The sequence below is a fragment of the Scyliorhinus torazame genome, chromosome 6 (genome assembly GCF_047496885.1).
Source record: "Scyliorhinus torazame isolate Kashiwa2021f chromosome 6, sScyTor2.1, whole genome shotgun sequence".
In the NCBI taxonomy this organism is placed as follows: domain Eukaryota; kingdom Metazoa; phylum Chordata; class Chondrichthyes; order Carcharhiniformes; family Scyliorhinidae; genus Scyliorhinus; species Scyliorhinus torazame.
In genome coordinates this window covers 226,562,606-226,850,963 of record NC_092712.1, presented here as the reverse complement: position 1 = coordinate 226,850,963, position 288,358 = coordinate 226,562,606, and the positions used below count along the sequence as shown (strand labels likewise).

The following is a 288,358-nucleotide window of genomic DNA, read 5'->3' as shown; positions in this document are numbered from 1 at the left end:
CCTGGCACCAGGGAGGCAACATACCATGCTGGAGTCTCTTTCACGTCCACAGAAGCGCCTATCTGTTCCCCTGACTATAGAGTCCCCTATAACTATTACTCTTCTGCGCTTTGACCCTCCCTTCTGAACATCAGAGCCAGCCGTGGTGCCACTGCTCTGGCTGCTGCTGTTTTCCCCTGATAGGCTATCCCCCCCGACAGTATCCAAAGGGGTATATCTGTTCGAGAGGGGGACAACCACAGGGGATTCCTGCACTGACTGCCTGCCCTTTCTGGTGGTCACCCATTTCTCTGCCTGCACCTTGGGTGTGACCACACTTACATAACTGCGATCTATGACGCTTTCCGCCACCTGCATGCTCCTAAGTGCATCCAATTGCTGCTCCAACCGAACCATGCGGTCTGTGAGGAGCTGCAGGTGGGTGCACTTTCTGCAGATGAAGCCATCCGGGACGCTGGAAGCCTCCCGGACCTGCCACATCTCACAGTCAGAGCACAGCACCCCTCTAACTGACAGGGAACATTTAGTCTTGCTTCTCACCTCACAGCTGCCAGCTATTCAACCATGACAATCTTTTTTAATATAAATATAAGGGGCAATTTAGCGTGGTCAATCCACCTACCATATATATCTTTGGGTTGTGGGGGCGAAACCCACGCAAACATGGGGAGAATGTGCAAACTCCACACGGACAGTGACCCAGAGCCGGGATCGAACCTGGGACCTCGGCGCCGTGAGGCAGCAATGCTAACCACTGCACCACCGTGCTGCCCTACCATGACAATCATGTCACCAAAACACATCACTCTCACTGACACACTTCTTCGTAGTAGTAGCCATACTGCGAACGTGGAACCAAATAAGACATCACTTCAATCTGACCGAGATGTCCACCATGGCCCCCATCTGCAAAAAAACCACAAGTTCACCCCCGCGACAATGGACGCCTCCTTCAAAAGGTTGAGGCATGTACATAGAAAACAGTGTGGTGACACTAGAGGTGCTAACAGACAAGTTCCAGCTCCCGATAGGGAACAAACTAAGATAGAACCAAGTCAAAAACCTCCTTCGGAAGGAAGCAATGACATTCCCCCAGATAGCAGGACATTCACTCCTGGAAAGACTACTGACTGCGGGTGAGTTAGGAGACGGGAACTGTACAGACATGTACGAAGAATTATTGGAAGAAATACACTCACCCCTGGATGAGACCAGGAAGAAGTGGGAGGAAGAGCTAGGCAGGGAGACAGGAGAAGGACTCTGGATTGCACAGTGCATGTGTGCAGAGCTCAGTCTAAAGCAGCTAAAGGTAGTGCACAGGGCACACCTAACCAGGACAAGAATGATCGGGGGTGGAGGACAAATGTGAATAGTGCCAGGGAGGCCTGGCCAACCCACATGTTCTGGTCTTGCCACAGACTCGTTGTGTACTGGATGTCCTTCTTCGAGGCCGTATCCAGGGTTGTGGGCGTGAAGACCCCGGCCTTTGGGGTATCAAAATAGCCAGAGCTTTTTATGGGGAGAGGGAATGACGCCCTGGCTGCAGACTGGCTGTCCGACCTGGCAGAATTTCTCAGGCTAGAGAAAATAAAATATGCCATCAGAGGAAGGCTTCCACAAAATGTGGAGGCTGTTCACCAACTTGTTGCAGGATCTGTTTGTAACCTGTATCCAGTAAAGTAGGGAGGGAGGGAGGCAGGGAGAGAGGAAGGGAGGGAGTGGAGGTGCGGGGGATGGGGGGGGGGGGGGACCCAGGACAGGCCGCAAAATAGGGGAGAGGGGAAGAGCAGAAAGGAGGGGAGGGCAGGAAGTGGGAGGGAGAATAAAAGCGCCAAAGGGAAATGCAGAGCAGGTAGAAGAGGAGAGAACCGCAAGGGACACAGGGCAGCAAAAGAAGGGGCACCCTGCGGACACTCCCCATCCCCCCCTCCAGTATGACTACATACCAGGAGGCAAACAGGGCGAGAAGTAGGCCGCACAACAGTAACAGTTGACCGCTGGGGCACCCAAACAGGGACACCCCCTCACCCCAGGGAAGCCTTCCAGCCCCAATCACAATGTTCCCTCTCAGGGAGGCACAGCCAGCTACCAGCCGCACATGAACGAGTGGGCATACCACACACGGGCCACAGTCTGGCCCAGCAAGCAGCCAGCAGCATTTTCTTTGTAAATGACCTTTGTCTGTATCATGCTCGATTACCATATGACCATAGTAAGCACACCCTGTATGACAAGCCACATATCGAGAAGATTCTTCCTATGTAAAATAGCTAAAAATACAATTGCTGTAAATTCTTGTAGATACATGTTTTGATTTTGTCTTGCGTAACATATGCTATGAAATGCCGAAACTCCAATAAAAAATATTTTAACAAAAACTCTCACTCTATTTCACACTCTTTTATCCTCCAGTCTCCTCTTACGCTCTCTTTTAACTCCAAGCTCATCTCGCTCTCTTTGTGATTTCCCAGATCTTATTGCATTTTTTTTTTAAATTATATTTTTATTAACATTTTTCAATTTCTAAAATACGAAATAGAAACAATAAACAAATTTACATTCATCAAACAGAAAAAACAGAAAAATAGAGCAACTCCTCACAAAACCTAAATTCACCAACATCCATTAAAGTCCCATTCAATTAATTCCAAGTACTTGTTACCTGACAAAAGTCTCTGCCCTCTCCAATGTATCGAAAAAATGATCTTTTGAGTTATATGTAACTCTCAACCTCGCTGGGTACACCACTCCAAAACACATTCCACTCTTTCATATCTCCAACTTTGCCTTATTGAAAGCTGCACGCCTTTTCGCTAACTCTGTCCTGATATCCTGGATGTTGCTTCCTTCCCACCTCATGACCTGGTTCTCTTTGGCCCACTTCAGGATCCGCTCCTTCTTCTGGTAGCCATGAAAAGAAACTACCACCACCCATGGTGGCTCATTCACCCGGGGCCTCTGCCGGAGTGGTTGGTGGGCCCTGTTCAGTTCAGAAGGGAACTTCTGCTCGTCGCCCCCCACCACTCACCAGCTTCGCAAAGATCTGGGAAAAATACTTGGTTGGCCTTGGACCCCCCACTCCCTCCAGCAACCCCACGATCCTGAGGTTCTGCCTCCTCAACCTATTCTCCAGGTCCTCGACCTTTGCCCTCAGGCTCATGTTTCTCTCCTCCACCAGCAGCGTCTCAGCATCCAGCAATGCAATTTGGTCGCTCTGCCATTACAAGATCCCCTCCACACCGTTCAGCATCTCTCCATGTTCTTTTGCAGCCTCCAAAGTTTTTCCCGTATCGGACTAAGTGCCTCCTCAATAGATTTTTTGAGGGTCTCCATCATCTCCCCTCCTTGCCTTTCAAAGCGTTTCTCAGATTGTTTTTCGAATTTGTGTGCCATTACCCCAGTCAGCGTTTCCACTGTGATGGAGCGGCCACACTCGCTGAGGTAATCTCGGCCATCTTTCCTCTCTCTGGCTCCGTCAAAGCACTATCACTCATGCTCTTCTCTCCAGCAGCCTTTCCTGTAACTTTCGACCTACTTTCGTCGATCAGTGCCTTATATGATTAGATGGGTCGGGTTTGTCCACCAAATTCCCCCGGGAACTGGGCAAAAAAGACCAAAAAGCAAGGACCCTGGCAGAAGCTACCTTATGTGCAACCTTCTCCTGTTTGCCACCAAAAGGAGACCCCCCCTCTTGCACTGTTTTTGATCCCATGGGTCCTCTCGCACCCTTTTTTGAGGAACATTAGTGCCAAATCCACAGATGGTGAGCTTGCAATGAATCCTGGTGCATAAGACGAGGATATTGATGGATGGTATACAGAAAAAGGCTAAAGGCCAAGCACATAGAAGCTTGTAGAGACCTGCCGCAGTCAAGGAATACATGGAGGTGCCAAATATGCAAAAGGCATTACAGAGAGCTTGGAACCCCTCCTTTTGTTAAGATTATTATATAGGATGTTCGCATCACAGGCAAGGCTAGCATTTATGCCCATCCCTAATTGACCTTGAACTAGTGGCTTGCTAGGCCACTTCAGACGGCAGTTAAGAGTTAACAACATTGTTGTAGGCCTGGCATCAGAGATATGCCAGCCCAGGTAAGAACAGCAGACTCCCTTCCTTGACGGGCATTAGTGAATGGGATGGGTTTTGATTTAATCAACAATGATTTAATTGGGCGTGATTTTCCCAAAAAAGGAACAAAGTCCCCTAGTGAGCATGTTTAGCCCCCTGTGCCCCGGTGCTCGTAGTGCCGAAAAACACATGGCTATTCAATGCGACTCATGTTGTATAAGGGGCCTGAATGGGGAGCGTGTAGCTGAGGCCGCACATAGCGCTGTTTTGTATAGTGGGAGGCGCCGCTCGCCAGAACTCCGCATTGTAGTGAGAGATTGGGACACCATTTTTAAATGGTGTCCCGATCTCCGAGGCCCCCAAAACAATCCCCGACCTCCCCCCAGGGAACACACTATGGGAGGTCGTAACCCCCAGTTATATTACGTGATTGTAATACGTTGTTACTCTTTTGCTTGCTGATGGTTGTAGCTCAATGAAACTATCAGTCTTCAGTTTAAGCAAATAACATTGAATGAATAATGAATATAAATACTAATGAGTTTGTTCACTCTTCTACAACTAAAACTGATGATCAAGTAAATCAGAAGAAGTATTAATAATGTTTAACTACACATGCCAACTAAGTTATCTCTCTAACACTCTGCTATCTAGTCACTCCCGGTACGAAAAGAGGGAAGATCCTCTGAATTCAGTTTATATACATGGATCTGATGCTGCCATCTTGTGGTTGTCTAGCACTATGCTACAGCTGTTAACCCTTTACATACCAGCAGATATACAGATCACTACATCCCCCTTTTTTTTACATATTTTCTGTCTACCAGAGAAAATTGTATAACTATATAATTATAAATTATGAGATGTATATCTGTACAAGCAAAAACTGAGTAATGACTATACACAACAATAGACATATTACATGTTCAGTCTGTTTGGTTTTCTTCGTCGTCTTGTCGATCTTCTGAGCTGACGAGGTGGTGAATGTGATTAGAACATAGAACATACAGTGCAGAAGGAGGCCATTCAGCCCATCGAGTCTGCCCCGACCCAATTAAGCCCTCACTTCCATCCTATCCCCGTAACCCAATAACTCCTAACCTTTATTTTGGACACTAAGGGCAATTTTGCATGGCTAATCCACCTAACCTGCACGCCTTTGGACTGTGGGAGGAAACTGGAGCACCCGGAGGAAACCCACGCAGACACGGGGAGAACGTGCAGACTCCGCATAGATAGTGTCCCAGCGGGGAATCGAACCTGGGACCCTGGCGCTGTGAAGCCACAGTGCTATCCACTTCTGCTACCGTGTTGCCCAAGTGATGTTTTCACTTGTTTGTGCATGTTGTCTGAATTTCTGGTACACAGTAAATTGTCACGAAAAATTGATTCTGAAAAGTTTAAATTTGGAAAAACTTGGTGGTGTAGACAAATTTTCTGTAGTGCACGTCTATTTTGGCATAGAATTGTGCCTTCCATTGATTTTACTGTGTAGGAGGTTGGAGCTGCTTGCCTTATGATAGTTGCTGGAGCAACCCATCCTCCATCCGGAATTTTGATTCTTACACGGTCAGCTGTTGTGAGTGGTTCCAATTGAGATGCATGTCTGTTGTTGGATCACTGTTGATGTGAATGTTGTTCTTCTATCTTCTTCAACACGTGCAAGTGATCTGGATTCTGCAGTCGGATAGATGGTAAAGTACTTCTGAGATCCCGGTTAAATCACATTTGAGCCGGCGAGAGTCCAGAAGATAGTGGTGTAGCTCTATAAGATAACAACGCAAGATGGATGTCCGACGTCGAATCAATAGCTTTACTGATCAATTGTTTGACAATGTGAACACCCTTCACTACCTTGCTGTTGGACTGAGGGTAGTGAGGGCTGGAAGTCACATGTATGAAGTTGTATTTCTTTGAGAATTTTGTCCACTCAAAACTGTCAAAGCATGGACCATTGTCCGACATGGCAGTATCCGGTATTCCATGCCTTGAAAATGTTTCCTTGCATGCTTTAATAACTGATTTTGAAGTCGAATCCGGAAGTTTCATAACTTCTGGGAAATTAGAGTAATAATCTATAATTAAACATAGTCTCGACCAGTCGAATGAAATAGATCAATTCCTACTTTGGCCCAAGGAGAAGTAACTAATTTGTGTTGTTGTAGAGTCTCCTTGCATTGCGCAGGTTGGTGTTTTTGACACGTTTCGCAGGTGACACCGTGTCAGTAATGCCCCTATTTATTCCCAGCCAGTAGACTGTCTGTCGTGCTCTTCGTTTACAATTTTCAATCCCGAGGTGGCCCTCGTGAATCTGTTCAAGTATGATGGAACAAAGACATTGTGGAATAACAATTCAGTCAAGTCTCAAAAGTAGACCATCTACGATCGTCAAATCAGATTGAATATTTCTGTACTGAGGACATCGCTCCTTCGGCCACCGATTTTAAAGATAGTGCATGACCCTCTGAAGTGAAGCGTCCTTCTGTGTTTCTGACTTGATTAAATTCAACTTTTGATCTGATGCAGGAAGGTTCTCTGCACAGAGTTGAGCCTGAGCTTCAACATCAATTCAATTGGTTGACTGACATTTGTGATGGAGCGTGATAAAGTATCTGCAATAATTTTCCCAGGGGTAAATTAAATTGAAAGCATACCGTTGTAATTTCATCCTTATCCTTTGAAGTCTTGGCGTCATATCATTGAGATCTTTGTCGATAATGTGGACCAACGGCCTGTGATCCGTCTCAACTGTGAAGGTTGGATGCCCATAGACATAATCATGGAATTTGAGTATTCCTGGCGTATCTGGATTCTGTCGCTGTCATTGCTCTTGAAGCATATGCTACAGGAACCCAATATGAATTTTCATTTCTTTGTAAGAGAACTGCGCCTATCCCATCCTGACTTGCATCAGTGGATATCTTGGTTGCTCTTTTCGGATCGAAGAACGCGAGCATTGGTGCTGTCATGAGCTGAGTTTTCAAATCTTGCCACTCTTTCTGATGGTCCTCTGTCCATACAAAAGGTGTAGACTTTCTTATTAAGTTTCTCAAAGCTGTTGTTCTTGCTGACAAGTTGGAGATGAACTTGCCAAGAAAATTGACGAAGCCTAAAAATCTGAGAACAGCCTTTTTGTCTTCTGGTATCTTCATGTTCTGAGTAGCTGCAATTTTTTCATCATCAGGTTGTACACCATGCTGAGAAATAGTATCTCCTAAAAATTTGAGTAATGACTGTCCAAACGTACATTTTGATTGATTGAGTTTGAGGCCATATTTGTTGATGCGTTTAAATACTTGTTATGACGCTCACTGTGCTCTTCTCTGGTTGTAGACAAAATAATGATGTTGTCAACGTGTACCATCACATCTTCAATTCCTCCTGTCATTTACTCCATGATCCTGTGGAATATCTCAGATGCGGATACGATACTGAACGGCATACGATTGAAACAAAATCTTCCAAAGGGCGTATTAAATGTGCATAGTTGTCTGCTCCAGTCGTCGAGTTGCATTTGCCAAAATCCCTGTGACGCATTTAACTTCGTAAAGATGCATGCATTCGCCATCTCACTTCTGATCTCCTCGCGCTTTGGTATCGGATCGTGTTCCCTTCTTGTGTTCTTATTGAGATCTTTAGGATCAATGCAGATGCAAAGAACACCGGACGGTTTCGTTACACAAACAAATGAGCTGACCCAGTCAGTCGATTTTGTGACTCATGATATAATGCCTTGGGTTTGAAGTCAGTCTAGTTCTTATTTTAACCTCTCTCGCAAAGGAGCAGGAATTCTCCTAGGCGGATGAATAACTGGTTTGGCATCCTTCCTGACTAAATTTTTTTACTGTAATGGTAATATGCCCATGCCTCTGAAAACATCAGGGTACTGATTCAAGATGCATTGGATATCGTCATCCAAATGTGGTGTATATTCAGTTGCTGTATAAATACGCTGTACAAGCTGCAAGCCTTTACATGCTTGTGCTCCTAGAAGTGAAGGTTTATCATTGTTAACAATTTCAAATCTTAAGATTTTATTTATTTGTTTGTTGGAGACTTTCAAATGGCATGATCCTATTGAAGAGATCAGGTTGCCATTATAGTCCTTCAGTCTGCAGGCTGCTGGCTGGAAGTATCTCCGGTTCCTCTTGAATCTTGCTGAGATCCAGTCTTGAAAGGAGATTTGCTGAAGCGCCAGTGTCAAGTTTAAACAAAATTGGGCAGTTGTTAACTTGAACGACTGAGTTACATTCATTATTCGCATTGACTGAATTAATTTGCTGAGGATTTTTTGTTGCTTCTTTTGATTCCTCACACTTTGTATGATGCCCACGTAAAATGTATTTTCCAGTGAGTAATTGTCATTGTCTGATGAAAAGTTCTCTTCGGTTTCTTTTTCTGTTTATTCGACACTCTGAACATTAATCTGCCTGTAGCTTTGTTTAGCCGGTTTAAATGGGAGAGAAGATCTGCACTGCGAAGCAAAACGATTAAGCTTGCCATATTTGGAGCATGTTTTTCCATGTGCTGGACATTTCTTCTTTAAATGGGCAGTTCCGTATCTATAAGATGTCATGACGTCGATGTTGTGACGCATGACACACTTTCGCGCATGCGTCTCGGCCGTCTCGCATTTTCTGATGAAGTGTGCATATGCAAGGTTCGAGTGCGCTGCCGTCTGAAACATGCTTCTTCATAAATTGCAACACCACTTTTACACACTAAACCTCGTGGTGCATTTTTGTGCCTTTTTCACGGGTATAATATTCATTATGTTGATTCTTGCTCTGCTGATGTGCTAGGCATTTTTCAATCGCTAATTTTAATGTTAGGTCATGTTGACTCAAAAGCCTTTCTCTTAGGTGCTCATCATTTATCCCGAATACAATCTGGTCATGAATTAACGAGTCATGTAGTGCTGCAAAGTTGCAAGATTGAGCTAGAAGTTTTAAGTCTATCACAAAGCTGGTAAACAATTCCCCTGTTTTCTGCAATCTCTTGTGGAAAATAAAACATTCAAATGTCTCATTTGTTTGTATCTTGCAGTGGTCATCAAAGTTACTTAATACCATATCAAATTTAGCTTTGTCCTGACCAGCAGAATATTGAAAGGAATTATATATTTTGATTGCATGCTGTCCTGCCATGGATAAAAGCAATGCAATTTTTCTAGCATCAATTGCGGTAGTTAAATCTGCAGCTTCCAAATAATCTGAAACTGTTGTTTAAACAGTTTCCAATTAGAGTTCAAATTACCAGTAGTCTTGAGGTGACGTGGAGCTTGTGCGTGGTCCATCGAGGCGGTTGTCTTCGAAGGATTTGTTTGCTGCGATGCTTCCCCAGTCAAATAGCTGCTACAGATTTCTTCAGTTTCTGATTTAACGAAATCAATCTAGCTAGTTTGTTTGAAGCCAAAGCCTGGTACCATGTTATATTATGTGATTGTAATACATCGTTACTCTTTTGCTTACTCCAAGAATGGTCTGATGGTTGTAGTTCAATGAAACTTTTCTGTCTTCAATTTAAGCAAATAACATTTAATGAATAGCGAACACAAATACTAATGAGTTTGTTCACTCTTCTACAACTAAAACTGATGATAAAGTAAATCAGAAGAAGTATTAATAATGTTTAACTACACATGCCAACTAAGCTATCTCTCTAACACTCTGCTATCTAATCACTCCTGGTGCGAAGAGGCGGGAAGATCCTCTGAGTTCAGTTTATATACATGGACCTGGTGCTGCCATCTAGTGGTTTTCTAGCACTCTAAATCCTTTACATATCAGCAGATGTACAGATCACTACACCCCACCCCCAGCATCCACGCTGGATACCCCGGCCCAATCACATGGGCAAAAAATGCCAACCTGGCAGTGCCAGGCTGACACCCAGGTGGCACTGCCAAGGTGCCAGGCCGGCACTGCCAGGGTGCCCATGTGTCATCAGCAGTGCCAGGGCATCACCCTGTCCCAAGGATATGCAGCTGGGGCCTCCAACCCCCTGGGAGACTCCCATGAGTGCCGTTTGTGGGGACCAGTGCTGAACGGCGCTCGCCCGAGGTCTCTGACATGAAGGAGATGAATCCCAAAGTCTCAGGTACCTCGGGAATCTTACTGCCTCACTTTAATATGCAGATTTGCCACAATGGACAGGATTCACATTGCAACGACTCACGAGATTGCGTTGAATCTTGTGAGGCATGGCAAGCCGAATAGATCCCGGGAGAAGGGTCTCCCGGCTTTCATCGGCCACGCTGTGACATGGTGAGCTGCTTTTCCGGTGCAGCGTGGCCACAGGATCGCGCCCATTGTCATCAATTCCAGATTTATTAATTGAATTTAAAAATGACCAACTGCCATGATGGGATTTTAACCTATGACCTCAAAACATTAGTGTGGGACTCAATGGGACTCAGTAGACTTCCAATTCCAGATTTGTAAAAAATTATTGAATTCAAATTTTGCTCTCTGCCATGGTATGATGTGAATCCAGATCGATCGCCAGAGCATTACCCTGAGTCTCTGGATTACAAGTCCAGTGACAATACCACAATGCCACTGTCTCCAAAATGAATCAGGACAACCACTTGAGCGAGTAGAGGATCGTTCGCCTAGAGCATTCGAGGCAATGGAGCTTCAGTCTAATGATATTTCCTGTGGGTGCATGTTGGCCACTTGTGCTTGGAATGCAGACTGTAAGCATGGGGGTTTGGGTGTAGAGCTGATAGCCCTTGTCGCCCATAGCCAGCCTCTGACTGGATGCTCTGGCTGAAAGAGTGAGGGGGGCAGCGAACTGGCACACCAGCATCATGACTGGGATGGGGGCCAGTAACCAGTATGACACACTGAATGTGACCTCACATCAGCTTCACATTCAGCGAGTGGCAAACCTCTCAGTTGTGGCACAGCTCGATGCTGAAGGCACCCTGCAACATGGAGAGTTCTCTCATCCTCCAGCACCACGCCCTGCACCAACTGTAACCAAAACACCCAGCGCTTCCCCAAACTCAAATAGAATCAGTAGAAAGTAATCCGCTCCTAACCTTCAGATTACTAATGATGCTTCAGACAGCCTTGTGGTGGGGGCGGTGGGGGAGGCAGGGTATTTTCTGCACTTGTGCGAGGTAACGAAAGAGTTTTCAGTGGAGTGACAAGTAGAGGAGCGAAGTTCAAAATGACAGCTCTGGTATCAAATGAGTGTTATATCAATGACTTCACAAGCTGTTTACTTTGTTTTATAAGACCATGAAGGAGTCCACACCGAGTAGTTCAAAGAAACTTCGTTTATTTACAAGAACATTTTTTGCATCACACGGTAGGTCCCAACTGGGTCTGCCTTCCCGGTGCCAAACTGGCCAGCTTCATATACCATCCAGCTATACACTGCTCAGAGCTCCCCCCGCCATCATAATGAGGCAGTTCATATTCTGCTGCCTCAAAAACTCAAATAAATTAGTCAGACACAATTTATTTTTCATGAAGTCATGCTGACTCTGCTGGATTAGATTATGATTTTCCAAATGTGCTGATATTACTACCTTGATAATTGATTTGAACATTTTTCCAACGTTAGATGCTCGGCTAATTGGCCTATAGTTACCCACTTTTTGCCTCCCTCCTTTTTTGAATAGGGGTGTCACATTGGCAGTTTTCCAATCTCCCAGTAATTCTCCAGAATCCAGGGATTTGGGAAAATTACAACCAAGGCATCCACTATCTCTGGAGGTACTTCTTTTACGATCCTAGGATGTAAGCTATCAGGGCCAGGGGCCTACCTGCCTTCAGCCTCATTAGTTTGTCTAACACTACTTTTCCAGTGATGGTGATGGTATTTAATTCCTCCCCCCCGTATTCTTTAGTATTAATGGGATGTTTGAAGTATCTTCCACCATAAAAACTGATGCAAAATATCTGTTTAACTGCTCTGACATTTCCTTGTTCTCCATAACTATCTCCCCAGACTCACTCTCTCAGGGACCTATGCTCATGTTGACCTCTCTCTTCCTTTTTATATATTTAAAGAAGCTTTTACTGTCAGTTTTTATATTCCATGCTAGTTTAAAGGGTCACAGAAATTCTGTCACACACAGTTAGGTCTTTTCTCACCACTCTCCATGACTGCAGTGATAATGGGTGGCTTAATGTGGCAGGGCATTGCAAGGACATCTTCCATGGATAGAACGGGCCAACCTCATGGAACATAAGTCTCAGATACCAAATAAATTCATTTATGTCTCTGGTACATCTATCCAGATTCTTGATGTCAGTATGCCTGGTAAAATAAAAGAGGAGGTTTCAGGGATGAGGTGCTGTGTGGTCTGTTGTTAGCTGCTTGAAGTTGAACTGCAGACATAGTTTGCAGCATTTCACTGATCTCATTTAATTTTTACAGAACTGCGTCTCCCTGAGGCAGCTCCACAGTAGCTGTCAACCTTCAGGGAGCATCCACACGTCACTTCGGCGCCTGCCCTCTTCCCGACGGCCAACTCCTCCATTCAACCCACCCCAGCAACCTTGAGCTTTTCTCAGCAAGTATTTCACACTGGCTTCCAGTTAATTGGCCAACCAGCGTGAAATTGCGGCCAGGGCCCAATCAAAGGCGGAAGCGACTTTCACGACAGCTTCCGAGCCTGCCAATTGCGTGTGCCCAAGGAGCGCAAGATTCAAGTCCTGAAGTCTACTTTGCACCTCATGTATTTGTGTTTGTAATAAGGCTTATTAAAACCTATATTATGATCATGTGATCTCGAGGCTGAAGCAACATCCAATTGGCTAAGTGTCCCCAGAAAATAGGCACGGCAACAGACAGGTCATTTAGAATCCCTACAGGTCAGAAGCGGGTCATTCGGCACATCAGGTCTGCAGCAGCCCTCTGAAAGAGCACCCCACCTAGGCCCAATCCCTCACCCTATCCCCATAATCCCACCTTGGAGCAATTTAGCATGGCCAATCGACCTAACCTGCACATTGTTGGACTGGGGAGGAAACCGAAACACCCGGAGGAAATCCACCCAGACACAAGAAGAATATGCAAGCTCCACGCAGACAGTCACCCGAGGTCGGAATCAAACCCAGGTCCCTGTTGTGTTATATAATTTGGAATAACACAGGCTGCCACTTGATGCAATTTTGAGTAAAAGATGCTCCAGACTTTGAAATGAGTTCAATGTGTTTTATTGAACTATTCGTACAGTTCTCAATGAGTTCAACTCTCTGCTAATCTAAATGTAGTAACTCCGTCTAACTGAACCAGCCTTGCTCTAAGCCACATGCTGGGGTGTGATGCTGAGGATACACCCTGTCTCATTCTGTAGATGTTGGTCTGTGGAAAGAGGCGGGGTGTGAGTGCCTCATCCCTTTTATAGTGAGATACGACCCCCGAGTGTCCTGACTGCTCATTGGTCGTGTCCTATTCTATGTGTTCATTAGCTGCATGTTTGGATATCATGACAGTCCCCGGGGCTGTGAGGCAGCAGTGCTAACCACTGTGTCATTGTGCCACTCTTTGTTAAAGGTTTTTGTTGCACTTCCCAGCTGCTCACTTTTGTGGCACTATTTTAATTTTTAATGAAAGAAGTTGAGGGAAACCCTTGAATTGCTATTAAAGCTGCAATTGGGGTTGCCAACTGCAATTAAATGTATCCCTGGAGGTTTCATCACCTATCCATCATTGCAACGCAATGCCTTCCTGCGCCAATTCAAAAGCAAACTAATTATACAATTGAATGACGCTTTGACTGTCAGCCAAACAGCCTTTTTTTTGTATTTTCTCTATTCTTATATCTGTTAACGAGAAATGTTCCAAGAAAATGAGAAAAAAGCGATATTTTAAACCCCAATTATTTTTTTCCATGGTTGCACAGAGCAGTGTCCTGGTGATTGCTCTTCAATTCCTGGAGGGTCCAGGCCAGTCCTGGAGATCGGCAACCCTAGCTGTAATGCAACTGTTATCTGTGTTTGCTTTGATAACACAAGCTGATAGTTAACAAATTTGCATGCATCAGTGAGCATCTCTGATGGCGCACCTCCCTATTTCCAGGTACAAAATTAAAAGGACTGTCATGAAAGACAGGGCAGGAACTTCCGGTGATGGTGGGCGGGAGGCGGCCGCACAATGGAGGGCTCCCATTCGGGAACGGCATTTTCGGGGCTTTAAGTGGGAAGAAACAGTGAAGGCACAGCGAAGAAAAATGTCGAGGGTAAGCAAAAAATCGTCCGTAAAGAAAACAGCTGAAGGTCCGTCGAAAGGTCACCAAGGAAAATGGAGGCTGTAGCACCAGGTGAGGCTGCATTGCTTACGGCTGAAGAAATAACTAAGGTGATGGCTGCGGAATTCGAAAGGCAGTTTACAAGATACATGGAGACAATGAAGAAGGAGATGAGAGAGGTTTTGAGTGCGCTGGTGGAGGAGGCGATTTCCCCGGTGATGACGGCAGTGGCGAGCGCAGTGGCGGACGTGCGAGAGCCATGGGAGGCGCTGAAGGAAGTGGAGGAGACTTTATTGCAGCATGGTGATCAACTTACCTCGATGGGGAAGGAGATGTGGAAGGTGATGGACATTAACAAGGATCTGCGAGGAAAAAGGGAAGACCTGGAAAACAGATCCAGGCGACAGAATTTGAGGATTGTGGGGCTGCCTGAAGGAGTTGAAGGACCGAGGCCGATTGTGTATTTTGCCGCGATGCTGGCGAAACTATTGGGGGAGGGGGAGGATCCCTTCCGATATGAACTGTTTCACTGCTTACGGGTGTATGGGCTAAAGGAGCCAATGTTGTATATATTTGGACAAGGGAAGTGATGGGACTTTCACTCGAAATGGGGGCTCTTTGGAGTGTAGGTGGATATGCGGGATTTGTGTGCTAAAAGGGGATTTCTGGGCTTTCCTATGGCTGGGCAAGGGGGAAAGGGACCCGGGCGGGGGCCTCCACGCTGGCCGGTTTAAGCCAGCCAGTGAACGGGAGTGAGGTGGGGGGAGGGACTGCGGCCATTGGAGGCTGGCAGAACAGGGTCGAGTGGTCTAGCCGGGGTGGAAAGTTGGGGGGAAGGAACCGAGGTTGGGGGGAGGAGTTTTACAAGAGGCAGTGGACGGGAGGAGTTGGAGACTGGGGCGGGGTGCGGGGGGGGTGTACAACTCTTGGGTATCATGTACGGTACTCTTTCAGAGGTTGGATGGCGTTGAGGGTGGAGGGGGGGGGGGGGAGTGGGCGTGGACTCTATAGGTCAATGGTGACCATGGGTGGTCCCGGACTCCTTTTTCTTTTTCTCTTTTGTTGTTTGTTTCCACCGTGGGAGGGTTTGTTTTATTGGATGCATATATTGACAGGTGGGCCGTTGTTTGGGGTGGTGGGAGGATGGGATCGTTGGTATTGTTAAGGGGATTGATTTTGTATTTGTTACCGTTTACTGTTTGTGGGTGGGGTGTAAATTTTGAAGGAAAATTTGAAAAAGGAGAATAAAAACATTTTTTTTTAAAAAATGAAATTCAGGGCAGGCAGCTCCATTTGCATTTGAGATGCACTTTTCGAATTTGTCAGTACACCATCGTTCATGTGTACAGGAACGGATTTCATGTTTGAACCAGTCCAAAAACAGCTGCCTGTGCAACCTGACATTCCCAAAGGACTTTGTAAACAGACCATGCACATTCCTGGAGCAAGACATGAGAATGTGTTCCAGCACAGGATTTTTACTGTCTTTAACTGACAAGGTACAATTTTCTCAAATTTTACAGGTACACTTGTTTGAAGCAAACGTAGGATATTTATTTTACATTTTACAGCCTTCAGTGCACACCTGCATGAAGTAGGTCCCATAAACAGAGCTTGTAAACTATTTTAGGATTGTCTCTGAAAATGCTTGTTAAGAATGTTTCCTGATTGGCTGAGAGGTCATAATAAAACCAGGCAATATCAACGCTGAAAAAGCAGGCTACTTGGTTATCTTGAACCTTTTGGGAACTTGGGCGGGATCCGTTTCCTGGTGCGGAGTGCCCCCGTCGGCAGCGGGATCCTCCGTCCTGGCAGCCAGCCAATGGGGTTTCCCATTGTGGGCACCCCCACGCCATCTGGATATCCACGGGTGTGAGTGCGCTGCCAGCGAAGCGGAGGGTCCCGCCAACCGAGAATCCAGCCTATGGTTTTTGTAGCTTTTGTTGTCAACATTGGTGGCTGCAAAGTTCAGTTCCATGGAAGTGGTAGGCTGGGTAAAAAGGTACCGGTTTGGGTGAAAACTGAGACTGCACCATTGCACCACTCCCAACTACGTCTAGCATGCCCACGATGGTTATGTTGTTGAGAACAATAATGTGGGCACTACACGCATGTGCTGTAAGCATGCAGAGTAGGAGGTCAATCAGTGCATTGACACACAACCTGTGTCTGGGTCCTTACCACTCTAGTTAATGCACTCTCTTAAACACACACAATGGAACATGAGTTTAGCTATTTGAGGAACGTCCACCCCACTGGCATTATTTGAAGTGATACCTCCAATTTTCAGATTATTTGTTTATTTCCATCTACTGCAGGGCTTGTGGAAGTACTGGGTTGTTGAAAAGATCTCAGAAAAGTTGATAAAGTCTGCAAGTTGTCATTGGAAATTGGGAAGGCCTTGGTTGTTATTAAAACGCCTTTGAATAGCCCAGTTCTTCCCCATCATGGGGCTTTTAGTTGCAGTCCCTCTCAACTGCAATATCAGTGGGATATGGAGCAGGGGCAGCAAAGAAGACAAGTTAGTTGCAGAGGGAAGAGAAGGTAGATTCTCATCAGGAGGTCTTACCACCTAGGCTCTTCAAAGATTACTTCTGCCATCTGTACCAAAGCCACTAAAAGTGTGTTCAGCGGTTGTGACTCACTGAGGACGTGGCCAGCTCTTGGAAACTGATTTTCAACCTCGGAGCAGGATGAGGACGACACTTCCAGTGGCCGTCAAGGCAACGATGATCCTAAATAATTTTGCCACTAGATCCTTCCAGGCTAGAACAGGTGATCAAACAAACATCTCGTGGCTTGTGAGAAACATCTCTGCATCCGAAAGTTCTCAGGGACTCTGGAAAGGTAACTTAATTCTCTTAAGCAGAAGGATTACATATTGGCTTTGTTAGGTCACCGGGCATCCCCAGAGGCTAGGATGCCATTAATTGCATGTATGTGACTTTGTCAGTGCCGCATTAGAATGGTGAGCTAGTTGGCAGCCGCAAAAGGCAAAATGCACCCAATGTTGAGTTGACATGTGACCACACCCAGCGCATCATGTCAGTGAATGCGTGCTATCCTGTAATGATGCATTCATTCCTGTACCAATCACTGTGCCAACAGGCTTTCAGCCACCGTGTTGAATCAGAGGGCAGCTGCTCAGTGACAAGGACTATCCACTATACATCTGGCTGATGACCCCACTCCACAACCCCATCATATATAGTCACCATTCATTGAATGAGAACCATGTTGCAATAAGGAATGTCACCGAGCAGACCATTGGGGTGTTCAAACAATGGTTTCACTTCCTGGATTAGTGGAGAGAGACCCTGTTCTTGCGACACTGCGTGGCCCAATTTATGGCAGTATTACAATCCCAGACCAGACCCCAACAGTGGCTAGGACACTGGACAGAAACCTGTGAGGAAAGGATACCTCACTCCAGGTCTGATTACATGAAGAAGTATGGATATGGTTTATTAAAAACAAAGTTTATGACTAACACAGTATTAAAGTTTCTTTAACATCAGACAAGAAAATAGCTTACAGTTACAATTACCCCTTAAACAATACTAATCAAACAGTGATACAGTAACCATTAACTGCTATCTTCTACTCAAACAACAGAACCACCTCAGATCTCAATCCACTTTTAAATGCAGTTAGCAGATCCAAGCATACTTGCTTAAGAGATGTTCTTTGAGACTTTTTTTTTCCAGAGGTCAAATTTTTTAAAATTAAAAAATATATATATTTTGTTATTCTCCACCTTTTTCCCATTTTCATCCAAATTTAAACCCACCAACAAACAATCAACAATAACAAACACAATGTCAAACCCCTGGTCAACAATCCCCACCAACCCCCAAACAGCCCCAACATTTTAAATACAAACATCAAGGAAAAGGAATCAGGGGCGTCATTCTCCGACCCCCCGCCGGGTCGGAGAATGGCCGTTGGACGCCGTGAATCCCGCCCCCGCCCCCGCCGAAGTCTCCGCTCCCGGAGATTGGGCGGGGGCGGGAATCCGGCCGCGCCGGTTGGCGGGACCCCCCGCTGGATTCTCCGGCCCGGATGGGCCGAAGTCCCGCCCAGGAATTGCCTGTCCCGCCGGCGTAAATCAAACCTGGTATTTGCCGGCGGGACCAGGCGGCGTGGGCGGGCTCCGGGGTCCTGGGGGGGGGCGCGGGGCGATCTGACCCCGGGGGGTGCCCCCACGGTGGCCTGGCCCGCGATCGGGGCCCACCGATCCGCGGGCGGGCCTGTGCCGTGGGGGCACTCTTTCCCTTCCGCCTCCGCCACGGCCTCCACCATGGCGGAGGGGGAAGTGACTCTCCCCATTGCGCATGCGCGGGAAACTGACAGCGGCCGCTGACGCTCCCGCGTATGCGCTGGGAAACTGACAGCGGCCGCTGACGCTCCCGCGCATGCGCCGCATTTCCGCGCCAGCTGGCGGGGCAACAAACGCCATTTCCGCCAGCTGGCGGGGCGGAAATCCCTCCGGCGTCGGCCTAGCCCCTCAATGTTGGGGCTAGGCCGCCAAAGATGCGGAGACTTCCGAACCTTTTTGCCGGCGCGATGCCCGTCTGATTTGCGCCGGCTTTGGCGCCAGTCGGCGGGCATCCCGCCGTTGGGGGAGAATTTCGCCCCAGGAATCCAGCATCCACCCATACATAGTCATCAACAACATACACAGTCCAACCCCCCTGCCCAAATGTTCGATGTCATCCAATTCTTGCAAGTGCATAATGAACAAAGCCCATGAATTGTAGTGTTGCTCTCTTTGGTTGACTCTTAATTTGGCTTTGTTTAATTACGTTTGCTCAAGAGTCGCCAGGTATCTTTCGACGCCGCCACAAGGTTCAGAACCGAATACTGATCAATGACTCGATACACCAGTTAGTAAGTTCAAAAGCAATGCTCATTTATTTACACACAGTCAAATCTACTCATGCATAAACTCCACAAACTAAACTCCCACTATTACTAAAGTCTATTCTTAGCTTCGGGCGCCCACTCAGTCAGAGGAACAATGGCCATTGCTCGGTTCTGAGGCTGCTGGGTTGAGCTGTTTACAGGGTAGCAACTAGGAGCGTCTATCTCGTAGCGTGCGTTGACATGGAACTTACTTGGTCCGATGCAGCTGCTAGGCTGGTCTCTCTCTTAGCTGAGAGCCAAAGCCAAAGAAGGAAGATTCTCCCTTGGGGAATATCTTTTATACTAAAAAGGGCTTCGTGCGCTTTTGGGCAGGCCTTGAACTTGGCCTCAACTAATTGGGTCTTTCCCAATCAGTCGTATCGATCTTCTTCCAATAGAGGGGTGGTTCCCTGATCGCTGGGCGTGTCCTGGTGACTGTCAGTCTGCTTTGTCTTAGCTTCTTCTGGCGCCGGGGAGTCTGTCCTAACATTGTGTATCTAAATGTTTCCCTTTTGTCCCCTGGAGATGGCTCATTAGTATGTAGATTGCTTGGTAGTTTCTGTCCTGTCTGAGAGTTTAAGGTTCTAATCAACAGACAGAGCTTGCACCTGTTTGTTTCTTAGCATTGTCCAATTTTCCCTGCATTCTTTGCAAGTGTCCATTTTGTAATCGGGACATGGCCATCGCAGATGGTTAGAGTAGAACCCTTCCATCAACTCAAACTTCACCTTCAGTTAAAAACTGCAACAGGTCCCCCCGCCACGCCAGGGCACAGGGTGGTAAGGTTGATCTCCAACCCAACAGGATCTGCCTTCAGCCGATAGCGAGGCGAAGGCCACAACATCTGCCTCCGCACCCGCTTCCAATCCCAGCCAATCCGATACCCCGAATATGGTCTCCAGAGGACCTGGCTCAAGCCTCACATGTAACACCTTCGAAATAACCCTGAAAAGCTCCCTCCAAAACCCTTCCAGCTTTGCATAGGACCAAAACATATGAATGTGGTTTGTGGGCGCCCCCCCCAACACTCACAAACATCCTCTACCCCCTCAAAGAGTCGGCTCATCCTCGTATTTGTGAGGTGCACCCTACACACCACCTTCAGTTGTATCAGCCCCAGGCTCGCACACAAAGTTGAGGCATTCCCCTCCGGAGCACTTCATACCATAACCCTTCCTCCATGCTCTCTCCCAACTCCTCCATCACTTTGTCTTAATCCCGTCCAGCGGTGCCTTCTCTTCTCCCATAATCACCCCATAAATCGCCGACACCACCCCGTTCTCCATTCCCCCTGTCGTCAGCGTCAGCACCTCCTCCAACAGTGTGGAGGCTGGCACCACCGGAAAGCTCTGTATCTCCTTCTTAGCGAAATCACGGACCTGCATATACCTAAACATTTCCCCCTGCCCCAACCCATATTTCGCCTCCAGCTCCTTCAGTCCCGCAAACCGGCCCCCCAGAAACAAATCCTTTAGTGCCCTAACTCTCTTCTCCTCCCATCTCCGAAAACATTCTTTGAGACTCTTTAAGAAATAAACCTGGATCATTTCAGCACAATGCAGGATCTCTCGCTGAAGTCTTCAGAAACTGTCTTCATGGTTTTACTTTCAGAAACCATCTGAACAATCTATATTTCTCTGCAAAAACACCTGGTGCTCTGCTCCTCCCATTAGTTACCTCATCTTATATCATTGGTTCAAATATGGATGGAAGAACTGAAATTATGAGGGGAGTTGAGAAGACAGCATTTGACCATGTGTGACAACAAGGAGCCGTAGCAAAATTGAAGTCAATGGGAATCATTGGAAAAAACTCTCCAGAGGTTGGATTCATGCCTAGAACCTAATGATGGTTGGAGGTCTTTGCTGCAGGAGTCCCTCTGGCTAGTGACCACGGGACAACTATATTTAGCTGATTCATCAATGACCTTCCATCCATCATAAAATTAGAAGTGTGGATGTTCTCTGGTTATTGCACATCCATCTGTGACTCCTCAAGAACTGGACAGCAATCAGGCTTGGGCTAAGTGGCAAGTTGCAAGCATCCACACTACACAAGTGCCAGACAATGATAATGTCCTACAAGAGAGAATCTAAGCATTTCCCCTTGTCATTCAACAGCTTTAACATCACTGAATCCTCTACTATCAACATCCTGGGGGGTTATTGCTGACAGAAAATGAATTGGCACGGCCACATAAATACTGTGGCTACAAGAGCAATAAGTAATTCACTGACATTCACCCCAAAGTCTAACCACCATCGACAAGACACAAGGCAAGAATGTGATAGAATACTCTCCACTTGCCTGGATGAGTGCAGCTCCAACAACACTCAAGGACAAAGCAATCTGCTTAATCCGCACCCCATCCTTTACCTTAAACATTCACTCCTTCCACCATCAATGCACAGTGGCAACAGTGTGTACCATCTATGGATGCACTGGAGCAACTCATCAAGGGTCCTTTCACAGCACCTTCCAAACCTGCAATCTCTCCCACCTAGAAGCATAAGGGTAGCAGGTGCTTGGAAACAGCACCATCTGCAAGTTGCCCTCCAAGCCACACACCATCCTGACTTGGAACAATATCACTGTCACTGGGTCAACATCCTGGAACTCTTTTCCTAACAGCACTGTGGGTGTACCTGCATCAGATAGACAGAGGTTGTTCAACCAGGAGGCTCAGCACCACCTTCTCAAAGGAAATTAGGGACAGGCCACAAATGTTGGCTTGCCAGCGACTTTCCCATCCCTTGAAAGACTAAGAAAAAGCTCCACAACTTGGCCATTATCAGAGCTAACCAGGTGTTTCAGCAACCAACTCAGGAAGAAGAGAAGAAAGGGAAGGAGGAAGTGTAAGTGAGGAGGCAGCCAGTACATCCATGTTCTGGATGAGCTGCCCATGAGAGCATCGTCAGGTTCCAATTCTCCAACGCAACCACAGATCTCCAGTGTTCAACAATTCCTCACCTTACCCCCCTTTTGTGATAGACCATCACAGCAATTTCATGGTGAGAATCCTGAAATGAAAGACACCACATGCCACACCAAATTTATCCAACAATGCACCCAACACTCCATACACTACTCAACTAATCTTGTGCATTCCTTGATGCTTATCCTTTGGGCGTCTTTGCCTGCTCCTATGCAGTGCAATCCCAGTGGCTGCAGGCTGCTGTCACTCAGTGAGAGAGACTAGAGGATGATGTGGAGCAGCTCTGGGCCTCAAAGACCCAGCTTCAAAATGCACCACTTTGGCAGAGGTTGCTGAAGCCATAGGAATCGATGTACAGTTCGGCCATTCTGACCTCTGGTGGGTGGCCTTTTAACTAAAAGTAAAAGTAAAGTCACCATAGTCCCATGACCACAGACTGCTTTCCCCTTTGAGGGGGAGAGCTGACTGCTGGTGGTTTAACCTGAGGATCACCACACCTTAGGTGAGGGGCAAGGTTGAGAGGTCGGGGCCTTCATGGATAACCTCAGCCGGTAAGGGACGAGAAATCCATTCTCTGACATGGGTCATTACTTGGCCTGGACTCTCCAATTGGTCAGGAAACATGGACGTGGAATCCACAGTAACTTCATTGCAGTGTTAATGTAAGCCTACTTGGGACAATAAAGATTATTATTATTAAGTTCCAAGGCTGAATTAAAAGCTGCAGTAAAAGCCGACTGACAGAACAAACCGGTTCCTGGCATACTGCTGTACTGCCTGCTGCCTGTGGGTCTATTTACATAAATTCCACTGCAGGTGGCAGCTCTTGAGTATCTGAAAGCATAAATGTAGAAGTGAAATTTGTGATGAGAGAAGGTGGAGGAGGTGGTCTGGGGGTGTTGTCAAGCAATAAGTATGTGAGTACATCTTCTGAAGCTTGTAACATATTAAGAATAAGAATTATTAAGAATGAGAGGCGATCTTATTGAGTCACAAAAAATTCTCAGGGGGCTTGATAGGGTAGAGAGGATGTTTCTTTTCTTTTGTGGGAGAATCTAGGACCAGAGGGTATAATCTCAGGTGTCAGCCATTTAAAACAGAAATGAGGAGGAATTTCTTCTCTCAGAGGGTAGTGAATCTGTGGAATACTTTGCCGCATAGGACTGTGGATGCTGGGTCGTTAAGTATGTTCAAGGCTGAGAACGTCACATTTTTAAGCAGTAAGGACATCAAGGGTTTTTGGAGATAAGACGGGGAAAGGAAATGACGGATTATAACAGGGGCGGGGCGGGGGGGTCCCGGGACACCCTGGGGGCACCTCCCGGGACCAGATCCACCCCCCCCCCCCCGAGGACCCCAGAGGCTGCCCGCGCCGCCAGGTCCCGCCAGTAAGGAATTACTCTAATTTACGCCGGCAGGACCAGCAGAAAAAATGGGCGGCCATTCGGCCCATCGCGGGCCGGAGAATCGCCATGGGGGCCGCTACCAGCGGCCGCCAATGGGCGCGGCGCGATTCCCGCCTCCGCCAAATCCCCGGAGTCAGAGAATTCGGCAGCCGGTGGGGGCGGGATTCATGCCGCCCCCCCGGCGATTCTCCGACCCGGCAGAGGGCCGGAGAATCCCGCCCCAGATCAGACATGATCTCATTGAATGGCAGCCAAAGAGAAAATGTCGAAAAATCTCAGACGTTCTGGCAGCATCTGTAGGGAGAGAAAGGAGCAAACATTTTGAGTCCTGATGACTGTTGCTAACTTTTGGTTGGTTCAATTGGCTCTGTTTTATAACCTATGCTCTCGAGTCGCCAGGTATCTTTCTGATACCGCCACGAGGTTCAAGTTCAAGTAATGATCAATAACTCAAAAGACCAATTAGTAAGATTCAAATCAAAGCACATTTATTATACACAGTAATCGCGACTCATGCATAAATTCTACTTCTAAGCTAATTCTACAACTAACAGGCCTATACTTAGCTTCGGACTGGCCCGCCAGGTCAGGGGAACAAATGGCCTTTCGTTCGGGTTCTGAGTCTGCAGGATCCAAAGATTGGTATGGACTGGTAGCTAGGAGCGCCTATCTCGTAGCGAGCGTTGACTTAAGACTTACTGGATCTTGGCAGCAGCTGAACCGGTCACTGTCAAGGGTTGGTTCGCGTTGCTGAGTGACCCAGTCAAGAAGAACGATTTTAACTTGGCGGCTTAACTTTACAGTCCCCAGGGGCTTCCCGCCTTTCGGGGCAGACCCTGTACCTGGTTCCAAGTGATTGGACTTTGTTCCAATCGCTTGGTTCGATTTCTCCAATACTGGAGCGGTTCCCTGATCGATGGACGGTCTCGAGGTGTCCGTTAACCTCTTTTGTCTTGGCTCCTGCTGGCGCCGAGGAGTCTGGCTTGGCTTTGTTTGTCCCAAATGTTTCGATTGTTCCTGGGGATCGCTCATTAGTATGTAGATGGCTGCTACATTATTATGCAGATAGCTGCTTGTATCGATGCTGTCTGGGCTCTTGCAGAGTTTAATACACAGTAAACTTGCACCTGCTGGTTTCTGCCTGCATTGGCTGAATTTCCCTGCAGCCTTTGCTGTTCTCCATTTTACGTCGGGAGTTGGCCAACCCAGGTGGCTACATGATCCTTTATCAAATGGGGGAGCAGACTTGATGGGCCACGGTGGGGCGTCTAGAGATTGGGGCTCCATTTCTTTTCCTGCACTGGCGAGCTGAGCTCATTAATGCAGGAAGCATTAGTTAGTTACCTAGCACAGTGTTTAGCACTGCTGCCTCACAGCACAAGGGACACAGGTTCAATTCCGGCCTCGGGTAACTGTCTGTGTGGTGTTTGCACATTCTCACTGTGTCTGAGTGGGTTTCCTTCGGATGTTCCGGTTTACTCCCACAGTTCCAAAGATGTGCAGGTTAGGTGGATTGGCCATGCTAAATTGCCCCTTAGTGTCCATAAGATTAGTGTCTGGCTCTGCCACCTGGGCACTAGCACTACCAGAATGGCACCCAGATGACATTGTGTGGGTGGCATGGCTAGGATACCAGACTGGCAGTGCCATGGTACCTGAGTGGCATCACAAGTGTCAGGGTACCACCCTGCCCAGAAACCAACCGCCAGGAGCCTCCGATCGCCTGGGAGACCCCCTCAACTGCCGACATCCCACGCTAAACGGCACCCACTCAAGGCCTCTGAGGCAAGGCCGTTAGGTCGTGTGCCTTGGGGAACTCCGGCACAGACATATTCAAGTGAGACTAACTACTTGCTTTAATATGCAAATCTGGATCACGTCCATTGAGGACGAGATCCAGATCGTGGTGCCTCACAAGATCTCGTTAACTTTTGCGGGGCCGTATATGCATCGTAAATCTCGCAAGAGGCTTCTTGTGAAATTTACCGGCCTCGCTGCATCCAAGGCTTGCAAAGAGGCCATTAGATATTGCCCATTATTTAAACGGGAAGACACTACAGAATGCCGTGGTACAGAAAAATCAGGGTGTCCTTGTGTATGAGTCACAAAACGTTAGCATGTAGGTAGAGCAAGTAATTAGGAAGACAAATTGAATGTTAGCCTTTATTGAAAGGGAACTATATAGTAGGGAGGTTGTGTACAGGGCATGGCTTATACCACACTTAGAGTATGGCGTACGATTTTGATCTCCTTATTTAGACCTAAGACCATAAGATATTGGAGCAGAATAAAGCTATTTGGCCCATCGAGTCTTCTCCACCATTCAATCATGACTGATATGTTTCTCATCCCCATTCTCCTGCCTTTTCCCCATAATCCCTTATCCCCTTATTAATCAAGAACCTATCTATCTCTATCATAAAGACATTCAGTGACTTGGCCTCCACAGCTCCAATGAGCACCACAGATTCACCACCCTCTGGATGAAGAAATCCCGCCTCAGCTTTAAAGATTGTCCCTTCAGTCTGAGGCTGTGCCCTCTGGTTCTAGTTTCTCTTACCAGTGGGAACATCTTCTCCACGTCCACTCTATCTAGGCCACTCAGTATTCTGTAAGTTTCAATGCGATCCCCCCCCCCCCCATCCTTCTAAACTCCATCAAGTACAGGCACAGAGTCCTACACCGCTCCTCATATGGCAAGCTCTTCATTGCCGGTGATCATTCTTGTGAACCTATTAGAACATACAGTGCAGGAGACCATTCGGCCCATCGAGTCTGCACCGACCCACTTATGCCCTCACTTCCACCCTATCCCCGTAACCCAATAACCCCTCCTTTTAAAAAAAAAAAAATTTTTTTATTAAAGGTTTTCATAAAATATCAATAACAAAATGAGAAAGAAAAAAGAACCCAACAGGGTTAAGTACAAAACACAATCTAAAAAAGCCACCCCCCAAACCCCTCCCCCCCGTGCCTAAATAATAAATTAACATTAACACCCCGACTTAAGACAACAGGTGTACACACCCCCTCAGACTCTTCCAGTGTAAATAACATAAACAAAAATAAAGTAAACCCCCCCCCCCCCCCGCACCCCCCCCCCCCCCCCCCGCCCCCACCCCCCGAGCTGCTGCTGCCATTGACCAATGTCTATCGTTCTGCCAGGAAGTCTAAGAACGGTTGCCACCGCCTAAAGAACCCTTGTACCGACCCTCTCAAGGCAAATTTCACCCTCTCCAATTTAATGAACCCTGCCATATCGCTGATCCAGGATTCCACACTTGGGGGCCTCGTATCTTTCCACTGAAGGAGAATCCTTCGCCGGGCTACCAGGGACGCAAAGGCCAGAATTCCAGCCTCTATCGCCTCCTGCACTCCCGGCTCCTCTGCCACCCCAAATATTGCGAGCCCCCAGCCCGGTTTGACCCTGGATCCTACCACCCTCGACACCGTCCTCGCTACGCCCTTCCAAAATTCCTCCAGCGCTGGGCATGCCCAGAACATATGGATGTGATTTGCTGGGCTCCCTGAGCACCTAACACACCTGTCCTCACCCCCAAAGAACCTGCTCATCCTTGTCCCTGTCATGTGTGCCCTGTGCAGCACCTTAAACTGTATGAGGCTGAGCCTCGCGCACAAAGAGTTCACCCTCCCTAGGGCATCTGCCCACGTCCCCTCTTCGATCTCCTCTCCCAACTCCTCCTCCCACTTACCTTTCAACTCCATCACCGAGACCTCCTCCTCCTCCTGCATCACCTGGTAAGTTTCCGAGATCTTCCCTAATCCCACCCACCCCCCGGAGAGCACCCTGTCCTGTACTGTGTGTGGCAGTAGCCGTGGGAATTCCACCACCTGCCATCTGGCAAACGCCCTTACCTGTAAGTACCTGAAGGTGTTCCCGGGGGGAGCCCATACTTCTCCTCCAGCTCACCCAAGCTCGCGAACTTCCCGTCCACAAACAGGTCCCCCAACTTTCGTATCCCTGCCCTGTGCTACCCCGAAAACCCTCCACCTGTTCTTCCTGGGGCGAACCGGTGGTTCCCCCGTAATGGGGTCCATGCCGAGGCCCTAACTTCCCCCCTATGCCGCCTCCACTGCCCCCAAATTTTGAGGGCCGCCACCACCACCGGGCTCATGGTATACCTCCTTGGAGGGAGCAGCAGCGGCGCCGTTGCCAGCGCCCCCAGACTCGTACCCACACAGGACGCCGTCTCCAGCCTCTTCCATGCAGCCCCCTCCCCCTCCATCACCCACTTGCGCACCATTGTCGCATTGGCGGCCCAGTAGTACCCACAGAGGTTGGGCAGCGCCAGCCACCCCCCTATCTCTACTCCGCTCCAGGAACACCCTTCTCACCCTCGGAGTCCCTCGCGCCCACACAAACCCCATTATACTCCTGTTAACCCGCCTGAAAAAAGCCTTCGGGATAAACACGGGGAGGCACAGGAACAGGAACAAAAACCTTGGGAGCACCGTCATTTTGATTGACTGCACCCTACCCGCCAGGGACAGTGGCAACGCGTCCCACCTCTTGAACTCCTCCTCCATTTGCTCCACCAGCCTTGTAAAATTAAGCCTATGCAGGGCCCCCCAGCTCGTGGCCACCTGGACCCCCAAATATCTGAAGCTCCTCTCCGCCCTTTTTAGTGGGAGCTCCCCAATCCCCCTCTTCTGGTCCCCTAGCTGAACTACGAACAGCTCGCTCTTCCCCATATTGAGCTTGTACCCCGAAAAGTCCCCGAATTCCCTCAGGATCCTCATTACCTCTGGCATTCCTCCCACCGGGTCCGCCACATACAGCAGCAGGTCGTCCGCATAAAGCGACACCCTAAGCTCCTCCCCACCCCACACCAACCCCCTCCAGTTCCTCGTCTCTCTCAGTGCCATAGCCAGGTGTTCAATCGCCAGTGCGAAGAGCAGGGGGGACAGGGGACACCCCTGTCTCGTCCCTCGGTGCAACTGAAAGTACTCGGACCTCCTCCTATTTGTGGCCACACTCGCCATCGGGACCTCATACAACAGCCTAACCCACCTGACAAACCCCTCCCCAAACCTGAACCTCTTCAGCACCTCCCACAGGTACCCCCACTCTACCCTATCGAAGGCTTTCTCAGCGTCCATCGCCACCACTATCTCCGCCTCCCCCTCCCTCGCCGGCATCATGATAACGTTCAAAAGCCTCCGCACATTCGCGTTCCACTGTCTCCCCTTCACAAACCCCGTCTGGTCTTCATGGATGATCTGCGGCACACAATCCTCAATCCTCGTGGCTAAGACCTTCGCCAGCACCTTGGCATCTACATTTAGCAAGGAAATCGGTCTGTAAGAACCACATTGCAGGGGATCCTTGTCCCGCTTCAGGATCAAGGAGATCAGTGCCCAGGACATCGTCGGGGGTAAAGCCCCCCCCCTCCCTTGCCTCATTGAAGATCCTAACTAACCCAGTCCCGCCACCAGTCCCTCTTCCACCTTTGGAAACTTCAATTGGTCCAGGAAACGGCCCATCCCTCCCTCCTCCTGTGGGGGCTCGGATCGGTACAATTCCTCGTAGAAGTCCCTGAAGACCCCATTGATGCCAACCCCACTCTGCACCACGCTCCCTCCCCTGTCCTTAACTCCCCCGATCTCCCTAGCTGCGTCCCGCTTCCGAAGCTGATGCGCCAGCATCCGGCTTGCCTTTTCTCCATACTCGTAGACCGCCCCCTGGGCCTTCCTCCACTGCACCTCCGCCTTCCTGGTGGTCACCAGGTCGTATTCGGCCTGGAGGCTGCGCCTCTTCCTCAACAATCCTTCCTCAGGTTCTTCCGCATACCTCCTTCTACCCTCACCATCTCCCCCACCAGCCTCTCCCTCTCCCCCCCGCTCCCTCCGCTCCTTGTGGGCCCTGATGGAGATCAGCTCTCCCCTCACCACCGCCTTCAGTGCCTCCCATACCATCCCCACTCGGACCTCCCCGTTGTCGTTGGTCTCCAAGTACCTCTCTGTACTTCCTCGGACCCGCTCGCTCACATCCTCGTCCGCCAACAGCCCCACCTTCAAGCGCCACAGTGGGCGCTGGTCCCTCTCCTCCCCCATCTCCAAGTCCACCCAATGCGGGGCGTGGTCCGAAATGGCTATTGCCGAATACTCGGTATCCTCTACTCTCGCTATCAGCGCCCTACTCAAAATGAAAAAGTCGATTCGAGAATAAGCCTTATGGACATGTGAGAAGAATGAAAATTCCCTAGCCCCCGGCCTTGCAAATCTCCAAGGGTCCACCCCTCCCATTTGGTCCATGAATCCCCTCAACACTCTAGCCGCCGCCGGCTTCCTACCCGTCCTAGACCTGGAGCGATCCAGTGCAAGATCCAACACCGTGTTAAAGTCTCCCCCCATTATCAGGCCCCCCACTTCCAAGTCTGGGATCCGACCCAACATGCGCCGCATAAAACCCGCATCGTCCCAGTTCGGAGCATACACATTGACCAGTACCACCCTCTCTCCCTGCAACTTACCACTTACCATTTTGTACCTACCGCCATTATCTGCCACAATGCTCGACGCCTCGAATAACACCTTCTTTCCCACCAAGATCGCCACCCCTCGATTTTTGGCATCTAGCCCCGAGTGAAACACCTGACCTACCCACTCTTTCCTCAGTCTTACCTGGTCTGCCACCTTCAGGTGTGTCTCCTGGAGCATAACCACATCCGCCTTGAGCCCCTTCAGGTGCGCGAACACGCGGGCCCGCTTAACCGGCCCATTCAGTCCCCTTACATTCCAGGTTATCAGCCGGATCAGGGGGCTACCCGCCCCCCTCCCCCGCCGACTAGCCATGACCCCTCCTCGGCCAGCCACTCGCCCGCACCCCACACCTGGCCCGTTCCCCACAGCGGCATACCCCCGCCTCGACCCACCCCACTCGCTCCAGCTCCTCCTTGATCTTAGCAGCAGCAACTCGATTTCTTCCCCCCCCCCCCCCCCCCCCCCGGCTAGGACCCATCCTAGCTGGTTTACTCCCCCCATTGCACTTCCGCAAGTCAGCTGACTCCTGCTGACCCTGGCCACTCCCGCCTCCCCTTCGACTCCTCCCATTGTGTGGCACACCCTCCTCTCCCGCTCCCCATTCACAGGCTCTGTTCTAAGCGCGGGAAACAATCCTCGCTTCCCCGCCCCGGTCCCACCCACCCCAGTCTTCGGCACGGGAAAAAAATCCCACGCTCTCCACCTACCAGGCCCCGCCACTAAGCAAAACAGGGCCCAACCCGCCCCATCCACCCTCCCCAACCCGAAAGAGAAAAACACAGAGAAAAAGAAACCCAAAACAATGCAGAGGCCCCCCCCACCGAACCAAAAATAGGCATAACATATCCACCACAGTCCCCAATCGCCCATCTCGACCCTCAGTCTGTGTCCAGCTTCTTGTCCTGAACAAAGGCCCACGCCTCCTCCGGAGACTCAAAATAATGGTGCCGGTCCTTGTAGGTCCAATAACCCCTCCTAACATTTTTGGTCACTGAGGGCAATTTATCATGGCCAATCCACCTAACCTGCACGTCTTTGGACTGTGGGAGGAAACCGGAGCACCCGGAGGAAACCCACGCAGACACGGGGAGAACGTGCAGACTCTGCACAGACAGTGACCCAGCAGGGAATCGAAACTGGGACCCTGGCGCTGTGAAGCCACAGTGCTATCCACTTGTGCTACCGTGCTGCCCTATTCTGGACCCTCTCCAAGGCCAGCACATCCTTCCTTAGATATGGGACCCAAAACTGCTCACAATATTCCAAATGGAGTCTGACCATAACTTATAGTTTTCCATTTAAAATGGAGATGCAGAGGTATTACATCTCTCAGAGGATAGTTGTTCTTTGGAATTTTCCTTGCAGAGAGCGTTGAACTACAGGGTTGGAGCAATCAACCTTCCCATGAGTCTCGCCGAATACGAGCTCCCCCGCTAAACGGACAGGAATCCTAAATCATCCATAATTAATTTCTATACACCGCGTCTGCATGGATCTCAGCCCCAGAACACAAAGATGTGCAGGGCAAGTGGATTGGCCACGCTAAATTGCCCTTAATTAGAAAAAACAATTGGGTACACTAAATTTATTTTTTTAAAGTTCTATATAAAGTCAGCCAGGTATGGTACCAACAGTTCAGACTCGGTTGGGATCTGGTGTATATTGTAAATACTAGTGTCTGTTAATAAACCAAGTTTTCTTAAATCTGCTCGGCCCATATCGTTTGTGGTCGACAAAAATATTCAAGGCTGAGTTATACAAATTTTGATCTGCATGAGAGTCAAAGGATTTAGGAACATAGCAAAACATAGAAAATAGGAGCAGGAGTAGGCCATTCGACCCTTCGACCCTGCACCACCATTTATTATGATCATGGCTGATCATCCAACTCAGTAACCTGTTCCCGCTTTCCCACCATATTATTTGATCCCTTTAGACCCAAGTGCAATATCAAACTCCTTCTTGAAAACATACAGGGGGCGATTCTCCGAGCCCCGCATCGGGCCGGAGAATCGGCGCAACTGCACCACGACGTCCCGGCACCGGCACGCGATTCTCCGAGGTGCGGAGAATCGGTGCCATTTGCGCCGGTGCGTTTTAAGCGACGCGGGCCACTGGAATTGGCGGGGCTGCCGGTTCTCCGGCCCAGATGGGCCGAGTGGCCGCACGTATACAACAGAGTCCCGCCGGCACTGTTCACCCCTCGTCGCTGCTGGCGGGAACTCTGCACGAATGGTCGGGGGGCGGCCTGTGGGGGGGGGGGGGGGGGGGGGGGGGGGGGGGGGCTCCTTCACCAGGGGGGAGCCTCTGATGGGGTCTGGCTCGCGATCGGGGCCCACTGATCGGCGGGCCGGCCTCTTCCCCCCCCCCCCCCCCCACCGGGCCTACTTCCCTGCGCGGCCGGCCCCTGAACCGGTCACTGTCAACCGACGCCATGTTGAGTCGGGGCCGGCGTGCTAAAGAAGACCCCCGCACATGCGCAGGCTGGCACGGCCCAACTGCGCATGCGCGGGTTGGCACTGCGTCCATTTGGCACCGGGAAAGGAGGCACCGCTCCAGCACCGTGCTGGCCCCCTGTGGGGGACAGAATAGATCGTACCCGGGCCCGGTTCGTGCCGTCGTGAAACACGACGGCGTTTACGACGGTGCGAACACTTGGGCTCCATTAGGGAGAATTGCCCCCACAATGTTTTGGCCTGAACTGCTTTCTGTGGTAGAGAATTCCACAGGCTTACCACTCTCTGGGGGAAGAAATTTCTCCTCATCTCAGTCCTAAATAGTTTACCCATATCCTTAGATGGTAACCCTAGTTCTGGACCCCCCTGCCATCAGGGACATACTTCCTGCATCTACCCTGTCTCGACCTGTTAGAATTTTATAGGTTTCTATGAGATTCCCCCCCTCATTCTTCTAAACGTCAGCAAATATAATCCTAACCGACTCAATCTCTCCTCATACTTGGTGGCCAGGTAGCAAAGTGGAGTTGAGATCACGATCAAATCTGACACGATCATATGAAAAACAGAGCATGTTCCAGGAACCAAATGACCTACTCCTGCTCCTATGTCTTATGTTCTTAACCTGCAGTCACACAGAAGGCCTAGGATAGTGTCTTCCAATAGCCACGTAGATAACAGTGGCCCTAAATTTCTCAACCAGCAGGTCCTTCGAAGCATGAGCTGGAGACATTAGTACTGATTCACAATACACCATCTATTCTGAATCAGGAAGTCAATGGAGACTGCTTACAGAAAGAGAGGGGACTTCATTTTCTTCTCATTTACCAGGAAGAAGCAGGAAGAGAGAGGACATGGCCTTGTCAGGCTAGTGGGATTCCCATTGGTGCAGGCTGCAATTGACTGCACGCAGTGAATGTTTCCTATCCAGGCAGCAGCCACGTGCATTCATCTTGTGATTATCAGCCATATCCGCCATCTGGGACCCACTATGAGGAATCAGAGGATGATTACTGGGTAAAGAGGGATACTCACCAACCCCCCCCCCCCCCCCCACCCCCAACACACACACACATAAACACGCACACATACTTGCGGACATGGATACACAGTGTTGCCAATTCGCACCGTAGACGCCAATAATGTTGTTCTTTTTAACTGGATACTGATATGACAGTTATTAATGATGATATTGCTTTTCAGAGTCGGTTCAGAGGTGGTTCAAATGATACCACCACAAGGTTTTACCGGATATCGATCAAAGACTAAACAACCAGTTAGTTAGTTCAAGTTCAATGATAGTTTATTTACACACAAGAATTACTTCGACATGCAACATAAAACACTACAAGCTAAATTACACCTAACACTACAACAACCTGTACTTAAATTCAGGCACCCGGCTTTATGCAGAGGAACAAGGTCTTTGTTCGGATCTTGCGTGGCTGGGTCTGGAGAAGTGACTTCGTTTCTGCTGGGCTCATCCATCTGGTAGCGATCGTTGGTCTTGAACTTGTCTTCTGGTCGTGATGCTACACTTGGTTTTAGGCGTAGGTTCGGGGCCAAGAGAGACTGAGCGCTGGGGCCAAGAGAGACTGAACACATGGCAGTGTCTCTCTTTATCCTTCTGGGGTTTCACACTCTTTTGGGCGGTCCTTAGCTTTGGACCCAATAATTCGGCAGGCTTCGATTACCGCGTTCAATTTTGGCCAATAAAGGGGCGGGTGCCTTGATGGCGGGGTGTGTCCTTAGCGGTCATTGACCTTGGCTTTTTGGGCTCCCTGAGCAAAGGGAGTGGCGCCGATGAGTCTGTTTCTGTATCTGTTACCTGAGTACAGGTCTTTTGTTCTGGGGAAATGGGCCATTAGAATGCAAAGTAGCTGGGGGTTTCGATAGCTTCTAGTTATCTGAGTTGCCAATATACATAAGCTCTGAGCGTCTGAGTCCTGGGTTGACCATATTTCCCATGGTCCTTTGCAGGTGGCCACATTTCCCAGGATCCTTTGTAAGTGGCCATCCCATATGGCTACAACAGTTGTTTGAAGGAATTAAGAATTGATTGCAAAAAAATTCAACTGTGTTTGGAGATTGTTTTTGTTATGGTGTTGGATGATGGTTCTGTAGAGGAAAATAATAGAATCCATGGGGAATTTAGCACATAAAGAATTACAGTTGGCAATGTTATTTAGTGTATGTTTGGACATGGCGTTTGGAAGATGTAGCAGTGACTTTTGAGAGTTTAGGTGGAGTTTATGAGAATGCTCTATCTGGCAGAGCTTGTCATTCAGCTTGAGCAGGCAGATTCTCTTTAACTTCCTGTTCATAATTTTCCAGGTGTATCTGATTGTCGATCATGCCTTGGTGCATGGCAAAATTGAATATATGACAGAGTGATGATACAGTATTGTGCTGAAACAATGCCAATATCTATCAGTGCGGCTGAAGTGCTGTTTTAGGATATCTGTGACATGTTATATTATATTTCCGACTACAACTCATCTTATAGTGTTCTAATGATGTGTGCAACTGTGCAACAGTTTGAGAGGTGTCATGACTCGTAGCTCCAGAAGGTAACCTTGGTGACTAGGTAGGCAACTTTGATTCTTGGCTGGAATCTTAGTACAACTGAGAGGTAGATTTAAGGGCATGTAGACCATTTAACTGAGTGCTCCGGCAGTGGCAGTGTGCCCAGCATCTATCTGTCCCCTGTCCATACCCCCATCCATCACCACTGCAATTTTACCAATAGCAGGGAACTTCCGAAGTGACCACTTGCCCATGGATCAATTGAGACTCTCAGGTGACAATTAATGGCCACCCAAGGGCTTCTGCCTGCCACCGCAGGAATCTACCCACAGTGGGGAACGGCGGAGACAAGTGCCTGCCAGATGAAACTGATGGACAGGCAAAAGTGGGGTACCTCCTTTTTCGGGCCACTATATCCACTGGAAGACCCCCCAATGTAATTCTCCACCCCAGGTTTCCCCTCCTCCTCACCACCATGTGATTCCAGCCAACCCCCCCCCCACACACACACACACACTCCCGCCTCCTCACAACCTACCTGCCTCATTGGGGCCTGCTAATCTTGCCCAGTTGAGAACCTGGACTTAGCTTTAAATTTGGCTCATCACTGCATGTCTCCTTCTCGGACTGTCTGTGGTCCCAGCAGTGGCCACTGGTCCCGAGGGTGCTGCTGGGATAAGAGAGCTGCCAGCCATTTGATTAGTTGGCAGCACTCAGAGGTGGGACTTTCTCCCTGATGTGGGTGAATGGTCAGTAATTAGCTGAAACAGCTAAGCAGGAGAGCTCAATCGGGAGCAACTTCTCTACCAGCAGATAGGGACACCGCTCCAGCCTTAAATTCAGCCCCCCTGAGCCCGAATCAAATAAATTGCATCAAGGTAAACGCCTTGCTGCTTAAAATGTAGGTTATTTTGTGCTAATTGTTGCAATCAATTAAATTTGCATGTTCAGAGACAGTCAGCCATTGTGGCTTGTGAAGGTGGTGGCATTGTGGCTGAGTCTGTAAAACCAGATAGTTCTGGGGATATCATCATCTGGAAAAACAGTTTCGTTTTCTTGCTCCTGTTGGTTTTCTATGGGGAATAATATTAAATGGTTTGTTCCTGCAAACAACACATTGGTCACCTGCGTTACACACCTGTGTGCTGCTGACTCATGTCTCCTGTGACATTTTGTAAGGAACCTGATGTGCAAACATTCAGGGCTGTGGTGACCGTCATCGTCATTGACTGTGAGTGCCCTGTGTGTGGTGAAATCTGGTTCACGCACAACTTAATCACATCACATGGAAAGAAATCTGGATAATGCGACCCTATCGTAAACGCAAGCTGGTGAGGTAACAGCATGCGCGGTCTCCCTATGGGAGAGTCCCTCTTTTTTCAAATAACATAAATATAAATGGATTACCATCGGTCTGGGATTCTGGGAAGTCCACACTGACAGTTTGACTTAGACCCACCAATGTGCTTCTGACAAAACTATGGACAGAAAATGCAATCTAGCAAAGATCTGTATCAATAAAATCACCCCAACCAAGAACAACAGAAAGATTCAGCAGATTTAAGACCTGTTGATTTTTTAAAAATGACAGCACAACATTTTACTCTTAAGGAAGAAACATCGCAGCCCATTTTATGTGGGTGTAATGAAGGTACTTATAATTTCCACCATGGAACATGGAACTTTATAACTGCATTATAATGGATTAAATGAACTTCGAATGGTTTTGACATTCCTGCTCAACAAGAAGTAGTCACGATATGTATTATGGACGGAGGTATTATATTTTGGCAAGTGTGATATCTGTTTTACTTCCAACCATCCTTCTCCACTGCCAGTATACGGTACCATCAGAAAATATGCTCTTATGTCTCCGGCACAAAGTACTTCTTTAATTCTTGATGGTCCTTTCTTCCTGTTGCACAAAGGCCATAATATGAAAAAGATACAGAGGCACTGGGGACAATGCACAGAAGACCTATGGTGATAATACCAGGAATATATGGGTATTCAAAGGAACGGATGAACAAGCTGAGGGGTTTTCTCTTGGCGGGGGTGGTGGAAGAAAAGAAGGCAGAGGGGTGACCGAATTGGGGTTATTGGAAACTGTTGTAGAAAGGTTTGGCACATACAGGGTTAATTTGGGACTAAGTACAGTACTGCCCATGCCCATGACCAAGACTGAGGGTCAGTGGGGTGTTACACAAGGACATGTAAACCTAGAGATGTTAAAACCTAGAGATGTTAAAGAATAATCATCATCGATAGGGAAAAAGTACTAAGCAAACTATTAGGAATGAAGGCAGATAAGTCCCCAGGACCTGATGGCCTACATCCTAGTGTCTGAAAGGAAGTGGCATGTGAGATAGTGGATCCATTGGTTATAATATTCCACAATTCCCTAGTCACGGGAAAGGTTCCAGTGGATTGGACAAATGCTAATGTAACGTCGATTCAAAAAGGGAGGGAGACAGAAAGTCGGAAACTATAGACCAGTTAGTTGAACATCTGTCATTGGGAAATTGTTAGGATCCATTATTAACAAAGTAATAACAGGACATTTAGAAAGTAAAAACGCAATCCATCAGAGTCAGCATGGTTTTATGAAGGATAAATCATGTTTGACTAATTTGCCAGAGTTCTTTGAAAATGAATGAATGAAATGAAATGAAAATCGCTGATTGTCACAAGTAGGCTTCAATGAAGTTACTGTGAAAAGCCCCTAGCCGCCACATTCCAGCGCCTGTTCGGGGAGGCTGTTACGGGAATTGAACTGTGCTGCTGGCCTGCCTTCAAAGCCAGCGATTTAGCCCTGAGCTAAACAGCCCCTGTTTATGTAACAAGTCAATGGACATCCAGTGGATGTAGTATGTCTGGACTTCAAGAAGGCATTTAATAAGGTGCCGCACAAAAGGTTCATATAAAAGGTAAGATCACATGGGATTAGGGGTGATTTATTAGCTTGGATAGAAAACTGGCTAACCGTCAGAAGGCAGGGAATCGGGATAAATGGGTCTTTTCTGGTTGATGAGATGTAACTAATGGGGTGCCACAGAGTTCAGTCCTTGGGCTCCAACTATTTACAATGGACGTGATCCAATGGTCGTGATCCAATGGTCACGCTATACCTGAAAAGCAGCTCGCCATGGTGCAGCGTGGCTGTTAAAAGACGGGAGACCCTGCTCCTGGCATCTACCCCAGCTCACAACGCTTCACGAAATCCAACTCGCTTGACATTGCGATGTAAATCCCGCCCATTGTGGGCAGTGTCACTTTTTGGAAAATCTGCAAATTAGAATGAAGCGGTAGCCATCACTCTAATGTGCAGATTCCCGAGGGACCTGAGGCTTTGGGATTCAACCCCTTCGCCTCAGACCTCGGGCGAGTGCCGTTCAGCACTGTTCCCCACAAACAGGAGTCTCCTAGGGGACCTTACCCCCTGCTGCATGCCATTTGGGCAGGGTAGTGCCACCTGGGCACCCTGGCAGTGCCACCTGGGTGCCACACTTGCACTGCCAAGGTATCTAGGTGGCACTGAAAGCTGGCATGGGCACTGCCTGGGTTCCAGGTTGGCACTGCCAAGCTGGCATTTCTTGCACACGCGCGGTTGGGCCAGGGTGCCCTGCGTGGGTGTTGGGAGGTATAGGAGGCTGGGGACCTTTCCATAGTGCTTTTGGGCGGGGGGGGGGGGGGGGGGGGGGGGAGTTCAGGGATCACTTCAGGGGCCTCAGAGATCAGGATACCATTTTTAAATGGCCTCCCGATCTCTCACTACACTGGGGAGTTCCCCAGGGGGCTCGCAAGGAGCCGGCGTAAAACTAGCAGCTTTTGCTGCAAATACAAGCCCCCGCACTTACGGGTCGGAGGCCGCGCATGTGCATGGAGGGGCCTCCAGCGGCAGCGTGTGCTCCATGGCGGACTCAGACCGCGGAGCTGGACATTAAAAATTGACCCCCGATCGGCCGCAGTCCCGGTCCCGACCCTGACCGGACGCCCAAACATTACCTGACCATATATAAGACCCTCCCTGCCCTCTGATCGGCCCGCCCCAGACCAGGGCAGCCGCGGACTGAGTCAGCAGCCACCATGCTAGTATCCTGACCGGCAGGACCATGTTAGATCCATGAGTACGCCGCTTTTCGGGGCCCGCAGAATCGGGGAACCGGCGCCGGTCCCGATTCTGTGCAGGGAAATGGATTCTCCGCCCCGGCGCCGGCCGCGATTTTGCTGTCAGGGTGTGGAGAATCCAGCCCCAAGAGTTTCATTTGGATTAGGGTGGGAACTTCTGTTTCCAAACACCAAGCGTGCACGTCAAGGGTAAAAGCCTACCCAACGGATAGATCATGACTAACTGTTTATTGCAACCAAAGTCAGTCATTATCGCACTGAAATGCTATGAAAAAAGGTAAAGACTGATATCTCTGCTGAAGTCTGGGATAATGAACACTTCACAAGGGCCATTCACTGTGAAGGATGCCATTTATCTCCAGTGTAAAAATATGCCCTTTGCACTGCTACAGCGGTGTGCCGGGGTAAAGGGGGGGGTTAGAAAATTGCAACGTTTACAAAAGGGATATTGTGTTCATGACATTTCTTTAATTGGACAATCAGTTTGGGGTAAAAGCCAATGATTGGTCAACAAGGCTCAATAGTTTTTGAATTATAGCAAAGTTATAAAGAAGGGGTCTCAAGTGACAATCCAGGCAAAAAACCTCAGAGAAAATTCAGGGAATTCAGGAGATTCCCAGTGGATGAGCTAGGGTCCAAGACAACAGGAGCAGTGATGTGTAGTCATGACTTCTATCCTAGGTACAATGGAGGTAATTGTACCCTGAAAACTGCTGCTCAAATATTGAGTATATTAAGTCACACATATGCTTAAATAGAATTGTAATTCTTACCAATATGGAATCAGCTTTGAACCATTAAACAGACACTCCAAACGGACTCCAAAAAAAGCATTTCTTATACTGCTTTATAGCTAAGCATTGCTTTCCTACCGATATGGTGCCAGGCAACTTTGCCAACACGGCCTGTATGAATCCAAAGGTTGTGCCAGATGGACATGCATATCAAATTATCCATTCACTCTGTCTTCATTTGAATAAATTCCTGAAGGCATGATCTCATTTCCTACGTATTGTTCCAGACATGTTGGCAGGTAGTCACCACACTTCAGCTTGATTGACTCAACTTGTGATGATGAGTTATTGGAATCATTCTGCTTTCTTTCTTTTTTCCCCTCTGTTTCTTCTTCCAGCTCATGTTCCCACTTACCAATGGTGATTGAACTGTAAGAGCCATGTTATGGATCAAGCAGATGTACAGGGCAAAATTACTTTGAACAAAGTAAATAGTGAAACACTGTTTTTCCTTGTAATTAGCAACCTGCCAACAAAATCACGTGAATGCACTATTGAAAAGATGCAGTTCCTGTATTGTGATTTTTGTTAACTGAGAAGAAAAATACATAGGTCTGAACATCTTACATAGGAACATAGGAATTAGGAGCAGAAGTCAGCAATTCAGCCCTTCCAGTCTGCTCCGCCATTCAATCTGGCCATGGCTGATCTCTTCCTGGTTTCAAATCCACCTCCCTACCTGTTCCCCATATCCCTTTAACACGTTTTTAAATCAAAAATATATGTATCTCTTTCTTGAAACCATTTAATGACTCAGATTTTACCGCACACTGGGACAGCGAGTTCCACAAATTCACCACCCTCTGCGAGAAGTAGTTCCTCCTCATCTCAGTTCTAAATCTGCCACCTCTCAACCTATATCTGTGACCTCGCATTCTAGATTTTTCCACAATTAGGAGCGTTTGGCCTATTTTATACACCTCGATCAGATCCCCTCTCATTCTTCTAAACTCCAGCGAGTATAAGGCCAAACTGTTTAATCTCTCCTCATACATCAATCCTTTAATCCCCGGAATCAATCTGGTGAACCTCCTCTGAGCTGCCTCCAATGCCACCACATCCTTCCTCAAATAAGGAGACCAAAACTGCACACAATACTCCAGATGTGGTCTCGCCAACACCCTATACAATTGCAACAACACTTTTATACTCCAGTCCTTTTGCAATAAATGCTAACATTCCATTTGCCTTTTTAATTACATGCTGTACCTGCATGCCAAGTTCTCCCATTCCTCCAGTTTACCACTAACTTTTGCAGCAAGGTATGCCGTGGTTTTTGCCTTTATGTCCTCTTTGACTTTCTTGTTTAGCTATGGAACATTTTTTGCCCTTTTACAATTCCGCTTCCTCCCAGGAATATACTTTAATTGAGTGGTATTTAATATCTCCCTGAACATCCGCCATTGCTCCTCAACTGTCCTAACCTCGATTATCTGTCCCCAGTCTACTTGGGCCAACTCTTTCCTCAGGCCTGTATAATTACTTCTGCCCAATGCTAAAAGATTCAAGCTTCAAGCTTTCTTTCTTAAAACAGAGGGTGTGATTCTCCGGAAAGATTTCTAAGTGTGGTAGTGAGCGGGAACTGCCGTGAACTTCCGGGAATTAGATCCAGCGAGGCCGGCAACACAATACAGCAATAATTGGCCCACGGGCTTCACGCCACAAATGAAGACTCGCCAACTGATTTTCAGGGACCGCACTCGCCAGCACCCCCCCCCCCGAAACCTTCCCACCCCCAAGCGACCAACCCCCAAAACCTCAATTTGTCCCTAACCACCCTTCTCCCCTCCCTTCACCCCACCCTCCCTTTACTCCACCCTCCCTTCACTCTACCCTCCCTTCACCACCCAAAACCTTCCTTCACACCAACACCCTCCCCCATCACTGCGAACCACATGTGCGGCTAACGATGCCCTCTCTGTCTCCGCAGGAGAAGCTGTACCACAATCGCCAGGCGAGGGCACAGACAGATCCTCATGATCTTTGAGGAACATGCCCTAGAAATAACGGTGGTGGCCGAGGACAGAGCGGTCACCAATTCAGAGGACAGCGCATGCCGCAGAGTTGTGAATCCACCAGGCTGAGCCAATGGAACATGCTATCCCGCAGCTGATGGAGATGTTAGGGAGTGGCTGGGACATTCAGAGGGTGATTTCAGTGACAATCCAGCAATACCACAGCCAATTGGAGGAGTCCCAGAGGCTACGGGTGCAGGGGATGTAAGCTGGCAATGCGTTGCGCCGAGGCCAACACTGCTAGGGTGGCGACCACAGTGGAGAGCCTGGTGAATGGCGTCAGCAGCATTAATGGAGGTGTCCAAGGCATGGCACAGTCGGTGATGGCCATAGCTGAAGGTCCAGACAGTAGATCCGACTCGCTGGGGGACGTGACCTTGATGAGGCACAGAGCGACATGGGAGGGAGGTGTAGGTGGGGAGGTGAGGAGTGGGGCGTAAGTTGGTGGGGGAGAGGGCATTGGGAGGGCCTTGGGGGAGGAGTGTGTGGAGATAGTAGGGCGGCACCATTGGGAGAATGAAGCAGTGGCATACACTTATACGAGGAATATTAAAATACCCTCACCACAACCAGGATGACACCTCTGGCTCTTTGTTCTGCGAAGCGGGCCAACCGCCAATCTCATGCCCCATCCCCCAGATATGGGCGCCCCCCCCGCGCCCATCACCCGACACGCCCTGCCCACGTACACCCAGCAGCGGACATGTGCCCTTGGCTGGGGCCCATCCCCATGGTGATCGAAGGTTGGCTACTGCGTGTGTGGTGCTGCCTCCCGTCGTGTTCAAGCACAGTGCCCATGCATCAAGGTGTAATTGGAATGCTGGACAATGAGCCCCACATGCTACAAGGCCCGTCCACCCACGGGGCTCCACTTGGGATGTGTGAAGTGCTCACTTAACCACGATTGCCAATTCCCATTAGCAATAGCCTTCAGCCACAAGGTCAGAGGCCTCCGCAGTCAATGGGAGGTATGGGTGAGCTTTGGGCAAACAAGTAAGGAAAGGGGTTGCTCCTGGAATGGGGACACACGGTCCAGGGGTTCACATGGAGGACCCACTAACCATTGGCCCTCATCCCCATCTACGCCCCCCCCCCCCTATCAGAACAGATGTGGAACTGTCAGGACACAAATAGGTTGCTTTTATTGCATTGTCTCCCTCGCCTCAGAATTTATTCTCATTGAGTAAAAAGGTCAGAGATTTTTTTTCCATTCAAGGGAACTGGACTTCGATGGAGAGGTCAGCATTTGTTCCCCATCCCTAATTGCCCTTGAGAAGGTGGTGATGAGCTGCCTTCTTGAACCACCAGGTGTCAAAACATTCGCTATGCAACCAGCCCCTTCCAGTTAGGTGAAATCGGGATCCTGCCGTAGAGCAGCGAGAAACTAATTATCACTACATAAGCCCAATTTCTACACAATTAATGGGAGCCACCCCATATCCAATGGCCTCCCGCGATCAAGCGTCCTCCTCAGTAAATGGTCACAGCGCTGTAGGTGTACCTACACTACATGAGCTGCAGCAGTTCAAGGGAGGAGGTTCCAGGATTTTGACCCAACGACAGTGAAGGAACAGTGAGATATGATCAGGGTGATGAGTGGCTTAGAAGGTAACGTCCAGGTGCTGAGTTCCCATGTGTTTATTGCCCTTCTATTTGGTAGCGGTTGTGAGTTTGGAACATGGGGCAGGTTTCTCCAACCCCCCGCCGGGTCGGAGAATCGCCGGGGGGCGGTGTGAATTCCACCCCCGTCAGCTGCCGAATTCTCTGACGCCGGGGATTTGGCGGGGGCGGGAATTGCGCCGCGCCGGTCGGGGGCCGCTGGCAGTGCCCCCACCCCCCCGGCGATACTCCGGCCTGCGATGGGCTGAGTGGCCGCCCATTTTTGGCGGGTCCCGCTGGCGGAAACTTACAGGAAACAGGTACTTACCGGCGGGACCTAGCTCCGCGGGCGGCCTCCGGGATCCTTGGGGGGGCGCGGGGGGATCTGACCCCAGGGGGTGTCCCCACGGTGGCTTGGCCCATGATCGGGGCCCACCGATCCGCGGGCGGGCCTGTGCTGGGGGGGGGCACTCTATTTCTCCGCGCCGACCGGTGTAACGTTCCGCGATGGCCGGCGCGGAGATGAACCCCCCTGCGCATGCGCTGGGATGACACCAGCACATGCTGGCGCTCCCGCGCATGCGCCAACTCGCGCCGGCCGGCGGAGGCCCAAGTCCCTTCCTCGCCGGCTGGCGTGGCGCCAAACACTCCGGCGCCGGCCTAGCCCCTGAAGGTACGGAGGATTCCGCACCTTCGGGGCAGCCCGACGCCGGAGTGGTTCACGCCACCCCTCAGCGCCGGAGTGGCACGTCCCGCCGGTTCGCAGAGAATCCCGCCCATGGTGTCTAAAGAGCCTTGGTGAGTTCATGTGGTGCATCTTGTAGATGGTACACACTGTTGCTAGTGTGTGTTGATGGTGGAGGGAGGGAATTTGGATAGGGTGCCAATCAAGCGGGCTGCTTTGTCCTCAATGGTGTCAGGTTAATTGGTGTTATTGGAGCTGCACTCATCCAGGCAAGGGGAGAGTATACCATCACACTCCTAACTTGTACCACATAGATAGTGGACAGGCTTTGGGGAGTTAGGAGGCAGGTTACTCAGCGCAGGATTCTTAGCCTCTAACCTCCTCTTGCAGCCACAGTATTTATATGGCTAGTCCAGTTCAGTTTAGTAATCCACAGGATGCTAATAGTGGGAGATTCAATGATGGTAATGCCATTGAATGTCAAGGTGAGATGGTTGGATTCTCTCATGTTGGAGATGGGCATTGCCTCGCACTTTGTGGCGCGAATGTTTCATAGTATCCATAGAATCCCTTCAGCGCAGAAGGAGAGCATTTAGCCCATCCAGTCTGCATCGACCCTCTGAAAGAGCACTCTACCGAGGCCCACTCCCTTGCCCTATCTCCATAACCCTATGCATTGATCATGGACAATCCAACTAGCCTGCACATCTTTGGACTGTGGGAAGAATCCGGAGCACCCGGAGGAAACCACGTAGACATGGGGAGAACATGCAAACTTCACATAGACAGCCACGAAGGCCAGACTCAAACCCAGGTCCCGGGCATTGTGAGGTAGCAGTACTAACCACTGTGCCACCATGCTGCCATGCCACTTGTTAGCCCAAGTCCGAATATTGTCCAGCTCTTGCTGCATTTGGACAAGCATTTTTCAGCATTTGAGAAGTTGCAAGTTGTGCTGAACATTATGCAATCATCAGTGAACATCAGCACTTCTGCTCTAATGATGGAAGGAAGGTCATTGATGAAGCAACAGAAGATGGTTGCGCCGAGGACACTACCCTAAGAAATTCTTGCAGTGATGTCCTGGAGCTGCGATGATTGACCTCCAACCACCACAACCATCTTCGTTTGGACCAGGAATGACTTCAATGAAGCGGAGGGTTTTCCTCGATTCTCGTTGACTCTGATTATGCTAGGGCTCTTTGATGTCGCATTTGGTTAAATGTTGCCTTGATGTCATGGGCAGTCACTCTCACCTCACCTCTTGAGTTCAGGGGCGTCATTCTCCGACCCCCCGCCGGGTTGGAGAATGGCCGTTGGCCGCCGTGAATCCCGCCCCCGCCCCCGCCGAAGTCTCCGCTCCCGGAGATTGGGCGGGGGCGGGAATCCGGCCGCGCCGGTTGGCGGGACCCCCCGCTGGATTCTCTGGCCCGGATGGGCCGAAGTCCCGCCCAGGAATTGCCTGTCCCGCCGACGTAAATCAAACCTGGTATTTACCGGCGGGACCAGGCGGCGTGGGCGGGCTCCGGGGTCCTGGGGGGGGCGCGGGGCAATCTGACCCCGGGGGGTGCCCCCACGGTGGCCTGGCCCGCGGGCGGGCCTGTGCCGTGGGGGCACTCTTTCCCTTCTGCCTCCGCTACGGCCTCCACCATGGCGGAGGCGGAAGAGACTCTCCCCACTGCGCATGCGTGTGAAACTGACAGCGGCCGCTGACGCTCCCGCGCATGCGCTGGGAAACTGACAGCTGACGCTCCCGCGCATGCGCCGCATTTCCGCGCCAGCTGGCGGGGCAACAAACGCCATTTCCGCCAGCTGGCGGGGCGGAAATCCCTCCGGCGTTGGCCTAGCCCCTCAATGTTGGGGCTAGGCCGCCAAAGATGCGGAGACCTCCGCACCTTTGGGCCGGCGCGATGCCCGTCTGATTGGTGCCGGCTTTGGCGCCAGTCGGCGGGCATCCCGCCGTTGGGGGAGAAGTTCTTTTGTCCATGTTTGAGCCAAGGCTGCATTGAGGTCAGGAGCTGAGTGGTGCTGGCGGAAACCAAACTGAATGTTAGTGCACAAGTTATTACTAAGCAAGTGCTGCTTGATTGCATATTAACCCTTCATTACCCCTCCCATCACTTTGCTGATGATCAAGTGTAGACTGATGGAATTTGGCTGAGTTGGATTTGTCCTGCTTTTTGTGCACAGGACCTGCGCCATTTTCCATATTGCCGGATAGATGCCCGTGCTGTAGTTGTATTGGAACAACTTGAATAAGGACGCGAAATGTTCTGGAGCACAACTCTTTCTTCCAGGAGCAAAGACAGCCAGACCTGCGAAGGAAACCTCTACTCGGGCAGAGAATAAATATAGCGTGAGGCTCGGGGCCTTCACTTACTTTCTGGGAGCAGAGACAGCCAGACCTGCGAGGGACGCCTCCACCTCCACTCGGGAAGCGGGCTGAGTTTGAAAAACAATCCAGGAGTGACACAACAGGAAAACGGTAAGACCATAAGACCATAAGACATAGGAGCGGAAGTAAGGCCATTCGGCCCATCGAGTCCACTCCACCATTCAATCATGGCTGATTTCAACTCCATTTACCCACTCTCTCTCCATAGCCCTTAATTCCTCGAGAAATCAAGAATTTATCAACTTCTGTCTTAAAGACACTCAACGTCCCGGCCTCCACCGCCCTCTGTGGCAATGAATTCCACAAACCCACCACTCTCTGGCTGAAGAAATGTCTCCTCATCTCTGTTCTAAAGTGACTCCCTTTTATTCTAAGGCTGTGCCCCCGGGTCCTAGTCTCCCCTGCTAATGGAAACAACTTCCCTACATCCACCCTATCTAAGCCATTCATTATCTTGTAAGTTTCTATTAGATCTCCCCTCAACCTCCTAAACTCCAATGAATATAATCCCAGGATCCTCAGACGTTCATTGGCTCATTGGCTGGTAAGTAACTGCTAATTTGAATTGCCTAGTCTATGCTTTCAAATTAAAGGTAAAAAGGAGAAATATTTTACAGATTAAGGCAACTAAAACCCACTTGGTAATTTAAAAAAAACTAATTAAATAGGATAGTGATGCAGGTAGAGATGCAGGGCCAGGCCATGTGTGAGATGGTGCATGATGTGTAAACTGGTGGACCCCATTGTGGTTCCCAGTGAGCACACCTGTGGAAAGTGTTGGTTGCTTGAGGAACTTCGACTCAGAGTTGATGAGCTGGAGTCTGAGCTTTGGACGCTGCCACACATCAGGGAGGGGAAAGTTACCTGGATGCTATGTTTCAGAAGGCAGTCACACCTCTCATGTTCATTACCTTGAATTCGGAAAGTGGTCAGGGACACAAGGGTGACTGTGAATGAGGCAGGTAGAGGAATCCAAGAGGTAGAGTTGCAGGATCCTCAGCCCTTGTCCTTGTCCAGCAGGTTCGAGATTCATTCTCCCTGCGTGGATGAGAGTGGGGACTGTGGGGAGGATGAGCAAATTGACCAAAGCACGGTGGTACAGGGGATAGTATAGTTAGGGGCATAGACACTGTTCTCTGTGACCATGATCGAGAGTCCCAAAGGTTGAGTTGCCTACCTGATGTTTGAATCGGGATATCTCATCCAGGCTGCAGAGGAACTTGGAGTGGGAGGGTAAAGATCCAGTTGGCGTGGTCTGCATAGGTACCAACAACGTAGGTAGAACAAGGATAGAGATTTTTCTGAAGGAATATGAGCAACTAAGGACTAAATTAAAAAGTAGAACCAAAAAGGTAATAATCTCTAGATTACTATCTGAGCCACAAGATAATTGACACAGGGTCAATCAGATTAAAGAGGTAAATGCATGGATCAAGGTTGGTGTCGGAGAAATGGGTTCAAATTCATGGGATATTGGTACTAGTATTGGGGAAGGAGGGAGCTGTTCCGACGGGACGGTCTTCCCCTGAATCATGCTGGGACCAGAGCCCTGGCAACTTGAATAACCAGAGCTGGAGATGGGGCTTTAAAATAAATAGTGAGGGGGAGGGTTCATTTACATGGAAAATTAGAAAATCTAAGTTAAAGGAGAAGGTAGGAGAGCAGGTTAATGATGAGGTGGATTATCCAGAAAATAAATGGAAGGGACAGATTGTGTGAAAGTAATATTGCACCAAGGAATCAGACAAATGTAGGGAAATTTGATAAGAGAAGAAACTTAAAGGCTTTGTGTCAAAACAAAATTAATGAGTTAACAGTGCATATAGGGACAAAGGGGTATGATTTGGCGGTGATAACTGAGGCATGGTTACAAGGAGACCAGGACTGGGAGTTGAATATCCAAGGGTATTCAGTATTTCAGAAGGCAGACAGAGGTGGTGTAGCTTTGCTGGTAAAGGAAGGGATCAGTGCTGCAGTGAGAAATGATAAAGCATTGGAGATCAAGATGTGGAATCAGTCAGGGTAGAAATAAGAAATAACAAAGGAAAGAAGTCCTGGTAAGAGTAATCTACAGATCCCCATAGAGTAGTTCCACAGTGGGGCACAGTATAAACCAGGAACTATTGGAGGCTTGTAGGAAAGACACAACAATAATATGGGTGAGTGTAATATGCACATAGACTGGATTAATCAAATTGACAAAGGTGGCCTCGAGGGATAATTCATTGAATGCATTACAGATTGTTTCTTGGAGCAATATAGTGTGGAATCTACCAGGGAGCAGGATATTCTGGATTTGGTATTGTGCAATGAGGAGGGATTAATTAATGACCTCATAGTTTTTTTTTTAATGTTTTTATTCTCCATTTTCACGCTTTCCTTCAAAATTTACACCCCCATCCACAGACAGTAAACGGGAAAAAATACAAAATCAATCCCTTAACAATAACAACGATCCCACCCTCCCACCACCCCAAACAACGGCCTACCTGTCAATATATGCATCCAACATCCAATAAAACAAACCCTCCCACGGTGAAAACAAAGGAGAAAAAGAAAAAGGAGCCTGGGACCGCGCATGGTCACCATTAACCTATAGAGTCCACTCCCCCCACCCCACCCACCCACTCTCAACGCCATCCAACCTCTGAAGGAGTACCGTACATGATACCCAAGAGTTGTAAACACCGCCCCCCCCCCATCTCCAACTCCTCCCGTCCACTGACTCTTGTAAAACTCCTCCCCCCAACCTCGATTCCTTCCCCCCAACTTTCCACCCTGGTTAGACCACTCGACCCTGTTCTACCAGGCTCCGATGACCGCAGCCCCTCCCCCCACCTCACTCCCGTTCACTGGCCGGCTTAAACCGGCCAGCATGGAGGCCCCCGCCCGGGTCCCTTTCCCCCTTGCCCGGCCCTAGGAAAGCCCAGAAATCCCCCTTTAGCACACAAACCCCGCATATCCACCTACAGCCCTCATTTCGAGTGAAAGTCCCATCACTTCCCTTGTCCAAATATATACAACACTGGCTTCTTTAGCCCATACACCCGCACGCAGTGAAGTAAAAAAGGAAAAAATACAGTCATGAGGTTACATCGGCACATGGCAATTTCTCAGTTCTGCCACAGTCCTTCTGCCTTCGCAAACTCCTCCGCTGCTTCCGCCGTTCCAAAATAAAGGTCCTTGAGCTTGTAAGTCACCCTTAGCTTCACTGGATATACAATGCCGCACTGCACCTTGCTAAAGGACAGTGCCCTCCTCAGCCGGTTGAAGGCAGCCCGCCTCCTTGCCAGCTCCACTGTAAAGTCCTGGTATACACGTATACCAGCTCCAGCCCACTGCACCACCCGCTTCTGCTTGGCCCAGCTCAGGACCTTCTCCTTCACACTGTACCTACGGAAGCACAGAGTCACCGGGGAAATCGCCTTGGCGGCTCACTCGCCTTTGGTACAGGCCTCCACGACCGATGAGCCCGATCCAGTTCATATCGGGAGGGATCCTTCCCCTCCCCCAAAAGTTTCGCCAGCATCGCAGCAAAATACTCAGTCGGCCTTGGTCCTTCAACTCCTTCGGGCAGCCCCACAATCCTCAAATTCTGTCTCCTGGATCTGTTTTCCAGGTCTTCCATTTTTCCTCGCAGATCCTTGTTAATGTCCATCACCTTCCGCATCTCCTTCCCCATCGAGGTAAGTTGATCACCGTGCTGCAATAATGTCTCCTCCACTTCCTTCAGCGCCTCCCCTTGCTCCCGCACCTCCGTCACTGCTCTCGCCACTGCCGTCGTCACCGGGGAAATCGCCTCCTCCATCAGCACACTCAAAACCTCTCTCATCTCCTTCCTCATGGTCACCATGTATTTTGTAAACTGCCTTTTGAATTCCGCAGCCATCACCTTAGTTATTTCTTCAGCCATAAGCAATGTGGCCTCCCCTGGTGCTCCAGCCTCCATTTTCCTTGGTGACCCCGCGGTGACCTTTCCACTCCCCGACGGACCTTCAGCTGTTTTCTTTACGGCCTTTTTTTGCTCACCCTCAACATTTTCCTTTACTGTGCCTTCACTGTGCCTCCTCCGTGCCTTCTCCCTGCTTTTGCTGCCTCCGTGGACCCTGGGACCGGGCTTAAAGCCCTGAAAATGCCGTTCCCGAACGGGAGCCCTCCATTGTGCGGCTGCCTCCTGCCCACCGTCACCGGAAGTTAATGACCTCATAGTTGAGAATTCGCGAGGGAAGAATAATCATAGCATGATCGGATTTCAAATTCAGTTTGAGGGTGAGAAACTGGAGTCCCACACTTGTGTTCTGGAGTTAAGCAAAGATAATTACGTCAGCATGAGGACAGATTTGGCCTGAGTAGACTGGGCAGGAAGACTAAAAGGCAGGACAGCTGATGAGCAGGGGCAGTTGTTTAAAAGATATTCAATTCCTCCCAGCTAAAAGCTAAAACGGGGGCGTCATTCTCCGACCCCCCGCCGGGTCGGAGAATGGCCGTTGGCCGCCGTGAATCCCGCCCCCGCCCCCGCCGAAGTCTCCGGTACCGGAGATTGGGCGGGGGCGGGAATCGGGCCGCGCCGGTTGGCGGGACCCCCCGCTCAATTCTCCAGCCTGAATGGGCCGAAGTCCCGCCCAGAAATTGCCTGTCCCGCCGGCGTAAATCAAAGCTGGTATTTACCGGCGGGACCAGGCGGCGTGGGCGGGCTCCGGGGTCCTGGGGGGGGGGGCGCGGGGCGATTGACCTTGGGGGGTGCCCCCACGGTGGCCTGGTCCGCGATCGGGGCCCACCGATCCGCGGGCGGGCCTCTGCCGTGGGGGCACTCTTTTCCTTCCCCCTCCGCCACGGCCTCCACCATGGCGGAGGCGGAAGAGCCTCTCACCACTGCGCATGCGCGGGAAACAGTCGGCCGCCGCTGACGCTCCCGCGCATGCGCAGCATTTCCGCGCCAGCTGGCGGGGCAACAAACGTCGGTTGTCCAATCTTCCCTGCTACCTCTGCAAGTCTTTGTGCGGGGAAGGTCCTGATGGTCGATCTCTATACCCCTTTTATCCCCTTGCCAGAAAGTTCTCTGGCCCTCAGCCAATGAGGTCTCGGGTTTCACAATACCCAATGGTTTTGCTGATTACATCTCCGCAGAAAACCAGGGACCCTACACTCCTATGTGCATTGTCTGCACATAACCTCATCCCATATAAAATGATCCAGCTGCCAGAACGTCTGGCTTCATCTGGGCAATCCAAAACAATCGATCCATATGAATAGGACCGATTATCTCCTGATGGGTGATTGACAGGGCAGGTCCACATATGTCCTGGTCGTTTGGCTGAGTTTAGTATATTCGAACTTGGCCAAGCTCAAATTCCCATCAGGCCAGTCCTGGAGCTGACTGATGTGATTTAAAATGTCCAATTTTAATTTAGAGAATCCAATTTTATATCGGACCTAAAATTCGGCCACTGTCCATTTTACCACAGCCCCTCCTCTTGATCCAGTAAGCGTCAGCGAACCGATCACACAACTCTAACCAAGCTATCAGACTGTCAAGTATTAGAATCTTGTGTGAATGAATACATCAAACAAGGAAAGCATAAACAGAAGAAAACTTTCAGGTAGAGTTCTTAATATGTCCCTTTGCGGCATCTGAACACACTTTCTACATCCATGCACCACATTAGTTCCTTCTTCCATTGGGTGAGTTCTTTGGTTGCTGGTTGAAAGTCCTTCCGTGACAAGTAGAACAGTGGTTAGCACAGTTGCTTCACAGCTCCAGGGCCCCAGGTTCGATTCCTGGCTTGGGTCACTGTCTGCCCGGAGTCTGCACGATCTCGTCGTGTCTGCGTGGGTTTCCTCCGGGTGCTCCGGTTTCCTCCCACAGTCCAAAGATGTGCGGGTTAGGTGGATTGGTCATGATAAATTGCCCTCAGTGTCCAAAAAAAAAGATTGGGTTGGGTTTATTGGTTACGGGGATAGGTTGGAAGTGTAGGCTTAAATGGGGTGCTCTTTCAAAGGGCTGGTGCAGACTCGATGGGCTGATTGGCCTTCTTCTGCACTGTAAATTATATGACATGATTCTATGATAAGGGAGTTTGCGTCTATTCCAGGGCTAGGAATCCCACGTCGAACACGGTGAGTGGGTAGTACATTCTGCAAAGAGATAAAGGTAGCACCAGTTATTATTCTGGTATATATGATCCCTTTATTCCTTTATCCTTCCCACCAGATACTGGCTCACGCTCTTACTGATCCCGCCCCCCACTCCCCCCTTTTTGAATATCATCCCAGAATCTGAGGTAGCCAGGCCCCCATGTTTAATTTACACCTTCTGGGGATGCTGAGTTTTGTGGCGAACACCACAAGGCAGCGTTGTCCATACATCCGTGTTTAAGGAGGTTGCTTCCTGGGAAGGATGAGTGGTGGTTTTTGACGCAAGGTGGAGTCGTACAAGCGGAAGCTGGATGAAAAGAAGATGACGTGGTGAATTGAAAGCGAGAAGATGTGGTGAAGAGTAAGATGCGGAGTCACACAGCCAGAAATCGTGTGCATAATGAGATGAGAAGAAAGGTGCAGAGCCACACAATAATGAGACATCATATTTGTACGATGATAATGGATTTGGTGTTGGATAACGAGCTGAGAAGAGACGGGAGGAGAAGTCCCGCCAACCTCGGGAGATCGACGAGGCATATATAGAAGATGACGATGGATACCGGTCATTTGGTATCGGGCTTGGTGGTTCGAGGAATTGGACAACAGGGGCGGGATTCCCCGATCCTGGGGCTAAGTGTTGACGCCGTCGTAAACGGCGGAGCGTTTTACGATGGCGTCATCTGGCCCCTAGGATCAGCAGTCCTGCGCCGCAAAGGGGGCCAGTTTGGCATTAGAGGGCCTCACGCTGCTCCAGCTGCCGATACAGGCGTCAGGACAGCCACCACGGCCGGCGTGAGTTCGGACATGCGCGTGGGTTGCCGTCTCTGCGCCGGCCCCGACGCAACATGGCGGAAGACCTACAGGGGCCCGGCTCAGAGGAACATAGGCCCTCACTGGGATAAGCCCGCCTGCCGATCAATAGGCCCCGATTGCGGGAGAAGGCCACCGTGGAGGCCCCACCCCGGAGTCGGATCCCCCCTCATCCCCACCAGGCCGCTCCCCACAGCATGAATGCCGAGGTCCTGGCAGGTAGGACCACACGAGAACGATGCCGGCGGGACTCGGCCTAACTCGGCTGGCACTCGGCCCATCAAGCGGGGAGAATCGCCGGGGGGCGCGCTGAGTGTCCCCCGACCGGCGCCGCGCCAATTGCACCAATTCTCCGGGCACTGGAGAATCAGCGGACTGGCATCGGAGCGGCGTTGTGTGATTCGCGTCCCCCCCCCCCCCCCCCCGTGATTCTCCGATCCGGAGCGGGGTGGGAGAATCCCACCACGGATCACTCAAGCATTGTGTGTTGAGAACAGTGGAGGCCGTTTTCTGTGAGATAAGGAAGAAGGGAATGGGGAGGGTTGGAAGGGGCAAGGGGTTTGCTATAGGGCCTAAAGTTATAAATTCTAAATGAGCACTATTTACTTTTACACTTGGGGATGGCAGGGTCCCTCCCTGCATTCCCTTTAGGGTCGTGATTTAAGTGGGTGGGGTCTAGCTACCTGGAACCTGCTCCTCAACTGGCTCTTGGTCGGCGTATCATACCAGGCACTTCCGGGGGTCCCAGTGCCAGGTGCCTTTGAGTGGATGTGGTTTACTTGCAACTCATTTCATTTTCCTGAGTGCCCTCAGTCAGAATCTTGCATCTGAGGTTCGTGGTGGTATAACCAGAATCAAGGGGTCGGGGTCCGAATTGTAGGGTAGAGAGTCAGGGGCCGCTGTATTAATTCTCTCTCGGGTGATATGGTACTGGTGGAAGTTGTGTTGGGAACCAAGTACCTTCGTTTAGTTCACATGATACCATCCGGCTTTTCTGGGATGGACCGGTTCCTGGTAGACGGATGGGCTTGTCTTTTCTACCACTGGGTATGGTCCTGAATACTTGGAGGATAGGATCGTGCCAGGCTGGAAGACTTGGAGCATTATCTTTTGCCCTACTACATACTCAATGGGGTTCACCTTACCATCGAAGTAGGCCTTACTCTGTTTTTTCCTCTTTCCTATTTTAATGGCTGCTGCTATTTGTGTAGCTCGGACATTTTACAACAGCGTTTTAACTGCATTCTCATGACTCCGGGCTGCGAGCTCAGGTACAGATAATTCCAGCCTGAGGAGGGCTTCAATCTCTATCATCGGCCGCCCTGTCGTGAGTGCATGGGGGGCGGGGGGAGGGAGGGCGCTGCATCCTGGACGGTGAAGGGAGTGCCTTGGTCTGAATCTAACCTGCGAGGGAGATCCCACCTGGTGAAGATTTGCTGCACTCGGATATCTGCCGTGACCTGGGTCATATTGGTCCGAGTGGGAAAGGCTTCAACGCACTTACTAAAAGTGCCTATAACGACCAGGATGTGCTTACCGGATGTTCGGGGGCCGATGAAGTCAATTTGAAAATTAGTCCAGGGACCTTCTACAAGGCAATTGTGCCGCAGTTCTCCCTTGTGGGTATGTTTGTTGGGATTGTTTTGGGCACAGACTATACAGTTTTCAACATCATGGCATAAGTCTTGGTCAATGTCTAGCCACCAGCACAATCTTTAATGTGCTTGCCTGTGGCTCCTGCCCTTTGGTGGCCCTGGACATTGTGGTTTTGGGAGATAATTTGACTTTGGTCTCTGGTTGGGCCAAGTATAGGCCATCCTTAAGGACTAGCCCATCTTGATGAGAAGTGTATCCTGCCATTTATTAAAGAAGATGGGCCGTGCCCGTTCCTAAATTTGTTTTAGGTCCTGGTCATTGCAGACTGGGTCTGTTTAAGGTCTTCAACCTTAGTCTGGCTGACAGTCATGGCGTCGATCCATTCGGTTACCATGGTTCTCCCTCCAGGGTGACTTGCTTGGGGAGGTCTGATGGTGGATTTTAATGATGAATTAACTGCCTTGGGCAGTTTGGAAAATGAATTTTAATAAAGGTGCCGATCGTAAAGATTTGCCAAGACGAATCCCATTGCTTCCCACAATGGCCGAAAGTCAGTTCAACTATTGCAGATATACATGCTGTCTGAGTGTATCTCTGCTGGTTTGGGGAACTGGTCAAGTTGGTTGACCTCGCGAGCTACAGTTCTAACTCTGCAGCCTGGGCATTCATGTGGGTAGGAGGTTTTAAAGCTATCTCCCCAGGATCTTGCCTTTCTGGTCTTCCACATAAATGCCCCACCCCATTTTCCTGCTCCCATCCTCTACAGAGCATCCATCTGCATATACTTTCAGGACCTGATTATTTGGTTCCCTGGGTCCTACCTCCTTTTTCTTTGGCAGAAATGGTCCTTGGGGTCATTTATTGCCATGACCTGGCACTCATGAGGTCCCCCTCTCCGTCGCTCAAATTGTCTGCAAGGAAGGTGGGAGCTCGGGTACACTTTACCACAATGTTGCGGCCCTGGAGCATGAGGGCCTAGTGTGCTATATGGTTTTGACTAATCATTCTGTCCTTGATCTGGCCGTTCAAAACAGCTGCATGGGGGTGTGCTCTGTGAGAATGGTTAACGGGTTGAGACCGAAGATGTAACTGAAATGTTGTACTGCCCAGACAACCTCTAAAAGGTGTTTCTCGCTCACTGAGAAACCCTGTTCGACAGGGGTTAGGAGTCAAGGCACACAGGCTGTATACCCAAGTCTCCTGTGCCTCTCCTGCAGAAATATGGCTGCAAGCGTACTGTCAGTGGCAGCTACTTCAGCATAAAAGGGTGGTCTGGATTGGGTACTTGTCGTACTGGGGCCTGTACCAGGGCCTGTTTTATCTCCAAGACAGCCTGTGTGTAGTGCTCAGTCCATTCCCATGGGGCATTCTTTTTTAAAAGATCTGAAAAGTGGGAGGCAGCTTTAGTGGCAAAACCATCAATGTGGTTCCGGCAGTACCCCATCAAACCTTGAAAGGAGCGCAGGAGTTTAAGGTGTTACCCCCTGGTTTTGGTCTGGAGGAGGGGATCGGCCACATACTGAACCAAACATTTGGGGTTTGAAAACCCTTCCAGACCCTTTACAAGTCTTTGATGGAATATGGAGGGTGAGTTATGGAAGCCCTGTGTCAGGCACGCCCAAATATATTGTTGGCCCTGAAAGGTGAAGGGAAACCTATACTGGTATTGCCGGTCTAGGAGAATTGACTAGAAGTCATTGTTGATGTCCAGCACCGTGAATACTTGCTGTGTGGGGCCTGCCTCATGATGGCTTTGGGACTAGCCACTACTCTGAGGGCTGTGATCGGAGTGATTCGGTTCAGCTCCTGGTAATTGGTTGTCAGCCTCCATGACCTCTCCGGTTTTCGTACCGACCAAATCGGGGAATTATTGGTGGAAGCAATGGGGAGTATGACTCCCTGTTGCAGTAAACTGCTAATTACTTTGGCCACCTACCCTCGGCTTGCTTAGGGAAGCCATACTGGTTTTGAATCGGGGCACTGTATAATGACTTCCCCTATCATCCAGCCACAATCGTGTTTGTGGTTTGCGAATGTCTGTGTGTGCTTTGCTAGTATTAAATGTGTCCCCAACGCCTCCACCTCGTGCGTGAGGTTGGGGCTGATACAGCTGAAGGTGGTATATAGAGCACACCTCACAAGGGTGAGGATGAGCCAGCTCTTTGAGGGGGTAGAAGATGTGTGTGAACATTGTGGGGGGGGGGATCAAACCACATTCATATGTTTTGGTCCTGTCCAAAGCTGGAGGAATACTGGAAGGAGGTTTTAGGGTAATCTGTAAAGTGGCCCATGTGAAACTGGACCCGGGCCCTCGGGAGGCCATATTCAGGGTGTCGGACCAGCAGGGGTTGGAAACGGGAGCGGAGGCAGATGTTGTAGCCTTCGCCTCGTTGATCGCCCAAAGGCGGATCCTGTTGGGATGGAGATCAACCTCTCCACCCTGTGCCCTGGCATGGCGGGGGTACATTTTGGAATTCTTGACTCTTGAGAAGGTTAAATTTGAACTGAGGGGAAGGATGGAAGGGGTCTACAATTCATGGACATTATTCATTATGCACTTTCAAGAATTGGAGAACATCAAATATTAGTGGGGGGGGGGGCTTGGGAGGGTTGGGGGGAGGGGGACAGTATGTGTTAATGGTGACTATGGGTGATACCTGATCCCTTTTTGTTATTTGTTTATGTTAACATGCGGGCAGTTATTTGGGGTTTGGTGGGAGGATGGGAGTGTTGTTATTGATATGGGGATTGACATTATATTCGTTACTGCTTCTTGTTTATTGTTGGTGGGTGTAAATTTGGGAGAAAATGTGAAAAAGGAGAATAAAAATATATTTTTTTAAAAATGTGTCCCGTGTCGTCTTGTCATATCGGTGGGTTTTATCCATAACTCCCCAATAATGGAAATTCTGTCTACATAGTTTCCCGTGGCTACCTCTATCGGTGATTCATTTATTTGGGCCATTAACCAAACACAGCAATTGGCTGGTCAAACAAGAGATTGCATTTTCGCATGAGGTCGGAACCCAGGATGTGTTCTGCTTTGTGGTGTAGGTTCACTCGGATGGCCGGGTGGTAGCACACCCCGTCTCCCAGCCAGAATTCTAGTAGGTCTGTCTCTGACCCTGGGAAGTCAATTCGGCGTACAGGGTTCATTTTCCCCGCCTTCGTGGGTTCCCGCGCCTTTCGTGTCTACCTCCCGTATCTCCCTCTCCTAGACGTGGGTCAGTCTCCTGATCGCCCTTGCCTTATTGTGGGTGTCACATGCCTTCCCACTCCCTCCAGTGGCATGTGAGACGAGCATCCGGAACCATGTGGATCGGTGGTGCTTGTCCAATTGGGCTCGATTTAACCACCCAAAACCCACCATTAACTGGGTCCATAAGTGACTGGTGTATGTCATCGGGCGTACCCCTTTTTTCTGGTTACAGTTATATAGGCAGTTCGCTGGATTCATACTATCATATCCCGCGGGGGTTAAAACTGCTGTCTTAATTTCACCCCCCCCCCCAAGCTATGTTTTGGGGACTGGGCAAGGCAGAGCGAATTGAGAGACTTAAACACGTTAAAATGAGCTTGACCTTCTCTACATCGTCTCACCTGTTTAAGACCCTGTGTTGGCTTGTATTTTTGAAAATGGTGTTGTTTTAGCGATGTCGGCAAGCTGCGCCACAGTGTACGAGGTTACACATGTACCATTGGCGTTCTGTCCAGCAAGGGTCGTCAAGGGCGTATGTGAATCAGCCAGGATAGGGGTGCAGTTTGAACTAAATTCCCTCCCACAGAGTTCACCCAACTCCCTTGACTCTCCTATGTCTAACTACACAGTTTGTTCACCTCGTGTTACATCACCTGGGGCGGGATTCTCCGCCGGCAGAATTTTCCGTTTTGCTGGCGCCCGGGGGTTTCCCAACGACGTGGGGCTGCCCCACAATGCGAAATCTCATTGACCGGCTGGCATAATGAAGAATCCCGCCAGCGGTCCGGGGCAGAAATATGGAGTGGCGGGGCGGAGAATCCAGTCTCCCCCTGATTTATGGCCCAATTTACTGGTCGGATACCCATACTCTTTACCCATTTGAATCCTGGCTGTCATGTGGGACGAGTGCCCTCTTAATTCAGGCTCAGGCTGGGTGTTGGAGGATACAAGGTTGGTGGGTTCAATTTGGAGCAACTAGGTTACTTCTTATCGAAGACAACCCAGAGGGATGCAAATGTTGTCTGTTAAAACTCAGACACTTCGACCAGTTTATTACTCAAAAGTTTTGTCCAGGTGTCTTTCCTTGTGAGATGGACAAAGGACAAATACAAATGCATTATTCAACCAAATGCATTTCTCAAAGAATAGAAACAGCTACCCTTCTTAAATTATCACAAAACAATACTAAATGATCCCAAGATTCTTAACACAACCCGAGTCGATAGACTCAGTCTGACTGTGGGTCTGATTCTCTGAGTCTCAATTCCTCAGGGTCTTCGTGAAGGTGGGACTGACACATTGCTTCCTTCCGGCTTTGGTCGGTCAGCCATTCTTCTCTGCAACTCTGCGAGTCTTTGCTGGGGAAGGTCCTGGTGGTCCATTTTTATACCCCTCTTCTCGCCTTGCCAGAAAGCTCTCTGGCCCATAGCCAAGCGGGTCTCAGAGTGGGGGTCACAATACCCAATGGTGTTGCCGATTGCAACTGCAGGACAACAGGAACCCAACCCCAGGGATCCATTCCTAGGTGCGTTGTCCCCAAGTAACCTTATCCCATATAAGGTGATCTAATTGCATGAAGGTCTTGCTTCATCTGGACAAGCCAAAATAATCGACCCGCATGAATAGGACAGATTATCTCCTGATGGGTGGTTGACAGAGCAAGTCCAGACATGTCCTGGCAGTTTATCTGTGTTCCCATCAGGCCAGTTCTGGAGCTGACTGATTTGATTTAAAATGTCCAATTTTAATTTAGAGAGTCCAATTTTATATGGGGCCTAAAATCTGGGCCACTGTCCATTTTACCACATGTGGGGAATTGTTAGAATCCATTATTAAGGAAGTATTTTAGTTCTTTTGTAATAGCAGGGCATTTAGAAAGTCAAAACACAATCCATTAGTGTCAGCATGGTTTTATGAAGGGTAAATCGTGTTTGACTAATTTGCTAGAGTTCTTCGAAGATGTAACAAGCCAATGGACATCCTGTGGATGTAATATATCTGGACTTCCAGAAGGCATTTGATAACGTGCTACACTAAATGTTAATACACAAGGTAAAATCACATGGGTTTGGGGGTAATTTATTAGCTTGGATGGAAGACTGGCTAACCGACAAAGGCAGAGAGTCAAGATAAATGGGTCTTTTTCTGGTTGGCAAGATGTAACTAGTGGAGCGCCACAGGGATCAGTCCTCAGACCCCAACTATTTATAATATATATTCATGACTTGGAAGTAGGGGATAGAAGGTACTATTGCCAAATTTGCAGATGACACTAAAATAGGTGGGATAGTAAGTAGCAATGAGGAAATAATAAATTTACAAATGGATTTAATAGGTTAGGCGAGTGTGCCAAAATTTGGCAGATGGCGTTTGACCTGGATAAGTGTGAGGTTAGCCAATTTGGGCAGAAAAGTGGAAAGGCAACTTATTATCTAAATGGAGAGAAACTTCAGAATGCTTCAGTGCAGAGGGTTCTGTGTGTCCTTGTGCAGAAAACTAGTATGCAGATACAGCAGGTAATAAGGAAGGCAATGGAATTTTGACCTTTATAGCTAAAGGAATGGAGTATAAAAGTAGGGAAGTGTTACTGCAACTCTACAAGGCATTGGTGAGACCGCACCTGGGGTACTGTGTACAGTTTTGGTGCCCTTATTTGAGGAGGGATGTAATTGCATTGGAGGCAGTTCAGAGGAGGTTCATTAGATTGATTCCAGAGATGTTTTATGAAGAGAGATTTGGCAGTTCAGACCTATACGCTCTCGAGTTTAGAAGAAAAAGAGATGATTTAATTGAGGTATATAAGATGATAAAATGCATTGACAAAGTAGACGTAGAGCACATGCTTCCTCTTGTGGGCAACCTAGAACAAGAGATCATATTTTAGGATAACAGGTAACAAATTTAAAAGAGAGATGAGGAGAAATTACTTCTCTCAACGGTATGTAAATCTGTGGAATTCACTACCCCAGAGTGCAGTGGATGCTAGTGTTCCCTTCCTTTTCCTGTGGCTCTGCTCTAACTACGCCAATCAGTGGGTTTGCCCTCTTTCTTTGATATCTATATCCTAATGCTCAGAGTCGCCAGGTATCAAATGATACCACTACAAGGTTCAACCGGCTATCGATCAAAGAGCCAAACACCAGTTAGTTAGTTCAAGATCAAGGGTACTTTATTTACACACAATTAGTCATGCAACATAAACACTACTGGTTAACTACACCTATCGACTAAGACAACCTGTACTTAACTTCAGGCACCCGGCTTAGGTCAGAAGAACAGTGGCCGCTGTCCGATTCTGGATCTATCGAGTCTGGAGAAGTAACTGCTGCTCACCTAGGCTCATCCGTCTGGTAGCGAGCGTTGATCTTGGACTTGCTTCTGGTGGTGTTGCGATTGGAGATTGACTTTGCGGGGCACCAGGTCCAAAAGAGGACGAACATATGGCGGACTCTCTTCTTATACTTGGGGGTTTTTGCGCTCTTTTGGGTGGTCCTTCAGTTTGGACCCCACTAATTGGGTGATCCCTGATCACTCTGTTCGATTCCTAATCAATAAATGGGCGGGGGTCTGGATGGCTGGGCGTGTCCCAAGCGGTCACTCACCCGTTGTTTACGCTTTCCTAGAACAGGAAGTGGCGCCAAAATGTCTGGGACTGTACCGGTCGCTCGTGTACCAGTCCTTTGTCTTGGTGAAGATGGGCCATCAAATGCTAATCGGCCCATCAAAATGTTAAATGGTCAGAATTTCGATACCGTCTGGACTCCTCACTTGCAAATATACATTTCAGGCTCTGAGCCTGCCTGAGTCTTGCTTTGTCCATTTTACCCGCTAGGCTTTGCGAGTTTTTCTGTCCCTGGTTGTAAGTGGCCATCCCAGATGGCTACACCGGGACATTAAGTAAATTTAAGGAGGAGGTAGACAGATGTTTAATTAATAATGGGTTGAAGAGTTATGAATAATGGGCAGGACAATGGAGTTGAGGCCTAGAGGAGACCAGCCATGATTGTATTGAATGCGGGGCAGGCTTGAGGGGCTGAATTGCCTCCTGCTCCTAGTTCTTATTTTCTATGTTCTTATGTTCAGAGTACATTGGAGGCTGTTCCTTCATGCAACCATACAATGCAGGTGGCAAGGGTGGACTTGCTCCCAAAATAGACAACATTCCTGCTCTTGTGCCATCTTTCCTCCATGTCGCTACAAATTTTTGTAGCTGCCCAAACAACAGCGATCTTCCCTTTAAGAGTAACAGCACTTTACCAGCTGCCTCTGTGCAGAGAATCCTATCCTTTAGTCGACAATGTCCAGGCACAAGGCTGGGAGGTGACCATAAATACGTAGGTAGGATGTCATCAGAAGATTGTGCAAGGTCAGTCTTTCCTTAAACCAGCAACTATAATTGCCCACTTTTATTAGGGTCCTCCACACAAGATCACACCTGGAAAATTACCCTTAAATTTGGTTCAGTATAAAATACATCTTAAGAGTATCATCCAAAATGTATAGAAACTTACATACTGGGTGTGATCTACTAGCTGCGATGCGCACAAAAGGCAGCGTGACGTGGTGCAACGTAAACAGTAGACGCCGGGAGATCCATCTAACGTGATCTTGCGAGATGTCACAATGTGAATCTCGCCCATTGTGGGCGGGATCAAGTTTGAGCAAATCTGCATATTAGAGTGAGACAACTAGTCTCACTCTAATATGCATTTCCACGATCTACCAAAGGCGTGGGATCTAACTTAAAATATTTTAAAAAAATAATCTTTATTATCACAAGTAGGCTTACATTAACACTGCAATGAAGTTACTGTGAAAAGCCCCTAGTCACCACATTCGGGCACCTGTTCGGGTACACAGAGGGAGAATTCAGAATGTCCAAATTACCTAACAAGCATGTCTTTCAGGACTTGTGGGAGGAAACCGGAGCACCCGGAGGAAACCCAAGCAAACACGGGGAGAACGTGCAGACTCCGCACAGACAGTGACCCAAGCCGGGAATCGCTCTTGGGACCCTGGCACTGAAATGAAATGAAATGAAAATCGCTTGTCACAAGAAGGATGTTCCTACATGCAACCATACAATGCAGGTGGCAAGGGTGGACTTGCTCCCAAAATAGACAACATTCCTGCTCTACTGTGAAAAGCCCCTAGTCGCCACATTCCGGCGTCTGTTCGGGAAGGCTGATATGGGAATTGAACCCGTGCTGTTGGCCTGCCTGGGTCTGCTGTAAAAGCCAGCTATTTAGCCCACTGTGCTAAACAGCCCCTACAACCCCTGTGAAGCAACAGTGCAAATCACTGTGCTACCGTTCCACCCTCACCTTGGAGATCTCTGGCGAGCGCCAATCAAACAGGGACCAGATGAAATGGCACATGTGGGGGTGCCCCAGTGGATTCGAGGCCCCCAGGTGCTTGCCCTCTGGGCAGGGTGGCACCCTGAAACTGCTGGTGCCACCCAGGCACGTTGGCAGTGCTGGATTGTGCCTGGGGGCACCCTGCACAGGTTTGTGGGGTTGCGGGGGTCCTGAGGACCCACTAATTGAGTTGGGGCTATGGGAGTGTTTTGGAGGTTGCATCAAGGGGGGATCACGAGATTAAGATGCCATTTTTAAATGGCGGCCCGATCTCCTTCTGCACTGAGGAATTCCGGCGAGCGGAGCTCCTCAGTGCAGAAAACGGGACCAAATGCAGCTTCGTTGGGGTGTTCCCCACTGAGGCCCTGTATCTATCCAAATAAAAGTAAATAACATGCCGTTTTTCGCCGCTGAGTGCCGGGAAACACCCGGCTAAACGCAGTCGATACGGGACTCTGTTCCCATTCACCTAGATCGTGGCCACTGTCTTCGAACATTGAATTCAAAAGGTTGCTGTCCTAATTCTCAAATCCACCAGAGGCACTGTGAGAGACTAGGCACAGAGAATTTTGCATCAGAGAAGAGTAAAAATGTATGAGTGCAATGCCCTATTTATTTCTGTTTTGGCAGACTGCGAAGCTCTAATTGCAGAGAAGATTATGCCATGCACACCCACTCTTTGATGCAGTGACAGTTTCTTGGAGCTAAAGAAATTGAAATAGGGGAAAGAAATTAGAACGTGGAGTTGAGGCCAAGAGGAGATCAGTCATGAATAGCAAAGTGGGCTTGAGGGGTTGAATTCCCTACTCCTGCTTCTAGTTCTTATGTTCAGTACTATTGCTGGAATATTGTCAGGGCCAATAGCCTTTGCAGTATCCAGTGCCTTCAGCCATTTTTTGATATCACTTGGAGTGAATCAAATTGACTGACGATTGGCATCAGTGATGCTGGGAATCTCCAGAGGAGGTTGAGATGGATCATCCACGTGGCACCTCTGGCTGAACATCTTTGCAAATGCACTGCTATGCTGACCCTCCCCTCCATCATTGAGGATGGGGGGATGTGTGAAGCCTCCTCATCTAATGAGTTCTTTAATTGTCCACTACCATTCACAACTGGATGTGACAGGACTGCAGAGCTTAGATCCCACCCATTGGTTGTGGAATGATTTAGCTCTGTCTCTCACTTGCTGCTTGTGCTATTTATTGCACAAATAGTCCTGTGTTGTAGATTCATCAGGCTGACAACTGATTTTATGCCTGGTGTTGTCCTGTCAGGCCTCCTGTACTCTTCATTGTATGAGGGTTGATTCCCTTGTTTAATGGATTGTGGTTCAGTGCATTACTGCTGATGCTGATGGTCCAGAGCACTTCATGGTTGCCCAGTCTTGAATTACTAGACCTGTTCAAAATCTTTCCAATGTAACACGATGGTAGTGCCATACAATACGACCTAAGATATCCTCAATGTGAAGACAAGACTTCATCTCCACAAGGACTGTGTGGTAATCACTCCATTGATATTGCCACGGACAGATGCATCTGCAGCATGCATGTTGATGAGGATGAACTGAAGTATGTTTTTCCTTCCTGTTGGTTCCCGTACCACCTGCCACAGACCCAAATAGTAGCAATGTCCTTTTGGGCTTGGTCTGCAATGGTGCTACCAAGCCACTCTTTGAGATGGACATTGAAGTCCACACCCAGAGTACACTCTGCATCCTTGCTTCTTCCAAGTAGTGTTCAACATGGATGAGTGCTAATTAATCTGTTGGATGGGGTGCATGGTTATCAGCAGAAGGTTTCTTTGCCCATGTTTGACCCGAGACCGTGAGACTTCATGGCATCAGGAATGATGGGAAACTCCTTCCCAACTGTGTACCACTGTGCCACTGATGATGGTCTTTGGGACATTGTCTGTAAGGTATGAGTCCTTGAGTATGACTATGTCAGGCTGTTGCTTGACATCCTGTGCATTTACACCCTTCAAGCCAACTCACCCAGTATTCACCATGGGCAGATGTCAGGAAGCAAGCTGAGCTGAAATAAAATAAATATCTAAATACAGACTTCTCTATATAAAAAAGCATTTGAATTCATGAAAGGCCATCCAATACGTCTAAATTCCCTCAATTACTGAATTCCCTCAATTACTGAATATCAAAACAAACATTTGTATTCATAACCCTACTTCAAAGACAGCTAATACTTTACGTCCTCAGAGCTGTCAATCAAACTGTGAACCTGCAGCAGCCTTTACCCCCCCCCCCCCCCCCCCACCCCCGGAGACTGTGATAATGAAATGTTGTGGAATGCAGCCAAGCTGCAATAATGCTATAATTATAGCACTTACGGTTCTGCCAACAAACGGCTATTGGACTGCAATAATAGATTTTTTTCAATTCTCAGACATAGGCAGGCTGGGCAGGCTTATCATTTCGATTTTAAAGGGCATGGTGTCGAAACAACTTGGCAGCCTGACCGTTTCAGAGACGAGATCTGTCCTTTTTGAATATTTGTTACTCAGCACTGAGTTCAAAGGGCCCTGTTGATCGTTGAAACCTGTTGTCCCTTTTGTGATCTGGGGTGGTCCCGGCGGACTGGAAATTAACAAACGTGACACCACTGTTTAAAAAAGGAGGTAGGCAGAAAGCGGATAATTATAGGCCAGTTAGCTTAACTTTGATAGTAGGAAAGATGCTGGAATCTATCATCAAAGAAGAAATAGCGAGGCATCTGGATGGAAATTGTCCCATTGGACAGACACAGCATTGGTTCATTAAGGGCAGGTCATGCCTAACTAATTTAGTGGAATTTTTTGAGGACATTACCAGTGTGGTAGCCAATGGATGTGGTATATCTGGATTTGCAGCAAGCTTTACATTGCCTCTGTTCCCCCCTGGTGAAAACAGGATCTGTCTGAATGAGTGCAGGATCTGGGTTCTCAGTGCCATTTTAGAAACACCACAACATCTCCACAACTCCTTACAACCTAGGCCACAGTCAGCAGATGGAATGTAGTGAGCAGAAACTGGTCCTGTGTTGGAAGAGACTCGATCATCTAATTGGCTCTGGTAAAGTGAGTGAATACTAGACCTTCAGTTCAGGTCTCTAAGTATTCACACTCTGGTGTATTCACTGCTGTATTGGAAGAAATACCACAGCCAATTTGAACACAACAAGCTCCCACAAACAACAATGTTATAATGACCAAATAATTGTGTGATGTTAATTGGGGAAGAAATGTTGGCCAGCACACCAGAGGATAACTTCCTGCTTTTCTTCAAATTAGTGCCATGGGATCTTTTACATTGTTCTGTGAGGGCAAGTGGATCTTGGTTAACGTCTCATTCAAAAGGCAACAGGCGGTAGACTGGGAGCAAAGACTTTGTGGTGAAACAGTTGAGGAACAGTGGAGAACCTTCCAAGCGATTTTTCACAGTACTCAGCAAACGTTTATAGCAACAAAAAGGAAGGATGGTAGAAAAAGGGAAAATTGACCGTGGATATCTAAAGAAATAAGGGAGAGTATCAAATTGAAGGAAAAAGCATACAAAGTGGCAAACATTAGTGGGAGACTAGAGGATTGGGAAATCTTTAGGGGGCAACAGAAAGCTACTAAAAAAGCTATAAAGAAGAGTAAGTTAGATTATGAGAGTAAACTTACTCAGAATATAAAAACAGATAGTAAAGGTTTCCACAATTATATGAAACATAAAAGAGTGGCGAAGGTAAATATTGGTCCTTTAGAGGATGTGAAGGGAGATTTAATAATGGGAGATGAGAAAATGGCTGAGGAATTGAACAGGTTTTTTGGGTTGGTCTTCACAGTGGAAAACACAAATAACATGACAGTGACTGATGGAAATGAGGCTATGGCAGGTGAGGACCTTGAGATGATTGTTATCACTAAGGAGGTAGTGATGGGCAAGCTGATGAGGCAAGTCTCCTGGCCCTGATGGAATGCATCCCAGGGTACTAAAAGAGATGGCTAGGGAAGTTGTAAATGCATTCATGATAATTTACCAAAGTTCACTAGACACTATGGTGGTCCCGGCGGATTGGAAATTAGCAAACGTGACACCACTGTTTAAAAAAGGAGGTAGGCAGTCCACCGTTACCGGCTGGCCCAGCGGGCATGGGACAGACTGATAGCCGCCCGCTTCACTGACTAGATGGGCGTGGGAATCGGGTAGTATGGCCACAGACCGCACACCATGGCAACAGCCGACCACCCACACCCCCCACCCATCCACCCACCCAGCACCCTCACCCCCCTCCCCAACCCCACCCACCCCACCCGCATGCACACCACCGCCCCCCATTGCCGATCCACCTGTGGCACAACGGGCCGGGCTCACACAGTTGCCGGTGAACGTGTGTCTATTGCAGGCCATGGAGGATGATGATAACCCGCCCTGCGGTGAGCTCCTGGCTCCACATCGTTGGACGATGTCTGACCCATGGCCACAGTACCACCATCCACCCGGACCATCCCTGCCTGCGGCTGTGACACTGCAGCGCACGGTCCCGTCCTCTGCCCGGGGGATGTTGATGGCGGCCCAGGGGGAACGGGGCAGACTCACCTGGGGCTGAGGTAAGACCACCCCTCACACACACACTTGCGCTCAACGTACATGACACCCCCGCACGCTTTGGACAGAGCACAAAGGCAGCTTCTGTAGGTGTAACATTGACTTTAATAACCAAAGGAGTTCATGCATGTGCCCTAGCCCCAAAAACTCATCTGTGCCCTGCACCCGTGCCAACTTACTCAGTGTCTAATTGTTTGGCCTTACGGGCCCTTTGACTACGTCTACGTGGTTCCCCAGACGGTACAGCAGAACTGGAGCTGGACTCCTGTGATTCCTGCCCTCTGACACTGGATCCCTTTGGCGGCCGTTTCCTGGGGCGTCCTGGCCTAGATGGGCCAGGCTGCGGCCCGGGCGACTGGGATGGCGAGCTGCCAGCCTGTCCTGCCCGTTGCCCACCCGATGCACCTGGGACGGAAGGGGGGGAGTCCGAGGTGTCGCGGTGTTCCCGGACCTCTCCTACAGGGGGACCCGGGACGGACCACACCACCTCCTCCTCCCTCAGGGTGCCCGATGGCCCCCAGGCCTCTACATGGGTGGGGGAGGTGAACAGACTGGCCATCCGACGCCCCCCCCCCCCGGCATCTGGCGCTGCCAGTCCTGGAGGCCCGTGCTGGTATCGACAGGGGTCTGCAGGTTTGCAGCCATGGAGCCCAGGGGGTTGGCAAACCCTGTCTGTGACGCCGGCTCGCACATGGCCACTGGCGCCGATGCCCTCAGCGATGGCCTGCAGAGACTGGGCCATGGCCTGCAGAGACTGGGCCATGGCCTGCTGAGACTGGGCTATGGCCTGCTGAGACTGGGTTATGGTGTTGAGCGCCTCTGCCATCTGGCGCTGGCTCATGGACTCCTGTGAGAGGGCAGCCATGTCCTGGGCCACAGACGCCGCCTGCACGGAAAGCCCCAGGCCTCGCAAACCGTTCCCCATGTCTGACACCGTCGCACCCATTGCCTCCACCGCGGACGCCACCCGTGCGGTGTCGGCCTGGGTGGCACGTATGACCGACACCACTTCCAGCTCCTGGACGCGGGTGGACTCCTCCACCTGCGACTGCAGCCGCCGCAAGCCGGCCGTCACCCTCTTCGCTCGTCTCCGGGTCGGTGGTTGCATCGGATCTATGTGTGGGTGTGGTAACTGCAGGAACCCGGGATCCATCTGGGCGGCAGATGTTCGCTTCGGCTGGGCTGCCCTCCGACCTCCCGGCCCCTCTGCTGCTCCTACCTCCACCTGCTGTACCGGGACGGCTGTGTTGTGCGCACCAGTGAGTGTACCAGACGCCTCATCACTAAAGTGCCCAACCGAGGTGAGTGTTTCTGCGATGGTGGAGGGTGTTGGTGACAGCAGTGGCGTTGTGTCGTGCTCTTCGTCCCACTCTGAGTCCATGGCACTTTGGGGTGGGGGTTCGTCTCCACCCATCCACTCTGAGTCACTGTCCGGTATTTCGTCTTCCTGGGTAGTGCTGTCCCGGGTAGGGGTGTCCTGGGCAGTGCTGTCCCGGGTAGTGGTGTCCTGGGTAGTGGTGTCCTGAGTAGTGGTGTCCTGGGTAGTGGTGTCCTGGGTAGTGGTGTCCTGGCTCGGATGTGACGGGGGCCTGTGGCTGCCCCCCTCGTCGCTGGGTGGTCGCTCCCGCATGTGACGGGGGTGTCGTCTCCCTGTTGCTCCAGGTCTCTCCGTCTCCCGTGGTGTGCGAGGGGCATCCTGCGGGCGTCGCATGCTGGAGGGTCCGGGTCTCCCTGTCTCCCGTGGCCTCCGAGGGGCATCCTGCGGGCGTCGCATGCTGGAGGGTCCGGGTCTCTCTGTCTCCCATGGCCTCCGAGGGGCATCCTGCGGGCGTCGCATGCTGGAGGGTCCGGGTCTCTCTGTCTCCCGTGGCCTCCGAGGGGCATCCTGCGGGCGTCGCATGCTGGAGGGTCCGGGTCTCTCTGTCTACGTGGCCTCCGAGGGGCATCCTGCGGGCGTCGCATGCTGGAGGGTCCGGGTCTCTCTGTCTCCCATGGCCTCCGAGGGGCATCCTGCGGGCGTCGAATGCTGGAGGGTCCGGGTCTCTCTGTCTCCCGTGGCCTCCGAGGGACATCCTGCGTGCGGTCTGCATCTGCGGGAATGGGTGCCTGGACATTTGGTCCTGCGATACACAATGAAGCATGCATGGTTAGACACGCAGGCAGTGATCAGGTGATATGTGCCATAGGTGTTGTGTGCGCGCTTCTCCTGTGTGGGGGGGGGGGGTGGGTGGCAGGGGTAAAAGGCAGGTATATGAATGCACGCCATCGGTTGTGCGTGCATTGCAGAGGTTAAGGTTAGGGCTGGATTCACTTGGGGATATGGGGGAGGGGGGATATGGAGGAGGGGGGTTATGGGGGATATGGGGGAGTGTGGGATATGGGGGAGGGGGGATATGGGGGAGGGGGGATATGGGGAGGGGGATTTGGGGAGGGGGGATATGGGGAGGGGGGATATGGGGAGGGGGGATATGGGGGATATGGGGGAGGGGGGATATGGGGGAGGGGGGATATGGGGAGGGGGATATGGGGAGGGGGGATATGGGGAGGGGAGATATGGGGAAGGGGGGATATGGGGAGGCTCACCCTGCCTGCTCTGACGAGGTCGTTCACCTTCTTGTGGCACTGGGTGCCTGTCCGTGGTGTCAGGGCCGCAGCGGTGACGGCCTCTGCCACCTCCCTCCACAGACGCCGGCTGTGGCGTGGGGCAACTCTGCTGCCGTGCCCGGGATACAGGGCGTCCCTCCTCTGCTCCACTGCGTCCAGGAGCGCCTCCACATCCCGTGACTGGAACCTCGGGGCTGAGCGGCGGCCAGCCATCCAGTTGGGCGTTCTGGTCGGGTGGGGGGGAGCAGCGCGGCCTTATGAGCCGTCACGCCGTGCGGCGCGTATGACGCTGCACGGCGTGAACCACGTGCCCAAGCGCGGATCCCGTTACATCGCTGCTAGCCCATTTCGGGCCGGAGACTTTCGACCCATTTTTCCGATGTGACGCAAGTCGGATCTGTGCCGTTTTTTGCGCCGATCGGCGGACTTTGGTGGCCGATAACGGAGAATTTCGCCCCAGGTGTCTAGGCACGGACAAACATTGCCGTAGTCTGCGTACTCCTGACTGCCCACCGTGACCTGTGCGGAGTGCCACCAGCTGTTTTGGTGCCCCGCCTCCTCAGGCCACCCCCAGAAATCCCTAGACCCCAGCCGACCCATCAAGGGACGTGCATGGCTCAGTGCAGCCAGTGGCCCAGAAGGTGTTGGCATCCCTCAGTACACCCATCCGAGGCGCTGCCCCTCTGCGGGGAGGATTGCAGAGCGCAGCCGAAGCAGCGAATTCATGCACCATGCCCCATGCTACCCTCCTTGGCACACTGCCCCCCCCCCCCACCCCCAGGGCAGAGGCCTCACCAGTGGCACCATCAGCTAGCCCACCCCGCAGGAACATCGGCCGGCACCAAGCCCCACCTTCCCACTGCTTCACTGCTCCCATCCATCCTGAACCTGGACAGGGAGGCACAACCCATGCATTGCACAGAGGACCCATGGCACACAACAGCTATGGTGCTCACACTACTTGCCCAGCCCAATCCGCGGGCCCTGCCCGTATGCATGCTACCAAGCATGGCACTGATCTGTGGCAGGTTGTGCCTCTCCGCAACAGGTGGCGCCCTGTTGATGGGTAGCACACGGCCCACCCAAGGAGGGCATAAGACAGGGGCCGCAGAGCATTATGCTAGCAGGGAGGGGTGGTTGTGCAGGAGGCTCCCTGGTGACAGGCCGGGCCAAGGGCGCATGCAGAGGGAAGAGTGTCGGGAGGATCAGTCGGGAGCTAGGATCAGGAGGGAGGAGGGGGACATATGGGGGCAGGGGCTGCAGTGCACGCCAGAGCCACCGGTAGCCCATTGGGACGGGAATACTCAACATGTTAACATGTCTGCCCCTTTACCCCTTGCAGAAAATGGATTACGGAGTACAGCCGGGTATGGTTGGCATCTGCCTGGCCACCGCAGCCCTGAAGGATGCACTGTGGCTGCATGAGCAGGAGCTACTCAGAGAGGACCCTGCAGAATAGGAGCCTGAGCCAGAGGAGCAGGAGCCAGCCGGTGACGATGGAGAGCCGGCCGCCCAGCAGGCCTTGTGTATATCAGCAGCGCCTGTCATACGAGGACCTGCCGGACTGGGGTGTGCCGCGGCTGAGCAGTGAGACCATGCGACATCTGTGCCGGATCATGGCACATTTAGATCCGCGGGGGCATGGGGGAGGATACCCATTCCCGGGAGCCATCAAGGTGATGGTCGCCCTGAACCTTAATGCCATGGGGTCCTTCCAGGCTGAGTGGAGAAGGGACCTGTCTGGGATCTCCCAGACCTCTGTGCGCAGGTGCATCTGCGCCATAATGAATGCCCTGTATTCCCGGGCGGCACAATACATTACCTTTGACGTGGATTGAGCCCATCAGGTTGCCCGAACAGCAGGAGTCAGTGTAATTGCTGACATGCCCAACGTCTAGGGGGTGTGCTACGGGACACATGTCCCCCTGCGAGCACCAGTGCATGAGGGTGTGCCCTTTATTAATCGGAAGAGATTCCATTCCCTCAAAGTGCAGTTGGTATGCAACCATCGGATGCACATCGTGCATGTTTGCACCCGGTATCCAGGCAGCATGCACAACGCCTTTGACCTGGAACATTTGACGGTGCCCGACACCTTTGCGGCGCTCCCCAAGGTGATGGGTTGGCTCCTGGGCGACAGGGGTTATCCGCTGCGGTCATGGCTGATGACGCCTATCTGCAGGCCTCAGAGTAATGTGGAGAACCACTATAACGACCCCAGGCAGTGACCAGGGATGTCATCCAGCAGTGTATCGGCATGCTGAAGGCGCGGTTCAGGTGCTTGGACTGCTCTGGAGGGCCCTCCAATACTGCACTAGGAGGGTCTCCCGCATCATGGTGGCCTGCTGTGTCCTTCACAACATCGCACAGCAGAGGGGTGACATCCTGGAGGAGGAGGTGGAGGAACAGCATGCCTCGTCTAACGATGAGGATGTGTAGGTGTGCCAGAAGGGGCAGGACATGTTGCCCAGCCAGGCACAGGAGCGAACATGATGTCTGTATAAGGACTGCTGCGTAAGGGACAACCTGATCATCTCCAGGTTCGTCAACTAGGGAGCCTGGCCACCGGAAGCTCAACCGCCTCATCCCACCCCCTCAACGCCCTCCACCCCTCCCCCCCCCCCCAACCCAACACCCCTCACCCCTCCAAGCTTCCCACCAGCTGCACCACACAGTGTTGGGCCTGGGTCGGAAGGAACAGTGGGTATGGGCCATTGTGTGGAAGATGATGATGGTCCACTCCGTGATGAGCTCTGGTGCTTCACAACACTTGACAACATCTGATTCCTGCCCCAGTGTCACATACCATTGTCCACCCGGGTTATCCCTGCATGCGTATTAGCCATTCCATCACACAGACCCACAGTCCTTCTGGGGAGGTAGAAGGGGGGTGCTGAGCGGTGGGTCATGCACTGGTAGGCCCCACCACACGGTGCCCCCGCTTCTCTGGCCCAGGCCCCTGCCACCTATGAGGGCGGCCACGGGGTGTACCCCCGGCGGCACTGGGGCCCTGGCCCATGCTATCCTCCAACACCTGCACTCCACGTCACCAGCTCCCACACACCTCCACCCCTCTCCCCCCAACCTACACTTGCACCCAATTGGCATACCCTCTGCACCCAACCCAGCCAATCCCTCACACCTGCGGACAGAGGACCGAGGCAGTTCGGAACGCCAGTGAACAGGTGTTTATTGGTGATGGTGCTAACACTATCCTAGGAGCTGCACTCCTGCCAACTTAACTGGTTTCTAACTTTCTAACCTTACATGTCCTAGCAAGCCTTCTAGGTATAGTACACGTGCTGCTGAAGCGAGCACCTAATACGCCTTCTAGGTAGTCTCCCAGGCGGTACATCAGAAGTGGAAGCAGCATGCTGCATATCCCGTCCTGTGACCTGGGCCCCTTTTGGCAGTCTTCTGGGTGTTGTAGGTGGCTTGGTGCCACCCTGTTCTGCCTACTGCCCATTGGATTCAGAGGTGCTGCGGTGTTCTGGCACCCCCTGGGGATGTCACCGGTATGGTCCCCATCACCTCCTCCTCTCTCGGGACGGGATGCAGTGGAGCACGCTCCGGCGTCACCTGGCACTGCCGTTCCAGGAGGACTGTTCTCGTCTCTTCCAGGGTCTCCATGCTCATGGCCATGGAGTACAGGGACAGTGCCACGCTGCCTCAGTACTGAGCTGGATGTCAGCCCAAATTTCTGAGCTGTGGAATGGGAATTGTACCTATATCCTTCTGACTCAAAGGCATGAGTGTTATCAGCTGAGCTCCAAGTAACACATTGGTGAATGATAGTGTGATCAACCATGTTAAAGGTTGAAGACAGGACGAGAAAGATGGGATAGGGAAGGGATCAATCAATCATCGAATGTCATTTGTGACTTTGATAAGAGTTGTTTCCATATTACAGCAGGAAGGAGATCAGATTGCAGAGATTCAAACATGGGAGTTCCGGGAAATGTGGGCATGAATTTGAGAGGAGATGATACATTCCAGGACTTTGGAGAGGAAAGGGAGTCTGGAGTTGAGGCAATACACCTAAAATAATGTGATCAATAAATAAACACATAAAAAACATTTTTTTGAAAATAAAACACCCACAAATTTTAGAAATAAACTCATCCACTTCCATCTTCAAACATCTCCAACAATTTCCACCATACTGGCCTTCCCACTCTCCAAGGCCTTGGAGTTTGGCTTCTATTCTGTTGCTCAAGTTTGTATTCATTAATTGGGCATTGAGATTTGATGTACTTAAGGCATCTGTAAAAACATAGCTGAATGCTCCTGGGGGAAATTCAGGTTATTAAAAAAAGCATGCAAACTTGAATTTAAATCCCAGTTAAATAGTTCAGTTTGAGCCAATGATAAATAGTGCTTGGGGTTGGAACTGAAGTTGTATTTTCCATTAGATGTTTTTAAACTTTTTATCGGTCACACACCAAAGGCAGCAGGACAACCAACAATTTGAAGTGCAAGGAAGCTGGAATCAAGGATGATCAGAGGAGAGCATTGGAGTAACTGAGTGACAAAACATAAACATGGGTTTTAGCAACAGACCGACTGAGATAAGGACAGGTTGGTGATGCACGATCAATGACCACTAAAGCGAGGTTGTAGTCCAACTGAAGGCTTTAATAAGCTAGATGTTTCCCCCAGCAGCTCAGGTACAGAATGAAGGCTGCTGGGGCGGCACGGGCTCTTGTACCCTGCCTAGCAGGGCGGAGCTACCAGACAGCTTGACCAATAGGAAACATACAATATCTACCAATGGTGTTCCAGCATTACCAGGTACCATAATACCTCTACACAGACTACCACAGTTGGGTTGTGACTCAGGAAATTAAATAGGCTGTCCTTATAACGGAGTTGGTATCAGGTTCGAAACTAAGTTTTGAGTTGAACAGGATAGCGAAGTTACAAATAGACTTGTTCAGTCTGAGATAGTGACTAGAGAGAAGGATGGAATTGGTTGCTAGGGCATGGAGCTTGATGCAGGGGCTATGGAGACAGCTTATGTGCTGCCAGTGTTCAATTGGCGACAGACAATGAGTGGAGTGAGACAATGTAGAACAAGTATTAATGGAATTGTTCGGGACACTGGCCCTTGTTTTGGATGATAACCCCAGTGGGGTGCATATTGTTAAGGAGAGCATCAAGCTGAATCTTTGGCCAGACTTCTGAGGTGACAGGGGGAAGAGAAACTATTGGGCGTCATTCTCCGCCGGCGGGAGTCTCCGTTTTGCCGGCGCCCGGGGGTTTCCCGATGGCGTGGGGCTGCCCCACAATGGGAAACCCCATTGGCCGGCCGGTGTTACGGAGACTCCCGCCGGCCGGTCGGGGCAGAAATGTGGCGGGGCGGGTAGGAGAATTTTGCCCATTGTTTCAGAAGTTCAGGCAGTAATTGGATGGGTGATTTGTAATGCTGCCTATTGATTCCTGGCTGACTTCTGGTGATTGGTTGAGCTTTGGTGGATTGGTGTGCTGTAAAGATCTGTATGTTTCTGTAACTCACTGGATAAACATTGGGATATTAGGGGGGGGGGGGGCAGGTTTTGTTTGCTTTATTGTATGCTATGGTTGTATGCAGTGTGAAGCAGTTTATACTTCATGAAGTATTTATGTGTAAAAAAAATGACTTAGAATGTTAAAAAATTCATCGAAGTGTTAAAAAATCAAAACTTTCCTCAACCTCCCCTAGGGAAAGTAAGAAATCATGAGCTACTATTTACCCTCTTCTAAAATTGAGGCTCGCTCCCTTGGTTGAATAATGATGTGGAGATGCCGGCGTTGGACTGGGGTTAGCACAGTAAGAAGTCTTACAACACCAGGTTAAAGTCCAACAGGTTTGTTTTGATGTCACTAGTGACATCGAAACAAACCTGTTGGACTTTAACCTGGTGTTGTAAGACTTCTTATTTGGTTGAACAAGGGAGAGAGATTTTCTGGAGAATGCAGATGAGCAAGATAAGCAAGACTGAGGAAAAGGTTTGAACTTCTCTAAATTCCAATCCGATAAACTGAGTGCAATGATACCTGATGCATGGAAACCACCATTTCAATGGGTACTGATTATCACCATTAACAATGGTCCCGTTGCCACCAGCTTTTGATTGTTACTCAAACTGGAGTAACTGGTGCTGTTGCTTTCTGGCAGCAGCTCCTCACAGGTTATCACTGTTAGCATCGCACCACTGTCCAACCCCTGGTCTCACCCAACATTACTGTGGGTCTCTTATTAAAGCTTCCATGCTCTGGATCATAGAATCATAGCATTTATAGCGTAGAAGGAGGCCATTCGGCCCATCGAGTCTGCACCGGCCCTTGGAAAGAGCACACTACTTAAACCCACACCTCCACCCTATCCCTGTAATCTAGTAACCCCACCTAACCTTTTGGACACTTAAGGGGCAATTTAGCACAGCTAATCCACCTAACCTGCACATCTTTAGACTGTGGGAGGAAACCGGAGCACCCGGAGGAAACCCACACAGACAGAAAGTGCAAACTCCACACAGTCACCCAAGGCGGAATTGAACCCGGGTGCCTGGAGCTGTGAGGCAGCAGTGCTAACCACTGTGCCACCGTGCCGCCCCATGGATGGATAAATACTTGCATTGCTATTGTCCAGCTCCAGCTCTTGGAGGACTATCACCCACTAAGTACCACCAGTAACACACTTAAGTCCTTGTCCAGCTCCATGTGCTGTCAAACAGCTGCAGGTTTGAATACAAGGATCTCTTCTGTAGACCCCAAATGAACAATGCCTTTGACAGATGTTGCATTGTTTAAAAGACATTAACGCCACATTATGCAGTTTTCAAGAAATAACCAGTTCCTAGAACAATTATAAACGGTATACTTCAAGAACTCTGCCATAGTAGCCATTTGTAGGGAAACGTGTGCTGCTGTAGATGGTGTTAACTGTGTGAGTCTCAACGTCTTTTGTCAATTACTTTAAACCCACAATTAAACTGAAATCTGTGAATGCTCACCACATCACTCAAGCGTCAGTGAAAGCATGACAAATAATAAGGAGGACAGGCAGTAATGAGGCCAGTAGGAGTGACAACAAAACTAGTTCTATTAAACATATTGCACCCTCCAAAGGGATTTCTGCTCACTCTAGTAAATTCATGGAGAACAAGGATTCCCCCAAAACTCCTTCAACAAGATTACCATAACCCAAATCTAACTCTACACTAATATCAACCTCAGCCCTAACCTTAAGTTCATGCCTAGCTTTAACCAACAGTAACCATTGGCCTTACAGCAAGATTTGTAATTTATCGTGGATGTAATGCAGTAAAATGTTTCAAGGCATTTCATAGGTATGCTGTCAAACAAAATTTGACTTTAAGCCACAGAAATATTCGAACAGCAGCCCAAAAACTTGGTCAAAAGGCGAGTTTTTAAAGTGTCTCTTAAAAGATGTAGAGAGCCAGAGAGGTTTGGGGAGGGAATTTCAGGGGCTGACCAGAAGAGTATTGAAATACTTGAGTTGGGAGGTAATAAAGCATGCATTGAGATTTCAGTAGTTGGCAGGAGGGAGACAATATTGCAGAGGTGGAAGTAAGCAGACGTTTAAAAAAAATTTATAGTACCCAATTATTTTTTTCCCATTAACGGACAATTTAGTGTGGCCAATCCACTGAGCCTGCACATCCTTGGGTTGTGAAGGTAAAACTCACGCAGATATGGGGAGAATGTGCAAACTCCACATTGGACTGCTGGGGCCGGGATCAAACTTGGGTCCTCCGTGTCATGGGCAGCAGTGCTAACCACTGCACCATGGTTCCGCCCCGGAAATAAGCAGAGTTGAGTGTTTTTTTTAATTCTTTCATGGGTTGTGGGCATCATTGATGAGACCAGAACTTTTAGTGCCCATCCCTAATTGGCCTTGAGAAGGTGGTGGTGAGCCACCTTCTGAACCACTGCAGTCGGTGTGGTGTAAGCACACCCACAGTGCTGTTTGGAAGGGAAGTTCCAGGATTTTGACCCAGTGAGAGCGAAGGAACGCCGATTCAGTCCCAAGTCAGGATGGTGTGTGGCTTGGAAGGGAACATTGCTGGTGGGTGGTTTTCCAATGCATCTTCTGCCTTTGTCCTTCTAAGTGGTAGAGGCCATGCAGATGTAAGGTGCTGTCAAAGGAACCTTGATGAGTTGCTGCATTTCATCTTATGGATGTTACATACTCCTGCCACTGCACATTGGTGGGGCAGGGAGTGGATACCAAAGGTCATGAGTGGGGTGCCAATCAAGCGGGCTGCTCTGTCCTGAATGGTGTCAAGTGTGTGGAGAAAATGGTGTCAGAAGTGCAGATCAGACTCAGGTAGGATATCTAGGGTATGGGACGCCTGGTTACCCACAGACCATAGCGAGGCAAGTGGATGGGGTTGATTGCTAGGGAACAAAGTTTGTGGCGAAGTTAGTGGTTTTGATTTTCCCACTTCTTAATTGGGAGAAATTGCTCTCATCCAATACTGGATATCAGACAATCACAGATGGTAATGATGTCAAGAGAGCTGATGGTTAGGAAGAGCTATGGGCGCGATTCTCCGCTCCCGCGCCGGTTGGGAGAATCGCCTGGGTCGCCAAATTTTCCCGCGACGCCGGTCCGACGCCCTAACGCGATTCTACAAGCGGCGAGAACGGCCCCGTCGAGTTCCACGCGGCGCAGGCCGGAGAATTGCCCGAGACACCCAAAATGGCGATTCTCCGGCACCCCTGCTATTCTCAGGCCTGGATGGGCCGAGTGGCCAGCCCAAAACGGCGGGTTCCCACCGGCGCCGTCCACACCTGGTCGCTGCTGGCGGGAACAGCGCGGGAACGCTGGGGGGCGGCCTGCGGGGGGGGGGGGGGGGGGGGGGAAGGGGGGATCCTGCACCGATCGTCGGGCCGTCCTCTCTGAAGGAGGACCTCCTTTCTTCCGCAGCCCCGCAAGATCCATCTGACATCTTCTTGCGGGGCTGCCGTCCTCTCCGAGTCCGCCCCGCAAGAAGATGTCAGATGGATCTTGCGGGGCGGACTCGGAGAGGACGGCAACCACGCATGTGCGGGTGACGGCAGTTATGCGGCGCCGGCCGCGTCATGTATGCAGCGGCGCCTTGACGCGGCGCCAAGGCCTGGCGCGCGTAAATGAAGCGGCGCCGCTCCTGGCCCATTATCGGGCCCTGAATCGGTCGGGATAGGGGCCGTTTCGCGCCGTCGTTAACCTCGACGGCGTTCATGATGGCGCGAACGCTCTGCCTCCATTTCGGAGAATCCCGCCCTATGTATTTTCAGCATATGTGTTGAACATGATGCTGAGTGACAGCATTTAAATGAGAAACAGGAAGGAAACAATGAAATATACTTGGGGACTCCGGAGGTAGCAATGTGGGTGTGGGAAGGAAAGCCCACGCAGGTGATTCTCCGACTGCGATTGCATAATAAGATGATGGCATAATAAGAATGGAAATAGGTGAGAGCACTCCCATTCAGTTGGACAACATAAGAGGATGTTATGATTGACAAGTGTCAAAGGCAGGCAGATCACGGGGAATGGGAAGTAAAGTGAAACCTGGGGCGAGATTCTCCAACCCCCCGCCGGGTCGGAGAATCGCCGGGGGCTGGCGTGAATCCCGCCCCCGCCGGTTGCCGAATTCTCTGTACCCGGATATTCGGCGGGGGCGGGAATCGCGCCGCGCCGGTTGGCAGGCCCCCCCCGGCGATTCTCTGGCCCGGGTGGGCCGAAGTCCTGCTGCTAGGATGCCTGTCCCGCCGGCGTGGATTAAACCACCTCTCTTACCGGCGGGACAAGGCGGCGCGGGCGGGCTCCGGGTTCCTGGGGGGGTGGCGGGGTGATCTGGCCCCGGGGGATGCCCCCACAGTGGCCTGGCTCGCGATCGGGGCCCACCGATCCGCGGGCGGGCCTGTGCCGTGGGGGCACTCTTTACCTTCCGCCTTCGCCACGGTCTCCACCATGGCGGAGGCGGAAGAGACTCCCTCCACTGCGCATGTGTGGGGTGCCGTGAGCGGCCGCTAACGCTCCTGCGCATGCGCCGCCCGGAAATGTCATTTCCGCGCCAGCTGGCGGGGCACTTCCGCCAGCTGGCGGGGCGGAAATCAGTCCGGCGCGGGCCTAGCCCCTCAACGTTAGGGCTCGGCCCCCCCAAGATGCGGAGGATTCCGCACCTTTGGTGCGGCGCGATGCCCGACTGATTTGCGCCGTTTTTGGCGCCGATCGGCGGACATCGCACCGATACCGGAGAATTTCGCCCCTGATCGCAATTTCAAAGCAAATCATTTGTGATTTTGATAAGGACTGTTTCAGTGCTGTGGTGGGGTGGAAACCTGACATAAAGGTTCAAACAAGGAGCTGTATGAGAGTTGCCAAGGATTTAGAAGGCAACAGCATTTTGAAGAACTTAAGGGCTGAAAGCAACTTTGGAGATGGGGCATAAGCTTGCAAGAGCAGAGGCACCAAGGCATTTCCCAAAGCATTCACAGCAGGTTGCCAGCTTTCCTGTGATCAAATATCTCAGAGGTTTGTTCTCAGGTGAATTTTGAAACTGGAACCGGTTAAGTATTTCGACTGGTTTGCAGGCTGACTGATAGTTCTTAAAAGTCAAAGATGGCACACCTTTCCCTGCAGTTGTTGTCCTTGTCAGTGTTCTTCCGCAGTCTGACCAGCTCTGTTCTGGATCTTTGGAGAATAAAGAATTTCAGTATCAGAAACCAATTTTGGTCACATGGTCAACAATCATTGTCTACCCAGAGCGGCTTAAAGTTAAAAGGCCATTGATACACAATAGGAGATGAATGGTGATATTTCATATTTAACTAGTGGATAACTGGTCTCATCAGCCTTCCTTTATTGAACTGCAAACCTGGAGACATAGTCTATAAGAGTCCTTTGACTCTGTGTTTTGAGTAAAGTTTGAACAGTTGCATGTGTGAATTACACAGATAATTTCCATCCCAAGGGTTGGCCACCACTCATGATTATTCAATTCTGAACTTCCCACAAGCTTAATAGTCAGTATTGGGGGCAGCACAGTGGTTAGCATTGCCGCCTACGGCTATGAGGACCCGGGTTCGATCCCGGCTCTGGGTCACTGTCCGTGTGGAGTTTGCACATTCGCCCCGTATTTGCGTGGGTTTCACCCCCACAACCCAAAGATGTGCAGGATAGGTGGATTGGCCACGTTAAATTGCCCCTTAATTGGAAAAAATAATTGCGTACTCTATATTTTAAAAAAAATAGCCAGTATTGAATAAGCGAAGGTCACCTGATTCATTGGCAGCCATCTAGTAGTTCATCACTGTCCATTTCAAACAAATAAAAGACAGTTCCAGAAGCTTTCACATGAGCTCAGTTCACGTTTAAAGTTATAGAAATGACATGTATTTACTGGGCATGACACCACAGTTTAACCCTCAATTCAGTTCTAATCCTCACCCCGAAAGATTTTGTTCCAAGGCGGATGTCAGTGACAAGGAAAATGACAGATTGGGCAGTTACAATGCTGGTGGGAACTGTCGTGTTATGTACTCTGGGATAACACAGGCTGCAACTGGATTAACCAAAATATACGCCAGACCTTGAAGTTAGTTCAATCTGATTTATTGAACCAGTAGTACAGTTAGCACAGTTCGCTCTGAGTTCGACTCTCTGCTAACCTAAGTGTGGTTACTCTGTCTGACTGAATCAGACTAGCTCTTAGCCACGTGCTGGAGGTGTGATACTGTACATACACCCTGACTCACTCTGTTCATCAGTGGAAAGAGGCGGAGTGTGAGTGCCTTGTGCCTTGTATAGTGAGATACCACCCCTGAGTGTCCTGCCTGCTCATTGGTCATGTCTTGTTCTCTGTGTTCATTAGTTGCCTGTCTGTATATCATTATCTGCATGTCTGCATATCATGACATCTTCCCCTTTCTTTTTCTTATGTTTTGTTGGCACATGGGAATGTACTGACATGTGGTGGCATATATTAACATATTTACAAGTGGTAGCATATGTGAACGCATTTACATGTGAAGACAGCTGTCTAATGTGAGAAAACAGAACATAGCAAACAAAACAAATGTTCATAAGTCCAGTCTCTGGGGCTTGCGTCTGATCCTTGTCGACCGCCGGAGAGGTGGTGGTGGGGACGACAGCGCCTTGACAGGCAGGATGGAAGCCTGACTGGTGGCCTCGTAGTTCGAGGTATCAGGAGGTGGCAAAACAATGGACGGAAACGGAGAAGAAAGCGGTTGTGGGCAGGCAACTTTGCGCAGTGCCCGTCTGTTTCGTCGCACAACAGAACCATCAGCCATACGTACAACATACGAGCGGGGCGCAGCCTGTTGAATAACGACAGCTGGAGCAGACCAGCCACCATCCGGTATCTTGATCCTGACAGTGTCTGCCGGGGATAACATGGGCAAATTGGTGGCATGAGCATCAGAGCCCCGCTTTTGCTGGTTTTGGAGCTGCTGCACCTTCTGCAGCACCTCGAGGTGATCCAGGTTGGGCAAGTGTATGGCTGGAAATGTCCGCAGGTCCCTGTTCACGAGGAGTTGAGCCAGCGACATGCCAGTGGACAGTGGGGTCGCCCTTTACGCAAGCAGCGCAAGGTAGATGCCAGAAGCAGAATTCGCGGCCTTGTAGATGAGCTGTTTCACAATGTGCACCTCTTCTTCAACCTTCCCATTGGACTGCGGATAGTGTGGGCTGGAGGTGACATGTTTGAAATGCTCTGACTTGGCAAACATAGACCATTCATGGCTGTTGAAGCACGGGCCATTGTCACTCATGACAGTGAGTGGGATACCATGCCTGGAGAACGTCTCCTTACAGGCCTTGATGACGGTCCGAGATGTGAGGTCTGAGAGCTTCACAACTTCAGGGTAATTGGAGAAATAGTCAATAATCAACACGTCGTCACAACCATTCGCACAAAAGCGGTCGATGCCAACCTTGGACCATGGGGAGGTCTCGATTTCATGCTTCTGGAGGAGCAAAGAAATCTTGGGGTCTATGTTCATACATCTTTGAAAGTTGCCACTCAAGTGGATAGAGCTGTGAAGAAGGCCTATGGTGTGCTCGCGTTCATTAACAGAGGGATTGAATTTAAGAGCCGTGAGGTGATGATGCAGCTGTACAAAACTTTGGTAAGGCCACATTTGGAGTACTGTGTACAGTTCTGGTCGCCTCATTTTAGGAAGGATGTGGAAGCTTTGGAAAAGGTGCAAAGAAGATTTACCAGGATGTTACCTGGAATGGAGAGTAGGTCTTACGAGGAAAGGTTGAGGGTGCTAGGCCTTTTCTCATTAGAACGGAGAAGGATGAGGGGTGACTTGATAGAGGTTTATAAGATGATCAGGGGAATAGATAGAGTAGACAGTCAGAGACGTTTTCCCCGGGTGGAACAAACCATTACAAGGGGACATAAATTTAAGGTGAAAGGTGGAAGATATAGGAGGGATATCAGAGGTAGGTTCTTTACCCAGAGAGTAGTGGGTGCATGGAATGCACTGCCTGTGGAAGTAGTTGAATCGGAAACATTAGGGACCTTCAAGCAGCTATTGGATAGGTACATGGATTACGGTAAAATGATATAGTGTAGATTTATTTGTTCTTAAGGGCAGCACGGTAGCATTGTGGATAGCACAATTGCTTCACAGCTCCAGGGTCCCAGGTTCGATTCCGGCTTGGGTCACTGTCTGTGCGGAGTCTGCACGTCTTCCCCGTGTCTGCGTGGGTTTCCTCCGGGTGCTCCGGTTTCCTCCCACAGTCCAAAGATGTGCAGGGTAGGTGGATTGGCCATGATAAATTGCCCTTAGTGTCCAAAATTGCCCTTGGTGTTGGGTGGGGGTGTTGAGTTTGGGTGGGGTGCTCTTTCCGAGAGCCGGTGCAGACTCAGGGGGGCGAATGGCCTCCTCCTGCACTGTAAATTCAATGATAATCTATGATTAATCTAGGACAAAGGTTCAGCACAACATCGTGGGCCGAAGGGCCTGTTCTGTGCTGTATTTTCTATGTTCTATGTTCTATGTCTCCTTGCTCTGCGCTGGCTGGAAGCGTTGACAGGTCGCACAGTTGAGGACCATTTTCGAGATGTCCTGGCTAATACCGGGCCAGTAGACAGCTTGCCTGGCTCTGCGTCTGCACTTCTTGACGTCCAGGTGTCCCTCAGGGATTTCGCGGAGCACCAAGCTCTGGAGACTGAGTGGAATGACAATCCGGTCCAGCTTGAGGAGGATACCATCAATCACCGTCAGGTCGTCCTTTACATTGTAAAATTGAGGGCACTGCCTATTCTGCCAGCCATTGGCGAGGTGGTGCATGACACGCTGCAAGAGGGGGTCTTTGGCTGTCTCCTCGCGGATACGAACCACCTTCTCATCAGACGTTGGGTGGGTGTAATGCACAATCAATCACTACTGAAGCGAGATTGTGGTCCAATTGAAGGCTTTAATGAACAAGTAGTTACCCCAGCAGCTCCGATACAGAATGACTGCTGTGGGTGAAACACAGACTCTTATGCTCCGCTTGCTGGGCGGAACCAGCAGGCAGGTTCTACCACTCATATTACAGTATAAGGTACATCCCACCTAGGTACCGCGATACCCCTAATAAAGCCTACCACATTCACCCCCTGTTTAAAAAAGAGTCCAGCGGGGGGTGGTGGCCTTGCTTTTATAGTGATAAAGGTTATAGCGGTACCCTTCGGTGCCTTTACATGCAATACACATATTTACAGACAATTATTTACAAGTTCATTTTACAATTAAACTATCAGTCGGTCGGAGGCCCTGGTCATCCTCTGCGATCGTCGCAGTCCGGTGGTGAAGCTGGCATCGGCTCGGGCATCCGTGGCTCTGGGAGCGTGTCATCTTCAGCTTCATCGCATCCGGATGGGGCCAGTGGGAGGAGGATGGATCCTCCTGGGAAGGGGGCTGCTGTGGTGTGCGCCGGTGAAAAAATGGTTGGGGTTGGTGGGGGGGGGGGGGGGGGTGAGGGGGGGATCCAGCGGGGGCCAGGTCCTGGAGGGAGACCGTGTCTTGTCAGCCGTCGGGGTGCACCACATAGGCGTACTGGCCGTTAGCATGGAGGAGATGTACCCTCTCGACCAGTGGGTCCGACTTGTGGGCCCGTACGTGTTTGTGGAGTAGGACGGGTCCGGGGGCTGCCAGCCATGTTGGGGCTAGGTCCCCGAGGAGGACGTCCTAGGGAAGGCAAGGAGACGTTCATGAGGTGTTTCGTTGTTAGTAGTGCACAATAGTGATCGGATGGAGTGAAATGCATCGGGCAGGACCTCCTGCCATCGGGACACTGGGAGATTCTTGGACCGTAGGGCCAGTAGGACGGCCTTCCAGACCGTCCCATTCTCCCTCTCTACCTGCCCATTTCCCCGGGGGTTGTAACTGGTCATCCTGCTGGAGGCAATGCCCCTGCTGAGCAGGAATTGATGCAGCTCGTCACTCATGAAGGAGGATCCCCTATCACTATGGATGTAGGCAGGGAAACCGAACACGGTAAAGATGCTGTGGAGGGCTTTAATGATGGTGGCAGCCGTCATGTCGGGACAGGGGATGGCGAAAGGAAACCGGGAGTACTCATCAATCACGTTTAAGAAATACGTGTTACGGTCGGTGGAGGGAAGGGGCCCTTTGAAATCCACGCTGAGGCGTTCAAAGGGGCGGGAAGCCTTTACCAGGTGCGCTTTCTCTGGCCTGTAGAAGTGCGGCTTGCACTCCGCCCAGGTTTGGCAGTTTCTGGTTACGGCCCTGACCTCCTCGATGGAGTAGGGCAGATTGCGGGTTTTAACAAAGTGGAAGAACCGGGTGACCCCCGGGTGGCAGAGGTTGTCGTGGAGGGTCCGGAGTCGGTCTACTTGTACACTGGCACAAGTGCTGCGGGACAGGGCATCAGGAGGCTCGTTGAGCTTCCTGGGATGATACAAGATCTCGTAATTATAGGTGGACAGCTCGATCCTCCACCGAAAGATCTTATCATTCTTAATTTTGCCCCGCTGTGCATTGTCAAACATGAAGGCTACCGACCATTGGTCAGTGAGGAGAGTGAATCTCCTGCAGGCCAGATAATGCCTCCAATGCCGCACAGCTTCGACGATGGCTTGGGCCTCCTTCTCGACAGAGGAATGGCGGATTTCTGAGGCGTGGAGGGTGCGTGAAAATAAGGCCACGGGTCTGCCCGCCTGATTGAGGGTGGCAGCCAGAGCTACATCTGATGCGTCGTTCTCGACCTGGAAGGGGAGGGACTCATCGATTGCGTGCATCGTCGCCCTGGCGATGTCTGCTTTGATGTGACTGAAAGCCTGGCGGGCTTCTGCCGATAGGGGAAAAACCGTGGACTGGATTAGTGGGTGGGCCTTGTCCGCATAATTAGGGACCCACTGGGCGTAATAAGAAAAGAAGCCCAGGCAACATTTCAGGGCCTTGGGGCAGTGGGGGAGGGGAAACTCCATGAGGGGGCGCATGCATTCGGGATCTGGGCCTATGACTCCATCATGCACTACGTAGCCGAGGATGCCTAGGCGATCGGTGCTAAACACGCATTTATCCTTGTTATAGGTTAAGTTAAGGATTTTAGCGGTATGGAGGAATTTGTGGAGGTTGGTGTCGTGGTCCTGCTGGTCGTGGCCGCAGATGGTGACACTGTCGAGGTACGGGAACGTGGCCCGTAGACGGTACCTGTCAACCATTCGGTCCATCTCCCGTTGGAAGACCGAGACCCCATTTGTGACACCAAAAGGAACCCTTAGAAAGTGGTAGAACATGTGAACATAAGAACTAGGAGCAGGAGTAGGCCATCTGGCCCCTCGAGCCTGCTCCACCATTCAATGAGATCATGGCTGATCTTTTGTGGACTCAGCTCCACTTTCCGGCCTGAACACTAACTTAATCCCTTTATTCTTCAAAAAACTATCTATCTTTATCTTAAAACCATTTAATAAAGGAGCCTCTACTGCTTCACTGGGCAAGGAATTCCATAGATTCACAACCCTTTGGGTGAAGAAGTTCCTCCTAAACTTAGTCCTAAATCTACTTTCCCTTATTTTGAGGCTCCCAGTTCTGCTTTCACCCACCAGTGGAAACAACCTGCCCGCATCTATCCTATTAATTCCCTTCATAATTTTATATGTTTCCATAAGATCCCCCATCCTTCTAAATTCCAACGAATACAGTCCCAGTCTACTCAACCTCTCCTCGTAATCCGACCCCTTCAGCTCTGGAATTAACCCAGTGAATCTCCTCTGCACACCCTCCAGTGCCAGTACGTCCTTTCTCAAGTAAGGAGACCAAAACTGAACACAATACTCCAGGTGTGGCCTCACTAACAGCTTATACAATTGCAGCATAACCTCCCTAGTCTTAAACTCCATCCCTCTAGCAATGAGGGACAAAATTCAATTTGCCTTCTTAATCACCTGTTGTACCTGTAAACCAACTTTTTGCGACTCATGCACTAGCATACCCAGGTCTCTCTACACAGCAGCATGTTTTAATATTTTATCATTTAAATAATAATCCCTTTTGCTGTTATTCCTACCAAAATGGATCACCTCACATTTGTCAACATTGTATTCCATCTGCCAGATCCTAGCCCATTCATTTAGTCTATCCAAATCCCTCTGCAGACTTCCAGTATCCTCTGCACGTTTTGCTTTACCACTCATCTTAGTGTCATCTGCAAACTTGGACACATTGCCCTTGGTCCCCAAATCCAAATCATCTATGTAAATTGTGAACAATAGTGGGCCCAACACTGAACCCTGAGGGACACCACTAGCTACTGATTGCCAACCAGAGAAACACCCATTAATCCCCACTCTTTGCATTCTATTAATTAATCAATCCTCTATCCATGCTACTACTTTCCTCTTAATGCCATGCATCTTTATCTTATGCAGCAACCTTTTGTGTGGCACCTTGTCAAAGGCTTTCTGGAAATCCAGATATACCACATCCATTGGCTCCCCGTTATCTACCGCACTGATAATGTCCTAAAAAAATTCCACTAAATTAGTTAGGCACGACCTGCCCTTTATGAACCCATGCTGCGTCTGCCCAATGGGACAATTTCCATCCAGATGCCTCGCTATTTCTTCCTTGATGATAGATTCCAGCATCTTCCCTACTACCGAAGTTAAGCTCACTGGCCTATAATTACCCGCTTTCTGCCTACCTCCTTTTTTGAACAGTGGTGTCACGTTTGCTAATTTCCAATCCGCCGGGACCACTCCAGAGTCTAGTGAATTTTGGTAAATTTTAACTATTGCATTTGCAATTTCCCTAGCCATCTCTTTTATCACTCTGGGATGCATTCCATCAGGGCCAGGAGACTTGTCTACCTTTAGCCCCATTAGCTTGCCCATCACTACCTCCTTAACAATCCTCTCAAGGTCCTCACCTGTCATGGCCTCATATCCATCAGTCACTGGCATGTTATTTGTGTCTTCCACTGTGAAGACCGACCCAAAAAACCTGTTCAGTTCCTCAGCCATTTCCTCATCTCCCATTATTAAATTTCCCTTCTCATCCTCTAAAGGACCAATATTTACCTTAGCCACTCTTTTTTGTTTTATATATTTGTAGAAACTTTTACTATCTGATTTTATTTTCTGAGCAAGTTTACTCTCATAATCTATCTTACTCTTTATAGCTTTTTTAGTAGCTTTCTGTTGTACTCTAAAGATTTCCCAGTCCTCTAGTCTCCCACTAATCCTTGCTACTGTGTATGCTTGTTCCTTCAATTTGATACTCTCCCTTATTTCCTTAGATAGTGTACTTGCGGTCATCCGGGTGAATGGGGAACTGGTTGTAGGCTGATTTGAGGTCTACTGTGGAGAAAACCTTGTCTTGTGCTATCTGGTTGACCATTTCAGATAAGCGTGGGAGAGGGTACGCGTCGAGCTGCATATACCTGTTGATGGTCTGACTGTAGTTTATGACCATTCTATGTTTCTCCCCGGTCTTTACAACCACCACTTGAGCTCTCGAGGGGCTGTTGCTCGCCTCGATAATACCTTCCTTTGGTAACTGTTGGACTTCCGACCTAATGAAGGTCCCGTCCTGGGCACTGTACCTGGTGGCGACGGGTTTGCAATCGGGGGTAAGGTTTGCAAACAGGGAAGGCGGGTCGAACTTGAGGGTCGCGAGGCCGCAGACAGTGAGGGGGGGTATGGGGCTGCCGAATTTGAACGTTAAACTTTGCAGTTTACACTGGAGGTCCAGTCCCGTCCCAGGAGTGTGGCAGCGCAGAGAAGGGGGAGGACGTAGAGTCGGAAGTTATTGAACTCCACACCCTGGACCGTGAGGTTGGCTACAGAGTGCGACCCAGAGGCCAGAGAGATCTTTTGTTTAATCGGGTGTACAACGAGGGAGCAGTGTCTTACCGTATTGGGATGGATGAAGGTCTCCGTGCTCCCAGAGTCGATCAAGCAGGATGTCTTGTGCCCGTTGATGAGTAGCGACGTCGTAGCGGTTGAAAGCGTTCAAGACTATTCCAGTGTCACTGTGGCAAGTTGTGGCAGAAGCTGAGAGATCTCGGTCGGCGATACACGGCCACCCGAGTCGGGGTCCTGAGACGTCATCCAAGATGGCTGCCCCCATGAATCGCACATGGCCGGCTGGGAGATCTCATCGGGCGATACATGGCCAGCCGAGTCGGGGTCCTGAGACGTCATCCAAGATGGCTGCCCCATGAATCGCACATGGCCTGTGAGGAGAGGAATGGCACGGGCCCGGTTCGCCTGTGGAGACAGCAGCGGCCGACCGGGCCTGGCATACTGCCACGAGGTGCCCCTTCTTTCCGCAGCCCTTGCAGATTGCGGATCGGGCCGGGCAGCGTTGCCGGGGGTATTTGTTTTGCCCACAAAAATAGCATCGGGCCGAAAAAAATCGTCCAGTGATTCCCCTGGGATCTGCTGCCTGGTAGCTAAAAGATGCTGAGCGTATACCTGATTCACAAAGTCATTGCGTTCTCGAAACCGTCCGCGTCTTCGATAAGCGTGTAGATTTCTGGGCTCACCCTTGAGTGGAGGACTTGCATTTTCTGTTCCTCTGTGGGGGTAGTCGGGGCCATCCTGATGTACCCGTTGAAACATGCCAGCCAATGTTTAAAAGTTGTTGCTGCATTTGCCGCGTGGGGGTTGAATTGTGGACACTCTGGATTGATGCGGAGAGCAGCCATTCTTCAATTTTGTTCATTAAATTGATGCACGATCAATCACTACTGAAGCAAGATTGTAGTCCAACTGAAGGCTTTAATGAACAAGTAGTTACCCCAGCAGCTCCGATACAGAATGACTGCTGTGGGTGAAATACAGACTCTTATGCTCCGCTTGCTGGGCGGAACCAGCAGGCAGGTTCTACCACTCATATTACAGTATAAGGTACATCCCACCTAGGTACCGTGATACCCCTAATATAGCCTACCACAGGGTGTTAGCACACAGCTGCACCTGTGATTCAGTCTGCCGGATGATTTCCAGTGGTTCACTAGGCAATATGATGGAGCGGGACAATGCATCAGCGATGATGAGCTCCTTGCCAGGCGTGTACACAAAGTCAAAGTCGTACCTTTTGGGTTTGAGGTGGATGCGCTGCAACCGAGGCATCATGTCATTCAGGTCCTTGTGGATAATGTGGATCAGAGGACTATGATCTGTCTCGACAGTGAATGTCGACAGGCCGTAGACATAGTCGTGAAACTTGAGAATGCCAGTGAGTAGACCTAGGCATTCCTTCTCTATTTGCACATTCCTTGTTTCGGTGGGTGTCATGGTCCTCGATGCGTAGGCTACCGGTGCCCAGGATGAAGTGTCATCGTGTTGAAGCAGCACCGCACCGATGCCACCCTGGCTCGCATCTGTCGAGATCTTCGTCTCCTTGGCTGGGTCGATAAATGCCAAGACGGGTGCAGTGGTGAGCTTGGCTTTCAGCTCCAACCACTCTGCCTGATGTGCTGCCTTCCACTCAAAGGCAGTGGACTTTTTTACCAGGTTTTGTAGGGCCGTGGTCTGTGAGACCAGGTTTGCCCAGAAAATTGACCATGCCCAGGAAGCGCAACACCGCCTTCTTGTCTTCAGGGACCTTCATGGCTTCGATGGCCTTGACCTTGTCTGTGTCGGGGCACGCGCCCTGCTGAGAGATCTGTCACCGAGGAAATTGAGTGTCGACATGCCAATGCAACAATTAGACCTGTTCAGCTTTACGCCATTGGCATGGACACGGCGGAATACTTGCTGGAGACGGGAAAGATGCTCTTCAGGGGTCGTGGACCATATGTTGATGTCGTCCGCGTACACATGAACCCGTTCAATGCCCTCCATCATCTGCTCCATGATGCGATGGAAGATCTCCGATGCCGAGAAAATGCCAAGCGGCATGCGACTATAGCAGTATCTGCCAAACGGTGTGTTGAAGGTGCAGAACCTTCTGCTGGACTCATCCAGCTGGATTTGCCAAAATCCATGTGATGCATCTAACTTGGTGAAAAAACGTGTGTGTGCCATCTCACTGGTGAGTTCCTCCCGCTTCGGGATGGGGTAGTGTTCACGCATTATATTCCTATTGAGATCCTTGGGATCAATGCAGATGCGCAGGTCTCCCGAAGGCTTTCTGACACATACCATCGAGCTGACCCAGTCAGTCGGTTCAGTTACCTTGGAAATGATGCCCTCTTGCTGAAGATCCTTGAGCTGTGCCTTCAGGCACTCCCTCAGCGGAGCCGGGACCCGGCGTGGTGTGTGGACTACTGGCTTGGCATCAGGTCGTAGCAGAATCTTGTATCGATATGGCAGCGTGCCCATCCCGTTGAATACATCCGGATACTGAGCGAGGATGTCGTCAATGCCGGCCTGAAGATCCACATTGGAGGATGTCGTCATGTAAACCCGCTGCATGAGGTTCAGCTGCTTACAGGCCTGCGCGCCAAGTAGGGATGCCCTGTCTGGCTTGACAATTTCAAAACGTGACCGTGCATGGGTGCTCCGGTTGGAGACGAGCAGATGGCAGGATCCCAGTGCCGTGATGGCATTTCCGTTGTAGTCCAGGAGCCTGCAGGCTGCTGGAAGGACCTTGGGGGGCTTCTTGATGTGTTTGAAATCTGCCTGTGAGAGGAGGTTGGCAGAAGCACCTGTGTCCAGCTTAAACTGGATGGAGCAGTGGTTGACCTGCATCACCGCACGCCATTCGTCCGCAGAATCCACAGCGAGGATGGATTGAATTTGTGATGAGTTGGATGTGGCATATTCACATTTGGTAATGATGCAACATCTGTTGTGCTGCCAGGATCAGAATCCTGTCATTGTCGTTGCACACTCTGAACACACCGTCGTCCGAATTGGGAGCGCTGGCCCCTGACTGGTGGTGCAGACCTGCACAAGGCTGCATAGTGTCCAGGCTTCCCGCAGTTTAAACATCGCCTGCCTCTTGCAGGGCAGTGTTTCTTTAAGTGGACATTGCCGCAGTTCGAGCACATCATGACGTTGGCGTCCTGACGCTCCGCGCGCCGTCGCACAGGCGCAGTGCGGGTGTCGGCAGCTTCGTTATCCCGTTCGCCTCGCGCATGCGTGGGGCCCCAGGAAAAGCGCGTGAAATGGCCGCTTTCATCAATGCTGAGGCGCTGCATCCGGGAGATGGCCTGCACACTCTCTGCCTCGTGGGAGGCAAGTTTCTCATTTTCAGTTTCTCGATTTGTACTGGGCATAACGATTTTTGGCATGCTCATGCACTGTGCATGTTTCATTCGTGACTGGCAGGGTCATATGCTTGATTTTCAGCAGCTGCTCCCTCAGAGGATCAGAGTGAACTCCAAAAACGATTTGGTCTCTGATCATGGAGTCAGCAATATCACCAAAGTTGCACGACAGCGCTAGCAGGCGGAGGTTCCTCTTTCCCTTGTAGACGTTGTTTGAATATGCAGTGCTCAAAGATTTCATTGGTGTCCACTTCACAGTGACTCAAACTTGTCCAGGATGGTCTGAAACTTTGTCTTGGCTTGGCCTTCGGTGAAGTGAAAAGAGTTGAAGAGTTCAATGTTGAGAGGAGAAGCGTGATCTTCCTTGCATCAGACACACCCACGAGGTCTGATGCTTCGATGTACAGCAGAAACCTTTGCTTGAATGTCCGCCAGTTGGCACTGAGATTGCCGAAGGTCTTGAGCTAGTGAGGAGCCTTTTTTTAAAAAATATGTTTTTATTAAGAATTTTTCAACAATATTTTCCACCTTACAAACAAACCCCCCCCCCCCCCGTAACAAAGAAAAGAAAGAGAACTCGCGTGGCAAGACATGAACATGGCAAGTCAATAAGATACAGAACTTTGTACATTGGATTCATCCCGTACATGTCAGTTTCCGGATCATTCATGTGTTTTCTTGCTCAAATGCCCCCCAAAGAAACCCCCCTTCCCCCCCCCCCCCCCTCCCCCCCAAAGAACCTACTCAGCTTCGCCCCCGTCATATGCGCTCTATGAACCACCTTAAATTGTATCAGGCTAAGCCTGGCACACGAGGAAGAGGAATTAACCCTACTTAGGGCATCAGCCCATAGTCCCTCCTCAATCTACTCCCCCAACTCCTCCTCCCATTTACCCTTCAGCTCCTCTACCAAAACCTCCCCCTCTTCTTTCATCTCCTGTTATATCGCCGACACCTTGCCCTCTCCGACCCATACGCCCCAAATCACCCTATCTTGAATCCCCTGTGCCGGGAGTAGCGGAAATTCCCTCACCAGCCGCCTCGCAAACGCCCTCACTTGCATGTACCTGAAAGCGTTTCCCGGGGGTAGCCCAAACTTCTCCTCCAGTGCCCCTAAGCTCGCAAACGTCCCGTCAATGAACAGGTCCCCCATTCTTCTAATCCCTGCCCGATGCCAGCTCTGAAACCCCCTGTCCATCCTTCCTGGGACAAACCGGTGGTTGTCTCTGATCGGGGACCACACCGAGGCTCCCGTCGCATCCCTGTGTCGTCTCCACTGCCCCCAGATCTTTAGCGTTGCCGCCACCATCGGGCTCGTGGTGTACCTTGTCGGCGAAAGCGGCAGCGGTGCCGTCACCAGCGCCCCCAGACTCGTTCCTTTGCAGGACGCCATCTCCAACCTCTTCCACGCCGCCCCCTCTCCCTCCATCACCCACTTACGGATCATTGCCACGTTGGCTGCCCAATAGTTACCACCCAAATTCGGCAGCGCCAACCCTCCTCTATCTCTGGTACGCTCCAGGAACCCCCTCCTTACCCTCGGGGTCTTGCTCGCCCACACAAATCCCATGATGCTCCTGCTTACCCTCTTAAAGAAGGCCTTTGTAATCACAATTGGGAGGCATTGGAATACAAAAATAAACCTCGGGAGGACCACCATTTTAACCGACTGTACCCTACCCGACAGCGAGAGTGGCAACATGTCCCACCTTTTAAAATCCTCCTCCATCTGTTCCACCAGCCGCGTCAAATTAAGTTTGTGCAGTGCCCCCCAGCTCTTAGCTACCTGAAACCCCAAGTAACGAAAGCTCCTTTCCGCCCTCCTCAACGGTAGGTCGCCTATCCCTATTCCCTGGTCCCCCGGCTGGATCACAAAGAGCTCACTCTTTCCCACATTGAGCTTGTAGCCCGAAAAGTCTCCAAACTCCTGTAGGATCTGCATTACCTCAACCATCCCCTCCACTGGATCTGTCACATACAGCAACAGGTCGTCTGCGTACAGTGACAGTCGATGTTCCTCTCCCCCTCGAACCACCCCCTTCCATTTCCCCGACTCCATTAATGCCATGGCCAAAGGTTCAATTGCTAACAGCAGAGGGGACAGGGGGCACCCCTGCCTCGTCCCTCGATACAGCCGGAAATACTCCGACCTCCGCCGGTTCGTGACTACACTCGCCACCGGGGCTTTATATAGGAGCTTAACCCAACTAATAAACCCTCCCCCGAAACCAAACCTCCTCAACACTTCCCAGAGATACCCCCACTCTACCCGATCAAAAGCCTTCTCCGCGTCCATGGCTGTCACTATCTCCGCTTCTCCCTCCACCGATGGCATCATTATCACATTTAGGAGCCTTCGCACATTAGTGTTTGTGGTAGTATGTATTGGGGGTCATGTGGGACTGGAAGCCCTAATGTCATTGGCCGACAGATCCCGGGTCCTGGTTGGCCGTTGACCTCAAGCTCCGCCCTGAAGGCGGAGTATAAGAAGCTGGTGTCTTCCCCCGCAGGCCAGTTTACGATTGAGCTGCTGGGGAACAGACACGCTTAATAAAGCCTCATCGACTTCACTATATTCGTCTCATGAGTCTTTGTGCGCTACAATTTATTAAGCGTGTCTGTTCCCCAGCAGCTCGATAGTAAACGCTACAGTGTTTAACTGCCTACCCTTTATGAATCCCATCTGGTCCTCGTGAATCACCCCCGGGACACAGTCCTCAATCCTCATGGCCAACATTTTTGCCAGCAACTTAGCATCTACGTTAAGGAGCGAGATCGGTCTATACGACCCACATTGCAGTGGGTCCTTATCCCGCTTCAAGATCAAAGAGATCGTCGCCTCCGACATTGTCGGGGGCAGGGTCCCCCCCTCCCTTGCTTCATTGAAGGTCCTTACCAGCAACGGAGCTAACAGGTCTACGTACTTTCTATAAAACTCCACCGGGAACCCATCCGGCCCCGGAGCCTTCCCTGCCTGCATGTTCCCCAGTCCTTTGACCAGCTCCTCCACCCCAATTGGTGCCCCCAAACCAGCCACCTCCTGCACCTCCACCCTTGGGAACCTCAATTGGTCCAAGAATCGCCGCATCCCCTCTTTTCCCCCTGGGGGCTGGGACCTATACAGCTCCTCGTAAAAGGCCTTAAAAGCCTCATTCACTTTTCCCGCACTCCGCACCGTAGTTCCCCTGCCATCTTTGATTCCGCCTATTTCCCTCGCTGCCATCCTCTTACGGAGCTGATGTGCCAGCATCCGACTCGCCTTCTCCCCATATTCATATATCGCCCCCTGTGCCTTCCTCCACTGCGCCTCTGCCTTCCCTGTGGTCAACAGGTCAAACTCCGTCTGGAGACTTTGTCACTCCCTGAGTAGTCCCTCATCTGGAGCCTCTGCATACACTTAGAATCTCCCCCACTAACCTCTCCCTTTCCCTGCCCTCTCTCTTCACCCTATGAGCCCTGATGGAGATTAACTCTCCCCTGGCCACCGCCTTCAGCGCCTCCCATACTACTCCCACCTGCACCTCCCCGTTGTCGTTGGCCTCCAGATACCTTTCGATACACCCCCGCACCCTCCCTCACACTTCCTCGTCTGCCAGCAGTCCCACATCCAACCTCCACAACGGGCGTTGGTCCCTCTCCTCCCCCAGCTCCAGCTCCACCCAATGCGGTGCATGGTCTGAAATGGCTATGGCCGAATACTCCATTCCCTCCACTTTCGGGATCAATGCCCTGCCCAGAACAAAAAAATCTATCCGGGAGTAGGCCTTATGGACGTGGGAGAAAAAAGAAAATTCTCTGGCCAAAGGCCTGGCAAATCTCCACGGATCTACTCCCCCCATCTGGTCCATAAACCCCCTAAGCACCTTGGCCGCAGCCGGCCTCTTCCCTATCCTAGATCTAGAGCGATCTAATGCTGGGTCCAGCACCGTATTAAAATCCCTCCCCTATTATCAAGCTCCCTACCTCCAGGTCTGGAATATGCCCCAACATCCGTTTCATGAATCCCGCATCGTCCCAGTTCGGGACAGATACATTCACCAGTACCACCTCCGTCCCCTGCAATCTACCACTCACCATCACGTATCTGCCTCCCTTGTCTACTATGTTCTTGGCCACAAACGACACCCACTTTCCCACCAGTATTGCCACCCCTCTATTCTTCGCATCCAGCCCCGAATGGAACACCTGTCCTACCCATCCCTTCCTTAACCTGACCTGATCTGCCACCTTCAGATGTGTCTCCTGAACCATGGCCACGTCTGCCTTCAGTCCCTTTAGGTGCGCGAACACTCGGGCCCTCTTAACCGGCCCATTTAGGCCTCTCATATTCCGCGTGCTCAGCCGGATTGGGGGGTTACCCCCCCTCCCCCCTGCCGACTAGCCATCTCCTATCTTAGGCCAGTCCCATGCTGGCACCTCCCGCACCCTCCAATCCCCCAGGCGGGGAACCCCCGTCCCGACCACCTCTTCCATTTTCAGTTCCCCCTCGGACAGTGCAGCAGCAACCCTAAAATCCCCCCCTCACCCCCCCGTCCCTCCCCTCCCCCCACTAGATCTACATCTAGCTCTTTTGCTCCCCCATATTACTTCTGTGAGTCAGCTGACCCCGGCTTCCCCCGCCTTCCCGTTGATCTTCCCGTGTGGGAGTCTCTCCTCCTCTTTACCTTCCTCCCCCCCCCCCCCCCCCCCGGCCTTTTTGGCATGGGAAAAAGCCCGCGCTTTCCTGAACCAGCCCTGTGGCGCAGCTCCTGATGTTGCCCTTATCCCAGTTCCCTCATCCCCGAGTCTCACCTCCCTCCAGCACCGACGCCCACATTCCCCATCACCATCATCTCGTCTACAGAAAAGAAAAAAGGGAAATTTTAGGAATTTTAACCAGAACTTTACCCACATCCCCATCCATCATCCCACCCATGAAGTATTCTTTGCCCATATATACAACCCCATATACAACCGACATCTCCCCCCCGCAACCACATCCCCTCAGTTCGAGTCCAGTTCTTCCGCCTGAATAAAGGTCCAAGCCTCTTCTGGCGTTTCAAAATAATGGTGTCGGTCCTGATAAGTGACCCACAGTCGCGCAGGCTGCAGCATGCCGAACCTGACTCTTTTTTTATGCAGCACCGCCTTGGCCCGGTTGAAGCCAGTTCTCCTCTTTGCCATCTCCGCGCTCCAATCCTGGTAAACTCGGATCACTGCGTTCTCCCATCTACTGCTCCGCACCTTCTTGGCCCATCTCAGCACACTTTCTTTGTCCGCGAAGCGATGGAACCTTGCCACTATCGCCCTAGGCGGCTCATCGGCCTTGGGTCTCGTCGCCAGGACCCGGTGGGCCCCTTCCAGCTCCAGGGGGCTCGGAGAGGCCTCCGCCCCCATCAGCGAATGGAGCATCGTACTCACGTACGCCCCAGCATCAGCTCCCTCCACTCCTTTGGGAAGACGCAGAATCCGGAGGTTCTTCCTCCACGACCTGTTCTCCAGGACCTCAATTCTCTCGGCCCACCTCCTGTGCACCGCCTCGTGCGCCTCCATTTTTACTGCCAGGCCCAGGATCTCGTCCTCGTTGGTATTCACTTTATCATTCACCTCGCGAAGCTCCACCGCCTGTGTCTTCTGGGTCTCCTTCAGCCCCTCGATCGCCAACAGCATTGGCGCCAGCACCTCCTTTTTCAGCTCCTCCACACATCGTTTGAGGAACTCCTGCTAGTCTGGCCCCCACGCTGCTCACTCTCCGCCCTCCGCCATCTTGCTTTTTTCCCCTCATTTTGGTCTCTGTTCCAGGGCCTCTTTTCTCGTCGTTCCACCGCTGATCTCGGCCATAGATCGTAAGGGGGGACCTTACTGCACCTTCCCACACGGGATTAATTCAAAAAAAGCTCCGTTGGGGCTCCTCTGGAGAGCCCGAAAGTCCGTTGTCGCGGGAGCTGCTGAAACGTGCGGCTTAGTTCCGCATCGCCGCAACCGGATGTCCCTGGTGAGGAGCCTTAACATTCTCCATGGTGCCAGGATACATTCGCTGGTCGTCATGGAACGGATTGAGGTAAACCACCTAGATTAAGCAGTCTCCTGGTAGCATGTCGTGTATTCTGGGATAACACAGGGCTGCAACTGGATGCAGCTTTAACCAAAAGGTACGCCAGACCTTGAAGTTAGTTCAATCTGATTTATTGAACCAGTGGCACAGTTAGCACAGTTCTCTATGAGTTGGACTCTCTGCTAACCTAAGTGTGATTACTCTGTCTGACTGAACCAGACTAGCTCTTAGCCATGTGCTGGAGGTATGATACTGTACATACACCCTGACTCACCCTGTAGATGTTCATCAGTGGAAAGAGGCGGAGTGTGAGTGCCTCGTGCCTTTTGCAGTGAGATCCCACCCCTGAGTGTCCTGCCTGCTCATTGGTCATGTCCTGTTCTCTGTGTTCATTAGCTGCCTGTCTGTGCCTGTCTGTATATCATTATCTGCATGTCTGCATATCATGACAGGAACAGTAAATATTGGTGGCTTATAGAGACCAAAAGTCAGGCAAGTTTTGTGGCAACATTGTGGGAGTGAGAAAACACTGAAAAAAGTTTTTAAAGTAATTTGATTTATTTTAGTAGAACATCAGTGGGCTGCGGGCGAAGTGCACCAAGCAGTGAATGTGAAGTAGCAGGCATAAAGCAAGAACACTATTCCCCCAATCTCACAAAATTCAATGGCCAGTGAAAAATGCCTATCTTGGAAAGTTCATGAGAAAATCTAACAAGAGAAGTAGAGAGGGTTTTAAACTAAGTAGTGGGGGCACTGGGCAAGGGATCAAATTTGGGAAAATGCGATAAATCAAAGAGTAGAGACAAGGCAAAAGAGAAATGTGTGATTATGGGTAATGAAAAACAGTGATAGGAAGGGACGGGGAGTACAAATCTAATAGTAAATCAACAGATGATACAAGAGGTTATAAAAAGAATAAAAAGATGAAATTAAATCCTCTCTCTCTGAAACCACAAAGCATTCAAATCTAAACAGATAAACTGAGAGCACACATAGAAATAAATAAGCACGATTTGATCGCTATCATAGAGATATGGCTACAGGAGGACATGGACTGGGACCTGCATATTAAAGGGTGGAGAAGGTCTTGTGGTGCATTGGCAGTGTCCCTACCTCTGAGCCAGAAGTTCGAGGTCGAGTCCCACCCCATGGAGTGGACTCTCCGTCCAGCGACGCTGGAATTGCAAATCGCGATTGGGTGGAAAATCGGGTGGCAGCTGAAAATAGAGGTTGACGCTGTGCACCCAATGGAGCGTGAATGGGTCCCACACCTTGCGCCAGCATGGGCATGCAAAACGTACGGTAGCATTTGTTAACATATCATTAACAGGCCCCACCCAGTAGGCGCCGCCCTCCTGCGATGCTCCACCTCTGCCAGGTGGCAGTGACGCCATCGCGGTTCACTTGTGGCATTTAAAAACAGGGACTGGACGCCGTGGCAGCTGAGGGAGAAAGAGGAGGTTTCTAACGGCACAAGTGGGCTGACAGTTGTGCCGCCGGCTGGGGGCATGTACTAGGACCGGGAGAGTAGCAGGGGCGGACCAGGTGATGGGCTGTGGGTCCAGCGTGTCCCCACCGGGACTGGCGTGTTCATGCATGGACCGCCATTGCCCCGGCTTGCAAGGCAGACATCTAGCAATCCACCAACTGCCCACTGTGACCCGTCATTGGCCGTTTGGGTGCCCCCCCAACCCCCCAGGCCACCTCCCTACGAACCCCCAGGCGCCAGTCAACCCATCAACGGGAAGGGCATGGTTCAACATAGCTAGTGGCCCACCAGGTGCTGGCACTCCTCAGTGCACCCATCTGAGGCCGGCCCCCAGGGGAGCATGGAAAGAGCAGAGTCCATCCCAAACAGTGTATACATGCACCATGGTCTTTGCCACCCACTGGCACACTGCCCCACCGGTGGCACTATCAGCTATCCCAACCAGCAGAACCACCAACCGCCACCTGGTTCCACCTGCCCACTGTGCCCCTGCTCTCATCCTGCCCCTGCACAGGTAGGCACAACTCATGCGTCGCAAAGGCCCCATGCCACACCGCAGCTACTCTCCCAATGTGTGCCCACCCCCCTCAGCCAGCCCCACCCATTGGCCCTGCCTGCATTCATGCCACCAAACATGGCGCCAGTCGGTGACACACGGTGACCCCACCCCAATACCAGGTGGCACCCTGCTATCGGGGTACCACACAGCCCACCCGAGGACGACACAGTAGACTCCACAGGAGGGCGCAGGACAGGGGCCACAGAGCATATCGTTGTCATGGATAGTGCCAGCCACCGGTACCCCTACCGCAAGGACGTGTGGCAAGGTTAGAGGCTCCACGGCGTCAGGCACTGACAGCACAGTGCGGAGGCAAAGTGTTGGGGGGAACGGCCGGACATGTGGGAATGGGAGGGGACATGTGGGGGAAGTACAGGTCAGGGTCATCATGTAGCCCATTGGACCTGATTGTGCACAGGAGTACTCACCATGCTAACATGCCTGATATTTATTATCACCTACAGACAATGGGTTTTAGAGTCCAGCCAAGAATGGTTGGTATTTGCCTGGCCACGGTGGTCCTTGCAGACGCAATGATGCTGCACGAGCGAGAGCTGCCCAGGCAGGACCCTGCACAACAGGAGTCTTTGACAGATGAGCCAGGGGCCAACCAGTGAGGCTGGAGATCTGGCCGTCCAACAGGCCGAGGAAGGAGGTGTCGCATCAGGCCTGTATATATCAGCAGCGCCTGTCCTTCAAGAACCTGTCGAAACAAGCATGTCACTGACGAATGTGCCTGAGCAGTCAACCGTGTGTCATCTGTGCCAGATGATGGCGCACCTGGAACCGTGGGGGTATTGGGGAGAATACACGCTCCCAGTGCCGTCAAGGTGACGGTCACCCTGCAATTTTCTGGTGGGATGGGGGTGGTGCCAGGGGCACCCAGTTGATGACTCACCTGGGCCGGCCTGAGGAGGTTGTGCAGCTTCTTTCTGGACTGCTGTCCGGTCCTTGCATTGGGGCCCACGGGCCTCTTCCACCTCCGCCCACGCCCTGTTGACATCAGTGGGTGGCAATTTCCTTTCCACCCCGGGGAACAGGGTGTCCCGCCTCCCCTCCATGGCTTTCAGTAATGTCTCAAGTTCTGTGTCCGCGAATCTCGGGGCTGCTGTCTGGGTGGCACCTTCTTGGCTGGAATGAGTGTGGGGGGAGTGGAGCGCTTTTACGCAGCTGGGGCTTGCCAGGCTCTCGAGTGCTGTTCACGACCCCAGAAAATCACACGCCACAGGGTGCGTTGGAATTGCACCAATTCCACATGACGTGTCTCGATGGCCAAGGAAGGTGAATTCATGAAGCGGTCAAACAGGTTGAGTGTCAACGTGCAAATCCTCCAACGCGGCAATGCTTGATGTGGAGTGGCATCTCACAAGCTACAAGCCCCAAGCGACAGACTAACGACCTGTTCGGGTAATTACTAGCTATGAAAACGGACAAAAGTCTGCCTTAGTGCACTACTAGTTGCGGAAAGAGAATTGGAATATTATAATGGGGACAGGACAGTACAAAGGACAGGAAGTGATGCTCTGGTAGTTAATGATGGTATTAGCACAATAGATCATAGCATTTACAGTGCTGAAGGAGGCCATTCGACCCATCGAGTCTGCACCGGCCTTTGGAAAAAGCACCCAACTTAAATCCTAGGCTTCCACCCTATCCCCGTAACCCCAGTAACCCAACCTAACTAAGGGGCAATTTAGCATGGCCAATCTACCTAACCTGCACATCTTTGAGCTGTGGGAGGAAACCGGAGCACCCGGAGGAAACCCACACAGACACAGGGAGAAAGTGCAAACACCACACAGACAGTCACCCGAGGCCGGAATTGAACCTGGGACCCTGGAGTTGTGAGGCAGCAGTGCTAACCACTGTGCTACTGTGATGACCTAAATTCAGGAAACCAAGATGTGGAAATGGTTTGGGTAGAGATGAGAAATGGTACAGGCAAGAAGTCGTGTACATACAGACTCCAGGATAATAGCCACATGATAGGGTGGAGCATAAAGGAATAAATAATTGGAGCTGGTCAGAAAGGCACGGCGATAATCATGGGAAATTTAAACCTACATTTCGGGCGTGATTCAACCAAAACATTTCTAAGAGTCATTTTGGGCGAGTTTGGTGGGATGTTTCTCGCTGACGTTTTGGGTGAGAATCACACCGCTATTCAGCTACACTTCGGGCATAATTTAACGGAAAAAGTTCGAAGTGTTAGTCCAGGCGCCATTGGCCAGATGTTTCCCGATGGCCACGTTGGCGAGATCGTGGCCCGTATTTAGCAGCACTCGGTGCCCCCTCTTGTGTCCCTCCTTGGCCTGATGGACGGCCAGGTCTGCAGAGTGTACGGGCCCCCTGCACATGGGGTGCCACCTCTAGCCTGCATCATCTCTGCTGCCTTCTCCGGCGTCTGGCCTCCTCGGCTGCCACCAGCACCGTGAGGGCAGCCGCTGAAGTGTTCCCCGCTGGAAGGGAACATTCCTGCCTGGTGATTGTTGCGCGATGTCCGTTCATTCGTTGTCGCCAACGAATCACCAGGCAGGAATGTTCCCTTCCAGTCGGGGAACACTTCAGCAGTCAAGGGCATTCAGCCTCTGATCTCCGGGTAAGTGTTCTCCAAGGCGGCCTTCAGGACCCGCGACAACGCAGAATCGCCGAGCAGAAACTTATAGCCAAGTTCCGCACACATGAGTGCGGCCTCAACCGGGACCTGGGATTCATGTCGCATTACATTCATCCCCCACCATCTGGCCTGCAAAATCCTACCAACTGTCCTGGCTTGGTACAATTCACACCTCTTTAACCTGGGGTTACCCCATCTCTGGATCTGTAAAGATTTAATCACCTGCTAATGCTCGCATTCCTAGCATTGTTTGGCATCTTTGAATTTGTCTATATATGTGTTTCTGGAACAGACCTCTTCATTCACCTGAGGAAGGAGCAGCGCTCCGAAAGCTAGTGACATCGAAACAAACCTGTTGGACTTTAACCTGGTGTTGTAAGACTTCGTACTGTGCTCACCCCAGTCCAACGCCGGCATCTCCACATCATGGCTAACCCTGTGGGCTCCACCTATGGGCCATTGTACGGCTTCACCCACAGGGGGATATTTCGGGGCATGTACGGGCTCGCCCATTGCTCCACCCCTTACTGGAAGTATAAAGGCAGCTGACCTGCGGGGCCGCATTCATTGTTGTACCGGTCACAGGCAGGCTCAGTTGTAAGCTGATTAAAACCACGGTTTACTTCTCAACGTGTCTCTCAGTGAATTGATGGTCGCATCAACTTAATCAGCTTAAAATACTACTATGGAATCAGCCCTCAAACCTGATAGACTGGAACTCGATCCACAGGCCGCGGAGGCGAGAGAAATTTCTTTGCACTGGCTTCGATGCTTCAAGGCCTATCTTGCCGCGTGTCTACGCCATCCGTAACGGACAAACAGAAACTGAGTCTTCTCCACGCACGGGTAAGCCATCGTATTTCTGTCCAGCTCGACGGCGCCTCGTCCTATACAGAGGCCCTCGCACTACTCAAACACATTTATGTACGGCCCGTGAACGAGGTCTACGCGCGACACATCTACACCACTCGCCGCCAGCGCCCCGGGGAGTCGCTAGATGACTACCTACACGACCTCAAAGCCCTTGTGCGCAACTGTGACTACCAGGCCGTTACGGCCGCTCAGCATATGGAGCTCGCTATCCGAGATGTTTACGTGGCGGGGATCCGATTGAACTATGTGAGACAGCGCCTGCTCGACAAAGGAGCCCAGGACCTGGAGGACACGGTAACACTAGCTACCTCTCTGGAGGTCGCATTTCAGAGCCTTACTGCGTTTCCCGCCGACCACGCGACCCCCTCTTGGGCCCCCGACCAGAGACTACCACATCATGGGGGGGCTGCCCTGCTATTTTTGCGGCCAGTCCCAACACCACCGACAGCACTGCCCGGCCCGCAAGGCGAACTGTAGTAACTGCGGGCGAAAAGGACACTTCGCCAAGGTCTTCCTGGCCAGATCTAAAAACTCGAACTCACAGACCCGATCCACAGACCTGCAGGCCCGCAGGCCCCGCAAACTGGCAGCGTGTCTGCCGACTCCGCCTCCGCCTCCGCACAACACGTGCGACTCATGGGGGCCGCCATCTTGGCCATCCTCCCCCACGCGGCCAGCCACATGCGATCCATGGGGGCCGCCATCGTCCTCACCGCCCGCCACGCTTGACCAACGGGGGCCGCCATCTTGACCGCCATCTGCTACACCACCCGAGATGTACGAATGATATGGACAGCTGCCATCGCGGGGCCGCCCCAGCACCTCCGATCACGCCGCCGGCTACCCCCAGCTCAGCGCAGCCACCCTGGACCAGTCGCGACCGAAGCACCTCCGGAGCTCCATGATGGCTGTCCGGGTAAACGGGTACGAGACACCTTGCCTTTTTGACTCCGGGAGCACAGAGAGCTTCATTCACCCGGACATGGTAAGACGTTGTTCGCTCTCAATATTCCCGACGCGACAAAATATCTCCCTCGCCTCTGGGTCGCACTCGGTGCAAATCCAAGGGTGCACTACTGCAACCCTAGCGATCCAGGGCGCTGAGTACGCTAATTTTAAACTATATGTGCTCCCAGACCTCTGGGCTCCTCTCCTCTTAGGACTCGATTTTCAGTGCAGCCTCAGGAGCCTAACTCTTAAATTCGGGGGGCCCCTGGCCCGCTCACCATATGCAGCCTTGCGACTCTAAAAATCGACCCTCCCCCCCTCTTTGCGAACCTCACCGCCGATTGTAAGCCAATAGCCACCAGAAGCAGGCGGTGTAGTATGCAGGACAGGACGTTGATTAGGTCCGAGGTCCAGGTCTCTTGCGGGAAGGGGTCATAGAAGCCAGCAATAGCCCCTGGAGAGCTCAGGTGGTGTTCGTCAAGACCGGGGATAAGTTCCGGATGGTGGTTGATTACAGCCAGACCATTAACTGCTTTACGCAACTCGATGCGTACCCTCTTCCCCGGATTGCAGACATGGTAAATCAGATCGCGCACTACCGCGTGTTCTCTACGGTAGATCTGAAGTCTGCATATCACGAGCTCCCAATCCGCCCGGAGGACCGCCACTACACGGCGTTTGAGGCAGATGGCCGCCTTTTCCATTTCCTGCGGGTCCCCTTTGGCGTCACAAACGGGGTTTCGGTGTTCCAACGAGCAATAGACCGAATGGTGAACCAGTACGGGCTGCGGGCCACGTTTCCGTACTTGGACAATGTAACCATCTGCGGCCATGATCAGCAGGACCATGACGCCAACCTCCACCGATTTCTCCAAACCTCCCAAAAACTCAACCTCACCTACAACAAGGAGAAATGCGTTTTCCGCACAACCAGGCTAGCCATCCTCGGCTACGTCGTGGAAAACGGGGTCCTAGGGCCCGACACTGACCGTATGCGCCCCCTCCTCCAATTCCCTCCCACTCACTGCCCCAAGGCCCTGAAGAGGTCCTTGTATTTTTCTCCTATTATGCTCAGTGGGTCTCCCAGTATGCGGACAAAGCCCGCCCACTATTTAAGGCCACCATTTTTCCACTGGCAGCCGAGGCTCGGCAGGCCTTCAACTGCATCAAGTCGGACATCGCCAAAGCTGCAATGCGTGCGGTGGATGAGTCCGCCCCCTTCCAGGTGGAGAGCGATGCCTCAGAGGTCGCTCTCGCCACCACTCTCACCCAAGCAGGCAGACCGATAGCGTTCTTTTCCCGCACCCTCACCACCTCTGAAATTCGACACTCCTCGGTCGAAAAAGAAGCGCAAGCCATCGTGGAAGCCGTACGGCACTGGAGGCACTGCCTCGCTGGTAGGAGGTTTACCCTCATCACCGAACAACGATCGGTTGCCTTTATGTTTGACAATACGCAGCGGGGCAAGATCAAGAACGACAAGATCTTGAGGTGGAGGATCGAACTCTCCACCTATAACTACGATATAGTATATTATCCTGGGAAGCTCAACGAGCCCCCAGATGCCCTGTCCCGCGACACCTGCGCTAGCGCGCAAGATGACCGATTACGTGCTATCCACGATGACCTCTGCCACCCGGAGGTCACCTGGCTCGCCCACTACATCAAGGCCCGCAACCTGCCCTACTCCATCGAGGAGGTCAAAGCTGTAACCAGAGACGGCCAAATCTGTGCGGAGTGTAAACCGCACTTCTATCGACCAGATAAGGCCCACCTGGTAAAGGCATCCCGGCCCTTTGAACGCCTTAGTATCGATTTCAAAGAGCCCCTCCCCTCCAATAATCGCAACACGTACTTCCTGAACATCATAGACGAGTTCTCCCGTTTTCCATTCGCCATTCCCTGCCCCGATATGACCACTCCCACAGTCATCAAAGCCCTGCATAGTGTCTTCACCCTGTTCGGTTTCCCCAGCTATGTCCACAGCGACAGGGGCTCGTCGTTCATGAGCGACGAACTGCGTCAGTACCTGCTCAGTAAGGGCATCGCCTCGAGCAGGGCTACCAGCTATAACCCCAGGGGAAACGGGCAGGTGGAGAGGGAGAACGCGACGGTCTGGAAGACCGTCCTACTGACCCTAGGGTCCAGGAATCTCCCGGTTTCTCACTGGCAGGAGGTCCTCCCCGATGCGCTCCACTCTATTAGGTCCCTTCTTTGCACAGCCACAAACCAGACCCCTCATGACCGCTTGTTTGTTTTCCCGAGGGGAGCTACCTCAGGGGCCTCGCTTCGGCCCTGGCTGATGACACCGGGTCCAGTCCTCCTCCGAAAACATGTTCGGAGCCATAAGACCGACCCCCTGGTAGAGAGGGTCCAGCTCCTGCACTCCAACCCACACTATGCGTATATCAGACACCCCAATGGCCGGCAGGATACCGTCTCCCTCCGGGACCTGGCGCCCGCAGGCTCCTACACCACGACCACTACTGCATCCCCCACACTAGGTCCCGTCCAACCTCCCATGTTCAGCGCCCCCTATTCACCATCCCATGTTCAGCACCCCTACCCCGATATGGTTCTCGCGCTCCCTCCCACCCGCCGCACCGGTCCAAAGGAATGAAGCTCCAGAAGAGCCGCTCCAGGAGTCCACGCCTGTGCCTGCTCCGGGCCCAGCTCCACAGCCACCCGAAACCAGTGCTTCGGCGGTCGCAACGTACGGTCCAGGCACCAAATCGATGGAATCTGTAAACCCATCACCCCTGCCGGACTTCACTTTTTAAACAGGGGGTGAATGTGGTGAATAGAACTACTGTTAATTCACCAGTGCACTGGGATATCATGTTCCTGCTGTATCGTGTTACGTTATGTGTTTAACCCTGTGGGCTCCACCTATGGGCCATTGTACGGCTTCACCCACAGGGGGATATGTCGGGGCATGTACGGGCTCGCCCATGGCTCCACCCCTTACAGGAAGTATAAAGGCAGCTGACCTGCGGGGTCGCATTCATTGTTGTACCGGTCACAGGCAGGCTCAGTTGTAAGCTGATTAAAACCACGATTTACTTCTCAACGTTTCTCTCAGTGAATTGATGGTCGCATCAGAGAGTACGGACTAGCACCACTCATTCTGAATACTACCAGCTGCACAGAGGCACAAGGCAGGGATGCCCGCTGCCCCGCTTCTGTCCGCCCCAGCAATCGAGCCACTGCCGATCGCCCTCAGACCTGTAAACATTGTTGGAGGGGCATTCAGAGAAGGGTCAGAGAACATAGAGTCTCACTCTATGTGGATAACCTGCTCTTCTATGTCTCGGGCCCCCAAGTCAGCATGGACGGAACCATGAAGCTCCTGAAAGAGTAAGGAGCCTTCTCAGGCCACAAACTAAACCTGAGTGTGGTGAATGTATTCACCTAATGCATGTATGATACTGTAACCTATGACCTATGACCTGGAAGTGGTGATACGAGCTGCTTCCAGGTACTGTAACCCCGGTGGGCTCCGCCTCTGGTTCTACCTTCACCGGGACCATATATAGACTGGCCGCCTGTGGGCGGCATTCACCTGTACAACCGACTCTGGCTAGGCAAGTTCATGATTAATAAAGCCTAATGTTCACTTGCTCACTCTGCCTCGCGGTGAATTGAAGGTATATCAATTTATTAATCATCGACAGCAGTATGGAAGCCGCTCTAAAGCCAGACAGGCTCAAACTCGACGCCCGCGCGTCCGAAGCCAAGGAGATATTCGAACATTGGCTTCAATCCTTCGAGGCCTACCTCAACTCCTCCACAACGCCTCCCACGGAAACCCTCAAGCTGCGACTCCCCACGCTCGGGTGAGCCATCGAATCTCAGTAATGATTGAGAAAGCGGCTACGTACGAGGTGGTGGTCGCAACCCTCAAGGCCACTTTGTGAAGCCTGTAAACGAGGTGCCAGGCATCTCCTCACTACTCGCCGTCAACGCGCCGGAGAATCGCTGGATGAGTATCTGGAAACCCTGACTCTACTCGCGAGGAAATGCAGCTATCGAGATGTGATGGCGGAGGAACACATGAACTCACAGATCCGGGACACCTACATGGCGGGGGTCCGCTCGAACTACATCAGGCTGCGCCTGCTGGAAAACGGGACCTCCGACATGCGGGACACGGTAAAGCTAGCTACCTTTCTAGAGGTGGCCTGCCAGAATCTCAGTGCATTCCCCGCGGGCCTGGCGGACCCCTCGTGGACACCCTCGTCGTGGCCCCCGTCGGACCCGCCTATGTCGCAGGCCTGCGCCGCGCATCTGCCAGCCCAGCCCGGGGAACCGCAGTGCTACTTCTGCTGCCAGGGCCAACGCCCCCGGTAGCGTTGCCCAGCCCGCACAACAATGTGCAGCGACTGTGGGAAAAAGGGGCACTTTGCTAGAGTCTGTCTGGGCCGACCTAAGGCTCAGAAATCGAAAACGCACCAGGCCCGACCCATGGACTCGCAGCCCCACAGACCCCGCAATGTGGCTGCGTGCCTGCCCGGAACGCCCCTGTCAGATGCGTCATCAGCATTGTGCGACTCGTGGGGGCCACCACCTTGGTCGCCGGCACCAACACCAACCGACACGTGCGACTCATGGGGGCCGCCATCTTGGCCGCCGGCCCCAACACCGGCCGACGCATGCGACGCATGGGGGCCGCGATCTTGTGATTCCACCGACCACACAGGCTACCCGCAGCTGGGCGCAGTCACTCTCGACCAGTCGCAGCCGAAACAGCTGAAGAACTCCATGATGGTCGTCTGGGTCAACGGGCACGAGACACCCTGTCATTTCGACTCCGGGAGCATGGAGAGCTTTGTCCCCCTGATACGGTAAGGTGCTGCTCCCTCCACACCTACCCAGCTCCCAAACAATCTCACTTGCCTCCGGGTCCCATTCGGTTCAGATCCGGGGGTACTATATCGCCAATCTCGTGATGCAGAGCGCAGAGTACGCTCTTTTTAAGCTCTACGTCCTCCCCCACCTCTGCGCCCCCCTACTGCTCAGATTGGACTTTCAATGTAACCACCAAAGCCTGACCTTACAATTTGGCAGACCCTTGCCCCCCCTCACGGTGTGCAGCCTTGCGAACCTCAAGGTCTCCCCACCCTTCACTCTTTGCGAGCTTCACTCCTGACTGTAAGCCCATCGCCACCAGGAGCAGGCGGTACAGTTCGCTAAACATGACGTTTATCAAGTTGGAGGTCCAGCGACTGTTGAGTGAAGGGATCATCGAGGCCAGCAACAGCCCATGGAGAGCGCAAGTGGTGGTCGTCCGGACCAGGGAAAAGAATCGGCTGGTTGTGGACTACAGCCAGACAATTAACCGGTTCACGCAACTGGATGCGTACCCCCTCCCCCGCATAGCGGAGATGGTCAATCAGATCGCGCAGTACCGTGTGTTCTCAACGGTCGATCTGAAGTCGGCCTACCACCAGCTCCCAATCCGCCCGGAAGAGCGCCACTACACTGCCTTTGAAGCAGCTGGCCGACTCTTCCACTTCCTCGGAGTCCCCTTCGGTGTCACTAACGGGGTCTCGGTCTTTCAGAGAACGATGGACCGAATGGGGGACCAGTACGGTTTGCGGGCTACATACCCATACTTGGACAATGTGGCCATCTGCGGCCACGACCAGCAGGACCATGACGCCAACCTTCAGAGTTTCCTCCAGGCCGCCCAATCCCTCAACCTCACATACAACAAAGAAAGGTGTGTCTTCCGTACTACCCGGGTAGCCATCCTCGGCTACGTCGTGGAGAACGGAGTCCTAGGGCCCGACACCGACCGTATGCGCCCCCTCACAGAACTCCCCCCTCCCCACAGCCTCAAGGCCCTAAAATGATGCCTGGGGCTGTTCTCATACTACGCCCAGTGGGTCCCCAACTATGCGGACAAAGCCCGCCCCCTTATTCAAACCACCAGTTTTCCCCTGACAGATGAAGCCTGCTCGACCTTCAGCCGCATCAAGGCCGACATCACCAAGGTAGCAATGCAACGGGGCAAAATAAAAAATGACAAAATCTTGAGGCGGAGGATCGAACTCTCCACCTACAATTATGATATTAAGTATCGTCCTGGGAAGTTCAACGAGCCCCTAGATGCCCTGTCCCGCGGCACATGCGCCAGCGCGCAAGGTGACCGACTTCGGGCTATCCACAATGACCTCTGTCACCCGGGGGTCACCCGGCTTACCCACTTCATCAAGGCCCGCAATCTGCCCTTCTCCACCGAGGAGGTCAAGGCAATGACCAGGGACTGCCAAGTCTGCGCGGAGTGCAAAACGCACTTCTACCGGCCAGACAAGGGCCGTCTGGTAAAGGTCTCCCTGCCTTTTGAGCGCCTAAGCATTGACTTCAAAGGGCCCCTCCCCTCCACCAACCGTAATATATACTTCCTCACTGCCATCGATGAGTACTCCCGCTTCCCCTTTGCTGTCCCTTGCCCCGACATTGGATTTGTTTATTGTCAAGTGTACCGAGGTACAGTGAAAAGTATTTTTCTGCGAGCAGCTCAACAGATCATTAAGTACATGGGAAGAAAAGGGAACAAAAGAAAATACATAATAGGGCAACACAACATATACAATGTAACTACATAAGCACTTGCATCGGATGCGGGTCAAAAGGTCTCCAAGGGCCTCGGAGGATGTTCAAGCCTGCAAGACAAGATAAAAGAGATAAATCTTCACACTGTTCGGTTTCCCTGCCTATGTCCACAGCGACCGGGGCACATCGTTCATGAGCGATGATCTACGTCAGTACCTGCCCAGCAAAGGCATCGCCTCGAGCAGGACTACGAGCTATAACCCACAAGGAAACGGGCAAGTGGAGAGGGAGATCGCGACGGTATGGAAGGCCGTTCTTCTGGCCCTCAGGTCTAGAAGTCTCCCAATCCCCCGCTGGCAGGAGATCCTCCCCGACGCCCTCCACTCCATCAGTTCACTCCTCTGCACAGCCACGAACAAGACCCCTCACGATTGTTTGTTTATCTTCCCCAGGAAGTCCATCTCCGGGGTCTCGCTTCCATCTTGGCTGACATCTCCGGGACCAGTCCTTCTCCGGAGGCACAAGAGGAGCCATAAGACCAACCCCCTGGTCGAGAGGGTCCAGCTGCTCCACGCGAACCCCCAGTACACCTAGATCGCGCACCAGGACGGACGGCAAGATCCCGTCTCCCTACGGGACCTGGTGCCAGCTGGTTCCCCTGCCATCGCGCCCCTTCCCCGCTGCCCGCCACCACCCCTAGCGGCCCGTACGCTCTCCTGGGTCTTCTGTATTGTCCTGCACTAACACTGCCGCCACCCATCACCCCCCTGCCTACCCCCACACCCCAACCGCCTCCGACACGCCGGACTGAGGCTCAAACTCCAGACACAACGACCCTGGAGTCACCACCTGCAATAACCGTGCCCGCCGCACCGCCAGAGCTGAGGCAGTCGAAGAGAACGATCCGGCCTCCAGATAGACTGAATATGTAATGACCCCACGTCACCCCCGCTGGACTTGATTTTTTTTAACAGGGGGTGAATGTGGTGAATGTATTCACCTAATGCATGGATGATACTGATTTAAAAAGCGCGGGAGGTGAGAGCCGGGATAGAGAAAACTGCGCGAGAGGAGAGAGAGCCGGGACAGCGAAAACAGCGCGGGAGGAGAGAGCCGGGAGATTTAAAAAGCGCAGGAGGAGAGAGCCGGGACAGCGAAAACAGCGCGAGAGGAGAGAGAGCCGGGTCAGCGAAAACAGCGCGGGAGGAGAGAGCCGGGAGATTTAAAAAGCGCGGGAGGAGAGAGCCGGGACAGTGCTGGGAGAGGAGAGTGCACAAAAGGTGTGGCAGGTGTGCCTTTAGACACGGAGTGCTGATTGGAACAGAGTGCATCTGAGTTTAGGTGAGTGATTGAGTTCGGGTGAGTGGCGAGAGAGGGCTGTGTTTTGTTGGTGTTCGGGTTTAATCCTTGAGGTTATATGAAATTTTTTTAAAAAAAATTATTTAAATTAATTAGCTAATTGAATATGGCTGGACAGGTGATGTGCTGTTGCTGTATGATGATGAAACTGGTGGATCCCATTGAGACCGTCAGTGACCACATCTGCAGCAAGTGTTGGCTGCTCAAGGAATTTCGGCTCAGAATTGATGAGCTGGAGACCAAGCTGCACACACTGTGGCACATCAGGGAGGGGGAAAATTACCTGGACGCTTTGTTTCAGGAGGCAGTCACACCCGGTAGAATAAGTACTGTTAATTCGGACAGTGGTCAGGGACAGAGTGGTGTGACTGCAAGGGAGGCAGGTAGGGGGATCCTGAGTTTAGGAGTTGAGGAGCCTCAGCCCTTGACCTTGTCCAACAGGTATGAGGTACTTGCTCCCTGTGTGGATGAGGAAGAGGGCTGTAGGGAGGATGCGTTGACTGACCACTGCACCGTGGTACAGGAAGCCATTCAAGAGGGGGGAGCAAAAAGACAAGTGGTAGTTGTTGGGGATTCTATAATTAGGGGGATTGATGGCATCCTTTGTAAGCCAGATCGAGAGTCCCGCATGGTATGTTGCCTGCCCGGTGCCAGGGTGAGGGACATCTCTGATCTGCTTGAAAGGATTTTGGAGAGGGAGGGGGAGGAGCCAGTTGTTGTGGTCCACGTTGGGACTAACAACATAGGTAAGACTAGGAAAGAGGACCAGTTTGGGGATTATCAAACACTAGGGACTAAATTAAAGAACAGGTCCTCCAGGGTTTTAATCTCTGGATTACTACCCGAGCCACGTGCCAATTGGCATAGGGTTGAGAAAATTAGGGAAGTTAACACGTGGCTAAAGGAGTGGTGCGGGAAAGAGGGATTCCATTTCATGGGGCATTGGCATCAGTACTGGGGCAGGAGGGACCTGTACCATTGGGACGGTCTTCACCCAACCATTCTGGGACCAGTGTTCTAGCGAATAGGATAAATAGGTTGGTCACAAGGACTTTAAACTAGCAAGTTGGGGGGAAGGGAAGTGTGAAGCTATGGACAGTATAATGGTTAATGGAGATCAACGCAGCAGTTTACGTGACAGGTTATTATGTAGAGATATGGGTTCAAAGACAAGGTAAATTAGGAGAAAGGGTAAGAGGAAAAATAATTTGTGAAAAGTTACTGATCAAGGTGTTAGGATTCATAACAAAGACATAAAAAACAGCATAAGTGTACTTTACCTGAATGCTCGTAGTATACGAAATAAGGTAAATGAGTTGATGGCGCAAATCATCGTGAATGACTATGATTTGGTGGCCATTACTGAAACATGGTTAAAAGATGGTCACGACTGGGAGTTAAATATCCAAGGGTATCAGACTATACGAAAGGATAGAATGGACGGTAAGGGCGGTGGTGTAGCTTTGTTGTTTAAGGATGGCATCCGGGCAATAGTAAGGGATGATATTGGTGCTATGGAGGACAAGGTTGAATCCATTTGGGTGGAAATCAGGAATAGTAAGGCGAAAAGGTCACTGATAGGAGTAGTCTATAGGCCACCAAATAGTAACAGGATGGTAGGGCAGGCAATAAGCAAAGAAATAACGGATGCATGTAGAAATGGTACAGCGGTTATCATGGGAGATTTTAATCTGCATATCGATTGGTTTAACCAGGTTGGTAAAGGCAGCCTTGAGGAGGAGTTTATAGAATGTGCCCGGGATAATTTCCTGGAACAGTATGTAATGGAACCTACAAGGGAACAAGCGGTCCTCGATCTGGTCCTGTGTAATGAGGCAGGATTGATTAATGATCTCATAGTTCGGGATCCTCTTGGAAGGAGCAACCACAATATGGTGGAATTTAAAATACAGTTGGAGGATGACAAGGTAAAATCAAACACTAGTGTTTTGTGCTTAAACAAAGGCGATTACAATGGGATGAGAGAAGAACTAGCTAAGGTAGACTGGGAGCAAAGGCTTCATGGTGAAGCAGTTGAGGAACAGTGGAGAACCTTCCGAGCGATCTTTCACAGTGTTCAGAAAAGGTTCATACCGACAAAAAAGACGGTAGAAAGGGGAAAAATCGACCGTGGATATCTAAGGAGGTGAGGGAGAGTATCAAATTGAAGGAAAAAACATACAAAGTGGCAAAAATTAGTGGGAGACTAGAGGACTGGGAAGTCTTTAGAACAAAGAACAAAGAACAAAGAAATGTACAGCACAGGAACAGGCCCTTCGGCCCTCCAAGCCCGTGCCGACCATGCTGCCCGACTAAACTACAATCTTCTACACTTCAAAGAACAAAGAAATGTACAGCACAGGAACAGGCCCTAAAGGGGACAACAGAAAGCTACTAAAAAAGCTATAAAGAAGAGTAAGGTAGACTATGAAAGTAAACTGGCTCAGAACATAAAAGCAGATGGTAAAAGCTTCTACAAATATATAAGACAAAAAAGAGTGGCTTTGGAAGATGAGAAGGGAGATTTAATAATAGGAGACGGGAAAATGGCTGAGGAGCTGAACAGGTTTTTTGGGTCAGTCTCGCACAGTGGAGGACACAAATAACATGCCAGTGACTGATGGAAATAAAGATATGATAGGTGAGGACCTTGAGATGATTGTAATCACTAAGGAGGCAGTATTGGGCAAGCTAATGGGGCTAAAGGTAGACAAGTCTCCTGGCCCTGATGGGATGCATCCCAGAGTGTTAAAAGAGATGGCTAGGGAAATTGTAAATGCACTAGTGATAATTTATCAAAATTCACTAGACTCTGGGGTGGTCCCAGAGGATTGGAAAGTAGCAAACGTGACACCACTGTTTAAAAAAGGAGGTCGGCAGAAAGCGGGAAATTATAGGCCGGTAAGCTTAACTTCGGTTGTAGGGAAAATGCTGGAATCTATCATTAAGGAGGAAATAGCGGGGCACCTGGAGGGAAATTGTCCCATTGGGCAGACGCAGCATGGGCTCACAAAGGGTAGGTCGTGTCTGACTAATTTGGTAGAATTTTTTGAGGCCGTTACCAGTGCAGTAGATAACGGGGAGCCAATGTATGTGGTATATCTGGATTTCCAGAAAGCTTTTGACAAGGTGCCACACAAAAGGTTGCTGCATAAACTAAAGATGCATGGCATTGAGGGTAAAGTGGTAGCATGGGTAGAGGATTGGTTAACTAACAGAAAGCAGAGAGTGGGGATAAATGGGTGTTTCTCTGGTTGGCAACCTGTAACTAGTGGGGTCCCTCAAGGATCAGTGTTGAGCCCGCAGTTGTTCACAATTTACATAGACGATTTGGAGTTGGGGACCAAGTGCAATGTGTCAAAGTTTGCAGACGACACTAAGATGAGTGGTAAAGCAAAAGGTGCAGAGGATACCGGAAGTCTGCAGAAGGATTTGGATAGGTTAGGTGAATTGGCTAGGGTCTGGCAGATGGAATTCAATGTTGCCAAGTGTGAGCCTATCCATTTTGGGAGGAATAACAGCAGAATGGATTATTATTTAAATGGTAAGATGTTAAAACATGCTGCTGTGCAGAGGGACCTGGGTGTGCTGGTGCACGAGTCGCAAAAAGTTGGTGTGCAGGTGCAACAGGTGATTAAGAAGGCTAATCGAGTTTTGTCTTTCGTTGCTAGAGGGATGGAGTTCAAGACTAGGGAGGTTATGCTGCAATTGTATAGGGTGTTGGTGAGGCCGCATCTGGAGTATTGTGTTCAGTTTTGGTCTCCTTACCTGAGAAAGGACACATTGGCACTGGAGGGAGTGCAGAGGAGATTCACTAGGTTGATCCCAGAGTTGAGGGGATTAGATTATGACGAGAGGTTGAGTAGACTGGGACTGTACTCATTGGAGTTTAGAAGGATGCGGGGGGATCTTATTGAAACATATAAAATTATGAAGGGAATAGATAGGATAGATGCGGGCAGGTTGTTTCCACTGGTCGGGGAAAGCGGAACTAGGGGGCATAGCCTCAAAATAAGGGGAGGTAGATTTAGGACAGATTGTAGGAGGAACTTCTTCACCCAAAGGGTTGTGAATCTCTGGAATTCCTTGCCCAGTGAAGCAGTTGAGGCTCCTTCTTTAAATGTTTTTAAGAAAAAGATAGATACCTTTCTAAAGAATAAAGGGATTCGGGGATATGGTGTACGGGCCAGAGAGTGGAGCTGAGTCCACAAAGATCAGCCATGATCTCATTAAATGGCGGAGCAGGCTCGAGGGGCCAGATGGTCTACTCCTGTTCCTAGTTCTTATGTTCTTATGTAACCTATGACCGATGACCTGGAAGTGGCGATACGAGCTGCTTCCAGGTACTGTACTGTAACCCCGGTGGGCTCCGCCTCTGGCTCCGCCCACACTGGGTCCATTTATAGACCGGCCGCCTGTGGGCGGCATTCATCTGTACAACCGACTCTGGCTAGGCAAGTTCATGATTAATAAAGCCTAATGTTCACTCGCTCTCTCTGCCTCTCGGTGAATTGAAGGTATATCACTGAGCAAGAATGAAATTTTCCCGGTGAATCTGCAAGGGAGATGGGCAGAGCTGGAGGGACTGCCATTCCCAAAACAAATTCCGCTACCTGGGGATCCAAATTGCCCTCATCTGGACACGGATCCACAAATGGAACCTGACGAGTCTCATGGAGGAAGTAAAAAAGGCAGAGGGACACACCCACCCACGTTCGATGGCAGGGAGAGTGCAGACAATCAAGATGAACGACCTGCCCAGGGTGGGGGCGGGTGGGGGGGGTTTGAAAGAATCCAAGTATCCCAAAATGGGTCCTTCAAAGGAAAATAAGCCTGGCCCTCTCAAACCTACAAATCTACCACTGGGCAGCCACAGCAGAGAAGGTGAGGGGATAGGTCAAGGAGCTGGGAATAGAGTGGGTAAAGATGGAGGAGAGGTCCCTCTGAGCCTTAGTTAGGTGAGTGTATGTATCAGAGAAAGGGAGGTGTGTGTAGAGAGAAAGAGGGAGGTGAGTAGTGTGTGTCAGAAAGAGGGAGGTGTGTGTGTCAGAGAAAGAGGCAGGTGAGTGTGTGTGTGTGTCAGAAAGAGAGGTGAGTATGTGTGTGTGTCAGAAAGAGAGAAGTGAGTATGTGTGTGTGTCAGAGAAAGAGGCAGGTGAGTGTGTGTGTGTGTGTCAGAAAGAGAGAGGTGAGTGTGTGTGTGTCAGAGAGAGGTGAGTGTGTGTGTGTGTCAGAAAGAGGGAGGCGAGTGTGTGTGTGTCAGAAAGAGGGAGGTGAGTGTGTGTGTGTCAGAAAGAAGGAGGTGAGTATGTGTGTGTCAGAAAGAGAGGTGAGTATGTGTGTGTGTCAGAAAGAGGTGAGTATGTGTGTGTGTCAGAAAGAGGGATGTGAGTGTGTGTGTGTCAGAGAGAGAGAGGTGAGTGTGTGTGTGTGTCAGAGAGAGGTGAGTGTGTGTGTGTCAGAAAGAGGGAGGTGAGTGTGTGTGGGTGTCAGAAAGAGGGAGGTGAGTGTGTGTGTGTCAGAGAGAGAGAGGTGAGTGTGTGTGTGTCAGAGAGAGGTGAGTGTGTGTGTGTGTCAGAAAGAGGGAGGTGAGAGTGTGTGTGTCAGAGAGAGGGAGGTGAGTGTATGTGTGTCAGAAAGAGAGAGGTGAGTGTGTGTGTGTCAGAAAGAGGGAGGTGAGTATGTGTGTGTGTCAGAAAGAGAGAGGTGAGTGTGTGTGTGTGTCAGAAAGAGAGGTGAGTATGTGTGTGTGTCAGAAAGAGAGAGGTGAGTGTGTGTGTGTGTCAGAAAGAGAGAGGTGAGTATGTGTGTGTGTGTGTCAGAAAGAGGGAGGTGAGTATGTGTGTGTGTCAGAAAGAGGGAGGTGAGTGTGTGTGTGTCAGAGAGAGAGAGGTGAGTGTGTGTGTGTCAGAGAGAGGTGAGTGTGTGTGTGTGTCAGAAAGAGGGAGGTGAGAGTGTGTGTGTCAGAGAGAGGGAGGCGAGTGTATGTGTGTCAGAAAGAGAGAGGTGAGTGTGTGTGTGTCAGAAAGAGGGAGGTGAGTATGTGTGTGTGTCAGAAAGAGAGAGGTGAGTGTGTGTGTGTGTCAGAAAGAGAGGTGAGTATGTGTGTGTGTCAGAAAGAGAGAGGTGAGTGTGTGTGTGTGTCAGAAAGAGAGAGGTGAGTATGTGTGTGTGTGTGTCAGAAAGAGGGAGGTGAGTATGTGTGTGTGTCAGAAAGAGGGAGGTGAGTATGTGTGTGTGTCAGAAAGAGAGAGGTGAGTGTGTGTGTGTCAGAGAGAGGTATGTGTGTGTCAGAGAGAGAGAGGTGAGTGTGTGTGTGTGTGTGTCAGAAAGAGAGGTGTGTGTGTGTGTGTGTCAGAGAGAGGGAGGTGAGTGTGTGTGTGTGTCAGAGAGAGGTGAGTGTGTGTGTGTGTCAGAAAGAGAGAAGTGAGTGTGTGTGTGTCAGAAAGAGAGAGGTGAGTGTGTGTGTGTCAGAAAGAGGTGAGTATGTGTGTGTGTCAGAAAGAGAGAGGTGAGTGTGTGTGTGTCAGAGAGAGGTGAGTGTGTCAGAAAGAGGGAGGTGAGTGTGTGTGTGTCAGAAAGAGAGAGGTGAGTGTATGTGTGTGTCAGAAAGAGGGAGGTGAGTGTGTGTGTGTCAGAAAGAGGGAGGTGAGTATGTGTGTGTGTCAGAAAGAGAGAGGTGAGTGTGTGTGTGTCAGAGAGAGGTGAGTATGTGTGTGTCAGAGAGAGAGAGGTGAGTGTGTGTGTGTGTGTGTCAGAAAGAGAGGTGTGTGTGTGTGTGTGTCAGAGAGAGGGAGGTGAGTGTGTGTGTGTGTGTCAGAGAGAGGTGAGTATGTGTGTGTGTCAGAAAGAGGGAGGTGAGTGTGTGTGTGTCAGAGAGAGAGATGAGTGTGTGTGTGTGTCAGAAAGAGGGAGGTGAGTATGTGTGTGTGTCAGAAAGAGAGAGGTGAGTGTGTGTGTGTCAGAGAGAGGTGAGTATGTGTGTGTCAGAGAGAGAGAGGTGAGTGTGTGTGTCAGAAAGAGGGAGGTGAGTATGTGTGTGTGTCAGAAAGAGAGAGGTGAGTGTGTGTGTGTGTCAGAGAGAGGTGAGTGTGTGTGTGTGTCAGAAAGAGAGAGGTGAGTATGTGTGTGTGTCAGAAAGAGAGAGGTGAGTATGTGTGTGTGTAGAGAGAGAGAGGTGTGTGTGTAGAGAGAAAGAGGGAGGTGAGTGTGTGTGTGTGTCAGAAAGAGAGAGATGAGTATGTGTGTGTGTCAGAAAGAGAGAGGTGAGTGTGTGTGTGTCAGAAAGAGAGAGGTGAGTGTGTGTGTGTCAGAGAGAGGTGAGTATGTGTGTGTGTCAGAAAGAGAGAGGTGAGTGTGTGTGTGTGTGTCAGAAAGAGAGAGGTGAGTGTGTGTGTGTGTCAGAAAGAGAGAGGTGAGTGTGTGTGTGTCAGAGAGAGGTGAGTGTGTGTGTGTGTCAGAAAGAGAGAGGTGAGTGTGTGTGTGTGTCAGAAAGAGGGAGGTGAGTATGTGTGTGTCAGAGAGAGGTGAGTATGTGTGTGTGTCAGAAAGAGAGAGGTGAGTATGTGTGTGTGTCAGAAAGAGAGGTGAGTGTGTGTGTGTCAGAAAGAGAGAGGTGAGTATGTGTGTGTGTCAGAAAGAGAGGTGAGTGTGTGTGTGTCAGAGAGAGGTGAGTATGTGTGTGTAGAGAGAGAGAGGTGAGTGTGTGTGTGTCAGAGAGAGGTGAGTATGTGTGTGTGTGTGTCAGAGAAAGAGGGAGGTGAGTGTGTGTGTGTCAGAAAGAGAGAGGTGAGTATGTGTGTGTGTCAGAGAGAGGTGAGTATGTGTGTGTCAGAAAGAGGGAGGTGAGTGTGTGTGTGTGTCAGAAAGAGAGAGGTGAGTGTGTGTGTGTCAGAAAGAGAGAGGTGAGTATGTGTGTGTGTCAGAAAGAGGGAGGTGAGTGTGTGTGTGTGTCAGAAAGAGAGAGGTGAGTATGTGTGTGTGTCAGAAAGAGAGAGATGAGTATGTGTGTGTAGAGAGGTGAGTATGTGTGTGTGTAGAGAGAAAGAGAGAGGCGAGTATGTGTGTGTGTCAGAAAGAGAGAGGTGAGTATGTGTGTGTGTAGAGAGGGAGAGAGAGGTGAGTAAGTGTGTGTGTAGAGAGAAAGAGGGAGGTGAGTGTGTGTCAGAGAAAGAGGGAGGTGAGTGTGTGTGTCCAATATGAGATTCAACTTTCCAGCATCACTCCTCCCATTAAACACGACAAAGGTAATATCTAAGGATTTTAAAAATAAGGTAACATTTTAATTATAATAAACATATAAGAAATTGAAACACGTTCTATAATTTAGGTCTTTGTATGTTTGTACCTATTGTGCAAAAACAATTTTTTGTTATTGTTGAACTCTTCAACACAAAAGAATATTTCTCAGGGGGTACTTCAGTTCTCTTGCAAGGTCAAAAGGTCTGTGGCTGAACAAGTTTGGGAAATCCTGAGGTTTTAAAAAAATTTAGAGTACCCAATTCATTTTTTCCAATTAAGGGGCAATTTAGCATGGCCAATCCATCCACCCTGCACATCTTTGGGTTGTGGGGGCGAAACCCACACAAACACGGGGAGATTGTGCAAACTCCACAAGGACAGTGACCCACCTCGGACCTCAGCGTGTGAGGCAGCAGTGCTAACCACTGCTCCACCGTGCTGCCCTCGGGAAATCCTGAGTTAAAGGGTTAAGGTGTTCAGGTCAATGGAGATGCAGTGGCAAAGATTTAAGGAGATATTTGAGAATACATAGAATAGACACATTCCAATGAGTAATGAAAAGTCCAAGAGACACACACACCTTCAGTGGTTAACAGGAACGTTTAAAGAACAGGAAAGGGGGCAGCACAGTAGCATTGTGGATAGCACAATTGCTTCACAGCTCCAGGGTCCCAGGTTCGATTCCGGCTTGGGTCACTGTCTGTGCGGAGTCTGCACGTCCTCCCCGTGTGTGCGTGGGTTTCCTCCGGGTGCTCCGGTTTCCTCCCACAGTCCAAAGATGTGCAGGTTAGGTGGATTGGCCATGATAAATTGCCCTTAGTGTCCAAAATTGCCCATAGTGTTTGGTGGGGTTACTGGGTTATGGGGATAGGGTGGAAGTGTTGACCTTGGGTAGGGTGCTCTTTCCAAGAGCCGGTGCAGACTCGATGGGCCGAATGGCCTCCTTCTGCACTGTAAATTCTATGATAAATTCTATGATAATCTATGAAGATAGTATCAAACTTAAAGAAAAAGATGGTAATGAATTGAACAGGTAATTAGCATTCGTCTTCACTATAGGGGATACAAGTAACATCCCAGAAGCAGCTATAAATCAGGGAATGGGAGGAGTAACTCAGGAAAGATGTTACTGAGTAAATTGTTGGACTGCTGGGTAACAAATGCCAGGGTGTTGACAGACTTCATCCCAGGATCTTAAAAGTGGCTGGTGAGATTAGTTGATGCATTGGTTTTAATTTTCGTCAACTTGAGTGAAGTGCTTCACATGGTTAAAAAGTGACACGATTGCAAATCTTTTTAAACATTTGGAAAGTGCATTTATTTCAGAACTCGCTGTTGTAAAACCCATGCGCTGTTTCCACTAAAATCAATGTTGTGCTGTAGCTTCCAAGAGCGTTTGCTCTGGCTCCTTTGAGTTCGCCCACCCCACTTTGAGGAATCACGCATGCGCACCCCCGCTCGGCGGGAGGAGCGTCCATGCGCAGCCCGGCTCTCTGTCGGAGGGAGTGCGCACGCGCACCCCCAGAGCTGCACACGGGCGAAGGGTTTAAAATGCGCGCGCATGCGCAGTGGGGGGTCGGGGCTCAGGGGAGGCGCCATATTGTTAAAGTCCAGCGTTAGTTTTTTTTGTAGAGAAACCGGTCTTGGCTTTTAGTTTATATATTTTTTAAAAAGTAGCTTAAAGAAAAAGCAAGTCAAGTAAGAAAAAAAAACACAGTTTCTCTGTCGCAGCCCAGTTCCGGTGAATTGTAAGGTAATTAGTGCTTTTTGAAGAGATTTCCGCGATTTGTGAGTGTGTGCAGAGAGAGAGCGATCACCATTTAATGGATCCGAGGGTGGCTTGGATTCAGCCGGAACAGAAGGGACCCGCCAATGTCTTGTGGATGCAGATCTGGGAAACCTCTCAAGGAATCCGAAGCAATTCAAGTCACCATCATCTGCTACATTTGAACTCGCCAGCCCTGGACAACAAGCCGAGCAACAGCAGCAACCTCAACCACACCAGCAACGCCGGCCTCGCCGCCCCCCCCAGCAGCAGCCCGGCCTCGGGGGCCGGAGTCGGGCACAGGACGGGCCCTTCGGCCGCCGGCCCCGGCATGGGGATGGGGCCCGGCTCGGCCTCGGGAAACGGGGATGATCGTAGGGGACTGCAAAAATCATCTTCAGCCTCGTCATCTTCATCCTCGTCCCCTTCCCCCGAATCTGGCACCGGCAGCTCTTCGTCGTCTTCGTGCTGCTCTTCTTCCTCTTTCTCCTCCTCGGGAAGGACTAAAGCCGGCGCCGGCCCATATTTCAATCATAATTTCGCCGAGATGAACGGTGGTGGGAATGGAAACAACTTCGTTAAGAATAACTACAATAACAGTTTGAAGAGCCTGATGATGGGGGGGAGGAGGAAGAGGGAGAACAAGGCGAGCACTTATGGCATAAATTACATGCTGAGCTCCAGCAACGGAAACTACTACAGTGGGACCCCCTGGAAAACCATGAAGTACAACATGGGGGTGACTGGGTAAGAGCGGTGGTGCAAAGATGATACAGACCGCGGTGTGTCTTATGTATAAATCCCAGGCTTTTCTGAATGTTTGTCATTCAGATGCATCCTGAGTAATGAGCAGGGGGAGAGGGTATAGTGTGTTTAATGGGATTTTAAATATGATGAACGTATATATCTGTATTTCTGAATTACTCAAAAAGCTTGTAACATTTTGAGAAAGCAAGGATTAGAAATAAGGGATGAAACGTACGTAATAAATGAGGTGGTGTCTACAATGTACGCGCACATGGGTAAGACCAGCTAAGAAGACACTATGTAAATCGCTAAATTAATTCTCACTTGTCCAAGGGAATTAAAAACAATGATTTTTCGCACTACTATATAACTCGGAAACTGAACAAAATGCCCGACTTTCTTCCAGTCTGATTACCTTAGTGTTTAAATATTTTTATAGCTGGCCGAGTTATTACTTCAGTAGATGTTTCCTCCTACACGCCCATCGTGGAGGAAGGAAAGGAAGCCGCCGTGTTAAATGTTTAAAGCAAAATATGGCGTTAAATATGGTTGGAGGGCAAGGGTCGTGATGAAATCGTGTGGGTGAAGCATAGCCAGTAAATGCAGTTGTATTTTCCAGTTATTGGTCGGCGTACATTTAGATAACCTTGTGATAAAACGTGGACTGAAATTTTCTCAAACGAATTGAGAATATACAGAATTCAAATTTATTTCGAGGTGCCACTCAAAAGCGTATATTATTGCCTTTTATTTTTTTTTAACTATTTAATTTTACTATAAAAGTTCAAGCGTTTTGGGGGCAAATTACATGATTTATGTTGATTACCCTGCTGGGGTTGGCTGAAAATCGTTTTTAAACTCATTCGCGCCCTGGAAAATTGAATGGGAGGTGATGAGAATTTATTTTAATCACGTCCAAACTCGGGAGTCTGAAATTTAAGAGGACAGTTTTCTTTAGGGCGTGGTTCGTCGCTGCCTTTGTCATATTTCAGAATCGAAAGTGTTGCAATTAGTTCCAAAGAAACACGAGGGCGTTGGTTATATCGCACTTTAAATGTGTAACCTTTTTAAAAGATGCCTCGAGTGGAGATTAGTGGTCCTTCAGTGCCTGACTGCCATCCGAAGCAAACTGCTAAACAGCCAGACCAAATGTTACCGGATCATTCAAATATCTTGCAGGCCTCAATTAAATAGTTTTTAATAAATTATGTTTTTTTTGGGGGGGTGGGTGGGGACCTTTTTAAGTTTTAATTAATGTAATTTAATTTTGCAACTGTTCTTTGGGTCAAAAGATTGTGTTAAAATTTCCAGATTTTTGGCACACAATCAATATAATGCAAATAGGAGTTGAAGTGAATAGTTAAATGTGGTGAGGCACTTTTGCCATTCTAATGAAAAATGATCATTTTTGTATATCATGCACAACCATTATAAATTTTATAAACCTTTCTTTAAAAACAAGTCTCCCGGATTAAGTATTGCATTACTTGGACAGGACGGTGGTGAAGGGCCCTGCTGCCTCACGACGCTGAGGACCTGGGTTTGATCCTGGCCCTGGGTCACTGGCCATGTGGAGTTTGCACATTCTCTGTGTCCGTGTAGGTCTCACCCCCACAATCCACAGATGTGTAGGGTAGGTGGATTGTCCACTCTTTTGAGGCCCACCAACAAAACAGAAGAAAGGAAACAAACTGGGGGACAAAGCAATAAATGGGCGCTCCTGTTGGGGGCACTGCCCTAAGATCAACGGAAACTTACAAACATCAAATAACATCAATTTAAGGTATCAATAAAACACCCCAACCCCTGAGGTACCCATCGGGCACGGAAGGCCTTGATGGTGCCCGGAAAAGGGGAAGGTGGATTGGCCATGCTAAATTGCCCTCAATTGGAAAAAAAGAAATTGGGTGCTCTAAATTTATATTTAAAAAGTATTGCATTACTTAATCAAGTTTCTTTTGTATTTGAGCAAAATGAACAAAAATTGCTGAATTAAGAATATATTGGAAGTGAAATTTGTGTATGTATTCACAGCTTTACTCTAGGCCATGTTACAAGGGAAAAAAATAAGGGCTGTTCGGGACTAAATTCTCAAAGACCGATCAAGCAACCCCACATTTTACTTTGTTTTTAGATGCGCAATTCCCATTGGTGAGAAGCATTTGACATTGTTGTTGCACATGTTAATGGTCATGATGACTAGGAAATCCAGCATTTTGTAGGAAAATAGAACAGTATGATACCAGAACATGCTGAGATCTGACTTGTTGCTGGTCTTTATTGCTGACTTCACGGATATAGATTGAGAGGCAGTAGATTTGGAACTGAGATGAGGAGGAACTACTCACAGAGGATGGTGAATTTGTGGAACTCAGCCATGATCTGATTGAATTGCGGAGCAGGCTCTGTCTCAATTACCGCCTTCTGCTCCTAATTCCTATGTTCACCAAGGTTTCAAGGGTTGAGAAGAGCGATCAAATAAGCGGGTGTTTTGGCAGCTGACCCGAAGTACCTTCCTTTGAGGTCCTTGGAAAGATTTTGCCACGGTGCTTGGAGGAAGTTGCTGGGTTCCATTTTGCTAAAAGAGCAATCGGGTTGCCACTCTTTTCCCCACTTTCCCTCTAGGGTTTTCTGGAGTCTCCTGATTTTTCCCATCCACGTTTGTTGATTCCCTGAAGTAAGGCTTTTGATATTTCATCTAGATTTCTCGGTTATTAAAAGTAAATTGAAGCTTGTTAGATTTTTTTAAATATGGCATTATTTCCATGTTATCAGTTTTAAAATTATTGTTTCAATATTTGTTTATTCAATCTTATGCAGTTTGGACATGAGCAGCCAAAATACTTTGCTGTGCCAGCCATGCAGTGGAATTGTCAAGGTGATATGTAATTTAAATGGAAGTATAATGTAATATGGATTTAGTGGGGTTACTGGGTTCCGGGATAGGGTGGAGGCATGGGCTTAAGTAGGGTGCTCTTTCCAAGGGCCGGTGCAGATTCGATGGGTTGATTGGCCTCCTTCTGCACTGTAAATTTCAAGATCATTGGAGCTTTATGTATGAACAGAAGAAAACTTTACTATTCAGATATATCTTAATATTTGCAGATTATTGCATTCTCAAAATAAAAGTAGTTTGATTCTCTGTGCAGTACAGTAAGCCTCCTTGTTGTATTCAAATCTTTTGGACTTCATGGTTCTGAACGTTTTGCACAATTGCACCTTCATTTGGCACTCCTATTAAAGAAGACTTGAATAGAATTATTTAGTGCTCAAAGTAATTTTTAAAATAAATGGACAAGTGTGAGTGAGATGTGAATCGATGCCCAAGTTAAGAACACAAACTTAACTTCTGGGTATGGTCGTGCCTTAAGAAATTTGTTTAATTCTTCACAAAGGTAACTAGGTTAATAGATGCAGTAGATTTTGAGTTTTGGCAAGTTTGCTATATAACACAATTCTGTGAAATTGGAGGCTGGACCCAAAGTTGGGTGGGGGACTGGTTGTACACTCAAACAAAAGGGCACAGGTTCAATGTAGAGACTGCTTCGACTGCTTCCTTGTGGAGGATTAGTGTTAACCTTTACAGTCCATATATTTTTATTTGTTCTTGGGATGTGAGGTATCACGAGTAAAGGCAGCATTTATTGCCCATCCCAGATTGGCCTTCAGCAGGTGGTGGTGAGCTGCTGCCTGGAACACCTTTCAGTTTTGTTAGATCGGGAGTTCCAACACTTTGACCCAGTAACAGTGAAGGAACAGCAATTATAGTTTGTCAGTTTGGTATGTGGCTTGGAGGGGAACTTTCAAATGATGATATTCATATGTGCCTGCTTTCCTTGTCTTTTGAGGTCAGTGATGGGCAACCTATGCTAGTGAGTGGGCTGCACACGCGGCACTCCATCCTCTCAGTGGGCCACAAGATTGAAATGGTGTAGGAGGGAGGCCATCTAATTTCTGAGGCATTAGGGCTACTTCTGGGGAAGGTGGGACCTGTACAAGATGAATGGGTTAAAGTTTGATAGGACTGACACTGATATACTCTGAGAGATTTGCTAGTGCTGTTGGGTTGGGTTTAAACTAACTTATCAGGGGGGTGGCAACCTGAAGGGTAGCCCAAATTGGAAGGAAGTAATGTTGGTAACAGGAAGTAGTAATGGGATTAGAAAGCAGGAAAAACAAAGCAAAGCATTGAGTATGGGCAAATGTGGAATGATGTAATCCACCTGATGTGCTCTACCTGAATGTTCGCAGTGTTCGTAAAAGGTTGACGGTCTAAAGGCACAAATAGAGGTAAATGAGTATGATATAATTGCCGTTATGGAAACATGACTGCATGGTGACCAAGACTGGGAACTCGATATTCAATGTTAAGGAAGGAAAGAAGGTGGAACTGCACTGATAATTGAGGGATGGAATCAGTGCAGTAGTAAGGGAGGATCTCTGATTGAAAGAATAATGTACATAATCTGTTTGGATGCAGCTAAGAAACTGCAAAAGGCAGCAGACATTAGTTGGAGGTATTAATAGGCCACCAAATAGTAATGTGGGCATGGCATTATTCAGGGGATGAGAAAAGCTTGTAGCATGGGCAGTATTGTGATTGAGTGACTTCAATCTGCACATAGACTGGTTAAACCAAGTGCGCATGAGCACTAATGGGAAGATGGAGAGTTTCTGGAGTGTTCGGGATTGGTTTCTAGAGCAGTATGTTGAGGAACCAACTACAGGACAGGCTATTCTAGATCTAGTATTACATAATGAAAAATTAATTTAGTTGTTAAAAAGAATCTTTTTAGGGATGAGTGACCACAATTTCGAATTTTACATTGTTTGAAAGGGGGAAGTTCAATCTAAAGCCAAGCCTCATAGTTGAATAAAGGAAATTATGAAGACATGAGGGACAAATTGGCTTAGGTGGATTGGTAAAATACATTTAAAAGGTATGACTGTGAATAGGCAACAGATAGTTCTATATACAACACCTATATGCTCCTTGAAGGTGCAAGAACCCAGAAAAGCCAGTCAGCCATGGCTGACAAAGGAAGTTAAGGATTGTATAAGATTAAAAGAAAAGGCTTATCAAGTGGCAAGAGATAGTAGCAAACCTTAGGACTGGGAGGTTTCCAGCAAAGAAAGGCCAAGAAACTGATATCAAAAGGGAGATCAGAATATGAATGCACTTTAGCAAAACGTGCTCTCCACTTTCATGGATATGTAAAAAGGAAGCAACGTGGGTCCATTACAAACAGTCAAGAGAATTAGTCATGGGGAATGAAAAAATGGCAGAAAAGTGATGTGATTACTTTGTCTGTTTTCACTGAGAAAGATACAGAAAATCTCCCACCAGGTGTAGAGATCTAAGGGCTAGGCACACTGTGGAGTTGAAGGAAATTGGTACAAGTAAGACGGTTTTATTGGAGAAATTGATGGGACTGAAAGTTAAGTCTCTGGGATCTGTTGTGTATCCCAGAGCGTTGAAAGAGGTTCCTATTGAGATAGCGGGTGCAATGGTGATCATCTTCCAAAATTCTAGAGATTCTGGAATGGTTCCTGAAGATGAGAAGGTAGCAAATGTCACCCCACTATTTAAGAAAGATGGGAGAGAGAAAGCCGGGAACTACAGACCCTGTTAGCGTTGCATTAGTGGTAGGGAAAATGCTGGAATCTATTATAATGGATGTGATAAATAGACACTTGGAACAATCATGATCTGATTGGACATGGATTTGCGAATGGGAAATCATGTATGAGCGGCACAGTAGCACAGTGCTTAGCACTGTTGCTTCACAGCTCCAGGGTCCCAGGTTCGATTCCTAGCTTGGGTCACTGTCTGTGTGGAGTCTGCACGCTCTCCCTGTGTCTGCGTGGGTTTCCTCCGGGTGCTCCGGTTTCCCCCCACAAGTCCGGAAGGACGCGCTGTTGGGTAATTTGGACTTTCTGAATTCTCCCTCTGTACCTAAACAGGTGCCATCATGTGGCATAGAAAATAGAGTGCAGAAGGAGGCCATTCGGGCTATCGAGTCTGCACTGACCCACTTAAGCTCTCACTTCCACCCTATCCCCATAACCCAATACCACTCCGAACCATTTTGGTCACTAAGGGCAATTTATCATGGCCAATCCACCTAATCTGGACATCTTTGGACTGTGGGAGGAAACCGAAACTAGGCTTTTCACAGTAACTTCATTGCAGTGTTAATGTAAGTCTATACGTGACAGTAAAGATTATTATTATTGTATTTGACAAACATTTTGGAGTTTTTTGAAGATGTTCCTGACAAAGTGACAGGAGAGTGGATGGGTGTAGTATATTTGGATTTTCAGAAGGCTTTTGATGAAGTCCCCCACAGGAGGTAGATTCGCACAATAAAAGCATACGGGATAGGAGGCAACATGCTGTCATGGATTGAGGATTGGCCAATAGGCAGAAAATAAAATAGGAATAAATGGGTTTACAGGGAGTAGTCTCGGAGAGCGGAGCGGTGAGTATATAAAGTAACTTCCTTCAGGGATTTGTGGCCTTGTTTCCAAGGAGCAGTCTCGGAGGGCGGAGCAGTGAGTATAAAAGTAATTTACCTCGGGGATTCACGCCCTTGTTTCTAGGGAGCAGACGGGCACCTCAGGGATTCCACTGAGCTGAAAGGTGACATCACAGGAAAGCTGTGACCTGATTGGCTGGTAAGAAAACTGTGCTAAATTTGAAATCAAAAAATCCAAAACTAAATTAACTAAGTAGAGATGGCTGGGCAGGTGATGTGCTGTAGCTGCATGATGTGGGAACTGGCAGATCCTATTGCGAGCTGCAGTGACCATATCTGCAGCAAGCGTTGGTTGCTCAAAGAACTTCGGCTCAGAGTTAATGAGCTAGAGTCAGAGCTTTAAACTGCGGCACATCCGGGAGGGGGAGAGTTACCTGGACACGTAGTTTCGAGGCGGTCACACCCCGTAGGTTAAGTACCTCAAATTCGGTCAGTGATCAGGGACAGCAGGGTGTGATTGCAAATGAGGCCGGTAGAGGGATCCTGAATTGAGGAACGGAGGAGCCTCGGCTCTTGACCTTGTCCAACAGGTATGAGGTACATGCTCCCTGTGTGGATGTGGAAAAGGGCTTGAGAGCGGATGAGCTAGCTGACCAATAGGCAGAAAATAAAATAGGAATAAATGGGTTTACAGGGAGTAGTCTCGGAGAGCGGAGCGGTGAGTATATAAAGTAACTTCCTTCAGGGATTTGTGGCCTTGTTTCCAAGGAGCAGTCTCGGAGGGCGGAGCAGTGAGTATAAAAGTAATTTACCTCAGTATTGAAACTGCACTATGGTACAGGATGCCATTCAAGTGGGAGAGGAGCAAAAAGACAAGTGGTAGTTTGTAGGGGATTTTACAATTAGGGGGATAGATAGCATCCTTTGTAAGCAGGATCGAGAGTCCCGCATGGTATGTTGCCTGCCCGCTGTCAGGGTGAAGGGTGTCTCTGACCGACTTGAAAGGATATTGGAGCGGGAGGAGAAGGATCCAGTTGTTGTGGTCCACGTTGGGACAAACAACATAGGCAAGACTAGGAAAGAGGACCTGTTGGGGGATTATCAGGCACTCGGAACTAAATTTATTAAAAAAACAAGTCCTTAAGGGTCATAATCTCTGGATTACTACCCGAGCCATGTGAAAATTGGCATTGGAATGAGAAAATTAGGGAAGTGAACACGTGGCTAAAGCAGTGGTGCAGGAAAGGGGGTTTCATTTCATGGGGCATTGGCGTCAGTATTGAAACAAGAGGGATCTGTACCATTGGGACGGTCTCCACCTGAACCAATCTGGGCCCACTGTTCTAGCGAAAAGGATAAGTAGGGGGGTCTCAAGGACTTTAAACTAGCAAGTGATGGGGACGTAAGGGTAACACTAAGGGAAGTAAAATGGTTAATGGGAAGTAAAGAAGCAGGTTAGCACATGGGAAGGTGGGTTCAACTACATCGAAAGTTATGAAAAAAGATAAAGGAGGTAGACAAAAGACGAGTAGCTATAGGCCGGTTAGCTTAATTTCTGTAGTGGGGAAAATGCCTGAATCTGTCGTAAAGGAAAAAATAGCGAGATATCTGGATAGAAATTGGGCAGGCGCAGCATGGGTTCATGAAAGGCAGGTCATGTTTGACTAATTCAGCGGAATTCTTTGAGGACATTACGAGCGCGGTAACAACGGGGAACTGGTGGATGTGGTGTATTTAGATTTCTAGAAGGCATTTGACAAGGTGCCACACAAAAGGCTGCTGCATAAGATAAAGCTGCATGGATAGAGGATTGGTTAACTGACAGAAAGCAGAAGAGTGGGGATAAATGGGTGTTTTTTTTTGACTATCAGTGGCTAGTGGTATGCCTCTGGGATCAGTGTTGGGTCCACAATTGTTCACAATTTACATAGATGATCTGTAGTTGGGGACCAAGTGTAACGTGTCAAAGTTCGCAGATGAGACTAAGATGAGTGGTAGAGCCAAGTGTGCAGAAGACACAGTCTGCAGAGGGATGTAGATTAAGTGAGTGGGCAAGGGTCTGGCAGATGGAGTTCAATGTTGATAAATGTGAGGTTGTCTATTTTGGTAGGAACAACAGCAAAGTGGACTATTATTTAAATGGTAATACATTGCAGCATGCAATTAATTGCTGGAGGGATGGCGTTTAAAGGCAGGGAAGCAATGTTGCAACTGTATAGGGTGCTGGTGAGGCCACATCTGAAGTACTATGTACAGTTTTCGTCTCCTTACTTTAGAAAGGTTGTACTAGCACTGTGGTGTGCAGAGGAGATTCACTCGGTTGATTCCGGAGTTGAGGATTAGTTTGAGGAGAGACTAAGTAGACTGGGATTATACTCTTTGGAATTTAGAAGAATGAGGGGGATCATATAGAAATATATACAATTATGAAGTGAATAGATGGGATAGAAGCCAGGGAGGTTGTTTCCACTGGCAGGTGAAACTAGAACTAGGGGCAGAGCCTCAAAATAAGGGGAAGGCGATTTAGGAATGAGTTGAAGAGGAACGTCTTCACCCAAAGGGTCTAGAATCTGTTGAATTCCCTGCCCAGTGAAGTAGTTGAGGCTACCTTGTAAAATATTTTAAAGACAAAGGTAGATAGATTTTTGAGTAGAGGAATAAAAGGTTACAGTGAGCGGGTGGGTAAGTGGAGCTGAGTCCACAAAGATCAGCCATGATCTTATTGAATGGCGGAGCAGGCCCGAGGGGCCAGATGGCCTAACGCCTGCTCCTAGTTCTTATGCTCTTATTCTCACTTTGGCAGTCTGTGGCTAGTGGGGTACTGCAAGGATCATTGCTTGGACCCCAGTTCACAATATATATCAGTGATTTGGATCTGGGGGACCAAATGTAACATTTTCAAGTTCACAGGTGATACAAAGCTAGGTTGGAATGTGTTTTGTGAGGAAGACATAAAGTGGCTGCAGCAGGTTTTGGATAGACTTAGTTAGTGGGCGAGAACTTGGCAGATGGAATATAATGTGGAAAAACGTGAGGTAATCCATTTTGTTTGAAGGAACAGATGTGCAGAGTATATCCTAAATGGTAAGAAATTAGAACGTGGAGGTGTACAAAGAGACCTAGGTGTCACTGAAGGCTAGCCTGGAGGTGCAGCAAGCTGTTAGGAAGGCTAATGAAATGTTGGTCAAGAGGATTTGAGTACAGGAGTAGTGAGGTCTTGCTTCTTTGGACCACACCTAGAGCACCTTGTGTCGATTTGGTCCCCTTGCCTCAGAAAATATATTATTGCCGTAGAGGGAGTGCAATGAAGGGTTCACCAGACAGGATGGCGTGACTGTCTTGTGAAGAGAAATCGGGCAAACTGGGCCTGTATTTTCCAGTATGAAAGGTGACCTCATTGAAACCTACAAAATACTTCATGGCATAGACAGGGTAGATGCAGGTAAAATGTTTCCTGGTTCGGGAGTCTAGACCGAAGGGTACCATTTCAAAATAAGGAGGCTGCGATTTCGTACCGAGATGAGGAGAAATTTCTTCGCGCCGGGGGCTGTGAATCTTTGGAATTCTCTACCCCAGAGTTTAAAGCAGGGATTGAACGATTTCTGATTGATAACGTAAAGGATTATGGGGATAGTGGGTGTACAAGGCATTGAAGTGTTTGATCAACCATGATTGTATTAAACGGCGGAGCAGGCTCAACTAGCTGAATGGCCTACTCCAGTTCCTAAATTGGGCATATTTATGACCCTTGAATCAGATTGACTACATTTAATGCATGCCAAATATTCAAGTTTTAGAAAAGTTTAATGTATGAATAGAACAGTCATCTGCTTCAAATTTTGAAAACAATAAATATTTACAATTTGGATGCAGAGGGAGCGCATGATTCTCAGTCAATGTTGTGTGCAACACGCACCTCACTTCACGAACCCTTGCTTTACGTGCGTCAGTACAAGAAAAAAGATATACGGATGGTAACAAACCGAATGTGAGAACTCTGCGTGTAGACATCAGTCAACAAAATGTCCCGTGGGCTGCATTCAGAACCCCGATGGGCTGCATGTGGCTCCTGGGCTGCAAATTGCCCACCTCTGTTCTAGGTGGTGGTGGATGTGGGTTTGGGAGGTATTGTCAATAGTCTTGGTGAGTTGCTGCAGTGCATCCTGTAGCACAATGCTGCCTATATGTGGTGCTGTTGAAGGGCGTGAATGTATTAAGGTTGTGGATGGTATGCTGCCAAAGAGGGCTGGATGGTGTCAGACCTCTTGTGTTGTTGGAGTTGCACTGATCCAGGCAAGTAGGGAATAGTCCAACATGCCGCTGACTTGCATATTTTAGATGGTGGACAGACTTTGGGGAGTAAGGACTTTAGTTACTTATAGGGCAGCACGGTAGCACAGTGGGTAGCATTGTTACTTAACAGCTCCAGGGTCGCAGGTTCGATTCCTGGCTTGGGTTACTGTCTGTGTGGAGTCTGCATGTTCTCCCTGTGTCTGCGTGGGTTTCCTCCGGGCGTTCCGGTTTCCTCCCACAAGTCCCGAAAGACGTGCTGTTAGCTGAATTGGATATTCTGAATTCTCCCTCTGTACCCGAACAGGGGCTTTTCACAGGAACTTCATTGCAGTGTTAATGTAAGCCTACTTGTGACAGTAAAGATTACTCGCCACAGAATTCACAAGCTCTGACCTGCTCTTGCAATCAGAGTATCTTTATGACTGGCCCAGTTAACTTTCTTGTCAGTGGTAACTCCCAGGATGTTGATAGTGGGAGACCCGGTGATGGTAATGGTATTGATGGATGGATGGATGGATGGATTTGATTATTATCACGTGTACCAAGATACAGTGAAAAGTATTTTTCTGCGAGCAGCTCAACAGATCATGAAGTACATGAAAAGAAAAGGAAATAAAAGAAAATGCATACGAGGGCAACACAAGGTACATAATGTAACTCGATAACACCGGCATCGGGTGAAGCAACCAGGGGTGTAGTGTTAATCAGGTCAGTCCATAAGAGGGTCGTTTAGGAGTCTGGTAACAGTGGGGAAGAAGCTGTTTTTGAGTCTGTTTGTGCATGTTCTCTGACTTTTGTATCTCCTGCCTGATGGGAGAAGTTGAAAGAGTGAATAGGCCCGGTGGGAGGGGTCTTTGATTATGCCGCCCGCTTTCTCTAGGCAGTGGGAGGTGTAGAGGAGTCAATGGAAGGGAGGCAGGTTTGTGTGATGGACTGGGCTGTGTTCACGACTCTCTGAAGTTTCTTGCGGTCTTGGGCCGAGCAGTTGCCATACCAGGCTGTGGTGCAGTCAGATAGGATGCTTTCTATGGTGCATCTATAAAAGTTGGTAAGGGTTAATGTGGACATGCCGAATTTCCTTCGTTTCCTGAGGAAGTAGAGGCGCTGTTGTGCTTTCTTGGTGGTAGCGTCGACGTTGGTGGACCAGGACAGATTTTTGGAGATGTGTACCCCTAGGAATTTGAAACTGCTAACCATCTCCACCTCGGCCCCGTTAATGTTGACAGGGGTATGTGCAGTACTTTGCTTTCTGAAGTCAATGACCAGCTCTTTAGTTTTGCTGGCATTGAGGGATAGATTGTTGTCGCTGCACCACTCCACTAGGTTCTCTATCTCCCGCCTGTATTCTGACTCGTCGTTATTAGAGATCCGGCCCACTATGGGCATATCGTCAGCAAATTTGTAGATGGAGTTGGAACCAAATTTTTCCATGCAGTCGTGCATGTACAGGAAGTATAGTAGGGGGTTAAGCCTTGCAGGGCCCCGGTATTGAATACTGTTGTGGAGGAGGTGTTGTTGTTTATTCTTACTGATTGTGGTCTGTGGGTTAGAAAGTCGAGGATCCAGTTGCAGAGTGAGGAGCTAAGTCCTAGGTTTTGGAGTTTGATATGATCTTGGCTGGGATTATGGTGTTGAAGGCGGAGCTATAGTCAATAAATAGGAGTCTGATGGAGGATGAACGTCAAAGGGAGATGGTTAGGCTCTCTATTTGCCACTTAGTCCAAGCCCAGATGTCCAGGTCTTTCTGCATGAGGGCACAAATTGCTTCAGTATTTGAGGCGTTGTGAATGGTACTGAACACTGTATATAGTCATCAATGAACTTTCCTACTTCTAATCCCATTTTGGAGGGGAGGTCATTGAAACTGGTAAGACCCTGAGGAACTATTGCATATCCTAGAGGCTGAGATAATTAGTCTTCAACATCCACGACAATCTTCCTTTGTGCTAGGTATGACCAACCAGTGGCGAGTTTACTCCTTCCTCCCTTGACATTGGTATTGTTCGGCCCACACTTGGTCAAATGCTTCCTTGATGTCATTCTCACCTCGCCTCTAAGCTCTTTTATCCATATTTAGACTGCGGCTGTGATTGTGTCTGCAGCTGAGTCGTTCTCGCGGAATCCAAACTGAGCTGCTTATTAGTTAGCAAGTGCTGCTTGATAGCATTGTTGACGATACTTTCGTCACTTTGCTGCCGAATGAGAGTAGTCTGATGTAGTGATAATTGGATGGATTGCTTTTGTCCTTTTCTGTGGTCAGGGCATAACCTAGGCAATTTCTCACATTGGCTGTACCTGAACGTCTGGCAGCTGTACTGGAGCAACTTGGTGAGTTGTGGACCATGAATCTTCGGCACTAAAGCTGGAATATTGTCAGGGCCCATAGTGTATATTGTTGTATCCAGTGCCTTCAACTATATCTTGATATCAAGTTGGCTGAAGACTTACTGTGATGCTGGGTTCCTTGGGAGGTGGCCAAGATGGATAGTCCACTTCTGGTTAAAAATGATCGCATGTCTTTCAGTCTTTTTTTTCTGTTGGCATATTGGGCTCTGCTATCATTGAGGATGTTGATGTTTGTGCAGCCTCCTTAGTTGTTTTGATTATTCATCGTACAGATAGTTAGCAGTACTGCAGAGATTTGATCTGATCAGTTCATTATGAGATTGCTTCTGCTGTTTCGTATGGTTATTATAGTCGTGTGAATTAGCTTACCAGCTTGCACCTCAGTTTTGGGACTGCTTGGTGCTGTTCCTGGTGGGTTTTTATTCATTTATGGGATGTGGGTGTTGCTGGTTAGGCCAATATTTATTGCCTATCCCTAGTTTCCCTTCAGAAGGGGGTTGTGAGCTGCCTTCTTGAAACACTGCAGTCCTTGAGGTGTAGGTACACCCACAGTGCTATTAGGCAGGAAGTTCAAGGATATTGCCCCAGTAACAGTGAAGGAACTGTATATATTTCCAAGTCAACGTGGTGAGTGACATGGAGGGGAATCTCCAGGTGATGGGGTTCCCAGGTATCTGCTGCTCATGTTCTTCTAGATAGAACATAGAACATTACAGCGCAGTACAGGCCCTTCGGCCCTCGATGTTGCGCCGACCTGTGAAACCACTCTAAAGCCCATCTACACTATTCCCTTATCGTCCATATGTCTGTCCAATGACCATTTGAATGCCCTTAGTGTTGGCGACTCCGTTAATGTTGCAGGCAGGGCATTCCACGCCCTTACTACTCGGAGTAAAGAACCTACCTCTGACATCTGTCCGATATCTATCTCCCCTCAATTTAAAGCTATGTCCCCTCGTGCTAGACATCACCATCCGAGGAAAACGGCTCTCACTGTTCACCCTATCTAATCCTCTGATCATCTTGTATGCCTCAATTAAGTCACCTCTTAACCTTCTTCCCTCTAACGAAAACAGCCTCAAGTCCCTCAGCCTTTCCTCACTTCCCTCCATACCAGGCAACATTCTGGTAAATCTCCTCTGCACCCTTTCCAATGCTTCCACATCCTTCCTATAATGCGGCGACCAGAATTGCACGCAATACTCCAAATGTGGCCGCACCAGAGTTTTGTACAGCTGCAACATGACCTCGTGGCTCCGAAACTCAATCCCTCTACCAATAAAAGCTAACACACCGTACGCTTTCTTAACCACCGTCTCAACCTGGGTGGCAACTTTCAGGGATCTATGTACATGTACACCGAGATCTCTCTGCTCATCCACACTGCCAAGAATCTTGCCATTAGCCCAGTACTCTATCTTCCTTCCAAAATGAATCACCTCACACTTTTCTTCATTAAACTCCATTTGCCACTTCTTAGCCTAGCGCTGCAGCTTATCTATGTCCCTCTGTAACTTGTAACATCCTTCCGCACTGTCCACAACTCCACCGACTTTAGTGTCATCTGCAAATTTACTCACCCATCCTTCTACGCCCTCCTCCAGGTCATTTATAAAAATGACAAACAGCTGTGGCCCCAAAACAAATCCTTGTGGTACACCACTAGTAACTGGACTCCAGTCTGAACATTTCCCATCAACCACCACCCTATGTCTTCTTCCAGCTAGCCAATTTCTGATCCAAACTGCTAAATTACCCTGAATCCCATGCCTCCGCATTTTGTAGTGGTCGTGGATGGTAGTGGTCGTGGGTTTGGAAGGAACTGTCTAAGGAACCTTGGTGCGTTACTGCAGTGAATCTTGCAGATGGTACATGGCTGCCACTGTTCGTCGGTGGTGGAGGGTTTGAATGTTTGTGGAAGGGAGAGCAATCAAGTGGGCTGCTTTGTCCTGGATGATGTTGAGCTTCTTGAGTGTTGTTGGAGCTGCACTCATCCAGGCAAGTGGAGATTATACCATTACACTCCTGACTTGTGCCTTGTAGATGGTGGACAGGCAGTATAGGGGGGAGGGGGCAGGAGGTGATTTACGCACTGTAGAATTCCTTGCCTTTGACCTGCCTTGGTAGCCATAGTCTTAATATGGTTAGTCCAGTTCAGTTTCTGATCAATGGTAACTCCCAGGATGTTGAGTGGGGGGGATTCACCGATGGTAATGCCATTGAATGTCAAGGGGCGATGGTTAGATCCTCCCTTGTAGGAGATGGTCATTGCCTGGCACTTGTGTGGTGCAAATGTAACATGTTGTTCTGAATTGTTTATTGAACCAGGGTTCTGTGGAATAAGGAATATGCTGGGCCATGAGTTACAGATTGTTGTTGAATATAATTCTGCTGCTGCTGATTGGGTTTTGAATTGGTTATGGGGTACACTGGCAAGAATAATACATTGCCCCACACCTTTTTACTGAAAGATTTTGCTTGATTTTGTGTAGGTGGAGAAGAGAAGGATCCAAGTATCAGCAATTGCATAGGACAATCGCCTCCTGATGAAGTAGTATATTGTGCCTTTAGGATACCTAATGCACTTTACAGCCAGTAAAGTGTAATCACTGTTTTAATATAGGAAATGCAGCAGCCAGTTAGTGGATCGCAATGAGATAATGACCAGATAATCTGTTTGTGATGTTGGTCAGGATACATGAGGGATCAGCCCCCATTGTTTATCAAAATAGGGCTATAGGATCTTTTACATCCACTTACTAAAGTAAATGGGGCCTCCGTTTAACCTTCTCATCTGGAATATGGTGCCTCCAACACCTTCCCCTGTACAGAACTGAAGTGTGGGCTCCAGTCTCTGAAGTGGGACTTGAATCCACAATGTTCTGACCTTTTGAGGTGAGAATGAGCAATGGCTGATATCTAAATTGTGAAATTAAAAACTGACTTGGATCTTCCGGTCTCCTCATTATTGGGACACCCAAAATGTCAATTGCTGGGGCCCAGTGGAATTCCTGGGCGACTCCCCCAGAATTCGTGCATCGGGAAGTTTGAACTAAGATGGGCAATTTTCCCGCCCATTGGGATCCTCCGCGAACGTCCCCAAATCTGACTTTCCGTCAGAAACTTCAGACAGTTCTGACTTGCTTGCCTGAATAATTACCTAGGAAATGTTAGTCAGCAAAATCCTAATTGAACTCCTCAGTAATTATACAACTAACCCCCCCACCCCCACCCAACCTGACCTGACCTGCCTAGTTCCTAGAATCTGACTAATCAGCCTGACACCTCGTGGCCCACCTCTTGTCCCCATTGCCCACATACCCACTCACCCATCCTTCCCATTCAGTAGCATTTGTACTGAACATTTTAGCCTGCCTTACAGCAGGTGCTGACTTTCTTTACCGCTCTCTGCCAGAGTTCCGGCGCTGAAAGTTCTGTATTGTGGATCAGAAGTCCGAACCTTTTCAACATATTCAGCTGGATAGGTAGTTTTCTGTCAGATCAGAATCCGACATGGGCTCTGATGTTGATGAAATGTTTTGGGCAAAAAACATTTTTTGTATCAATCCAAGAAACTCCAGAAAAACAAATCCGTATCTTTCTATTTCTGTTTTCTGATCTAGTGGTGAAGGTTTATTCAGGTCATGTTTGTGAATCCAGGACTATAATTCTGATCTCTCCTGGTCATGCTATGGGTTGTCAAAATATTTTTCATACTCTTGATGTTTACCTCTGTATCTGTATATATTTTATAAATTTGGTCGTCTTAGAATCAGTAGTTGACAAATTGCTTATGTTTTTAAAACCACTGGTCTGTTAATATGTTGAATGGTTTTTGTATGATGCAAATCAGAGAAATTACTGGACTTTTAAAAATGCCCTTGGTCTATCTAGTTTGCCCTCTAGCGTCCTTGTAATGACACAGTACAACGATAATGGAGTTCTTGACTAATTATCATCTGTGTATAATGAACCCAGATATAGATGAGGAAAAAATAAAAGCAAATTACTGTCTGTGCTGGAACCCGAAACAAAAACACAAAATGTGGGACAATCTCGGGACTGAGAGCATCTGTGGAGAGAGAACGGAGCTAATGTTTCAAGTCTGGATGACTTTGTCAAATCTACTGAAGACTGAATGAGCTGTATGTGTTATTCCTAAAGTCATGTAGAATGGACCCCTCAAACATATGAAGTGTTCTGCAGTTGTATGTCATTGACCATCAGCCAGTTTCCTGTGGCTGTTGGAACACCATTAATTACTTGGAGATGAATGAAAACAAATTTCAGTCTCAACTGGTCTACAATCCGATAAAACTGCAGTGTCCTGAAGTATTGTAGAACTCCATTGAACTATTGAGATGGTCACAGGATAATGGCACAAGTTTCTGTTTCGCTTGGATCAGTGGCTAGCATTCTCAGAATCTCAGAATAATACAATGCCTAAGAGGCCCTTCGGCCCATCGAGACTGCACCGATACATGAAAAACACCTTGCCTGTCTACCTAATCCCATTTGTCAGCACTTGGCCCATAGCCTTGAATGTTACGATGCGCCAAGTGCTCATCATGGTACTTTTTAAAGGATGTGAGGCAACCCATCTCCAGAACCCTCCCAGGTAGTGCATTCCAGACCATGATCACCCTCTGTGCAAAAAAAAAAAAAAAGTGTTTCCTCAAACCCTCCTCCAAACCACGTGCCCCTTATCTTGAACTTGTGTCCTCTTGCAACTGAACCTTCAACTAATTGGAGCAGCTGCTCCCTGTCCACCTTGCCCTCGTAATCTTGTACACTCCGATCAGGTCGCCCCTCAGTCATCTCTGTTGAGCCAGATAATTATTACCCGGTTTCAGCACCTACACCATGCTGAAATGTCAAGGCACTATTGAGGCAGTGTTCTTTTATCTGTTGAAATGTTTAAATCATCTGCATGAACAGGTAAATATTAGATCCTGTGGTGTTCTTTGAAGTTGATTGGGTATTTTCCAAATGTCAAGCCCCCCCTACCCCCCGCACCACCACAAAGGACAATAGTTTAACTGATCGTTGATTTCATTGCTTTTGTCGAGCTTTGCCGCTGCCATTGTGCTTGGACTACATAAGCGACTGCATTTCAAAGTATTCAATTGACTTGTGAAGTGCTTTGGAATGTTAGAATGATATGGAATGTAATTTAGTATAACATCTTTGATCTGATTGTTGTTGATTTTATTCATTATTTTCTTCCCACTCGTCCCAACAACATAACTACTAATTGGTCATTGAGCAATTACATTTTAACTTTGAATTTGTCCTCGCCCTGCACCGCTCTCGCTCGCTCTCCTTGCCCTCATTAAAGTTGTTTTAATCAAAACTGGAATCTTGTTAGGTTGTTGTCGTTCAGTACATCACCCACGTGACGTATTCACTCTTAATTTGTGATACAACTGAGAAAAGCCATGTTTGTTTTTTTTCTTCCAAAGCTAGTGGGAATTGTGGCAATGCTTGCACATTTACTTGCATAATCTGCAACTTGTACCTTGCTAAATTTTCATCAGTCTATTCTATTGGTGAAGTCAGCTGCCTTCACTTGGTGGGAAAGATCATAATCGTTTTACTTAAAGAAATGATGTTTAGCATTGCATGCAACGGTAATGTAGTCTACTAGAATGCGTTGGTAAGTGTTATCATTATAAATGTTTAGAAGAGGCTGTACTATATTAAAGGCTGTATTAATGTATATTGTTGTAGTGCAGAAACGTGGCAGAAATTGATTTGAGCAATCCTGTATGGAGGAATTTTATACTGTTGGATAGGAACTTTAAGCTTTCTTTAAACAAAGTGATCTTTGAAATTCATTCCAGTAGACTACATTACCCCAATGCTAAACATAATTTCTTTAAGTAAAACGATTATTATCTTTCCCACCAAGGAAGGCAGCTGACTTCACAGTAGAATAGACTGAAAAATTTGCAAAGCACAAGTTGCAGATTATGCAAAACTCATGAACATACTTCAAGGTGTTGAACATGAGCTATTCAAGTGGGAAATTACTGGACTATACATTTGGATTTTTTAAAAATTCACTCGGGATGTGGGTGTCGCTGGCTGGGCCAGCATTTATTGCCGATCCATAGATACCCTCCATTTGAGAGTCAGCCACATTGTTGTGGATCGAGCAATGCCAGGTAAGGGTGGCAGATTTCCTTCCCTAAAGAACGTTAATGAAACAGATGGGTTTTTACACAATCATCGTTCGATGTTTTAATTTTTTTTTAAAAACGGGTCCTCCGACCTTGTTGTGGGTTTCTGATTGCTAGTTCACTGACAATACCACTATGCCGTTGTTGCAATTGATTGCAATGGAGAAGTCCGAATGTATTCTTGATTTATATTAGCCATGCTCGGTGCTTTTATTTTATACCTGGTTCAGGCCTACAATAAAAGGTATTGACCTTTTTTCTGACTGGCCTGGTGTATTGGGGGAGATCATCGTTTCAAGGGTCATGAGTTATGTTAGAACATCTCTTCCATTCAATTTTCATACAACCACTGAATTTGAATATTTGTAATTGTCAGGAAAGTGTAAACTCATCTGAATTGAATACGGTTTAAATGTTTACTCCATACATTGCACTTTGCCAACAATGCTATCCCTTTATTAACTGACTCTTTGCATTTATATTTAAGCAATTTATTTTCAACTTTAATTTAAATTTGCAACACGTTTACAAAAGCAACTTCATTGCTTCCCCTACCCGCACACCTCACACGCTACACATAACCATGCAAATGCATAGTTTGCACTGTAATCTTCAGTCAACAAAGAACAAAGAAATGTACAGCACAGGAACAGGCCCTTCGGCCCTCCAAGCCCGTGCCGACCATACTGCCCGACTAAACTACAATCTTCTACACTTCCTGGGTCCGTATCCTTCTATTCCCATCCTATTCATATATTTGTCAAGATGCCCCTTAAATGTCCCTATCGTCCCTGCTTCCACTACCTCCTCCAGTAGTGAGTTCCAGGCACCCACTACCCTCTGCGTAAAAAAACTTGCCTCGTACATCTACTCTAAACTTTGCCCCTCTCACCTTAAACCTATGCCCCCTAGTAATTGACCCCTCTACCCTGGGGAAAAGCCTCTGACTATCCACTCTGTCTATGCCCCTCATAATTTTGTATACCTCTATCAGGTCGCCCCTCAACCTCCTTCGTTCCAGTGAGAACAAACCGAGTTTATTCAATCGCTCCTCATAGCTTATGCCCTCCATACCAGGCAACATCCTGGTAAATCTCTTCTGCACCCTCTCTAAAGCCTCCACATCCTTCTGGTAGTGTGGCGACCAGAATTGAACACTATACTCCAAGTGTGGCCTAACTAAGGTTCTATACAGCTGCAACATGACTTGCCAATTCTTATACTCAATGCCCCGGCCAATGAAGGCAAGCATGCCGTATGCCTTCTTGACTACCTTCTCCACCTGTGTAGCCCCTTTCAGTGATCTGTGGACCTGTACTCCTAGATCTCTTTGACTTTCAATACTATTGAGGGTTCTACCATTCACTGTATATTCCCTACCTGCATTAGCCCTTCCAAAATGCATTACCTCACATTTGTCCAGGTTAAACTCCATCTGCCATCTCTCCGCCCAAGTCTCCAGACAATCTAAATCCTGCTGTATCCTCAGACAGTCCTCATCGCTATCTGCAATTCCACCAACCTTTGTGTTGTCTGCAAACTTACTAATCAGACCAGTTACATTTTCCTCCAAATCATTTATATATACTACAAAGAGCAAAGGTCCCAGCACTGATCCCTGTGGAACACCACTGGTCACAGCCCTCCAATTAGAAAAGCATCCCTCCATTGCTACCCTCTGCCTTCTATGGCCTAGCCAGTTCTGTATCCACCTTGCCAGTTCACCCCTGATCCCGTGTGACTTCACCTTTTGTACTAGTCTACCATGAGGGACCTTGTCAAAGGCCTTACTGAAGTCCATATAGACAACATCTACTGCCCTACCTGCATCAATCATCTTAGTGACCTCCTCGAAAAACTCTATCAAGTTAGTGAGACACGACCTCCCCTTCACAAAACCGTGCTGCCTCTCACTAATACGTCCATTTGCTTCCAAATGGGAGTAGATCCTGTCTCGAAGAATTCTCTCCAGTAATTTCCCTACCACTGAAGTAAGGCTCACCGGCCTGTAGTTCCCGGGATTATCCCTGCCACCCTTCTTAAACAGAGGAACAACAATCCTCTGTAGTAGAAATGAAATTACTGCTAAATGTTCAGCTTGTGCAAGTATTCAGGCTTGTTATTTACTTAGATTGAGAACATGCTCGCTTTATTTCCGGATTTAGAGCCAGTGTTTTCAGCCATATTGTGCAAATGAATCCATTTCGATGGCGGTGGTATTCAAAGATGTGTACATACTGGAATTGTGTCTGAAAAGGTTTCTGGTGGTTATGGTGACGTAGAATAGTCAAACTTGTTCCAAAATCACAACTCCAATGTTGCTCTCAGTCATGAATTTCATATCACGGAATCACAGAAAAATACAGTGCAGAAAAGTCCCTTTGGCCCATCGAGTTTGCACCACTGCATGAAAGACGCCTGATCAGTCAATCCTTATCCCATTTGCTAGCACTTGGCCCATAGCCTTGAATGTTAAGACGTGCCAAGTGCTCCTCCAGGTACTTTTTAAAGGATGTGAGGCAATCCGCCTCTACCACCCTACCAGGTGATCCAGACCGTCACAACCGTCTGGGTAAAAGTTTTCTTCAAATCCTCCTGCCCCCCACCTTGAACTTGTGTCCCCTCGTAACCGACCTTTCAACTAAGGGGAGCAGCTGTTCCCTATCCACCCTGCCCATGACCCTCATATAATCTTGTACACCTCGATCAGGTCGCCTCTCAGTCCTCCCTTCATAACTTAAATGTTCCATCCCATGCAAATTCCTGGTGAAATGCTCTGCACCCACTCCGGTGCAATCACATCCTTCCTATAAAGTGGTGACCAGAACTGCACACAGTACCCAGCTGTGGCCTCACCAATGTTCTATATAACTCCAACATGTTGCCTTTTCACCACCCTATTAACCAGCCCTTTTGCCTTCAGAGATCTATTTACAAACACGCCAAGGTCTCTGTTACTCAGGACAGCACTGGCATTTTGATCCAAACACTGGAGCTCCACTACATCAGCTGTAATGCACTTGAATCCCATGCCTTGTGTAGTGTAGTCGTGTTGTGAATCATAAAACTCAATAGCGACAAAATTAAATACATCTGAGATGTTGTGATTCTGGCTGTTTTTTCTTAGTGGTTCTGCCTTGAGTGAATTAGATATAAATAGAGAGTTTTGTTGGTTTAATACTTGCATATTTGCTTGTGAATGTGCAACTAGTTTGTTTGCGGGTACAGGCTCAAATCCAATTTGATATTTCATACAATTTCACCAGTGATTCTCCATTTCATAGGTGTTGGCTTATCACTTGTGTTAAATTAATCTTATTTTACCCTGCAAACGCACTGTAACATATGTCTAACGTAGGAGTAATTTTCTTGGAATAATATAAATGGAGGGTTTATATTTCTCTGAATTTTAGATTAATATTCAAAGCTACTTTTAAGAATTTAACTTGTTCCTCTTCTCCATTTGCACCCCCCCACCCCCCGTGCTTGCATTTGTTTTTTTTTAAATATATATTTTATTCAAGATTTTTTGGCCAAACATAACAGTACGTAGTGTTTCTTTTAAACAACAATAAAGCAATATAAATAACAGTGGCCAGTTTTAAACAAATAAATAAATAATATATGAACAGAAACAAAAACCAAACTAAATGGCAACTGCCTTGTCAAAAATAAATACTCTCCAAAGATACAATCCAACAGTCCAATGTACATTGCCTAAAACAAGTGCCTATACATATACAATAACATCCCTGAGAGTCCGTCCGATTCCTCCCCCCCCCCCCCCCCCCCCCCCCCCTCCCCCTGGGTTGCTGCTGTTGTCTTCTTCTTTTCCATTCCCTCTATCTTTCTGTGAGGTAGTCGACGAACGGCTGCCACCGCCTGGTGAACCCTTGAGCCGAACCCCTTAGTACGAACTTATTCCGTTCTAACTTTATAAACCCTGCCATGTCGTTTATCCAGGTCTCCACACCCGGGGGTTTGGCTTCCTTCCATATTAACAATATCCTGCGCCGGGCTACTAGGGACGCAAAGGCCAAAACATCAGCCTCTCTCGCCTCCTGCACTCCCGGCTCTTCTGCAACCCCAAATATAGCCAATCCCCAGCTTGCTTCGACCTGGACCCCCACCACCTTCGAAAGCACCTTTGCCACCCCCACCCAAAACCCTTGTAGTGCCGGGCATGACCAGAACATGTGGGTGTGATTCGCTGGGCTTCTCGAGCATCTCGCACACCTATCCTCTATCCCAAAAAATTTACTGAGCCGTGCTCCAGTCATATGCTCCCTGTGTAACACCTTAAATTGTATCCGGCTTAGCCTGGCACACGAGGACGATGAGTTTACCCTACGTAGGGCATCAGCCCACAGCCCCTCCTCAATCTCCTCCCCAGCTCTCCTTCCCATTTCCCTTTCAGCTCATCTACCATGATCTCCCCCTCGTCCCTCATTTCCCTATATATGTCCGACACCTTACCATCCCCCACCCATGTCTCTGAGATCACTCTATCCTGCACCTCCTATGTCGGGAACTGCGGGAATTCCCTCACCTGTTGCCTCGCGAAAGCCCTCAGTTGCATATACTGAAATGCATTCCCTTGGGGCAACCCATATTTTTCCGTCAGTGCTCCCAGACTCGCAAACGTCCCATCTACGAACAGATCTCTCAATTGTGCTACCCCTGCTCTTTGCCATGCTCCAAATCCCCCATCCATTCTCCCCGGAACAAACCTATGGTTATTTCTTATCGGGGACCACACCGAGGCTCCCGTCTTTCCCCTATGCCGTCTCCACTGCCCCCAAATTTTCAATGTAGCCACCACCACCGGGCTTGTGGTGTATTTCTTCGGTGAGAATGGCAACGGTGCCGCCACCATAGCTTGTAGGCTAGTCCCCCTGCAGGATGCCCTCTCCTATCTCTTCCACGCCGCTCCCTCCTCTTCTCCCATCCACTTACACACCATTTGAAATATTGGCGGCCCAGTAGTACTCACTTAGGCTCGGTAGTGCCAGCCCACCCCCCTGTCCCTACTACGCTGCAAAAATCCCCTCCTCACTCTCGGGGTCTTCCCGGCCCACACACAACTCATAATACTCTTCTCGATTCTTTTGAAAAAAGCCTTCGTGACCACCACCGGGAGGCACTGAAACACAAAAAGGAATCTCTGGAGGACCACCATTTTAACCGCCTGCACCCTACCTGCCAGTGACAGGGACACCATGTCCCAACTCTTAAAGTCCTCCTCCATCTGTTCCACCAACCGCGTTAAGTTAAGCCTATGTAATGTACCCCAATTCTTGGCTATCTGGATCCCCAAGTACCGAAAGTCCCTTGTTACCTTCCTCAACGGTAAATCCTCTATTTCTCTGCTCTGCACCCCTGGATGCACCACAAACAACTCACTTTTCCCCATGTTCAATTTATACCCTGAAAACTCCCCAAGTATCCGCATTATCTCTGGCATCCCCTCCGCCGGGTCCGCCACATATAGCAACAAATCATCCGCATACAGAGATACCCGGTGTTCTCCTCCCCTGAGTACTCCCCTCCACTTCCTGGAACCCCTCAATGCTATGGCCAGGGGCTCAATCGCCAATGCAAACAATAACGGGGACAGAGGACATCCCTGCCTCGTCCCTCTATGGAGCCGAAAATAATCAGACCCCCGTCCATTCGTGACCACGCTCGCCATCGGGGCCCTATACAGCACCTGTACCCATCTGATATACCCATCTCCAAAGCCAAATCTCCTCAGCACCTCCCACAAATAATCCCACTCCACTCTATCAAATGCTTTCTCGGCATCCATCGCCACCACTATCTCCGCTTCCCCCTCTGGTGGGGGCGGCATCATCATTACCCCTAGCAGCCTCCGTATATTTGTACTCCGCTGTCTCCCCTTCACAAACCCAGTTTGGTCCTCATGAACCACCCCTGGGACACAATCCTCTATCCTCGTTGCCATTACCTTGGCCAGAATCTTAGCGTCCACATTCAGGAGGGAAATAGGCCTATAGGACCCGCATTGCAGCAGGTCTTTTTCCTTCTTTAGGAGGAGCGATATCGTTGCCTCTGACATAGTCGGGGGCAGCTGCCTCCTTTCCCTCGCCTCGTTAAAGGTTCTCATCAGTAGCGGGGCCAGCAAGTCCATATATTTCCGATAGAATTCAACTGGGAATCCGTCTGGTCCCGGGGCCTTCCCCGCCTGCATGCTCCCAATCCCTTTCACTACTTCCTCCGTCTCAATCTGTGCTCCCAGTCCCGCCCTCTCCTGCTCCTCCACCTTAGGAAATTCCAGCTGATCCAGAAAGCACATCATTCTCTCCTTCCCATCCGGGGGTTGAGCTTCATATAATCTTTCATAAAGTGCCTTGAACACTCCATTCACTCTCTCCACTCCCCGCTCCATCTCTCCCTCCTCATCTCTCAACCCCCCCCCCCCCCCCATCTCCCTCGCTGCTCCCCTTTTCCTCAGTTGGTGGGCCAGCAACCTGCTCGCCTTCTCCCCATATTCGCACTGTACACCCTGTGCCTTCCTCCATTGTGCCTCTGCATTACCCGTAGTCAACAAGTCAAATTCTACATGTATCCTTTGCCTTTCCCTGTACAGTCCCTCCTCCGGTGCCTCCGCATATTGTCTGTCCACCCTCAGAAGTTCTTTCAACAACCGCTCCCTTTCCCTACCCTCCTGCTTTCCTTTATGTGCCCTAATAGATATCAGCTCCCCTCTAACCACTGCCTTCAGCGCCTCCCAGACCACTCTCACCTGGACCTCCCCATTATCATTGAGTTCCAAGTACCTTTCAATACACCCCCTCACCCTTAAACACACCCCCTCATCTGCCAATAATCCCATGTCCATTCTCCAGGGTGGACGCTGTTGTTTTTCCTCCCCTATCTCCAGGTCCACCCAATGTGGAGCGTGATACAAAATAGCTATAGCCGTGTACTCCGTCCCCGTCACCTTCGGGATCAGTGCCCTTCCCAAAACAAAAAAGTCTATCCGTGAATAAACTTTGTGGACATAGGAGAAAAACGAAAACTCCTTACTCCTAGGTCTACTAAATCTCTAGGTCTACTCCTCCCATCTGCTCCATAAAGTCCTTAAGCACCCTAGCTGCAGCCGGCCTCCTTCCGGTCCTGGACCTCGATCTGTCCAGCCCTGGGTCCAACACCGTATTAAAATCTCCACCCATTACCAACTTCCCCACCTCTAGGTCCGGGATACGTCCTAACATACGCCTCATAAAGTTGGTATCATCCCAGTTCGGGGCATATACGTTCACCGCCTCCCCTTGCAATTTGCCACTCACCATCACGTATCTGCCCCCACTATCTGCCACTATGGTCTTTGCCTCAAACATTACCCGCTTCCCCACTAGTATAGCCACCCCCCTGTTTTTTGCGTCTAGCCCCGAATGAAACACCTGCCCCACCCATCCTTTGCGTAGTCTGACCTGGTCTATCAGTTTCAGATGCGTCTCCTGCAGCATAACCACATCTGCCTTAAGTTTCTTAAGGTGTGCGAGTACCCGTGCCCTCTTTATCGGCCCGTTCAGCCCTCTCACATTCCACGTGATCAGCCGGGTTGGGGAGCTCTTTACCCCCCCACCTTGTCGACTAGCCATCTCCTTTTTCAATCCAGCTCCTCATCCGGTTCCCATGTAGCCGTATCTCCCCCCAACGGCGCCCTCCCGCCCCGACCACCCCACCCCATAGCAGCTCCCCCTTCTCCCCAGCAGCAGCAACCCAGTTAACTCTCCCCCCCCCCCGCCCCCCCCCCCCCCCCCACTAGATCCCTCACTAGCATAATTGCACCCCCCATGTTACTCCCAGAAGTCGGCAAACTCTGGCCGACCTCTGCTTCCCCCCGTGACCTCGGCTCCCACTGTGTGAGGCCCCCTCCTTCCTGCTTCCCTGTTTACCATGATTACCATAGCGCGGGAACAAAGCCCGCGCTTCCCATATGGCCCCGCCCCCAATGGCCGGCGCCCCCAGCTCCTCATCCCCCCCCCCCCCCCCCCCCCCACCACGACTTGGGGAAGAGAGAAAAGTTACAGGGTCGCAGGATTAACAACTTGGGAAATCATCTCTTCCCCCTGTTCACCCCACATATTCGCCCCACCACTTTGTCCCAAACGTTCTTTTTCTAGCCCGCTTATTCCAGTTTCTCCTCGACAATAAATGTCTACGCCTCTTCTGCCGTTTCAAAGTAGTGGTGTTTCCCTTGATGTGTGACCCACAGTCTTGCCGGCTGCAGCATTCCAAATTTAACCTTCCTTTTGTGCAGCACCGCCTTGGCCCGATTAAAGCTTGCCCTCCTTCTCGCCACCTCCGCACTCCAATCTTGATATACGCGGATCACCGCGTTCTCCCACCTACTGCTCCGAGTTTTCTTTGCCCATCTGAGGACCATCTCTCTGTCCTTATATCGGAGAAATCTCACCACTATGGCTCGAGGAATTTCTCCAGCCCTCGGTCTTCGTGCCATAACTCGATACGCTCCCTCCACCTCCAACGGGCCCGTCGGGGCCTCCAATCCCATTAACGAGTGCAGCATCGTGCTCACATATGCCCTGACGTCCGCCCCTTCTGCACCTTCGGGAAGACCAAGACTCCTTAAATTCTTCCTCCTCGCATTATTCTCCAGCACCTCCAGCCTTTCCACACACCTTTTGTGTTGTACCTCGTGCATCTCTGTCTTCACCACCAGGCCCTGTATGTCGTCCTCATTCTCAGCAGCCTTTGCCTTCACGACCCGAAGCTCCTGCCCCTGGGTCTTTTGCTCCTCCTTTAGCCCTTCAATCGCCTGTAATATCGGGGCCAACAGCTCCTTCCTCATCTCCTTTTTAAGTTCTTCCACGCAACGCTGCAGGAACTCTTGTTGGTCAGGGCCCCATATTAAACTGCCTCCTTCCGACGCCATCTTGCTTTGTGCCTGCCTTCCTGGCCGCTGCTCTAGAGGATCCACCGCAATCCGGCCACTTTCCTCTCCTTTTTCCATCCGTGTCCGGGGGGATTCCCTTCTGGTTTACCGCACAGTGTTTTTAGCCATTAAAATTGCCGTTGGGGCTCCTATTAAGAGCCCAAAAGTCCTTTCCACCGGGAGCTGCCGAAATGTGCGACTTAGCTGGTCATCGCCGCACCCGGAAGTCCCTCTGCTTGCATTTGTAACCTTGCTTCCTGAAGAGATGACTTCTGTTCTTCTCACAACCAGCTGCTATTCAGCTGCAAGTCTTGACTGTGAATTAGCTCAGTTCCACCACAGTGTGCTTCAAGACCAATCCAAACCCTACCTTGTTTTCCTGGTAGTTTTAATTTGGTTGGCTCTGGGTCAATGAGCAACATTCCCTTGTCCATACACCCAGAAAAGCTGTGCTTGTTTTCTGCCCAAAGCTAGTGGAAATTTGACTATGCTTTCCAAGGGGAGGCAGTTGCACAGTGGTATTGTTACTGGACTAGTAATCCAGAGACCCAGGGTAATGCTCTTGGGACCCTGGTTCAAATCCCACCATGGCAGATGGTGAAATTTGAATCTAATTTTTAAAAAATAAATCTGGAATTAAAAACCTATGTCAAACCATTTCTGATCATTGTAAAAATCCATCTGGTTCTTTTAAGGATGGAAATCTGACGTCTTTACCTGGTCTGACTCTTAAATGTACTCCGAAGTGCCCGTCTAATGACCGAAATATTGGAAACAACAACTGCAACCTCAGCTCTGTCAACCTTGTAAGGTCCTCCTTAGTAACATCGGGAAGTTTGTGCCAAAATTGGCAAGAGCTGTCTAGTTGAGCAGCAGCCTACCATAGTTCTGCTCATGGAATCATGTATTACGGACACAACCATCAAGCCTACCATAGTTATACTCATGAAATCATATATTACGGACGCCACTATCACTAACTCAGGGTTATGTCCTGTCCTATTGGCAGGACCAACCCAGCAGAGGTAGTGGCACAGTTGTATACTGTTGGGAGGGAGTTGCCCTGAAAGTTCCCAACATTGATTCTGGATCCCAGAAGTCTCATGGCATCAGGTCAACATGGGCAAGGAAATCTCCTGCTGATTACCCCATTTCTTCCCCTTCAGCTGATGAATTAGTACGCCCCCATGTTGAACACCACTTTGAAGAAACACTGACGGTGGCAAGAGTGCAAAATAAACTTCCATGTCCATCGCCAAGATTGGCTCGGTAGCACCACTGCAAACTGAGCTGGCAAAGTCCTAAATGTCATAGCTGCTAGTTGGGTCTGTCACATGTGATCAGGGAAACATACTTGACCTCATCATCACCAACCTGCTGCAGATGCATCTGTCCGTGACAGTATAGGTATGAGTGACTGCATGGTGCTTGTGGAGATCAAGTCCTGTCTTCACATTTAAAACATTTTTTTTGTAGAAATTTTTTATTTAAAACAAATTTGTAACATTTCCAGGGAGAAAACAGGGCCTATGCAAAGGGCCTTAACATAGTGAAAACAAACAGTGGGAAAGAATAAACATGTTAACAAAGCATTTCCCCTATCAACTCTGTATGCCATGCCCCAAGTGTTCAACTAAACTAACGTGGCTCTAACATCCCCCCCCCGCCCCCCAGGGTGCTGCAGCTGTCGGTTTCCTGCAACGCTCCCTGAGAGTCTGCTGCGACCCTCTCCCCTGGGGATCCCTCGACCCCCCCCCCCCCCCCCCCCCCCCCCCTTGCCCCTTAAGTCTCCTCTGCTCCCCTTCCTGTCTGCCTCCACCCAAGGCCTGACCTGCCAGGCCAGCCCTGCACCTGGCCCTAGCCCACGCCCCCCTCCTACTCTCCCTGATGCCCCCTGACCTAAGCTAGCTACGCTGACCCCTGCCCTTGGCATCTGTCTGTCTCCCACCCGAGCACTCGGGCCCTCTCCCCACACACCAAGGACCCACTAACCTGATCATATCGCCCCGTGCCCTTTCAAGTCCCCTGACCAGCCCCTAGCCCATCCCCCCCCCTCTCCGAGGCCCCGTTCTCTCGCCAAAAGGTACCAAGCGCAGGGCCCCTCTCTCCACTCCCCCCCCCCCCCCCCCCCCCCCCCGGACTCCTCGATGCAGTCTCCCACAAACACCCCGCACTGTGCGCCCTCTAGCCCCCACTCCCTGTCCCGGCTGAAAATAATCTTGGATAGAACATTACAGTACAGGATAATCCAATAAACCGCCGCCACACAAAAGCTTTGAGAGCCCAGAGTCTCTTAGTTCAAGTCCAGCTTTTTTCAAGAAAAAAAATCACTCCTAATCAGAGCAAGTTAGGTTAACAGACCGCCGCCACTGTACAGCACTGAAAAACTAAGTGCCCTTTAGTTCAAGTCCAGCTTCTTTTCTTTGATAAAAGTCCAAACCTGCTCTGGTGTCTCAAAATAGTAGCGGAGTTCCTCAAACGTAACCCACAGCTTCGCAGGATACAGCATTCCAAACCTCCCCTCCTTTTTGTAGAGGGCTACCTTCACCTTGATGGATCTTGCACGCCTCTTGGCCAGCTCCGTTCCCAAGTCCTGGTAGTTGCGCACCTCTCAATTCTCCCATCTGCTGCTCCTCTCTGCCTTGGCCCATCGCAGCACACGTTTCCGGTCAGCCAGCCGGTGAAAGCAGACCACCAAGGCCCTCGGTCGGTCGCCCGTCCTGTGCTTCCTTGCAGGGGCTCTATGCGCCCCATCCAACTCCAGGGGTGAGGGGAAAGCCTCCGGCTCCATCAGCGCCTCGAGCATACCTTTCACGTATGCGCCCACATCCAACCCCTTGCAGCCCCTGGGGAGGCCAATGATCCTCAAATTCTGCCTCCTGGCTCTGTTCCCCAGCTCTTCAGGCTGCTCCTCTGGCGGGCGTTCAGCTCTTCCACCTTATGCTCCAGCTCCGCCACCGTGTCCGCCTAGCTGGAGAGCTTCCCCTCGCCTCCCTGAGCGCCTTCTCCTGGACCGCCTGCGCCTCAACCATTCGGTCCATTACCGCCCTCACACGGGTCCAACGTGTCCCTCTTCAATTCGGCGAAGCAGTTCTTAAAAAAACTCCATCTGCTGCTCCCTTGGCCAGTGAGCCTCCGCTCACTGGTGTCTGCCGTCCGCCATGTTACGCCGCCCGGTCTGGGGTCCCCGCTGCTCCCGCTTCGAGTCCTGCTGCTCCACTCGACCACTTCTGGTCCAGCTGCTAATACCCGGGGGGGGGGGGGGGGGGGGAAGAGCCTCTTCCCTGTCGTCTCCTCAACCTAGCCAGGTCCCGCAAAAGTCCGTTTAACAGGTCCTTTTGCCCATCGCGGGCGGGAGCGTTCTGACCTGCGACCTGCTTCCTCGAGGGCGCCACCGGAAGTGTCAAGTCCTGTCTTCACATTAAGGATGCCCTCTATCGAATTGTGTGGAAGCACCACTGTGCTACGCTGGATAGATTTTGAACTGATTTTGCAACTCGAGACTGGGCATCCATGAGGTGCTGTGGACGATCAACAACAGCAGAAAAAGAAAAAGATCCTTTTTTGTCACAAGTCGGCTTATATTAACACTACAATTAAGTTACTGTGAAAAGACCTAGTCGCCATATTCTGGCACCTGTTCAGGTACACGGGGAGAATTCAGAATTCTCAGCTGGTACGGAAATTGAACCTGTGCTGCTGGCCTTGTTCTGCATTACAAACCAGCTGTCTAGCCCACTAAGCTAAATTGTACTCAACGGTGATCAGTAACCTCATTGCCTAGCATCTCCCCCAATTTACCTTTTCCAACCAAGCCAGGGGATCAACCCTGGTTCAATGAAGAGTGCAGGAGGATGTGACAGGAGCCACAGCAGGCAAACCAAAAAATGAGGTGTCAACCTGATGGAAACAACAACACGACTGCCTGCATGCCTACCAGCAAAAGTTGCAAGTGATAGAGTAAAGTGATTCCATGTGCCTCTAAGCTCTGCACTCTTGCCACATCCAGTCACAAATGCTGGTAGATAATTAAACAACTCCGTGGAGGAGGAGACTCCACAAATATCCCCATCCTCAAAGATGGGAAAGACCAAAACATCAGCGCAGAAGACTATCCTGAAGCATGTACAACAATCTTCAGCCAGAAATGCTGAGTGGATGATGCATCTCTACCTATTTGAGGTTCCTAGAATCGCAGATGTCAGTCTTCTGCCAATTCATTTCACTATGATTCATCCATATGATATCAAGAAACACGTGAAGACATTGGATACTGTGGGCCCTGATGATATTCCGGCAATAGTACTGAAGACTTGTGCTCCAGAACTTTGTAGCACCCAAACCAAGTTTGTTTGAGTGTAGCTACAGCCTAGATTTGAAAGTGAGCAAAAGAACTGAACTCCAGAGCTGAAGTGAGAGCCCCTGCCCTTACACCAGGGCAACATTTGACTGAGTATGGCATCAAAACTGGTGTCAATGGGAATCGGGGAGAAAACTCTTCTGTTTTGAGTCATGACCAAGCACAAAGGAAGATGGTTGTGGCTGTTGGAGGTCAATCATCTCCATTCCAGAACATTGCAGGAGTCCCTCGGGGCAGTGTCCTTTGGTCCAACCATCTTCAGCTGCTTCATCAGTGATCATCCCTCAATCTTAAGATCATAAGTGAGGATGTTTGCTGATTAGTGTTCAACACCATTTGCAACTCTTCAGTTGCTGAAACAGCCCATGTCCATATGCAGCAAGACCTGTACAATGTCAGATTTGTACAAGTGGCAAGTAACGTTTGTGCCACATCAATGCAATGACCATCTCCAGCAAGAGGAAATCTAACCAGTGCGCCCTGATATCCAGTGGCATTGCCATCGCTGAATATCAACATCCTGGGGATTATAATTGACCAGAAAAACTGCTGGGCTAGCCATATAGAGGGCAGCACGGTAGCACAATGGGTAGCACTGTTGCTTCACAGCTCCAGGGTTCGGGTTCCAGGTTCGATTCCCGGCTTGTGTCACTGTGTGGAGTCTGCACGTTCTCCCTGTGTCTGCTTGGGTTTCCTCTGGGTGTTTCGGTTTCCTCCCACAAGTCCCGATCAGATTTTTGAACTGATTTTGCAACTCGAGACTGGGCATCCATGAGGTGCTGTGGACGATCACCAACAGCAGAAAAAGATAAAGATCCTTTATTGTCACAAGTAGGCTTACATTAACACTGCAATGAAGTTGCTGTGAAAAGACCTAGTCGCCATATTCTGGCACCTGTTCAGGTTTTGAAATTCTAAATTCTCCCTCAGTGTACCTGAACATGCGCGGGAATGTGGCGACTAGGGGCTTTTCACAGTAACTTCATTGCAGTGTTAATGTAACCCTAATTGTGACAATAAAGATTATTATTATTATTAAATACTGTGGCTACAAGAGTAGGTCAGGGGCTAAAAGCTCTGCAGCGAGTATCTCTCTTCCTAACTCCCCAAAGCCTGTGCACCATCTACAAGGCACAAATCAGGAGTGTGATAGAATATTTGCCTGGATGAGTGCAGCTCCAACAACACTCAAGACCATTGGGGACCAAGCAGCCTGCTTGATTGACACCCCATCAACAAACGTTCACTCCCACAAGCACAGCACAGTAACAACAGCATGCAGCATCCACAAGATGCACTGCATGAACCCTTCCGATCTTAGACAACAACTTTGAAACCCATGACCACTACCATCTAGCAGGCAAGTGCATCAGACATATATGGGACCACCACATGGAGGTTCTCCTCCAAGCCAATCGCCATCTTGACTTGGATATGTATATCAACGTTGCTTACTGTTGCTGGAACAAAATCCTGAAACTCCCCAACAGCACTGTGGGTGTAATTACACCACATGGACTGCTACAGTGCAAGATGGCAGATCACCACCACCTCCTGAAGGGCATTTAGTGATGGGCATTAACGCTGGACGAGTCAATTATCCCACAAATGAATTTTTTACAAAAATTGGCACTTGGAAGCGTTTTCATTGTAGAATTTGGGATATTTTCTGCATTAAACGCTGTATTAACTGTTGTAGTGCAGACACAGGTGGCATAAATTGATTTGAAGAAACCTGAATGGAGGAATTGTATAATTTGAATAGGAGCTTTCAGCTTTATTTAAACTAGGTGGTCTTTAAATTGATTCTAGTACACTATGATACCGTTGTATGTAATGCAAAACATGCGCTGCATTGCAAGCAACCGAGCTACTATTTGATTCAATGTATTTAATCCTTGTCAGAAAGTGGTGTGTCTTTGGGACTGGTATAGACTGATACACGAATGTAATACTGGGGGGGGGGGGGGGGGGGGAGGGAGAAAGAGTGTTTTCTGTCTTTTGGGTGAGACATTTAACTGAGCCTTCATGTAAAACATCCCATTGAACTTTCTCAAAGAATAATGTTCGGATACCGAACCAGACCCCAACGTTTGTTAGGATAATGGACAAGGACCCCAAACATTTTTCTTTTAATTCGTAAAACTGAGAGGAAAGGATACTTCACCCCAGGAGTGATGACTATGACCAATTGGTATCTTTTGTGTTAAAACAAATGTTAATTTAAGCACAATTAACTACATTACCATAAAAGCAAATAGCATTACAATTATTGTGCCTTTTTTAAAACCCCAGGAAAAACATACCTACTACAACAATTGAGTAACCCCATATAGTTCAAGTGCCACTTGCAAATTAAGTTCAGAAACAAATTACTTGCTTAGTTGTGTAGAAACATTTGGAGAGGGAGACCCTTTCAGGAGCAGAACTAGCACACTTCTGATCAATCTACCAGCAAGCATTTGACAAAACTATTGTTGAACTTAAAATCCTTCTGTCTTGTCAGACTCAAATCCTCATGCAAACTGCAAAACTACAGACAGACCTGGCTCCTCCCATTGCTTACATCATCACTATCCTACCAAGATGTAACATGACCTGCATAACTTGGATTAAACACAACCCCATATAAATTATCTACTCTCCAGGGAATGTCCAGTAATCATAATGCTCCATTAGCCCTCAATATTGTAAGAGTCCTTGTTTGTCCCTGTTTATTATCTTGTTTTCCCCTTTTTTTTTATTTTTGCTGTTACATTTTTATTCGATGGATGATTAATGGGCATGCGTCTTTAAGGACAGTGGCCTGTGCCTTTAATTCAAACAGAAGAATCCAGAGAAAGCTGTGCTGGTTTAAACTAAAGATTGACCAATGACAAAGATTGGCTGGGACATGGTTTGATTGATGTGGCTGGTTGCCAATGAACTGGCCCAAAAGGCTGTGCTTTGCCTGTTACCGGGTGGTGATTGGATTTAATCCCACTGAGAAGGTTCAGAGATCTCGGGAGCTTTCAGTTTCGTTTTGGCAGGTTGGAGGAAAGGCCACTCTCTTTCCATTCCGTTTTTCTCCAAAAAGACTCTGTTTAATAGCTGGCAGAAAGCCTGGATGAATCTATTTACAGGAGAACCATTACAGGCTGTGCAGGAAAGGTTTAGAATCTGATAACTCTCTCCAGAAATATCCAGCCAATTCTCACCTAAAGGCCAGTGTGAGAACCAACTCCAATTCTTTCTCCAGAAAAGGCAGAGACCTGGAAGCAAAGTTTGATGTGAAGCCAAGGGGCCTCTCCAGGAGAAGCTGTGAGTCATATTGCTACACTGCAAGGAAAATCGTTGTAGGCTGTAAACCAGAGACTTTAATCCATATGCATGCTGCAAACCACCGTTGGAAGCAAAGACTCTTTTATCTTTTGACTTTCACCCTTATATTCTCACCCCCCTTCTGTATTTGGCTGTCTTGTAGGAGGTTAGCTTGTTAGTCAGTTGCATTTACTGTATATTTCATCATTATCCCTGTTATAAATAAACAATAATTGTATCTCAACTTATAAACCTGGTGACTATTATTGAGCACCCATAGACCAAAGATTTTGGGGAATTCTTGTAAGACTTATTGGTTAATTCACTTGTGTTATGACTCCGAGGCATGTGGGGCTGGAATTGACCACGCACTTGCCCAGAGTGGTGTAATAATATGTAAACAAGTAAATGTTTGGAATCAATCATGTACTCTCACATTTTACGACTCAATTACAGCCTTAGCAGACACACAGTCTGGATACCGTAACCTTATTTATCGTACTTGTATTTATCATCTGTCCTTGGTTTTTCATGTATGGAACAATCTGTCTGGACTGTATGCAGAAGAATACTTTTCGCTGTACCTCGGTACACATGACAAGGAATCAAATCAAACCTAGGTTCTTTAATACTGCAAAAATATATACCTTAACCTAGGCTTTCTTTACTGCAACAGAAAGAAAATACAATTTATATCAATTTCTACATTCATCACCAGGGCAAGAGGAGGTGGTGGAACCTGGGACGACCGTGACGTTTAAGGGGCGTCTTGACAAATACATGAATAGGATGGGAATAGAGGGATACGCACCCCGGAAGTGTGAAAGATTTTAGTTTAGACTGGCAGCATGATCGGCGCAGGCTTGGAGGGCCGAATGGCCTGTTCCTGTGCTGTACTTTTCTTTGTTCTTTGTTTGTCCTAGCCCTGATTACACTTTAAAAAGTTCCTGTGTTGGCTATAATGCTTTGGTTAGTCCTGAGGCTATGAATGAAATGTTTTATATTGGTCAGGAATAGCAACCCATCCTGAAATTTTCTTCTCCAAAAATGCCAAGACATTTTTACTGCCTGTCCTACTTCTATTACTACAATCCTCCAAATTGCCATAGATCATGGATTGAACCTATTTGATTTGTACAATTTAACCATTCATTGTATTAAATTTAGTGAAGACTAGGGGGCTCAGTTACTTGCCACACAGCATATGTAAGAATATTATTTAGCACTGGTTTTAATTCATGAATTGATATTTGACCGATTAGTAAGATTTGAATCAACGCACATTTATTATACACTGTAATCACTGCTCATGCACAAATTCTACGTTTAAGCTACTTCTACAACTAACAGGCCTATACTTAACTTGGAACTGGCCCACCAGGTCAGGGAAACAAATGGCCTTTCGTTCGGGTTCTGAGCCTGCGGGATTCGAAGTTGGTACAGATTGATAGCTAGGAGCGCCTATCTCGTAGCGAGCGTTGGTGTAAGACTTCCAGTTTTTGATGTGGCTGCTGAAGAGTGACGAGAGCTGGAAGAGAGAGCGCCTTGAACTTGGGGCTCAATTCTTATAGTCCCCAGGGGCTTCCTGCCTTTCGGGGCGGACCCTGTACCTGGTTCCAAGTGATTGGACTTTGTCCCAATCACTTGGTTCGATTTTCTCCAATGCTGGGGCGGTTCCCTGATCGATGGGCAGTCTTGAGGTGGTCGTTCACCTCCTTTTGTGTAGGCTTCTGCTGCCGCCGAAGAGTCTGGTTTTGCTTTGTGTGTCTAAATGTTGCTTATTGTTCCCGGGGATTGCTCATTAGTATGCAGATGGCTGGTGTTTTGTTATGCTGATGGTTGCTGGTATCGATCTTGTCTGGCCTTTCCAGAGGTAAATACACAGCCAACCTGCAGCTGCTGGTTTTTGTCCTGTTGGCTGACTTTCCCATCAGCCTTTGCCGTTCGCCATTTTGAATCGGGAGTTGGCTATTAAGTGGCTACAATACATAACATTTTTCTTACCCACATTTTTCTTACCCGTGTTAATTTCCTTTATTGTACAGAAGAGGTTTATTTTCTCTTTCTTGTAATTGGTCCTATATACATTTTGCCGCCCTCTTGGCCTCGGTCTCTCTCTCTCTCTCTCTCTCTCTCTCTCTCTCTTTCCCCCACCCTCCCCCCGTTGGCTTCAGCTGTGCTTTGTTTCTATTTTCAAGGGGGGGTTGTTTACCCACTCCCTCTTCTCTTTTTGTGGTCGCTCCACCTTCCTTCCGTCTCTTCTCTTCTCCCCCCCCCCACCCCGCCAATCACATTGATAATAATCCTGATCAGTTTGTTATCTGTCTACATATAATATTTTAAGAGCACCCTAGTTGGATTTTGGTAGACACAAATGATTGAGTTAAACATATAAAGTAAATGTTACTCCACACCTTTTCTGCAATCTCAAAAGGGGCTGGTTTAGCACAGGTGGGCTAAACAGCTGGCTTGTAATGTGAAACAAGGCCAGCAGCGCGGGTTCAATTCCTGTACCAACCTCCCCGAACAGGCGCCGGAATGTGGCGACTAGGAGCTTTTCACAGTAACTTCATTGAAGCCTACTTGTGACAATGAGCTATTATTATTATCTCCGATTCATCACTTATTGATCAATTATTGGTTTGAGCGATGGTTCTGTTTTTAAGTCGAGAATACCACTTGTGCTATATATCTCTTGTGCTGTTCAATTTATATTACTTTATTCTTTGGATTAAAAAAAGTCAAGTTAATTGAACTGGTCTGTGCAAAATCAAAGTGTTAGTTTCTAATTCCATATTGTAACATGCAGTTTAAGCAAATTTGTAATTGGCCTTTTGAGATTCAGCGCTGAAAACAAAATCTTAAAAACAAAACAACATGGTTTGTGGAGCTAAATCCTTGCAATGAATCAAAAATCCTTGGAAGCCTGTTCCTTTCTTTAAAAAAAAAGTCAAAGTTACTTCAGGTGAGATCCTATTTAAATTGAAAAAGTTATTCACTGACATGTGATAGATATTATCATGGACCAAAGTATATCATGTAGTTCACCTGACCCACAACTTTTAATAGATTTTGATTGTGGGAAGCACAAGGGCCCACTTTACGTGTGTGATGCAACAGAGATCTTAAGTATTGTTTAATGTTTATTCTATGAATCCAGTTAACATTTTATAAACACACAGTAAACATCTTATCAACTACCAACACTGATTTCCCCCCCCCCCCCCCCCCCAAGATACAGTACTCCATAGGTAACCTTTAGTAACTTTCCTAACAACATCCATAAGTCAAAGACCCTTTGAAACACATTTTGCATTCCTTACAGAAACAGGTATTACTTTCAAATCATCAAGTGATCTGGAGACCTTCTTTAGCATGCAGAGAGAGGGGCCAAAATACACCTCCTTGGCTTGAATGCGGCTCTCCAACTGAAAACAAAACTAAAACTCGGAGCCAAAACAGCTTCCAGCTCAAAACGAAAGTAAAAAGCAGAGCCCAGCTCCACCCACACAATGACATCACTGTAGTTACTTGAGAAGACAAACATTTCTTAAAGTGACATTCCCATGACAATATTGCAAGTCTGGTAGCACCCCGGTTCAATGAGCAGTGTAGAAGAGTATGCAGGGAGCAGCACCACACATGTAAAAATCAGGTGCAAAATAATTCCAAGTCAGGATGGTGAGTAACTTAAAGAGAAACATCCAGGTGGTGGTGTTCCCAGGTCCTTCAAGATGGTAGTGGTCATGGGTTTGGAAAGTACTGCCTGGGGAGCTTTTGATAAGTTCCTGCAGTGCATCTTGTAGATGGTACACACAGCTGCCACTGCTTGTTGGTGGAGAGTTATTGGCGGTTATTGGCTATGTTAGATTTGCCCGATTTCTTGTGTTCAGGACATACCTGGGAAATCTTCTACATTGCTGGATAGATGCCAGTGTTGTAGCTGTACAGGTGCAGCTTAGCTAGTGGCGCAGATAGTTCTGGAGCACAAATCTTCAGTACTATTACTAGAATATTGTCAGTGCTCATAGCCATTGCAGTATACAATGCTGTCAGCCATTCCTTGATACATGCAGTGAATCGAAAAGGCTGAAGACTGACATCTGTCATGTTGGGCACCTCCGGAGGAGGCTGAGATGGATCATCCACACAACAAACAACTAACTAACTGGAAGAGGAAGCTTCGCAAATAACTCCCATCAATGATGGGGAGCCCAGCATATAGTGTGAAAGACCAGGCTTGAAGCATTTGCATCTATTTTCAGCCAAAACTGCTGAGTGGATGATCCACTCATCTTCCCAAGGCCCCAACATCACAAATGCTGGTCTGCAAACAGTTTGATGCACTCCGTATTATACTAAAACAGCTGAAGGCACTAGATACAGCGGGCTTTGGGCCCTGATAACATCCTGGCAAAAATATGGAAGACTTGTGCTTCAGCATTAGCCGTGACCCTAGCTAAGTGGTTCCAGTACAGCTATGACACTGGCACCTACGTGGCAATGTGGAAAATTGCCCAGCTAAGTCCTGTCCACAAAAAACAGGACCGCAATAACAAGAAGTAATATTTATATACTGCCTTTAACATAATGAATTGTCTCGGTACCCTTTTACAGAAGCATTATGAAACGAGCATGGCAGACCACATAAGGAGGCATTGGATCAGAAGACCAGAAGCTTGGTCAGAAATATGTTTTAAGGAGTGGAGAAAACCTTTTTTTTGTGGTGGTGGTGGAGAAGATTGTGGGGTTGTGTTGTGCTGTTGAAGTGAACTTTGATGAGTTGCGTATTGCATCTTGTAGATAATGGAGCCACAAGTGATCAAGAAATAAATATTGACTTCAGCAATGATGGTCTCGCTCATGGACTGCTTTGACCTAGATGATGGTATTGTGTTGTACCCATTTCAGGTGAATGGTATTACATCATATTCCTCATTTGGACCTTGCAGATAGTGGGGAGTGGTCTGCAAATGAGACACTCAAAAGAGTATCCAGCCGCTGCCATGGTGTTGATTATGACTGGTCAAGTTAAGCTGTTGATCATTGGAAGCTTGGAAATAATAGCTCCACTGAAAGCCACAGGAAAATAGTTGAGCTTTCTTTTGTAGGAGGTTGTCATTATCTAGCATTTGTGATGCAAGTATTGCTTGTCATTGGTCAGCTCAAGTCCTGCTGTGGACTGCCATAGGCTGCTTCATTGTGGAAGCTGTTGTGCCTGGTAATGAACACTAGATTTGTCAATGATCAACCCTGCCCCTGAAGGCAAAGACATTGAAGCAGTTGGATATGATTACACTGATTTTGAGAACTTGTGAAGCAATGTTGTAGAGTTGCATTGATTGACCAACATAACCATTTCTAGTGCATTTAGATGCAGGCAAACAAGGAGCAGGAGTATGCCATTCAGCTCCTTGAGCATGCACCGCCATTTAATAAGATCACGGCTCCTCTTTTTAAAAAAAGATTTAGTGTACCCAATTTATTTTTCCAATTAACGGACAATTTAGCATGGCCAATCCACCTACACTGGACATCTTTGGGTTGTGGGGGTGAAACCCACGTAAACACGGAGAATGTGAAAACCCCACACGCACAGTGACCCAGAGCCGGGATCGAACCTGGTACCTCGGAGCCGTGAGGCTGCAGTGCTACCCACTGCACCACCATGCTGCCCAGATCACGGCTCATCTGATAGTAACCACAAATCTGCACTCCATCTACTCCTGATAACCACTCCTGATAACCATATCACTCCCCTTGCTTACCAAGAATCTATCTACCTACACTTTAAAAATATTCAAAGACTTTGCTTCCACAATCTTTTCAGGTAGTGTTCCAATGACTGCTGACCTCTGAGAAATAATTGCGCCTCATCGCTGTTTTAAATGGGTGACCCCTAGTTCTTGATTCTCCCACAAGAGGAAACCTCCTCTCCACATCCACCCTGTTGAGACCCATCGGGATCTTGAATGTTTCAAACAATTTGACTCTTAATCTCCCAAACATCAGCAGATAAAGGCCCAGCCTGCCTGACCTTTCCTCAAGATAACTCACTCATTCCAGTTATTAGTCTGGTAAACCTTCTCTGAACTGCTTCCAGTGCATTAATAACTTTCCTTTATATAAGGTGACCAATACCAGATGTGGTCTCATTCGTGCCCTGTAAATGCAAGTATAACCTCGCTTTTGTATTCAATTCTCCTCTCAATAAATGATAACATTCTATTCGCTTTCCTAATTACTTGCTCTACCTGCATACCAGCTTTGAGTGATTCATGCACTGGGATACCCAGATCCCCCTGCACCCCAGAGAGCTCTGCAATCTCACACAATTTAGATAATGTTTCTTTTTTATTCTTCTGACAAATCAACAATTTCACATTCTCCCACATTGTACTCCATTTGCCAAATCTTTGCCCCCTCACCTTAACCTATCTATGTCACTTTGTAGCCGTCTTAAGTTCCCTTCACAACTTACTTTCCTACCTATCTTTATGTCATCAGCAAATATGGCAACCATCCCTTCATCCAAGTAATTTATATAAATTGTAAACAATTGAGATCCCAGAACTGATCCCTGTGGCCCACCACCACATGTTACATTTTGCCAACCTGCAAAAGACCCATTTATGCTTGTGTCTGTTTCCTGTTAGCCAGCCAATATTCTAACCATGCCAATATGTTACCCCCTATAACATGGACCTTTATTTTCTGCAATATTGTTTGATGTGGCATTTTATCAAGTGCCTTGCATAGACCTAAGTACAGTACACCTAATGATTCCCCTTTATCCTCAGCGCAGTTCACTTCCTCAAAGAACTCCAATAATTTGGTTAAACATGATTTCCCTTTCACAAAGCCATATTGATTGCCCAATTATCTTGAGCATATCCAAATGACCTTTATAGTTTCTAACATTTTCTCTATGACTGATAAGCTAATTGTCTGTAATTTCTGCTTTCTGTCTCCCTTTTTGAATAACGGAGTTACATTTTCTATCGTGCAATCTAATGATCCCATCAGGATCCTGGCACTTCTGGGATGTTACTTGTATCCCTCTAGTAGTGAGCGCTGATGCAAAATATCTGTTCAATTAATCTGCCATCTCCTTGTTTTCTGTTATCAATTCTACAGGTTCACTTTCTATAGGACCAGTGTTCACTTTATTAACACTTTTATTTTAAAATATTTATTAAAAACTCTTACTATCAGTTTTTATATTCCTGGCTAGCTTTCTTTCGCACTCTAATTTCCCCTCCTTATTCATCATTTGCTGTTCCTCTTATTCTGTCCAGTCTTCAGATCTGCCATCTGTTACAAGTTCAACCATTTGGACAGTTTTCCCTTTTAATACCGATTTGACCTGGATTTTGTTTGTGGCACCATGATACTTGAGCAATTATTCTTGTCTCCTCTGGCATTCGAGATCTGATGCCAAGTTGTTTTGAGTAGAACTTGAATGAAGTATTGGTAGATTATTAATGAGTAGATACTACTTTTGTGTCCTTTTGTGACTCCTTCCTAATTACTTCACCAATATGATGGCAAATGACTGGATTAAATTTGTCCTATCTGTTGTCCTCCGTAAATCTCATTGTTTTAACTGCATAGAAAAAAAACTCCATTAGGAGGAGGTGCAGCTAATTCTGGTATGTGGGTTCTTCGCATGCAGCTGGGTTTTGTTGGGGCCTGTGGGTTCTGCACAGTACTCTCAACTGTTTATTAATGTTAGAAGTTAATAAAATTGGTTGGACGCTGATCCCTATAGTGGTGGAGTAAAATCCTTCAATTGGCTAATGGCTGAAGATGCTGACAGATGATGCAGCTATATCTTTTATAATCATGCAGAACACCTTTAGTCAAGTGTGGTGTTGTTTTTGGGGACCCAACTCTCATTTTGTTGCCTGATCATCTACTACCATTCTTGACTGAATATGCTGGGGCTATGACGCTGCGCCTAATCTGTTGGTTGTAACACTACCTCGGTCCACATCTGGCATGTTTGATTTAGTGATGTAGCATCATAAATTTCATGCCTAATTCCAAGTTATGTCTGGTGCTGTTTGTGTAACTTCTTTATAGTTGTGCACAAGTAAGGGGTGTGTTCATCCACAAAAATACATATTTTAGTGCTAGATCTGGTGGTAGTGCCACACCATGATGGATACTGTCTTCGCTGTGCAATTGAGACTGTTTCCATGCAACAGTCACTCCCACTGATGCTATCATGGACATATGTTGTCTGCGGGTAGGCTGGTTAGGACGCGGTCAAGTCAATTACTTTCTTTGGACCGTAGTCAGGTGGACCATCGTCGGTTAGCCTGTCGGTCAGAAGGTCAACGGTCATGTTACCAAACTATTTTTGATAATGCAAATTCAAGTACCATACTCTGCCATTGTATTGGATTTGATTTATTAGCATGATTTATTATCATGTGTACTATTATCATGTGTACTAAGATACAGTGAAAAGTATTCTGCGTAAAGTCCAGGCAGATCGTTCCATTCATGAAAAAATAGGACGTACAATAAGCACACAATGTGAATACGTAGATAAGAAATGTAGGAAGAGGATCTGCGTGAGAGGTAACTCTTAGAATCGCCATGCTCTGGCGCCATCTTGAGATCTATTTTGCTCCGTGCTTTTTCTAAACAACAATTAACATCTAGTACTGATTGATCAGTTGAGGGATAATAATGGAGAAGTATTGGTTGCTAGATAGAATTCTTAGTGATGAAGGCGTTGGGCAGCTGAGTTGCCCACTGGCCAGCTTACCCAATGAGGTGATCAATCCCTAGATATTAATGAGGACTTCAGAAGGTTGAGATTGGCTTCGTATTGTTATTTTGTTAGGCTCATCTGACCTTTCATTGTGAACTTTGTAGGCATTGAAAGACATAAAGGACCCATTGTACTATTTGAAGAAGGGTAGGAACTTTCCCCAATGACCCAGCCAACATTCATCTGTCGTCCATCACCAACAGAATGGATTAACTAGCTATTTGAGAAATCTTTCTATGTTCAATTTACTTTCAACAATTTATTTTTGATGGAAATGATATTTGAAAAGACTTGCTCCTCTAGTTAAGAATGTTAGCAAACAATTATTTCCTAAGGTGGCCAAATCTCTTAACTATTTTAATGGAGAGAATGAATGTCTAATTTATTGTAGAGCCACAAAAAAAGTTTTGGAAATGTTCTGCAGCTGGCTGTGAAATGTTAATTTTTGTTCAATAAATATAAATCGCCGCAGTGTGGGATTTATTTTTGGATTTTAACATTAGAATATTTAATTTTCATCGTTAATTTTTCAATAAATATAAATGGCCGCAATGTAAAACTTGTTCACTGATTTTAATATTGCAATTTGAATCTTCAACTTTTAAAAATATTTTTGCACTGCATGTACCATGCACTGCGTATCTTTTAGTTTATTGTTGCGATAATCCCAGGTCTCTCTCAGTCCAAAATCTCGCTACAGTGACCTAAATATTTTCCCCCCTTAGTCCTGTGTGAAATAGCTATCCAAACACTTTATGTTTGAAAGCAAGACACTTGATCTAGGCCAATCTGTTTGTATTTTAACATATGTTTCAATGGAATAACTGGAAATCTTCCATGGTGCATATATTATTATGGCCAGGTTAAAAAGGGTAAGCTGACCCTTCCCTTTATCCCACTCCTGGGTTGGTTATAAAAGAGTTTAAACCTTTGCCGATTCAATGTGTGTACTTTCCCAATGTGTACTTTTCCATGTATAGCTCAGTGTAAGAATTAAACCAGCCAGATTCCTTAAGTTAACAAGTAAGGAGTTTGTTTTATTGCTAAACCTCACTCCGATAACGATCTGAGCAAACAGGTTTAAAATGTCCAACTTCCACTAACGCAATAAATACGCACACAACCTCTCCAGGCATACACCAAATAACATTTTTACAGTGAGTCAGATGTTGAAAGTTGGTCATTTTTTAAAAAAAAAGTGAAGTCCGAAACATTCACGATTGTCCAGGTGCTTGTTCATATTTAAAGTTACTTTCAACATGATACTTGGTTTTTCACAGAAGCAGTTACTCTGCAGTCATGGCTGGTTGAACAATACAGCACAGGAACAGGCCCTTCGCCCCTCCAAACCTGTACCGGTCACGATACCACCCTTGGCCGAAACCCTCAGCACTTTCTAGTGCCGTATCCCTCCATAAAAGAACAAATAATCTTTATTATTGTCACAAATAGGCTTACATTAACACTGCAATGAAGTTACTATGAAAATCCCCTCCTCTCTATACTCTGGCGCCTGTTCGGGTACACTGAGGGACAATTCAGAATGTCCAATTCACTTATAAAGCACATCTTTTGGGACTTGGGGGAGGAAACCGGAGAACCTGGAGGAAACTCACTCAACACAGACCGTGACCTAAGCGGGAATCAAACTTGGGACCCTGGTGCTGTGAAGCAACAGTGCTAACCACTGTGCTACGGTGCTGTTGATTCTCATTGGTTTTGAAGACTGGTGTTGAGTTGGAAACCTTTTAAGAGCTCCTGGTTTGCAGCAATGATGGTTTCTGGTTGGTTTTCAAAATGAGAACAGGGCTCCGCTTTGCTGAAAGAGGTCTTGGGAAGTGGGGATGGATTTCCATTGCCCATGCTCTCCATGTGGCAGTCTGTCTTTTAATTCAAAACCAGTATATTTTACACACACGAGCTGAGTCATGTGATCTCTGTTTTCAATCTGGGGCTTATTTTGGCCAATTGTCTCAGAGCTCCATAGACTGTCTCCATGAAGTGGCTTGTGGCCTTCACAAATAAATGCAACTTGGTAACTACTGTAGGCTTTGTGGTTTGTTCAGCACAAAATGTTCTTTTGCTAAGTCTATCTATTCATTCAGCAGATTGCATTGCAATTTAATATTCTGCGCAGCACATCTTCTGTACTGCACATCTTCACAGAATCAAAACCAATTGTAATCTTAGTTGAGAAAGTATGAGAAAGATAGTTGACGAGTGTGACCAGATGAAGTCCCTAATTTTATTCTTCAATTATAAAATACTTTATGCTAACGAAATTACTTTATAGTACCGGTGGAATGATATCAAATGTGGAGGGGAAATGGAAAATGTTATACCAGAATAAGTGGACCATGTTGGAGTACAGTACGACAAATTTCAGAATGACAAAGGCTGAGGTGGGCTGGAAAAAGAAATTGCCACAAAGCCTTGGCTAAAAAGAATGATTTAAAAACTTGCATAGTTATAGAATTGAAATATATCAAAACTTTATTATTGAAGACTTATAAAGTTCAGGCTGCTTTGGGTAGAGAATTTAAAATGGAATATACAAAAATGGAATGGTAGAGTTGAACCGGTCCCTTTTGAACATATTCCATGCTGTTGTGATGTAATTGAGCTTCATAATTCCCATTGCTCAGCAGAAACCCGAGGCAAATCTAGCATAGGGGTGGCAAAATGCAAATATCCTTCTGATCACAGAATGTCCAAAATCAAGTGCAGTAGATCACAGGCATTGAAAGACAATCCTTTTCTACACGGGAATGGAACAGAAAAAAATAAATGGGCCGGCCGTAAAGTTTGAACTTCTGGGGGTACACGTAAAGATGCACCAGAACAACTTGGGTTATGTTTTTATGGTAATTGCATGGAAAGTGTAAATTTCCCTTGGGCAATTGCTTTGCACTGGGAACGATCCGAAAATGTGATTTATAACCACAAACTTCAGGTGGTTCTGACAGTCTTACTGCAATAGTTAGCCAGAAAAAGTTGGAAAGATTAAAACCATTTCTAACTCCTGGATAACTATTGTACAAACCACAGCCATGAATCCCCACAGAACTCTCCATGTTGAACCCCCACACACCTACCTGAGGTGAGACTCCGCATTGGAGACCTCATCTGACCACCACCACCCCCCCACTTTTTATATGCTCTCCATTTCCCTGGCCTGTTGAGGACTATAAAACTTGGCTGAACCTTTAATTTATCTGCTTTACGGCAGCTGGTTCCATATAAAAGGAGTGTGGACTCCATACATCTGACTGAGCTGCATTTACTTGGATCTTGACCAGCCTGAGTCTGAAGGTCAGGTGAGATCGGATTAAGCTAGCAGCAGAGAGGCGATCTGGCTTTGGCCAATGCACGGACGTTCAGGACTAATATGATTGAGGGAAGTAATTTGAAGCCAGAATTTCAACAAAAAGACCAGTTCAGAATATTACAAATTCCAGTTTAAAATAAACTTGAGTTGGGACTCCTGTAAGGTGAAGATGGTGACTCAGGGAGTTATCATAAAAGTCACTCTTGGCTCCATGGTAGCACTGTTGTCTCCAAGTTTGAAGATTGGGTTCAAGCCCCATTCCAGGTACTTTATAAAAAAAAAAAAAAATAGGAAAAAAAAAATCATTTACAGGATGTTGGTGTTGCTGGCTAGGCCAGCATTGATTGCCCTTGAGAAGGACGTGGTGAGCTGCCACCTTGAATCGCTGCAGTCCGTGTGGTGTAAGTACACCCGACAGTGTTGTTCGGGAAGGAGTTAAAAAATTTTGGCCCAGGAATAGTGAGTGACCTGGAGGGTATGATCGTCCATGAGGTCCCAAGTCCAAGAAGTTGATTTTTTTTTACTCACATTAAGTTCTCACAGTGGTGAAGAGCATATGGAGTCCCAGCTGGGACCATCCGAAGAGACACCGGTTCCCTTCTGGGTCGACTTCTTTGGACGGCACGGTAGCACAGTGGTTAGCACTGTTGCTTCACAGCGGCAGGGACCTGGGTTCAATTCCCGGTTTGGGTCATTGTCGGTGAAGAACCTGCACGTTCTTCCGTGTCTGTGGGGGTTTCCTTCAGGTGCTCCAGTTTCCTCCCTCAAGTCCTGAAAGACGTGCTTGTTAGGTGAATTGGACATTCTGAATTCTCCCTCTATATCCGAACAGGTGCCGGAGTGCCGTGACTAAGGATTTACACAGTAACTTCATTGCAGTGTTAATGTAAGCCTACTTGTGACACTAATAAAGATTATTGAGATTATCTTGGGGGTTGGGGAAATTAACAGGCCACGCTGTTGTACCTCCGCCCCTCACTGGGGGAGCTCGTATTCCACGAGCCCAAAGGGGAGATCAATCGGGTCATCATGGGGGTTACGACTTATTCCCCCCCCTCCACATAATCTGCAAGTCCCTCTGTCGTAGAGGATGGAGGAGGCCTCCTCCGCTTCGCCCATTGTTGCACCTCGGTATTGCAGAGCTGGGGGTGGAGGATATATAGCGTGTTGGGGGACGGCGGTGGGCACCTTCTGCAACTGGTCCCTGGTGAGGCTGTTGTCCGAAACTCTGCATGATTGAGTCTCCATATCAGACCCTGAGTCGTCTTTTTACGCATCTGTGATGAGGCCCCTGAGGGTGTTGCCCCACCAGGCCCTTTTTTATTATTATCATTATTGTGCCGGGCAGATGTACGAATCTGGTGGGGCTGGTCCTGGTGCTGGCTCCCTGTTCCCGAGGAGGTCCACATGCTTTTGCACCATCCGTTCCCCCGTTTTCACTGTGCATGATACCGGTTCGGTTCATTCCAACACAGTGCCCGGTATCTACTGGTCACCGTCTCCAAAGTTCCAGACATGTATGTGTCCCCCGGTTGAAAACCTCTGTCTGGCATCTGTCTACTTCGGTACAGCCTTTGGAGATCCTGTCTCCGTTCCACTTTCCCTCCAATATCTGGGAACGTCAGGAGAAGGTGGATTCTCGGCCTTCGGCCCATCAGCAGTTCCGCCAGTGCCACTCAATCATAATGTGTAGTGTGAAATGTTAGTTGAATAAAAAGTGGGCCAAACTCCCCTCCACAGATCCCTTGCTTATGCTCTTGGACGTCTGTGCTGCTCGTTCAACCAGACCATTTAAAGAAGGGTGGTATGGGGTGGTCCACCCCATTTGACTTTGTGAAGTGCGCAAACTCCTTGCTAGTAAACGGGGTAATATTATCTGTGACCAATATGTCTGGGATGCTATGAGTATTGAATGAGTGGCGTAACGTCTTGAAGGTAGCCTTCAAATTGGTTGACTTCATTTGTGGATGTCTAACCATTTGAATGGGTGTTCACTGTCAGCACCAACATTGTGCCTTGAAGGGTCTGGTGAAATCTGCATGTAGAGCCGGACGGCCATTCCCATGGGGTGATGGGACGCGACTGGAGTGAGCTTCTGATGTTCCTGGCAGAATATACATTTGTTCGACCAACCGCTTGATGTCGTCATCCAAACCTGACCATCATACATAGATCCTGGTGAGCATTTTCACCATTGACACCCCCAGGTGCCCATTGAGTAGGTCTTGAAGTTTAGACTGCCTGCCCTGACTAGGAATCCGAACGTGAACTCTTGCTGCTTTGGCTAGAAAATCACAGTTCTGCAGGCAGATTCCCTTGCCGATCTCCGTGCAAGATGACATGGCGTAACTTCACCAAGACTGGGTCTTTCTGTGTCCAGCAACGAACTTGTGCGCTGATGACCGGTAAGGTATCCCTAAAATTTAAGGTCGATGCAACCTCCTCAGTCACTGGTGGAGATGGGGGACATGTCGGCAATGGGAGTCGTCTCAAGTCATCTGCATTTCCGATCTGCACGCCCGGGTGATACTTTGACACGTACTCGTAGGCTGCTAACAGGAGGCCCAATGCTGTATCTGGGCATGCTATCGGTGTATAGCCTTGTCCTCTTTAAACAAACTGAGCTATGGCTTGTGGTCTGTTCTGATTGTAAAATATCGCCTATAAACATATTGGTGGAAATTTTTCACAGTGAGAATGACGACCAGCCCTTTCTCGATCTGAGCGTAATTTAGCTTCGCATCGGCCAAATTTCTCTAGCCTTTACGTTCCGTCATCCATATGGTGGGATAACACTGCCCCCAACGCCGTACAGGGTGGCATCCCAAGTGACCAAAAGAGGCCATGAGAGGTTTTAGTGTGTCACCAAACCTGATTACGACTCTTTCACCTTGGCAAACGCTTCTTGCGGTGCTCTCCATGCCCAGTCCTGGTGCTTTTTCAATAACACATGCAGCGGTGCAAGGATGGTGACGAAGTTGGGATGCATTTCCCATAGTAAATCATGAGTACTGCAATTCGATCCTGTTCTCAGGCATGATGTCTTGTTTGTTTACCTGTACCTTCACCCCCATCAGATGCCAACCGTCCCTGTCGACTCGGTACCTTAAGTACATGGCCTTTTTGGAGTGAAAAAAGCATTTGTCCCACTTAAGACGGACACCTACCACAGAAAACCGGCAGCGGACTTTGCTCAGGTGCTCCTTTCTGGTGCATCCGGTGACCAGGACATCATCCCAAGTAAACCACCACCCACGGAGGCCCTTGGAGGATGCTCGCCATGACTCTTCGAAAAATAGCACAAGCCGATTACACCCTGAATGTCAACCTTGCATATTCGTGGAGGCCCCTATGGGTATTTATGGTCACGAACTTTATGGTTGCCTCATCTAGGTCCAATTGGAGGTATGCGTGACTCATGTGAAAATTAGAAAAAGAGTGTCCTCCAGTCAGCTTTGCGTAAAGGTCCCCAATGTGCAGCATCGGGTATCCGTCCAAATGAGAGGTTGTTTTTACTGTTGGCTTGCAATCCCTACATAGGCGGGTGGTTTTATCCGGCTTCAGCACCGGGACTACAGGCCCTGCCCACTCCGCAAATTGTACTGGTTAAGCTCATCCTCTATCTTTCGTCAGCAGAGCGTAGGGAACTGGGCGGGCCCGAAAGTATCACGGTTGGGCCTCCAGAGTCTATCAATCTTGGCCACGGCATCTTTGATCAACCAAGGCAGCCTTCGCAGACTTCCATGTACTCCCCCAGGTCCTCCGTATAATCCCCTGATTGAGGGCGCCTTATGCTAATTCACCTCCACCTCTGACGCGTCTTGGAGCTCCTGGACTCCTTTCTCCGCACTCTCCTATGAGACGGAGGTCTCAATGGTTCCAAAGACAGTTCAGCCAGAAATTTCCGTTGGGTTGCCATGTTGTTAACTCTGCGCACAAGGCGTTCCCGTAGCAGCTCCGGTAGGGATGGTCCGTAATCTGTGCTCAGCCAATTTGCGTGACTGCGTTTAAAAACTCAATAATGGACTTCCCCATGGTTTTCTTTGCCATAGTGAACTGTACCTTTGGACAATGAATGACTGTTTTGGGTTATAGTGGTCTGCCATGAGCAACACTAATTCGTCAAGCATCCTGGAGTTTGGGGCCGCAGGGTAGGTTAGGCACTTTGACTCTAAAAAGCAGGGACCCTCACAGGCGATCAGGAAAATCACCTTCTGGTCACCATCCCCAGTAATTGTATTTGCCCTGAAAAAGTAACTAACCGCCCAGTCTTCTATATTTGCGTCAAAAGTCTGAGCCTCCAGAGGAGTGGCATTTTTAAACTGGTGTTAACTTTGCTCCTCCGTGGTGAGATGCAGCTGTGATCTGGGTGTCCAAAAGTGCCGCTTGTAGTTCCATTTGTGCTCATCGCCAGTATGATAGTCGATGAGGAGTGACTAAGTCCAAGAAGTTTATTTCTTACTCACAAGTCCACATATTGGTGAGGAGCCCATCTAGTCCCAGCTGGGCCAATCCAAAGGTGTTGGCTCCCTTCTGTGTTGGTGTTTATCTCTGGCAATTAATGAATCCCGCTGTTGCGCCTCCACCCCTCAAATGGGGGGAAGCTTGTATTCAACAAGCCCCAGGGGGTTTGTCCTCATGGGGATTGCAGCACAGGGGAACTTCCAGGTGGTCTGTTCTCATATGTCTGCTAAGTACTCGCCTTTGGCAGGGGTGGGGAGTGTCATGTTCCTTGAGGATATATTTGGGGGCTGCACTCTGGGAATGCTGCATTGTTGAGGATGTCTTTTGGGTGGATGTAAAAGTTTCCATTGGGAGTTCTTGCCATTACTTGTCCCTTTGAACAATCCAATCAGAACAACTTATTTGGCCACTGATTGATTTAATTATTATTTATCACACTTGATAAACTGTTTAGAACAAAGAACAATACAGCACAGGAACAGGCCTTTTGGCCCTCCAAGCCTGTACCATTCATGATACTGTCATGTGAGAGTACCTTTAAAAAATGGGTGTTTATAAATGGGTGTGTATATAAATATCTGTAGTGAGAGTAACTTTAAGAAATGGGTGTTTATTACTGCAGTGATGTCAGAGAGTGGGTGGAGCTGGCTGTCTCAGCTTTTTACTTTTGTTTTAGGCTGTTTGCTGCAGGGTATGTTTTAGTTTTGTTTTCAGTGTTGGAGCTGAAGCCAGACAGAGCAGGTGTACTGTTGATCTCTCTGCCATGAAAAGACTATCTCTTGATCATTTGGTGAATTCAGAATTAAAAATGTTCTCAATAGTGAATGTAAATCTTATGCGCTTCTGTTAAAAGGTGTTTCTTTTGTCTTCTGGATGTTGTTTGGGATGTTATTAAGGATTACTTAGTGTTGTATTCTTTGGGGGTTGTATTTGAATTGATGGTTGCTAAGATGCTCTCTGTGTTTTAAAAAGATTAACTTGAGTTCATAGAATAAGCATTGTTTTAATTTAAAAGTACTGTCAAGCTGTGTTTACACCATACCTGTAGGGTGGACCGTGTGCTCCCCATAACCACAGTCTATTAAAAGTTGTGGGTCAGGTGAACTCTATGATACACTTTGGGGTTCTCTAAACCCTGACCCATAACATTACTACCCTTGGCCAAACCCCTAAAGAACAAAGAGAACCCTTAACTGCTGTACTTGCCGAGTCTGCAACATGTGCTATCCTTCAAGTATTTAATGGACTTGGGGCGGCATGTGGCACAATGGTTAGCACTGTGACTGTGGCGCTGAGGACCCGGGTTCGAATCCCGGCCCTGGGTCACTGTCCATGTGGAATTTGCACATTCTCCCCATGTCTGCGTGGGTTTCACCCCCACAATCGAAAGATGTGCAGATTAGGTGGATTGGCCATGTTAAATTGCCCCTTAATTGAAGAAAAAAATAATTGGGTACTCCTAAATTATTTAATGAACTTGACTGTGCACTGCTTTGGAATATTTGGAAGAATTTCGAGGCACTCCATCAATGCAAGCTTCAGCAAGATGTTGGTCTGAAAGAATATTAAGATTTGACTATATATTTGCATAGATGCTGAAGGAAATCTGAAAAGAAATAAGAGACCCTAGAAATTTTGATTAGCGTGTTTTATGAGGAGTAGATTTGTCTTGTGGCCAGAGAGTAGCCAACTTGATTTCAAAAAAAGATGAGCTATTCTGGATGATTACCGTAGAAGGTGTGTGTATCTGAGTGCCACTTCACTTGTAAAAGTTACTATTGAATATGCTTCCACCACTGTTTTCAGGCCGTATGTTCCAGATCACAACTCCGTATTTCCACCTACCACTTCTGGGCCAGCACGGTAGCATTGTGGCTTCACAGTGCCAGGGTCCCAGGTTCGATTCCCTGCTGGGTCACTGTCTGTGCGGAGTCTGCACATTCTCCCCGTGTCTGCGTAGGTTTCCTCCGGGTGCTCCGGTTTCCTCCCACAGTCCAAAAATGTGCAGGTTAGGTAGATTGGCCATGCTAAATTGCCCTTCATGTACAAAAAGGTTAGGAGGGATTATGGGGTTACGGGGATAGGGTGGAAGTGAGGGCTTAAGTGGGTCGGTACAGACTCGATGGGCTGAATGGCCTCCTTCTGCATTGTATGTTCTATGTTCTGGTTATTTTGCCAACCGTCTTTAATCTGTGTCCTCTGCATACAAAGAATACTTTTCTTGTTGAAACATTATATCATTTTTTTTCTGTCAAACCCATTCATGATTTTCAGCACTCACTATCGAATCTCCTCTTAAGCTTCTCTGTTCTAAGGAGAACAACCCGACCTTCTCTACTATCTCCACATAACCAAAATCCCTCCTCTCTGATAACATTTCAGTAAATCTCCTCTTCTGCCTCCTCTCAATTGAATGCAATGTTCCAGCTGATACTTAATCAATGCTTTCTAAATATTTAGCATAATTTTCTTGCTTTTGTATTCTATGCCTCTTAATGAAGATAAGGATCCCATATGTTTTGAATAGCTTAAGTAATGTGTACACAAATCTTTGAAGGTAGCAGGGAATGAACCTACCTGTCGCTCTTTATTTGCACTCTTTCAAAAATTGCACCATTTTGTTCATATGATCTCTCGTCATTTCTCCTATGAAATCGCTTTTGGGTAAAATTTTATCTATCATGTGTGGTGGGTCTTTTTCATCACACTGTATGTGTACTCCTGAAATTTGTAACTTGTCATCTCACTTTCTGCATGTCTATGTTGTCATCTCCGTCCTTTGAAATGATGCCCTGCATATGGTCACAGAGTGCTCAGAAATGTAGTGTATTGAGTATTGAAGTTGGCAATTTGGCGAGATGGGAATTCTCTTGGCAAGTATCGCAAACTTTAATTTGAATAACTTAGAAGTTTAAAAACTGTGGTGTAAAAGAAACTGCAAACTAGTTAGCAGAAACTGCCCGTCAGTGGCAGTTAACTGTCAAGCGGATGCAAGTGATTGCCTGAATAGATGCTGATTTTTGGTTCTGATGTAAGGTCATCTCAATCTGAAACGTTAACTCTTGTTTTTCTCCACAGATGCTGCTTCACTTGCAGAATATTTCCAGCATTTTGGTTTTTTTTTTGCTGATTTACTGTGTGCAGGAGTCTGGATGAGCAGTTGTATAGGGTGTGGTTCAAAAAGGTGCACAAAGTAAGCAGCATCTGCTGGTTGCAAAAGTAGTTGTAAAAGGAGTGCATTGTGAATAGAGCACAAAAGGTGGGAATTTTGTGCGGGGGAGGGGGGTGCTACTTTTATTTCCAATTCTTGCAATGGTTTGTAAAAACAATTGGTAATTATATTTACATTTTTTTGTCCAGTGTTTGTAGTTGGTGCACATTGGTATGTAGAAACTAGAGGATTTTCACAGTAACTTCATTGCAGTGTTAATGTAAGCCTACTTGTGACAATAAAGATAATTATTATAAAAGGAGGAAAAACTTGTTAAAAAACTAAAAGGTAGCTACAAATAATCTAGACCAGAGTTTTTCAAATTGCGCGTTGCAACTTTCGGGTGGGTGTCAGGAGACGTGGAGCGATCAGTCATGCCATTCCTGAGGTGGTTACGATCGTGGGAGAAGTACCCAACAGCTACTGGCTTTTATATCGGAAATGGCAGACACTGCCACATTTTAAATGGAAATAAATGAGGCTATGTGGAGTCCTCTGGCCACAAGTGGCAGCAGAGTGCAGTCACTCGACGTCAAGCACCCTCCAGGTACATGATTTTGGCGGCATATCACAGAGCAGTGCTGCTTCCATTTCCCAGCTGCTAGCAAGCAAGGCAAGTGAACTGTGAAGACGAAAAGAGACAGCCAGAGACTCAGATAGACAGTTTACCTATTGGACAAGATCTCGCAACAGAATCTGCTGGAGAGCTGCACAGGAGAGTCCAGGGCCGACCAGAGCAGTGCTAGTGTTCGCTCTGTTCAAGGCTCCAGGGCTTCTAGTTAACAGTCTACATAGAAGACTCCTAACTCTGCAACAAAGCAGTCGATAGATGATTTTCTTGAGTAATGGGTTTATCTATTGTGCCAATTCAAATAAGGATACAAAGCCCATGTGTGTTATTAGTGACAAATGAGAGGAAAAGTTTCAGATTAAGTGGTGGGTGAAAAATCCCTTTTGAGGTTGAGACCCCAGAGTCCGTTAACTTTAGAGCTAACTCCAAATTTAAAAGTGCTGACTCCAAAATTAAAAGATTACCCTGCTGTAGCTGACCTGTAATACCACATTGAAAATACACCAAAAACCCATGCAGCTGTCGGCATTCTGGTGTAGCATCTCCCAGGAGTGTCCAGTGCTGAGTAAAATGCACATTTTGTCGCTATTGCCCTTCATGACAACCTACATGTGTAGGTTGGATTTTCCGTTTTCATCATGATCACAGCACAAAGGAACTAGCAGATGTCTGCACCTGATAGGCGCATTGCCCTCTCCTCCTTTGAACCTGATTCAAGTGAGATTGTGAGGACCAAGCAGGCTCTCCTTTCACATTAAAAGGTAAGCGAACATGGTGTGTATTACAAAGATTGGCCAGCATGGGTCCCAAAAGTCAACCTGTTAGCAAAAATGGGTCCCGGGGAAAACACTGATCTAGACTAAAGTCTGCTGAATAATTTGTATATCTGGACCGTAATAATGGGAGTTTGCGCAAGATTCCCGAGTGAACACTGTTCTACTGTCCTGACACCTCCATCTTGAATCGTTTGTGCTCGCAGTCATTGAGTTGGAACGCTAGTTTGAGACACTTGGACATGAGGGAGGAGAAGTATTTTTGCGTCAGACTTTTTTCACAACTTGGATGTGGATTAAGGACTAGTTGTTATGATTGATGGTGTGCAGAATAAGGGAAACTTGAGTGTGATAAAGCGTGAGGATCCGAAGAAACTGTTTATTCCTGTTAAATACTATATAATTGCTACCTGTGATAAGAATGAAGACTGTCGGAAGGAGGATCATGGAATCTTGGATGAGGAGGCTGTACAAAATGGAGTGAGGTGTGATCATAATGTTGTAATAGTTGGGGATTTCAAAGAACATACAAAATAGGAGCGGGAGTAGGCCATTTGGCCCTCTAAGCCTGCTCCACGATTCTGAAAGATCATGGCTGATCTACCTCAACTCCACCTTCCTGCACTATGCATTAATTTGTACCTAAAAAATCTATCGACCTCTTGTCAGCAGATTTGGATACATTAAAGTCTGTCCCCCATAGCCACATCATTGATATAGATAGTAAATCGCTGAAGCCCAAGTACTTTACCTTGCAGTATACCACGAGCAGTAACCGGCCAGTCTGAAAATATCCTCTTTATTCCTATTGTCTGCTTTCTGCCCATGAAGCAATCCTCAATCCATGCTAATATATTAATCCCCTCCAAACACAAGTTCTAATTTTCTGTTCTAGCCTCTTCTGAGGCACATCATTGAATGCTTTTTGAAAATTGATAGACACTACATCAAAATCTCCAGCAGATTTGTCAAACATTATTTCCCTTCATAAATCTGACTCTGCTTAATGATTTTATGATTTTCTAATTGTCTTGTAACCACATCCCTAATAATTGATTCTAACATTATACTACTAAGTTAGTTTGGGTGTAACTTCGCAATATCGAGAGCAGAAAACTAGCCTAAAGTTTCTTATTTTCTCTGTTCTTGTGTAGCAGGGTCATGTTTTCTACATTGCATTCCTTGGGAACTGTTCTGGAATCTAAGGAATTCTTGAAGATCAGATCAGAAACGAATGCAGCTACCTTTTTTCCCCCCCCCAAACCTGAGGACCATTAGGTCCAAGGAATTTGTTGCCCTTTGGTCCCGTTATTTTCTCAAGTACTTTTTAAATTATATTGCTGTCTCAAAATTCCTCGTCGCAAGACCCCTGATTGGCCATTATTTCCCAAAAATTTGTCTTCTACTGTGAAGGCATATGCAAAGTATTTGTTTAATGTCTCTTCCTTTCCTTATTGTCTGTTATAATTTAATCTGTCTCTACGCATTCGCACTTCACTAATTTCTTTCTGGTTACAAACTAGGAATTTTAGCAGAAATATTTGCAGCCTGTTATTACGTCTGTTGCTAATTTGCACTTGTTTTCTCTTTTGTTTTGCTGTATCGATTTCTTGGCCCTCCTTTGCAGAACTTTAAAATCCCCCCCAATCTTCAGGCTTACTTCTCTTTGACAACATTATAAGCCTCGTCATTTGGCCGAATGCAATCTTTAAATCCTCTTGCCACATTGGACCACTTTTTCTACAGGATTTTTGTGTTTGGAAGTCTTGCATTTTATTCCAAATTATGTATTAATTCTTTAGTTACTAGGTATTGCTCGTCTATTGTCATACATTTTTAATGTAGTTTCTCAAAGTACCGTGGCTAATTCCTCCCTCATGCCTATGAAATTTGCTTTGTTTAAAAGTAACATTCTAGGTTTGGATTTGACTAATTGCTTTCAAATATGATTTAAACATTCTATCAGATTAAGGCTGCACTTTCCTTTATGGCCCTTTGACACAAGATGGTTATTTTACCCTTTCTTATTGCCCTAGTTGGTTCCTCAACATATTATGGAGATGCCGGTGTTAGACTGGGGTGAGCACAGTAAGAAGTCTTAGAACACCAAGTTAAAGTCCAAGAGGTTTGTTTCGCTGTCACTAGCTTTCGGAGCACTGCTCCTTCCTCGGGTGATTCACCTGAGGAAGGAGCAGCACTCCGAAAGCTAGTGACATCGAAACAAACCTGTTGGACTTTAACCTGGTGTTCTAAGACTTCTTACTGTCCCCAACATATTGATCTAGAAAACTATCTTGTCTGTATTCCATGAACTTGTCCTCCATGCTATTGCTGCAAATATGGTTTGTTCAATCTATATATTGATTGCTGTATTACCCTTATTACATGTGGCTCTAATTTCCTGTTTTTTTTTTTCTATACTACAACTACTGTTGAGGAGCCCATAAACCACCGTTGCTGGTGAGGGCATACAATGAAACTAGGGAGAAGGGGGATCTTCCCCCCCCCCCCCCCTACACTGTCGCAGGCATCCATCTCCCTGATATTGAAAAAGGATAGGGATCAGGAACAGTGTGGATCATACCGTCCAATATCATTGTTGAATGTGGACACTTAAGATGTTGGCTTCATGAATTAAGGACTGTGTCTCGGGGGTAATGGGTGAGGACCAAATGGCAAATATGAGGAGGCTGCTTAATGTGATTATGATACCCCCAGAGCGGCGGGAAGTGGCAGTGGCGATGAACGCGCAGAAGGCTTTCGACCGAGTGGAGTGGGAGAATCTGTGGGAGGTGTTAGGGCGGTTCGGGTTCTGATTCGGGCACGAGTTTGTGAACTGGGTCTGGTTGCTGTAGAGGGCACTGGTCGCAACTGTGCGGATGAACCGGGCTACAGAGCCATTGGCAATGGCGCTTAGAGCGTCGAGGGGTTGGAATGGGATTGTGTGGGGGGAGGGTGTTGGGCACAGGGTTTTACGGTACGTGGATAACCTGTTTTATATTTCAGACCCACTGGGCCATTATAGGGATTTTGGAGGACTTTGGCCGGTTCTCTGGGTACAAGTTGAACATTGGAAAGAGCGAGGTGTTCTCGATTGAAACCAGAGGACAGGGGTGCTGCCGTTCAGCATGCCATTTGTCTTCCTAATTGCTTGCTGTGTTTGCATGCTAACTTTCTGTATTCATTGTATGAGAACACAAGCTTTACAACTTTAAAAAAAATCTCCTTTTCTAATAACCAAAGTGAATAATTTCACACTTCCCTACATTGTATTCCATTAGCCATCTTGTTGCCCACTCAATCTGTCATCGCTTTTCAGCCACTCCGTGTACTCTCCCCAGCTCGTGTTTCCATCTCTCTTGGTATTATCAGACTCCCGATCTCTTCAGATTGTAAATAGCTGAAATTCCAGCACTAATCCTTGTGGTAATCTACTAGTCACAGCCTGCCAACTTGAAAATGCCCCGTTAATGCGCACGCTCCTTCCTGTCAGTTAACCAATCACCTCCCTGGTAATATATTACACTCCATTCCAATAGCCTCTATCTTTCCCATTAACCTTTAGTGTTGCATCTTATCAAATGCCTTTCCAGGTATGCTACAGCTACTGGTTTCTCTTTTTAAAAAAAAAAAAATAGAATTATTCAACTTCAGACAAAAAGAAAGGTGATCAAAATAATTAATAAAAGGTTGCCAGACCGAATCAAATATGTGTAAGGTATATTTAAAATCTTCAAGTTTAAGAAACCTCATCATCTCCTTGATTAATTACAAGTTGGAGGATGGAGCCACAGATTTCCATTTGAATATGAAACGTTAATATGCAAGCAAAGGCCTACGCATCGAGGGCTATGCCAAAAATAATGGGGTTAATATCAGTAGATTTACCACGCATGTAGGAAAAAGTTGAGAACGCAGAGGACCAGAAAGTAGCCAGCCTTGGACATGATCAAAACACATGAAACAGTGTTGCAGGAACCAAATGACATCTTGCAGAAGTAGGATCCAGAGCAGGTTACAAAAGCCAATGAAGAACATAAAATTGAAGCAGACCATGTCTAATAAATAGTGATAAAGAATCAACTGCCGTAGACCACCAGAAAGCTGTGTTTAAGTCATCCCATGATGCCTTAATGTTAGCCAAAGACGGTCCCATTGAGACTGGACCGGCACTTGGAAAGAGCACCCTACATAATCCCATGCTTCCACTCTCTATCCCTGTAACCCAGTAACTCCACCTAACCTTTTAGACACTAAGGGGCAATTTAGCATGGCCAATCCACCTAACCTGCACATCTTTGGACAGTATGAGGAAATGGAACACCTGGAGGAAACCCACGCAGACACTGGGAGAAAGAGCAAACGCCACACAGTCACCCGAGGTTGGAATTGAACCCGGGTCCCTAGAGCTGTGAGGCAGCAGTGCTAACCACTGTGCCACCATGCCCCAAGCTGAAGAGCTTTTATATTTCTGATAAGTTTACTCTTGTATTTTTTCCCCCTTTTTTATTTAATCCAATTTGTGTGAACCTTTGCCACACAAACCTGCTACTGTTCTTTGCAACATTATTAGCTTTCTAAAAAAATCTAATACTATTCTTAACTTCATGGAGTGTGCCACAAGTGGGTCTTCCTTGCAGCATTCTATTTTTCAATGGTATGTATTTTAGTTGAACAATTTGAATTGTTTCTTTAAATGTTACCCATATTTACTGTGATTGACCCAATTAACCGTAACCAGTTCTCCACCTATGTAATTGGCAGTGTTTAAGCTTACTATCATTGTTTGTGACTAGAGTATGCCACTTTCAAACTTAGCATGGGATTGTACTATGGTCACATTCCTTACTGGATCCTTTCCTATCATATTTACTAATTTACAGGGCAGCACAGTGGCGCAGTGGGTTAGCCCTGTTGCCTCACGGCGCTGAGGTCCCAGGTTCAATCCCGGCTCTGGGTCATTGTCCCTGTGGTTTGCACATTCTCCCCATGTTTGCGTGGGTTTCGCCCCACAACCCAAAGATGTGCCGGCTAGATGGATTGGCGATGCTAAATTGCCCCTTAATTGGAAAGAATTGATTGGGTACTCTAAATTTAAAAAAAAAACATTTACTAAGTTACCCTGCCTCATTACACTATATTAGATCTAAGATAGTTTTAGCCCTAGTCCCTTCCACAATGTATTGCTCCAGGAAACTGTCACAAAAGCATTCCACAAGTTCATCTTCTGGATGATTCTTGTCAATTTAATTGTCCCAGTCTATGTGGAAATTAAATACACCACCGTTATGACAATTTCCTTTGTTGCAAGCTCCAATAATTGTTTTTAATACTCCGACCCTCTTGATCAACAGTATAGCTACTGTTAGAGGGCCTAAAAACTACTCCAACCAGCTTTACCTGACTCTTGCTATTCCTAATTTCCACCACCCATTCTGATTCTACTTCATAATCTTGAAGATCAGATCCTCTCTCACTAACTTGTGTCACCCGTTACTGTCAGAGCAGTCCCTGTCCTTTTCCATTTTGTCTGTCATTTTGAAATATTGCTTACCCTGGAATTTTTATGTCCCAACCATGATCACCTTGCAACCATGTCTCTAATGGCAATTAAATCTAAACCTCTTTGTACCATAGTTAATTTGTCTATTTGCAGATGGTTTGTGCATTTGGATAACAAACCTTTATTTTTAAAAAAAGTTTTCTCCCTGCATTGTCACCCTTTCCTGATGCACAATTTATGCTAATCTTTCTGTCCCTTCCTGTCCCACTCTGTTTGCAATTACCCACTTCACTACTCTTTTTGTTGCCTCTTTCTTTCTCTTCAGATTTCTAAATCTCCATAAGGCCATTCAGCCAGTCGAGCCTCCTCTGACATTCAATGAGATCATGACTGCTCTGATGTGTCTCATGTCATTCCAATCCCCCACCCTGTCGCCATTAGTTGAAAGCCCTATCCACAACCCTAGTTATATGATTAGTGAGGACTCTGGTCCCAGCTCAGTTTAAGTGGAGCATATCTCAGCAGAATAGCTCTTTCTTTTTTCAGTATTGATGCCTGTGCCCCATGAATTGAAATGCCGCCTTCTCTCTCCACTCTTTGGGCCACGTGCTTAATCCTCTAATCTGCTTGACCTTTTGGCAATTGGCATGTGGTTCCGGCAACAATCTAGAGATGATTACCATTGAATTGTGGTGAGGCAGGGCAGTACTCAACGCAAGTTCAAAAAGAAGGTTTTCTGCATAACAAACCTAATGAGTTATTTGAGAAGATGGCATGTTGGATATATTGTATGTTTAGTTAACAGATCACTTCACCAATTGTCTCCTGTATTGTGCCATGTCAAAGACCAAGGTGTTATGATTTGGGGAAAGTATAGAAAATTAGATTTGATACTATTTAGAGGAGAGGAAACAAAATAATTGAAAGCTGAGTTTTGTGGTCCTAGGTGCTGGGCTGTTCTGTTTAGTGTGTGCATCAATAATTTTCTAGGTTTTATTTTGCTTTTTTTATTGGCTTTTTCCTTTCTTTTGGGCTAATGGTAAGATTCTTGGCAGTGTGGATGAGCAGAGAGATCTCGGTGTCCATGTACATAGATCCCTGAAAGTTGCCACTCAGGTTCAGAGGGTTGTTAAGAAGGCGTACGGTGTGTTAGCTTTTATTGGTAGAGGGATTGAGTTTCGGAGCCATGAGGTCATGTTGCAGCTGTACAAAACTCTGGTGCAACCGCATTTGGAGTATTGCGTGCAATTCTGGTCACCGCATTATAGGAAGGATGTGGAAGCATTGGAAAGGGTGCAGAGGAGATTTACCAGAATGTTGCCTGGTATGGAGGGAAGTGAGGAAAGGCTGAGGGACTTGAGGCTGTTTTCGTTAGAGGGAAGAAGGTTAATTGGTGACTTAATTGAGGCATACAAGATGATCAGAGGATTGGATAGGGTGGACAGTGAGAGCCTTTTTCCTCGGATGGTGATGTCTAGCATGAGGGGACATAGCTTTAAATTGAGGGGAGATAGATATAAGACAGACGTCAGAGGTAGGTTCTTTACTCCGAGTAGTAAGGGTGTGGAATGCCCTGCCTGCAACAGTAGTGGACTCGCCAACACTAAGGGTATTCAAATGGTCATTGGATAGACATATGGACAATAAGGGAATAGTGTAAATGGGCTTTAGAGTGGTTTCACAGGTCGGCGCAACATCGAGGGCCGAAGGGCCTGTACTGCGCTGTAATGTTCTATGTTCTATGTTCCTTCATGGTGCATTCATATGCCTGCTATATACCCATTCACATAATCCAAGCACAGCCTTTGCTTCTTGACCACCCGCTTTCGTTGTTGCATTTTTAAAATATAAATTTAGAGTACCAATTTATTTTTTGCAATTAAGGGGCAATTTAGAGTGGCCAATCCACCGAGCCTGCATATCTTTTGGGTTGTGGGGCGAAACCCACGCAAAGATGGGGGGAATGTGCAAACTCCACACGGACAGTGACCTGGGGCCGGGATCGAACCTGGGGACCTCTGTGCCATGAGGCTGTAGTGCTAACCACTGTGCCACCGTGCTGCCCTGGTTATTGCATTGTTAATTATTTTGTTAGTTAATCTTTCCTGCCTTTCACAGATCTTTTTCTTTTGTTATTCCTACTCTCCCTTTACTGGCTTAAAAAAACAGGAGCAAGTTTGAGATGAAAGGTCATAGTAAAGTCGCCATAGTCCCAGAGGACCTTGGACTGCTTTCCCCTTTGAGGGGGAGGGCTACAGCTGGCGAATGAACCTGAGGATCGCCACATCTCAGGCGAGGGGCAAGGTTGAGAAGATGGGCTGTCATGAATAACCTCGGCTGGTATGGGAATTGGACCCACGCTGTTCGCCTCGCTCTGCATCACGAACCAGCTGTCTGGCCTACTGAGCTATATCACTGACCCCCTCCTGAACAGTTAACTCTTTCTCTCCACAGATGCTGCCTGAGTTGCAGAGTGTTTCCAGAATTTTTTGTTGTTTCAGGTTTCCAGCATCTGCAGCATTTTGTTTTTGTAATAATTTTTTCAGTTAGTGATGTCCAAATTTTCAGATGCACATATTTGAAGTAAGAGGTGTAGTAAGTAATTTTGAGGAAAGAAAACTGAGAAATATTAACAGGATGGTTTAATAGTCCTTTTTAAAAAAAAGAAAAGTGTCTGGTGAAATTCACAGGCAATAAATTTGAGTCGGTGCATTGTGGTCTGGAAAGGAAAACAAATACCCATATTTTTGTCATGCGATAGGGTCTGAGAAAGAGCAGAGAGATTTAAGGGTTCCAATTCGCACGATTTTACAAATAATATCCGAAGCGGAAAAGGCCATTTAAAAGGCAAGTGGAACGTTGTATTTTAAGGCAAAAGCTACAGAATAAAAGCAAGATGATGGAATGGTTAAAACGATGTTAATCAGAGTTGAGATACTATGCAGATTTGAGCCCAACACTAGGAAAGTAAGAGATTTACCAGTGTATTGTCTCATGAGGCAATACGAATATGAAGAAAAAATGGAGAAAACAGGTTGTTTTCATGAAAGTACACATGATGCATTTTGATGGGAAGAACATCAAGAGACAATATAAAATAAGGGGTAAAATTCTTAAAAGGGATGCAGGAGCAGAGGGACCTGGTGTATATGTGCATAGATCATTTGAAGACTCCTGAATGTGTGATGGAGGCAGCTTTCAATGAGGCATTTAAGAGAGCTTTTGATGATTACATCAATCTAAATTGCGTAGGGATACAGTGAAAGGGAAGGCAAATGGCACTAAGTCATGATCATTTAGAATGTTGGTGCAGACGCGATGGGCCAAATGACCATCTCCTGTGTCATAACAATTCTGTGAGCTTATAATTATGAAGGTAGTGGAAAGGGGGAAGAACCTTTTTTTCCAGTCGTTGGGTGTCTTGTGACTTTCAATTTCAATAACAGATCAAATGCAAAAGCTTTAGGATAGAGCAAAAGAATCTTTTTTGGAAAAAAAAGTGTTGAGCAGAGATTTGCTAGTTAAAATGTTATTGCTGCAGTCGATTGTTGAGACCAAATCAACTTTTAACAATTTTTTTAAGAAAGAGATGGATATTTACTTAAGAATGAGGGTATCAATATGGCAAGCGAACAGGAAATTCGAGTTCAAGGTAACTGCCATGGCTCAGCGGCAGAGCAGGCAGAAAGGCTAAATGCCCACCTTGTTAGTCTGATGTTTCTCATTTTGTTTTTGTGATACCTGTAAAGCAGTTGTTATTTAAATTTGTGTGTGGAAATGCACTTGCGTGGCAAATCATCAATGCTTTCAAGATGCAGCAAGTCTGTCAAAAAAGAACACTTGCAAGTTGTTAGTAATTTAGCTGTAGATTGACCAAAGGTTCTTGATCTTGGGTTCATTTGGTGTTGAATGCTTGCATAAGCAGTCTGAGTATATTTTTATGGAAATTGGCTTGCTTTCACCTACATGTCCAAAAGTATAACCAGGAATGGGAACATTATCAACCTCTTGGATATTTGTCTCTCGTATTTGTACTGCTTTTGCATGTACATCACTGCACCACCATGCCATCCCATATTTGTACTACTACAATCTGTCCAAAGACAGACCAACTAATCGCTTGGTAAACCAACACATGTTCGAATTGGTAAACTGATTTATTTTACAGTAATGTGAGCATACAAGACAGGCATTACCATTGAATATATCAATTAATTCAGTACAAATTACCTAAATTAATAACATTGACATAAACAAGGTGATTTCTAACTCATCAAATTTTTGCATATCTAAACTTTTAGCTGGTGGAAGGTCTTGCCAGCTATTTGCAAAAGAAAAACTAACTGGTGACTGCTTCATATATCCCTCTGTCACTCTCGTTCACACGCTCACACTTTGTTGCCCCCTTCACATACGCTTGCACTCCTTTCTGCCCCCTTCACACGTGCTCGCACTCCTTTCCGGCCCCCTTCACACGCGCTCGCACTCCTTTCCGGCCTCCTTCATACGCGCTCGCACTCCTGTACATACCACTGTGCTCTGAGCACTGGAAGCAGAGAGCTAAAATTGAAAAAGCATATCTTTCTACTGCTAGCTACTCGCCCAATCACAGGCTGCTTTCACCCTGCATAAATCAGCAGGTGATAGTCTGTGATTGGATGTGCAGGAAGCGGCATTTTTCAAATGAGTCTATTCAATAAAGACTCTGTTGTATGTCACGTGCTACAATCCGGCCTGTCGTCCGCTGTTTGGAAGACTGGTATTGGAGCACTATATGCAATTTTGCATTACTTTTCCCTGCACTCCCATTATTGGCACATCCAACCTTTTTGTCCCACCACCAACATTTCGGCCTCTCTCCCTCACCTGAGGAAGGAGCTGCACTCCGAAAGTTAGTGATTCGAAACAAACCTGTTGGCCTTTAACCTGAGTTAACCTCATTGCTGGTTCTGGAGTCACATGTAGGCCAAATGAGGAAAGGATGACAGATTTCCTTCCCTAAAGAACATTAGTGAACCAAGCGGGAATCGAACCTGGGACCCTGGCGCTGTGAAGCAGCAGTGCTAACCACGGTGCTACTGTGCCACCCTCGTGAAGGTTATTCATGAAGGCCTACCTTCTCAACCTTGCCCCTTGCCTGAGGTGTGGTGATTCTCGAGTTAAATCACCACCAGTCCGCTCTCCCCCTTAAAGGGGAAAGCAGCCTATGGTCACCTGGAACTATGACGACTTTTACTTTTTAACTTGGGGGATAAACCGGGAAATTAATGACGGGAAGCAAGGAAATGGCAGAGACTTTACTTGTTCGGAGTAGAAGACACAAGAAAGCACCCCAGGGGGGAACTTTAACCAATCGTGTTCAATAGAGGAAAAGGGACTTGGAAATCTAATGGGAATAAAAGGCTAACAAGTCCCGTGGGCGCTTTGTGTCATCATACAGGATTTTTTCGGTATGTTTTCCTTGGAAAAATGGTAATTTTTTTTCAAAGAATCTATATCCACAATTAAATAATCCCACCAACATTTTTGATTGTTTTGCTGTCTATAGACAACTATGAATAATTTCCACGCTTAATAGCTGATGATTAATAGTTGGCCTAATTTGTGTGGAGAGCAAGGTTAGACTGGGAAGCGGGGACTGTTAAGTGAGCAATAAGAGATTGGGGCAGAGAAAGAATCCAAGAGTTCTGCAGCCGAGTTGGAATCTGAAAGAAGTGACTGCATTATTGCAACTTTTGACTGCAGTACAGTGAGTCCAATTGGAGTCGCGGTGGAATTTTTTACAAAAGGGGATCAGTTGTGCTGACAAATGAGATGGGGGGGGGGGGGCGTTGGGGGGGGGGAGGCTAAGAGATCAGGGGAACTGTGGAGAGAGAATAGGTGAATGACTAACACATTCTGACTAGATGACAGACTTTATGCATAAACATTAATACAAAAGCTGCAATGCCATGGGAGCGGAATTCAAGTTTCTGGATAGTGATTCTGTGGGCTGATATTGGGTTTAGCCTGATTTCATAATTATTTGCCAGCTGCTGCACTCATCATTTTAACAATGTGAGGTAATACGGGTTTTTTAAAATATAAATTTGTAGTTTTTGAGGTAAACTCTAATGAAAACAGAACCCGAATTGAAAAGGGAGGAGAAAGTGAAACCGAACTAGTAAACATGGAAAGGAAACTGACCCTCTCAGTTTCAAAGGAAACAAAAACAAGCAGGGTTTGAAACCAGTTTGATTCAGTGGTGCAGAACAGGCAGAGTCGATCCAGAAGCTGAGGTTAAAATGCTGCAGCTGTTTCTGTTTCTTGAAGATAACATTGGTGGATCTACGCCATCCAGAGTTGTGCAGGTTCTGCAGAAGTCTGCCCTTTGTGGTACAGACAGGGTGCGTGGAACTCTGGTTGTGCGCTGCTTTTGACTGGAAATCAGACTATCTCCTAGCATGATCAAAAGCTGATGTTCCTCAAGAGGAAGACAGACTTCATGACTGCACGTGGTCACCAATCTGAGTGGACTGTTGAGCCAATTTGTCGGTTCTGTCTTAATTATATCTGTGACTTAATGTGCATTTTATAGTTCATAATCAACTGCAATTTGTTTAATTTGTGTCAATTCTGAAGTGTAGAATAGATGCCGTTTAATGTTTGGTGTTTTTTTGTTCGCTCATGGAGTGTGGGTGTTGCTGGCTGGGTTAGCATTTATTGCCCATCCCCTGAGAGCATTTAAGAGTCATCCTCATTGCTGGTTCTAGAGTCAGATGTAGGCCAAACGAGGTAAGGATGACAGATTTCCTTCCCTAAAGAACATTAGTGAACCAGATGGGTCTCCACAACAATCGTTTCATGGTCATCATTACACTTTTAATTCCAGAATTTTGTTGAATTCAAATTTTACATCATGGTGGGGTTTGAACCGGGTCCCCAGAGCATTACCGTTGGTTTCTGGATTGCTCGTCCAGCGACAATACCACTACGCCACTGCCTTCCTTTGTTGACACTTGTGTAGTAAATATTCAAGCCGTGGAATCTTGTGGCTTTATTTTTTTAGTAATTAACTGGAATTTTGTTTACTTAAAAAAAAATGTTCCTGGTCTCTACTGAGATTGTAACAACAATGAAAACATTTGCACTGCACCAACACCAAGCACGATCAGAATCTGTTTAACTAGTCCGTTACTTTAGCCCAAATGTGGCCGTCTGTGCTGCAGCTGTAGGGGCAAACCTGGTGTGGCACCCCTTTGTGTTATGAATTAGGTGTTTGCTCAGAAGGGGAGGCCTAAGAACATTGATGTTAATCAGTGTTGGGAGGGAGGGAGCAAATCAAAGAAACATTTTTTAAAAAATCTGCAGGCAGGTATTCGGTCCTAGTTCCTATGCATCAGTAAGACACTAAATAAATAGAATAGAGTTGGGGGTAGTATTGTCAGAGCTGGGTGGATAAAATGGTCAGAGCTATAAAGGCTGTTCAAATATGAAAAAGAAAGGGTGTTTGTATATTTTGTTTGTAAAATCCATCAATAAGTTATGAGTTTCTCTGCAGTACAGACTGGGGATTGGGATGATGTAAATAAGGTGCTGCAGCACGACTGATGGGGTGTAAATCATGTAAATAAGTTTCTGCAGCGCTACTGATGGGGTGTAAATCAATGTGGCAAATTAACATAAGCAAAGCTGAGAAAGCCTGAATTTAAAAATTATGAACAATTTGACTTTGACAATGTTGCATTTAAATTAAATGTTGGAGGTGGGGATTGTGTTGAAGTATGATTTTAAATTGTGTAGAAAATAGTTTTCTTCCAGCTTGGCCTGTAAGCGTCTGCAACATGTGGTTTTGGCTAATGTCAAATATATGTATTCCTTCTAGATTGAATCATATTGAAATTATTACTTAGAATTAAAAGTGTACAATAAGTTGATATGTAAGGTTGAAGGAGAGGCTCATGAAAATAACCACTTTGAAATTTCAGTTTGGTTGCACAGCTCTAATTTAAATTTCTCCTTTCATTTTCTTAGTCTCCATGAAGAAATCATGGAATTTTACAATTTTGTGTCACCGCGTCCTGAAGAGGAAACCATGCGTAAAGAAGTAGTGAAACGAATAGAATCTGTTATCAAAGATCTGTGGCCAACAGCTGATGTGAGTATTATAATATGAAACTAATTTTCTCCTGAATTTATTTTCCCCTAATTTCTATTTGCACAGACAACAGAGACCCTAAATTTGTAAAGTTCTTTAAAGCTAATATTTTACTTAACAAATAGTTATCTGGATTTTTGATGCTATCCTCTCTACAATGCATTTTCTGCATGCTTTTGTATGTATTTTTACACTTACAAAATATTTTGCATTGGTTATAAACCAAACGTAAAACCGTCTGACTACACTGAATGAAACATATGATAAAATGGTGAGACTCTGCTGAGATGTTGTTCTGTGATCATTAGCAGAAAGGTTTTCTAATAAGAATACTGAATCTTAAAACCAAGTATCTGCCAGTACTGTAAAATCATAAGAAAATGTGTTTTGTGGCAGCCAGATAAAACTCCAGGAATTCTCTCTTTAAAAATAAGAGTGAGAAATGTGACATTTTTGGTTATTAAATCCAAGTCTAGATTTGTGAAACTTTCTACAATTTTCTGCACTTCAATTGCCAATTTTTCCTAACGCAGATAAATTGAACAGTTCCTTCACCTTTTCTGAATGTAGATATTCATAACACATCCCTGGTTCCATGGATGCCCCTGATTCCATGGACTCTTAACAACTTAATAGAACAGCACAGAACAGGCCCTTCGGCCCTCAATGTTGTGCCGAGCATTGTCCGAAACCAAGATCATGCTATCCCACTCCCTGTCATTCTGGTGTGCTCCATGTGCCTATCCAATAACCGCTTGAAAGTTCCTAAAGTATCCGACTCCACTATCACAGCAGGCAGTCCATTCCACACTCTAACCACTCTCTGAGTAAAGAACCTATCTCTGACATCCCTCCTATATCTTCCACCTTGAACCTTATAGTTATGCCCCCTTGTAACAGCTACATCCACCCGAGAAAATAGTCTCTGAACGTCCACTCTATCTATCCCCCTCATCATCTTATAAACCTCTATTAAGTCGCCTCTCATCCTCCTCCGCTCCAAAGAGAAAAGCCCTAGCTCCCTCAACCTTTCCTCATAAGACCTATCCTGCAAATCAGGCAGCATCCTGGTAAATCTCCTTTGCACCCTTTCTAATGCTTCCACATCCTTCCTATGGTGAGGTGACCAGAACTGCACGCAATACTCCAAATATGGTCTCACCAGGGTAACCCCGTGGCTCTTAAACTCAAGCCCCCTGTTAATAAACGCTAACACACTATAGGCCTTCTTCACGGCTCTATCCACTTGAGTGGCAACCTTCAGAGATCTGTGGACATGAACCCCAAGATCTCTCTGTTCCTCCACATTCCTCCGAACCCTGCCGTTGACCCTGTAATCCGCAGTCACATTTTTTCTACCAAAATGAATCACCTCGCACTTATCAGGATTAAACTCCATCTGCCATTTTTCGGCCCAGTTCTTCATCCTATCAATGTCTCTTTGCAACCTACAACAGCCCTCCACCTCATCCACTACTCCACCAATCTTGGTGTCATCAGCAAATTTACTGACCCACCCTCCGGCCCCCTCCTCCAAGTCATTGATGAAAATCACAAAAAGCAGAGGACCCAGCACTGATCCCTGTGGTACACCGCTGGTAACTGGTCTCCAGTCTGAAAATTTTCCATCCACCACCACCCTCTGTCTTCTATGTGATAGCCAGTTACTTATCCAATTGGCCAAATTTCCCTCTATCCCACACCTCCTTACTTTCTTCATGAGCCGACCATGGGGTGCCTTTATCAAACGCCTAACTAAAATCCATGTATACGACATCAACTGCTCTACCTTCATCAACACACTTAATTACCTCCTCAAAGAATTCAGTCAAATTTGTGAGGCAAGACTTACCCTTCACGAATCCATGCTGACTATCCCGGATTAAGCCGCATCTTTCCAAATGGTGATAAATCCTATCCTTCAGGACCTTTTCCATTAACTTACCGACCACCGAAGTAAGACTAACCGGCCTATAATTACCAGGGTCATTCCTATTCCCTTTCTTGAACAGAGGAACAACATTCACCACTCTCCAGTCCTCTGGCACTATCCCCGTGGACAGTGAGGACCCAAAGATCAAAGGCTCTGCAATCTCATCCCTTGCCTCCCAAAGAATCCTTGGATATATCCCATCTGGCCCAGGGGACTTGTCGACCCTAAGGTTTTTCAAAATTGCTAATACATCCTTCCTCAGAAGATCTACCTCCTCCAGCCTACCTGTCTGTATCACACTCGCATCCTCCAAAACATGGCCCCTCTCTTTGGTGAACACTGAAGCAAGGTATTCATTCAATGCCTCTCCTATTTCTTCTGACTCCATGCACAAGTTCCCACTACTGTCCTTGACCGGCCCCAACCTCACCCTGGTCATTCTTTTATTTCTCACAAGAGTAAAAAGCCTTGGGGTTTTCCTTGATCCGACCCACCAAGGACCTCTCATGCCCCCTCCTCGCTCTCCTGAGCCCTTTTTTTTAAGCTCATTCCTTGCTATCTTGTAACCCTCAAGCGACCCAACTGAACCTTGTTTTCTCATCCTTACATACACTTCCTTTTTCCTCTTGACAAGACATTCAACCTCTTTTGTGATCCATGGTTCCTCACATGGCCATTTCCTCCCTGCCTGGCAGGGACATACCTATCAAGGACACGCAGTATTTGTTCCTTGAACAAGCTCCACTTTTCATTTGTGCCTTTCCCTGACAGTTTCTGTTCCCATCTTATGCTTCCTAATTCTTGCCTAATCGCATCATAATTACCCCTCCCCCAATTATAAACCTTGCTCTGCCATATGGCCCTATCCCTCTCCATTGCAATAGTGAAAGACACCAAATTGTGGTCACTATCTCCGAAGTGCTCTCTCACAAACAAATCTAACACTTGGCCCAGTTCATTACCCAGTACCAAATCCAATGTGGCCCCCCCTCTTGTCGGCCTATCCACATATTGTGTCAGGAAACCTTCCTGCACACAATGTACAAAAACAGCCCCATCCGAACTGTTCGACCTATAGAGTTTCAATCAATATTTGGAAAGTTAAAGTCACCCATGACAACTACCCTGAGACCTCCACACCTATCCATAATCTGTTTTGCAATTTCTTCCTCCACATCTCTATTACTATTTGGGGACCTATAGAAAACTCCTAACAACGTGACCACTCCTTTTCTATTTCTAACTTCAGCCCATATTACCTCAGTAGGCAGATCCCCTTCAAACTGCCTTTCTGCAGCCGTTAAACTATCCTTGATTAACAATGCTACTCCTCCACCTCTTTTACCACCTTCCCTACTCTTACTGAAACATCTATACCCCGGAACTTTCAACAACCATTCCTGTCCCTGTTCTAACCATGTCTCCTTAATGGCCACAACATCGAACTCCCAAGTACCAATCTACGCTCCAAGTTCACCTACCTTATTCCGGATGCTCCTTGCATTAAAGTAGACACACTTCAACCCACCTTCCTGATACCCTCCTCCGTACCTCACTTCTCTCAACACTGGCTTCTGGACTACAACGCGTTTTCCCACCTCCCTTACAAATTAGTTTAACCCCCCCCCCCGAAGAGCCGTAGCAAATTTCCCTCCCAGGGTATTGGTGCCCCTCTGGTTCAGGTCCTGACAGGTCCCACCTTCTCCAGAATGTGCTCCAATTATCCACGTAACTGAAACCCTCCCTCCTACACCATCCCTGCAGCCACGTGTTTACCTGCACTCTCTCCCTGTTCCTCAACTTCGCTAGCACGTGGCACCGGCAACAAACCAGAGATGACAACATGGTTTATCCTGGCTCTCAGCTTCCACCCTAGCTCCCTAAATTCCTGTTTTAAATCCCCATCCCTTCTCTTACCTATGTTGTTGCTACCGATGTGTACCACGACTTGTGACTGTCCCCCCCCCCCCCTCCCCCTTAAGGATACTGGCCAGCCCCTCTCACCGTCACCCATCTATCTTGATTCTTCAGAGTAACTACATCCTTGAAGCTACTATTTCTGACCACCTCTGCCTCCCGAATGATCCAAAGTTGCTCCAGTTCCCTAACGTGGTTTCTGAGGAGCTGGAGATGGGGGCACTTCCCACTTGTAGCTTGCTAAAGTTCTTTTGGACAGTATGAGACCCAAACCTTCTTTCAAATGAAATCAACATGCGTCAGGAGGATGGAAACCCTTAAAACAGCTGTGTGCATTTTCAAGAAATTCCCCTCACTTGACCAAGCCTTCCAAAGTCAATTATGATACCTTCAATTGAATAAATTAATTGTCGCATTGATCAGGACCTTGTGCCACATTGCAAGATGCATTTATTCAATGAACTATCGTGCACCAAAAAGCTTGAACATAATGCATTTGTTTCTAATCAATATAACATTGGATTAAAATGTCCAAGTTGCAACACATTTGTATTATTGTTAGCCATAACATTCTCCATAAAAATGTTCAGTTTTTCTCAACAGAATAAATTTCTTTTCTGTTGAGTTCAAAATCATTAGGCATTGAATGTCCAGGAAATGACGCATAGTGAAATAACTTGTTGTTGTATTGCCTTAATAATAAATTGTACTGAATAATACCTCTGTTTTGTACACAGGTTCAAATTTTTGGGAGTTTCAGTACAGGACTGTACCTCCCAACTAGGTAGGTGAAATTTTACCTGCAGACATTAGCATGTTGATCATCTCAAACAAATGCCAATAAGTTAACTGTACTACAGTTAGAATTTATTTCAGGGTATCTTTTTAGCTGTGTTTTGAAGAAGTAAATTTAATATCAACACCGAAGAACTTGAACCTTTCACAGCTTTCACAATCTCAATGTTCCACAGTGCTTTACAACTGATGAAGTTCTTCTACTTTTGAAGTATAGTCATTGTTGCAATACCGGAAACATTGCATCAATTCATCCACAGCAATGTTACACAGACAGCACTGAGAAAATGACCAGATGATTTGGTTATATTTTGCAATATTTTTGTTTGGAAGGAAAGATGGAAAGAAATGGTGTAAAACCCTAACTTCTTTGCTCAGCATTGGCGAAACCTGAGGTCATAGGCACATCAGGTTTCAGTTATGTTTACAATCTGAGCATATGAATGAGGAGTTATGCCTGGGCAATCTGTGGATATTGATAGCAACTTGGCAGTAGATCATCCATTTGTTGCAAAGTTGTTGACAGCTGGATCACAGAAGTGGTTAAACTTTAGGGTGGGAAATCAAGTTTGCTCACAGCAATGGCAGTGTCAAAAGCTAATTGTTACAATGCAGCCATTTTAATTGAATCTTAGAATCATGGAATTAAGAAATAAATAAATAATAAAACCATAAATAAGAACCATGCCCACATCCTCTGCTGTCTCGCACAGGTTACCCTTTATCCTCTTAATGTATTGATAAAATATCTTTGGGTTCACCTTGATTTTGCTTGCCAATATTTTTTCATGCCTTCGCTTTGCTTCCTTAATTTCTTTTTTAGATTTCACCCCTCCTCCTTCTGTGCTCATCTCTACTTTCTGTAGTATTGAGTTCTCAGTGTCTGGCATACACAATCCTTTCCTGCCTTCTCCTACCCTGTAAGCTCCTTGACATACAGAGAGCTATATTTGTCGCCCCACCTATATCTTTGTGGGAACACATTTACTCTGCACCATTGAACCACCTCTTTGAATGCCTTCCACTGCTCTAACACTGATTTGCCTTCAAGTGGACTTCATGTCTAGTCTTGCAAAATCGCTCCTAGGCTTACTGAGATTGGCCTTGCCCCAATTTAGAACTTTAACTCCTGTCTTATCTTTGTCCTTTCCATAATTCAGTTGAATTATGATCACAGAACCATAGAATCCCAACAATGCAGAAGGAGGCCATTTAGCCCATCGAGTCTGCACCGACTCTCTGACAGAGCACCCGACCTAGACCCACTCTCTCTCCCTATCCCTGTAACCTTACCTAACTTGCTCATCTTTAGTCTGTGGGAGCACCCGGAAGAGACTCACGCAGTCATGGGTGACTGTGTGGAGTTTGCATGTTCTCTCCAAGGCCAGAATCGAATCCAGGTCTCTGGAGATGTCATTCCTTCCACCTGGTGAGCTTCATTTCCTAAAACTAAGTCCAGAATTATGCCCTCTCTAGTTGGACTTGCTACATATTGCCAAAAAGGTTCTCCTGAATGCACCCTTAAGAATTCTATTCTTCCAGTGGTGTGACTGCCCCTCTTTTTTTGTTCCTAAACTCAATCCATACGGCCTCAATTGATGATCCTTCTTGCATATCATCCCTCCTCACCGTTGTAATGCTTCTCTAATCAAAACTGCCACCCGCCCTTTTTATTCCCCTCTCTCTCGCTCTCTCTCATCTGAAAATCATGTAACCAGGAATGTTGAGCTGCCATTCATGTTCCTCTTTAAGCTATATTTTTGTAATACCTGTGATATCATACTGCCATGTTACTATATGTACCCTTGGCTCATCTGCTTTATTTGCTATACTCCTTGTATTGAATCATATATACCTGAGCACTGTCAAACTTTTGTTTTCTATATTGTTTCTTCAGTCTTCCAGACTCTCGCTCTGATTTTTCTGTTTTCCATTAGCATTTCTGATTTCTCTTCATGTGAGTCTACCTCCAGGTTCCCAGCCCCTGCCAAACTAGTTTAAACCCTCAGGAACACTAGCAAGCCTCCCTACAACAAGGATATTAATTCTGGCTTCATTGAGGCCTGGCTTGTATGGGTCCCATCTCCCTCAGAACCAGTCCCAGTGCCCCAGGAATCTGAAATCCTCCTTCCTACACCATCTCTGCAGCCACTTATTCATCAGCCCGATTCTCCTATTTGTATACTTACTAGCGTGTGGAACTGGTAATCTGTAAATTACAACCCCTGAGATCCTGCTTTTAATGTATTATCTAGCTCTCTAAAATCTGCTTTCAGGACCTCCGCCCTCTTCTACCTACCTATGCCATTGGTACCAATGTGAACCTTCTTCCTTAAGAATATCCTGCAGTAGCCTTGACCCTGGCACCAGGGTGGCAACATATATCATCCTGAAGTTGCTTCTATGGCCACAGAAATGTCTGTCTGTTTTTCCAATTATGGAATCCCCTACCACTATTCCTCTTCCACGCTTCTTCTCTCCCCATGCAGCTGAGCCACGCTCATTACTCCAAACCTGGATCTGTCTGTACTTCTCTGAAGAACCATTATCCTCTGGCATCCCGTAACCCTGCACACTTCTGTTGCTCAAATAATAATCCAATTCCATTTTGAATGCTTTGAATAAAACTACCTCCACCACACATTTCAGATCCTAACCACTCTCACTTCGTTTTGACCAATCCAACCTTAATTCAGTGTTCCCTAGCTCTTAATCCTTCCAATGGGAATGGTTTTTCCCTGTCAACTCTCTCCCGACCCCTTAATATTTTGAATACCTCTGTCAAACCTCCTCTCAAATGTCTTCTCCAAGACGATCATTCCCACCTTCTCCAAACTATCAATGTAACTGAAATTCCTCATTCCTGCAAACATTCTCATGGATCTTTGCACACGCTCTAATGCCTTCACATACCTCCTAACGTGTGTTTCATAGAATGTACAGTGCAGAAGGAGGCCAATCCGGCCCATCGAGTCTGCACCGGCTCTTGGAAAGAGCACCCTACCAAGGTCAACACCTCCACCCTATCCCCATAACCCAGTAACCCCACCCAACACTATGGGCAATTTTGGACACTCAGGGCAATTTATCATGGCCAATCCACCTAACCTGCACATCTTTGGACTGTGGGAGGAAACCGGAGCACCCGGAGGAAACCCACGCACACACTGGGAGGATGTGCAGACTCCGCACAGACAGTGACCCAAGCTGGAATCGAGCCTGGGACCCTGGAGCTGTGAAGCAATTGTGCTATCCACAATGCTACCGTGCTGCCCACAATGCTACCGTTGCCGAGAGAGTGTAGACCGGATACTCCGGTTGAGACTGAACCAGTGCTTTATGCAGATTTAACTTGACTCCCTTGCTTTTGTTCAGCATGCCCCTGTTTTAAAGCCAAAGCTGCTGTATGCTTTATTAATGATGCTTTTAGTATGTCTAGCCACGTTTAATGATTCGTGCATCTACACACCCAGGTCCCTATGTTCTTGCTGCCCCTTTAAAATTGTACCCTTTTACTTTGTGTCTCCTCCTTTTTACCAAAATGAATCACTTCATATTTCTCTGCGTTAAATTTCACCTGCCACTTGCCTGCCCATTCTATAGATACATAGAACATAGGAGCAAGCGGAGGTGTTTTGGCCCTTCGGGCCTGCTCCACCATTTATCACAATCGTGGCTACCTAAGTATCTATTCCCTTTTGAAGTTTTGTCTTCACACTTCACAATACTTCTAAGTTGTGTGACACCTGCAAATTTTTGAATAGTGCCCTGTACACCATGGTGTTAATATATATTGAGAAGAGCAGGGTTGTCACTGTAGAGCTCCTCCACAACTATTCTGTAATTCTTGCACTTCTCTATAATTTCCCTACAAATCTGCTCCTCTACAGTATATCTTTCCTGATAGTTGGTGGCCAATAAACTACACTGAACAATGTAATTGCACTTTTTTTTTGTTCCTTGTTCTAGCCAAATAGATTCTGCTCTTGGCTCCTCTGGGGCATCCCCTCCTGCATTGTAATGTTCTCCTTAATGCTGCCGTCCTTTCCTTTCCTATCTTTTCTGAATACCCTGTATCCTAGTGTATTTAATACCTAGTCCTGCTTTTCTTTGAGGCATGTGCGTGTTATTGCCCCAATGTTATATTTCCGTGTGGCTATCTGCAGTTCACCAATCTTAGTTACCACACTGTGCATTCACTTTCATGCACAGTAAGCCTAATTTAGACTTTCCCTCTTGCTCTGACACCACTTTATTATTTCTTACTCGAGTGCTCGGCATCTCTCCCAATATCTTGCGCACCTTGGTATTCCACCCAAGTATTACCTTCTGATTCACACGCCAAATTAGTTTAAACCCTCCCCAATAGCACTCGCAAATCACTCCGCAAAGAGATTGTTCCTGGCTTTGTTTGGGTGCAGTGTATCTGCCCTTTGGAGGTCCCATGTTCCCCAGAACTGATCTCTGAACCAGAAATCTAAAGCCTTCCTTCCTGCGCCATATTTCCATCCATGCACTTAGTTCTTTTACTTGCTAGTTTTATACTCGCGTGTGGTTTGAGGAGTAACCTGGAGACTACTACTTTTGAGGTCATCTTCGCTGATCCCGATCTAGCTCCCTAAATTCTGACTGCAAGAGCGCATCACTCTTTCTGCGTATGTTGTTTGTATTGATGTACCTCAGCTGCGTTAAAACTCAGTGCAAGGAAACCTCAAGGTAGTTACCTAATCCACAATACTAAGTCCTGGGGCTTATGTAGGTATCAGGGGTGTCTTGCTGTTATGATTTTGCAAGTACCTGGCACAAATAGCTTTTTTTTTGTTGCTGGATATAATGCATACACCCCAAGACACCAGCAATTCCTGTGACCAGTCAGTTTGAGTCAGGTACACAAGGGATAATGGTCTGTTGATTTACTGACCAAGAATTTTAGGTTGTCCAATGAGCGGTGTGTAGCACAGGACAGTTGCAATGATGATCCCATGCAAGGTTATATTAGGGAGTTCACCGTACCTACTCTGTAAAGTTGCATGCTTATTAATGTGACCAATGTTTGTAAATGTTCAAGTTACTCTAAAGATGGAGGTCCTCCTGTTTCCACAAGGTTTCAGTTGGGGAGAAACATTTCTGGAAGGAAGCAGGTGGTTCAAAGGAGCAGTGCACGCTCATTACAACTGATAATATTCATTTCCACACAGGATTGAAACCAGCAAACTATGCAAAGCTATGAGACTGCGTGTTTGATTAAGCTCTACGTGAGAGTTTCAAATATGGCATTATATAAATAAATTGGAATTATTGGTGGAAGCCATCCATGTTGTGCTCCATTCATGGTGAATTAATACTATTCTTGCAGTTGAAGCTCCTTTCAACGATCCATGGCACTTTCTCACTATCCTCAATAACCATCAACGGCAGGGTGAATAGTGTCTGTCCTATGAAAGCATATGTAGGTTATACATTGACTTGGATGGGTGGGATAGGTGGAGGGACAGTGCATAACATAGAACCTAGAACATAGAGCGATACAGCGCAGTACAGGCCCTTCGGCCCACAATGTTGCACCGAAACAAAAGCCATCTAACCTACACTATGGCATTATCATCCATATGTTTATCCAATAAACTTTTAAATGCCCTCAATGTTGGCGAGTTCACTACTGTAGCAGGTAGGGCATTCCACGGCCTCACTACTCTTTGCGTAAAGAACCTACCTCTGACCTCTGTCCTATATCTATTACCCCTCAGTTTAAAGCTATGTCCCCTCGTGCCAGCCATTTCCATCCGCGGGAGAAGGCTCTCACTGTCCACCCTATCTAACCCCCTGATCATTTTGTATGCCTCTATTAAGTCTCCTCTTAACCTTCTTCTCTCCAACGAAAACAACCTCAAGTCCATCAGCCTTTCCTCATAAGATTTTCCCTCCATACCAGGCAACATCCTGGTAAATCTCCTCTGCACCCGCTCCAAAGCTTCCACGTCCTTCCTATAATGCGGTGACCAGAACTGTACGCAATACTCCAAATGCGGCCGTACCAGAGTTCTGTACAGCAGCAACATGACCTCCTGACTCCGGAACTCAATCCCTCTACCAATAAAGGCCAACACTCCATAGGCCTTCTTCACAACCCTTTCAACCTGGGTGGCAACTTTCAGGGATCTATGTACATGGACACCTAGATCCCTCTGCTCATCCACACTTCCAAGAACTTTACCATTAGCCAAATATTCCGCATTCCTGTTATTCCTTCCAAAGTGAATCACCTCACACTTCTCTACATTAAACTCCATTTGCCACCTCTCAGCCCAGCTCTGCAGCTTATCTATATCCCTCTGTAACCTGCTACATCCTTCCACACTATCGACAACACCACCGACTTTAGTATTGTCTGCAAATTTACTCACCCACCCTTCTGCGCCTTCCTCTAGGTCATTGATAAAAATGACAAACAGCAACGGCCCCAGAACAGATCCTTGTGGTACTCCACTTGTAACTGAACTCCATTCTGAACATTTCCCATCAACCACCACCTTCTGTCTTCTTTCAGCTAGCCAATTTCTGATCCACATCTCTAAATCACCCTCAATCCCCAGCCTCCGTATTTTCTGCAATAGCCTACTGTAGGGAACCTTATCAAACGCTTTGCTGAAATCCATATACACCACATCAACTGCTCTACCCTCGTCTACCTGTTCAGTCACATTCTCAAAGAACTCGATAAGGTTTGTGAGGCATGACCTACCCTTCACAAAGCCATGCTGACTATCCCTGATCATATTATTCCTATCTAGATGATTATAAATCTTGTCTCTTATAATCCCCTCCAAGACTTTACCCACTACAGACGTGAGGCTCACCGGTCTATAGTTGCCGGGGTTGCCTCTGCTCCCCTTTTTGAACAAAGGGACCACATTTGCTATCCTCCAGTCCTCTGGCACTATTCCTGTAGCCAATGATGACATAAAAATCAAAGCCAAAGGTCCAGCAATCTCTTCCCTGGCCTCCCAGAGAATCCTAGGATAAATCCCATCAGGACCCGGGGACTTATCTATTTTCAGCCTGTCCAGAATTGCCAACACCTCTTCCCTACGTACCTCAATGCCATCTATCCTATTAGCCTGGGTCTCAGCATTCTCCTCCACAACATTATCTTTTTCCTGAGTGAATACTGACGAAAAATATTCATTTAGTATCTCGCTTATCTCTTCAGACCCCACACACAACTTCCCATCCCTGTCCTTGACTGGTCCTACTCTTTCCCTAGTCATTCGCTTATTCCTGACATACCTATAGGAAGCTTTTGGGTTTTCCTTGATCCTACCTGCCAAATACTTCTCATGTCCCCTCCTTGCTCGTCTTAGCTCTCTCTTTAGATCCTTCCTCGCCACCTTGTAACTATCCATCGCCCCAACTGAAACTTCACACCTCATCTTCACATAGGCCTCCTTCTTCCTCTTAACAAGAGATTCCACTTCTTTGGTAAACCACCGTTCCCTCGCTCGACGCCTTCCTCCCTGCCTGACCGGTACATACTTATCAAGAACACGCAGTAGCTGATCCTTGAACAAGCTCCACTTATCCAGTGTGCCCAACACTTGCAGCCTACTTCTCCACCTTGTCCCCCCCAAGTCACGTCTAATGGCATCATAATTGCCCTTCCCCCAGCTATAACTCTTGCCCTGCGGTGTATACTTATCCCTTTCCATCATTAACGTAAACGTCACCGAATTGTGGTCACTGTCCCCAAAGTGCTCTCCTACCTCCAAATCCAACACCTGGCCTGGTTCATTACCCAAAGCCAAATCCAACGTGGCCTCGCCTCTTGTTGGCCTGTCAACATATTGTGTCAAGAAACCCTCCTGCACACACTGTACAAAAAACAACCCTTCTAATGTACTCGAACTATATCTTTTCCAGTCAATATTTGGAAAGTTAAAGTCTCCCATAATAACTACCCTGTTACTTTCGCTCTTATCTAGGATCATCCTCTCCATCCTTTCCTCTACATCCCTAGAACTATTTGGAGGCCTATAGAAGACTCCCAACAGTGTGACCTCTCCTTTCATGTTTCTAACCTCAGCCCATACTACCTCGGCAGAAGAGTCCCCATCTAGCATCCTCTCCGCCACCGTAATACTGCTCTTGACTAGCAGCGCCACACCTCCCCCTCTTTTGCCTCCTTCTCTGAGCTTACTAAAACACCTAAACCCCGGAACCTGCAACATCCGTTCCTGTCCCTGCTCTATCCATGTCTCCGTAATGGCCACAACATCGAAGTCCCAAGTACCAACCCATGCTGCCAGTTCCCCTACCTTATTTCGTATACTCCTGGCATTGAAGTAGACACACTTCAAACCACCTACCTGAACACTGGCCCCCTCCTGCAAAGTCAAATCTGTGCTCCTGACCTCTCTACTCTCATTCTCCCTTACCCTAAAACTACAATCCAGGTTCCCATGCCCCTGCTGCATTAGTTTAAACCCCCCCAAAGAGCACTAACAAATCCCCCTCCCCCAAGGATATTTGTGTCCCTCAGGTTCAGATGTAGACCATCCTGTCTGTAGAGGTCCCACCTTCCCCAGAAAGAGCCCCAGTTATCCAGAAATCTGAATCCCTCCCGCCTGCACCATCCCTGTAGCCACGTGTTTAATTGCTCTCTCTCCCTATTCCTCATCTCACTATCACGTGGCACGGGCAACAACCCAGAGATAACAACTCTGTTTGTTCTAGTTCTGAGCTTCCATCCTAGCTCCCTGAAAGCCTGCCTGACATCCTTGTCCCCTTTCCTACCTCTGTCGTTAGTGCCAATGTGGACCACGACTTGGGGCTGCTCCCCCTCCCCCCTAAGGACCCGGAAAACACGATCCGAGGCATCACGTACCCTTGCACCTGGGAGGCAACATACCAAACGTGAGTCTCTCACGCTCCCACAAAATCTCCTATCTGTGCCCCTGACTATCGAGTCCCCAATTACTAATGCTCTGCTCCTCTCCCCCCTTCCCTTCTGAGCAACAGGGACAGACTCCGTGCCAGAGACCCGTACCCCATGGCTTACCCCTGGTAAGTCTCTTTCCCCCCCCCCCCAACAAGTATCCAAAGCGGTATACTTGTTTCTCAGGGGAACGACCGCAGGGGATCCCTGCACTGACTGCTTCTTCCCAGTCCCTCTTACAGTTACCCATCTATCTCCAATCATTGGTGTAACTAATTTCCTGAAGCTGCTATCTATGACCCCCTCTGCCTCCCGAATGATCCAAAGTTCTTCCAACTCCAGCTCCAGTTCCCTAACTCGGTCTTGGAGGAGCTGGAGATGGCAGCACTTCCTGCAGGTAAAATCAGCAGGGACACTAACGGCATCCCTCACCTCAAACATCCTGCAGGAGGAACATTGCACTCCCTTCCCTGCCATCCCTCTAACTTTCTACCAAGATCCTTAACTTCCATCTTCAAGCTGCTTCAAGCTGGCATCCCAATGGGAGGGAGAGGCTAAATCTAGTGTCAGGAACTCCAACTGTTTTTTCTCTCAACCACTTTTGCGAACCAGAAGTAGGAAATAGTTTTCAGGGTGCAGGTTAGCAGTGGTCAACTACATAAACTGGAGGAGAGGAAATATGATCCCTGAAGAGATCTGTATAAAGCTTTCTTTATTAAAAGGATTAAATAATCCATTTGGGGCTCTGCTCCAGACAAAAAGCAAATTGACCCCTGATCTTGTGTGAACCGGTGTGTAAGCCATTCATTGATTTAGATAGGTGTCCACACCATGCATTTATGTGAAGATGCCGGCGTTGAACTGGGGTGGGCACAGTAAAGTCTTACTATACCAGGTTAAAGTCCAACAGGTTTGTTTTGAATCACGAGCTTGGCGCTCCGAAAGCTAGTGATTCAAAACCAACCTGTTGGACTTTAACCTGGTGTTGTAAGACTTCTTACTGTACCATGCATGATTTAGGCAGGTGTGTACACCATGCATTGATTTAGGCAGGAGGTGTTATACCCTATAGCAAGAATGGGATGATGGATGCCATAATGTGGTTAAGGTCGATGATCTGTCAGGGGATTGTCCAGGTCATCTTCCAAATGTGGACTTTATGGGTATTTTCTGGTATGAGTTGCTTTTTGTCCAGAGCAGACCCCTGAATGAATTATTTAATCCTTTTATTAACATTATATCGCACTTTTTTCATGACTAACAGACACCTCAAAGCACTTTACAGCCAATTAAGCATTTGTTGGCATGTCGTCGCTGTTGTAAAATAGGAAATTTGGCAGCTAATTTGCACTCAACAAACACCCACAAACAGCAATGTAATGACCAGTTAATGTGCTTTTTATTATGTTGAATACTGGGCAAATATTGTCCAGGATACTGAGGAAAATTCCCCTCTTTGAAATAGTTAATGGGGATGCCTGCCTGAGCAGGCAGTTGGGACTTCGGTTTAGCATCTCATCCAAAAGACTGATAAATTAAGGGATAAGATTTTCCCTACAAATCGCATTCCAAATTGAGAAGGAGAGTTGTCATCATACACCACTTGCTGTGAACATTGATGAACTTGAAAGAAACCTATATAATAGTCCCGATTCAACCAAATCATTTCTAAAGTGTAATTTTTGGCGGGTGTTTCCTGCCGGATTTTTGGGTGCGATCCAGACTGGCATTCACCCACACTTAGTCATTATTTGGGCCTTTGGGGAGTTTCGCACTGGTCCAGCCCACACTTAGAATTTGTTTCAGCACTGGAGCTGAAGTCGCCCCCCCCCCCCCCCCAATCCAAATAAGGGCAGGCTCTATGGGGCCAGGCTGCTGAGGCCCCTTCATATCCCCTCACCTCCCCTTTCACGGGCATGGCCCCCCCTCAGGCCTTGACCCGTGGCAATGCCAACCTGGCACTGACAGTGTCTGGTTGGCACTGCGCAGATGCCAGGGGTATCACTGTCCCCGACCACCCAGGGGACTCCAATAGCCTCTGACCCCCGAGTGGCCATCCGACTTTTCTCCGTTTGTGGAGAACAGTACTAATCGACACCCGGTTGAGGCCTTGCCGGTGCTCCTGGTGACTTACAGGCGCTGCGTGAATTCTGCCTCGAGTCGGTTGCGCATACTTAAATGTGCCAAAGTATGATTATCCAGATCAAGCCCAGTAGTAATGCAGCAGGTTTGGTAGTGCTAGCCCCCCTTTCTGTCCCTGTAACAGGACCCTCTTTACCTTGGGTACCTTCCCCGCCTATATAAACTCGGACATCGTTGTGTCCAGTTTCCGGGAAAAAGGCCATCGGGATGAAGATCGGGAGGTCGTGAATACAAACTGGAACCTCAGCAGTATGTTCATTTTAACCACCTGGACCTTCCCCATTAAGGTCAGATGTAACGTATTCCATCTCCTAAAATCCCCCCCTAACCTCCTCCACCAACATTGTCAGGTTCTACTTGTGCACAGTCGACCATTCCCCTGTCATCTGGACTCCCAGATACCTGAACCTGTCCCTGGCTACCCTAAATGGCAATGTCCCCAGATTGGCTACCCAACCTGCCACATTCACCAGAAATGCCTCACTTTTTCAGACATTCAACTTATAACGTGCCAAGGCCCCGAACCTCTCCAGTATGTCCATTATTCCCCCCCAAAACTCCAGCGGGTCCAATCAGCAACAGATTGTCTGCGTACAGCGACACCCGATGTTCCCTGCTCCCCCTCTCATCCCCTGCCTCTCTACTGACCTAAGAGCCATTGCCACAGGCTCTATCGCCAGTGCACTCGGCTCATCCAAAAAACGGCAAATATCTCCATCCTCACCACTTGGCTCGGCCCTGTACAGCATCACTTAATACTCCCTAAATGCCTCATTAATTTTCCCCGGCTCCGACACTACCTCCCCCTCCTCTGTCCGTATCATCTATTTCCCTGGATGAAATCTGCCTCCGTAGCTGGTGGGCCAGCATACAGCTCGCCTTATCTCCATATTCATATTGCCCCTCGCCCTCAGTAGCTGCCCCTCTGCCTTCCCCGTCGTCAGCCTGTCAAACTGCCCTGTAAGCTTTTTTCTTTCCGCCAATTCTCCTTGGTGGGAGCCCTCGAATACTTCCAGTCTACCTCAACTATCTTGTCCAACAACTGTCCATACTCCTCTCTCCTCCTTCTGTCCCTGTGTGTCTTGAACGAGAACCCCCCCCCCCCCCCCCCCGAACCACGCCTTCAACCCTTCCCAGAATGTGGCCGCTGATACTTCCCAATTCCGATTCAGCCCCACATAATATCTGATCACCGACTGCACCTTCTCAAGACCCCCCTTGTCCACCAAAAACCCTGAATTTAAATTGGCTAGCTGGAAGAAGACAAAGGGTGGTGGTTGATGGGAAATGTTCAGACTGGAGTCCAGTTACTAGTGGTGTACCACAAGGATTTGTTTTGGGGCCACAGCTGTTTGTCATTTTTATAAATGACCTGGAGGAGGGCGTAGAAGGATGGGTGAGTAAATTTGCAGATGACACTAAAATTGGTGGAGTTGTGGACAGTGCGGAAGGATGTTACAAGTTACAGAGGGACATGGATAAGCTGCAGCGCTGGGCTGAGAGGTGGCAAATGGAGTTTAATGCAGAAAAGTGTGAGGTGATTCATTTTGGAAGGAATAACAGGAAGACAGAGTACTGGGCTAATGGTAAGATTCTTGGTAATGTGGATGCGCAGAGAGATCTCGGTGTCCATGTACATAGATCTCTGAAAGTTGCCACCCAGGTTGAGAGGGTTGTTAAGAAGGCGTACGGTGTTAGCTTTTATTGGTCGAGGGATTGAGTTTCGGAGCCATGAGGTCATGTTGCAGCTGTACAAAAACTCTGGTGCGGCCACATTTGGAGTATTGCGTGCAATTCTGGTCGCCGCATTATAGGAAGGATGTGGAAGCATTGGGAAGGGTGTAGAGGAGATTTACCAGAATGTTGCCTGGTATGGAGGGAAGATCTTATGTGGGAAGGCTGAGGGACTTGAGGCTGTTTTCATTAGAGAGAAGAAGGTTAAGAGGTGACTTAATTGAGGCATACAAGATGATCAGAGGATTAGATAGGGTGGACAGTGAGAGCCTTTTTCCTCGGATGGTGATGTCTAGCACGAGGGGACATAGCTTTAAATTGAGGGCAGATAGATATAGGACAGATGTCAGAGGTAGGTTCTTTACTCCGAGTAGTAAGGGCATGGAATGCCCTGCCTGCAACAGTCGTGGACTCGCCAACACTAAGGGCATTCAAATGGTCATTGGATAGACATCTGGATGATAAGGGAATAGTGTAGATGGGCTTTAGAGTGGTTTCACAGGTTGGCGCAACATCGAGGGCAGAAGGGCCTCTGCCTTGCTGTTATGTTCTATGTTCATGAATCCAACCTCCATTCCGGCCTCTGCTCCTGCCTTGAGCTAAATCTAATCTCCAATCAGTTCAGTGCGGTGCATGATCCGAGATCACAATTTCCACGTACTCCGTCCCCAATCCACCAATACTGCTTGGCTCACGACAAAAAAGTCAATTCTGGAGTATACCTTATACACATGTGAGAAGAAGGAGTACTCCCTCTTCCCCGGGTTCCCAAACCTCCATGGATCAACCATTCCCATACATTCCATAAACCCTCCCAACTCCTTCGCCATCCTCAACTTTCTCATTGACTTGGGGCTCAACCTATCCACCATCGGTTCCAGCATGCAGTTAAAATCACCCACTCGTATTCAACTGTAGCATGTCTTCAGTCCAAAATCATTCCTAGGAACCCCTTCACAAACCCCACGTCGTCCTAATTCGGCACATATACATTCACTAGCACCATATACATTCACTGGCGTCTCCTCCAACATCCTGCTCACTATCACAGACCTCCCATTCGGGTCCCGCACTTCCTTGGCCCCTACAAAGCCTGTCCTTTTGCTGAGCAAGGTGGCCACCCCTGCGACTTTGAATCAAACCCCGAGGGAATACCTGACCCATCCCTTTCCCAACCTAACATGATCTTTCACTCAGAGGTGCGTCTCCTGCAGAGAGGCCACCCCTGCCTTCAAACTCTTGCGTGAAGACCGAAGACCACTTCACCAGCCCGTTCAGTCTCCGTACATTCCATGTTATGAACCTTACTGGAGGCTTGCGTTTCCATTCCCCTCTATCGTCCGCCATCATCCCCCTCCGATTTTACCTCCTTTAATTTCTCCCTGAACTGGCCCCATCCAAAATTGCTACCTTCTCTGTCCATGACCACAGGTCTCCAACACTGCCATGTCGCATCCCCCACTTGGCCATCCTCTGCTGCCATCTCCCCGACCTTACTTCCGTTCACCAGCATTACCTGCCAGTGTGCCAGCTCCTGCCCAAAGGCTCCTTCTTATCCCTCCCCTCACCTTTTCTTCCTTGGTCTACGCAATCAGCTCCCCGTGTACCCCACCCTCCGGTCCCCATAATACCCGCATCTTCCGACCTCTGCTGTTCCATCTCCTCCGTCCCTCATCAACATTCAGTTCTCCCCAATTTATGGTCTCTTATAAAGTCATTGGCCTCTTCTGGAGTTTCAAAATAATACGACGACCATCGAAAGTCACCCACAGCTTTGCCGTGTCCAATACCCCAAAACGAATCTGCTCTCGGTATAACACCACTTTGGCCTTGTTTAATCCAGCACTCCTCTTCGCCAGCTCCGCAACAATATCTTGGTGAATTCAGACTTGGTTCCCCTCCCATTCGCAGTTCTGCTTCTCCTTGGCCCATCATAGGATCTTTTCCTTCTCCACAAATGTATGGAGCCTCACAATCACCGCCTGCGTGTGGCTCCCCCGCTCTCCGTTTTTGCCTTCGGGACTTGTGCAATTCTGGAGTCTTGACCATCACCCCGCTCAGCCACCAGCCCCGCTAGCATCCTCAAAACTTATTTTATTGCACTTGTACCTTCCACACCCTCTGGCAGGCCAACTTCTCCTCCACACCTTCAGCTACACTTTCCTGTCAAAACTACCCCACTTTCGGGTAAGAAGAGCTCAAACCAACGGCTTCGAGCCTGAGCTGACCTGTGAGTGCCCACTCACTCCATGGCCGCCACCGGAAGTTGACAGAAATCTCTCTTTTATTGTGCTCAAGTAACTATCCAATCAATGCCTTTCATCTGTATGTACTTAATTAAAAAAATTTTTTCGAGTACCCAATTCTTTTTTCCAATTAAGGGGCAATTTAACATGGCCAATCCACCTACTCTACACATCGTTTTGGGTCGTGGGGGTGAGACCCACGCAGACACTGGGCGAATGTGCAAACCCGGGTCCTCGGTGCCATGCAGCAGCAGTGCTAAACACTACGCCACTGAGCTGCCCTCCTGTATGTACTTAATTGATACAATGAAAACATATTTGAATTTGGCTCCAAATAAGAAATCCTACGCTGTTTCTTTATTATCGTTTAAAACTGCCACTTTCTGACTCCCATTCTGGGATCTAGTTTTGCAAAACATCCATTTGATCTTGGGTAAGAGCAACAGAAGAGAAGGCAAGAACTAGCACAATAGTTTTAAGTTCAATTGTTTTGATGACATTGGATAATAGAGTTAGGGAACCTTCTGCAACAAGGTTATTTTTAGCCAGTATTGATCAGGAAAATAACTGTCTCCATTTCTGAGCCTATGGTTTACAGCTGACCAGTCTTGACACAAAATAATTTCTTGACCTGCAGCCTATGAGCACAGTGGTAATTATTTATTTCTGTCTTTTGCTTTACAGTGATATAGACTTGGTAGTTTTTGGGAAATGGAAGAACCCACCTTTACAGCAATTAGAGCAAGCGCTACGAAGACGGAATATTGCTGAGCCACATTCTATTAAAGTACTTGACAAAGCTACAGTAGGTTACTTGGGAGAATGTCTAATCTTTTTCGTACTATTTACTTTAATATGATACTTCACTCCAATGTCTCTCCCCTTAATAGGTACCAATTATAAAGCTGACTGACCAGGAAACAGAAGTCAAAGTAGACATCAGTTTTAATGTAGAAACTGGTGTGAAGGCAGCTCAATTTATCAAAGACTTTGTTAAGGTAAATATGACCGTTATATTTCATACTTATTACACACAAGTAAGTGATTCTCAGCGGGTAATTTGCATTTGATAAAAAATTAAGCCGTTAATTGAAAAAACAAATATTTTTTATTAAAACATTTTTTTTTACTGTTCTGTTTGAGTTTTGGTCCCAGTACGGCTGCTGATGTAAATGCTGATCCATTGGGGTGCATGTTTAGAATGATTATGCTTTGAAATTTTAAAATCTCAATACTTTCAGCAACTAAAATATGAAATTTCCATCAATAATGAAAATTGGTTAAATGGAATTATTTATCATGTAATTGTTTTGCCTCAATTAGTACATATTTATCTAGATAATATAAGCTATTTTGCATCCTGCCTCTATATAAATACTAATTATAATATTTTAATACCTTAGTAATAACGTAAAAGTAAATTGACCGGGCAATGTGGGTAAATTGTGAATACGATCATATGTTAGACAGCATGAAAGCATTTGTTGTTCCCCACATAGTAGCATTCTCTTGAGCTAACAAATCTCAATAGAGACGGATCACTTGGGGAAATTTCCTTTGAAGGCATTATTCTTCTTTATGATTTTCCCTTGCCACGTATATTTATCTCATCCAGGTCAGGTGCATATCTAACTTGATTTTTTTCTGCAGAAGTTCTTTATGTAAAGAAAAGCAAGCATTCAAGAGAGACTTTATCATCATTTCTTTTCTCCACTTGCGTCAACCAAATCCTAGCATTATGTTTCTGGAATACCTTTATTTTGAGGCTTTGTTTTTTACCGGCAAACTGCAGTTTGGCTATTTTCATTTTGCGCAGACTGCAATGAAAGACCAAGAATCACCAGCTGGTAACTAACTTGTCAAAAGCAGGGTTCTTCTGTTCACCAAATGTTCCAGGTGTACTTGAACCTTTTGCTTTTATTTACTCTATTCTAATTTTGAACAAGTTAATGGTCTCCCTTTTGAGTGGATGTTCTAATGGATGAAGATTACATTTTAAATGTCTGCATTTCCTCCACACGGGCAGCATCGGTGAATCTACATTGGTTCCCTCGAAAGGCCCCGATATCCTTTCTATAATCATTGATGCTCACAGTGAACATCATAGAACTAAGCTTGGTGAAAAATGACTGTCTACTTCAAGCTACACTGAAAAGCCTATCTTAATTATTTGTGCTTCATAAGAACTAGGAGTAGGCCATCTGGCCCCTCGAGCCTGCTCCACCATTCAATGAGATCATGGCTGATCTTTTGTGGACTCTGCTCCGCTTTCCGGTCCGAACACCATAATTCTTAATCCCTTTAATCTTCAAAAAACTATCTATTTTTATCTTAAAAACATTTTAATGAAGGAGCCTCAACTGCTTCACTGGTCAAGGAATTCCATAGATTCACAACCCTTTGGGTGAAGAAGTTCCTCCTAAACTCAGTCCTAAATCTGCTTCCCCTTATTTTGAGGCTATGCCCCCTAGTTCTGCTTTCACCCGCCAGTGGAAACAACCTGCCCGCATCTATCCTATCTATTCCCTTCATAATTTTATATGTTTCTATAAGATCCCCCCTCATCCTTCTAAATTCCAATGAGTACAGTCCCAGTCTACTCAACTTCTCCTCGTAATCCAACCCCTTCAGCTCTGGGATTAACTAGTGAATCTCCTCTGCACACCCTCCAGCGCCAGTACGTTCTTTCTCGGGTAACAAGACCAAAACTGAACACACTACTCCAGGTGTGGCCTCACTAACACCTTGTACAATTGCAGCATAACCTCCCTAGTCTTAAACTCCATCCCTCTAGCAATGAAGGACAAAACTCCATTTGCCTTCTTAATCACCTGTAAACCATCTTTTTGCGACTCATGCACGAGCACACCCAGGTCTCTCGGCACAACAGCATGTTTTAATATTTTATAATTTCAATAATAATCCCTTTTGCTGTTATTCCTACCAAAATGGATAACCTCACATTTGTCAACATTGTATTCCATCTGCCAGACCCTAGCCCATTCACTTAACCTATCCAAATCCCTCTGCAGACTTCCGGTATCCTCTGGACTTTTTGCTTTACCACTTATCTTAGTGTCGTCTGCAAACTTGGACACATTGCCCTTGGTCCCCAACTCCAAATTATCTGTGTACATTGTGGGCCCAACACTGATCCCTGAGGGACACCACTAGCTACTGATTGTCAACCAGAGAAACACCCATTAATCCCCACTCTTTGCTTTCTATTAATTAACCAATCCTCTAGCCATGCTACTACTTTATCCTTAATGCCAAGCATCTTTATCTTATGCAGCAACCTTTAGTGTGGCATCTTGTCAAAAGCTTTCTGGAAATCCAGATATACCACATCCATTGGTTCCCTGTTATCTACCGCATTGGTAATGTCCTCAAAAAATTCCACTAAATTAGTTAGGCACGACCTGCCCTTAATGAACCCATGCTGCATCTGCCCAATGGGACAACTTCCATCCAGATCCTCGCTATTTCTTGCTTGATGATAGATTCATGCATCTTCCCTACTATCGAAGTTAAGCTAACTGGCCTATAATTACCCGCTTTCTGCCTATCTCCTTTTTTAAACAGTGGTGTCACGTTTGCTAATTTCCAATCCGCTGGGACCACCCCAGAGTCTAGTGAATTTTGGTAAATTATCACTAGTGCATTTGCAATTTTCCTAGCCATCTCTTTTAGCACACTGGGATGCATTCCATCGGGGCGAGGAGACTTGTCTACCTTTAGCCCCATTAGCTTTCCCATCTGCCTCCTCAGTGATAACAATCGTCTCAAGGTTCTGGCATGGTATTTGTGTCTTCCACTGTGAAGACCGAACCAAAAAACCTGTTCAGTTCCTCAGCCATTTCCTCATCTCCCATTAAATCTCCCTTCTCATCCTCTCAAGGACCAATATTTACCGTAGCCACTCTTTTTTTTGTTTTATATATTTGTAGAAACTTTTACTATCTGTTTTTATATTCTGAGCAAGTTTACTCTCATAATCTATCTTACTCTTCTTTATAGCTTTTTTAGTAGCTTTCTGTTGTCCCCTAAAGATCTCCCAGTCCTCTAGTCTCCCACTAATGTTTGCCACTGTGTATGCTTTTTCCTTCAATTTGATACTCTCCCTTATTTCTTTAGAAATCCACGGTCGATTTTCCCTCTTTCTACCGTCCTTCCCTTTTGTTGGTATAAACCTTTGCTGAGCACTGTGAAAAATCGCTTGGAAGGTCCTCCACTGTTCCTCAACTGTTTCACCATAAAGTCTTTGCTCCCAGTCTACCTTAGCTAGCTCTTCTCTCATCCCATTGTAATCTCCTTTGTTTAAGCACAAAACACTAGTGCTTGATTTTACCTTCTCACCCTCCATCTGTATTTTAAATTCCACCATATTGTGATCACTCCTTCCGAGAAGATCCCTAACTATGAGATCATTAATCAATCCTGTCTCATTACACAGGACCAGATCTAGGACTGCTTGTTCCCTCGTAGGTTCCATTACATACTGTGCTCGGAAACTATCGCGGATACATTCTATAAACACCTCCTCAAGGCTGCCTTGACCGACCTGGTTAAACCAATCGACATGTAGATTAAAATCCCCCATGGTAACTGCTGTACCATTTCTACATGCATACGTTATTTCTTTGTTTATTGCCTGCCCCACAATAATGTTACTATTTGGTGGCCGATAGACTACTTCCTTCTTTTATGTACCAGTTTTTAATTGTTTGCAATCCGCCCCTTAATTTCATACCCTTTAATCATCTGTGATAGTCTCCTCTTGTAGGAACTTGTCAAAGGCTTTCCTCAAGGTGATATATAACCTATCCACATCTCAGAATTCTGTGAAATTGGTCAAGTACAGGTTCAGTATCCTTTATCTAAAACTATTTGATTTCGGTTGCAGAAAACTTTGATTTTGCATACTGCATATAAACTTTCATTACGATAGCCTACGCCTAGGTTAACTAGCCTAAAGTAAATAAAATGGCTATAAAAGTAAGATGTATTACTCAATAATAAATACAGGATACCTGTATTTTTTGACAAGTTCTCCACAAAACTCTTAACGATGAACAATTCGGACAAACAATTAGACTCCCCATGCTCAAGATCGGCGCAGTTCTATAAAAGTTCTGTATTTGGATGTGTTTAATTTTCAGATTACGGACAAAGTTATTATTTTATGTTGGCTATTTTTAACTTTTTAGATCGAGATCATGGCAATTTTGTAACCAGAACATGGTAATTTTATAATTTGTACAAAGACTCTCTATTTATTTTTTTAAATTCCTGCCAGAGAATGTAAGGTAGCTTGGGTTAGATCTAGCTCCCTTTATAATTCACTGGCCACACGTCGGTCATCTCGCATACATTCATCCTCAATAAAGCTCTGAATTTCTAGGTTAACGGCAGTTTTCTTCCATATCCTCCTTGGGATCCGAGGAAGCATTTTGTTTGGGGCCCTGGCCTAACCTAAAGAACTTACTAAAATGTTGTATTTTACCCAGACAAAGCTTGGTGAAGAAGTAAGTTTTAAGGATGCTCTAAGGAGGAAAGGAACATAGTCAGAGGTTTAGGGCAGTAATTCCAGAGACCTTAAGGCCCAGATGGCTGATGGGACAGGCCCAGTGACATGAAGGAAGTGGGAGATCACAAGGCCAAGTTGGAGGAATGAAGAGTTCTCCAGTTGTACAGCTGAAAAAGGTGGGGCACAGATATAAGGAAGGTGGAGATCATGAAGGGATTTAAAAACCAGGATGAGAATTTTAAGTTTGAGCGATTGAGTGAAAAGGAACCAGTAAGTGAGCATGGGCAGTGGGTGAGCAGGACTTGGATTGGGGTAAGTATGGGCAACCAAGTTTTGGATGAGCTCAGGTTCATGAAAGGATGGAGTTTCAACCAGCATTATAGAACCATAGAAATGATATAACACATAAGGGGACCATTTTGCCCATCTTGTCCACATTGACCCAGGTGCCTATTCTAATCCATCTTCCTGCATGGTCGAGGCTGGAAGTTACCACAGTTATGTTTGAAGCGTTGAGACTAGAGTGTTAGACAGGTGATGGTATGGAGGTGGAAGAATGTAGTTGATGTGAGGTTTTGGGTGGAGGTAGAGGTTTGTGGTGCTAGCTATGTAGGTACACCCACTGTGCTGTTGGGGAGGGAGTTCATGGATGTTGCCCCAGTGTCAGTGAAGGAACCACGATATATATCTAAGTCAGGGTGGTGAGTGACTTGGAGGGGAACCTCCAGATGGTGGGGTTCTCTGATATCTGCTGCTCTTGTCCTTCTGGATGGTAGTGGTCGTGGGTTTGGAAGGTGCTGTCCAAGGAACCTTTGAGTTGCTGCCGTGCATCTAGTAGATGGTACACGCAGCTGCCACTGTTTGTCGGTGGTGGAGGGTTTGAATGTTTGTAGAAGGGGGAGCAATCAGGTGGGCTGCTTTGTCCGAGTGTTATTGGAGCAGCACTCATCTCGGCAAGGTGAGCCTTGTACATGGTGGATAGGCTTTTGGTGGTGGTGGGGGGGGGGGGGGGGGGTGGTTAGGGGTCAGGAGGTGAGTTACTTGCCGAAGGATTCCTATTGACCTGCCCTGGGAGCCACAGTATTAATATGTCTAGTCCAGTTCAGTTTCTGATTGATAGTAACTCCCAGGATGTTAATTGTGGGAGATTCAGCGATGGTAATGCCATTGAATGGCATGGGGCGGCGGTTAGATCCTCTCTTCTAGGAGATGGTCATTGCCTGGCACTTGTGTGGCGTGGATGTAACTTACCACTTGTCAGCCCAAGCCTGAATATTGTCCAGGTCTTGCTGCATTTGGACATGGAGAAGGAGGAGTTGCGAATGGTGCTGAACATTGTGCAGTCATCCGCAAACATCCCCACTTATTTTTAAAAATGTTTTTCTTGGTGTTTTTCAATTTTGCAGTGATATTTTAGTGTCCAATATTTACATGTTGTACAGTTTCTTATTTACATACCTATTTCCTGATGTACCTTCTCCCCTCCTTAGTATCCCCCTCTTCCACCCTAGGTGTTCTATTGCTGAGCTCGTACCCTCTTTTCTGTGGCTTTGGTGTAGACCTTGTAGGTTTGAGAGGGGGGGGGGTGCTTCCTGCCCCCTCTCCTCCCTCATTTTTCCCTCGTGCTTCTCTCTGTGGTTACCCTGGGTTTCCTCCTCATCTCCTCCCTCCTTCCCCCTTTGTACCTCCTTGTGGTATGTGTTCTTGCTCTCCTCCGTCTCCCCCGCTTTCCCTAGTTGCTGTTGGCCTCGAGCAGGTCGGCAAATGGCCCCCACGCTTTGTGGAAGCCCTCTTCCAACTCTCGGATGTGTATTTAATCTTCTCCTCCAGGTGGAGAAATTCCGCCAGGTCTGCCATCCAGTCTGCAGCTGTGGGTGGTGCTGCTGATCACCAGCCGAACAGGATTCTCCGGCGTGCGATCAGGGAAGCAAAAGCAAGGGCATCAACCCCTTTCCCTATATGTAGCTCTGGCTGTTCCGATACCCTGAAGACTGTCACTCTCGGGCACGGCTCCACCCTCACCTCTACAACCTTGGACATCGCCTCAAAGAAGGCTGTTCAGAACCCTACAAGCCTGGGGCAAGCCCAGAACATGTGGACGTGGTTGGACGGCCTCCCTGGCACCATTCGCATTTATCCTCCACCTCCGGGAAGAACCCTGTCATTCGGGTTCTGGTTAGATGCGTTCTGTGCACCACTTTAAACTGTATGAGGATGAGCCTTGCGCAGGAGGAGGTGGGGTTGGCCCTGCTCAGTGCTTCGCTCCAGAGTCCCCCACCCACTTCAGTCCCCAGTTCGTCCTCCCGTTTTCATCTGGCTTCATCCAGTGATAGTCTTGCTCTGTCTGGTAACTGTCCATAAATGGTCCCACAGTTTCCCCTTTCCTTACTGTCTGTGTTTAGCAGTTCCTCGAATAGTGAGTCTCTCGGGGCCCTGGGATATCTTGCCGCCTCATTGCGGAGAAAGTGTTTGATTTGGAGGTGCCCGAGTTCCTGTCCTGTCGGCAGTTCCAGCTCTTCCGTTAGTTCGCTCAGGGTCGCAAGTCAGTCCCCCATGTAAAAGTCCCTGACTGTTAGCGTCCCCCGTCCTCTCTCCATTTTTAAAAGTAGTGTCGAGCATGACTGGTGGGAATTTGTCGTTTCCGCAGATGGGAGCCATAGGGGACATCTCGGTTAGTCCGAAATGTTGCCTCTTCTGGTTCCGTGTCTTTCGTGTGGCGACCACCACTGGACCGGATGTGTATTTTGTTTGGGTGGGGGGGGGGGGGGGGGGGGGCTGCTCTGGCGAGGGCCTGGAAGGCCGTTCTCTTGAACTAAGACTCCTCCATCCTCACCCATTCCATGTGGGATTCATGTATCTATCCCCTCACTTTCTCCTCCGTAGCTGCCCAGTGGTAGTATTGTAGATTCGGCAGTGTCAGACTGCCCATAATTTTCCTCCTTTTGTAGTGTTGATTTGGGGATTCTTGGGTTCTTACCCCCATGCACGCACGCGCGCGCACACACACACACACACACACACACACACACACACACACACACACACACACACACACACACACAAACGCCATGATCATTTTGGCTATGCTGTGGACGAATGGTGTGGATCTGACCAGGGAGAGGAACCTCGGCAGTATGTTCATTTTAATCGACTGCACTCCCCCCGTAAGGGAGAGCGGGTGCGCATCCCATTTCTGTAGGTCCTTTTAAACTTCCTCCGCTAGACTGGTCAGATTCCACTTGTGGATCCGTGGCCAGTAATTGGCTATCTGGATCCCCAGGTAGCAGAATTTGTTTTGGGCTAGTTTGAATGGAAGTCACTCCAGCTCTGTCCCTCCCCCGTTCGGGTTCACCGGGAACGCCTCGCTCTTGCCAACGTTGAGTTTATAGCCCGAGAAGGCTCGGAACTCTTCCAGGAACTACATGATTGCTTTCAGGCCTTCTGTGGGTCCGAGACAGAGAGGAACAGGTCATCCTCATGGATTGAGACTCTGCTCTCTGCCTACTCTTTGGATGCCCTTCCAGCTTTTTACATCTCGCCGAGTGATCGTCAGGGGTTCAATTGCTAGGGCGAACAGAAGCGGGGGCAGTGGGCATCCCTGTCGTGTGTCTCTGTCCAGCTGGAAGTATTCAGAGCTGGTGGTGTTGGTCTGAATGCTCGCCTGGGGGACGTTGAAAAGAGTTTTGCCCAATAGGTGAACCCTGCTCCTAGCCCCTACCCCAAACCACTCCAGTACTTCAAAGAGGTACTTCCACTTGACTCTGTTGAAGGCCTTTTCTGCATCCAGGAAGATGATAACCTCTAGTGTTCTCTCCCTGGGTTGGGGGGGGTTGAGGTTTGTAGTCAATATTACATTCATCAGCCACCTGCTGTTCGCAGTTAGCTGCCAACCCTCCCTCTGGTCCTCTACGACTACCTCTGGTATGCAGTTCTTCAGTCTCTTGGCCAGGACTTTCACAAGTATCTTCGCGGCTTCATTAAGCAGCGAAATGGGTCTGCACGACCTGCACTCCATCAGGTCTTTGTCTTTTTGGGGTATCAGCGATATCGTAGCCTTTTATGTTAGCATAGAAGGCAGGATGCCCATCGCTAGCGAGTCTGTGAACATATCCCTTGGGTGTGGGGCCAGGGCTGACGCAAATTATTTTTATGGAAGCCCGTCTGGTCCCTGCGCTTTTCCTGCCTGCGTGGAGCTGACACTCTCCATGATCTCTCCCAGTCATATTGGTGCTTCCAGTTCTCCCCGCCTGTTTCATCCCTACGCCCCAATCAGGGTGCTCGGAGGTAGAAGGTCTCAAACGCTCGGTTGACCTCTTTGGGTTTGGTTACCAGTCTGCCTCTGCTGTCTTTTGCCTGTGCTGTCTCCCTTGTGGCTGTCTGCTTTCTCAGCTGGTGAGCCAGTATGCGGTCAGCCTTTTCTCCATGCTCGTAGAAGGCCCCCCATGTTTGGCAGAGTTGGTGCACTGCTTTCCTGGTCAATAAAAATGTCCATTTGCAGCTTTTCCCTCTCCGCTTGCAGCTCTATGGTCGGGGCCGAGGAGTACTTTCTGTCGATCTCCAGGGTGGAGTCAATCAGTTGTTGCCTGGCCGCCCTCTCTTCCCTGTCTTTACGTGCCTTGTAGGCTATAATTTCCCCCCTGATCACAGCCTTCACTGCCTCCCAGAATGTGGAAGGTGTGATTTCCCTGTTCTGGTTTCTAGTAATGTACTCACCTATGGCCTGTGATATTTTTTGGCGGAAGGCTTTGTTGGCCAAGAGGTCCGGGTCCACCCTCCATGTGTGGCACTGGGCACGTTCCTTTTCCGACCTCCCATCCATGTAGTGCAGAGCTTGGTCGGAGATGACTGTCGTGGAGTATTCCGCACTTACGATTCCTGGATTCACCAATTTTCCCCACTGCAAAGAAGTCGATCTGGGTGTATACCTTGTGCACCAGCGAGAAGAAGAGAATTCGCTCTCGCCGGGTGCAGGAACCGCCATGGGTCCACCGCCCCCATCTGCTCCATGAATGCTCCCAATTCCATAGCCATGCCAGTCTTTTTTCCCGTTCTGGGGTTTGATCGGTCCGGCAGAGGGTCCTGTACACAGTTGAAGTCGCCCCCCCCCCCATGATCAGTTGGTGTGTGTCCATGTCGGGGATTTCTGCCATGGTCTTTATAAAGTCTGTTGTCCCTGTTGGGCGCATACACATTTACCAGAACCACTGGTGCCCCGTTTAGGATAACGCTGACCATGACTTACCGTCCCCCTTGGTCCATAACCGTCCTTGTCTCGGTGAACCTCGTCCTCTTGCTAATCCGTATGGCTACTCCCCTAGCCCTCGTCCCGTAGCAAAAACTCCCCGTACGTTGGTACAGATGAGAGGGTACCCTGTTTCTCCAATGCAAAATTAGTGTTTGGCCCTGTACAAATGTAATGGTTACGTTTTTAAAAATAAAAATATGAATGGTATGTCTGTCCCACCCAGCCCTTTCTTACCCGCAGTCGGTCCTTCTGCAGGACCATGTCGGCTTTCAGGCTTCTTAAGTGGGTGAAGACTCTGCATCTTTTCACTGGGCCGTTGAGTCCCCTGACATTCCAGGTGATAATCCTGATGGGTGGACTTCTGTCCCTCCGTTCCTGCGGGATCAATCATACTTACTTTGTGAACGCATCTCTGCACACCGGGTTTCCCTTTGTTTAGGGTCCCTCCAAAGTTGCTGCTTACGTTGTTTCATCTTGTTTCCTGGAAGCACCAACTCTTTTTATTTTTCCCATCCTGTGTCCTATATGTTCCTGCCCCCCCCCCGGCCCCCTCCCTTCATGCCGAGAGGTGCGTTGCCTCCCCGCCCAGGACTGGTCTAGCCCTTTGCCTATGCCTGCCAACTGTCTTTTCTCTGCCTACCCCCTCACCTGTACTCGCTCTTTCCTGTGTCCGGTCTTTCTGATCAGAATGAGGCAGTACAGTCCTGTGCAAACATGTTAACTTTTTCGATAAGTCTCTGTTTCTTTCACCGATCTTCCTCTGATCCACCTTCATCACTGCCTCGCCTGCCCTTTGTCCAGCCGATTGGCCTGCACAAAATCATTTGCCTCCACCAGGGTATTGAAATAGCACTCCTTGCTCTGGTGTGTGACCCAGAGTCTGGCTGGGAATAATATACCAAATCACACTCCATTTTTATATAGTGCCAACTTTGCCTGGTTGAACTCTGCCCTTCCTATTGTCAGATTTGCCCCAATGTCCTGATAAATATGGATGCTGTGTTCCTCCCATGTGCTTCCTTTAGTCTGTCTTGCCCACCGCAGGATTCCCGCGGTCCTAATGTTGGTGCAGCTTCGCGATGATCGCTCTCGGCTGCTCCCCTGCAGTGGGCTTTGGTCTGAGCGACCTGTGTGCCCTGTCGAGTTCTGGGGGATTGAAGCTGTCTCCTGACTAGGTTGCCCAGCATTTGGGCGATGTAGCCTGTCAGGTCTCTACCCTTGATGCCTTCTGGCAGGCCCACAATCCGTACATTCTGTCGTTGGGACTCCTGGTCCTCGACCTTCCCCATCAAGCTCCCTTGGGCCGCCACCAGGGGAGCAGCCGAGAGCGATCATCGCGAAGCTGCACCAACATTAGGACCGCGGGAATCCTGCGGTGGGCAAGACAGACTAAAGGAAGCACATGGGAGGAACACAGCATCCATATTTATCAGGACATTGGGGCAAATCTGACAATAGGAAGGGCAGAGTTCAACCAGGCAAAGTTGGCACTATATAAAAATGGAGTGTGATTTGGTATATTATTCCCAGCCAGACTCTGGGTCACACACCAGAGCAAGGAGTGCTATTTCAATACCCTGGTGGAGGCAAATGATTTTGTGCAGGCCAATCGGCTGGACAAAGGGCAGGCGAGGCAGTGATGAAGGTGGATCAGAGGAAGATCGGTGAAAGAAACAGAGACTTATCGAAAAAGTTAACATGTTTGCACAGGACTGTACTGCCTCATTCTGATCAGAAAGACCGGACACAGGAAAGAGCGAGTACAGGTGAGGGGGTAGGCAGAGAAAAGACAGTTGGCAGGCATAGGCAAAGGGCTAGACCAGTCCTGGGCGGGGAGGCAACGCACCTCTCGGCATGAAGGGAGGGGGCCGGGGGGGGGGCAGGAACATATAGGACACAGGATGGGAAAAATAAAAAGAGTTGGTGCTTCGAGGAAACAAGATGAAACAACGTAAGCAGCAACTTTGGAGGGACCCTAAACAAAGGGAAACCCGGTGTGCAGAGATGCGTTCACAAAGTAAGTATGATTGATCCCGCAGGAACGGAGGGACAGAAGTCCACCCATCAGGATTATCACCTGGAATGTCAGGGGACTCAACGGCCCAGTGAAAAGATGCAGAGTCTTCACCCACTTAAGAAGCCTGAAAGCCGACATGGTCCTGCAGAAGGACCGACTGCGGGTAAGAAAGGGCTGGGTGGGACAGACATACCATTCATATTTTTATTTTTAAAAACGTAACCATTACATTTGTACAGGGCCAAACACTAATTTTGCACTTCTGCTTCCAGAGTGATGATCCTGTCGCTCTGGTTCGTTGAGGCTCTCTCGAGGTCATGGATCGTCCTCTCCTGCGCCTCCACTTTCCTTCCCAATCCACCAATCGTCTTTTGTAGGACGTCCATCGCCTCCGTCACTGCCACCTGGGTCTCAATTCTGATCGCCTTTTTCATGGCGGCCAGTTCCTTCTTGAGGAAGGTCTTCCATCTGTCTCCATGGGGGGAGGGTGTTGTTCGGGTCAATGGTCTCCACCACTTGGGCGACCTGGTTCCCCTCGCCTCGTGAGTCCACCGGTTCATCCGCTCTCTGTTCGTGGCCCTTTCCGCAACTTCTGCCATTCCTTCGGCCCCTCGAGCTCCCTTTTGTTGGGATTTATTTGCAGTTCTTCTGTTTCCTCCATTGGGGTTGCTTCGCTATCAATTTTTCGGGCAAAATTTGCCTTAAAGTGCCTATTTGATTCTGGTTGCAAGCCACCTGATGTGCGTCCGTTCAGCACGTCACCATCACCGGAGGTCCTCAATATCCCGACTATTGACCTTATGTTGGAAGGGAGGTGATTGATGAAGCAGCTGAAGATGGTTGGACCTAGGATGTGTGATCAACTGTCGGGGGGGGGGGGGGGGGGGGGAGATCAGGAGTTAATCTAGAAGGACAAGGCAGGATCGTCCACCAGAGTTACAGTCATTGAGTTGTGTTTCAGCACTGCTGCTGAATGGAAAAAGGCAAATATTTTATTTCTTACTCTACAGTTCTCAAACCAGCAGCTACACTGAACACAAGAAAGCAGATTTCTATGTTAGTGAACATGCAATGAAGCTTGCCAATGAAAGATTTTGCCTGGCTGGCAAACATTTTCTTGAGTACCTTTATGGTTTTTTTCCCAGTGTTTTCTGGTGTATCCTTGGACTGAAATGCTATGTCAATATTCTGTCCTGTTTTAAGCATTGTGGTCTGCAGCAAACTGACAATCTCACCCTGAGGCAGTAACTACTTCAATCCTGAAAACCGAAAAGCTTTAAAATCTTATAAAGTAATTTTGGAGGAGTTTGCAGAAGCTTTTTTTAAATGGTGAAAATGAAGAGTATTTGCAATATTTCTATTTGATTTCTATCAAAAGCAGACTTATTCTTGAAATATTCTTCTGTTCTGATTAAAGCTGCACATTTTGAATCTGTTGACTGTTAAGTTATGGTTAATGCAATTCCATTGTGTTGTTGACTTTTCCAATTCCCATCAACTCTTCAAATGCTTTCCCTATTATTTTGTTGGACACTGTCCATTATGAGATAGTTACAGCATAGGTAACAAACATTCTGTTACTGAGAGTTCACGCTGTTCTTGTATTTTCTGCTCCATAAGTCGAACATCAGTAATATGAGCACAGATTCATGGAGCTATGAATCAATTTTATATTCTGATATAGTTGCTTTAATATTTTAAATGTATTCCTTGTCATAAATTGAGAATTAAAGCAAATATTTGTTTTCTTCACAGGGTTATCCAGTATTGCCTTACTTAATACTGGTCTTAAAACAATTTCTTCTTCAGAGGGATTTGAATGAAGTCTTTACTGGAGGAATTAGTTCTTACAGCCTCATTTTGATGGCTATTAGTTTCCTACAGGTAAAAGCAACATAAGGTTGTGTGTTAAAATTATTTTCTTGGAACTACCATGAGCAATGTATGAAAACTGGTGAACCACATTTTGCAAAGATTGATGTCTTCAAGCTAAACCCTGAATCTTTTGAATATTGCAGTTGCATCCGAGGATTGATGCTCGAAGGCCGAGTGTAAATCTTGGAGTTCTGCTGGTAGAATTCTTTGAACTATATGGGAGACATTTTAATTACTTGAAAACTGGTATCAGGATAAGAAGTGGAGGTGCATATGTTGCCAAAGATGAAATCATGAAGAATATGACCAATGGATATAGACCATCTATGTTATGCATTGAAGATCCTCTGGTTCCAGGTAATTCTTCAAATTGACTTAAAAAGAATGCATCTTTTTTTGTATGCCTTGCGATACCCTGGTTTCTTCTTCTCCTGGTTGCATTTCCTAACCTAAGGGTATACATTGGATCAGTGCTGGCTATCTACGCAATTATGCAGCTTGCAATGCACTTTGTTAATGTTTAAAAACAAAGAACTTATTTCGGGACCATATCAGCGAATCTATCTCATCGATTGTATGGACCAGCAGCATCACTGTATTGCTGTGGATCCAAAGATATTGTTACAACTCCACAGAATTATGTGGGGGGGAAATTGGTTTACTTCGTGTTTTTTAAGCAGCCTCCAATGCTCCCTTTTAAGGTTGCTGCTTAGCCATTGTAACTCAGAAACAAGTCAGACCTTGAACAGCACAGACTCTGCCTTGTTTTTCACCAGTTTTAGATTGGGATGCTAAAATATGCTTATGTCCTGATGTGCCTCTACCTATAAATAAGCCTGATCAAGAATTTTGTGTTCATCTCACCTGAAAATAAGTCCGATCACAATGCTGACAAACCTTGTGTTCAGTTGCTTTTTATTTGATCTTGCTGTATGCCTCTTGATACAGATTACAGGACAGATATACCTTTTTTGGTAAAGATAACTAAGTTACTGTTTTTAGAAATACTGATAGGGATTTTTTAATGTTCAATTATCACTCAAACCTCCTGATGGTGCTGTTAGTACACATTTTTAGAGTATGCTTTATCTGCCCATCACTCTGTTGGAGATGATTTGTAGCAAAACTTTGAGTCTTTTGCATGCTGTATGTTTGGGATGTATACAGCTATGATTTGATGAATCCATTTGTTATAATAGATTTGGCTAAATACATTTAAAATTGTGCAATTTGTTGGTCAATATTTGTGAAATTTAAGAATGTCTGATTGATCCTGAAATTATCAACATCATTCAGAATTGTTTTGAGCTTATTTATGCTGTCACAAGTTTTTGTGTTAAAAAGTTTTGTATTTACTGTTGAGAACTGATGATTGGGTTGCCAAAGAGTGTTGAATTATATTGTTTCCTGACAGGTAATGATGTGGGGAGGAGTTCATATGGAGCCATGCAAGTTAAACAGGTCTTCGACTATGCATACATTGTCCTTAGCCATGCTGTGTCGCCACTGGCCAGATCTTATCCAAACAGAGATTCTGAGAGGTAGGATATTGCAGCACTCAAGTAGATAATGAAGTATTTCTCATTGGCTATAATTTAAATGTAATTAATTTTGTTTCAGCACTCTTGGACGAATAATCAAAGTGACCCAAGAGGTAATAGATTACAGGGAGTGGATCAGGAAGAAATGGGGTGCAGGAAAAATCCTTGGATCACCTGAATGTGGTTAGTAATGTCTTCAAGTGCTAAGTCTAAATAAACTAAAGTGTAAATCAGTCTTTTTGCCACCTGGTGCTCAGGTAAACGTACTACTGAGCTTTTTACTTTTCTGACTGGTGTTATGGGCCAGGGTTTAGAGAACCTCAAAGTGTATCATGGAGTTCACCTGACCCACAACTTTTACTAGATTGTGGTATGGGGAGCACACGGTCCACTCTACAGGTGTGGTACAGCAGAAATGGAAAAGTATTTTTTAAAGCAAAACAATGTTTATTCTATTAACTCAAGTTAACCTTTTTAAAACATATAGTGAACAACTTCGCAACCATTAATTCAAATACAATCTCCAAAGAATACAACACTAAGTAATCCGTAAGCTGTCTTTTTAACATCCAGAAGACTTAAGAAACATCTTTTACAGAAGCACATTAGGCTTACATTCACTACTGAGAACATTTATAATTCTGAATTCACCAAATGATCAAGAGATCGTCTTTTCATGGCAGAGAGATCAACAGTACACCCGCTCTGTCTGGCTTCAGCTCCAACACTGAAAACGAAACGAAAACGAAAACGAGGACTGGAGAATAGCCAATGTTGTTCCTCTGTTTAAGAAGGGTGGCAGGGATAATCCCGGGAACTACAGGCCGGTGAGCCTTACTTCAGTGGTAGGGAAATTACTGGAGAGAATTCTTCGGGACAGGATCTACTCCCATTTGGAAGCAAATGGACGTATTAGTGAGAGGCAGCACGGTTTTGTGAAGGGGAGGTCGTGTCTCACTAACTTGATAGAGTTTTTCGAGGAGGTCACTAGGATGATTGATGCAGGTAGGGCAGTAGATGTTGTCTATATGGACTTCAGTAAGGCCTTTGACAAGGTCCCTCATGGTAGACTAGTACAAAAGGTGAAGTCACACGGGATCAGGGGTGAACTGGCAAGGTGGATACAGAACTGGCTAGGCCATAGAAGGCAGAGGGTAGCAATGGAGGGATGCTTTTCTAATTGGAGGGCTGTGACCAGTGGTGTTCCACAGGGATCAGTGCTGGGACCTTTGCTCTTTGTAGTATATATAAATGATTTGGAGGAAAATGTAACTGGTCTGATTAGTAAGTTTGCAGACGACACAAAGGTTGGTGGAATTGCGGATAGCGATGAGGACTGTCTGAGGATACAGCAGGATTTAGATTGTCTGGAGACTTGGGCGGAGAGATGGCAGATGGAGTTTAACCTGGACAAATGTGAGGTAATGCATTTTGGAAGGGCTAATGCAGGTAGGGAATATACAGTGAATGGTAGAACCCTCAAGAGTATTGAAAGTCAAAGAGATCTAGGAGTACAGGTCCACAGGTCATTGAAAGGGGCTACACAGGTGGAGAAGGTAGTCAAGAAGGCATACGGCATGCTTGCCTTCATTGGCCGGGGCATTGAGTATAAGAATTGGCAAGTCATGTTGCAGCTGTATAGAACCTTAGTTAGGCCACACTTGGAGTATAGTGTTCAATTCTGGTCGCCACACTACCAGAAGGATGTGGAGGCTTTAGAGAGGGTGCAGAAGAGATTTACCAGAATGTTGCCTGGTATGGAGGGCATAAGCTATGAGGAGCGATTGAATAAACTCGGTTTGTTCTCACTGGAACGAAGGAGGTTGAGGGGCGACCTGATAGAGGTATACAAAATTATGAGGGGCATAGACAGAGTGGATAGTCAGAGGCTTTTCCCCAGGGTAGAGGGGTCAATTACTAGGGGGCATAGGTTTAAGGTGAGAGGGGCAAAGTTTAGAGTAGATGTACGAGGCAAGTTTTTTACGCAGAGGGTAGTGGGTGCCTGGAACTCACTACCGGAGGAGGTAGTGGAGGCAGGGACGATAGGGACATTTAAGGGGCATCTTGACAAATATATGAATAGGATGGGAATAGAAGGATACGGACCCAGGAAGTGTAGAAGATTGTAGTTTAGTCGGGCAGTATGGTCGGCACGGGCTTGGAGGGCCGAAGGGCCTGTTCCTGTGCTGTACATTTCTTTGTTCTTTGTTCTTTGTAAAACACACCCTGCAGCAAACAGCCTTAAACAAAAGTAAAAAGCTGACCGACAGCCCAGCTCCACCCACTCTCTGACATCACTGCAGTAATAAACACCCATTTCTTAAAGGTACTCTCACATGACACTGGAATACTGATTTTAAGTGCATCTTTCTTCTCGCCTCGTATGATCTTTGCCTAAAACTGGGCTGTCAGTCTCCCCTGTTGCAGTTTTGCTTTTATTACTTATCCTTTAATAGTGATGCATATTTTTATTTTAAATACTTGCAGCCTCATTCACTAAACTTATTGTCTTCTACAAGCATTTTTGACTTTTCTTTTGGAGGTTGGCTTTCAATTTCTGTTATTTTGGGAACTGAAAAGTGGCAAACTTTGAGATTGTGTGCTGAAATGTAGTCAGTTGCTGAAAGTTATGATCCTGAACCTTTTCCTTTGAATCTTATGGCAAATGCTATAATTAAGAGACAAAGACGCACAAGTGTGGAGCATAGAGTAGTCGTGAAAGAGTATTTTTTTTACGGTGCTGAAGTTAAGAATACGGGGACAGAGGTGCTGCTTTTTATTATTTTACTTCCAGTGACTGCCGTGTTTCTTTTGTCTCTGTTAGAAAACTAATAACATGCTGTTAGAAAACTGTAATAACATGCTATTACTTTACTCAAAATTAATTTACAGAAACAAAATGTATTCATTAAGATAACTAATTAACAAACCCAATAAATAAATATGGGGAGGTGGTGTGCCATAACTGCAGCATGTGGAGGTTTATGGAGCGCATTATGATCTTGGCCAACTAAATCTGTGATATCTGGTGCTTGAGCAATTTTGACTCTGTTGTTGGGCTGGACTCTTGAGATGCAAAGAATCATAGAGCTTACAGTGCAAAAGGAAGCCATTCGGCCCTTCGAGTCTACATTGGCCTTTGGAAAGAGCACCCTACTTAAGCCCATGCCTCCACCCTATCTCTGTAACCAGGTAACCTCACCTAACCTTTTGGACACTCGGGGGCAATGTAATATGGCCAATCCACCTAACCTGCTTTGGACAGTGGGAGGAAACCGGAGCACCCGGAGGAAATCCACGCAGACACTGGGAGGAAGTGCAAGCTCCACACAGACAGTCACCCGAGGCCGGAATTGAACACTGGTCACCGGAGCTGTGAGGCAGCAGTGCTAACCACTGTGCTTTGTGTCGCCCATAAAATTAATTCTAAACTGGCTATCAGGGACAGTTAATTCCCAACCAAAACCAGCATGGCAGTGGATGTTGTTTGAGCATTGGAGAGTACTTCCATGAATTGGACTTTTTGAATTGTGTCTGGCATGTGAAAGAGCTGAAATAGTGTCAACAGATAACATCATTAACTCAGGATCTTTCTGTAGTCTCATTAAGATGTGCAGATTAATTTATGTCACATTCAGATTCACTAATACCTCTATGCTAATTACTGAGGATGCCATCAGTATTCACCAATTAAGCAGACGAGGTGCGGCATCAGGGAGGGAAAGAAGTTAAAAAGAACTCCAGTTGGTCAGCGTTAAGGGACAGGAGGGGTGACTGAGGGTCAGGCAGAAATGGGGATCCACTATGTACTGACAGGTGCTTTGTCCCTGTCTTTGACCACTTGCAATGAGGTACTTGCTACCTGTGTGGATCAAAGGGTGGGGGGGTGGACAAACTGCTCATCGCAGCATAGTACAAGCAACTGTCAACTGGTCACGTGAACAGGAATATGATCGTAATAGGAAACCGTATAGTTCGAGGAATAGATACTGAACTCTGCAATCATGACCAGAGGTTCTGAAGATTTGTGTTGCCTGTGCAATGAGAGGACTAAATGCATCTTTCAGCTGAAAGAGAACTTTGATCCAGTTGTCGTGGTTCAGGTAGGAACCAATGGCATTTGTAGAACTTTGAATGATGCTGCCCTGATATTTTGAAGAGTTATGTATAAAGTGTCCAAATTAAAACCAAATTAGAATTTCAACAAATGAGGAACAAGAAATTAATAAAGAGAAAAACAATGGAAGTAAACTAGCAAGAGAAATAGAAACAGATTGCAAACGTTTCTATAGGTATCTAAACAGGAAGAGATTAGTGCAAGTAAATTTCGCCTCATTAGAGGTAAATGCTGATGAAAATATCATGAATAGTCAGGGAATGGCAGAGACATGAAACAAATATTTTGTATCTGACCTCAGTTGTAGACATTAAAAACATTATAAATAATGGCAATTAAGGGTCTTGTGAGAATGAGGAACTTTATAAAAACAAAAAATAAAATATAATGGGTCTAAGTGGCGAAAACTCCCTGGACATGAAACTTGCATCCTCCGGTTTTAAGAAGTGTTAACCGAGATGGTGGGTGCATTGGTTTTGATCTTTGAGAATTCCTTAAATTCCAAAACTGTTCCCAAGGATTGGAAAATAGCAACCAGAACCATTTACAGAGGTATTTACAAAAGGAGGAGAGAAAACTGAGAACTGTAGGGTAGTTAACCTTACACCAGAAGACAGAAATGCCAAAATCTGTTGGGACACAGTAATAGAATGATTTTCTGAGTCAACATATGTGACCGGATTTATGAACAGAAATAGTATTGACAAATTGGTTCGAGATTTTTGTAAATGGTAGGATGTAGAAGTGGGGATTTGTTGATGCAGTATATTTGGATTTTCAAAATACATTCAGTAAGGTACCACATGAGGTCATTGCACCATGTTAAGGACTCGTGGGATTGATATACAGCGATCTATTCGCATAGTTTGAGGATTGGTTCATGCAGAAAAAAGGGTAAAAATAGATGGAACATTTTCAGGTTGACAGGTTGTAACGAGCAGGGTATTGCTTTGATCAGCTCTTGAATCTAGGTTCTGGGGCTGGAGGGGATTACAGTTAGGGATGGGTGGGTCCACAGAGAGGTTACTGCGCCAGCGATGTGTGACCAGATCGAGGCATTGCTGAATCTGGAGTCCGTGTTTGTCAGCTAGCATCCTATTGTTTCCAACACTCGCCTCAAACAACAAAAAGGCAAATTATTGACCTGGTTAAGAAACCGGCTGAGCAGAGGAGACACAGTAGGGAAAATGGGGCCTCAAATATTTGTTACTGACTTAGATAATAGAATCGAGAGCCGCATGTCCGTTTTTGTGGAGACCATTATAAGCAGTGTACATGGAAATACAAAATTACAAACGGTAATTCAGTGAATGGACAGAACTGTGGCAAATGAATTTCAGTGTAGGCAAATATGAGGTCATCCACATAGGACCTCAAAAGTATAGAACAGAGTATTTTCTTGGAAAAAAAACTAGGGAAAACAGTAGAGCGCCAGAGAGACCTGGGGCTCCATACCGCTCACTAAAATATCATTTACAGGAAATGATCAAAAAGGCTAAAGCAATTCCAGCCTTCAAATCTAGAGGACTAGAATACAAGGGGATGAAAGTTATGATGCAGACATACAATGCCCATGTTGAATGACACCAAGGAAAAAAGAAAGGGAAGGGTCGAGTAATGGTCAGAAACTGTGCTTGGGTACAATTAGTAAATGATAAATTAAACGGTGAAAAGTAATTCAACCAGGAGATCAAAATGAGAAAGATGTGAGCAACACATTAGAAGACAAGGATAAGAGCAGCACAGTGCGCAGTGGTAGCACTGCAGTCTCATGGCGCCGAGGTCCCAGGTTCGATCCTGGCTCTGGGTCACCGTCCTTGTGGAGTTTGCACATTCGCCCCATGTTTGTGTGGGTTTCGCCCCCACAACCCAAAGATGTGCACGGTAGGTGGATTGAACACGCTAAATTGCCCCTTAACTGGAAAAAATGAAATGGGTACTCTATATTTATATTTTTTTTAAAAAGAAGACCAGGATAAGCGAGGGCGTGCGGTCCTTGTAAGTGTTCTTTGTACAAGTACATGAATTATGAACAAATTGAATAAATTGCTAATGCAGATTCAACTTGGAGAGTACAACATGGTAGTTAGTCTTGCAACCATATCTCAATATTATCAAGAATCAGAACTAAATATTGCAGGTTATAAGATCTTCAGAAAAGGTAGGGAAAATGGTGGAGGGAGGTGGGGGGGATGGAGATGACCACCGTAATGATTAAAAATGATGCAAGCATTTATAGATTTCAGGAAGGCTCATTTCAATATGATGCGGCAGAGACTGGCAGTAAACTAGGTAAACCTACTAATCCGTAAAAAGGCAGTTCAGTGGGAGCCGTGAACAGCTAAGGAAGTAAGGGACGACATAAAACAAAAAGAAAAAGCATATTAAAATAGCACATATCCTGGCAAATGGGAAAGCTGCTTTACCCTTAATCACTAAGTTTGCACTTCCTCTTCTATCATATCCCCTATCTTTCCTATGCACCATGGAACCTAGTATATTTAGTTCCCTGTCCTGACAATTGTGTAGCCACATCCCAGTTATACACTTAACTTTGGATTTGTGCCTGCAATTCATTCAGTTTGTTCTTTCAGTTCTGTGCCAAGTCTGCTTATTTGGGCCATATGCCCTACATATTAAATTTAGTAATCAGTAATGAGCCAAACTGGTAACCAGTCTGACAGTGTGTACACATTAATCTAACAGAGATCATAATATCATTGCGTCAAGAAGGCTGAAACAGCTACTCCAGCCATCACAGAGGCCTCTCTTCAGCCAATTTGATTCATTCCACATGATATCAAGAAATAGCTGAAGGCACTGGATACTACAAAGGCTATGGGCCCTGACAATATTCCAGCAATAATACTGAAGACTTGCCATTTCCCTGGATAAGCTACTCCAGTGCAGCTACAACATTGGCATCTCCCCCAACAATGTGGGAAATTGCCCAGCTATGTCCTATACACAAAAAAAAGGATAATCCAACCCAGTCAATTACTGCCTCATCAGTCTACTCTCAGCAGTAAAGTGATGGAAGGGTTCATCAACAGCACTATCAAGCGGAACTTGCTTGGCATTAACCTGCTCACTGATGCTTAGTTTGGGTTCTGCCTGGGTCACTCAGCTCCTGACCTCATTACAGTCTTGATTCAAATATGGTCAAAAGAGCTGAACTCCAGAGGTGAGAGTAACTGCTCTTGACATCAAGGCAGATTTGGCCAAGTGTGGCATCAAGGGGCCCTAGCAAAATTGAAGTCAATGGGAATCGGGGGTCATCCCCTGCTGATTGGAGTCCTGCCTGGCACAGTGGAAGATGGTTGTGGTAATTGGAGGTCAATCATCTCAGTACTAGGACATCACTGCAGGAGTTGCTCAGTCGTGTCCTCAGCCCAGCCATCTTCAGCTGCTTCATCAATGACCTTCCTTCCATCTTCAGGTTAAAAGTGGGATGAGGACTGCACAATGTTCACCATTCGCAACTCCTCAGATACATGTCCAAATGCAGCAATACCTGGGCAATATCCAGACTTGCGCTGATAAGTGGAAAGTAACATTCATGCCATACAAGTGCCAGACAATGGCCATCTCTAACAAGAACAAATAACCATCACCCCTTGACATTCAGTGGCATTAGCATTGCTGAATCCCCCTCTATCAACATCCTGGGGGGGGGGGGTTACCATTGACCAGAAACTGAACTGGGCTAGCCAGATAAATATTGTGGCTACAAGAGCAGGTCAGAGATTAGGAATCCTGTGGTGATTAGCTCACCTCCTGACTCCCAAGGCCTGTCCACCATCTACAAGGCACAGGCAAGGAGTCTGATTGAATTCTCTCCACTTACACTGGATGAGTGCAGCTCAAACAACGCTTGAAGCTTGATGCCATGCAAGATAAAACAGCCTGCTTGACTGTCACTCCTTCGATAAACATTAATTCTCTCCATCACAAACTCGCAATGGTAGCAATCGACAAGATGCACTGCAGGAACTCACCAATGGTCATTAGGCAGCACTTTCCAAATCCATGACCGCTACTATTAGATGCTTGGGAACAACACCTCCGAGAGGTTTCCCTCTAAGTCACTTGCCATCCTGACTTTGAAATATATCACTGTTCTTCTACTGTCACTGGGTCAAATCTTGGAGCTCCCTTCTTAGCAACACTGTGAGTGTACCGATGCCACAGGAACAGGAGCGGTTCCAAGAAGGCTGCCCACCACCACCTTCTCGAGGGCAATTAGAGATGGGTAATACATGCTGGCCTAGCTAGCGATGCGTAAAACAATTTTTTTTATAAAGCCCCTCCTCCCCGGACAGCTGTAATGGGAGACACGACCCCCACCCACCCCGGATCCCTGTGATGGGGAGACCCCCCCCCCCAGACCACTGTAATGGGGAGACACCCCTTCCCCCAAGACCCCTGTAGTGGGGAGGACACCCTGACCAAGGGGACTGGGAGACATCTGGCCTATAGGGATCCTCTTCTCTCTGTCTCTCCCCCCCCCCCCCCCCCCCCACCCCCACCCCACACACACAAAATACACCCCTGCCTGGAAGCTAGAGAGCAGTCCAGGCAGGGGCAGTGAGAAGAATTACAGCTGTAACACTTACCTTGAAGTTCCATGTTCCATTCCTCTAAGGAGAACAGCTGTCAACTGTCACTGGTTCCCACAGATCCATTAGCTGCAAGCCATTCGTAGCGTTCTTGTAGCTGTTTGCGATTGACAGGGGCCCGGGAGTGGTTTCCCTATTACCGGGGGGGGGGTCATGGGTCAGCTCACCCCCATAATTTGGAAGGGAGGCGTTCGGGGCTGATTTGCGGGGGGGTGGGGGGGTGTTGGTGGCTGGCCACGGGATCCGGCTATCAGGCTGCATGCTCAAAATGATGGCCCGATACCAGGATTCCGTTGGGAATGCCTCATATTCCATGCCGTGCATAAAGTTGCATGACAAGGAATACCGAATTGCTTGCCGGTTTGCACTCCCAGGGTGATTGTAAACCAGTTGCAATTCACCTCCGGTGGGAGAACATAGGGCGGATTTCTCCGATTGCTGACACTAAAATTGCGTGTTCGCCAATTGGCCGGAAAATCCGTTTTTACACAGAAATCGAGCAGCGCCATTTGTCAGATGCTCTGCCCCCTCAAAAACTGCGTAATCGCTGAGTATGCTGCACAACGTTGGGACGGCCTCAGAACGTCACCTGAGGCCCTCCCCTGATGTAACATCCAGGTTTTAAACAAATCAGAGGCAGGGATAGGATGGGTGGGAGAGCAGAAACAAATGCCCTGTGGTAAAATGGAAGGCAAGAGAGATTAAATTAAGACACATGGATAATTGCGCAAGACAAGGGCAGATAGTAATTGGATGAGAGGAAGAAAAAGTTGGGCTCGTGGAGATATAAATGGGAAAAACAGAATCATCACTAATAGCTGCCATTAGGAAAGGATGGGGCATGAGGATATGATCTGGAATTATTGAACTCATTGTGTCGGAATGTTATCAAATGCCTAATTGAAAGATGAGGTGCTGTTCCTTGAGTTCGATTTCTGCTACGTTGGAATAGTATAGGAGTTTGAAGACTGAAAGACCAGATGAGAGTAGGATAATTGAAATGACAGGTGACTAGAAGCAAGGTGTGTGTGTGTGGGGGGGGGGGGGCGGTAAAAGTTTTCAATCTCCACCTTTGAAGATATTATCTTTGAATTCTCTCCACCACATCAAACTGAAGATTTGTTCACTGAGTTCACTGTTTAAAAGAGTCTCCCTTTTTAGGGTTTCCATGTCTTCACTCACTGACACAATTCCAGTTCTTTACTCTGAGCAGAATACTGTTTTGAGTTTTTCCAAGCTCCGATTTCTCCTCTATTGCGCTGAGCGAATGCTGCTCATGGCCTTACCTGAGCTGCTTTGAGCCTCAGTCACCTTAGCACAGAGCCAGCAGCCTGCTGTCTTCTCAATTCCCGCTGGCTTCTTTTGAGTCCCAACTGCACAGAGCTACCAAACAGTTCCTGGGGCTTCATCTAGCCCCCAGATCCTCCGAGCTAATCGCACATCAGCTTTATGGAGCAAGCACCACCTTTTTCACCAACAAGGTTGATTAATAGACTGACTCTTGAACTGCTCTTCACTGACTGTTTAACTGATGATGTGGAGATGCCGGCATTGGACTGGGGTGAGCACAGTAAGAAGTCTTACAATACCAGGGTCCAACAGGTTTGTTTCAAACACGAGTGAATGCCACCTCCTGAGGAAGGAGCAGTGCCCCGAAAGCTAGTGTTTGAAACAAACCTGTTGGACTTTAACCTGGTGTTGTAAGACTTCTTACTGTTTAACTGATGTGGAGAACCTATTGACACACTCCTAGTGGGTCCCATCCTTGTTACCAGGTAGGAACCACTGTAACAACATTGAACACACTGTCCCTTGATGGACAGGAAACACAGGGACTCTCAGATTAATGGACTCCCAGCATCCTTTACAGCCTTCAAATCGGATTCAACAATTTTAGATCATAACCGCATTTATCTGGACAGCAGCTGCTCGTATTGATTCTGCTGTTCACATTCAACCTTCTCTAGATCCCTCTTTTGTTTGTTGTCCCATCATCCCTTTCATTATTTAATCTCCAGCCTTCCATCATATTCCAGACCTCCTTTTGTTCTTTCTGTCTTGATCGACAAGACCAAAGGCCATCGGCTTGGGCCACTGCCACTAACTCATACCCTTACCATTGATTCCATCCCCTTCCTGGCCAATAACTGCAAAACATCCACCCTTACATTCCAGGTAAAAACCACAAATTACCAATCAATCTGTAAACCGTGTAACCAAAAACAACTATACCTCGCCCGCCCCCCCCCTAATGTTCAATAGCAACCAATTCTTGGAAGTGCATAATAAACTGCCCCCATGAATTGTGAAACCCTTCCTTCATCCCCTTCAGTTGAGACTTCATCTTCCCGAGAGTCAAAGAAATTCAAGTTGGTATTCGCCCAAGCCAAGCCATGTCACAGGATGGAGAAGCTGACCTCCATCCCAACAGGACCTGCCTCCGGGCAATCAGCGAGGCAAAGGCTAACATCTGCCCCCGCACCCGCCTGCCGCCCGAGCCGGTCTGACCCCCCCCCCCCCCCGAAAAAGACCTCTAGGGGCCCCGGTTCCAAGTTCACGAGCACTACCCCGAGATGATACTGAAAACCTCCCTCGAACAATCCCCACCCCCGCCCATTCCCCATAACAATCTTAACCGCGGGTATTTCTCCCCCCCCCCCCCCCCATCCATCATCATCACCATAACTCCAGGCCCTGCCCACTTCCTCTCAAAAACACTTCACCAAGTAATGGTCCCATCTCCCAACCTTTCACACCTCGGCCCATCAAAACCTGTTCTACCAAGCTTGGATGGCTGCAGCCCCGTCCCCACCACACCCCTTCACTGGCCAGCATGAGCTAGCCAGTGTGGATTCCTCTGCCCAGGCCTCACACACTCTTCTCTCTTTTTTTCCCCCGCCCGGTTAGTGAAAGGTAAGTTACTATAGATATATCGTGCATTGAAATTGATTTAAACGGCTGGTGACTTTTGTTCTGCTCTTGACGTAGCATAAGCTGCTTACTTGATGTGCACCTTGACACAGGAAGGTTCAGATTGGAGATAGCTTTAACACGTTTATTAAACTATTAACTTTTCTCCTACTTGGATTCAACGCTACTGTTAATCCTGCTCTAGCTACTCAGACTGACGAACCAGTCTGCTACAATCTAGGTGGTGGGAGTGATGTGTTTCAATCAACCCTGTGTCTGTACTCACTGAGAGTCTCCACTGAAAAGAGACTGAGCATGTGTGATGTGTCCTTTTTTATGGGTTGGTGTAATGCCCTCCTCTGGTAGTGCCACCTCTTGTGTGCATCGTGACTGCCCATTGGTCGTGTCCTATCTTACTGACCTATTGGTTGACTGCCTGTGTGTCATGTCTCTGGTGTTCCCTCTAGTGTCTGGTTAGGTGTAGTGTATGTATATTAACCCTTTGTGTACTTACAATGATGTATATCACCACATCCCCCCCCCCCCTTTTTCCGTGTTCCATATTTTCTGTACAGTGTTAAAGAAAATTGAACAAACTAGGTAGATGAGTGATACCCTGTACAAGTTATGATAACAGTGATCATTAAACAATATGTCCAAATCATTTGCATGAGTCCAAAGTTCATTAATTATTATGGTCGAGTGGCTTTCTTGTTTGATTGGTGATGTTGATGGTGGCATTGCATTGTAAACGCCATCAGTGTCCCTGTGCTGAAGGAACCAAGATGTGGTCAAATCACTTCGTTGTCTGATTTTTTTTTTTTTTTTTTCTTTCGATGCTCGTGGTGGTAATTCTTGATGGCATCTGTCCTGAAAGCCAGGATTCCTGTTGGTAGTGCAGCAAACGTGAATTGGTAAGATGCATCATCCTACCATGGTATGTCATTGTACTGAGCTGAGCAGTAACATGGGCAGAGTTGTACCATGTCGTACCAGTCGTACATAGAACATAGAACATAGAACATCGTAGTTCCATTGGTGTTGTTTTTGTCGACGTTGTTGCCTCTGGTACGCTTCTTGCTGTTGTCTTTGTTGTTGTGTTTGCTGCGCTCGAGGACCACACTCTGGATAATACGAGTCCTTCACACAGTTACTCGTGTCAGCGTGCTTTGTGGCACCTGCTGTTTTCTTGAGCGTGCCGTCGCTGAGTTTGCGGCGATCCCTGTCTGGAGTCATGTCCGGCTTACTTGAATCAGCATTGGCTGGTGGATGCTCCCAGTCTGGAGTCTGGGCTGTTTCACCTGAGTCCGTTTTGGCTTGTCGATGCTCCCCGTCCGGAGTCATTTCAGGTTCACTTGAATCTTCTGAAGTTTCGTGATGCTCCCCGTCCGGGGTCAAAACAGTCAGGAATGCATTTGCTTGTGGAGCAGCTCGAGCGAATGAGGTTTGAAGTAACGTGGTGTCACCGGAGTCACCAGTAGTCTCACTGTGATTGTCGAGTGCCTCTGTACATTCTAGCTGAGGTCTGTCACGTTGCACATCTGGTATGGGAAGTGGAATGTCGTCGTCACTTGTCTCACATACAGTGGGTAGAGCCTCAGTGTGTTCTTGTCGTACACTTGAGCTGGGTAGACTGTCCGAGTCTTCTTCTGGTGGCTCAAACTATCTGGGTGGACTGTCATAGTTGCTTTGTTGTTCACGTGAGCGTGGTCGACTGTCGTAGTCTTCTTGCTGTACACTTGAGCGTGGCAGACTGTCATAGTCTTTCTGTTGTTGACTTCAGCGTGGCAGACTTGCATTGTCTGCTGCTGGTTGCTCAGAGGAGGTTGCTAGACCCTCATGGTCTTGTTCATGCAAGGACTGTGCTTTGGAGTCTTGCATTGCTTCTATCGTGGAGGCTGTCCACGAGCTCGCTGTGGAGGCTTGTGTCACTCCCTCTGTGGAGTTCTGCAGCGTTCCTTGTGTGGAATCGTGCATGGGTCTCTCTGTGGAAACTGTCATCACTCCTTGTTCATGCAAGACTGCGCTCTGGAGTCTTGTGTTGCTTCTATCGTGGAGTCTGTCCACGAGCTTGCTGTGGAGGCTTGTGTCACTCGAGTCACTTCTTGGTCATGCAAGGACTGGGCTGTGGAGCCTTGCGTTGCTTCTATCATGGAGTCTGTCCACGAGCTCGCTGTGGAGTCTTTCATCGCTTTCTGTGTGGAGGCTGGGACCCTTTGTGGTGCGTGGACCACTCTCTGTGGGCTTGTACCGCTCTCTGTCTCTTGGTGTCAGGCCGCAGCATAATCCTGCACTCACAAGTCGGGATGTCATATCTGCTGGGTGAAGGTCCTCAAATCTGAAGAACTCGTCGTCGGGGTCGTCGATGTGCAACACATCTAGTTGCGGTTCGGATTTGGTACTGGGGTAGCCTCCCAAGGTGAAAGCTTCGTCTGAGTTGTTGTCTTCCAAGACCATATCATCATGTTTTGTGTCGGAGCTGGCATTGGGCTCGCGATGTCCAAAGACGAAATTCAAGGTCTGAGTCATAGTCTTCAAGGACTGTATCATCTCTTGGGGCGGTGCTAACTGCTTGTTGCAGAGTTCTGCGGAGGTTACTTTCAGCTACTGGTCGAATTTCAGGCATTGTGCTGTCGTTCCAGGTGAAAGAATCTGGTTTTGAGGCTTTAAATTTTTTTTTTCTTGTTTTGGGACCTTTCCCCTTTAAGTTGGCGTGGTCCGGGGCCTCTGACGTCACGACGCTTGTGGCGTAGGAAGCGATTGTGCAGATCATTCGTCCTTTACTTGGGGCCTTTTCGCAATTGCGCATGCGCGGCTTCTCGCGCATGCGCAAACGGACCTTCCCGTTCTGTGTCCTCACTGTGCATGTGCAGCACCTTTTCCAAGATGGCTGCAATTCAAAATTGCCGTTCGTTGCTGCAAGCCTGCCTCGCGGTGAGTTTTGGAGCCTCTTTTATCTTTTCTTGTATGTTCCTCGCAGAATTCTTGGAATTTGTCCAGGACTGCCTGGAAATCGCTCTTGTTTTGCCCCTTTGAGTATTTGAAGGTCTGGAAGATTACTGCAGCTTTTGGACCCGTGATGGTAAGTAGAAGCTTTATTTTCTCTGCATCCGCCACGCCATCTAGGTCGCACGCTACCAGTAGATCTCGAATCTCTGCCTGAACCAACGCCAGTTTTCACTGAGATTGCCTTGGTACCTGAGCTGCTGTGGGACCGGCATCTCGAACATCATCTTGCCTGGCTGCTGTTGCTGGTAGTCACTGTTTGCTGAGTTGTAACTATATGGATTGAAATAGTTCACTCCTGGAACCATGTTTTATTATGCTCTTGACGTAGCATAAGCTGCTTCCTTGATGTGCACTCTGACAAAGGAAGGTTCAGACTTGGAGATAGCTTTAACACGTTTATTAAACTATTAACTTTTCTCCTACTTGGATTCAACGCTACTGTTAATCCTGCTATAGCTACTCAGACTGACGAACCAGTCTGCGACAATCCACGTGGTGGGAGTGATGTATTTCAATCAACCCTGTGTCTGTACTCACTGAGAGTCTCCACTGGAAAGAGACTGAGCATGTGTGATGTAGCCTTTTATATGGGTTGGTGTAATGCCCTCCTGTGGTAGTGTCACCTCTGTGTGTATCGTGACTGCCCATTGGTCGTGTCGTATCTTACTGACCTATTGGTTGACTGCCTGTGTGTCATGTCTCTGGTGTTCCCTCTAGTGTCTAGCTAGGTGTAGTGTATGTACATTAACCCTTTGTGTACTTAGTGATGTATATCACCACAGTGACCAGGAGACACTTGTGTCTGTTTTTCTTCCCCAGGCAGGTTGCAGCTCCATATCAAATGAACTGTTTTGGCCAATACCAGAAGTATAAATTATTGCCAGGAAAAAGCTTCCTCTAAGTCTTCCAAAATGTGTTATCCCATACAAAACAAAATGTCTGGGATCATGCAACCAGGCAGAATGATTAAGAGCCCTCTAATTGCAGCCAAATGTATTACATTTGGCTATCATGCAATGTACATTGGTATCCTCATTTCAAAAACATCTTGCGCAAGTCATTCCTTCAATTCCCTGGAGAGGCTTAACCATTCTGGCACCACGAGTAAGATCGGATTTTGATTCCCAATAGATGCTAAGAATACTAAGTACTAAGAATATTTTGCTACTTTCAAACTATTGTATTCCGGTCCAATGGGATTTTTAACCTCCAAGGTAGATTTTATTTTATATTACTGCCTATTGCTTTTGAAACAATGGAAAATAGCTCTAAAAGAGGCAAGCAGAATGGCTATTTCTATCAGCAGCCTAATTGTAAAATGGTGTATTGGATGAAAGTCTAAGTGTGGCTCTGCTGGATGACCAGGATGCTGCAGTACTGAATGGTGAGATCAAATCTATTATTATTTTGAGGTACTGCACTTGGCTAACTTTGTCTTTTGGTATGAATCCATTATTTCAAAGCACTATTATACTATTCAGGCAATCCTCTGACATAATCAACACAATCGGTTCCTGAAAACTACATCATGTGGATAGCACAATTGCTTCACAGCTCCAGGGTCCCAGGTTCGATTCCGGCTTGGGTCACTGTCTGTGCGGAGTCTGCACATCCTCCCCGTGTGTGCGTGGGTTTCCTCCGGGTGCTCCGGTTTCCTCCCACAGTCCAAAGATGTGCAGGTTAGGTGGATTGGCCATGATAAATTGCCCTTAGTGTCCACAATTGCCCTTAGTGTTGGGTGGAGGTGTTGACCTTGGGTAGTGTGCTCTTTCCAAGAGCCGGTGCAGACTCGATGGGCCGAATGGCTTCCTTCTGCACTGTAAATTCTATGATAATCTATGATAATCATAAGTCAAAACGTCGTAAGTCGGAACAAGCTTTCCCATCGGAACATAGAGGATTGGTTCCTGAACCTAGGCGCAATACCCTATTTTCACTGAATAGTGAAAAGTTTGTGCGATTTTGCTCCAGTATAATTGTCTTACAGTATATTTCCCACGATAAAATAAGTGGCTAAACTTTCAAAAATAGTTGCATACTGTATCTGAAAAGCAACTTGCTCTTCCCAAGATTGTGAATGGCGAAACATAACATTTGGTAAAGACCAATAATTTTCTGGCACGGCACTGTAAAGTTGTAACAGTATCAATTTATAAACGTTGCAAGTGCCATTTGTCGTAACTAACGTTGTAACACCAAGGACTGCCTGTATATATCATTTTGAGAGTTATCAAGTTAAGATTGAGGTGTCAATCCCTTTCTCACATAGGCCATATTTTGTTGGGTGGGGTGGATGTTCTTGATGACAAACTGTCAGCATTCACTGTATTGCCCTCTGAAAATTGATGCAACATTAGGCTGTTGGCCATGTATATGAGCCCGTAAATCTCAAAACTGCTCTGTAGTTGTGTGACGGGCTGCGCTGTGGTTTGCCCACGCGTGACAGTCAGCGAGAATTTCAACTTTCCTACCCCACATTGCCACTGCTGCTAAAATTTGGTTAGCAAAATGACCCTTAAAAACAAAATCCTGGAGTTCTATTAAATGATTATATGATTATGAAGTTATTTAAAAATTAAACTTTGAGGATATTTTGGCTTCTATCTTAATCCATGAATATATTCCAAATTTTAATTTACTCCATGTAAAACAAATTATTTTGGTGCTTTAAGTTCACTGTTTGTATCTGAAAAACATTTAATGAGATTGGCTGCTTGGGCAACAGCTGTGGATGCTGTGATCACCAAAGAGTTCAGTACCATTGCATAGGGCTAGAGGTGAAATGTTTGTTGGCGGAATGGCTTGATCTCAATGAAATTTCTTTGTGGTCAGTGGAGAGTGTCCTTTTTTTAACTGCAAAGTCTGGCCCAATAGTTTGGAATGATTATCCATATTCCCAAAAAAAATTTATTTCGTTTCTATTTGAAGCATCTACTGTGAACATTTTTTTAATCATTGCTGTTGTGATATGTTTCTACATGGACAACCTTTTTTTACTCAAATTAGAAAATGGTGTCAAGATTGAATCAGTGGAGAAAACTACTGGTAACATTATTGGAGAACAGCAGCAAAACAGAGATTCGGAATCTCCCTACAGCCAAGCATCACCGATGTCTCTCTCCAGCCCACAGCAGCTCTCCTCTGCCTCCTCTTCATCAGCTTCATCACAGTCTGGAAGTGATATAGTAAGTACGGTCTTCCACTTGGACCATATTAATGGGGTTTGCAATGAATATTGCACTCCAAATTGCTGCTAAAATACAGCTTAATATTCACAATGTATCAATTGCTTAGAATAATGGCTCTTTAATGCTCATTTTTTGATTCATGATTTAAATCTGATCATGTTGGAACAAATTTGTATAAAGATTCTAATATATTGAAATAATTGGTTTCAATAGCACTGTGAAAGTGTTTTTAATGGTGCTTTTGACAGGACTCTGATTCTACACCATGCACAACTTCAAACCTTCACCACTTTGGCATCCCAGCATTAGCTCCTTTGATGGCAACTTTAGCACCTACACTACCAATCCCAAGTGGGAAACCACAGACAAACATAACAAGTGCATTGATAGTGACTTCAAATACTCAGGTGAGAAAGCTGTTGTCCTTTCAAAATAAGCAGGTCTTGCTGACAAATTTGCAGCCATCTAAACCAGGGGTGGCCAATCTTTGGAGCATGGGCTAGCAAAATGAAACTAAGGTTTTCAGTCCCTTGTGCGTTACAGCTTGGGTTCTAGGAAAACAATGCTGAAGTGAGTATACACATCCATCAGCTCTGCAGGCTCTGTTTAATTTAAAGCCATGTATCCAAATCTTATACAACTTCACTCCATTTCATGTGGCAATTACTCGCTACTATTTCAAGGAGGACTCTTCTTGATAGTCACACCTTGCATTCATAACATTTTGTTAGTTAGTTAGTTATTTATTCTACAGAAGGTCTCACTTTTTTCTCAACAAAAATTCAATAAAGCAGAACAATTAACGTCACTGTATTGTGGCATTCTATCGACTACTGTTCTGAGCTTGAAACTTCCCAATATCAATTATGAACATATAAAACTACCTGTAAGAACAGTACTGTAAGGAAGCATCAAATCTTTTCTTTGTAAATATTTTGGCCTTTTCATAGCCATAGTAATAAAGTAGCAGTGTTTGACTGACTCTCCATTTTATGCACTTCTTGACAAGCCTCACAGACTCCTGTCTGGTGCACCATCAGTGACATTTCTTGCTCCTTGTTGAACGCCACTCTGTGCAATGAGCATCAACTGTTGGGGGTGCACAACTGGGAAACAGGTAATGAGGAAATTGATTCACCTAATAGTGGAGCAAGTGAAATAGTTGTCCTCTAGCCAATTGACAAGACGAGAGTAGAATTAATTCACAACAACATTGAAATGAAACTGCATGCTGTTCATGATATGTTAATTGGCCACCCCTATCTCTGCTGGGTGCTATAAAGCGGCAATGTGTAAAGACACAACATTCCTAATTTACAGAATTCTCAGTAATCCAGAGGTTCATCTGGTGGAATTTGTTTTAATTTTAGACATTTCATGTCTATACCAAACCCAAGTATTGAATTTAGGAATTTTAATCATAAATTTATAAAATAAGCCAAGAGATCATTTGGACTACGTTCAAAAATGTTTAATATAAATTGATGCAATTTAAAACTGTTTAAAACAAATTTCATGAGGTGGCAGCTACCCAGTTTGCATTCATGCTATGTCTTAGCTAGGGATTACAGATTAACCTTATTCCAATTTGTAAAACCTCAGATAATTCTTTGTTTCAGTATCTAATGATAGCCATTTATGATGCAGCAATTTTCAATTTTTTTCTTGCAATGTGTGGAAAAACTAAGGCAGCATTAAGAGCCAACCACATGGTGCAGGACTGGAGTCGCAAGCAGGTTGGGCTGGAATAGGGATGGCAGGCTGTCTTCTCTAAAGGACTTGAGTATACATAGTGATGACAATCTGAAGTGGGAACATTGTTTTCCTCCCAAGACCAAGGGTGCCAGGGCCAATTCTAGCACTTTTATCATATTTCTGCCTGAGACAGGTGCCAATAGTGTGGCGACTAGGGAATTTTCACAGTACTTTCATTGTAGTGTAAATGTAAGCCTACTTCTGACACTAATAAAGATTATTATTATGAATAGTTAATTCAGCATAAAATAGTGATTGAACATGACTTTCATGGTTTGTGACTGCAAGGACCAGGCATTTAATCACTGACCCATCAGGGGAGCTATGTGGAGCTATGTTAAGTATCTAATGCATGAATGGAATACACTTTTGACTCGTCAAGCCCACTCCATTCTCAATCATGTAAATTTCTTTGAACAGTCACAATTATATAGTCATTAAGACCTCATTTCAATAGGTTGAGGAAAAATGTAGTCCAAAGTAAGTGTTGATTAATTGTGCAATTCCATACTTTAAACTGTTCTTAATCAAAAGTTCTTTCAAATCAATTTTAAGATGAGTCTAACTGCAGTAAATTTACAGAAATAGCTGCCTACCCTCTTCCCCCTTTGCAACATTCTGTGACTGTAACTTCTGACCTGTTCATTTCTGCTGCAGTCTTTGCTTACTTGTATGCAACTACTTACTTATCCTAATGCATGTTTAACTTGAGAGTAGTGCAATCTATTCTGTTTTCTTGTTTGGTTTTAGTGTTTGGGGAATTTATGTGCTTTTGTATACCATATCCTGTGATGCTGATGAGCAATTCATTTTTATGATGCATCATTTTAAGATTTAATTTTTATGTCCCTTCACTAAAAGCTAAGGTTTTAAAAAGTATAGAATAGTCAAATAGAACCAAACATGCTGGTATATACTTTGCAATTAAAGCTTATCTGTAGTTTTAGCTTGTATAAGATTAATCCTTAAAAAGCTAGATATCATTAGAATTTGTTAATTTTGTCTATTTGCTACCTTCCAATACAGGCTAGGATTGGTGTTTCACCAGCCAGTATTGGTGTTTCCACACACCCTGCACCTCCTTCCAGGCAGGTTTGTATTAAAGGAGCACCACTGAATCCTGTCACTGCTGTATACCCTATTCCCCCAACTGCATCTCCTAGCCTTCCGCCAAGTCTATATATGCATCACAAGGTAGGAACTAGTGAAATCAAAACAAAAATTGAACTTTGCAGTACTAATGCTGAAATGAATTTATAACTTTTGGAATGCTTGATTCTTGATTGTTCTAAAACTAAATTGTGACAGTCAGAATTATTTCAACATGGGACAAGTGTATTTTGCAGCATAATTAGTGAATACTTTTCTTTCTGACTAAATGGGTGACTTTCATTGTGTCATAGAGCATTTGGCAATATTTGTTCTTGTATTTTCTACAAAATAGGTTTCCAATGTGCTGATATATTTGAGAAGTAATGAATGGAGGCCAGATGCCTTTTCCATAGAGAGTAATTGTTAGCTTGCCAACTCAAGCTCTCCATTAAAAAAAATCCCTGAATGTTAATGTGCATCCAACACAAACTGAAGGTCGGGCTTCTTTTCCCTTATAACTGAAGAAGAGTGGATGATGCAGGGCAACTGAACAAGAGCAAAACGATGCAGGACAACTTAAGAGAATAAAACATTTTCCTAAGACGAGAAGTCTATTATCTTTGAGGGCCGAAATGTGCACACCATTCAGCCTTCAGCTGCATTAAATTTATTTCCATGTCTATTGATCTCCATGTGCCCAAATTAGTCATGCGAGCATATTTTGGTGCTTGGATTTAGGATTTGCCCACAAATTAGGCAACAGCTTTTATAAAAAAAAAAAAAAAAGGTGCTTTTCATGGAAAACAACTCAGAAAATCCAAATTAGGCAAATCAAATAATGAAGAACACCAGCACTTGGAGGGTGAAATTCCACACTGGCTGCAATTTGAACACACTTGGCCTGCGAGTATTAAAATGCTATGGAGTTATTCTGATGGAATCTATGTTTGCTTTCACAATACTTTTACAAGATTTACGTGATTTACTTCACTTGCCGCTCAATTATAAACACAATTTCTTTTAAAAATATCAGATTTTAGTCTGAAATTCTAATTTGGCATTAATATCTTTGATAAAATAGAGAAGAGGAATTTCAGCTATACATGCTAAATATTTATGTGCTGTTGTCCGACTGTGTAATCTTGAACAGTTTAACAAAACGACATATTGGAAAGACTCACATTTGATTCCTAGTCTGCATTATTTAATTTTGGATGGCATGACAATGATTCATTGAAGCAAAGGAGAGGAAGATACCTTCCAGGGTTCTCGTTCTTGATTTGCCAGACTCCTGCTGGAAAGTGTATGTGTATATTTGGACATCAACTGAACATCGAATAAGTCTCAAATATTTTCTAGGATTAATTAACCCGGTCATGATCATGGTATAAATTCATGTGTACAAATTGGACAACATCTTAAAAATAACAGTCCTTTGAAAGATGATCAAAACATACTATAGCAAGGTTGTTAAATACAATAGCACATATTTGGGATTTAAAATTTGTGTCGGGAGGGGGGGGGGGGGGATTGATGACTTATAGTATTCTGTTAATGGTGGAAACAGTATTCAAAATGTTTTTGCTGTCATTTGACATGAATAATTCCCATCTTTAGTGAGGATGATCATTCTTTCCCCTTTCCAACTCTACTATGTGACAGCCACATTCTGAGGCAGCATTCGCTTTTATTTGTATAATGTCCGAAAATGTGCAGGTTAGGTGGATTGTACATGCTAAATTGCCCCTTAGTATCCAAAAGGTTCGGTGAGATTACTGGTGATCAAGGGCCAGTGCAGAGTTGGTGGAATAGCCTCCTACACTGCAGAGATTCTATGAATTAGCGGATTATTGTACTATCTATTGCACTTGAGAGAAATGTATTTCTATTTATTCGTTTCCATTTTCTGTCTGGCAATATTGGGTATCACACTTGTGAGGCACATAGAAAGGGATGTCTCATGAGTTTTGGTTGCCTCAAAAAAGTAAGCTTTTATAGTAACTTTTTGATATCCAAAGTCATTATGTTTGTGACCTTCTTAAGGGTATTAATATTCCTTCAGTTAGATGATCAGCGCAGCACTGGATTTGACCTATTTCTTGTGCAGGCACTGTACGACCAAATTTGATTTATTCTATCTTTCTACTAATGCAAATCATTCTGAGTACATGAGCAACAATCCTCCAGTATTAGAGTTATTTGGTCTTGCTCATTTATGATCCTGGGCAGTCAATGCTGTCTGGATATTTAACTGGTGGAACGTCACTGCTAAGTGAGTCTGTGCTTCGTGGAAAGCCTCCTTGCTTTCTAGCAGGAGTCACACACTGATAATGAGTGAGAACAATGGTGGATTTTCTCTCTCCTCACCAATCCTAACAATCACCACCTCCCTCCCACCCACACAGAACAATTTCCATTACTAAGGGTGCAGCAACCCTCTGGTACAGACTAAGGACCAAACCTGGGGTCTGTTTTTATACTGTATTTTCTGATGTATGTGTGAGCTGTTATTAATACTTTGTTTTCTTGAGATTTTAAATAAGATTTTAAATGGGATCTTGGACAAAGAATTCTTATCACCTGATTTTTGTCTTGTCTTCAGCAGCAGCACAGTGGCCCAAAATATTCGGTGAAGGGACTCCAGAACCAAAGCTCCAGTCACAATTCAATGGGTGGCATGAAACAGCAGGTCATTCATAGAGGGCATAACCAATATACTCGCAACACAAAAAGGAGAAAACAAACACGGGAACCAATAACTGTTAGTTTAAGTCGATAAGATGTGTGAAATCATTAGATATCATTCCCAGTCTTCACATAAAAGCAAAATGATTTTGACATTAGACTGGAAATAAAGACCAGCATTTAACTGCAGTTAATAGGTATTGATTAATATCTACAACTGGCTGTTTGCATGTGTCCGATATGATGGTTGGACTCCATCTTACAGAACATATCATCTTGTGCTAAGTATTTGTGAAGCCTTATTGGATATGGAGGTTTTGCTTCCCTTAGTTCTGAAGTCACTGCTGGAACCGCTCTGGTGATAAATCTGCAAGAGCTTGAGCTTTTACCACAACACTGCAGATGATGGGCACTTTCTGCAATTCTTTACAAGCAGAGGCAAATTTAGGAATACTTCAATCCAAGGGTCGTTCTCGTGGCTGACCTAGATGGACATTTTCATGGCAATTGTTTTTGCCGCTTCTTAGTCATTGTTTCATACATATATCAGAACTTTTTACTCTGTACATATTGTATCATTTGTGCAATAACTGTTTTTCAGAAGTTTTTATTTAATTTTCATATGATGTTATCACATGTTTAAGTTATATTTAAGTGGAGGAGGGAAACATTTTGAAGTTTACAAATCCTTTCCCAGGTTGCATTATCTAAGTTTATAGAGGATTCTTAGTTTGGCAGGTTTGATATTTAAGCTGAGTGTGCTAACACCCTAAGGGATTTTGTTGAGTAGTTCTGGCTCCTTGATTCACTGTATAATACTCAGTACTAACCAGAAGTTTTAAGGGAATTTAGCGCAACTGGAACCATCTTTTCTTCTGCTTTAGTCATTATTTGTGTTTTGGGCTGCGTTTTCTCAGGGTCTGTTTATAGTCACCTTGAATCTTTCACTTCTGATTTGAATAAGAGCCAGAAACGCCAGCCTTGCAACACTGAGGCATACTCGAACAAAACAAATTTTCTGTGAACTAGGGGAACTTTGTTCAGTGTGACAGTTCATGCTAGTCATAAAATGTAACCTGTTAATGTTGGGGTCCAGATGGCATTTATGAATGATGTTCCCAGCTAACAGAATGTGGTGGAAGGAATTATGTTGATTCTATTAAGGAATCTGTATACCAGTATGCGTATGTTCTATTAGGAGCAAAAAAGAAAAAGTACTTCATCTGCTGTATGCATTTGTAGAAAGTAGTTTGATGCGGTATTGCAATGGACAGCAATGATTTTAAATCATCTATATTGCTGACATTTAATGGAAATTACTGATGCATACAGTTAGACTATGCAAGATTTTTTCATGACAACCACTTTTTTGTTACCTTTTTGGAAGAGAGAAAAATTACAGCCTGCCTAGCCCTATGTTTTAACGAATGTACCACAGTTGTCCTAGGGGATTTGTCATGCCTTCTGTATTGCCTGAATTAGGTTGAAATTTAAACGTGACAATGCCTCATGAAGGAGTTCTGACCCAACTAAACACTAAAGTGGATGATGTCCACTCGTGGAGGTGGTTTTGTTGTGAGATAATGTTGCCATGACATTCACTAATTTGTAGGAAAACACTTGGAAAATGCTCAAGTTGTTTTGACTTGTTTCAGCAACAGTATACAAGAATATTTCATCTGTAAAATGTTACTACCTTATCAACGTGTAATATTGAGAGCTCACTGTTATGATTTTCTGTTGCATGCTATTGGCTTGTTTAGCTAGTGTGCTTTATATTCTAGAGCATTCCAGTAAAGTCCACACTTTGTCTTTATACATACTGTAATTTCATGAAAATAATGGGGATCTGTAAAATTCTTTCACATGAGGGTCAAATTTTTAGGGACATTAAATTAACAAAATTGTAACATTTTAAATGAATAAAATTGCCCCCTGAAAATTGATATATAGTGGAAACTTCATAACGTACAAATGTAGATTTTCAACTCTCCAGTATAATCAGCACAATGACAGACCCAAGGGTTTATTAATTTGGCGCTGATTTTACAAACCTAGTGCCACACCAAGGAATACTCGTTTAATCATCAAAAGCTAAACAATACATTTCTGTCATTTTGGCTCTGCAGAACGATTGCTGTAATGTAAAGCTGCAGCAGAAGTTGCATGGCTTAAATTTCCAGCCCAAAACAGGAATTTTGGGGTAATCTTTTAGATATTATCTTTTCTACTTTATATATACCATATCATTCCACGCATTGACAAAGAAACTTTCCCAAGGAACTTACCTACAATTTGAATCCCATTTGGCCCTGCTGGTGCCTTGAAACCATGTATTTCTTTGAAGTGGGTCATTCAGATATCAGCATTTGGGCATAACTGTACCTGTGTGTAGCTTGGGTTTTCAATTGCCTTCAGAATTGTGGATCACTGTCCCTACTCTCCACAAATGTGACTTCATTTGAACAGAAGATGAATATATCTCTAAATGTTTCTCCCTGGCAGCCATACAATTAGGGGATGCATCTTGCACAAAAGCATAACATTACATTGCTCTAACATATAACTGGAGCATCTTGGGCACTGTTTTTCCATAAATGCTGTAATTCAAGTGCTTATAATAACCTTGCTTTCATTGCATCCATGGAAGTGTGTTATGCAATCTTTAGTTTTACAACATTCATCCATTGAGAATGTATTCACCATATTACTGCTGTAATTATTGGTGACATTTTCTTTAAAAATGCTATAAAATGGACCACTTGCAATCACATGTTGAAAAAACTTTTAAATATTGCTGAATTTGTGCTCTCATGGCAATACTACTTTTGCTGAATTCACAACACCTTCTGCTACTATTTCAACAAACCATTTTAACACACCAAGTCGCAGGTTTTGATTTTATTTTTAGACTTTTTGTTTATTTTAAGTAATTTTTACTGATGTTACGATCATAAAATCTAAGGCTTTTTTCTATAAGAGTTATGGTGAGCTAAGGCTGTGAGCGCTAAACTTATGTTGGAGACATGCTTTTGTAATTAAAATCGACCAATTACAAACAAGCTGGGGAAGAATTATTTTTATGAAATTACTGTACAAGGTTAAGTCATACTGGCAATCCCAGCAAACACTACAGCTCAAACCAAAGCTTAATTGATAAAGGTGAATTTGTGCTGAAATGGTTTTCAATTGATGCATAACATCTAGCTATATAAGCTTAAGCAAAAGCAGAAACACATTACTTTGTAGCGATTTGGTTTATGCAATTGATATCTGAAAGTGCTGTGTATTTTGTGGTGCTGGGTAACCATCTGTATCATGTTCAAGTTCTGTCATGGTGAACAATGAATTGGCCCGACTACCACTGTGGGGTTGTACGTTCATGCGTACAAAAAGAATCGTGTTTAGGACTCTACTGGGGCAAGTAAAAATTCAACATTTTTTATGTATAGTTTTCTATTCTTTGATTATTTTTAATAAACTTACTGAAACAATTGTATTTGATTATATATAAATGTGTCTTGTACTACAGGTGTGAGCTCAGCCACACGTTTGTGATGTTCAGCTATTTTCCCTTTTTTTTTCCTGAACCAATGTTTATTGCTTAATTTTTGTAAACCATATTCCTACATATTTCTTACCAGGAAAAACACAAAAATTCATGTTTTTTTTTTTCATCATTCCGTTTTCATCGTCTTCCATGCTTTCTTAATTGTCTAACTGAGCTCCATATTGTCCATATTTACCAGCTACGTCCTACACCATAAGTAAAATTCTACACCCTGTGATTGCTGAAGCCAATCTGGCACGACTGTTTGAAAACCAGCTGTCCCTACCAGCAAAATAGCTTAATAGTAACTTTATTGCTCGAATCTCCATTTGCTGTCTGTTGCCAAAATGATAAATTCAAATTCCATATCTCAATTTACGAGCCCACCACTAATGTTTTTGTAGCTCTTAATGGTCACAGCCTTTCTACTTTTTGGCCTGTTGTGAATCTATTCTTTGCTCCAACATTCATTATATTACTTTTTATTTCTGTGACTCCTTGAACGCTCCTCACTTTCGCAAGTCTATCCATTGACACTTGCATTTGATTACCTTCCTTAGACAATTGGCACCTGTTTTTCTTTTCATAACCTGAAGCACTATTTTAATGGTGGCTGATTCCATATTTTTGCGCTTTCTTTATGGAACATGGCTGGGTTGATACAAGTGTCCAGTATGATGCATGCTTTGGTACCTGCAGTAATACTGACTGTTCTTGTTCAACATCTTGCCTGACAAGACCTATGAATTCCGGGGAGAGAACAGCGTGAACTTCAACCCGCGTGGACATTAGCTTAAACTTTAAAATCATAACTACAAAGACCATGGCAGGAACTTTCACGTTAGTTGTTCTGGAAGGTGACAAGAGCACGAATAAAGGTTTCAATGGCAGAGGCAGGTGATATTTGCAAGTGCCAGCAGACCGTCTTTAGGAAAGAGAAAATGGGGGACACAGATTGAATTGAGTACCAAAGCTGCAAACAGTATTGTTAAATCTGAGTGTACCAGAAGACAGGGCTGGAATTGATAGTAAGGGTATGAATTTTGAGGCAGTGGCTGAAGATTATGGTTTTGGTCGTCCTGCTGTTTAAAGAAAATTAAGAGCTGCATGTTTCAGAACCTAGAGCCAGTGAGAACAATGTGGGTAAGTGGTGTAACTGGATGCCGTCATAACTATTTGTTGGAAGCTGACCTCTTATTTTAAAAGATGTCCCGAAGCGTGGTACATTGGTGAGACCATGCAGACGCTGCGACAACGAATGAACGGACATCGCGCAACAATCACCAGGCAGGAATGTTCCCTTCCAGTCGGGGAACACTTCAGCAGTCAAGGGCATTCAGCCTCTGATCTCCGGGTAAGCGTTCTCCAAGGCGGCCTTCAGGAGGCGCGACCGCAGAATCGCCGAGCAGAAACTTATAGCCAAGTTCCGCACACATGAGTGTGGACTCAACCAGGACCTGGGATTCATGTCGCATTACATTCATCCCCCACCATCTGGCCTGCCATCCTACCAACTGTCCTGGCTTGATACAATTCACACCTCTTTAACCTGGGGGTACCCCATCTCTGGATCTGTAAAGATTTAATCACCTGCTAATGGTCGCATTCCAAGCATTGTTTGGCATCTTTGAATTTGACTATATATGTGTTTCTGGAACATACCTCTTCATTCACCTGAGGAAGGAGCAGCGCTCCGAAAGCTAGTGACATCGAAACAAACGTGTTGGACTTTAACCTGGTGTTGTAAGACTTCGTACTGTGCTCTTATTTTTGGGTAGCATCATCAAGCGGCAGCTTGTAAATGAGCATACTACTTGGGGAATCCCAGAGGTTGCAGAGAAAAGTTTAGACGTTTTAGCCAACTATTTTGGTCAACACAAATAACCAAGTAAACTAAATCAAATAAACTGACAGGCAAATTAAAGGGACAGTCCATGGAAGAGAAACTGCCTTAAACAAAAAGTGAATCACTACTGAAACTTAAAGGGGGCGATTCTCCGAGCCTTGCGCCGCAGCAACCGGCCCCGCCGCCGCCGCGCGATTCTCCAAGGTGCGGAAAATTTGCACCGGCGTGGGCCGCTGGAATCGGCGTGGCCGCCGATTCTCCGGCCTGGATGGGCCGAGCAGCAGTGCTGATTCGACAGAGTCCCACCGGCGCCGTTCACAACTGGTCGCTGATGGCCAGAACGCTGCGGGAACGGTCGGGGGTGGGGTGGAGGGGGGCTCCTTCACCGGGGGGGGGCTCTGATTGGGGTCTGGCCCGCGATCGGTTTGGCCCCCTGTGGGGACCAGAATTGTACGTAATCGGGCCTGGTTCGGCCCGTCATGAAACGCGGCGGCGTACACGACGGTGCGAACTATTGGGCCCAATATTAGAGAATCGCCCCCAAAACATCCAATTAAAATGTGATAAAGGAGTCAATTGGGCGTCCCTGCCCCTGCGGTGCCCAAGGCACGGAAGGCTCAAGGGTGCCACGGTAAATGACCACTTTGAAACATATAAAATAGTATCATAAGAACTAGGAGCAGGCGTTAGGCCATCTGGCCCCTCGAGCGTGCTCCGCCATTCAATAAGATCATGGCTGATCTTTTTGTGGTCTCAGCTCCACTTACCCACCTGCTCACCATAACCCTTAATTCCTGTATCCTGAGACTGTGACCCCTTGTTCTAGACTCACCAATCCAGTCTGTTCAATCCTGTCAGAATCTTGTACATTTCTATTAGATCCCCTCTCATTCTTCTAAATTGCAGTGAAAAATGATCCAGTCGACAATCCTGGAACAGTCTGGTGACCTTTTGCTGCACTTCCTCTGAGGCACAGATAAGGAGACCAAAACTATGGTGTGTGACACCAGGGCCATGCACGGGTGCAGTACGACATCCTTGCTCCTGTACGCAAGCCCTCTTGCGATGAAGGCCAACAACTATTTGGCTTCTTAGCTGCTTGCTGTACCTGCATGCTTGCTTTCAGTGATTGATGTACAAGGACATCCAGGTCCTTTTTGTACAGCAACATTTCCAATCTATCCCTTTTTAAATAATACTCTGCCATCTGAAATGGATGACTTCACATTTGTCCATGTTATACTGCATCTGCCATGTATTTACCCACTTGTCTACCTTGAAGCCTCTTAACATCCTCCTCGCCACTCGCACTCCAACTACATTTCGTGGCATCAGCAAACTTGGAAATATTACTTTTGTGTTCCCTCATCCAAATCCTTAATGTATATTGTGAATAGCTGTGGCCCAAGTACTGAACCTTGTGGGACCCCACTAGTCTCTGCCTGTCACTTCAAAAAAAAACCCCCACTTATTCCTTCTCTTTTCTGTCTGCTAACCAATCCTCAATCCATGTCAATATATTACCCTAATGCCGTACGCTTTAATTTTGCACACTAACCTATTATATGCGACTATTATATGGTTGTATCTTACGAGAAATATGAGTTTATAAATTAGAGCCATATTATGCTTGACTGAGGTAATGGAGCTCTTTGGAGTAATGAGTAGTGGACTTGTCTGTATGGACTTCAAGAAGGTGTTTGGTGAATCAAATTTGTTCACTTTTTTTAAATCCCCCCCCCCCCCCCCAATCTCTTGGCTTTCTGCCCATCCCAACCTAGTCACGGGTTTAGGATCTCAGGATGGAAGCCTGCCGTTGACCCAATTAAGGCCCTTCAGTGACCTTTTCCATCCCAGCCTCAATTTTTAGGCTGACTGGCTGGTGGGCAGGTGGGCTTGTTAGAGTATAATATGGCATTGGGGCTGTTGTAATCATCCCTGCCGACTGTTCAGATGGTGGGGGGCTAAGCTATCGCCATCCTGAAAATTCAGCTCCTGAGGTACCACATAATAGCCAATGTTTTAATCCATGCTGCCATTACCACTTTAAACTTAGTCTAAGGGGCTGAAAGCAGAATAGTGGCTCATGGCAGTATCTCAGGATGGAGGGAAGTGCATCTCTGGGGCCATTAGGATCCCTGCTTTTTTGGGGACTTGGGTATATACTGCCCAATGTCAGGGTGTAGATGACACAAAACAGTGGTGTACCACAAGGTGCTGAGTCCCCTATTTTTTGTCATTTATATAAATGGCATAGATGATTATGGCAGGTGGTTAACAGTGAGTTTGAGTGTCTTGGCTGATCGAAAGATTTATGCAGGATGGTCAAATGGGCAGAAAAATGGCAGAATGAATTTAATCTTGAAAAGTGAGAGGTGCAAGAAAAAGGTGCAATGACTGGCATGATATTGGTAAGTTCCAAGGAACAAAGGGACTTTGGCTTATTTGTCCATAGATCTCTGAAGGCAGAAGGGCAGGTTAATAGGGTGGTGAAAAAGGTTTATGGGACACCTGCCTTTATCAGTTGAGGCATAGATTACAAAAGCAGAAAAGTCATGTTGCAGTTGTACTGTGTGCAATTCTGGTCGCCACATTATATGAAGGATGTGATTGCGCTGGATGGGGTGCAGAAGCGATTCATCAGGATGTTGCCTGGAATGGAACATTTAAGTTATGAAGAAAGGTTGGATAGGTTTGGGTTGTTTTTGTTGGAGCAGAGATGACTGAGGGGCGACCTGATCGAGGTTTACAAGATTATGAGTGGCTGGACAGGATGGATAGGGAGCAACTGTTCCCCTTAGTTGAAGGGTCAGATACGAGGGGACACGAGTTCAAGGTCGGGGGCAGGAGGTTTAGGGGGGGATTTGAGGAAAAACTTTTTTACCCTGAGGGTAGTGACAGTCTGGAATGCATTGTCTGGGAGGGTGATAGAGGTGGGTTGCCTCATCCTTTAAAAAGTACCTGGATGACTTCCGGTTGCAGCTATGCATTCGCACGTTCGGCATTTCCCGCCGGGAACGGACTTTTGGGCTCTTCAGTGGGGCCCCAACAGCAATTGTTCGACGGCTTCCAGTGTGGGAAGGTGACCGCAAGGTCCCCCTGACATTACATGGATCGGACCAGGAGTGGAGCGGTTAAAAAAGTGATCCTGGTGCAGCGGAAAGTGCGAGGGAGGAAAAGCAAGATGGCGGCGGGTGACGACCAAGCAGCGTGGTCGCAGGAGCAGCAGGAGTTTCTTAAACGCTGCTTTGAGGAGCTGAGGACAGAAATGCTGGCGCCAATGAAGGCGGCGATTAAGAAGCTTGTGGAGACCCAGAAGGTCCAAGGGGCGGCAATAAGCCTCTGAGAACGAGGGCAAGATCTTGGGCCTGGCGGTCGAGGCGCTGCACAAGAGGTGGGCGGAAAAATTTGAGGACCTGGCGATTAGATCGAGGAGGAAGAATCTTCGGATTCTGGGTCTCCCTGAAGGAGTGGAGGGGCCCGATGCCAGGGCATATATGAGCACGATGCTCAACTCGCTGATGGGCGCGGGAGCTTTCCTGAGGCCCCTGGAGCTGGATGGGGCTCATCAGGTCCTGGCAAAGAGACCCAAAGCCAACGAGCCGCCTAGGGCTGTAGTGGTGAGGTTCCACCGCTTTATGGACAGAGTGTCCTGAGATGGGCCAAAAATGAGCGGAGCAGCAGGTGGGAGAACACGGAGATCCGAATTTACCAGGACTGGAGTGCGGAGGTGGCCAAGAAGAGAGCTGGTTTTAACCGGGCTAAGGCGGTGCTCCATTGGAGGGGAGTGAAGTTCGGGGTGCTGCAGCCAGCGCGATTGTGGGTCACGTTCCAAGATCGGCACCACTATTTTGAAATGCCTGATGAGGCATGGAACTTTATACAGACTGAAAAGTTGGACTCAAATTGAGGGTTTGTCGTGGGGGGATGTTTACTGTGTTTACTGCATTTGGGGAATGTTCTTTTTGTTTGGGTGCTGGGTGGGGATGGGTGAATGGATTTGATGTGGGGGCTGTGGGAGAGTGTGGGCGTCGGTGTTGGAGGGGCAGGGCTCCATGGAGGAAGAGGGGAGGGGGTGGAGGCCCGGAGATGGGGAGTTGGGGTAAGGCCACAAAAAGGAGCTGCGCCAGAGGGGGCGGGGCCGGCTCAGGAAAGCGCAGGCTTTTTCCCGCGTTCGGGAAGGATGGGGCGGGGCCGGGGGGGGGGGGGGGAGAGAAGGGCGGTGCTGGAGAGGAGCGCACACTGACTGCCAAGGGGTGGGGGGATTCTCACACTGGGAGGTCGATGGAATGGCGGGAGAGGCCGGGGTCAGCAGAAGTCAGCTGACTTACGGGAGTGTCATGGGGGGGAGCAAAATGGCTAGATGAGGATCTAACTTTGGGGGGGGGGGGCGGAGAACTGGGTTGCTGCTGCATTGGCCAAAGGGGAGCTGGAAGTAGGAGAGGTAGTCGGGGCGGGGGTCCGCCACCTGGAGGGTGCGGGAGGCCGTGGGCACGTGGCTGGCCCAGAAAAGGAGATGGCTAGTCGGCCGGGGTGGGGGGGGGGGGTGGGGGAGAGAAGCGGAGAGGAAAGAGTAGCCCCCCGATCCGGCTGATAACTTGGAATGTGAGGGGCCTCAACGGGCTGGTCAAGAGGGCCCGGGTGTTCACACACTTAAAGGGACTGAAGGCAGACGTGGTTATGTTCCAGGAGACACACCTGAAGGTGGCAGATCAGGTTAGGCTGAGAAAGAGATGGGTAGGGCAGGTCTTTCATTCAGGGCTGGATGCGAAGAACAGAGGGGTTGCAATACTGGTGGGGGAGCGGGTGTCGTTCGAGGCACTGAATATTGTAGTGGATAATGAAGGTCGATAGGTAATGGTGAGTGGTAGGTTGCAGGGGGTGCGGGTGGTACTGGTGAACGTATATGCCCCGAATTGGGATGATGCCGGATTTATGAAACGCATGCTGGGTCGGATTCCGGATCTGGAGGTAGGAAGCTTGATAATTTTGGGGAGGGGGGGGGGGGGGGGGGACTTCAACACGGTGCTGGACCCAGCACTGGACCATTCTCGGTCTAGGACGGGTAAGAGGCCGTCTGCGGCCAAGGTGCTTGGGGTTTATTCACCAGATGGGGGTGGGGGGTGGGGGGAGTGGATCCATGGAGGTTTGCCAGGCCGCTGGCCAGGGAATTTTCCTTTTTCCCACGTCCATAGAGCCTATTCCCGGATAGATTTTTTCATTTTGAGTAGGGCGCTAATCCCGAAAGCGGAGGGAACTGAATATTCGGCCATAGCCATCTCGGACCACGCCACGCATTGGGTGGAGCTGGAGTTGGGGGAGGAGAGGGACCAGCGCCCGCTGTGGCGCCTTGATGTGGGACTGTTGGCGGATGAGGAGGTGTGCGGGCGGGTCCGGGGCTGTATTGAAAGATACTTGGAGGCCAACGACAGGTTGCAGGTGGGGGTAGTCTGGGAGGCGTTGAAGGCTGTGGTCAGGGGAGAGCTAATCTCCATTAGGGCCCACAGGGAGAAGAGAGAGGAGAGGGAGAGGTTGGTTGGGGAGATTTTAAGGGTGGACAGGTGGTATGCAGAGGACCCCGAGGAGGGGCTACTTAGGGTGCGACGGAACCTCCAGACGGAATTCGACCTGTTGACCACGGGGAAAGCAGAGGCACAGTGGAGGAAATCGCAGGGGGCAGCGTATGAGTATGGGGAGAAGGTGAGTCGGATGCTGGCACATCAGCTTCGTAAGAGGGAGGCAGCGAGGGAGATTGGTGGAGTTAAGGATAGAGGGGGGAATACGGTGCGGAGTGCGGTAAGAATAAACGAGGTATTTTGGGACTTCTATGGGGATCTGTACAGGTCTGAGCCCCCAGCGGGGGAGGAGGGGATGCGACGATTCCTAGATCAGCTGAGGTTCCCGAGGGTGGAGGAGGAGGTGGCTGGTTTGGGGGCGCCGAATGGGCTGGAGGAGCTGGTTAAAGGTTTGGGGAGCATGAAGGCGGGCAAGGTCCTGGGGCCGGATGGGTTCCTGGTTGAATTTTACAGGAAATGCGTGGACCTGCTGGGCCTGGTGCTAGTGAGGACTTTTAATAAGGCGAGGGAGGGGGGAACCTTGCCCCTGACAATGTCCAGGGCGCTGATTTCTTTGATCTTGAAGCGGGACAAGAATCCATTGCAATGTGGGTCGTACAAACCGATCTCGCTCCTCAATGTTGGCGCTAAGTTGCTGGCGAAGTTGCTGGCTACGAGAATTGAGGACTGTGTCCCGGGGGTGATTCATGAGGACCAGACGGGATTTATGAAGGGTAGGCAGCTAAACACAAATGTGCGGAGGCTCCTCAATGTGATTATGATGCCCTCGGTGGAGGGGGAAGCGGAGGTAGTGGCAGCTATGGACGCGGAGAAGGCCTTTGATCGGGTGGAGTGGGAGTATCTTTGGGAAGTGTTGCAGAGGTTTGGGTTCAGGGAGGGGTTCATCAGTTGGGTCAGGCTGCTATTTAGAGCCTCGGTGGCGAGTGTGGCTACGAACCGGCGGAGATCGGAGTACTTTCGGCTGTACCGGGGGACGAGGCAGGGGTGCCCCTTATCCCCCTTGTTGTTTGCACTGGCAATTGAGCCACTGGCCATGGCACTGAGGGAGTCAAGGAAATGGAGGGGATTGGTCCCGGGGGGGGGGGGGGGAACACCGGGTGTCGTTGTGTGCCGATGACCTGTTGTATGTTGCGGATCCAGTGGAGGGGATGGTGGAGGTCATGCGGATCCTTGGGGAGTTTGGGGACTTTTCGGGGTATAAACTCAACGTAGGGAAGAGTGAGCTCTTTGTGGTGCATTCAGGGGACCAGGGAAGGGGGATAGCCGAGCTACCGCTAAAGAGGGCAGAAAGGAGCTTTCGGTACCTAGGGATCCAAGAGGCCAGGAGTTGGGGGGCCCTGCACAAGCTCAATTTGATGCGGTTGGTGGAGCAGATGGAGGTGGATTTTAAAAGATGGGATATGCTGCCACTCTCACTAGCGGGTAGGGTGCAGTCGGTCAAAATGACGGTCCTCCCGAGGTTTCTCTTTGTGTTCCAATGCCTTCCCATTTTGATCCCCAAGGCCTTTTTCAAACGGGTAAGCAGGAGCATCATGGGATTTGTGGGTGAATAAGACCCCGAGGGTGAAGAGAGTGTTTCTGGAGCGAAGCAGGGATATGGGGGGGGCTGGCGCTGCCGAATTTGTGTGGCTATTATTGGGCAGCCAATGTGGCGATGATCCGTAAGTGGGTAATGGAGGGAGAGGGGGCGGTGTGGAAGAGGCTAGAGATGGCGTCCTGTGTGGGCACGAGCCTGAGGACGCTGGTGACGGCACCGCTGCTGCTCTGGCCGACAAGGTACACCACAAGTCCAGTGGTGGTGGCGACGCTGAAGATCTGGGGGCAGTGGAGGCGACAAAGGGGCGAGGTGGGAGCCTCGGTTTGGCCCCCGATTCGGGAGAATCATCTGTTCGTCCTGGGAAGGATGGATGGGGGGTTTTGGAGCTGGCATCGGGCAGGGATTAGAAGAATGGGGGACCTGTTCATCGATGGGACGTTTGCGAAACTAGGGGCGCTGGAGGAGAAGTTTGAGCTACCTCCGGGAAACGCTTTCAGGTACATGCAAGTGAGGGCGTTTGTGAGGCGGCAGGTGAGGGAATTCCCGCTGCTTCCGGCACGTGGGATTCAGGACAGGGTGATTTCGGGTATATGGGTTGGAGAAGGCAGGGTTTTGGCGATTTACCAGGAGCTGAAGGAAGAGGAGGAGGCCTCGGTGGAGGAGTTAAAGAGCAAGTGGGAGGAGGAGCTTGGGGAGGAGATTGATGAGGGTCTGTGGGCTGATGCCCTGAGTAGGGTTAATTCTTCCTCCTCTGCACCAGGCTCAGCCTAATACAGATCAAAGTTACTCACAGAGTGCATATGACAGGGGCGAGGTTGAGTAGATTTTTTGGGGTGGAGGACAGATGTGGGAGTGCTCAGGGAGCCCGGCGAACCACGTCCATATGTTCTGGTCGTGCCCGGCACTGGAGGGGTTTTGCGAGGACTATGTCCAAGGTGGTGAACGCCCGGGTCAAGCTGAGCTGGGAATTAGCATTATTTGGGGTATCGGAAGTGCAGGAGGCGAAAGAGGCCGGTATTCTAGCCTTTGCGTCCCTGGTAGCCCGTCGAAGGATTTTGCTGCTATGGAAAGATGCAAAGCCCCCTAGTGTGGAAGCTTGGATCAATGACATGGCAGGGTTCATCAAGCTGGAGAGGATAAAGTCTGCCTTGCGAGGGTCTGTGCAAGGGTTCCTCAGGCCGTGGCAACCGTTCCTAGACTGTCTCGCGGAGCGTTAGGAGGAGGTCAGCAGCAGCAGCAGCCCAAGGGCAGGGAGGGAGGGGGGAGTTTCTTTTGGGGTGGCGTTTGGGTGAAGGTGTTTTTTTTCCCCTATTTGTGTTTTTAAATATATGGGGGAAATCCAATGTATATTTTCTGATTGTTGTGTTCTTGTTTCTTTCTTGTTGGGGGGGGGGGTTTAGTTGAAAATTTGTTGACAAATATGAATAAATATATATTTTTTTTAAGTACCTGGATGAGCACCTGGCACGTCGGAACATTCAAAAGTATGGACCAAATGCTGGCAAATGGGATTAGTTAGGCAGGTCAGGTGTTTTTCATGTGTCGGTGCAGACTGGAGGCGAAGAGCCTCTTCTGCACTGAAATTCTGTGATCCACTTTCCTCATTTTCTTCTACATTTATTAAGCTTCAGAATGGTTTGGAAAAACTTGAGTTGAACAGTTTAACAGAAATTTGAAGCAACACATTCTGGTTAAAAAACTGAGGCGATATAAACTAAATGGTTTGTGTACAAATCTCTTGTATTGGCAGGGCAAGGTGAAAGGCTCTTAAGATAGCATACTGTCTCCTTCGCTTTATAAACCATGTTTTTGTATTCTACGCAACATCCTTACAAATCGCTAGTCTGGGCCCAGCTGAAATATTGTGACCAATCACACTTTAGAAAGGATTTCTAGGCCGCTGAGATGGTCCACCGATTTCCTAGAATGATACCAGATTTAAACAACTTGCTGGAGTAGGAGGCTCCACAAATATCCCCATCCTCAATGATGCAGAGTCCAGCACAGCAATGCAAAAGATAAGGCTGGAACATTTGCAACAATCTTTAGCCAGAAGGACCTAATGCATGATCCATCTCTGTCTCCTCTGCAGGTCCTCAGCATCACAGATGCCAGTCTTCAACCAATTGATTTGCTTCATGTGATATCAAGAAATGGTTGAAAGCACTAGATACTGCAAAAGCTATGGACCCTGACAACATTCCTGCAGTAGTACCGAAGACCTATAGAAGGAGGTTGCACGTTAACTCCTGCTAGAGTCCTTGGTTTCTGGGGGTAATTGGTTGTCAAATTCGTCCCATTTGAGAGCCTTTTGTGTGAGGATATTGGAAAGAAAGTGAGAGCAAAAGCCCTTCTAAGAAATTGAGCAAGGTGCAGAGTCCTGTTTGATTAAAGATGGCTGAGGCAGGCTCATTGGGTGGGGCCGCAACTATGGGCAAGCTGACTGAGGTAATGGCTGTCGAATTTGAAAGACAAATCATCAAGCATTTTGAGAGACCAGTGAAAGAAATAGTGGAGACGCTCAAAAAATAATAAATAAATAAATACATCAGTGGATGATGTATTGGTCCTGATGAAAGGAGGCTTTGGGGAAGACTGAGGAAACCGTGCAGGAGCATGGTGAGGTGTTAAAGGGGATAGAGGAGACACTCTCAATACAGAGACCAGCTGAACTCACTGGATGCCGAGCTGCGGAGGGCAGGAACAAAGGTCTAAGGTCGAAGACTTGGAGAATAGGTCAAGGTGGCAGAGCCTCAGGATCGTGGGGTTGCCTGAGTGGGTAGAGAGTCCGAGGCCAACTGAATATTTCGAGGCGATGTTTATGATGTTGATGGGGGAGGAGGATCATGTTCGAGCTGGATCTGGCCACTGGTCGCTTTGGGCAAAATCCTGGGCGAATGAACCACCACGAGCGGTGATAGCATATTTTCACAACTATTGGACCAAGGAGAGGGTCCTGAAGTGGGCCAAAGAGAATCAGGAGGTTTGGTGGGAAAGCAACAGTATTCGAATATACAAAGATGTCACGACAGAATTGGCAAGGAGGCGAGCGGCCTTTAATAAGGCAAAGTCTCTGCTTTTTAAGAGTGGTGATGATATGGAGATGCCTGCGTTGGACTAGGGTGAGCACAGTACGAAGTCTTACAACACCAGGTTAAAGTCCAACAGGTTTGTTTCAATGTCACTAGCTTTCGGAGCGCTGCTCCTTCCTCAGGTGAATGAAGAGGTATGTTCCAGAAACACATATATAGACAAATTCAAAGATGCCAGACAATGCTTGGAATGCGACCATTAGCAGGTGATTAAATCTTTACAGATCCAGAGATGGGGTAACCCCCAGGTTAAAGAGGTGTGAATTGTATCAAGCCAGGACAGTTGGTAGGATTTCGCAGGCCAGATGGTGGGGGATGAATGTAATGCGACATGAATCCCAGGTCCCGGTTGAGGCCGCATTCATGTGTGCGGAACCTGGCTATAAGTTTCTGCTCGGCGATTCTGCGTTGTCGCGCGTCCTGAAGGCCGCCTTGGAGAACGCTTACCCGGAGATCAGAGGCTGAATGCCCTTGATTGCTGAAGTGTTCCCCGACTGGAAGGGAACATTCCTGCCTGGTGATTGTCGCGCGATGTCCGTTCATTTTAAGAGTGGTGCGTGGTTTGGTGTGGTGTACCTGGTGAGGCTGAACGTTACGCACAACGCCAAGGACCACTTTGGGATGGTGGGGGGAAGTGGAGATTTACATTAAAGCCCAACTGAACTGAGGAGGTTTGTAAGAGACTTTGGTGGTTGGGACGGGTTTGTATGGGGACGTTTGTTGTAAAGATGTGTGATTTGTTTTTCCCTATTTCCCTTCTCCCTTTTTCTTTTATGTACAGAGTTAATTTAAATTGATGCGGTTTGTTTGGAGATTTTTCTTTTGGTTATGTTTTCTCTCTTTGGAGGGCATTTGAGGTTTGGAGGGAGTATTTGGTTGGGGGGGAGCGGGACGGATGTTGGGACGATTCAGGGTTGAAGGTGGGGGAGTTTCAGCTCCTGGGTGTGGTGCTGTGGGTTTTTAGTTTCTTCCGTCGGGTGTTTATTTGTGTGATGTGGGCTTTGGTGGGGGTTCTACTTTACGACAGGCTGAGGTTGGTTAGTGAACGGGAACGAGATGAAGTGGGGGGAGGGGCTCTGGCTTGCGGAACCTGTTTAAGCAGGTTTTGATGAACCTCTAATGTGTGAATAGTGGGGGGGAAGGGGATGGAGGAGAGGTGTTTTTTCGAGAGGAAGTAGCCAGGGGATTCCTGGGATGGAGGTGAGAGTGCTGACGGTGATGGGGATTTTTCTTTGTCCCATCAGGAGAGTGGGGCTGGCTGCCATCTTGGGTAGGCTCTGGTTTTCGAAATATGGGAGATGGAAGGAAATATGGGAGATGGAAGGAAATTTCCTCATGGTGGAAATGGATGGCTTGAAGGGGAGAGGGGTGAGAGATCCCCGATTTGATTGGTTACGTGGAATGTGCAAGGGTTGGGAGGCCCAGTGCAATGAATAAGAGTTTCCTCTCATTTTAAGAGTTTGAGAGCCAATGTGGTGCTTTTGCAGCGGACCCATCTGGTCTCTGCTGCTAGGAGTTAAAAAATGGACTATACTGTGATAATGATTTCAGATCACTCTCTGCACTTGATGGATGTGATCTTGGAGATGGGGCCGGCCCAGCGGCCGGTGTGGAGTTTGGATGTGGGGCTGTTAGATTTGGGATTTTGTGTGAAGATGGGCCAGGGCGATTCATGAGTATGTGGAGTTTAACAAGAATGGGGGAGGTGTTGCCCTCGGTGCTGTGGGGGAGGCCCTGAAGGTGATGGTGAGAGGGGAGATAATCTCGCACAAGGTACAGGTGGATAGGGAGGCAAGGGAAGAGTGGAAAAGGTTGGTGGATGAGATCTTGGAGGTGGATGCAGGTACTTGAGTGACCACACCCCAGAGCTTCTGGCTTGTAGAAAGAAGTTGCAGATGCAATTTCTACTGGAAATATATCATCATTCCTTCACTGTCACTGGGTCAAAATCCTGGAATTCCCTCCCGAACTGCACTGTGGGTGTACTTGCACCACAGGGACAGCAGCGGTTCAGGAAAGCAGCTCACCAACACCTTCTAGGGCAACTACTAATGAGCAATAAATGCTGGCCTAGACAGCGAGGCCCATTCCACATAACTTATGTTCTATATTTTTTTATTCGTTTATGCGCAACGACTTTGAGAATCTGACGTTGTTTTCAAATCGGGGAAGTTTGAAGGGACATGTTAAAAAGCTATTTTACTAAATATGGGCATCACTGGCCTAGGCCAGCATTTGTTGCCCATTCCTAGTTGCCCTTGAGAGGGGATTTAAGAGTCAATCACACTGTTGTGGATCTGGAGTCAGTTGTAGGCCAGACCAGGTCAAGGTGGTAGATTTCCTTCCCTAAAGGGAGGCAACGGACAACATGGAGCGGAGGCTCGAAGCCCAGGAGGAGACGACATGGAACCTCGAAAAGCCGCCACAGACCAAGGGGACCGGATTGCGGCACGCAAGGCCAAGATGGCGAAGCTGGTTAAGACCCAGAAGGGATTGAAGGACAAAGTCAACGACCAAGAAAACCGATCACGTCAGCAAAACCTGAGAATCATGGGGCTGCCGGAGGGAAAAGAGGGGGAAAACTCCACAGACTACATTGGAGCGATGCTCAGGAAGTTGGTCGTCAATGAGGGCTTTGCCAGGCCCCCATAGACCCCGTCCATAGGTTGCTTCGGCAGCAACCCACGACTGGGGAACCACCGCGGGCAATAATTGTGAGGCTCCACAGGTAACAGAATAAAGACCAACCCCTTCCAGTCCCTTGAAGCTCTTGGGGCCATCGCCAGTGGCTCTATGGCCAAAGCGAACAGCAGTGGAGAGAGGGGGCATCCCTGCCTTGTCCCGACGTCAACCGATTTGTTCGGACACTCGCCACCGGTGCCTGGTACAACAACCGAACCCAATCAATAAAGCCCCGCCCAAACCCGAACTGCCCCAACACCTCCCACAAATAGTTCCATTCCACCCGGTCAAAGGCTGTCTGCCCTGACCAAATCCCGTCTGGTCCTCCCCTGTCACTCTTGAGACACAATTTTCTATCCCTGAGGCCAAGATTTTAGCCAACAGTTTGGCATCAACATTCAATAGGGAGATTGGCCTGTATGACCCGCATAGCTTGGGGTTCTTCTCTCACTTCAGGATCAGTGAGATTGAGGCCTGTGGCATTGTTGGGGGAAGAACACCCTGCTCCCTTACCTCATTAAATGCCCTCAACAGCAGTGGGCCCAGCATCTCAGGAACGTTTTGTCAAATTCCACTGGGTAGCCGTCCGGTCCCGGGGCCTTGCCTGACTGCATGGCCTCCAGCCCCTCTGCCAATCCCGATCGGGGCACCCAACCCTTCCACCAACCCTTCCTCTACCTTCTGAAACTTCAATTCACCCAGGAACTGCCTCATCCCCTCTACCCCAGCTGGGGGTTCCGACTCTCAAAGTCCTTAAACAGCCCGTTCACCCCTGCTGGGTCAATGACTGTGTTCCCAGCTCTGTCCTTCACTCTACCTATCTCCCTGGCTGCCTCCCTTTTCCTTAGCTGGTGTGCAAGCATTCTGCTGGCCTTCTCTCCATATTCATATATCGCCCTCCTCGCCTTCCTCAGCTGCTCCACCTCCTTCCCCGTAGACAATAGACCAAACTCCATCTGTAGCTTCCGCCGCTCCTTCAATAACCCTGCCACCGGGGCCTCCATGTATCTCCTGTCTACCTGGAGTATTTCCCCAACCAACCTATCTATCTCTGCTCGCTCCACCTAACTCCTGTGGGCCTGTATAAATATTAGCTCCCCTCTAACCATTGCCTTCAGCGCTTCACAAACCATTGCTGCCGAGACTTCCCCCGTGTTGTTTATTTCCAGATAGTTCTGGATGGACTCCCTGTGCTAATCACCACTGTTGTATATATTAGTAGGCGGAGTATAAATATGTGTGCTCCCCATACAGCAGCAATTTTGCCAGCTGCTGTAGGAGGCACACATCTATAGGGATAGGGTCAGACCACATCCGCCAGTGACGTTTAGAGGGGGCCATGCTCGACCTCGTGGAAACCAAAAAGCTGACGCTATCGATGACGATCGCCTCACGCAATATCCAGGTCTACACCAACGGCCGCGCGACCCACTCCTCCGCATCGTTGAATCCGCAGACGGCCGCCCCACCGGGGACCCCACTCAGCCAATCCAACGCCTGTGCCACGCGCCAGCCAGCCAACCCCGGGGGCCCTAGATGTTACTTCTGTGGGCAGCAAAAACACCCCCACCAACGCTGCCCAGCCCGCAGCGCCCTTTGTAAGGCCTGCGGCAAGAAGGGGCACTTCTCACTGCGTTGTGCCAGACCCGCTCAGTCGCCCTGATCGCCCCGACCCACCACCCCCTGCGTACGGACAGTGGGCGCCGCCATCTTCCCCTCCTCTGACCACGTGCGGCCAGTGGGCACCGCCATCTTCCCCTCCTCAGACCACGTGCGACCCATGGGTTTTTTCAACCCCCGCACGCCATCTTGTCCACCTCAGGATCTTCAGGCGCCGCCATCTTGTCTCCCCCACGGCACATGGGCGCCACCTTCGTACCAGGACCCGTGCCCCCCGGACACCCCATCGTCCGACACCAGCGATGACCAGCCGCGACTCGCCTCGGTCACGATTGACCAGTCTCGCCCACACAATCTAGCCACTGCCTCGACAAGCGTGATCATCGATGGGCATGAGATCTCCTGTCTGCTGGACTCTGGGAGCACCGAAAGCTTCTTCCATCCCGATACGGTAAGGCGCTGCTCCCTCGCGGTACACCCCGCAAATCAGAGAATCTCCCTGGCCTCTGGGTCCCACTCCATGGCGATCCGAGGGTACTGTATAGCCACGCTCACGATCCAGGGCCTAGAATTCAGCGGCTTCCGCCTCTACGTCCTCAAGCTCTGCGCTGCCCTGCTACTCGGCCTGGACTTCCAGTGTAGCCTCCAGAGCCTAGCATTGAAATTCGGCGGGCCCCTACCACCCCTTGCTGTGTGCGGCCTCGCGACCCTAAAGGTCAACCCACCTTCCCTATTCGTAAACCTAACCCCGGGTTGCAAACCCGTCGTCACCAGGAGCAGACGGTACAGCACCCAGGAAAGAAGTTCATCAGGTCCGAGGTCCAGCGGCTGCTTCGGGAAGGCATCATCGAGGCCAGCAACAGCCCCTGGAGAGCCCAAGTGGTAGTGGTGAAAACTGGGGAGAAACACCGAATGGTCGTGGACGACAGCCAGACCATCAATCTGTACACGTTGCTCGACGCGTCCCCCTCCCATTCATATCTGATATGGTCAATCAGATTGCACAGTACCAGGTCTTCTCAATTGTAGACCTAAAATCCGCCTACCACCAGCTCCCCATCCGTAAGGTGGACCGCCCATACATTGCCTTCGAGGCAGATGGCCGCCTCTACTATTTTCTTAGGGTTCCCTTCAGCGTCACCAACGGGGTCTCGATCTTCCAAAGGGAGATTGACCGAATGGTCTACCGGTACGGGAATTTGTCACCCGGGAGTCACACGGTTGTACCACTTCATCAAGGTCCGCAATCTGCCCTACTCCGTCGAGGAAGTACGGGCAATCACCAGAGACTGCCAGGTCTGTGCGGAGTGCAAACCGCACTTCTACCAGCCGGACTGCGCGCGCCTGGTGAAGGCCTCCCGCCACTTTCAGTGCCTCAGCGTGGATTTCAAAGGGCCCCTCTCCTCCACAGACCGTAACACGTATTTCCTCAGTGTGGTCGATGAGCACTCCAGATTCCCCTTCGCCATCCCATGGCCCCGACATGACATCTGCCACCGCCATCCAAGCCCTCAGCACCATGTTCGCTCTGTTCGGCTTCCCCACCTATATCCACAGCGACAGGGCATCCTCATTCATGAGTGATGGGCTGTGTCAGTTCCTGCTCAGCAGGGGTATCGCCTCCAGCAGGATGACCAGCTATAACTCCCGGGGAAACGGGCAGGTGGAGAGGGAGAACGGGACGGTCTATTGAGTCGTCCAGCTGGCCCTATGGTCCAGAAATCCCCCGGCCTCCCGCTGGCAGGAGGTACTCCCCGGTGCACTGCACTCCATTCAGTCGCTCCGATGCACTGCGACTAACGACACACCCCATGAACGTCTCTTCGCCTTCCCCAGGAAGTCCACATCCGGGGTGTCGCTCCAGACTTGGCTCGCAGCTCCAGGACCCGTATTCCTCCGTAAGCACGTACAACTCCAAATGGCGGACCCGTTGGTTGAAAGGGTGCAGTTACTCCACGCTAACCCCCAGTATGTCTACGTAGCGTACCCCGACGGCCGCCAGGATACTGTCTCCTTCAGGGACCTGGCACCAGTAGGTTCCCCACACACACCCCTCCGGCTCGGCGCCACCCTCTCCTCCCCCGGCGCACCCAGCAACAACCCCCCTGGGACCATCAGTCCTCCCCCTGCCCACGCCCGAGGATAAGGAGGATTTCGGCATGCTCCCGGAGTCACCAAGGACCAGACCGGCACTGGAATCGCCGCCACCACTGCGTTGCTCCCAAAGACAGATCAAGGCCCCGGACCGGCTAAACCTGTAACTGGTTCGGGACTGTTAAAGCACCATGTACTGGACCCCAAAATGTTTTTGCCTCTGTATATTAAAACTTGTTCTGTATATAGTTCTCCGCCACCCCCGCCGGACTCAATTTTAACAGGGGGTGAATGTGGTAATCGCCACTGTTGCATATATCAGGAGATGTGTGGTAAGGCCCTGTACTACAGGTACGGGGTAGTCCCATGCCTGCTGGCTCCACCCAGTAGGAAACAAGGCCTCTGATGCAGATGGAATCCCCGCAGAAGTACTAAAATTACAAGGAGCTACTCTCTTGACAAAAATTCACAACATCTTTGCTCTTGTCTGGAAGGAAGCATGCCGGATGATCTCCGAGACGCCTTAATTATGGCCATTTTCAAGAAAGGAGACAGGTATGACTAGAAATTACAGAAGGATTTCCCTACTATCCGCAACGGATCAGGTCAACGCAAGACTATTCTTCAACGGAGACTTCCGGTGACGGCGGGCGGGAGGCAGCCACACACTGGAGGGCTCCTGCTCGGAAATAGGAATTTTGGAGTTTTAACGCCCGGTCCCAGGGGCAACGGAGGCTGAAAAGGCTGTAAGAAGACAGGGAGGAGAAATGTCCAAGTTTGGGAGAAAAACGGCCGTGAAAAAGGGGGTTAACGGAATTCTGCCTGGGAGTGAAAAAGCGCAGGAACTGTAAGGAAAGCGGAGGCTGGAGCACCAGGGGAGGCTGCATCGCTCACAGCAGAAGAAATGACCAAGGTGATGGCTGTGGAACTTGAAAAACAGTTCACAAAACACATGGAAGCGATGAAGAGGGATATGGGGGCGGTGTTGAGGGTGCTGGTAGAGGAGGCGATTGCCCCGGTGAGGGCGGCGGTGTCGGGTGTGACACTGAAGGAAGTGGAAGATGCATTATCGCAGCACAGTAATCAACTCACTTCGATGGGGAAGGGGTTGCGGAGGGTAATGGAGGCGGACAAGGGTCTGCGAGCCAAAATGGAAGACATGGAAAACCGATCCAGGCGACAGAATCTGAGGATTGTGGGTCTGCCCGAAGGGCTGGAAGGCCCAAGACCGACGGAGTATTTTGCCACTATGTTGGCGAAGCTATTGTGGGAGGGGGCGAACCATCCCGATATGAACTGGATTGCTCTCATCGGTCGTGGAGGCCTATACCAAAGGCGAGCCGCCAAGAGTAATAACTGTGTTTCCGTAGGTATAGCGTGAAGGAGAAAGTCCTGTGCTGGGCAAAGCAGAAGCGGGAGGTGCAGTGAGCTGGAGCTGGTATACGCATATACCAGGACTTTACGGTGGGGCTGGTGAGGAGGCGGGCTGCCTTCAGCCGGGTGAAGAAGGCACTATACATCAGCAAGGTGCAGTGCGGCATAATATATCCAGCTAAGTTGAGAGTGACCTATGAGGGTGACTTTTATTTTGGGACGGCGGAAGCAGCGGAGGAGTTTGCAAAGGCAGAAGGACTGTGGCAGAATTGAGAAATGGTCGTGTACCGATTTCGCCTCACTGTGTTGGTGTCTGTACTAAATGAGTCGAAGCTGTATATATTTGGACAAGGGAAGAGATGGGACTTTAATTTGCAATGATGGTTCCTTGGGGCTTGGGTGTGTATGTGGGGGTTGTGTGCTAAAGGGGATTTCTTGGTTTTCCTGGGACCGGGCAAGGGGGAAGGAGACCCAGGTGGGGGCTTCCATGCTGGCCGGTTTAAGCTGACCAGTGAACGGGAGTGAGGTGGGGGGAGGGGCTGCGGCCATCTGAGCCTGGTAGAACAGGTTTCGGTGAGTCGAGCCGGGGTGAAAAATTGGGGGAAGGAACCTAGGTTGGGGGGAGGAGTTTACAAGAGGAAGCGGAGGAGAGGAGTCTGCGAGGGTGGGGGGAGGGGTCTACAATAAATGCGTGTCATTCATGGTACTCTTTCGGGGATTGGATGGCATTGAATATTAGGGGGGGTTGGACTGTATATGTCAATGGTGACCATAGACGATTCCTGATTCCTTTTTCTTTTCTTTTTTTTTCCACCTTTGGAGGGTTTGTTTTATTTGATGCTTATATTGTCAGGTGGGTCGTTGTTTAGGGGTGGTGGGAGGATGGGATACTTGTTAAGGGGATTGACGTTGTATTCGTTACCGTTTGCTGTTTGTTGGTGGGGTGTAAATTCTGAAGAAAATGTGAAAATGGAGAATACAAATATTTATGAAAATAAAGAATATTCCTCAACCCCCGCCACCCAGTGGTTGAAGAGCTGCTTCCTCAGTCTCAATACAGCTTTGGTCCATCAAGAGGCACAATGGATATGAGCTTCAGCATGCGACAAATCCAGAAGTGCAGGGAGCAGCATCAACCTTTGTACACGGCCTTCTTCGATGTCTCAAAGGCAACTCTGTCAACCATGAGAGATTGTGGAGCATCCTCCTCAAATTCGGTTGCCCGCAGAAATTCGTCACCATTCTCCGCCTGCTCCACGATGAAATGCAAGCCATGATCCTCTCCAACGGAACCACCACAGATCCAATACGTGTAAAATCTGGGGTCGAACAGGCCTGTGTCATCGCACACTTCTCCATCTTCACAGTAACATTCCACCCCATGATCCTGAAGCTCCCAGTGGAGTGGAGTTAACCTATTGGACAAGCGGGAAACTGTTCAACCTCCAACGCCTCCAGGCCAGAACCAAGACCACCCCAACCAGCAGAGGGCAGTAGAGCAGAGCTGCTGATTGGCTGTTGCAGGGGAAATTTGCCTACGTCCGTGTGCTCACCCTAACTTGAAGGTGGTTTGTGGAGGAGCTGTTGTCAAGTGACACTTAAACCCAAAACACTTCTTCAGTGTTCCCCTCCTACCCCCTCCTCTAACCAAAACAAAATAACCGCTGTAAAGATCAAGAGGAAGGCTCGAAGTCGGGTAGAAGTAGAAAGAAGTTGAACCTTGACGTCGTAGCCTGCAGGTAAGGGATTGGCTGGTGACTGGTAAGTAGTTTTTCTTTTATTTTCCCTCGGGTGTTATCGTGTGGGGCGCAGAGATTGCTGAGTGAGTGCTTGCTGAGAAAGGGAGTGAATAACAGGTAAGCTCGTTTTTTCTTTTTCTTTTTTTAATCTAGAGGGGATGGCAGGGAAGGTAGTGCAATGTTCCTCCTGCAGAATGTTTGAGATGAGGGACGCCGTCAGTGTCCCTTCTGATTTTGTCTGTGGGAAGTGCACCCATCTCCAGCTCCTCAGAAACCGCATTAGGGAACTGGAGCTGGAGCTGGATGAACTTTGGATCATTCGGGAGGCAGAGGTGGTCATAGATAGAAGCTTCAGGCATGTAGTTACTCCGAAGAATAAAGATAGATGGGTGACGGTGAGAGTGGCTGGGAGGAAGCAGTCAGTACAGGGATCCCCTGTGGTTGTTCCCTTAGTAACAAGTATACCACTTTGGATACTGTTGGGAGGGGGACTTACCAGGGGTAAGCCATGGGGTACAGGTCTCTGGCACAGAGTCTGTCCCTGTGCTCGGAAGGGAAGGGGGAGAGGAGTAGAGCATTAGTCATTGGAGACTCCATAGTTAGGGGGATAGATAGGAGATTCTGTGGGAACAAGAGAGACTCGCGGTTGGTGTGTTGCTTCCCAGGTGCCAGGGTGCGTGATGTCTCGGATCGTGTTTTCGGGATCCTTAAGGGGAGGGGGAGCAGCCCCAAGTCGTGGTCCACATAGTTACCAACGACATAGGTAGGAAAAGGGATAGGGATGTAAGGCAGGAATTCAGGGAGCTAGGGTGGAAACTTAGATCTAGGACAAACAGTTATTATCTCTGGGTTGTTACCCATATCACTTGATAGCGAGACGAGGAATAGGGAGAGAGAGGAGTTGAACACGTGGCTACAGGAATGGTGCAGGAGGGAGGGTTTCAGATATCTGGATAATTGGGGCTCATTCTGCGGTCGGTGGGACCTCTACAAACGGGATGGTCTACACCTGGACCAGAGGGGTACCAATATCCTGGGGGGGGAAATTTGCTAATGCTCTTCGGGAGGGTTTAAACTAGTACAGCAGGGGCTTGGGAACCTGAATTGTAGCTCCAGTATACAGGAAGTTGAGATTAGTGAGGTCATGAGTAAGGTTTCAAAGATTCAGGAGTGTACCGGCAGGCAGGAGGGTGGTTTAAAGTGTGTCTTCTTCAATGCCAGGAGCATCCGGAATAAGTTGGGTGAACTTACGGCATGGGTTGGTACCTGGGACTTCGATGTTGTGGCCATATCGGAGACATGGATAGAGCAGGGACAGGAATGGTTGTTGCAGGTGCCGGGGTTTAGATATTTCAGTAAGCTCAGGGAAGGTGGTAAAAGAGGGGGAGGGGTAGCACTGTTAGTCAAGGACAGTATTACGGTGGCAGAAAGGATGTTTGATGCGGATTCGTCTACTGAGGTGGTATGGGCTGAGGTTAGAAACAGGAAAGGAGAGGTCACCCTGTTAGGGGTTTTCTATAGGCCTCTGAAAAGTTCCAGCGATGTAGAGGAAAGGATTGCAAAGATGATTCTGGATAGGAGCGAAAGCAACAGGGTAGTTGTTATTGGGGACTTTAACTTTCCAAATATTGACTGGAAACGCGATAGTTCGAGTACTTTAGATGGGTCCGTTTTTGTCCAATGTGTGCAGGAGGGTTTCCTGACACAGTATGTAGATAGGCCAACGAGAGGCAAGGCCATATTAGATTTGGTACTGGGTAATGAACCAGGACAGATTACGTTTACTTTAGTGATGGAAAGGGATAGGTATATACCGCAGGGCAAGAGTTCCATCTGGGGGAAAGGCAATTATGATGCGATGAGGCATGACTTAGGATGCATCGGATGGAGAGGAAAACTACAGGGGATGGGCACAATGGAAATGTGGAGCTTGTTCAAGGAACAGCTACTGCGAGTCCTTGATAAGTATGTACCTGTCAGGCAGGGAGGAAGTGGTCGAGCAAGGGAACCGTGGTTTACTAAAGCAGTCGAAACACTTGTCAAGAGGAAGAAGGAGGCTTATGTAAAGATGAGACATGAAGGTTCAGTTAGGGTGCTCGAGAGTTACAAGTTAGCTAGGAAGGACCTAAAGAGAGAGCTAAGAAGAGCCAGGAGGGGACATGAGAAGTCTTTGGCAGGTAGGATTAAGGATAACCCTAAAGCTTTCTATAGATATGTCAGGAATAAACGAATGACTAGGGTAAGAGTAGGGCCAGTCAAGGACAGTAGTGGGAAGTTGTGCTTGGAGTCCGAGGAGATAGGAGAGGTGCTAAATGAATATTTTTCGTCAGTATTCACACAGGAAAAAGACAAAGTTGTCGAGGAGAATACTGACATTCAGGCTACTAGACTAGAAGGGCATGAGGTTCATAAGGAGGAGGTGTTACAATTCTGGAAAGGGTGAAAATAGAGAAGTCCCCTGGGCCGGTTGGGATTTATCCTAGGATTCTCTGGGAAGCTAGGGAGGAGATTGCTGAGCCTTTGGCTTTGATCTTTAAGTCATCTTTGTCTCCAGGAATAGTGCCAGAAGACTGGAGGATAGAAAATGTTGTTCCCTTGTGCAAGAAGGGGAGTAGAGACAACCCCGGTAACTATAGACCAGTGAGCTTTACTTCTGTTGTGGGCAAAATCTTGGAAAGGTTTATCAGAGGTAGGATGTATAATCATCTGGAAAGGAATAATTTGATTAGAGATAGTCAACACGGTTTTGTGAAGGGTAGGTCGTGCCTCACAAACCTTATTGAGTTCTTTGAGAAGGTGACCAAACAGATGGGTGAGGGTAAAGCAGTTGATGTGGTGTATATGGATTTCAGTAAAGCGTTTGATAAGGTTCCCCACGGTAGGCTACTGCAGAAAATACGGAGGCATGGGATTCAGGGTGATTTAGCGGTTTGGATCAGAAATTGGCTAGCTGGAAGAAAACAAAGAGTGGTGGTTGATGGGAAATGTTCAGACTGGAGTCCAGTTACTAGTGGTGTACCACAGGGATCTGTTTTGGGGCCACTGCTGTTTATCATTTTATAAATGACCTGGAGGAGGACGCAGACGGATGGGTGAGTAAATTTGCAGATGACACTAAAGACGGTGGAGTTGTGGACAATGCGGAAGGATGTTACAAGTTACAGACGGACATAGATAAACTGTGAGGTGGCAAATGGAGTTTAATGCAGAAAAGTGTGAGGTGATTCATTTTGGAAGGAATAACAGGAAGACAGAGTACTGGGCTAATGATAAGATTCTTGGCAGTGTGGATGAGCAGAGAGATCTCGGGATCCATGTACATAGATCCCTGAACGTTGCCACCCAGGTTGAGAGGGTTGTTAAGAAGGCGTACGGTGTGTTAGCTTTTATTGGTAGAGGGATTGAGTTTCGGAGCCATGAGGTCATGTTGCAGCTGTACAAAACTCTGGTGCGGCCACATTTGGAGTATTGCGTGCAATTCTGGTCGCCGCATCATAGGAAGGATGTGGAAGTATTGGAAAGGTTGCAGAGGAGATTTACCAGAATGTTGCTTGGTATGGAAGGAAGATCTTATGAGGAAAGGCTGAGGGACATGAGGCTGTTTTCGTTAGAGAGAAGAAGGTGACTTAATTGAGGCATACAAGATGATCAGAGGATTGGATAGGGTGGTCAGTGAGAGCCTTTTTCCTCGGATGGTGATGTCTAGCATGAGGGGACATAGCTTTAAATTGAGGGGAGATAGATATAAGACAGATGTCAGAGGTAGGTTCTTTACTCGGAGAGTAGTAAGGGCGTGGAATGCCCTGCCTGCAACAGTAGTGGACTCGCCAGCACTAAGGGCATTCAAATGGTCATTGGATAGACATATGGACAATAAGGGAATAGTGTAGATGGGCTTTAGAGTGGTTTCACAGGTCGGCACAACATCGAGGGCTGAAGGGCCTGTACTGCGCCCTCTGTCATCAAGTTGCATGACGCAGACGATGCCTGTGTGTGCGGACACCCAGAGGCTCAGCTACAAACCATTCACCGAGGCATGTGAGAGAATAGGCCTCAGACTAAACACCCGAAAACAAAGGTTCTTGACCAGCCCGCTCCCGCCAAACAAACTGGCCCCCGACCATCACGATCCATGGTGATCTCTTGGACAATATGGATCATTTCCCATACCTCGGGAGCCTCTTCACGGTGCGAGCAGACATTGACAACAAAATCCAACATTGACTCCAATGCGCCAATGCAGCCTTCGCACGCCTGAGGAACAGAGTGTTAGAAGACCGAGACTTCAAATTGAGGACCAAGATCATGGTCTACAGAGCAGCCATGGTCCCCGTCCTCCTCTGTGCATCAGAAACATGGACAATATACAGCAAAGACTTCAAATTCCTGGAGAGGTGTCACCAACGCTGCCTCTGCAAAATCCTGCAAATCCACTGGTTGAATAAGCGTACGAGTGTTCTCTCCCAGGCCAATATTCTCCGTATCGAGGCACTGGTCACACACAACCAGATGCGATTGGCGGGTCACATTGTGCGCATGCCTGCTACAAGACTCCTGGAACAGGAACTCTACTCCGAGCTCCGCAATGGCAAGTGATCACTAGGAGGGCAGAGGAAACACTACAAGGACAGTCCAAACGTCTCCCTAAATGAATGCAACACTCCCACCAACACCTAGGAATCGTTTGCCTTAGAATGCGCAGACTGGAGTAGTATCCACGAGGGTGTGAATCGCCTCGAGTCTCGTGTAGTGGAGCACATTGAGATAAACAGCGGAAAGACAGCACAGAATCCAAAGTGTCCCACCCACCTCATCAAACACCACCTGCCAAACCTGTAGCAGAGTCTGTGGATCCAGGATCAGATTATTCAGCCACCGCTGAACCCCAGAGAGGAAGCAAGTCATCTTCGACACTGAGGGACTGTACGGGAGAGAAGAGAGGCAGGCCACGGGGTGGCCTCCAGTGCTTCCTCCTCACTGACTGTGCCTTTAGGGCCTTGGAGTACTCCATGGCATGGAGGGGAAGGTGGCGGGAGCTCTGAGTCATCTGGCGCTGCCAGTCCTGGCAGTCCATTGTCGGCGATGGTCCTCAGTGACTGGGCCTTACGCTGGAGTGCCTCAGCAATGTCCACCTGTGTCTGGGACATGCCCCTCATCAAATGGGATATGATGTCGAGGCCCTCAACCATGGTCATCACAGGCTGAACCATGCCTTGGGCACCACCATTTAAGATGCGGACGTCGTGCTCCAGGTTTTCCACTGCAGTCGCCACCCTCCCAGTGTTGGCCTTGGCGCCACACAGTGTTGACACCATCACCTGCACCCAAAGCCGACACCCTCTCCTGAATGTCACGGTTATGATCTTTTCATGTGCATCAGTTCTGAGGGAACCTTGTCAGATGCCATACCTCTGGACTGGGACCCAGCTGAGTCCTGGGATCCATCAGACCTCCAACTGCTGTCTTCCTTGGATGTTCCTGCTTCCACCTGATGTGCATCAGCAACTGTGTGGTATTCACCAGATTGTGCCCCGGATGCCTGTCCACTGATATTGCCCACCAAGGTGTGTGTCTCTGCGCTGGTAGAAGGTGGGGGTGATGATTGTGAAGCCTCAATGGTGGTCCTTGGAGTTCTCCTCCCAGGTGGTCTCTTGGGTGGCTGGGGGTGGGGGGTGCGCGGTCGGGGGTGGTATGACTCGGGATGGCCCGGCCTCATCAGATGGAGATCCTACGAGACAATGGACATGTGGTCCCTGAGAGGGAAGGATCATTTTGCATGACATGAACTCACTTGGGACAGGTCATCTGGGTGAAGGGGCAGTGGATCCTCACCTTGGTGGTGCTGGCTAATCTTGCTGTCAGTGACTGCTCTATCCTCGGACAACTCTGCAATTTCCAGGCCCCATTGCTCATGGGGTGAGGGCTCGGATCTCTGATACTCTGCCCCATGTCTTGGCCCTTTCCTACTTATTATGGGCTATCTTCTCCTGTGAGGAAAAGAGGGCATTATGAGCTTTATTGATTTATGAGCAAGTTTTAGCAGGTGGCATGTGTGTGTACCGTACCTGGAAATGAAAGGGTTGTGCTGGTGGGTACCAGTGGGTTCAGAGGAGCAAGCGTGAAGATCGCACGCGGGGAGGATGCGAGGTGTCAACCAGTGACATTTTGGAGGTGTGGTTGGGAATTTGAGGGGTGGCAGGCGGAACTGATGCCCGGAGAGAGGTGGTAAGTAACCCTTGCAGCTCAGTGGAGGTCGTTGGTCTTCTTCCTACCTTGGACAGGCAGTCCTCATTGTTACGCTGCTCACACTGACAGCCGCTGTCACTGCCTCCCAGGTGGTATTGGTAATCCTGCTGCTGGTCCTCTGACCCCCTCAGTGGAGCCAGATGTCCAGTCTTGCATTGATGGTATTGAGGATTCTGGCCCGGTCAGCACCCCCCAAGTGAAGAGCATGGCTGTGCACTGCCATGCCTGTGATTTGACTGGGAGTGAGTGGTGAGGCAGCGTTTAAAAGCAGCTGCCCCTTGTTATCGGCAAGACACTGAGGCGTGAGTCTGGCGAATCAGACGACAAGACAGCCAGTAACGGCGAGAAGCCCATGGAGGCTTATTTCTAGCATTAAATGCCATTAAATACGGGCCGCGATCTCGCCAACACAGCCGTCGAGAGACACCCTCCAATCGCGCCCGAAATGACACCGAGTTTTTCTGCTAAATAGTACCCTTTTTTTTTAAATGGAGAAATATTTAGAAATTTTAGCAAAGGAGAGAAGGGTTCAATAGTGTTTTATGGGGCCCAACTAGACCTGGTGGTTGATGAATAAACCATTTACTCACCATAGATGCTCTAGTCTGCATTTCCTAAACATAAGCAAGTGCAAATGAGAGGTCCATTGAGGGATCAACTAGGATGAGAGAGAGCAATTGTTTTAATAGCAACAAGAACATCAAAGGTGGAAGGAATAACAGGAAGACAGAGTACTGGGCTAATGATAAGATTCTTGGCAGTGTGGATGAGCAGAGAGATCTCGGTATCCATGTACATAGATCCCTGAACGTTGCCACCCAGGTTGAGAGGGTTGTTAAGAAGGCGTACGGTGTGTTAGCTTTTATTGGTAGAGGGATTAAGTGATTAAGTCAATTTGTTAAAATGTAATTTAAGAGTTTGGGTGAGTAATTAAGATTATTAGTGTTGTTTATTGGGGTGACCATAGGCAGTGAATCGTGCAGCTCAATGCCCTGTATCCTGACACTAGTCACGATGCCTTTGTTCTGCGGCATTTGGGCCACCATCGCAAAGTAGAAAGTGTTCACTGAGAGGGGTATCTAGTCGTCCTGCGGCAACCCATACACAAATATAAAAAAACATCTGACCACACAACATGTGACTGAGAAGACTATTGGCATGCAGAAACAACACTTAACTACCTGGAGGAGCTCTGCACGACTTGCCAGAGGAAGTGTCAAGACTCCTTATGGACTGTTGCACAATCCCATCATCACAAAAAGCCAGCTGTTGGCACCAGTTTGGAGGACAACTGATGAGCAGGAGGAGGAAGTGAAGGGGAGGGGGCAACCTGGACAGCCCCTTTCTGCCCAGCCTATCCATGAAAACATTCACTGTGTTAACAATGACTGCAACCCCGATTTCCCCAATTGGCAACTGTCCCACCCACTACTTTCTATCTTTTCACAGACCACTGAGCATCTGCTTTCTTAAACGTCTCTTCGGTACAATGCCAAATTTATTTATTTTTAAATATAGAGTACCCAATTCATTTTTCCAATTAAGGGACAATTTAGCATGGCCAATCCACCTACCCTGTACATCTTTGGGTTGTGGGGGCAAAACCCACGCAAACACTGGAAGAATGTGCAAACTCCACACGGACAGTGACCCAGAGCCGGGATCGAACCTGGGACCTCAGCGCCATGAGGCTGCAGTGCTACCACTGCGCCACCGTGCTGCCCTTTGCCAAAATAAAAGCCACCACAATATAAATAATCCAAACAGAATTTATAAATTAATATATCAGGTCTCTGCACACAAAATTGACTAATGACCATTCCCTTATAACTGTGGTTCCATGTATGTTTGCCTACCTTAGTGCTGCTACACAATGGTAACCCAGTGGCTCCAATATGATTGGTAGTAGACTGCTAACTTTCATTTAGAGAATCATAGAATCCCTACCGTGCAGAAGGATGCCATTCAACCCATCGAGTCTTCACCAACCTCTGAAAGAGCACCTTATCTCGGCCCACTCCGCCACCCCTTCCACCTAACCTGCTTATCTTTGGACTGTGGGAGGAAACCCACGCAAACACCGTACAAATTCCACACAGACAGTCACCCAAGGTCGGAATGGAACCCGGGTACCTGCTCTGAAGCAGCAGTGCTAACCACAGTGCCGCCTCACACTGGCGAGGGTTTGCAGGGAAATCTGTGGAGGTCTCTGCCTAGAAGGCTTGGTTGCAGACTGCCCCATC

At 47.6% G+C, this 288,358-nt stretch overlaps 1 protein-coding gene across 4 annotated transcripts; it reads left to right on the top strand.

Moving 5' to 3' along the window:
* The first annotated feature begins 123,888 nt into the window (after positions 1-123,888).
* On the top strand, positions 123,889-258,253 carry tent4a (terminal nucleotidyltransferase 4A). 4 transcript variants are annotated; one of them, XM_072509483.1, is made up of 13 exons: positions 123,889-124,819; positions 195,354-195,477; positions 200,065-200,111; positions 215,861-215,963; positions 216,067-216,174; positions 229,724-229,852; positions 229,987-230,200; positions 231,258-231,384; positions 231,464-231,567; positions 249,046-249,224; positions 249,476-249,634; positions 252,009-252,176; positions 254,677-258,253. In XM_072509483.1, exons 1-13 carry the CDS (start codon positions 124,131-124,133, stop codon positions 254,851-254,853), a joined length of 2,328 nt encoding a protein of 775 aa, XP_072365584.1. In that variant the 5' UTR covers positions 123,889-124,130; the 3' UTR covers positions 254,854-258,253. The 4 variants fall into 4 exon arrangements, with proteins under 4 accessions (XP_072365584.1, XP_072365583.1, XP_072365582.1 ...); XM_072509482.1 differs by having other exon boundaries at positions 215,861-215,981; positions 254,680-258,253; XM_072509481.1 differs by having other exon boundaries at positions 215,861-215,981.
* Positions 258,254-288,358: the final 30,105 nt, after the last annotated feature.

Bases quoted from the DNA above. Each gene is read 5' to 3' on its own strand.
- tent4a (XM_072509481.1), top strand. From the start codon at position 124,131: ATGGATCCGAGGGTGGCTTGGATTCAGCCGGAACAGAAGGGACCCGCC. The intron at 195,478-200,064 runs GTGAGTATTATA...TTTTGTACACAG, and splicing joins ATCTGTGGCCAACAGCTGAT to GTTCAAATTTTTGGGAGTTT. The intron at 230,201-231,257 runs GTAATTCTTCAA...GTTTCCTGACAG, and splicing joins TGAAGATCCTCTGGTTCCAG to GTAATGATGTGGGGAGGAGT.